A 288,358-nucleotide genomic window follows, 5' to 3' on the forward strand; every position below is an offset into this window, starting at 1 on the left:
CTAACATTCTGGACTTTGTTAGCAACCTACAAAGCACCCTCCGACACTCTTTAGCCCTTGCTAGAGAGAACCTAAAGGATGCTCAGGAAGAGCAAAAGGCCTGGTATGACAGACATGCCAGAGAACGTTCCTTCAAGGTAGGAGACCAGGTTATGGTCTTGAAGGCGCAGCAGGCCCATAAGATGGAAGCATCATGGGAAGGGCCATTCACGGTCCAAGAGCACCTGGGAACTGTAAACTACCTCATAGCATTTCCCAATTCCTCACTAAAGCCTAAAGTGTACCATGTTAATTCTCTCAAGCCTTTCTATTCCAGAGATTTACAGGTTTGTCAGTTTACAGTCCAGGGAGATGATGCTGAGTGGCCTGACGGTGTCTACTACGATGGGAAAAAAGACGGTGGCGTGGAAGAGGTGAACCTCTCAACCACCCTGGAACCTCTGCAGCGGCGACAAATCAAGGAGCTGTGCACTAGCTTCGCCCCATTGTTCTCAGCCACCCCAGGACGGACTGAACGGGCATACCACTCCATTGATACAGGTAATGCTCACCCAATCAGAACACCACCCTACCGGGTGTCTCCTCATGCCCAAGCTGCTATAGAACGGGAAATCCAGAACATGCTACAGATGGGTATAATCCGCCCATCTACCACTGCATGGGCATCTCCAGTGGTTCTGGTACCCAAACCAGATGGGGAAATACGCTTTTTCGTGGACTACCGTAAGCTAAATGCGGTAACTCGTCCGGACAACTATCCAATGCCACGCACCGATGAGCTATTGGAGAAGTTGGGACGTGCCCAGTCATCTCTACAATAGACTTAACCAAGGGGTACTGGCAAGTACTGCTAGATGAACCTGCCAAGGAGAGGTCAGCATTCGTCACCCATGCGGGGGTGTATGAATTCAATGTCCTTCCTTTCGGCCTTCGAAATGCACCCGCCACCTTCCAGAGGCTGGTAGATGGTCTACTAGTTGGACTGGGAGAATTTGCAGTCGCCTACCTCGATGATGTGGCCATTTTTTCAGACTCCTGGCCCGAACACCTACTACACCTGGAAAAGGTCTTTGAGCGCATCAGGCAGGCCGGACTAACTGTTAAGGCCAAAAAGTGTCAAATAGGCCAAAACAGAGTGACTTACCTGGGGCACCAGGTGGGTCGAGGAACCATAAACCCCTTACAGGCCAAGGTGGATGCTATCCAAAAGTGGCCTGTCCCACGGTCCAAGAAGCAGGTCCAATCCTTCTTAGGCTTGGCCGGATACTACAGGCGATTTGTACCACACTACAGCCAAATCGCTGCCCCATTGACCGACCTGACCAAAAAGACCCAGCCAAATGCAGTTAAGTGGACTGATGAGTGTCAAAAGGCCTTTACCCAACTTAAGGCAACGCTCATGTCTGACCCTGTGCTCAGGGCCCCGGATTTTGACAAACCATTCCTAGTAACCACAGATGCATCTGAGCGTGGTATAGGAGCAGTGCTCATGCAGGAAGCAACAGATCACAACTTCCATCCTGTCGTGTTTCTCAGCAAGAAACTGTCTGAGAGGGAAAGTCACTGGTCAGTCAGTGAAAAGGAATGCTATGCCATTGTGTACGCCCTGGAAAAGCTACGCCCATATGTTTGGGGACGGCGGTTCCAACTACAAACTGACCATGCTGCACTAAAGTGGCTTCATACTGCCAAGGGGAACAACAAGAAACTTCTTCGTTGGAGTTTAGCTCTCCAAGATTTTGATTTTGAAATTCAACACATCACAGGAGCTTCTAACAAAGTTGCTGATGCTCTCTCCCGTAACAGTTTCCCAGAATTCAGTAGTTAAAAAGTGTTCTTAAAATGTAGAAGTCTGTTAGTTATATACTTAGTGGTATATGTAAAGGTGCATGTGTTGTATTAATCTGTTTATTTTCAAGTTCTAGAAGGAAATCGCCACCAGTGAGCTTCCCCACTGTCTGCAATTTGGGGGGCGTGTCATAAACAGATAGCTAAGGGTTAATGTCTCTTTCACCTGAAGCACCTGACCAGAGGACCAATCAGGAAACCGGATTTTTTCAACTCTGGGTGGAGGGAAGTTTGTGTCTGAGTCTTTGTTTTCTGTCTGCCTGCTGTCTCTGAGCTTTGGAGAAGTAGTTTTACTTTCTAACCTTCTGTTTCTAAGTGTAAGGACAAAGAGATCAGATAGTAAGTTATATGGTTTCTTTTCTTTGGTATTTGCATGAATATAAGTGTTGGAATGCTTTGATTTGTATTCTTTTTGAATAAGGCTGTTTATTCAATATTCTTTTAAGCAATTGACCCTGTATTTTGTCACCTTAATACAGAGAGACCATTTGTATGTATTTTTCCTTTCTTTTTTATATAAAGCTTTCTTTTAAGACCTGTTGGAGTTTTCTTTTCTGGGAAATTTCAGGGAAATTGAGTCTGTACTCACCAGGGAATTGGTGGGAGGAAGAAATCAGGGGGAGATCTGTGTGTGTTGAATTTGCTAGCCTGATTTTGCATTTCCTCTGGGTGAAGAGGAAAGTGCTTTTGTTTCCAGGACTGGGAACGGAGAGGGGGAGTCACTCTGTTTGGATTCACAGAGCTTGTGTCTGTGTAACTCTCCAGGAGCACCTGGAGGGGGGAAGGGAAAAAGGATTATTTCCCTTTGTTGTGAGACTCAAGGGATTTGGGTCTTGGGGTCCCCAGGGAAGGTTTTTCAGGGGGACCAGAGTGCCCCAAAACACTCTAATTTTTTGGGTGGTGGCAGCAAGTACCAGGTCCAAGCTGGTAACTAAGCTTGGAGGTTTTCATGCTAACCCCCATATTTTGGACGCTAAGGTCCAAATCTGGGACTAAGGTTATGATACCTTCCTAATGGCCCATCCAGGCTCATTGCCTACTGTCTGGTGGGCATTCCCCCAAGTATACACACAGTTGTAATTGTTTCATGTCCATTTGCAGCTGTATTCAGATACAGAAATGATATATGCATAAAAATTGGATATTCATATTCAGTAAATCATAACCTTTCCAATGATACCTCACATGACCCATCTTGCATAAAACATCTTAGTTATGCCATAATAGTATAACAATATTTTGAAGAATATGGGGTTCAGTGTCACAATATTCCTTTAATGGTCTTCCCCAGTCATTTGGTTTTTCATCCAGAAATGACAAAAACAAACGCCATAATGCTCCCTAAATTCTGCAATAATGCTACTGTAAGTAATTTTGCACCAAAGCTAGGGAAATGGTTTCCTGATTTTATTAAGAAAAAAACTTAAAGTTTACTGAGAAATGTAGTGATTCTTTATACAAACCTAGGAGAGTTTCAGGGTAGTCCTAAATGCAGTGTGGCTGAGATCTTCTCTCAACGGGCTCTAACCTCTTCTCTCCCAACCTTCATCTAGTTCAGGGGTCGGCAACCTTTCAGAAGTGGTGTGCCGAGTCTTCATTTATTCGCTCTAATTTAAGGTTTCACATGCCAGTAATACATTTTAATGTTTTTAGAAGGTCTCTTTCTATAAATTTAATATATAACTAAACTATTGTTGTATGTAAAGTAAATAGGGTTTTTTAAATGTTTGAGAAGCTTCATTTAAAATTAAATTAAAATGTAGAGCCCCCCAGACCGGTGGCCAGGACCTGGGCAGTGTGAGTGTCACTGAAAATCAGCTCGCGTGCTGCCTTTGGCACCTGTGCCATAGGTTGCCTACCCCTGATCTAGTTCCACCTACTCAGAGGAGACACAGTGTCCTGATACCTCTTACCCTCACCCTGATAGCCAGCTGGCTTGGTCCCCTCATCCTATATGTTCAGATGGAGGGGATTTGTAAGGTCAGTCTCCCTCTCCCCAGAATTTTCAAGCATTTTGTGGCAGGCAAGTGGGTTAGAAGCAGGGAAAGAGAGACTCTTCCAGTCCCACTATCTCTGGCCTTTACATAAACCTGGGATTGAGAGATAGGACAATGTACTGTGGACTAACAAGGTGTTCCTGGAACATTGCTGTCTCTTTCATCCTTTTGCATTAAGACCAGCAAAATAGTGACAGTGAGAACTTTCTCCAGCTATTTATTGAGAAGACTGGTGTTTGAGAAGCTGGGAAGTAGTGGGAACCCTATTCACCAATCTGAGCTTTATGTTCTAGGAGTCAGGCCATAACACCCAAATGGATACACTGCCAACTCAAGTAGCCTTTCAGTTGAAATTATACACCCTTTTTGACTTCCAAATGCTTTAACCACCACAACAGAAACTGTGACTGGAGTTTTTTTTTTTTTTTAAACCACACACACAGTTGCCAACACTCTTCTTAGTTGGTAGATGACTACCAAGTGTATCTGATCAGCTATACAATTTAATGGTATTACAATTTATTGTACAATCATGTAAGTTAGTCATCTGTGCAATCTTTATATACATGACTATTTTTCCATTTGTACATCAAATATTAGAAAACTGGACTTTCTAAAGCTTAAATCAATAATAATCTTTAGACTAAGCAGAATTTTTTTAAATGAAGGAAAAGAAAAGAACTCTAATGCCCATCTGGTCAGTTGGAGTTTAATTTACTATACTATGCATTGTACTTGACTATTTAGTGGGTCTTTTTCCATCTTTAAATCCTTATGATCCTACGCCCTCCCATCTTAAGGTGTGTTGAAATAGAAATGCGAAGGCACCTTTAAGCATGAAAGGCTTTCTGATAGCCTCCAATATTGAAATGTTTTGACACATCCTATAACAGGAAAAGCGAACCATAAAATATCTTATTTATTCTATCCATCATTGGGTCTTCTGCTGACAAGGGTGACATTATCCCTCGGGCACTGAGAAGGCCAACTTCATACTCTGTCATATTCTAGTCAGTTATATTTTCATGAATTTGGACACATGCTGCTTTCCCCATGATATCCTCAGTACCTGGAACTGAGCAGAAAGACAATTCATAGCTAATAATAGAAGGGGATGAGGGTGAAGCATACATTAGCACAGTTCCCAAGTTATTCATCTGGGGAGGGAAATTTTTATTAAAGGATTATTTTGCAGGATTCAGAAGTTGTATTGTGGGATTCAAAAGCTTCAGAATATAACACTGCTCTACAGCCAAAATGCTTCTGAAATAAATGTAGTCCAACTTCACTAATTCTGGGTCACTGAGAACGAAAATGATGCTTAAAATTGTTGACTGGCTCTAGTTTTCAAGATATGCTATTGGGTCAGTATATACGACCCTTGACTTGGGAATGGCAGAGGATAAGTGAGTTATAAAGGGAAGGGATCTCAATTTAAACCAGAAATGACTAAAATACATCTTTGACTGGATCTATGAATAAATCTATGACTGAGTTTGGACAGTACTTGCTTTTTAGGCAAAACAATGAATGATGCAATCTGAAGCTGGTATTACATCATACATGATATGAATTGCATCATGTTATTCCTAGAAGTCATGGATGATGCAATCATAACGAAGATAACATCACTCTGCTGAACAAATTGCCCTATATCGGCTCTAGAAATCATACAGTGTCGTGCTCTCTTATTTGTCAGTGTTTGATTTTGCAAAGGGACACGTTTCTGTTTAGCCAAAGTGAGCAGAGATGCCTCGTACTTGTGTGAACAGTGCAGATAACTTCTGCTATGTTTGTGGTGAAGTGACTTTTGCATCACAAAAGCGCAGTATAACCACTATGGTTAAGAAAGCCTATCACCTTGATTTTGGCTGCAAAATTGGAGATCAGGACAAGAGGTGGGCCCCACAAATATGCTGCAACACTTGTGCAACAAATCTTCGCCAGTGGTTGAACAGGAAAAGGAAATCTATGCCTTTTGCAGTGCCAATGATATGGAGAGAGTCAACAGATCATACCAGCAATTGTTACTTCTGCATGGTGCCTCCAGCTGGGAAAGGTGTGTCAAAGAAGAAAAAGTGGACTGTGCATTATCCAAACATTCCATCAGCTATACGCCCAGTACCCCACGGAGAAGGACTGCCGGTTCCTGATGCACCAGAATCATTCTCACTTGAGAGTCAGATGAGGAAGAGGAAGAAGATGAAACATCTGGTCCTGAACCATCAATGTCACAGGACCCACATTTTCTCCCATTCTCCTCCTCTGAACCACACCTCATAACACAAGGTGAACTGAATGACCTTGTCAGGGATTTGGAACTACCCAAGAGTAAGGCAGAGCTGTTGGGCTCCAGACTACATCAGTGGAATCTCCTGGCAGGCTATCAGGGCAAATGGAGCCCCTCAGTGCTTGCAGACTATTGCTGGACAGTGACAAGAGATGCTCCATTTAATGAATACAAGAGACAAGCCAAGAAGCGCCGAGTAGACACTGAATAGGACTAAACTATGTACATAATAGTTTTTTGCCTTTTGTTTCATAATAAATTTTATTTATATAACCCTTTTGCTGATTTTTAAAGTGTTACATAAACAGGACACGTGAAATATTATCATGTAAAGCAACCATAAACACATGAAAAGACCTAGGTTTACAATTTATGATTAAAACTTTACTATCTACACAATATACATAGACATAAAATATAAAAAACTTAAATATCTTAGAAACAGTAGCCAAATCAGTTGTTTTAAGTGTCATATTTGAATTCAGCACATCAAAATACATAATAAATATCACATTTTATCTCTGAAGCAGACGACTTCTCAAAAATTGTAGACCAGTGTAATTGGTGTAACCCAGCCTGGAGGCATGACTACAGTCATCTCCCTTTTCTCCTGAAGGTTATAGGTCCTGGGTTCAAGGGCACCTGGTGGCTCCATCCAAGGAAACCCCTCTATCACCATGCCTCCATGGGTCACAACTAAGAATACCAAATTCAGGACAAGCTGCTAGAAAAAAGGGAAGACACACCCCAAAACTGGTGGCTCTTCTCCCATGAGAAATATCAAAACAGCAACAAAAGAAAATCCCTGTCTCACCACACTGGCTAACAAGAAGTCAGAAATGTAGATTCCTTAGGTATTCCAGTGTGGATTCGATACCCAGACAAGACTTAATAATGAGTGGTTATTTAAAACCAATTTCATTCAAACAAAAGGGTTCTTCTCCTCCCAAAGGACCAGCCACATATCCAGGTCAAGCAAGCTATCTTTCGATGGAGTTTCTTCCCTCCCTCTGGGGCTGGTGTCTGGATGGTTCTCTGTCTCCGTTTTGTGATAATCTTTGGATCTCTGTAGGCTCCCCCTGGGTGTTGCGTCTGCCAGCTCATAAGGGCTCCTGTTCCATCAGATCAGTTGTCCCTCTGGTGTAGTCACTTCTTATGACCTGATTACCACTGCACCCATCATGATTCCTTTAATCCATTCCTTCTGTGAGGATCCAGCCACAAGAGAGACGCAGAAGTGTCTGTCTCCAGGGCTGAAAGGTCCTTGGCTGACCTGTCATACTCTAGGTTTCTTTGATTGTGATCATCTCCTTTTGACAGAATTTCCAACCTTCTCACTGAAACAAGTTTTCCCTCCTTGGTAGCAGAGTTTTGGTCCTTTGCCCCATCAATGTCCATACTGGACTGTTTTGGTACCCCTATAAGGGGGTTATGCTGTGTGCTAAAGAATGGTAACAAGGGGTTTGATCCACAAGAAACAACCTTGTGTAACAGTCTCTTGGAATCAGAGCTGATTTCACCTTACCATCACTCTATGGGTACGCTGGGGAGGAAGTCTGATGGTCAAACTCCTGTTTCTATGCATGAAAATTCCTTGAATTCTTCTGGGGCAAAATTGTGGGCCATTGTCAGTGAATAAAATGTCTGGAATGATCTCTCTGAATGTGGACCTTCAGTTTGCCAGACACCATCTTGCTTCTTGTATCAGGCAGGGCATCAACCTCCCAAAATTTGAACAGTAGTCCACTATAATCAAGTATTGTTTTTCATTGAGGTAAATAACTCCACTCCCACCTATTCCTAATGTTGGGTGGGCAACCCATGGTGGTTACATAGTCTCTTTCTGCTGGTGACTAACACATGACTGGCAGGAGTCACACCCTTCTATCAAGGGTGTGATTCAGTACTGGTCAGTAAACAAAAACTGGAACTCCTCCAAGGCAGCTATCAATGCCCAGGTGCGAAACATATTTTTTGCATGACATCCTTATGTAATGAGGTGGGGAAAACAGCTCTGTCCTTGAAATATAATTCCAGCCTGCACACATTTGAAAATATTGTTTGCTCCTACCAGTACTTGTCTTCTGGCCATGTACTAGTATCACTCTCAACAAGGAGACATCTAACTATAGGCTGTCAAGAAACTGGGAGATAGTGCAGCATGTTAATGGATTCAGTGTCCTGCCCCCCCCTTTCACCAACTCCCTGATATAACTGGATATAAATGCCTTGCTCAGGGTGTCAGCTAATACCAGTAGTTGTCCTAGACAATATCCAATGTCTACCTGATAATGCTGGAAGCACGTCAGTGTGCACTGCAATCTCTTTAGAGTGCTAAGATGGGGTTTTGCCATGGTTGTCTCTAGGAGTTTGTGGGCTGACTGCACCATAACTGGGTGGCTATCGGTGTACTGATGGAATTTCTCCACTCCAAATACCACAACCATAGCTCTTTTTCTATTTGGGTATACCCCTGCCTGCTGCTCCTGCAAAAGAGCTACACCCATTCCTTTCTCCAATGCATCACACTGGGGTGTCAGCCTCTCTCCTGGCTGGTAGTGCTTCAGGATAGAGGCTTCTGCAATACCATTCGTGTCAGCACATCAACTGCTTGCTGTTGGGAACCTGCCCAGTTCCACTTCACTTCCTGCCTTGTGAGCTGACATATGGCTTGGCCTGATGACTTCTTTACTGTCACCCTTTTGCTTACCCGGGCTGTACTGGTTTCTGCAGGTGCTATGACACCCCTGTTGTGCAGACTTTTAAGCTTCTTCATATTGGCTTACGTAGTGCCATTGGAATTCTCCTTCATGGTAAGCACACAGGTTCCACCGTGGAGTCTACTTCCAGCCACAGCTTTCCTTTGAGGCACTTGTTGCCTTTGAAAATATTTCCATGTGCTTTTAAAATTGTCTCTATTGGCCATGGGACTCCACCTTTTGCTTCCAGCACTGCAGCTATACAGTTCTGATGCTGTGCCTTGATCAGATTCAGGTGCTTGTATGGTCTGCGGTGCCTACCATACACCACCACAAACTTCAGTTGGTACAGTCTGTTATTTTCGGGCGAGTTACTATGAGGTCACATTTTCTTATGGGTTGCATTATGTCATCATTGCATATTGTGCCAGCAGTTTGTAATGGGTGTATTCAGGTCCAATTCACTCACAGAATCTCATTGCAGGAAGCACACTACCCAGCTGAAATTGCACGGGACATTTTCCTATTAACAGTGTCACATGCATGGAGGTTGGCACTGCCCCTTGTTACTTTCCTGTCCTGACAGGCTGAACCTACTCTTGGACTTAAGAAGGAGAGTCATGATGTCATTGATCCTGTCTGATCAACCCTCCCCCTCTTGTACAGGACTCACTTAATCTTTCAAACCTTCTTCTGCTCTTGCACACACAGCTAACATGGTTCAACTCAACACATTTCTTGCAGTGCTGTCCTAGCTTTAGTCATTTCTCCTTTACCCACTCATGTGGTCTCCCTCAGCAAATGAATTTCACTATGAGTATGGAATCCTGCCCCTGCTCTCCTTCACTGTAGTCTCACTGTGTGTACTTCTGGAGTTATTGTGCCATCTAGAATGTGCATCCTCTCATTATGCTTCCACTGCATGCCTGTGGGAGGGTGCTGGGAGGTCTAGAGGTTAGTGCACCCAACCCTCTTCCCCGCCTACGTTAGGGCAGTAGAGGTGCCTGTTCCCGAACCTAAGCCAGAACATAAGAATGGCCATACCGGGTCAGACCAAAGGTCCATCTAGCCCAGCATCTGTCTACCGACAATGGCCAATGCCAGATGCCCCAGAGAGAGTGAAGCTAACAGGAAATGATCAAGTGATCTCTCTCCTGCCATCCATCTCCATCCTCTGATGAACAGAGGCTAGGGACACCATTCTTTACCCTTCCCGGCTAATAGCCAGTTATGGACTCAGCCACCATGAATTTATCCAGTTCCCTTTTAAAAATTGTCATAGTCCCAGCCTTCACAACCTCCTCAGGTAAGGAGTTCCACAAGTTGACTGTGCGCTGTGTGAAGAAGAACTTCCTTTTCTTTGTTTTAAACCTGCTGCCCATTAATTTCATTTGGTGACCTCTAGTTCTTGTATTATGGGAATAAGTAAATAACTTTTCCTTATCCACTTTCTCCACATCACTCATGATTTTATATACCTCTATCATATCCCCCCTTAGTCTCCTCCTTTCCAAGCTGAAGAGGCCTAGCCTCTTTAATCTTTCCTCATATGAGACACTCTCCAGACCCCTAATCATTTTAGTTGCCCTTTTCTGAATCTTTTCTAGTGCTAGAATATCTTTTTTGAGGTGAGACCACATCTGTACACAGTTACCGAGATGTGGGCATACCATGGATTTATATAAGGGCAATAATATATTCTCAGTCTTATTCTCTGTCCCCTTTTTAATGATTCCTAACATCCTGTTTGCTTTTTTGACGGCCTCTGCGCACTGCATGGACATCTTCAGAGAACTATCCATGATGACGCCAAGATCTTTTTCCTGACTCATTGTAGCGAAATTAGCCCCCAATCATATTGTATGGTTAGTTGGGGTTATTTTTTCCAATGTGCATTACTTTACATTTATCCACATTACATTTCATTTGCCATTTTGTTGCCCAATCACTTAGTTTTGTGAGATCTTTTTGAAGTTCTTCACAATCTGCTTTGGTCTTAACTATCTTGAGTAGTCTAGTATCATCTGCAAACTTTGTCACCTCACTGTTTACCCCTTTCTCCAGATCATTTATGAATAAATTGAATAGAATTGGTCCTAGGACTGACCCTTGGGGAACACCACTAGTTACCCCTCCCCATTCTGAGAATTTACCATTAATTCCTACCCTTTGTTCCCTGTCTTTTAACCAGTTCTCAATCCATGAAAGGACCTTCCCTTTCATCCCATGACAGCTTAATTTACGTAAGAGCCTTTGGTGAGGGACCTTGTGAAAGGCTTTCTGGAAATCTAAGTACACTATGTCCATTGGATCCCCCTTGTCCACATGTTTGTTGACCCCTTCAAAGAACTCTAATAAATTAGTAAGACACGATTTCCCTTTACAGAAACCATGTTGACTATTGCTCAACAGTTTATGTTTTTCTATGTGTCTGACAATTTTATTCTTAACTATTGTTTCGACTAATTTGCGTGGTATCGACGTTAGACTTACCGGTTTGTAATTGCCGGGATCTAGAGCCCTTTTTAAATATTGGCGTTACGTTAGCTAACTTCCAGTCATTGGGTACTGAAGCCGATTTAAAGGACAGGTTACAAACTTTAGCCAGGAATCATCTGCTCTCCTCCTGCATCTGAGCCTCAGCCCTTAGGGCTGACTCATTGGCAAAATACATTCACTGGTCCTGCAGCCACAGCTGTGCACACTGGCCATGCTTCAGGAAAACACTGCTTTCCCGAATAGGTAAAGCCTTAAGAATGTGCTTAAGTGCTTTCCTGAAGACCAGAGGGGTAGAAGCAAGGGGGAAATAAAGAAGCTGAAGAGTGCAAATTAATAATTTTTCAAGGAGCAACACTGACATCTGCAATTGCCCTTAGTCTTTGGCATGGAGCAAAATAAGAAGAGTTAGGTGTTATCTTCAGGATTTATTAGGAAAAGGGCATGAGGGGAATAGCCTGCTATGGAAATTCAGAAGACAAGGAAAATTTTCAAAGCAGAATGTCGTTATTCTCTACAATATGCCCTCAAGTCACTTGCCCAAGGAGGTTGATGCCAGACCTGGGAAGAGAACTCAGATCTCTTGACACTCAGCCCGGTGCCCTACTGTGTCCCTGGGCAACACTACTTTAAATTAAATGCAGTTAAATTCAAAGTGGCTAAATTGAGCAAAAACAAACTACTCCTCTCCCCCACAATCAGGGACAATTAAAAAGGAAGATAATTACAATGAAAGAGAAGCAGGTCTTGATTTGAATATACACAATGCAATTTGTAGCACTGAGAAGCAGACTCATAGATTTTAAGGTCAGGTGGAGTCATTATGGTCATGTACATTGACCTTCAAGCATAACACAGGCCATAGAACTTCACCCAATAATTCCTGTATTAAGTCCATACCTTGTGGCTGACCTAGAGCATTTTGTTTTGGAAAGACATCCAGCCTTGGAGAATTCACATCCCTTGCTAAGTTCTTCCAATAGCTAATTACCCTCACTTTAAAAAACAAAAACAACAACAACAAACAACAACAAAAAAAAACCAAAGTAGTTTCACATGAGAAATAAGAACTTATCTAGTTTCAGCTTCCAGTCATTGAATCTTAGAAATGAACATTTTCAAACACTTTCTAAAGAAGTATTTTCCTTTTTCCCCCCCCCCTTTTTTTTTTTACACCATAACTAAAGGAGGCCTTTTTTCCCCAGTACTCTGTGAAATCCTACATCTACTTCATGTTGCAGGTTTAGTGCTCTGATCATTCAAGTCTCAGAGAAAAGAAATACAAAGAGACTGAGACTCCAGCTTTAAGTCTTCCTTAATCTGTAATACTTTCAGTCTCTTATTTTATGCCTTCTTCATTTCACAGATCAAAGGGAGTTCAAATTATCTCCCTTCACCTTCAGTCATTTAACTAGATTGTGTCACCACTAATGCCCACTGACAAACCAGGTCAGGGATAAACAGGGGATGGATCAAACTGTAAAGAAAGCACCGTGACTTTTCCTGAGACAGGTAAAAACATCTAATCTGCCATGGACTGAAGTTCTGAGAAATCTAATTTATCTACAGCAAAGCGAGAAAAATAAAAAAGTTATGGCAAACCTCATTCAATTTACCTGTATTTGTAGGACATTTTACTAGTACATGTTGATGGTCCAATGTTTCTTCCATGCAAATATTGCCCATCAGAAAGATCTGATAATACATTAGATGCTTAGGTGAACTACAAAGCTATAATGCAGATCTAGAATTTAGGAAACCAAGACTAGGAAATCTTGGTAGACACAGCATTTTTATATCCTTGAAAATTCCACAGACTTGTGAGTTTCTGTAGTTTGGAAGATCCTGCATAATGGAGACAACTGCAGTTCTTATATACTCTGAAAGAAACACCATCACTTCAACTGCTTGTGTTTCTAGGAATCAGTGTCCAAAATTTTGCCACTATCACTACTGGAATACTTATATTATAGCTTTTTATGAGTATTAAAAAGATAGTTATCAATGACCAGCCAGATATATTCCAACCAGTGGTTTTATATAAGGCTAGTTGAAATTTCTGTCAAAACCTCTTTCTAAAAAAAAAGAATAGGAAACTAGCTTTTCAACTGAACAAAAATGTTCAAAAAAGTGTCCGCTTTCCTTGAAGTTTTGATCTTTTCCCCCTCAAAACCCTAAAGTTTTAAGGGAGACTGGCTGAATTTTTCAGGTTGCGGGGTTTTGCTTTGTTTTTTTAAACAGCAAGTTAAATTTCAACAGAAATATTTTAGTGACAGAGATTAGATTCCCCAATTTTTGCCAAAATTTTCCATGGGAACAAAAACCCATTTTCCAACCAGCTCTATTTTCACATACATGTAAATAAAAGAAGAAACTGACTCACATCAATACTCTGTCCCATTCTGCCATCTTGGGAGTACTATAATCACATAGATGATTAAATCTGACAGCAGATCAAAGGGAAAATTTCCTCCATTCAATACAGATATTATTTAGTTTTTCCATGTATCCAGAATAAAATAAATTCATTAAATGAAGTGATAGGAAACTAAAACAACAACAAATAACAGACTATGTCTCAAAAGTGGCGTCAGGATAGAGAGATCCACGTTCTGTCTATACTTAGCTTAAAGATGCCGGATACAACCACTGATTGTCAGATATCAAGCCTGTTACACCTGTAAAACCCCTTACATACATTCACAGCAACCAGTCTATATACTCAAAAAGAACAGGAGTACTTGTGGCACCTTAGAGACTAACAAATTTATTTCAGCATGAGCTTTCATGAGCTACAGCTCACTTCTTCGGATGCATAGAATGGAATACACAGACAGGAGGTATTTATACATACAGAGAACATGAAAAGGTGGAAGTATGTATAAATATCTCCTGTCTGCGTGTTCCATTCTATGCATCCGAAGAAGTGAGGTGTAGCTCACGAAAGCTCATGCTGAAATAAATTTGTTAGTCTCTAAGGTGCCACAAGTCACTCTTGTTCTTTTTGCAGATACAGTCTAACATGGCTGCTACTCTGAAACCAGTCTATATACTGTTGCTCAAGAGTGAGCCAATTTTTTGGGTCCTGCAGATTGCTTTGGTTAAATAGAGAAATTGGTGATGGAGACAGTATTTCCTTTGATGAAAACCTGTTTACAAAGAATGTACAAAATCCAATTTCCCTGAATACAGCCGGACTCAAACAGGAGACAATTGCTTTGCTAACAGTTCCAAGCCCCTTTACAGCCAGCATTTTGCCCAAAGACACTCTCTCAGCCTTGCACTACTGGTGCTTTGTGGTTGTCTTGGCCTTTTTGTTGCTTATATCTCAGCTCCTGTGGCATTTCTTGCTGCTTTTCTCTCACATACAGCTCCATTGCTCCTGCATTTACTATATCAATTCCCATGGAAAACACTTGGGCCACATGGTTCAGCTTCTCTTCAAGCCTTGCTATGTGCTTGTGTTTTGGGTGGTGGCTCCTATTGTTTCTGCTATCTGGTTCCATGAAGGAACACAATTGCTTTTTACTCTTATCCTGAATAAAAAGCACCCGTTATACTCACCAGCTCAAGTGAGCTTTAACCAAGCCTATAACTAGTTAGCTGTACTGGTGAGTCATGGTGTTTAGGGCAAGAGGCTTACGTTAGCTCTCCCTGAACCAGTAGGGTCTGCAATACTTTCTTCCCACTGTGTCTAGAAAGCTTTACATGGGGCACTCACAGCAGTTCAGTTAGTTCATCTAGCTTTATTCCCGAGCAGAGTCTCTTAATTTCTCCCCCATCCCTCAATGTGCACCATGTACCAGTATTCCCATTGCCTTCTATAGCCCGAGTCAGGCATCCCACAGGACAATTTCTGCCTGTGATAATACAAGGTACCTCTTCAGCATGCAGCTACAGCATGCGGCTGATTGCCAGCACCCATTTCTGGAGACAGGTTGCCAGGAGGGATTCCTTTAAGGCTGATACAAGAAGAAAGTAATAGGTGCCTCATGCCCAAAAGAATGGTACTGACTGACAGCCCCAATTCAGAACTTTCAGCGGGAGGAAGAGAGGTGCCTATCTGGGTGAAGAAACAAACATTCTTTATGCAGGCAGGAAAGAAAGATATCACCAGGCACAAAAGTAACTTTTTCTTTACTTTCAGGAAACAATTAACGACCCCCATACTGTCTTTCCTGTCTCCTACCATAGAGCTGTGATGGTCTCTAGTTGTAAACAGGATGGAGAACCAGCATCTGTAGAAAGCAATTTAGGGGTGGAGCAAATGTATGTAATATGAGCCTAACACTAATTCCTGCCAGGAATGGTCCAGTTATAATTTAGTTCTGCCTTAAGTGCAGAAGACTGGAATAGATGACTTTTTGAGGTCCCTTCCCATCCTACTCTCCTAGCAGTCTATGGTGGCATTCTTCAAATGGAAGTTCTTCAAGCACTTCGTCAACCCCACTTTCCCAGAACTGTGTCCTGTGATTGTTAGGGGGCTCAGTGATCACTCACTCCTTATGGTACTTGAAAGTGACCCACTTTATTCTGTGTCCAGTTCCAATTGACTGTGCATAACATCATGAACTTCTGCAGCACCTCACTCAGCAGTAAACCCTCACAGGCACATACCGAAGTAAAACAGTCATTAAGTTGCTTGGGGCTGGCCTAATGTCAGCATTCCCTTTGAGCACTGGTGATGGCCATAAGGTGTGCATTATTATCCTTGTCCTAGGCTGTTGTTCTGTGGACCATGAGATCATAATGTCGTGATTTAATACTCTCCTAAATTCCACCTATCACTATTTTCACCTCTCCCTTCGCATCCATTTTCATATAAAACTGGAGGCCACTGTAAAAACCCAGTAGTACTAATCTATTCAGCAGAGATCTATGCTAGTAGGGGCAGTGACACAGAATGGGGCTGAAGATCTGGGGGTCAGTACATAAGACTCCCATAAAGGATCACTAGGTGGGACCAATCCTCTTCATTAGGTGGGGAACAGTGTTTTGGTAAAAACCCCAAATGCCATGCTCTGAGCAAGAGAGGCCAAGCAGTGTAAGAGAGCCTGTGGTTCAGAATGCTGTGATACACCCATGCTTGTGAGGCAGTGTGTGTGGGAGGACACTCTGAACAAAGGATAAGTGACACAACTAATCATTTCCTGTAATGGACAACCCTGCAACAGTTTTATTGCTTGGTGCAGAGGCAGCTTTGTAGAGAAAGAGAGAGAGACACTATCCTGTGCAGCTGCATACGAGTGTTATTGAAGTCAGTAATTACAAGCTGCCAGTCACATCTTATCTCTAGGGGAGAGCTGAATTTAAGGGGTGGGGTGGAACATGCCTCCTACCATCTGCTGTGGGTTTACATTAATGGATTGTGAGTTGGAATCAAACATAACATGATTTCAGATTTTTTCCCCACTGTACCTAGAAGCATTTCACAGGCAGTGAACTACCCTTATTGCCCACAAGCCAGCAAGATGCCTAGTCATTCAATAGTCTCTGAAAGCCTAAAGCCCGCAGAAATAGTGACATGGTTTTTCCCTGACAAACACTTCTGCCAAAGGAAATCACATCCTCTACATTAGTGGCTTTCAATCTTGTTTCATTTGCAAACCCCTAAAAATCTTTGAGTGGAGGTGCAGAGCCCTTTGGAAATCTTAATTTGTGGACACTCAGGGTCTTTGGACCACAGGTTGAAAACCAGGACTCTACATACTCCATGCAAAGAGAAGAAGCTGGAACATTAGGGGGCACCTGCAGGGCTGGCAACCCATTAGGATGTAAGGATGGCTGCAGTCCCTGGCAGGTGCCCAGGAGCACTGGCTGCCTTTTTGGCGCCCTAGGCAGCAGAAGGTCCTGCCCTCAAAATGGTGTCCCTGACAGAGGCGGCAGAAGGTCCCGCCCCCAAAATACTGCCAACGACCATGGCAGCCAAACATCCGTTTGCTGCAGTCACCTAGGGCGCTAACATTTGGGGGGCGGCGACTGCAGCAAACGGATGTTTGGCTGCCATGGTCGTCAGCAGTATTTTGGGGGCGGGACCTTCTGCCGCCTCTGTCAGGGACGCCATTTTGAGGGCGGGGCCTTCCGCTGCCTAGGGCACCAAAAAGGCTGCCGGTGCTCCTGGGCACCTGCCAGGGACTGCAGCCATCCTTACACACCCAAATATATGTCTAAGAGGAGGGCTGAGTCTCCCCTGTGCATTTATAGAAACAAAAAGGGAGCTAACTTTGCAGCACTTGCTGCAGATATGGCAACAGTGGATGTGGCTCAGGGAGGACAGGGCATTTTGAACAACTAGAGCTGGCCTTAGAATTTCGGGGAATATTTTCCCCAGCCTCTTTTCCAATATAACCACTTACTGTCCACAATTGCCACATCGTGATGTGCATGGCCAACTTAAGGATTTTGGAGATGGTCAGTGAGATGATTCTGGGAGTGATGCTCCAAGCTTTAACCAATCCTTTAAAAGGACACAGGAAGGAAGGGGACAGATCTTTCCCAGTTTCCAGCAGCTGAAGTGGAACCTAGTTGCACAACTTTTAACCAGTTTTGGCTTTCGAGACTATTTTCACAAGGAAAAGGACTGGGAACATATTTTAAAAACCAGAAACTGACAGACAGACAGACAGATATTCTCCTTTCCAGGGCCCAAAGGCTGGCTCTGTTAACAAGGGACTCCCATGAGCTTTCTCCGGCCAGCTCATTTGTGGTAGGATTGGTCTCAGCTTCCTGGAGACAAGCTGGCACCTCTATCTAAAGCAGAGAAGGAAAAGCCCCTTCCCTGCTACAAAAGAGGACTCAAAAGAACATCTAATTGAGTACAAAGCATTCAGAACTGATATGCACTCTAAGTTGTTGGCTGTACAAATGGCTGTGGCTGACCCAGCTCGGGGGCCAGCCTAGCTAAAATTGGAGTAGGAGAGAATGCTGATGCTGTATTGAGTCTGCAGAACAGAATCAAGCTCTTGGAGAGAAGAGTAGTAGTAGTTAGGGTCTCTAAAATTCATGGGGTGAGGCCCAAACCTGCTCCCACAAAAGTTAATGGGAGTTTTGACATTGCTTTCAATGGGAGGTGGACTAGGACCATGGAGAATTGTGAAAGAAGGAGCAATGTGAAAATAAAAAAAATAAATCCCTGAGACCTTAAGGAAAGATAATCTGACTGTTAGTGCAGAGTATCAGTTAAGGTGCTTAAAGTCTGAATGGACTAGAGGATTTAGTAAGAGATACAGTTTGTGAGCCCTTTCTCCCCTCTTCAGGGCAGGGACATCACACGAAGAGCCTAGTTATAACATTACACCACTGCCGGCTGTTGAAATGAATGCCCAAACACACACAAGGAAATTAGTACGTATGTGTGACAGAAGAATAATCACATAACACCACAGAAGGAAGGTACATACTTTCTATTATATTTAATAATATACTGTCAGGTATATCTTTTCCTCAGGTAGGTAGTTGTAGACGTGATGAAGTCATCTCAAAATTTCTCTTAGATAAACTAAATATATTGAGCTTCTTTAGACATTCACTATAAAGGCATGTATTTTTAACATGCCCATTCTTATGCCTTATTAGTTATTTATCATATTATATTGAGCTGCTCTGGCCCTTCAAAATGAGAGTGAAAACAACCTAGATTCACTCAGACTCCTCCACTCACACAATGAGCAAAATGCAGAGATGTTGTGTATAAGTTACATCATGATGAGTGAGTATCAGTCTGAGTGTAAATAAGTCTAAGGCCTTGTCTGCATTAAAATAATTGATATACACCAGTGAAAATTAGTTACAGAGGCTGGATGCACCAACACAAAGTGGGCTTCATTCTGGCATAGCTTAATTCAGTCCATTACCAAGTTCAGTGACACATGGATAAGCCCACTTTATGCTGGTGCCACCCACTAATTAGGGATTAAGTCAATGTAGTTACAACACTGGCAGTTTTCTTAATGTAAAGAAGGGCAAGGTAAATCAAGAGGGACTCTGGTGCTGATGTAATTTTTGCCTTCCTTCAGTCCCCTCACCATGTGTATTATACTAATTTAGTGTCACCTTTAAATCTGGCCCTGTGTATTTAGGAAGCATATTATAAATTAGAGTGCTATATTCCCTAAGCTTTGCTTCCTCTCTCAATTATTTCTTGATTTAATAATGCTCAGTTCAAGGGATAAGCAAAGTTTAAATAAAATAAGAACTGACATTAAGACCTTTTGGTCAATCTCTAATAATGTACGTTTCTGGACTACTGTGAGAAGAATTTGTAGTGAGCCACTGAACCCAGCTTTTGACAGAATGTTGCTAAGTCACTGGCAAGCCTTTCTACAAAAGGCATATCCAGAGATTTTTTTTTTTAAACTGAAACATTCTTAATGTATGTGTGTGATACTGAATGAGAAAAGAAATGGGATTCTCATGTAATAACTTTTCAGCTTATGTAGGAGAATTTATCAGGTTATTATTTGTGAAACAATTGCCATGTAAATCTTCATATCATATACACAATGCTTTATAGAACATATCTATAGTGCTATGAAGGGCCTCAAGCTTGCAAACGTACACTTGAGTAACTAAGTCTTATTGAGGAGGTTTAAACGCCAGTTAATAATTAACATATTGAGTTGCATAATCATTAACAGAATTCATACAAGGTTATTTAATATAAACTTCACCACTAGGGAGCACCAGCATACAAACTATTTTAGACTTCCCATAACAAAAGCAAAAAATTAACAAAATACATCTTGCAAAACCAATATTTTTAATGTAATTTTAAAAACTATTCATATGGGGACTAAGTGATTCAGGACTCAGTGGACTAGAAGAGTTTATTTGAGGTCGTAAGTTCTGTCCAACCAAGAGCTGTGCTGTAGCATCTGTGAAATTAGCTGAAGTTTTCTGCCCAGGTCCTACTGGAATGGTATCTTTATTACTCTCAAAGAGCCAAGAGTATTGGAAACTGAACAACACTTTCTACCCTACATGTGGTCCTTCTAGGACAGCACAGGACTAAACAGTATATCTGATCTGTAGCTATAGAGAATTTCAGGCTGTTAACCCGGCACTTTTCATGAACATTGAATTCATTTTTAATACAGTTGCTTTTATCAAAAAGCTTGTAGCACTAACTACCTAGTCAATGCACTACATCTCACTGACACCATATATTGCAAAAATATTTGATCTGGGCAATGCAGGACTTTTAAAAAGCCATATAGAGAGCTTGATGCTACCTCCTTCAGCGCCTTGTATGAGACTCTATGGTGAAAATTCTTGTTATTTATATAACTATTACACACTTCCAATACGGTTTGTGTACAATATGCACCAGGGCTGGCTCCAGGCACCAGCGGAGGAAGCACATGCCTGGGGCGGCACATGCTAAGGGGCAGCATTCCGTCCATTCTTAAAATATATTTGGGTAATGATCGTGTGTTGAAATCTCTTTCTAATACTCGCTGGGAGGCACATGCAGTGGCAACAAATGCAATTCCTACTCAAAGATTGTGGATGCATTAGAAAATATAGCTGAAGACCAATCACAAAAGGGAGAAACTATACAAGAGGCAGAAAACATTGCAAACAAGATGCAAGAACTAGAGTTTGTATTCATGTTGACCACGTGGAATGAAATTTTACAACACTTACCACATAAGTCAAGCTCTCCAAGAAAAGGAATTGGATTTGAAGACATGTGCAGACCTCTGTCAATCATTAGCAGAAACAGCATTGAATCCTAGAGACTATTTTTGCACATCTACTGACTACTTCTATAATTGATACATTTGAACAAGTGAAGAGGAGAGGTGAAGTGTACAAAGAAGTATCAAGTAGATTTTCTTTTCTAAATGATATGGACTTATCTGATGAATAATATTCACAAGATTCCAAAAAGCTAGTTGACTCGTACCCTGTTGACTTGAACATGAATCTCTGTGGAAAAGTATAACAGTTCCACTGTTTTATGTGCGCAAAGTTTAATGAAGCAGGAAAAATGAAATTCAGTCACATTGATCTTCATGACACAATACTGAAAAACAGAATACAATGTGTATTTCCAAATGTAGAGATCGCACTACGTATTTTTCTAACATTGATTATTAACTACTCTGTAGAACGCTCTTTCTCTCAGCTGAAAAGAATAAAAAACCCTCAGAGAACAACAATGTATCAGAACAGACTTAATTCACTTTTCCTAACTGTCAGGGTGGTTAAGCACCGGAATAAATTGCCTAGGGAGGTTGTGGAATCTCCATCATTTTTAAGATCAGGTTAGACAACACCTGTCTGGGATGGTCTAGATTAGGGGTCGGCAACCTTTCAGAAGTGGTGTGCCGAGTGTTCATTTATTCACTCTAATTTAAAGTTTCGTGTGCCAGTAATACATTTTAACATTTTTAGAAGGGCTCTTTCTATAAGTCTATAATATATAACTAAACTATTGTTGCATGTAAAATAAATAAGGTTTTTAAAATGTTTAAGAAGCTTCATTTAAAATTAAATTAAAATGCAGAACCCCCTGGACCAGTGGCCAGGACCCGGGCAGTGTGAGTGTCACTGAAAATCAGCTGTGGGTGGGAGCACTGCACCAGTTTCCTGTAGCCCCTGAATAATACTCCCCAGGACACACATTCTACCCCTCCCCCCCATCACACCCCTTTGTTCCAGAATCAGCCCTGGGGTGAACCTGCCTCTAAAGGTCAAGGCTCAAGGAGTCTGATTCTGATCTCACTTACACTGGCGTAACTCCACTGAATTCAGTGGAAATCTTCCTGATTTACACTGTTGTGAGCACAGAACCAGGTCCAGGATGTTTAACTTCAACGAGTTTGTGGTGACTAGTTGGTTCTGGGGTTAGTTGTAGACTATCCAGCTATTTACCTAAAGCACCCGTTTGACTAACCCTGGTTCACAGTAATTGACAGTTCTGATTCCCATCCAAGGGCTTACTGAGTGTAGTGGCCCAGCTCCATTTTCCAGCTGACAAATGCCCACATTCAAAATAAACCACCACTGTTACCAATCCTATTGGCAGCCATATCAGGGAGATTGAATGGGCATAGAGACTGAACCGAATTACCTCCAGAGAAAACTGACAATGACATGGTTTATTTGGTACCTCTTATGTGAATAAATACATGACTTCAAGTATTTCCATAACCCCCGGGGCCCCACCTCTGGTAGCACTGGCAAATCCACAGGAGTGTTTCCATAATGCAACCCACTGAAAGAAACTAAACAGGCATCTTGTTAGAGTTCCATTAGCTTTTCTTGAACTGTGAATTACTTGGCAGCAGCTGGGAGAGAAGAAAACAATGCTAGCAGCCAAAGGAAGGTGTGAATGTCATGGCCACTTCAACCCCTCCATGTTTTATTATCTGCAAAGTTATAGGGCATGGCTACACTGGAGAGTTGCAGCGCTGGTGGTGGGTTTACAGCGCTGCAACTCACTCTGTGTCCACACTTGCAAAGCACGGCCAGTGCTGCAACTCCCTGGTTGCAGCGCTGGCTGTACACCTGGTCTGCTTGGGGTGTAGCGATTCCAGCGCTGGTGATGCAGCGCTGGTCATCAAGTGTGGCCACCAAAAAGCGCTTTTATTGGCCTCCAGGGTATTAGGAGGTATCCCAGCATACCTTTTTCAGCCACTCTGCTCATCGTTTCACACTCCACTGCCCTGGGCTCAGGTGACCCGCCCTTTAAATGCCCCGGGAATTTTAAAAATCCCCTTCTGTTCGCTCAGCCAGGTGTGGAGTGCAATCAATCAATCAATCACTGACCATGCCTCCACGCCCCAAACGAGCCCCAGCATGGAACACTTCCGAGCTGCAGGACCTCATCAGTGTTTGGGGTGAGGAAGCTGTGCAATCACAGCTGCGCTCCAGCCATAGAAATTATGATACCTATGGGCAGATATCAAAGTGCTGCTAAGGGGCCATGAACGGGACGCGTTGCAGTGCAAGGTAAAAGTAAAGGAGCTGCGCAGTGCCTATTGCAAAGCCCGTGAGGGAAACTGCCGCTCAGGAGCTGCCCCCACGACCTGCCGTTTTTACAAGGAGCTGGATGCCATACTTGGATGTGACCCCACTGCCAATCCGAGGGGCACGATGGAGAGTTCAGAGCAGGGTTAAGTGGGGGAGGGTGTAGAGGAAGCCAAGAGTGAGGCTACTGGGGTGGAGGGAGACACCCCGGAGTCCCAGGAGGCATGCAGCCAGGAGCTCTTCTCAAGCCAGGAGGAGGCTAGCCAGTCACAGCAGCTGGAACTTGTTGGTGAAGAAGAAGCAGAGGAGCGGGTTCCCGGTAGGCAGATTTTATTTTTAGGATGGAAATGTTTTGGGAGTGGAGGGTGGGGGTTATGGCTGCCTGCATGCATGCCTAAATGTGGAATAGCCCGTTGATTTGGTCTATCACGTCTCTGTAATCGGCCTCGGTAATCTCTTCAAAAGTTGCAGCCAGAGCATGGGCAATGTGCTTGTGCAAGTTTATAGAGAGAGCCACCGTGGTCTTTGTCCCGGTCAGGCTAACTCGTCCACACCACTGTGCCGCGAGGGGTGGGGGGACCATTGCTGCACACAGGCAAGCTGCATAGGGACCAGGGCGGAATCCACATTGCTGTAGAAGACCCTCCCTCTCTTCCCAGGTAACACGCAGCAGTGATATATCTGGCAGTAGAAAATCCTGTTGAAAATGTAGGGATACTGTTCAGTGCAGGTCCCCAAGTAGCTGCTCTCTGCTTTCCTCAATGCACAGAAACCCCAGTGAGCCCTCAGGCAGTTCCCCTTCCCAGGTGCAGACGTGGCAGAAACACTCACCCCATTACTCGCCATGCCTTCGCTGCCATGGCCTCTCTGTGCTATGTTTGGTATGTGTAAATGATGCTACAAGTAGTCTACAAACTCCTTCACTGTGATAATAAAAAATGTAGCCTCTGTATTAAATGTTTCTATTTCTGTTATTTTAAGTGTCCTTGAATCCTCCAGCCCTATCACCGCCTGCGCGAAGACTACAGAACTTGAGGAAAAATCCTAGGAAATCAAAAGAAGATTTGATCAAAGCAGTTATGAATCAGTACACCAGAGACAGTAAGAGGCTGCAGGACTGGAGAGAGAAAATGCATGAGTGGAAGCAAACACAAAGCAGGAGAAAGGAATTGGCTACCAAGAAAAGCACAAAGCAGCTGATAAGCCTCCTGGCTCACCAAATGGACTGTATGCAGTCTCTCGTAGCCATGCAGGCAGATCAGTACCGTGGTAATCCCCACCCCTCCCAAAGCTCTCTCCCTTGTTCCCCAGTATTTGCACAAAACACCTCTCTCCAGCAGCCTGGTTCTTACCACCACCAGCTTCCCCCAACACCTGTACGTTCACCTACCAGCCCTGAGAACTACAACCCTTACCCTATGCACTCAACCACTATCATGATGCAGCATATTAATCCTGAAGTGCAGCAGGTATTGAACAGCAATCCAAGCAGGACATATTCAAACCTCTGAATGTACAGTCCACCACCCTACCCCCCTGCCCTTTTATGTACTGTATTTTGAATAAATGATTTCTTGGCTTTTAAAACATTTTTTATTATTGCAGAAAGTGAGAAATACTGTACCCCAAGGGAAAAACGGGCACAGCAGAGGCACTAAACATTACTGTTGGCTTTCAGCCTCAAATTTCTCCCTTAAGGCATCCCTAATCCTTGAAGCCCTTTGCTGGGTCTCTCTAGTAGCCCTGCTCTCTGGCTGTGCAAATTCAGCCTCTAGGCGTCAAACCTCGGAGGTCCATTCCTCACTGAATGTTTCACCCTTCCCTTCACAAATATTATGGAGGGTACAGCACGCGGATATAACAGCGGAGATGCTGCTTTCCCCCAAATCTAGCTTCCTGCAGATACACCGCCAGCGCGCCTTTAAACGGCCAAAAGCACACACCACCGTCATTCTGCACCGGCTCATCTTGTAGTTGAACCGGTCCTTGCTTCTGTCAAGCTTCCCTGTATACGGTTTCATGAGCCATGGCATTAAGGGGTAAGCGGGATCTCCAAGGATCACAATGGGCATTTCAATATCCCCTACTGTGATCTTGCGGTCTGGGAAAAAAGTCCTGGCCAGCAGCTGCCTGAACAGGGCACTGTTCCAAAAGATGCGTGCATCATGCACCTTTCCAGGCCATCCTGAGTAAATGTCAGTGAAACGCTCACGGTGATCCACAAGCGCTTGGAGAACCACAGAGAAATACCCCTTGCGATTAACGTACTCTGATGCCAGGTGGGGTGGTGCCAGAATAGGAATGCGCGTCCCATCTATTGCCCCTCCACAGTTAGGGAAACCCATTTGTGCAAAGCCATCCAGAATGTCCTGCACGTTCCCCAGAGTCACAGTTCTTCTTAGCAGGGTGCGATTAATGGCCGTGCAAACTTGCATCAACACTATTCCAACGGTCGACTTTCCCACTCCAAACTGGTTTGCCACCGATCGGAAGCTGTCTGGAGTTGCCAGCTTCCAGATTGCAATAGCCACCCGCTTCTCCACTGGCAGGGCAGCTCTCAATCTCGTGTCCCTGTGCCGCAGGGTAGGGGCGAGCTCAGCACACAGTGCCATGAAAGTGGCTTTTCTCATCCGAAAGTTCTGCAGCCACTGCTCGTCATCCCAGGCTTGCAGGACGATGTGATCCCACCACTCAGTGCTCGTTTCCCGAGCCCAAAGGCGGCGTTCCATGGTCCTGAGCATGTCCATTACTGCCACAAGCAATTTAGTGTCTTGCGCGTCAGGCGAATCAATATCGTCTGACTCCTCACTGTCACTTTGGAGCTGAAGGAATAGCTCCACTGCCAAACTTGATGTGCTGGCAACATTCATCAGCAAGGTCCTCAGCAGCTCGGGCTCCATTTGTAACAGAAATAGCGCTGCAGACTCACAATGGCGCCAAACTGCTTGGAATGTGTAGCAAAGCACCACGGGGCATTGGAACAGGAAACGGAAAGACCCGCACCCTTCTGTCCCCTTCCCACAACCCACAGTGCCAAAATGGGACGAGGTGCTCTGTGGGATAGCTGCCCACAATGCACCACTCCCAACAGCACTGCAAATGCTGAAAATGTGGCCACACTGCAGCGCTGGCAGCTGTCAGTGTGGCCACACTGCAGCGCTGGCAGCTGTCAGTGTGGCCACACTGCAGCGCTGGCCCTACACAGCTGTACAAACACAGCTGTAGCTCCCCGAATGCTTGGCTTTTGTAATTATAGAACTCATTAGTGGAAATCAGCACATTTAGTATACACTTAAATGCAGCACAGACTATTGTAAAAATACATTAAAGTGCTTTATAAGAGCCTTGACCATTTTACACTGTTTTATACCACAGTGTAACACTAGCTTTAGTACTTCATGAAGTACTCCAGCTTTTGTTCTGTTCATTTCTCTTCACTTATTAAACAGAAGAGGAAAGGTAAGAATGCATTTTAGGGGCTTTTTAATGCACTTAAACATGTAGTTGAAGTTTTCTGAGGGTAAGGAGAGAATGAACACAACTTCATTCACTCTCCCCCTCCATTTTCAGCCAGCTAATCCACTTACAGCTGTCCAACATATGAGCAAATTGGAAGGAGACTGTATCAACAGTAGTAAGCAAGTGGCAGTATCAGGAATCATCAAGTGATAGTGGCAGCTGGAGTATCATAAGCAGCATACTTGCATGTAATTACATTAATTGTATTTAATTACACTGTGACCTGAACATGCTGCTTCCGAGGGACAACACATAAATACGGTATCACAGTTTTAAAAAGGAATTTGAACAAGTGCATGATTAGCTTTTTTTAAATCATGGCTCTGCTCTGAAATACACAAGGTATCTGTGCGTGCTATGAATCACCCATAGAACAGACAGAGGGACAAGTAGGAGATCCTTCACCACATTATCTTAAACCTCTGAAAACAGGTTTCCCCTTGGTACAAGGGAAAGTTTGTTATTTGACTGCAACCTATGTATCCTCCTCACGTGTAGCATGAAGACCTGATAACCAGCTAGCCTAGAGTCCTTACAGTTTCAGCCAGTATAATCAACCCAAAGGGGACCCTGGGTGCAACCTCACTCACCTACTCCTCATGCTCCAGTTGCTCCTTCAGAGTTTAATCACTATGGGGGGGTGGCAGGGAAGAAGCAAAGCAGAAAAATCCAGGTCTACCCACTCCAGCAGATTCCCAGGTTTATCAAAGCATCCAGCCCAGTTACTGAACTACCCTAAATTATGTTTCACCCACATCACTTCCTACCAGCCTGAAGTGCCTCAGTTTGGGGCGTGGTACCACCAGCTTAGCAGACTCTCCTCAGTCTCTTCAGTTAGTCAAAGTCTCTTAGCATTTGCAATTCCCAAAGCAGAGTGTGTGGAGGGGAAAAGGGGGAATCCAAGTCCCTGCTGCTAGAGCAGCTTTCACAAAGCTGTTGCCATCCTGGCATAGCTCTCAGCATCAGCTTTGCTTCCTGGTGCCACATACAGCATATTCCCCCTGCTCTTCGGCTCCTTTTTAACTGTTCCTCCACTGGGAACATGCCTTGCACCTGCTGAGGGGGAGGCCCTCCCTTGCCCAGTATTGCTCTACTCCCAGCTAGGGCTGCCTGGGTTTCCAGGGCCTATAGCAGGCTTGCCATGCCAGGGCTTCCAGACTCCTTGCTGTGGGCCTGGGAGGCCTGGCTCTAGCTGCGGCTCTCAGAACTTCCTGCTATGGAGATGGGAGCCTGAAAGTCCTGAGAACTATTGGGCCAGAGAGAGTATGAGAATGAGTCTATAGCCTACTGCTTAGCACACCCCTTGGAAGATCCCTTCCAGTCTCTGTTCCAGTGATTATTTAAGTATTTTATACAAAGTGGAACTGTTTCAACAGGCAAGACTGAGAGAGACCCACTCCAGAATACTCCATAGCTTGGTGATTAGGTTACTCAACTGGGAGGTAGTAGACCCAGTTGGGTTCAAGTCCCAGCTCCACGTTGGGCAGACTAGGGATTTGAACCCAGGTCACTCACATCTTGAGTGTTCTAGCTACAGGGTTATTGGCAGAGCCATCCCTTGGGTATGGCGAATTGGGGTGACCATTCCAGGCCTTGTGCTTTGGGGACCCCCACAGGCCAGACTGATTGGCTAGTGTGATCAGTCCAGGAAGTGATGGGTTATTCCTAGAAGTGATGGATTAGTCACTTCTGCCCTGGGCCCCACACCCCCCTAGAGATGGCCCTGGATTGGATACTGGGGAGGGGAGCACTCCAACCACCTCATCCTGGGTTTGTCTTGAGAAAGGGATGATCTGTCTTAGGCACCTAACTGCAGGAAAGGGTTTGTGGCTATGAATCCTGAGCAGAAATAGGTGCCTCTCTTTAGCCCAGTTAGACACCTTACTTCCTTTGAGGGGCAAAATGTAGGCCACACCCATTTCCTTGGCATTTCTTACTGACTAACTTAGGCAGCTCAGAGCACTGGTATAAATCTGGATTTGCACCATGTTAGGGGGTTTATTCCTTCACCCTCCTATTTCCCTGGTCCTTCTTGCATGAACAGAGAAACAATACCCGAAGTCCAAAGACACAAACAATTCGATGTTTATTGGGGTGAAATTCCAGCAAGCATGATTCCAGTTTTCTTCCTTAGTGTCCTCCTTCCCAGCTCTGACACCACAGAGCCTTGCCTGTGTCCCTGTTCTTGTTCCCATCCCCTGTTCCCATTTTCCCCTTTAGCAAAACATGATCCCAATTCCCCCACCCCCATCCCCAGTCACTGTTCCCATCCCCCCCCACTCCTGACTGACTGCAGACTATATAGTAAAACCTTCGTTTTGCTTAGCTATACCTTAACCAATCATTTTACTGAAATTTAACTAACCAATCCTAACATATTGTAACATGGTTATTTAACAAATTATATTGCACCATCTTCACTGGTTTACACCCAACAAAATTAATTATACAGCAGACAGAAACAATTACAGAACCAGACAGAGACCATGCAAATAAACATACAAAACAATACAGAAGTGAGGATTTCACAACTACATCTATACAGACATAGGGGTTTTCCAGCTGTGTCTATTGATAAGTGAGTGCTTGCCAGACAGGATGCTATTAAACTAAGTTTCCTTTTACATCTTCTAGGCTCTACCCTTTCTCTGGAGGTGATAGGAATATCAGGACAGGATTGTATTCCTAATAGCCCAATAGCACCTTATTTCAATGTGACTAGTTTGGAATGTGAGGATGTGACCATACACTTCCCAGTTTATGGCTGCCTAACTACATCTTAGCTGACAGCCTTAGTCTGTCACAGTAAGAGAAGGCCATTCCACAGACAGTGATTTTGATTCTTTCTTTTATACCTCTATAACTAGCTAAGTGATAAGAACACCCCTAAATTCTTAAAGTATAGGCCTTTGCAGACAGGCCTGAATATCTATATCCTAACACACCAGCGCAACTGAGATTGGAATCTAACCCCTACAAGCAGCCAGGATGTCTGCCTCACTGCTTACATCCGAGATGACTGTCATTTGGGCATTAAACAGAATTAAAACAAAGTTTGCCCTTCCCATCATAATGTCCATGCCCTTTCTCCACCTGACTACCTAAAGACAGCAATTTATTCACTCATTAAAATAATGATATCCATTCCAGTCTGACTTTGATCATGACACCAGAAACTACCATTTGGCATTCCTCAGCTAAAGATACACAATTTCATCTCTTCCCTACAACCCATTACATGTTATTTGCTATTAGTAGAAGTGATGCTAAAAACCAGGCATCACTCAGTCGCTTGTATAATAGCAACAACATCATTATAATAATTGGAGTTTGTGGATGCCTGCCATCTTGGCCAACACAGCAGGGATTGGACCTGAGACCTCCAGAGCTAAAAGCTTGAGCTACTGCAGCTTGGCTGCCTGTGGCGTAAACAGACTCTCATCCTCAGCAGATCAGGCACAGTGAGAGACCTGTAACACAATCAGGGGCGGCTCTAGGCACCAGCGCACCAAGCACGTGCCTGGGGTGGCAAGCCACAGTGGGCGGCCTGCTGGTGGGAGGTCCGCCGGTCCCATGGCTTTGGCGGCAATTTGGCAGCGGGTACACTGAAGGTGCGGGACCGGCAAACCTCCCGCAGTCATGCCGCCGAAAGCCACCTGACTGCCGTGCTTGGGGAGGCAAAATACAGAGCCTCCCCTGAACACAATGACCAATGGGCTACACTGACCTAGCACTTTTCATCTTCAAAGTGCTTTAAAAAACAACAAAGAACCATCACAATGCCCTTGTGATTTAGCACCTTAGAGCAGAGGCAGCAGAAGCTCACTTTGAATGCAGGGCAGGAAGTCGGGTGTCAAGGGCAGCAGAAGGTGGTCAGGGCATCTCTCTCACCAGAGGTAGTTGCACCGAGCCCTAGCCTGATCACTCTGATTCCTACTTGCTGCCTAACCAGGGCTCAGAGGCCACTTGAGTCAAGCATGGGGCTCAGGGTTAGAGGGTGGTGTTGAGGCATGGCTCAAAGGCAGCAGGAGTGGGGGTGCAGCTCAGGGTTAGAGGACAGGGTGTGTCGTGTGTAGGGCAGAAAGATAGATCAGCTCCCCCTCCCACAGAATTCCCATTGCCCCCCACCATGCTGGTTCCACCACCCCGGCCTTATCGAAAGGAAAACAGTGGGAGAAAAGTTAAGTATCTTTCTTGAGGCCAAAGTTAGTCATTTATTAGTGCATAATGTAAGTATTTCTGGCCTCCAGGCCCGTGCTCAAACCAGCAGTCCACACTGCTGTGTCTAATAAAGACCTAAGCAGCACACTCTGCTCGCAATCCATATTTATTGTACCATTAAGAGTGACCCGCTGGACACAAGGACCCATTTGTTGTGGATGGGAATTATTAAGCTATACAGCATCATCAACATGATGAATGAGAGGTAATTGCTTCCTGATTAACTATGCAGACAAGGACAGCCTAATTAGCATTCCAACCGCCCTCAAGAGCCCTGTCATGCTAATTAAGAATTAGATATTCACCTATTTGCTGTTATTACAGTTTTCTGGGAGGTTGTCTTATTGGGCTAAAGCCATCCCAGGTATAACTCAGCTGAAGCCAATGGAGTTATATGAGGGATGAATTTGGCACAGACTAGTGTTATTTTATACATACATTATACACATTTATATACTTTTGATGTAAGACAACAACTTCCATTTTCAATTAAAAGGAACAAACCTCACTCTCCATCTCTCCCTTCCTCTCTCTCAGCAGCGCTGTAAGTGCCTGCTGCTCAATCAGTCTCCATATAGGGAGTTGTGGAAAGGAGGCAGACTCCTAAGGCAGTTGTGCTGACAGCTCTGAGCTGACTTTGACTCTGTCACATCCTTTAGTGCCACAGTGAGATGGGACAGGCTGAGTTGCCTTGTCATCCTCAGTGAAAGTTTTCCATAGCTCACCTTTGACTGTGAAAAATACGCCATTCTTCATGTCTCAGACAATTTTATGCAAGAGCCAGATGGGGCACAGCTGATTTTGCTGGCTATACCCTGTTCTCCAGGGATACCATATTTCTGCACTGAAGTTCACTTGCATACTGAAGGCCTGGTTTTCAGACGTAATTTTGAACACCTAATTTTCATGCACAAATTTGATATTTGCATATACTAATGCCCAGTTACATGCACAACTGGCCACGGACATGTGAGCCTTTAAATGATTTGCACCTGCAGTTATGTGATTTAAGTATGAAAATGGGACATGCAAATGAGGTGTTTGTGTGTATGTGCAACTGCTGCTATGTGTGTGTGAGAGAGAGTGCAAATTCATACTTTCTTGTCCAGGGAAAAGCAAATTGTGGGTTATATACATTGCTTTTGACATACAAGGCATTACTGATGTACATCAATGCACATAATGTGAAATTCAGAATGATTTTGGAAGCCAATTGTTAGAGACACACAAATGATGGGTGCAGAGCAGTGGCAGCTTTAGCAGCAGTTCCTGGGTTCAGTGGCACCCACAGAAATCATGAATGGTGCAAAGCCAGCCAAACATACACTTCTCCTGGCCTGATGCAGAGGGGAAACCCTGGAGCAGGGGTGCAGTTTGGAGAGTGAGACCACACTGCATTCATCTTATAGCAAGAGCTCCTGTCCCATGGGGCAGGGCCCAGCTCAGACTCTGGACATTGAAACCTAGCACACACAGTCAGCGCCACTCAGGTTTTGTCTGATTGCCCTAAAGCAGCAGCTCCTGTCCCATGGGGCTGGGCCTGGCTCCCCATTTTGGATGTTGCAGTCTGGTGCAGGGGGTTTCAGTGCCACTCACGGAGTGGTGGCCAGGCCAAACCTTAGTGGTGCTGTAATCGCCTGCATCTGGTTGCAGTGCCTGGAATGGGAGCTGGGCCTAGCATCACAGAACATGCTGTATGTGCACTCTGAGGTGAGTTCAGTCACCAGCACCTCTCCACCCTCCATACCAGGTCAGGATTAGGGTTGTGGTGCTAGGGCGGAGGATTCTGCTGAGGGTAATTGGTGCCCTCTCAACAGTTTAGTATAATGTGCCCATGGAATCAGGAGGCTCCCTCCACCCTGGTCATGGAGGAAGAGTGGCCTTGTGGCTGAGGCATTACACTCAATGTCAGGAGACTTGGGTTCATTTCTTGGTTCTGTCACAACCTTCTTGAATGAGCTTTGGCAAGTCACTTATGGTATGTCTGCACAGCAATTAAACACCTGTGGCTGGTCTCAGGCTCAAAGGGCTCAGGCTGCAGGGCTGTAAAACTGCTATGTAATCATTGGGGCTTGGGCTAGAGGAGGGAGAGCTCCAGCTCGAGCCTGAATGTCAACACGGCAATTTTTAGCCCTGCAGCCTGAGCCCCACGAGGCAAAGCAGCTCTCAGCTGTGCTGAAGGTCTTTTATTCCAGTGTAGACATACCCTTAGTCTTTCTGTGTCTTACTTTCCAACCCGTGAAAGGGGGCTAATGGTACTTTTTTTCGCCCACGCTTTGTCTGTCTTGTCTTGTTACACTGAAACCTTTTCAAGAGCGGGACTCTTACCTGCCCATGTGCAGCACCTAGCACACTGGAGCGCTGCTCTTAGGTGTGGCTTAGAGCAGGGGTTCTCAGAACAATTTTTTGAGGGGCCTCAAAGTGCGCACACCAGCCCTTGCTGGTGGCTGCTGTGACAATTTTTCCAAGCCCAGCTACCCAGGGCTGAAGCCCAGAGCCAGAGCTCCGGGGCTGAAGCCCGAAGCCTGCTGAGTGCACACACTGACCCCATCTGCAGAGGCACTGTCTGAAGCCCCCAGGAGGCTGCATGGAGCAGGGCATTGATCCCTTGTTGGTGGTGCCAGCAAACACAGAGGTAGCCAGGAGCAACAGCAGGGCGCTGAAGGGAGACGCTGCTGCTTTGCCCACTCCTCCCTCCCACCTCTGCCCGGGAGGCTGTGATGGACACAGAAAAATCCCCTGGTAGCCACATGTGGCCACAGTGGCAGCATTTAAAAACACTGCTAGAGGCACTACTCTAATGCAAATAACCTATTCCCAGCAAACCTCTTCCTAAGATTAACCCAGATTCCACATACCGCAACACTGAGACAAGAAACTGGCCAGCAGATACATACTGACATTATGACAGATGTTCAGACACGGTGGGGCTGGGTGGCTGCAAGCAGATGTCTCCAAGCTGCTGGATCAGCTGTACATTACGTGTATTATCTGTTTTGTATAGCCTTTGCCTTGTAAAGATAATCCTAGTGGGAGCTTTTCTAATACTGTTAATGATAGCAAACCGTGTAAAGGAAGCTGAATTTAGCATTCTGGCAACTAGGTCACAGGGTGCCTGTGAAAGCAAATTAAAAATCAACTACAGCAAGGCTCACAGATTTGTTTTCCCATTTTGCCCCCATTCACCCCACTCAAGAGGGTCATTTAGTGTCTCCTGAAGAATACCCTCTCATTTAATTAAAGGGAATTTACATCATTATGGCCAAGTGACATTATGGTTTAAATTTTGTGCTCTTAACAAGTGGGAGAATAGCTACTTATTTGTAGTCCCTGTGCACTGTAGGAATTGTGCTGTATGATTAAAATACAAAAGGACTGGCTTGTTCCATCTCCATAAATTATTAGCCCATTCCTTTGGCCATCAAATTTTTAAAAAGTCAAACCTCATGGCAAGGTCAAATACAGAACATTTTTAAGAAGAGTGGTGAGCTCTTCATTTTGAAATGGTTGTGATATTTTTGCAAGGACTGTGCCTGATTCTGCTTTCTTTCTTTCTTTCCTTCCAGTAAAAGCAAGTCAAGTGAGACGTTTCTCTTTAGACGATTACAACAGAAGACCTGGATGAAGAAAACAGTGAGCTGATAAGAGCTGAAATTTTCAGTATGAAAAAAGGGATGTGACACCAAACAAGGGCATCTTTTATAAGCTTAGACCAACATATGAAGCATGTTTAATTGCTCTTTAGAGGGGTGTCTAAAAAATTCGGTTTTAGATGTTGCTACGGTGAGTTTACTCTTTTTTCCAGATGAGTGAGTGAGCTAAGAATCTGCTACCCTGATCAGAGTTAGGACTTCACGTTTTGAATTTCCAAAGAAAACTCTAATTTCCTCATGGAAGAACACGGACAGCTGAGGAAAAGCAGGATCAACTGTATGAAAAGAAATGACTTATCCAGAGTGTATGCTATCTAATTACACCCATCCCAGGGGATATATCATAGCGGCGGGGAGTACAGATGTCTCACTTCCAGAGCTCTCACTATCTGATTAGAACATGTGGAGACCTAGAACCAGATTTCCAGGGATCTTTTGTTAATAACAGGAATGAAACTGTTGAAAGTTGGTGCCTGGATTCTACAGCAGTGTATTTATACTGGTACAGATACAATTGTTTATGCAGAGAAAGAAAAAGATGAGCCTTAACAACAGTGTATTATGGCTCTAGTGTGATATATTCAGCGGTGTCACAAATATACCACAGTAAACATTATTTAACACCAATATCAGTAAGTGACTAATTATATATCTATATCTATATACGCAGCTTGGCATGCTGGTTTTACTCTCTTCCGCCTCACACGTAGCAAGAATGCTGAAGAAGTGCTACTAAAATATTGGTTAAATGTTTAAATATTACTTGCAGCCTAATTGCACTGACTGGGAATTTATGAAGGTGAATAACAAACAGTCTGTTTCTAATCCTTGGCAAGAACTATAAAACCTGGGTTTTAATTAATTTAGTTGCAGCAGATCATTGTTAGCAACGTTCAGGTATCTGATTTGCATGCAGCACCATCATCTGTGCTATGACAAGGAGGAGCTAGCACTGCAGTTTTATTAGTTCAACTTCACTGTTCCTTACCAGGCTTAATTCACCCTGAGATTGTTTGAATCAATGATGCAGTATAAATTACTGTGTCGCATAACAATATACATTTTGAGTCATAAAAAGACTGAATTGAGTAGCACATTGTCAAAGAGCAAGCCCCATCACCTGTACCAATGGCAGGCAATGGAAACAGTCACATGAACCCTTACATGAGTAGTTAAAAGAAAATAAATAACATAAAATTATGGGTTAAAAAATCTAAGTGGATTTAGCACAGCATGCATTTGGCTTTTTAGTACAGGTTCTTTTACAGCTTGCCAAGCTTGACAATTTAAAGTTTTCATCTCAATTTAAATACGAAGCTGTGGAAAGTATTACAAGCCCATGCTTGATTGATTGAAGAAACTGAAGTAAATTCTATCACAGGCAGTCTACTGGGCTGCAGATTCATTGTCTGCCTTTTTGGGGCAGTTTCTCATGTGTTGGTACTTGAGCTGTTCGGTAAAAGAAAGTTCCAGAGACAGGCCCAAACCAACATCCTGCCTCTGAACCCTTCCGAGATTTGGGGCTGCAAAATCCAGATTTGGATTTTATAGACATGAGCCCATTTCTAGAATTTTCTTTTCCTCCATGATTTGCATGTGAAGGGGATCTGGGTTTGAAAATGAAGTGACTGTTGGGAAGAGACTTCTCTATGAGCCAATTATTCCATAATTGTCCACTGCAAGATTTCTTGCACTTTCCTCTGAATCATTTCCTTCTGACCCCTGTCACAAACAGGACACTGGACTCGATGGACTACTGGTCTGATCCAGTTTGGTAATTGCTAAGTCTCTGAGAACTGGGCTAGAGGCACAGGGATAAGAAGGAATGGGCATCATTTTTATTAGCAGTTTCTTGCCAGCTGAATCATAAGATAGTATTGGTGCCAGTTTCAGAAAAGAGCACTGGATTGTGCTTTTGGCTGGAAGAGGTGGAAGGCGTCTCTTATTAGAATGGGACTAGAGGTGAGCTTGAGTGGCAAATTTCAAAGCCACATCCTGATTTTGAACATCCTAGAGTCTGGATTCAGGGTTTTGCTTCAAGAGAGCACTGGTAACAGCAACATGAGGGCCTGATATGGAGTTGGTGTAAATAGTGTACCTCCAATAACTAAAATGGAACTACATTGATTTAAACTAGCCAAGAATGTGGCCCGGAATACCTTGAATTTGGATAGGTCCCAAATCTAAGTCACCTGGAGGTTTGCGAGTTTCCAAAAGGGTTACATCTGTCTTCTAATCTTCAGAAAATATTTAAAAATGCAATATCAAAAAACTATGCAGTATGTCACCCCCTAAGCAGCAGGATTACTGCAAACTCTACATGAGTAGCTTGCAGGTGCTGTTCAATGGACAGTGTGCCTTAGCTCCATTTAGATATACAGCTGCAGTATTAAGGTGTCTGTGTGCCTTGTAGATCCTTGCTAATAGCCTGGCAGTCCTAGGAGCTACGGAGTAGATGTTATCCATAGAGAACCGCCGACAGCACCTCCAAATGAAAAACAATTTTTTTAGAAAAGATCATTCCCCTAAAAGATGCAACTAATGTGATTCAAAATGCCATAGTGTAGATGGAATAGCAAAATTCCCAGACTCAATCAGCCAAAGATAACAGTGGGGCGAGGCAATATCTTTTATTTTTCAACGTTTGGTGAAAGAGGCAAACTTTCAAGTTTGCACAGAGTTGAGCAAGCTCAGAAGCTTGTCTCTCTCACCAACAGAAGTTGGGCCAGTAAAAGATACTGTATTACCCCATCCACCTCGTCTCACTAATATCCTGGGACTAAGACAGCTATAACAATGCTGCAGAAGGTAACTGCTATTGAAGAGCAATTGGAAGGCTTACAAACTGATAAGAGTATTGTACCTTCCCAGTGTATCTTTTTGGTGTGGCAGGTTTTTCCTCCCTGAAAGGTGGGTATGTGAGTCTCCAGAGGTGCAGAGTATCTAATCTTAGAAAGAGCTGCATTTTAGCATTTCTCATGCACTTTGCATATCCTCAGATAGGGCCAGATTTAGGGGCAGGCAACCCAGGTGACCGCCTGGGATACCAGTTTTGGGGGGTGCTGGACTCAGGGTGCTGTGCATGAATAAATACAGATGTACAGATCCTAGTGTGCAAATGTATCATCTTAAATGACAGGATAAATCATGTATGCAAATCATGCATCAAAGTAATGAAATGGGCTACAAATGCAATAAAAAATAAGATATTCAAAAGTTTAACAAAAGGAGGGGGAGAAACTGGTACCAAAGATGCTCCTTGCTTGGGGCATCATTTGATCTAGGACTGGCCCTGTCTGTAAATGGTCATACAAGGTGCAAGGCAGTGGAGACCCAGTCATTTATTTTGCATTTGAAAGGTCAGTGTGTGCAGGACGTGACCATGTGCAGTAATCTGAGGAATAACAGCATGTGGAGTAATAGTTTTGGGTTCCTGCTCCTCCTTCTCTCAGCTAGTGGCTTCCCCTGTGTAGAATCATAAAACTTAGACATAGGACAAAGACCTATGAAGTCACTTAGCCCATCCCAATGCCAAAGCTGATTTTACTATTGTCATTATGTTAGTGCCAAGAGGCCTCATTACTTCCTACTACAATGGTGCACAGAGCTCTTTTTGGCAGTGCACAGATCAAGAGAATAGACTGAGGGATGGTGGGGAGCTGGAGGTTAGAACGTCCCTGAGAGAATCTCCAATTAAAAGTTATCCACAGATTTAGAGTTGGAAAGTTGCGGTCCTAGGATAACTTTTCCTAGCCCCTTTGTCCAGGAGGTCTTTTCTCCTTGCCTCCCAGCATAGCAGCTGCACATATCATATTTTCAATAAAGTCATAAAGCAAAGGACACATCCTCGTCTGTGGCCATAGATCTCATTTAGATTTTGCTTTGGCAAAGATCTTGTTCTTAAATATGTCTGAAAGTATTTATAAGTAGAATGGAAATGGATATAAATTTGAAAAGGCCTTATATCTAATAATGCAAGGTCCAGTGTCTACATTTCAACTGCAGCAACAATATATGGGCTACTTCTTTGTTTTGTACGATTTCCTTATTAAAACCTCAGAATCCAGATCTCCTTTCTTCTATATGTAAGTAAAAATAAAATACTGTAAGTATTTGGTGTGTTTTTGAAACTTTAATATTTTGGTATCTGAATAAGAGAATTTATCTGAAATTTCATAAATTTCTCTCATGTAATTTTATATAATATCATCTGTATCTGCCAGTCAAAACTCCATTCTTCCATTGGGATTAATAAGTGCAGACTCTACAGGGACAACTCTATGGTATATTTAAACCTTATTACAATTGTAAACTGTCACTTTAAATCTTCAGGGGTTTTCTGCTTGCAGGCTAGGGAGTGCTATAGAGAAGTGTGTAATCTGGATCTAAGCAGCAAAGAGCCAGGTGGGGGGAGCAGTGCCTCTTTGCCTCAAGGAGCAGCCTGCTTTCTCTCTCTCAGTTCTTGTGTGCTGAGGTTGTGGATTTTGAAACACTAAAGTAGTGTTATGCTGCAACAGTCAAGAAAGAGTAGTTTACATTTTTATTTAACTTCTGCATTTGTATGTCATGAACATACAAATCTTCAGCCGATGTAAACTGGCATTGCTCCATTGATGTAACTGAGGCTACGCTGATTTACACCAGCCAAAAGCCTGCCCAACAGTTGGCTGGAATGATTGGCTTGGACACTTATCTTCCATTCCATAGTTCTTATTTGTCTCTTTTCCACAGTTCTCCAGAGGAGCAGTAGAATAGCCTGAAGGCTACTATACATGCAGTCAGAGCTGTGGTCAAAGCGCACTCTGGAGACCAGCAACTCTTAATCCTGGTCATGCCACTGAATTTTAAGCAGAACTGCATCCGACAACATTCTGTCTGTAGCCTTAGGGGCAAGTCAGTTAGAGTTCTATGCTCCCATTTGTTGGGCGGTGTGAAGGGGAGAACAAAAAGAGTAAAATGGAGCCGAAGGTGCGTTGAGGGGAGGAAGTGATGGTGAGAGGAGATGTCATGTCTCTGGGGGATGCTTCTTCTTTCCTAGGCCTCCACAGAGGCTTCTCCACACAAACTATGTGCAGCTGGGCTGTGAAGCTCTGAGGCATATTTTGTACTAACATTTGATTTAGAACTGGTAAAACCAGAGCTGTCAGTGAGAACCTGCCTTAATAAATGCTTAAAACCAGCATAACTGTTGTTTGGCTGTCTGCTACTTTACTACATTTGGTTCAATGAACTAAAGGTCTGGCTCAGCAATGCTGAAGCTCTCTCTATAGTATCACCATCATCTGTGGGCTATTTTTTCTTTGGTACAAGATAGGCTGGGAAAGGGGCTTATTCTCAAAACAAATCTACCTTACAGGAGAGAAGACCTTGTATGTCAAATGTAAGACCAGTAAGATGGTGAACTGCTGCCCAGGAACATCTCATTTTTTCAACATGGTGCCTGTTATACATGTAGGACTCGCAGCAACAATGGTAGTCTTGATGCACCTTTCATTCACTTCTCATACAATGGTATCTGTGCGGTTTTTGTTGTTGTTGTTTGGGTTTTGTTTGGGCATGCCAGCACTATATTTGGAGTCCCTGCCCCATTCTGGTGTGCCAAGAATGTATCTCTTCATTCAGTCCTCTGCTTAAGAATAGCTTCTTCCATCATAGCCATGGGGTGAATCAATGACTATATTTCTTCAAAAACTGCACTGTCAGATTATGCATATGCCTAAACTGAATAACTGATTTTGTGTGATTTGTTTAACTGCCAGTCTCATAGATTTCCTCATCCTTTCACCCTTATGCATAGTGTCACATGTAATATAAGATTGAATTTTCCAGGGATGATTTTTAAATGTGCTAATTACCCATTGATTTAAATAGATTGTATGGGTAGCCAAAATCTCTGGGGGAAAAAGAGGCCACAGCCCCTTATTTATTCTACAGTGTGGTTAGCACACATCTGGGTGCTACTACTGTATTCTAAGACCAGACAGAGACTAACTCAGATTGGGTGGGAAGTAGTTAAAAGGGGATGACAGGGTTAGATGGCTTGTATGACAAGGTCATTAATAGCACTGGAACTAGCTACTTGGAAGAATACGGTAATTGACTAGAATTTTGCCCTCATGTGGTTAAACAGACAGGCAGCTCTATAACAGAAAGGGATGCTATACAATGGCTATCTTCAATTCTAAGTCAGCACTGGGTTTTTACACTACATATTTTATAATTTATATCTTAAATGATTCACCCATATTTTTGACCCCGTTAAAATTTGTATTTTCTTCTAGTATTTTTTCCCCAAGTGACTGAGAGAAAATCATTTTCATTTTGTTCTGGGCTTTGTGTATTGAATAGTGTAGCACCAGAAAGGGCAAATTCTGATCTCATTTATATTTGTGTAGATCTAGAGTAGGCCCATCAAAATTTGGCTTTACTCCAGTGTAACATTAGAATTTGTCAGAGTCTAGGAAATAATCCTCTTCTCAGAGATAAAAAGTTTACTTTATCTATGAGATTATTCAGGCTCATGTCAGAATAGTGCATAATCCTTCTAGATTTGAGCTCAGGGATATGAGTTTATTTCATCTTTGTTCTATGCAACCAGCAAAGTAAAGCTAGAGGGGCTCAACCAATGGGATGGAAGTATGATTATAATAATGCTCTTTTGTGTTCCAAAACAGCATTTTCTCCTACCACTTCCTGGGTATTGTACCTAAAGCACAACTGACAGCAATAGAACAAAGATCTAGTTCTCTCGTGTTTGACCGCAAATACGTAGCTTTTTTTAAAGCTTTCTAGACGGCATGGAAAGGTGATTCCGCTTGGCTATTAATATACATAATGGGAAGTGATTTGGACAGAACAATGGCTTCAGTAACAAATACTAAGATTTCTTGACTGCATACACAATGTGGGAGAGAGGAAATGGAATATATTTTGCTGATGTGCACTAATTAAAACTGTGCTCGTTGTCCAGTACAAGCCGCATCAGTAATTTAAAGCAGCCTTGATTTGATTCTGAACTGTTTGTGACTGAACAATGCAGTACTCACTGCCTGAGAGAAACAGGGTCATTTTAAATGTGCACTTCTTCTTCATGGAGCAGATAGCAGACCCAGTCACTGGTGTGGCACCTTCAGGAGAAACTCTTCTGGTGGGGACCAAGGGCCTCTCTTGTTCTGAAGTTCCCCTTTTTCTTTTGACCACCCCTACCCCAACATTTTCCCTATGCCCCATCTTTCTCAATTCCTCCTTACCAAGGTCTCATTGACCCCCCTTCCCTTTCAGTGTCATCCTTGGAATCTCATTCTGGTCTCACTTGAAGTCTGGCTACCTCCTTTCTCCTGTTCTCAAAAACCTCTGCTCAACTGCCCCCCCTCTCCAGCCTGGCTTCCCCCAGCTTCCTCTCTTACTGGGCCAGCCAGGTCTTGCTACCAAAAACCAGAAGAGTGGACTAGAAGCTGAGTGGTTAGGTAGGAGGGTAACTGAGATTCTACCATTAATCACTGCTCAGTACACTCACTCTCGCAGCTTTCCCCCAAACTCTGTGACTAGAAGTCTGGCCCCACTGAAGTCAACAGGCCTTTTGCATGGCACCAGAATTTCACCTTGTCTCTCTGTTGGAAAAGAAAGAGCAAAGGAGGAGGACTGTGCTGAGTGTTTGATATCAGCCTCACCCCCCTGCAAAGATTTCCCCCCCTAACATTTCCAGTTGCTGTGAAAAAAAAAATTAAAAAGCCTGAGACTGCAGCTGGAAGGCTGAGGAGCAGGTAACTTGTTTATCTGCCTTGATTCCTGTACTGAGCTGCCCACCACAGTCATGTTATTTCTAGAAAAGCCATTTCTGGTTGATGTCTCACACTAGACAGGAGTTGTGTTTTAATTGAGCTCTCTAATCTAGCTAAAAAAAATCCCCCAGCTATTTTGTCTAGTGACCTAATACCTTATCTTCTGGAATTTCTAACATCTGCCTGAGAACTACTCCTCCGATATTAACCTTACAATAATATAAGTATTTTTTAAGGTTTCTCTGATAGCCAAGCTCTCTCATGCCGCCATCAGACTAGTATATTATTCTTGAACAGAGACATACACACTTCCCACATTTATAGCGAGCTAAGGGAGCTGTTGAAACAGCAGGTCCAAGCTGGCCTGGCCTGATGTTCCTGTTACTAGAGTAGCCATGAAAACAACTGCCCCCTTTTGTAATTAGGAAAATAATCCAGTAGTTCATTCCCTCTCTAGAGTGAAGACATAGCATAGAAATACTGACTCTTGGAGTTATGGTCTCTCACACAGACTTTGAGAAATTCCAAACAGAGAGGTGATAACTCCTAATCCACTGCTTTTATCCTCCTAACAATGAACCATCTGCACCTGGAGCCTCTCTCATTCCCTCACTAGTTTCTGTGAGCAAAAGCACCTGCTCAGAGATTTAACCCTTTTGTCCTGGCAATACAAGTCTGCAGAATCTTTTTTATTGGTGAGCATGAGACAAACAGGAAAGCCCACAGTGCTTTTAGTCAGGGAGTGTAATGAATTCCAGCAACCCACCTTCTCCACACAGGTGTATATGGGGAGGACAAGGCTCACCCACTGAGGTGAGCCAGAATGGGCTCTAACCCATTTCACAGAAGTGCCCTGAAGAAGGTTCCATTGTATAATGTCTTTGGTCAGTTCTTTCTGGAAGTTCTTTGTTGCATCTAGACACTGAACTTGTGAACTGCAATGAAACCACAGCATAAGCGTATGGGTACCAGGGCTTTATTAGACATTCCACTGAATACAAAGAAACTGGGTTTTATGCTTTTTACATTAAATACACATTCTTGTCATAAAAAAATCACATTTGCTATACAGAACCATAGGCAATTTTTTTTACACAACATTTATTAAAGTACCATTGACTAGATCCTAAAAAGAGAAGGTACAGCCCTGTGAACTGCTGGTGCACAATGCACAAGGAGCTATATGTCACCAGTGTGACACACCCACGTCTCACAAAACAGAATAATGTCATTCCAAAGCATTAGCAATCATTTGGAATAGTAAGGCTTGTAGAAAGAGAATTTTAATAGTGTCAGAGGCAGTATGGCGATATTGTCAGAATAACTACCTTGCACGCTTCTAAAACTACTCATCTCCGAGGCACTCAATAACCCAACACCTGCCATGGATTTATCGTCAACTACATTTCCCCTCAATTTTTATGACACTTAAAACTAGTGCATTCTGCTTTATGTATCCCAGCTTCCAAAGTGGTGTAACACTAATCAAAACAGATTTGTTAATGTAAACACAAGTCACAGAATCTAAGATATCTTTGCAGATCCAATTGACTTTGGTGGGACTCTGCATGAGTGAAAAAAGCTTGCCCATGCAGCTCCAACTGCAGGATTGAGGCCTACGAGCTCTATTCCATCTCGTTGCTAGCATAGGATTGCCCCCACGGATACATTTACTAGTTAGTTTTTCATTTGAGATTTAAATGTGGAGTTACAGAGTTTAGGGTTAAATTATCTTCAACCAAGGAAGGGTGTACCTAACAGATCAAGCGTGTGGGTATGCATGGGGACTGGGTGGTGGAGGTGGGGGAAACCTGCCTGTGACAGGAGACATAGATCTCTCTCTGCCTTCTCCTAGCCCTGTGTCCCTTCATGGAAGTTCTTGAACAAAGCCGGAAGCTGTGCATTGAAACCAGCAACCTTTCCATATCCAGCATGGATGTGGGTTTGTTCATCTCTGCTAGTGATGCTGGGAGGGAGATGAGGTTGAGAGTAGGGTAAGGCATATTAGTGCACAATGAAGGGAGGGCAGGGATGATGGACAGAGGGTAGAGAGCTTGCAGAAGGGTGCTGAAATTAGGTAAACAGCACTTCGGCTCAGTGCTTAATTTGTAATGAAAGAGGTGCTGGGACTCAAGCAATTTTTTTACTTTCATAACGGATGCAGCAAGCCCAGAAGTGCTGGAGCTATGAACTGCCAAACCCCGAGGTGCCGGGGCTTAAGCAATGATTTACTTTCATAACTGATGTGGCAAGCCTAGAGGTCCTGGGGCTCAGCCCTGGCACAAATTAAGCACTGCGGCTGCTTCTTCCCCAACCAGCAGGGTGGATTCTCACTGGGTTTCACCTCAACACCCCAAACCTGTTATGTTACTTAAGCAGGTTTGACTCTGAAGCTCCCCACCCCACCAATGGCTGTGTATCCTCTGACTGAGCAGGCCAGCACACAGCTGTCTGGCTGGGCAGATTTGGAGTTGGACCTGCCTTGTGTCACATATTGGGTGTTGGGGACACACTCACCCTTAATATCAAGGAGAGGTGCTGCAGGCAGAAACAGAAAGGGGAAACTGTATTTGATTGGTGAGGAGACATGGTTGGCTGATTCATCATATTTCTGTGTAGCAGAAAGTACTGACGCTCCCCTTCTTTCTTAGAGCATAAAGCCTTTCAACTCTGGCCTGTTGAACGTTACATCCCTTCTTAGTGAAAGTTGTAATCACTCAAGACAGCAGAATGATGTTAATGAGCAGGACTGGCCTGGGTACCTACTTGTCCCTAACCTCCCTCTTCAACATGTGGAATGAACCCTGATCCCAGGGCAGGTTTCAAACTGTGAACTCACAGTCATATTCCACCAGAGGACATTCTCAGTATTATCCAGCACCCAGGTATTTCCCCACCCACCGCTGAAGTACCTTGGAAAATTTTGCCCTTAGTGTCATAGCTACACTAAAATACAGTGCAAATTACATGCTCTACATTAGACGTGTCCAATTCCCCCTGATATAAATAAGAGCTGTGAGTGTATATCTGAGGGAATGATCTGGCCAATATACGTCACACTAGGTCTTGATATTTGTGTATAGTTAATTTGATCATAAAAATGTGCTAATCCTTATCAGCTTTTAAACGAGCGCCAAGTAAGTTCAAGTTTAACTCCCTCTAAAAAGTAAAACAACCCAATTCAAGAAAAAGCATTCAGAAACCACACAACTTGTTTTGAAATCTGAACTCATAACTATGGGGCTTAACAAAATAATGTAGCTACATTAAGGCAGGTACCATGACTGTCCTTTTCCTTTAGGATAAGTTCTTTCTCACATTTTATACACAACCCCCCCCCCACACGCGCACGCATACATACACACACACACACACGTAGCCAGTACCTATAAAACAGTAGCACAGTAATAAACAAATAAATAATAATAGAGAAAAATCACTTAACTCCAAGAAACTCATCATCAATACATTTTACATACTCTACAGCATATTTTATCCCTGTCCATGGGTAAACGTACAATTCAGAACAATGTTGACAACTGTATATAACACAGAAGCTACCAGTGAAATATGGCAAACACATCGTACAAACTATTAGCTTTTGCTTCACTGAAAAGGAGTTTAGCGGTCTAAAATGTTGTTGGCTGAACTCTTGAATCTGCATATAGCCCATTCTGATGGCAATGCTCATCACTCCATGCATTGCATTCACAATGAAAACCACCAAAGATATGTTCGCAGTAGACTTCTCCTTTTTTATATTTCTCAGCTAGTCTTCGGAACTTTTTATTTCCCTTCATATCATATACCACACGCTGGTCAATTTCTGCTCCTGATTACGCCATTGTAAATCTGCAGTAACTCATCTGAAGCCAATAGAGTTGTTTTGACAGTAGGATTTGACTCTGCATTCAGGAGGTACGCACACATATTGTACATACTTTTACACAAATGAATACTATGATCTTTGTAAATGGCAGAATGTATGTGTAAATTACATCTATAAAATACCTTGGTAAATTCTACTTACAGTTACACCAGTTGCAATATCATTGATTTCATTACTATTGATACTTCAGTTGGCTTCAGTGTGGGGTTCACTGATGAAAACTGAACAGATTTTGGACCCTTTGGGCTGATTCTGATCTCATTTACACTGGTGTACGTCAGAAATAACTTCACTGAAGCCAATGAGTATACTGGTATGAAATCAGTGGGCCAAATCCTCATGAGGTGTAAATCAAGATAGCCTCAAAAAATGATTGGAGCTATACCGATTTACACCAGCTGAGCATCTGGTGCCTTTAAGCTCTTTAATTTATGTGGTGCTCTGTTGTGATAGGTAATTTTTGCAGATCTGACTGAAAGAAAACATTAAGTAGCTGTGTCATAACACCCGAAAGATTCATATTACTTGACACGTACACACTAGACTAGAGACACAAGTGGTTAAATGTGCATAAGAGGAGAAAAAAGACAATGTGATGGTAGCTCACGAATTAACATTGCTAGCTCCAAAAGACAGTGAAGGATGCAAAATGCAACAGATGGAAAAATTATGATGCCCAGTATCTTAGGTGGGGTTTTTGCTCTTATGATTAGATTACAGTCATTATTTCCCATATAGGATTCCATGTGGTATGTGTGCAGAAAAACCAAAGCAGGGTATGCCAAACAATGGAAAGTACTAGGACCCAATTCTGGAGTTCTTAAGCAGACAATTTTAATGTTCAAGTCAATTTTGCCTCCATACAGATGGCGAGATTGGGCTCTAAGGACTTGTCTACACATGAAAATTAATACAGAGTAAGTGAAAGTGAGAAGTTAAAGCAGATTAATCATTCCTGATTAATTCCATGGGTAGTTGCTCTTATTCTGGAATAAGAGGGCTGTATGGATTAAGCTATTGTGGAATAAGACACTCATGCTGGAATATAAGCATCCACACATGAAGTTAATTGGGAAACGTTATTCTGAAATAACTCCCTGTGTAGACAAGCCCTAAAATGATCCAGTTGTATCGCACACTTCTTTTCTGGTTTGTTTGGTTTTTTGAAAAGCATCCTACAAGAGCAACAATGGAAACTCTGCCTGTTAGGATGGCAGGATTAAGATTTTTGTCCATCACAGCCTAGCAAACTGAACGTGTTACTCTATTCCCTCCCCAACAACACTTAAAGCAAGTTTGTTTATCCACAGCCCTTGCCATTAAATTCTGTTCTTCTTTATTGGGAAGGAGATTAAAAGCTGAATGAAAATGTCATTTATCCGACAAGGTTTTTTTGTGCATTTAGCTAACAGTAGAAAGATCCCTTCCCTCCCCCACCCTAATGGAGAAACTACATAATTTGTTTATTACCCTATCTTTGCAGAGGACTTTTTTGCTTTGCTTTTATTTTCCAGCACCCAAACAACAAAGAGGACACAACTGATGCTAAGCAAACATTTTAACAATGCCAATAAGCTCAAGATACAACATAGTTATATTTATATATACTTTTTTCTTAAATACATTGAAACACTTGTTTTCAGTACTATTTATATAAATGAAACCCTTGTGGCATTTTATGTGTGCTTGACTCAGGGTTTCCAAGAGGAAATCAACATTGTGCCTCTCAGTGGGTTATAACAGAAACCCAATCACAAAATAAAAGAAAATTAGTCTTTTTCCTTTGCTCACTCTAAAGATGTTTGCAATGCTCAGATTTTTAATTTTTTTAAACATACAATATTTATATGCAGTTAAAATACTTTGCGCACATTTAAATAACTGAAAAATGACAGAAGATATTGAGAAAAAAAAAGCAATCTGGCTCACAGAAATAATTATGAAAATAGCTTCTTAAACCATATCTCCAATAAGTAAGCAAACAAGTTGTAGATTTATATCACCAGACACCCTATTCAAAGGAAAGGCACTGCCTTGAGAACTGTGCAAAATGTGGCAGTTTCAGTTTGCACAGGATTCAGCAAAACTCACTTTTACATTTCAACTCATGTAGCTCTCATCTGTTCAATTTTCCTTTGAGAGAATCTGGAAACTGAAAACTACGTTCATCAGAACCTACTGAGTTTTGTCTGGCTTTGTGTGAAAACCATAGCTTCCTCCATCTCCTATGCGAAGAGACAGTGTTTGTGAACCTCGGCAAATGTTTTGGTCAAGTTTTGGGTTAGTAAAGAAAACCAAACTGGCCCGGTTTTGAGGTTCCATTGTGACTGGTTCTCATAGCCCTAATTGACACACAGGAATGGTTAATGAAGAAGTAGTTGTACATTTACTTTCTACATTCTTTAACCTGTATATATACCTATAGCTAAAAATGAGGGCACAGTTCTGTGTGTGCATGTCTTTGTATTGTGTACATACAGACAATATATATGTGCCTTTTCTGCACACATACATGCATAGACACACACTGGCACATCATCTAAATATAAAATACCAGTGAGTGTACCTTTTATTCCACTACTTTGTTAATGAAAAAATATCCCTTCCTGGTGACACCATTTTCATTTCTGTAACCTCAGAACATTGCATTTGCACTTTCCATTGCTCATGTTCTAATCACTTAATGGAAATTAGTAAGGGCCAAATAAAACCAGCCTTACTCAAGCAACTTCCATTGATATCAAGGGAACTTCGACTGAATAAGGATACCACCTTAACCCTCACCCTTTCATATTTAAACTATGATATTTCAATGAGCAATTTCCCCTTGTACTACTCTGGAGTCCATATGATTTGTACAAATTTTACTAAATGTTCTGCTTTCCTCCATTGTCTGCATGCACATCAGTATATATGATTAACTGAAGTAATTTTCAATTGTGAGTTGCTGAAACCATACAATGACTCTGTTCTCATTTTCTTTTATACCTCATCAACTTTTTCACCTATTAGAGTGATATATGTTTCATTAAGAGTAGGGGGACTGGAGGGTCTGCTGTTGTAATAGCAGACATTCTAAACCCCTTGTCAAGATTTATTATTTCACATGAATGAAAGGACCATAGATTAATGTTATTTGCTACTCACTGAATTGTTCCACTCTTTAACAGAGAAATTTTTCACTGTTGAATTGGCACCAATTTTTTCATCAGCAGAAAACTGTTGTTCTGTGTTTATAGCTGCCTTAAAGAGAACTTGATACTACCGCTTCATATTAAACAAGTCAATGTTTCATCTGTATCGATTTATTCCTGCAGAAAGCAAATTTCTATAGATGAGGTCAAATCCTGCTCATCCTACTCACCTGAGTAATTGTACTGAATTAGGGCCTGGTCCAAAGCTGATGAATGGAAAGCCTCCCACTGACTTCAATGGGCTTTAAATCAGACCCATGAGTGGGACTTCTCATGGGAGGGATTTTTAAAAGTGTTCAGCATTGCCTTAACTCTGCTCCTACTGAAGTCCATGGTAAAACTCCCACTGGCTTTGATGATCTTAGAGTTAGGCCAATGCTGCACACTTTTTGACTTCAGCAACCGCACAGCACTTCTGACAATCCTACCCCAGGTGAGAAGGTGATCAGGATTTGGCCCATATTCTGCAAAGGCTACAGACTATGGTTCTGAATATTTGCTGTCTGCTGATGATACAAGAGTTGCAGGCATGACTTTATATTGAATTTATTCCCCAAAGGCGAATAAACTGATGACCGCCAATGAATGTAATCAATTAAGCCACCTAACAGATGCAGTGCATTGAATTAAAACGTTAGGGCCATATAGTGCCCTCACTCTGCAGCAAAACATTCATGTCAGTGGGAATTCCCTGTGCAGACATAGGGCATTATATGTCCCTCCAGTCTGCATACAGCAAATTGCTTGGCACTATTAATAACCTTAGAAGTAAGACACAGAAATTATATTTGGTACTTTGTGGAAAATGTGCAAGTGGCTTTCTCTAGTCAACCACTAAAAAAATCCTGTTTTGCTCTTCAAATGAAAAACATGAGGGTTTATTAAGGTAGAAAATTATAATAACCAATGAAAACATTACCCTTTGCCCACCCACTACTGCCCTAAACACCTCAGAGATTCGGTGTTATAGGAAGATCTGTGTGTTACAAGATTTTTTTTTTTTAATACAATTGGGTTTTCTTTTTAAATCTACTCAATGAACAACAAATATATTGCAGTAGTATCAAGTAGTATCAGCTTCGCCTTCATCCAGGATATAGTTGAGTTTTATGACAGTGCTGATAAAGTCACCAAGTTCTACAAAATCAGCAGTGATAATATTGATACCACTTTCTCCTGGTTTCTGAGTTCGGACCCAATGCATCATTGCAGGAAGAGCCCTGAGGAAGAAAAGGAAGAAAAGTTATTCATAAAGACCGAAGACAAGTATTTTGGGTGGAGTTTTATAAAGCACTTAGCATTGACTTCACTTTGCTCTTCATGATAAAATGCCCACTGACTTCAATTAGGCCACTGCTGAGCACTTTTGAAATTTCCACCCTTTCCTCCTTTAATTCCCTGTGTAGAATGCATCTTGATTATATTTCAGTTTCTTAAAGATTAACGCAAACATTTAATACAGGGGTTGGCAATCTCTGGCACGTGGCTTGAAGGGTAAGCACCCTGCAGGCCGGACCAGTTTGCTTACCTGTTGCGTCCGCAGGTTCAGCTGATTGTGGCTCCCACTGGCCGCGGTTCACCGCTCCAGGCCAATGGGGGCTGCCCGCGGCCAGTGGGAGCCGCAATCGGCCAAACCTGTGGATGTGGCAGGTAAACAAACTGGCGTAGCCCACCAGGGTGCTTACCCTGGCAAGCCACGTGCCAGAGGTTGCCAATCCCTGATTTTAATAGAAACGTGTTCTGAAATCCCACAGCAACTGGTTAGGAAGGAGAAATAACAGAGAAAACAAGTCATTGTTCATGCTAGGTTGACACATCGTAGAAAGCTTTGAGAAACATTCTGCTTACATAGTGGATGCTGTCTATTGTTCTCACACTTCATTCTTCATTGTTTCACTTCACAAAAACAAGATCTTTGTTTCTCAAAAGTTCCATTGCTCCTGATAGTTATTTCCCATCAAGATTTAGTGATATATTAAATCTTCGTTTGGGACACCGGAACACTGGGCTGAATATCCCGTTCTTTACAAAACTGTATATCGCACATCCAATAGTCAAGTCATGGGTTATGGTCCATCATGAGTTTGTGTCTTTATGATTAGTTAGTGGAAGAAAATAAGAGCAGTCTTACTGGTTGTTTTTGAGACAGGGTGGTGTTATTAGGTCAGGCACCCAGAGATGGGATATTGGACTGCAAAATGTATCTCTGTGTGTGTCTTTATAGTCTAGAGCTCTCTGTGAAATCATGAGGGCTATACCATGATCTCCAGTAACCTATATATGGAGAATATTTCTGATCAAGATGACTCTTTAATCCTACAGATAAAGGCATAACAAGATCCAATGGCTGGAAGCTGAAGTTAGTGAATTTCAAATGAAATAAACGTGCACATTTTTAACAGTGAAGATAATTGATCATTGAAGTAAATTACCAAATTCTCCAGTGTTTGGAGTGTTAAAAATCAAGATTAAATGTCTTTCTAAAAACATGCTCTAGTTCAACCACACATTACTGGGCTAAAAGGAGGAATTCACTGAGTGAAATCTATGCCCTATATTATGCAGGAGCTCAGACTAGATGAATGTAATAGACCCCTCTGGCCTTAAAATCTACAAATCTGTGACTCCCTCCTGGATTGCACCTGAGGTAGTAATTTTTCCCTATGCAAAGTAAGTGTAAAATTCTGATCTGGCAGCAATATCATTCAGGCCCAATGTTTTGAATGTAAATTAATCTATTCCTGACCAATGGCGTTAGGCAAAATAGTAAGAAAGCAAGCAGAATGGGTGAAGGATACAGATTTTACTTATAAGTGACATAACTACTTTAATTATAAAAGTATTCACTGTTGACACAAAGGTTAATCTGGATCCTATAAAATATTACAAAGAGAAAAGCATAGCACTCCCAGGCCTTGATTCAGATCAGAAAAGCACTTAAACACATGCAAAGTTCACCTCTATTCTTTTTCACACAGAGCACAGTCAACCTGTGGAACTCCTTGCCTGAGGAGGTTGTGAAGGCTAGGACTATAACAGGGTTAAAAAGAGAACTGGATAAATTTATGGAGGTTAAGTCCATTAATGGCTATTAGCCAGGATTCATAGATTCATAGATTCATAGACTCTAGGAGTGGAAGGGACCTCGAGAGGTCATCGAGTCCAGTCCCCTGCCCTCATGGCAGGACCAAATATTGTCTAGACAATCCCTAATAGACATTTATCTAACCTACTCTTAAATATCTCCAGAGATGGAGATTCCACAACTTCCCTAGGCAATCTATTCCAGTGTTTAACTACCCTGACAGTTAGAAACTTTTTCCTAATGTCCAACCTAAATCTCCCTTGCTGCAGTTTAAGCCCATTGCTTCTTGTTCTATCATTGGAGGCTAAGGTGAACAAGTTTTCTCCCTCCTCCTGATGACACCCTTTTAGATACCTGAAAACTGCTATCATGTCCCCTCTCAGTCTTCTCTTTTCCAAACTAAACAAACCCAATTCCTTCAGCCTTCCTTCATAGGTCATGTTCTCAAGACCTTTAATCATTCTTGTTGCTCTTCTCTGGACCCTCTCCAATTTCTCCACATCTTTCTTGAAATGCGGTGCCCAGAACTGGACACAATACTCCAGCTGAGGCCTGACCAGCGCAGAGTAAAACGGAAGAATGACTTCTCGTGTCTTGTTTACAACACACATGTTAATGCATCCCAGAATCACGTTTGCTTTTTTTGCAACAGTATCACACTGTTGACTCATATTAAGCTTGTGGTCTGCTATGACCCCTAGATCTCTTTCTACCATACTCCTTCCTAGACAGTCTCCTCCCATTCTGTATGTGTGAAACTGATTGTTCCTTCTTAAGTGGAGCACTTTGCATTTATCTTTATTGAACTTCATCCTGTTTACCTCAGACCATTTCTCCAATTTGTCCAGATCATTTTGAATTTTGACCCTGTCTTCCAAAGCAGTTGCAATCCCTCCCAGTTTGGTATCGTCCGCAAACTTAATAAGCGTACTTTCTATGCCAACATCTAAATCGTTGATGAAGATATTGAACAGAACCGGTCCCAAAACAGACCCCTGCGGAACCCCACTTGTTATACCTTTCCAGCAGGATTGGGAGCCATTAACAACTACTCTCTGAGTACGGTTATCCAGCCAGTTATGCACTCACCTTATAGTAGCCCCATCTAAATTGTACTTTCCTACTTTATCTATAAGAATATCATGCGAGACCATATCAAATGCCTTACTAAAGTCTAGGTATATCACATCCACTGCTTCTCCCTTATCCACAAGGCTCGTTATCCTATCAAAGAACGCTATCAGATTAGTTTGACACGATTTGTTCTTTACAAATCCATGCTGGCTATTCCCTATCACCTTACCACCTTCCAAGTGTTTGCAGATGATTTCTTTAATTACCTGCTCCATTATCTTCCCTGGCACAGAAGTTAAACTAACTGGTCTGTAGTTTCCTGGGTTGCTTTTATTTCCCTTTTTATAGATGGGCACTATATTTGCCCCCTTCCAGTCTTCTGGAATATCCCCCGTCTCCCATGATTTCCCAAAGATAATAGCTAGAGGCTCAGATACCTCTTCTATTAACTCCTTGAGTATTCTAGGATGCATTTCATCAGGCCCTGGTGACTTGCAGGCATCTAACTTTTCTAAGTGATTTTTTACTTGCTCTGTTTTTATTTTATCTTCTAAACCTACCCTCTTCCCGTAACAATTCACTATATTAGACATTCCTTCAGACTTCTCAGTGAAGACTGAAACAAAGAAGTCATTAAGCATCTCTGCCATTTCCAAGTCTCCCGTTACTGTTTCCCTCTCCTCACTGAGCAGTGGGCCTACCCTGTCCTTGGTCTAATGTATTGATAAAAAGTCTTCTTGTTTCCCTTTATTCCCATAGCTAGTTTGAGTTCATTTTGTGCCTTTGCCTTTCTAATCTTGCCTCTGCATTCCTGTGTTATTTGCCTATATTCATCCTTTGTAATCTGACCTAGTTTCCATTTTTTATATGACGCCTTTTTATTTTGTAGGTTAAGCCAAGGTGGTCTTTTGCCACATTTTCTATCTTTCTTAACATCGGAATAGCTTGCTTTTGGGCCCTTAATAGTGTCCCTTTGAAAAACTGCCAACTCTCCTCAGTTGTTTTTCCCCTCAGTCTTGATTTCCATGGGACCTTACCTATCAGCTCTCTGAGCTTACCAAAATCTGCCTTCCTGAAATCCATTGTCTCTATTCTGCTGTACTCCCTTCTACCCTTCCTTAGAATTGCAAACTCTATGATTTCATGATCATTTTCACCCAAGCTTCCTTCTACTATCAAATTCTCAACAAGTTCCTCCCTATTTGTTAAAATCAAGGGATGGGTAAGGAATGGTGTCCCTAGTCTCTGTTTGTCAGAGGGTGGAGATGGATGGCAGGAGAGAGATCACCTGATCATTGCCTGTTAGATTCACTCCCTCTTGGGCACCTGGCATTGGTCACTGTCAGCAGACAGGATGCTGGGCTGGATGGACCCTTGGTCTGACCCAGTGTGGCCACTCTTATGTATCAAAGAATAACATTTTATTGTATTGATTCCAACGGGACTTAATCAAGTGCTTAAAGATAAGCATGTGTTCAAGTGCTATGCTGAATCCAGATCTAATGTAATATCTTCGTAATTTTATTATGTAAAAATCTGAAGAATTCTACTTGATATTGTTGCATGAAGAACCATGAGAGATACCATGAAACTGGAGAGAGACCATATTGTGACTCCAGGAACCAACATTTGAAAAAAATTACACTCATCATAGGGGCCAACTCCATGCTCCAGGGCTGGAGCACCCATGGGAAAAAATCAGTGGGTGCTTAGCACCCACTGGCAGCCAGTTTGCCCCTCACCCCCGAGCACCTTCCACCTATCACAGTCAGCTGTTTTGTGGTGGTGCAGGAGGCTCTGGGAGGAAGGGGGAGGAGCAGGAACAGGGCATGCTCAGGGGACAGGGAGGAACTGGGTGGGAAGAGGTGGGGAAGAGGTGGGGCAGGGGCGGAGCTTGGGGGAAAGGGTCAGGGGGCAGGGGGTTGAGCACTCCCATGGCCCGGGAGGAAACCTGCACCTATGACACCAACCAGCTTTTCAGGAACTGGACAAATCATAACCAGAGTGACATAGATGAACCAAAGCATGAGGAAACTGATTAAGAGTGACTCAAAGGGGTTGAAAGCACTCAAAATGTAGTGCTGTATTGAAATGTCAATGATTTTGCTGAACAATGGAGAACTATATTGGGCAGAATTCCAATGGAGGGCACTAACTGGCCTTTCTTTTTAATTCTAGCTTCCTATTTGAGCTCAGAAAGTCTTTTAGATTTAAAAGTGAGGGGCCTGATTCTATCTCTAACTAGTTTGATATAGGTTCTTTAATTCTTAAGTACTCATCTGCCTTTGATATTTATTTCCTCTTGAAGCATAACATCATCTTCTCTTTGTGGCATCCCATTTGTTTGCTGTGAAACTGATGATAATTTTGTAATTCTGTTCCCAACTCAAGAGTTTTCTTATTATCTAATCCAGTGGTTCTCTAACATATTTGATCATGCCCCCACTTTGTTTTGTCTGTAGTAGTTTACGCCCCGGCCACACAAGTACATATACTGATAAAAAAAAAATCAACATGTAACTGTCACTAAATATTACAAACAGAAATGCATTGATTCAAAACAGAGCCAACAATCCACTGTAATAAGAGCAAAACCAAAACTGCGACTGTGCTTGATACTTACAATTAAACATGCACACCGTGATGTAGCAAATGGATTAACGAACAGATGGCAACGGCTTTGTATAAAACTGTGCAAGGTTAACAGAAATCTGTCAAAATGCACAGTACCACCTACAGTCAAATGCACAGCGCTATCTGAGGACCTGATATGTCTGGAGGAATCAGCTTTGCCAGTTATTTATTGCTGTGAGTAAAATGTATGCCGTTAAGTTTTTTTTCTCTAGAGCTTCTCACCCTCCCCACTTCCTCCCGTGAATACATTCAGCAGCCCCCTCCCCCGGAGGGGGTCACCTGTGCCTCAGTTTGAGAACCTCTGATGTAATCTATGTAATAAGGTGCCTATCACCTTGATATTTATCATCAGTGTTCTTTTTCTCTTCCCAGGTTCAAACCAATCTAACATTTACTAGACTGGCATGCTTCTTTCTTTTGGTTAGTATTTGATTTTAGGTTCACCTGAGCTAGTGTGCCTTGACATGAGACCCTTTCAGGTTAAGTGCTGGTAGCTAGCTGATTTCATTTAATATTTCAGACTGAATCTGACTGCACCATCTCCAGTGACGTACTGTCAGATAAATCGATAAGGATCTTTTGTTGATGGATCTAGAGCCGTGGTTCTCAACTTATTTATGCGGCCCACAATGTGTTATAGTAACTCCTCACTTAAAGTCGTTAACGTTGTTTCGTTGTTACGCTGCTGATTGTTTGGTAGTAGCCTGCTTGCAGGAAGAGCAGCCCGTTGCAGCTAGCAGGAACCAGAGTGGATTGGCAGCCCCTATCAGCTTCCCGCTTCCCTAAGCTCCCTGTGCTGCAGCAGCCCAGCACGCTATCAATTGCCGGGCAGTTCAGCTGTCTCCCCACCACCCCTGCCATGTGCTGCTCCTACCCTCTGCCTTGGAGTTGCTCCTGGAGACTTCTGCTTGCTGCGGGCGGAGAGGAGAAAAAGGGGGGCTAATGTCAGGGTGTCCCCTTCCCCCCGCACCCTGCTTACCCCATCTTCCATAGAGCAGGGAAGACACACGACAGAGCTCAGGACGGAGGGAGCTTGCTGGCAGTAGCTCTGGTCTCAGCAAGCTGATCTAATTAACAAGGTAGTGTTCTTAAGAGTAGGGTCAGCATCCTTAAAGGGGAAATGCGCATCTCTCTCTCACACATATGGTGTGTGCCTCTGTCTGCGATGATCTCTCCCCTCCTTCCATTCCTGCTGCCTTGCAGAGAGTGAGAGTTAACCCTTGAGGGCTCAGCCAATTGCTAGTTCATCATTTAGCAATAACGCATTCCCTGGGAAATATCCCACTCTCTGACTCCTCCACCTCAACCAACTTCACAGTCATCATCACTGTGTACCAGTATTGTTTGTTTAAAACTTACACTGTGCGTGTGTGTATGTATCTTTTGTCTGGTGAAAAAAATTTCCCTGGAATCTAATCCCTTCATCTATATTAATTCTTATGGGGAAATTGGATTCGCCTAACTTCGTTTAGCTTAAAGTCGCGTTTTTCAGGAATATAACTACAACATTAAGTGAGGAGTTACTGTACCTGGACTGCAGGGGCTAGGTGGCAGGGCAGCGGCAACCCGGACCTCAGCTGTGCGGGACCGGCTGGCTGCCCACCCTGGACCCGGTTGTGCAGCTGCCCCAAACCCCACGGGGCTAACTGTGAGCCCTAGACATTGCAGGGTGGGCCGGCAGCCCCGGACCCCTGACCCCATGGGGCCAGCCAGTGCCCTGGACTCACGACCCTGTGGGGCCACAGGCCGCCCCAGAATCCAGACCCCCCAACCCCACAGGGCTGGATGGCAGCCTCAACCCCTGGACCCTCCCATGCGGGGTGGGCCGGCAATGCCAACCCCACCAGGCCAGGCAGCTGGGAACCCAGACCCCACCATGCTGTGTGCTAATTGGGCCATGGGTTGAGAAACACTGGTCTAGAGAGCTTGCAAACATTAATCATATGTAGACAGAAAATAAAATAAAAAGTTCACAGAAAGGGCAGTACATTTCCTTCTTCCCATAATGCCACCTTGAAAATGGTTCTACATCAGTGGTTGCAAGAAACTATGTGCATTGTTTCACTTTAGTACAAACACTCACACATGCTAACAGCGATTATGGGAATAATCTTGGTTTAATGTTCCTCGGGGTCTCTTTGTGATGGCAATACAAAACTTGTTTGTATTGTAATTTCCAGGCTCTGCATGCCTCAAACCAGTAATTGTCCTCATTAAGGGTTTTAGTCAGGAAAATGCTGTGTGGCAGCCACCCACATGTTTTTATGCTCACAGAAATCCAGTAGATACCACAGCATTAGTGTATATTCTTTCAGGCTATGCTACACTACGCACCTTTTAGCGACACCGATGTGCCACTACAGCTGTGTGGTTAAAAGGTGCATAGTGTAGCCGCTCTTTGGCAGCAGGAGAGACCTCTCTGACCAACAAAAACTTTCCATCCCCAATGAGTGGCAGTAGCTTTGTTGGCAGGAGAGCTCTCCCACCAACAAAGTGCTGTTCACATCGGCGCTTTTCGTTGGTAAAACTTTTGTTGTTCAGGGGTGTGTTTTTTTCACACCCCTGAACGACAAAAGTTTAACTGATGAAAGTTCAGTGTAGATAAAGCCTTAATCTCTCTAACAAAATGGATTTTGGGCATGGGCATCTGCAATTCTCTCTCCCTATAAACACACTGCAGCCAACCAAGGACCCCACCCTCCTGCAGCTGCATCTATATAAGCAGACCCTGTGGCCACCAAGAGTCTGCCTCAAGAGCTTAAATGTCCATCCACTTGCTGTATCTGGGCCAAGGCTTCTTAACCTTAAAGTGGAAAAAGTGACAGAATGATCTGAGAACAGTTCTCAGCCCCAAAAATTCACAAGTACTGATCTTAGCTCTGACACAGGCCTTGTTGACACATAAAACTTGTACTTTTTAAACTATACTGGTACAATTAAGATGATACAACCATTATGGATGCAGTTATATTGGTACCACACAGGAAGTGGAATGAGATATACTGGAACAAGTAAAACTGTGTCTACACTGGGGGTTGTACTGATATTACTGTTTAGGTAAAAAAGAATCACACTCCTACTTAAAATAGAAACACTGGTACCAAAACTAGGTAAATCAGACCAGTGCTATCTCTCCATAGCCTTGGGACAACTTAAATCTCTTAAACTCACCTTGCCTCAGTTTCCCTATTTGTAAAATGCTGCCATGACAACTAATAATACTACTTGATGAGTAAATTAGAATGCTTGCTTGCTTGCCTGACAGGACTGTTGTGCAATTTAATTAATAGCAGTAAACGTTCTGAAGTGCTTAGAAGATGAAAAGCTCCATGTGAGTTTAATTGCTGCTGCAAATTAATGGCCGAGTAGTTGAAAGTTCTGACACGTTGTATAAAGCAGGCAAGGTACTAACAAGCTTCAACAGGACTTTATTTTTACAGCGGAAACCCCTTTACCAAGCTGCTGCTGCACACTCTGTAGCTCTCACCTAGCCTCCTCAACTCCTCCCCACTCCTTCCTGTTTCCTGTCCTTTCAGACTCCCAAGAGCTAGTGCTCCCAGTTCTAATAATTAAAAGCACATCTAAACACCACACAGATGCAAATTAGCTATCAGCACATTTCAAAAAGTTTGGCGATGCATTTCTATTTGGATAAGCCTTGAAAAGTTTGCATGAATATCTGCAAATTATCTGTATATTATATGTCTCCTTTTTAAAATGATTTATTAAAAATAATTAGCTGAGTCTTGCTGACTCAGTGGCTGAGGAATTTGCTATGGAATCCACTCCCTGCAATGGAGCTATGCTGCAGAATTTCAGTTTCATTTTTTCTTTTTTAAAGAAGCTTTTGGGCCTTATGGTTGCAAAAATAACCTTAAAAACATGGCCCACTTGACCAAACTGATGCAGCATTGCCTGCCTTACGCTACATACAGCCAGCTGAGATAACAGCTCCTAGAGAGACTATGCTGCACAATCCAGTAATAGGATTGCCAACATTCCGAATGCAGAAAACCGAACACCCTTGCCCAGCTCCTGCCCATTTCCAAGGCCCTGCCCCTACTGCACCCCTTTTCTGAGGCCCTGCCCCCTGCTGACTCCATCTCCCCTCCTTCCGTTCCTCGCTTTCCCACTCCCTCACTCACTCGCTTATTTTCTCCAGGCTGGGCAGGGAGTTGGGGTGCAGGTGGGGGTGAGAGCTCTGGCTGGGGGTGCAGGCTCTGGGCTGGGGCCATAAATGAGAGGTTTTGAGTGTAGGAGGGGGCTCTGGGCTGGGGCAGGGGGATAGGGTGTGGGAAGGGGTATGGGCTGTAGGCTGGGGATGTGGGCTCTGGGGTGGGGCCAGAAATTAGGCGCTCAGGGTGCGGGGGGACTCTGGATGGGGGTTGGGGTGCAGAGGGATGAGGGCTCTGGCTGAGAGTGCAGGCTCTGGGGTGAGGCTGATGAGTGTGGGGGGAGGGTTCTGGGCTAGGAATGAGGGAATCGGAGTGCAGGAAGGGGTGTGGGCTCTAGGAGGGAGTTTGGGTGCAGGAGGGGGCTCAGGGCTGGGATAGGGGATTGGGGTGTGGGTAGGATTCAGGATGCAGGCTCTGGGCCACCCTTACCTCAGGAGGCTCCTGGAAGTGGCCAGCATTTCCCTCTGGCTCCTAGGCTGAGGTGCGGCCAGGCGGCTGTGTGTGCTGCCCACACCCGCGAAGGCTGCCCCTGCAGCTCCCACTGGCTGCGGTTCCCAGCCAATGGGAGCTGTAGAGATGGCACTTGGGGTGGGGGCAGTGCACGGTGCCCCCGTGGCCGCGTCTCTGCCTAGGAGCTGGAGGGAAATGCCGTCCACCTCCAGGAGCTGGGCAGAACCAGGGCAGGCAGGAATCCTTGCCTTAGTGCCGCTCCATCGCCGACTGGACTTTTAATGACCTGGTCAGCAGTACTGACCGGAGCCGCCAGGATCCCTTTTCACTCAGGTGTTCTGCTCGAAAACCAGACACCTGGCAACCCTATCCAGTAAGTGAACAGGAAAGAGAAGTACTTTCCTTCAGTCCCATAAACCTTATGCACTAGGCCTCACTCTGACCTGACTCACGCCTCTTTTTGCATTAGCGTAACTCCATTGACTTCAGTGGGATTATGCCTGAGTTGCACCACTGTGAGATCAAAATCAGTTCCTGTAGCAGGGTGCCATTTTGTTTGGTGATCAAAGATGAAATACAACCCAGCTTCCCCAGTGCAGGTCTATACTGGTGTTCTGGAAAACAGAAAGAAGGATGCCTACAGGAAGAAAGAGCTCCAGGCTCAAAGGCTATTGTATTATGTTGAACACCTGCCTGTGAGAGTGTCTGTTGCTTTGGTGGTCTGTTCCCTTGTTTTGATTTCAAATTACGATCATTATCCTTACAGAAAAACCCTTGCTGAACGTTCCACTGTATTATTTCTGCTGAGTCATTCCACCAGCTCAAAAGTCTCCTATAAATAAACACACGCTGCTGCATGTCTATGGTCACTCACTTCTTTCCTGAAAGAGGGAAAACCATTTCTTCAAGTTCCATGCTTCCTGAGAGCTGACAAACAATGCTTCAGTTCTCCTCTTGCTTTCACCCATGTAAATCAGGAGTAGCTGGTCTGAAGGCAATGGAGTTAGACTGGTGTGAAAGCAAGAGGAGTATCGGGTCCAATCAAATCATTCATAGGCAGTTTTTCAAAGCCAAAGAATGTTGCATAACTTTAAAAAAACCAGAATGGACTAGCATCATGTCAAATCTTATTAAAAAAAAATCTCATGTAACTTCAGTTAAGGGAGCAAAACTAAAAGCCCCTTGTGCTGCCTTTCAGAACTAAAATACGAGAAAGCTAATTGCATTACAATTTGGTAAAAAGAAAATTTGCTGTTGGTCTGTTTTAGCTCAGAGTGAATTTGAGTCATAAAACCCTGAGGATGTGACAGAATGTTAATGATGGCAGTGCTCTATCATGGGGACCTCCTGTGGCGAAACATCTATTCCTCTCAGCAGAGCGTTTAAGGGAGGAGAGGGGGAAAAGCAGCACTGTAAACGAAAAACAAAAGAGCTGTTCATGCTATTAATGAGAGTTTCATTGCTAAAGGGCAGACAGTAGGTTTTTTTCAGATTATATGGAACCACTACAATAACTAATGCAGAAAGGGAGAAGTAGTTTCATACACAGTCTATCAGTAAGTGCCCCAGTTACCAATAGGTCACTCTGAACCTTGAAGCTATTCCATTTGCTCTGGACAAAAATATTTACATGTTGTGAGAGAATTTTCAGTGTCTTACTTCCCTCTCCAATCCCCCTTTCCTACAGGAAATTCTCATTTGCAAGGCAATAATTGATCCTTTGCATCATTGCATAGTGATAAGAACATAGGAGTTGCTGTTAAGAACTCCTTAGTTTAAATAATTGAACTGCCTGGACAGATTTGCTATGTGAGTTTTAGGCTAGTTTGTAAAAATATCCACTAGCTTGGGTGCCAAATTGACACATGGTAGGCCTAATTTTCAGGGTGTCAAGCACATGCAATTCAGTTGACTTCAGTGGGATTTGGGGAGGCTCTGTGCATCTCCATCCCATGGATCTCAAATTGGGCACTCAAAAATGGACACACAGAATTAGCAGAATAGTTAGGCCTTAAGATCTCTGGGTGGGATTTTCAAGAATGCTCAGTATTAGCCGAACTTTGCTCCCATTGATGTCAGTGGAGGTTTGCTGGGGCCACAGATTAGTGTTGCCAACCCTCCAGGATTGTCTTGGAGTCTGCAGGAATTAAACTTTAATTAAAGATTAATCTTTATGTCATGCACGGGAACCTCCAGGAATACGTCCAACTAAAATTGGCAACCCTGCCACAGATGGGGCTCTGTATTGGCCAGTAGGACTCATGCTGTACCTGGTAAAAAGATACACCACCAGCAATGCTCTGCAGTGCTGCAGGCAGGGCTGGCTCCAGGCACCAGCGCAGCACGCAGGTGCTTGGGGCAGCCAACGGAAAGAGGCGGCACATCCGGGTCTTTGGCAGCGGGTCACTCACTCCCTCTCAGAGTAAGAGACCTGCCGCCGAATTGCCGCCAAAGAATGAAGCGGCGGTGGTAGGGCTGCCGCAGAAGTGCCGCCAATTGCAATCGTGGCTTTTTTTTTTTTTTTTTGCTGCTTGGGGTTGCAGAAATGCTGGAGCCGGCCCTGACTGCAGGAAGTACTCTCTCAATGCTCCCATTTGGGCAATCCCACTCCACACTCACCCACCCCTACTGCAGGCTTGGCTTAAAGCTACATTTGAACCCTTCACGCTTATACAGTGCTTTGAAGTGCTATCTATAAAGGTCAATTATCATTGCTATGTACATTTGACTTGTTGTTCCTTCTCTTCTACCGATCTCAGGATGCAGGGCTAACAGTGGAAGATCAATTTAATAAAATAATAGCTATTTCCACAGTCTGCCTGATCTGTGCAGTGCTATGTAATTTATTTGCTAACAATTTTCCTGACCATAATCTTCCTACTTTGATATGTCTGGAAATCCCTCTGTGAACCTTTTGGAGCTGCAAGCACATATATCCTCAGAAGCATTCACTGGGGTGGTAGTCATGAAAATGTCAGCATGCAAAGGGTTAATCTCAGTTCCCCAGCATCTCAGATTCCATAGTTTTTCCTTTGTCATTTGGTAGTACCATGCAAGTCTGCCTAGGCCTCCATGAGAACTCCATGAGCAGGGGCTGAAAGGGTTACAAAGCTATCTGAAACATTTTAATGGACTGTGCCAATCCTTCTGGGCACTGAGGTGCATTGTATTTTTAAAACACTGGCTGAAATGAATTTGGTACATTATTCATTCAGTCTCACAGGACCCTGGTGGGAGTCAGTTTTTCAGGATCTTGAATGCAAGTGTTACACTGTTCATGCAATGGCAGGATGCAGGCGCTGGCTATACTAGCATCCCATAGCCTGTGCCTTTATTCCACTGAAATGCTTATCTATAATTCAGTGGTTTCCAATTGCTGTACATATTTGGTTTCCAATTGCTGTATACCTCCAACTGGAAACACATTTAACTAGATTGTGCAGACTCAAATTTTGGGGCCAGATGAATATTTTAATATGATTGATCACAGCACTATAGTCTCTCCAGAATCAATGGGGCCAGTTTTCTTTGTACTTCAGATCGGTTTTTGGTTTTGAAACGAATAGTGTGAACTTAAAAGCCAGCTTTTTGCCTCCACCTGCAAAGGCAGGGAATGGCAACATTTTAGTAGTATTTACTGAAGCAATATCCTTACTCTTGCAAAAAGTGCAATGGGATATTTAATAGCAACAAATGATGACCCTCTAGGCTAGTGGCTTGTTCTCAGTATCTTGCTTTTATTCCTGATTCTGTTTTTGGAATGTGGAAGCTTTTAAATCAACAGGGAGGCAAGCTGTGTATCTAGAGTGTTAGCAATTTGCACAGCTAGGAAAGGTTTCAACAAGCCTGGGGATATGATCATAGAAACACTCATTAAAGCAACCACACTAGCCTCAACAAAAACTCAATTTTTGGTGAAGGACCAAGCATTAATCATTAGGCCACAGAGCTTGTGTCAGGGGTTCTGTGTTCCAAACCTGGCTCTCACAGTGACTCTCTTTATCATTTTGGACAAGTTGCTTAACTGCTCTGTGTCTTAGTTTTCCCCATCTTTTCCTCAAATGATGACAGTACATCCCTCCCAACAGTGTAATGAGGCTTAATTCATTAACTTGTTTGCAATTATTTCATAATTAGCCATTCAGTTAAGAGAGCTGACTGTGAATCAGGTGGGATTCCTCCCATCCCACTCATGGCTCTTTAAACACTCCTTGCAGAGGTATCACTGCACACCTTTGCTCAGGTAGTGGTACCTGATAACTGTTGAGATGCTCAAGATAGTGATGTGCTCGGGATGCGGTACCTACCTAGCTGCTGAAGGAATGTTGATTTTTTTCTTATTAGCAGCAATAATTCACAGAATAGTGAAGTTATTTTTGGAATCAGGACTCGTTCTGTCATATTTTATATGGATTTTCACACTTTGCTGAAATCTCTATCAGCAGTAAGGAAAATATTTAACTTTTTTTAGTCTCAGTCTTACATTTTCTAGATGATCTCCTGAGGTCCCTTCCAACCCTAATGATCTATGATTTTATGATTTTCTTTTTCAACTATTTGAAAAAAGTTATTAAGGTTCAGTTAAAAACTCAGGCTTTGGAGTTTAGTGCAAGATGGGAAGTGCTTTGTTGAAGGTGTACAGCTGATTTATTAAATGAAAAAATAAGAACATAAGAATGGCCATATTGGTTCAGACCAAAGGTCCATCTAGCCCAGTACCATATCTTCCAACAGTGAGCCATGCCAGGTGCCACAGAGGGAATGACCAGAACAGGTAATCATCAAGTGATCCATTCCCAGCTTCTAGCAAACAGGCTAGGGACACCATCCCTGCACATCCTGCAGAGAAATGGAGCCCCTCAGCCCATCTGTCTTCTTCCCAGGACCAGTGCTGACCCCCGAGAAACCCCAGTTGCATAAACACACTCTGCTCCTAGAACCGTACCAAAGGAGTGAGCCTTCTGGTTTACCGTTTAACTCTCTCAGGAGGCAAGTGGCAGCTGGGAAGCATATAACACACGTAGATACACTTTTCATAGAACACACCAAACATCCCAACCACAATGCCCTTCAGTAGCTCACCATTTCCTTAGGGGACCATCTGTGTCAGGAAGGTGAATGGCACCCAGAAGAGCAGCTCCAGGCCTTTTTACAACTTTTAGCCCCCTTTGTCAACAAGTGACTACACAATCCCTCCAGTTGACTTCCTTGCAAAGGCAACTTCTCCCCCACTAAACCAGCTTTCTTGGGTGGGAATCAGTCTATTATTCTGAACTATTCCATATTCCACTGCATTAACCCAATGGAGCACATACGCATTTTGGAGCTGGCCTTTCAGCATGAGATGGAGCCAGATACAAACCCACAACCTTCAGGAGTGTAGCTGAGGGCCACTCAACAACCACACCCTAGACTGGTGGGAGTTCTTCTTACACAGTGCCTCATAGCTTTACTGTTTGCATTTTAAAATCTTGCAAGTATAAACAACCCAGAAACAATATCTGTAAAGCACAAGAAAATGGTAACAGAAATACAGCATGTAATGTAGACAGACAGTTAGGTTGTGATAGTGCGTCACTGCTCTGAGTCAGAGGTAGCATGGAGCTCCCTAGATACGTCTACACAGAAATAAAAAAAACATAGCTGGCCCGGATCAGCTGACTCAGGCTTGTGAGACTCAGGTGGCAAGGCTTAGAATTGCTGTGTAGACTGTTCAGGCTCATTGCAACCTGAGCTCTGGGACCACAATTTTTAGCTGACCCCGGGCCAGCTATGGTTATGCTGTGGGTCTTTTATCCCTGTGTAGATTCTTACCCCAGGGGGAATTCTGTGCTACTGTTCATGTGCATAATTAATGAGCCCCGCAGATATTATTTTTTTGCACCGAAAAAAGCTTCTGCCGAAATGTTGCTACAATTCTGCGTTTTTCCCACCAGAGGGTGCTGTGGCACAAGAATAGCAGCAGCTCCCAGCAGAAAATAACTTCTTCAGTTCTGCCTTTTGCCCACCAGAGGGCACTGTGGGGATAGAACAAAGCAGCAGCTCTGGGCCAGCTAAGGAAGAGAAAGCCTGCCTTCTTCACAGCACCTATCAAGCCAAGTCAGGAGACAGAGTCTATGGGGAGATAGATAGCGTGTGATGCTGGGGGGTCAGACAGGAGCTCACAAGGGGTAGTGGGGGAGGACTGACTGGGATAGGGGCTGAAAGGGAGGGCCACAGGAGGGAGGAAGTGCAGGGCCACATGGTGATGGGGGAGGGGGTGGAGAGCTACATAGGGACAGGGCAGTGGCTGGATGGGGGTAGAGACACATGGGGGCAGGGGGAGGGGTACAGGGACACATAGGGACAGGGGAGTGGTTGGGTGGGGGCACAGAGACACATAAGAACATAAGAACAGCCATACTGGGTCAAAGGTCCATCAAGCCCAGTGTCCTGATCTCTGACAGTGGCCAATGGCAGGTGCCCCAAAGGGAATGAACAGATAAGTTATCATCAAGTGATCCATGCCCTGTCACCCAGTCCCAGCTTCTGGCAAATAGTGGCTAGGGACCCACCATGGGGTTGGGGTATAGGAACATGTAGGGACAGGGGAGTGTCTGGGTGGGGACACAGAGACACATGGGGACAGAGGGAGGGGTACAGGGCCACATGGGATTCAAGAATACATGGGGACAGGGGAAGATGTGCCTGACTGAATGGGAGAGGCTGGGGGAAGCTAACTAACAATCCCTCCCTGCACCCCCAAAAAACCTGTTCCATACTTTTCCCACGCATACCAACAACCCTCCAAGTTCACACCCAGGCTCCTTCCCAGCAATTTACTTCCCTCTCCCTTAGCTCCTCCTTTACGCCTGGCTTCCCCAAGCTTTTGCACTGCTTCTGAGGGGTGTGGGAAATACGGTTCTGTATTGTAGTTTAAATGAATTATTACTCAGAGTTCTGTATTAATATGCCTAGTAAGGAATCTATTTGTCAAAAAACATTTCCTGAATCTTTTTTGTTGTCTGTATTGTAACAGACATAACTTGCTGACGGGCATTTTGAAATAAATGACCATGTGATTATATTGTGTTATTTTGACACATAAACAGGGTGGATAAAAATCAATGTGTATTTTTTTTAATCAAAAAATCATATTTTTTTTACTTAAACTAGATTTTTGATGAAATTCTTTTTTAAGAAAAAATTTATCTAAAGATAGTTTTAATTAAGATACATTATAACTCAAAGATATCTCATCATGGAATAGGGATTATAAATTCTAATTCTATAGTATGAGACAATATATTCATGTAATGTTTAAGAAAAAATTTGTAAATGAATTCCAATAGTTCATGGATTAAGGGACCCAATCTTATGGGGTTCCAGGGGCTCCTGTATAGATTATTTAGGTTAATCTTTCCATCTTCCCAATGGGACTCAGTGCTCAGTCTAGAAGATACCATCAGAGATGCTTAGTTTTGCTGTTCTCAAACTGTGGATTTGTGTCTCCAGAGATAACATGCTTGTTAAGAGCAAAAATCCTTTTAAATAAATAAATAAACAAATAAACAAATAAATAAACAATGTATAGAGGTGAGAAATAACAGACCTCAACCCTATTGTCCCTCTGCAAATTTTCATTCACAGAGTCAGTCCCTTATCTCTCTCTAAAATGTCAAAGTTTCAAAAAGTTCAATGACTAGAAGATTGTTGGGGGTGGAATAGATCTGGACAAGGAGAAGTCGTCTCCAGATAAATGTGAGAATGGAGGGACAGGCAGTAGGAACAAAGGTGAAACTGTTTGAGCAACATATTCCAGAAGTCTTGAGGTCTTTCTGAGTGTAGGCTTCATTGATTTGAGATCTACCATACCATTCTCTTACTAGAAGGGAAAACCTATAATGGCAGCAGGCTGTAAAAGAGACCCAGTTAGGGAATATTTTAATGAAGTTCCTCTACCTGTGGGTAAGACAGGCATGTGTGCAAAATGCAAACAGTGCAGTAAAGAAATGCAAGGCTTGCTTGCCCAAATGAAACACCATCATCAGAAGTGTTCCTTCGCAGGAGGAAGCTGTGTTGAAGATGATGAAAGGAACATGTCTGAACATGCAGGATCTTCAGGTTGGTAAACTTTTTTATTTCATACTTCTTTCTTAAGGACGGCCTGTCTTCCTTCTGAACTATTCTTGAATTCTCATGTTTGAGCGAAAAATATAGTTGTTACTCCATGATACTATCATCTTAGATGCAGTTGTGATAAAAATAAATAGCTGAAGTAGGCAGATCTTCCTTTTACATTTTCACCTTTAAAGTAGTACTGCGTAATACTAAATGAGCAGTATAATGATAATAATTAAATAGCTACATTGACTTATTTTGTTTAGGAGAATCCATTCTCAACACACAGGATTCTGAAGACTATCCAACTTCAAGATCACCAGGGCCGGCTTTAGGAAGTGTGGGGCCCAATTCGAACATTTTTGGTGGGTCCCTGGCAGGGATGACTAAAAAAAACCAAAACATGTAAAAAAAAAGCCTTTTACTTCTTCCATGTATTATTTACTTTCCATAACTATATAAATAATACAATTATATATTATGTACATTGCATCATATATGCTGTTGATTGCTTATTAATGACAGCCATTTCACATGTGTGGGTCCCTGCCACTCCCTGTGGGTGTGCACATGTGTGGTTCCCAGCTGCTCCCTGCCCCCTTCATTGAAGCAGGTGTTCAGGGTTACTGCCCTGGGAACTGCAGGGCAGCAGTGGATATGAGGCTGGTTGGAGGCAGGGCAGGGGCTCACTGGAGATAGGGTCTAGTTGCAGGCAGGGCAAGGGGTGCAGGGCTGGCTGGAGACGGGGGTGTGGGGTGGGCTGGCTTCAGGCAGGGCCACAGGGGGATGCAGCAGGGGTTGAGAGGGCTGGAGACAGAGGAGTGTGGAACTGGCTGGCTTCAGGCAGGGGGGTGCAGCAGGGATTGGCTGGAGACAGGGCAGGGGGTGTGGGGCTAGATGTGGGCAGGGCGTGCAGGGCTGGTGCGGGCAGGGCTGTGTGTGGGGCTGGCTGGCTTTGAGCAGGGCCACAGAGGTGTGTGGCAGGGGTTGGCTGGAGACAGGGCAGGGGCTTTGGCAGGGGCTGGCTGTGGGCACGGGGTGCAGAGCTGGCTGCAGGCAGGGGGGGCAGGGCTGGTGCGGGCAGGGCAGGGGGTGCAGCAGAGGCACCTGGAGCCCCCGCCCTTTAAATAGCCCCCAAGGCTCCCGCTATCCCAGGGCTCTGGGGGTTATTTAAAGGGCCTGGGGCTCCCCTACTTCTACCTCCCCCGGACCTTTTAAATAGCCGCAGGAGCCCTGGAGAATACATGGGGGCGGGAGGGCTCCGGTGGCTATTTAAAGGACGGGGTGGCAGAGGCAGCTGGAGCCCCGGCCCTCTAAATAGCCCCTGGAGCCCCCCGCTATCCCAGGGCTTTGGGGGCTATTTAAAGGCCCCAGAGCTCCAGCCGGGAGAGCAGGGCTGCAGGGTAGGGCTTGCGCTCCAACCGGGGCTCCAGCCGGGAGAGCGGGGTTGCGGGGCGGCTTGCCCCGCTCCAGCCAGGGCTCCAGCCGGGAGAGCAGGGTTGCGGGGCGGCTTGCCGCGCTCTGGCCGGGGCTCCAGCCGGGGCGGCGGGGCTTGCCGCGCTCCGGCCGGGGCTCCAGCCGGGAGAGCGGGGCCGTGGGGTGGTGGGGCTTGCCGCGCTCCGGCCGGGGCTCCAGCCGGGAGAGCGGGGCTGCGGGGTTTGCCATGCTCCGGCCGGGAGAGCGGGGCCGCGGGGCGGCCTGGCTTGCCGCGCTCCGGCCAGGGCTCCAGCCAGGACCGCAGGGCGGCTTCACCGCTCCGGCCAGGGCTCCAGCTGGGAGAGCTGGGCTGTGGGGCAGCTGCACTCCCGCTGGCGCTTTGGTCAGGGGAGCAGGACCATGGAAGACCCCGGAGCAGACTGCAGCCGGGGTAAGTAAAAAAAATTTAAAAGGCGCTTAAGGCGCGGGGCCCTCTTAGGCGCGGGGCCCGATTCCGGGGAATCAGCTGAATCGGCCTAAAGCCGGCCCTGAAGATCACCATCATTTTCTATAGTTTCAGAGTTATCTGCCAATGATAGTGTTTCAGTCACATCATGTATGTCACATAGCCACAGTATATCACCTGTAGCAAAAAGAAAAAAAATACTCCATCATCCAGAAATAACCACAGATAAGTTTGTGATAAAAACCAGCAGATTACAAAAAAGAGGTAATTGATGAAAAAATCTCATCAAACTCTCCTTTCCGTATGATTGATAACCCACACTTCATTTACACAATTCAGTCATTAAGACCAGGATACAGTCCACCCAACAGAGCAGATGTCACAGGCAAATTGCTGGATAAAGTGTATGGAAGAGAAATTGAGCAGTGTGTAAAAGGTCTAGAGGGTGAAATTGTTAACCCCCGTCTTGATGAGTGCAGCAATGTTCACAATGATTCTGTTGTATGTGCTTGAGTGACAACAGAAGAAGGGAATGTCTTCCATACAGAAACAATTGGTACATCAGGAAATGCACACACCGCAAAATACTTAAAAGAAGTAGGAGTAAAAGCTCTAAAACTGTGAAAAAAAATTCAAATATCAAGTGTGCAGCTTGGTCACACACAGTGCTGCAAATGTATCCAAGATGAGAAAAAAATATTTAGAAGAGAGTGAAGACAATCCCAAGCTAATAATATACGGCTGCAGTGCTCATTTGATGCATCTCCTAGCCAAAGACTTCAGTGTTCCAGAAATAATGGCTAATGTTGTTGAAATTGCAAAATACTTCAATAACAACCACTTTGCAGCAACTGCTCTGAAAAAAGTGGGAGGAACCAAGCTAACTCTCCCATGAGACATGCAATGGAACTCAGTAGTGGACTGTTCTGAGCACTATATCCAGAACTGGCCTAATCTGATGACAGTTTGTAAACAAAATTGTGAAAAAATAGATAGTACTGTCACAGCCAAACTTCTTAACGTTGGGCTTAAGAGAAATGTTGAACACATGCTGAATACCCTGAAGCCTATTTCTGTAGCCTTGAACAAAATGCAGGGAAACAGCTGTTTTATTGCTGATGCTGTTGAAATTTGGAAGGAACTGAGTGAGATCTTAAAAAGAGAACTATGCAAAGACAGAGTTAAAGTACAAGCATTAAAAAAATGAATGGGACAAGCACTATCTCCAGCTCATTTTCTTGCAAATATTCTCAATACTCGGTACCAGGGTCAAACCTTAACTGCTGAAGAAAAGGAGCTGGCTATGACATGGACACTCAGCAATCATCCCTCCATAATGCCAACTATAATAAACTTCAGAGCCAAGGGTGAACCACTGAAGAAATATATGTTTGCTGATGATGTTTTAAAGAAAGTCACACCAGTGAACTGGTGGAAGGCACTTAAGCACTTGGATTCAGAGACGGTTGAAGTGATAATCTCACTTTTAACAGCAGTAGCTTCTTCTGCTGGTGTAGAAAAAATATTTTCTTTCTTTGGACTAATTCATTCCAAATTGAGAAATCGTTTGGGACCTGAAAAAAGCAGGAAAGCTTGTTTTTCCTTTTCCAGATTATGAACAAACAGGAAAATGACAGTGAAGATGACTGAGTTAGCTGGCACCTCTTCCTTCTTCGGCCATTTTGTGAATTGCTGAAAATATTTGAGTTAAACTTATAACTAGTTTTTGGGTCAACCAAAACCACATTTTTCATCATGTAAACTATTTGTCTGAAAAAATGTACCTAGCTCTAGTCCACTCTAGGAGAAAAAGTCGATGTTTACTATGTGTTAGCTAACATAGAGAAGAATCCTAGTGAAGACAAGGCAGTTTGTAGTCTTCACATGTGGTGGCAAGCCAAGGTAAACAATTGCATGAAAGCTAGAAACAGCCTTGTCTTCACTAGGATTTTAGAATGTGTTAGCTAGCATGTGGTAAAGGAAACACCTTTTTCCCTAAATAACAGAAGGTCCTAGTGTGGGGAGAATGCTTAGGCTGAGTTTTATGCTATTTTGACTACCAATAAAGAAAGCCAAAGGCCAGACAGAGATTAAGCTTGAACTGTGCACTGACTGCATTGTGTTCAGGGCAGGGTGGGAACCTCAATTGTTCACAGCACACATTCCTTAGTACCAAATTCCCAACCTCAATTCCTGCAGCTGCTGAGTATCCACTGGAGCTTTCCCAACAAATTACCGATCATGCTCAACGCTGCTTAGTTTATGAGAACTGACAACAATGCTGCATGAGATGGTACAGCTTCAGGCTATAATAGATCTGAGTGACTTTGTGTCTGTTATTTTCTTCCCCTTCCTCCAAAAAACCCCACAACATCACACACACAATATGAAGGTTCTCCGGTTTCTCCCTTTCACTGAAAATTAAAAATGCATTGATATCCTCCTGCTCTGAGGTATGTGAATTTGCCTTGATGGACTAGTCAGTGGAAAATTGAGAGCAGGAACCAACTGACATGGTTAACCATATGGGTGCAAAACAGAGCAGTGATGTGAGAATTAATAAAACTGAAACTAGCTAGCCCTGAGCTCAGAATGAAAGTATGTCACTAAGCAATCAAGAGACACTCAAAAGAAACAGCACAGGTGTTTGACATTAGTAAACAGAATGGCAATGTAAATGATATGCAAGAAGAGAACAGAGTGACAATGATAGTAGATAGGATGGATTATATAACATGATCATGGTCTGACACTGACCTGAAAAGGCCATTTTGACAAGTCATTATCATCATTTTCAAAGCACTTATTTTCTCACTGTTTAAAATAATTCTCTGGAATTTAAGACTAAAATGCTTTCTTATGAAAGTGCTTAGATGTTTTGTAACCGCGGCCTTTAAAATCTTACTTCTCAGAGTGAAGCACCTCCTCTTTGATAGAGAATAAAATACCTCATCATCATGATAAGAGGGAGGGGGATTGCAGTTTGCATATTTTGTGGCCAGGCTGGAAAATCTTCATGACAGCTTTGCACAGCCTTCATTGCAGTATTGCCTGCTCCTGAAATTGTATTGAGAGTCTCCTGATTTTTGGTGCTTTTCTTAAAGCTTCTCAGTTTTCATTAAAAGGGGAAGGTGAGTGTTAGCCCTTGTGGTCCCGGAGAAAGGCAGAAAAAGGTGAAGCCTAAAAGGCTCAAGACACAGGAGGAAAATAAAAAAGTTACTCATATCATTTTTTAAAAAATCTCATGATTTGGGGGACCTAATTCATAATTTTTGAATGTTTGAAGTTGGCAACACCATTACTGTGAATTATTTGTTTTGATCCATATAGAAAAAAAAATTACAAGGATGTTACAAACACCTATAAGAGGGAAACATAGAAAGATACTTTTGGGTGACATCTAGGCCTCTGCATGTTCATTTCACTTTAACATATTAAACAGACACAATCATGGAGGAGCACAGAAGCAATGTGTTAGATGTAATGTGGCTGCTCTTTATACTGCATTTCAAGTAGCGCAAGTGGTTCCCTACCAGGCATTTAGAACCATAAAGGAAATCAAACAATTGTTTAATTCCTTTTCTGATCCCTCATGAAGAGGGAAGAGTCTTACACCTGTATACACATCTGTGCTCACATGCCCACAAACACATACTCATTGATTTTTTGGGGAGAGGGGCAAAATCCTTGCTAGCTGCTTTGGCAAGTTACCTAATTAGTATCTACACAACAGATTCCAGGAATGTCACTCTGTGGGTCACAATGAAGCCTCAAATTTCTGATCAGTGAGAAGTGATAGCAACAGCGAATAGCATGGTTGGGAGCTCTTTGTGTTTAGAATATCAACCAGTTCACTAAATAACAAACCAGTGAACGAAAAAGGAAAAAAACTTTAATAAAACAAACTCATGAGCATCTCTGGCGAACTGCTGCACGCAGCCATGCCAGGTTCCCAACCCCGTCTTCAGGGCACATTTCCAAATTCCTATGTTCATAATACTGTCCCTTATGCAGGAGAATCTTGAAATTATAATCTTCTACAAACATCTCTCTATATTGACTTTATGAATTACACCTGTGCAGTGTGCAGTGACTGCAAGGCATGTATCTATGCCATGCCAAGAATCCTAGACCATTGTGATATCAGAAGTAACTCAACTAGTCACCATATTTACTGTACAGCTAATTAGTAAGCAACAATTTCATTGGTTGTATGAGGGAGACTGAACAAATGGTGGATTACTTGGCCCAACTACCACACCTATGCACCCAACACCCACCCATCCAAATCAACAGATCTCCCAGCACAAGCCCCCAGACACAAATCAACACAACCACTCACACAACACAACCAGCAGACACAATAACCCCCAAATCCCGTTAGCTGAGAGGATAGTTAAAAAGCACCAGAAGGAAGTGTAAGGAAGAGGCTAGTAGAATTCAGAGTTGGTATGATCTCTCCCTGTCCCTGGAGGAATGGCTGAGGACAAAGGAAAACTGTAAATAAGAGTTACTGAAAGGGATTGGGATGGTGGAGGTAATATAAATAAAGCTCATGGAGGAGCCAGCAAACGGAAGGTGTCCAATGCTCTTTGTATGGGATCTCAGGACAGGAGTGGAGTCTGCCCTGCTACAGTCTCCTACAGTGAAAGACAGCATCCTAGCCAGTGGGCTATGGGATATTGTGATATGGGCTCTCTCAATCTCCCTGTTGAAACTGTTCTATTGTGCATAAATAATTAAAGCATCATTGGAACAGGGAACTGAACCTGGGTGAGTGTCCTAATCACTGGGCTAGAGAGTCACTCTCTTTCCTTGCCCCAGTGAATGACTGTCGTGGAAGGAGGGGTCCCGGGGAGATCACAAGGAAAGGGAGTTATTTATCTGCACTAGTCCCATCCACAGTCTTGGAACATAACTCAGCTAATAGTGAAATGTTGAGTGTATTCCTCATTAGCACTATTTTTTTTCCTTTTTATTGTTATGTGCCACCACCAATAAAGTGCAGCAGCTAATGGGGAGGCAGACTTTATCTGGGAAACTTCTGGCTGTCTGCAATATCATTCAACTGCACTGGCTATAACATCATTTCACATGCAGCTGTGCATAGTGTTCCCTAGAAGAAATATTACAATAATGCTAAGTGACTTAATTAGATAAACTATGGTTGTATCAATCGCATACAGTGTGCAGACTGCAAAATGAATGCGTTTCACCAGCTACCTGCACATCAGTTGAAAATGCTTCAGTCTCACCCATATCTGATTCCTTTGCTATGAAAATGGAGCAAAGCAAACTTTTACCCCCTCCAAATAAAACTGCTTCAAGTGGTTTTAATTCCACAAAATGGAGTTGATTGAGTTTGTGTTTGCAGCGTTACAAGATGGGAGACAAAGAAACAAATATGCCAAGATAAGTTGAAACATTCAGTACTTAAGGCCCTTGGTTATTGCTATTGACTGAATTTATCTAAAAAACTCCATTTTTTTTAAAGGAAGTATTTAGGTTTTACTGATTTTAACCCAAATTTTGGCTTTTGTAGGACCCAGGAATTTTTCACAGGGGAAACAGACAGGGCCGTGCTGAAGGGCTGGCAGGGTCAGGAAGGGCTCTGCAGCAGAAGGCTCAGTACTTATGTGTTGCAGCCTTCTGCTCCTTACCGGCTCCAAGCCCTTCAGCATGGCTTTGTTCACTTCTTCTGTGCAATAGGGAAGCAAGACAGGCTGGGAGCTGAGTCCTGGCAGCTGAGACTGCCCGAGTGATGCAGTGACAGGCTCGCAGGGAGTGGAAGGGTGCCACCCAACCCCTTCAGCACAGCCTCATCTGCTCTGTGTGTGTGTGTGTGTGTGTGTGTGTGTGTGTGTGTGTGTGTGTGTGTGTGTGAGAGAGAGAAAGAGAAAAAGAGAGAGAGAGAGAGAGAATTGAAACTGTCTAGATTAGAAGGCTTCTTCATTTGCTTTGTGGTGGATAGCCCCCTGGGGGCACACCAGGCAACCCTCCACCCAGTGCCCTTCATATTTGGTTTTTACCAATTCTCCCTCCCCCCCCTCACATTTTTAAATTTTTTAAATAAAACCCGATAAATTCCTGGGAAATTAAAGCAAACAACTGAAACAAAGGGCCTTACCAATGCTGCATACAGCAGCTTACTATGGCAGCGTGCCTGGGTTTTTAATTTACTTCTTTAAAGCAATATATAGCAACCATCCGATTCCCCTAGGCACACAATTTAAACAATTAAAAACAGATACAAATGTAACAATCCACACTGGCAAACTGACACTAAAAAGCACTCCTACCCCCTCAAGGGAAAACAAACAAACTCAAACCCTTCCAGCTCAACCATCTCTTCAGAGAAAGCATCAGTAAATACATGGGTCTTGCAATGTTCCCCGAAGGCCAACAAATGCTAGTTCTGTTAGATTAAAGGAGAAAAGCAAATTCCAGAACTGAGAGAATTCCTACCCTCCAAGGTAGGGCCTGTCAGCCCTAACTTTCCAGTGGATTTCAACTGTTAGGGCAAAGCACTGGGGCAACCTCCGAGAGCCTCAGAACCCAACCACAAAGGGCTTTTTAGATGAAGAATCAGCACTTTGAATGACACTGGGAGCAAGTGCGATTTTGGAGTACACATCAAATGTGCTCCATATGTAAAATACCACTAAGTAGAAGACAACGAAGTAAACCAACTTGGAGGTGACGTTGGTCTGGAAAACTATGCTAAGAATCGTCAGTCAAAAGAAAAAGGTAGATGGAAAAAACTACCCTTGATAACTGCTGCTATCTGGACATCCAGAAGAAGTAGGGAATGTAAAAGCCTCTCATGTTACACACTTGTAACGAAAGGTGGGCATACACGCTCAGCTGAGGGGCTAGATATCTACCTCTGCCATTTTCGCTTGCTCTTTTCCTCCATTTCACCAATACCAGCTCTTTCTTATGTGGATTGAATATCCTCCACTTCCTTCTCATCCAGCCCCTACATCTCAGCTAGACACTGGAGAAACTAGCTGAGTGCAAGGTCAAGGTCTGATGAGACACATGTAGAGAGATGAGGACCAACATTATACTGTCACCCATAGCATCTTCATAGTCTCCCTTTAGGCCTTATGTACAACCTGAACAATAGGGAGGAATGGCCATTCAGCACCAATAATGAGCCCAGTGTGTCTCCACAGCATTTTACTAAGCAAGGGGTGTATTTGCACGTCACAGCCCAAAGCTCTCAAGCACTGCGGACAAGAATCTGACATCACTGAGATGGCTAATCTGAGCCATCTCTCTAAATAGGAAACTATTCACTGTGAGGGTCATGGTTGTGGGGCTAGCACCTCTGTCCCCTTCCTGGTGTCACTGAGGGTTTCCTCCAGTGTCCTCTCCTCTGGTTGAGTCCCACAATTTGCCCACTCTTAGACCAGACGCTGGCCTACAGTACTCTATGGATCAAATATGCTTACACAGGAGATCTGACTGGGTTTGGTTATCTGCAGTTCTTTCCTTTGGAAGCTTATGACCAGTAATGAATACAGTGACCAGACAACCTTCTTAACCCAAAGTATTGTTTAATCTTAACTGTAGTAACAAAGCATTTAGAGAAAAGGATTTTAAAACAACAAACTGTACATGTGCATGTCTACCTTTCCTAAAGCCCTCCCACTCTGAACAGCTCCCCATGAACAACCATCTCAGCTCCTGATAGAGGGGGACATTTTAACTGGTTGTAGTTCATTTAATCTGATGGCTTTCACATTGACTTTGTGCGGCCAGACAGTTTTGTAATTTCACTAGATCCTGGAGGTCAGGGCTTAAATTCGGGTGGAGCTGTCTGGAGCAGAGCTCCAGTAAATATTTTCAACCCCCCTGGAGTTTTCATAGCATGTTGAGGGGGAAGGCATGAGGGGCTCCAGGAAATACTCTATGAGAATTTAAGTCCTCCTGGAGGTAGAATCTTTCTAGCTAATCGCCTAAGCATAGTCTCAATCACCTGAAGTGTTTACCAGGGGAGATGGCTTATGTTAAGCAATTCTCTATTCTCCCTACTTTCTTCTTTTAGGCCATTACATTAAACCAACACATTCATACCATGAATATTGTGATAACTAGATCATATTCATGAATTATTATAGAGCAACCCCACATCTGTTACAGAGGAAAATGCTTGATTCTGTATCCAAGTGGGGAACCCTGGACTCATTAGGCTGTCTACTTCCCAGAATAATCCAGCTAGTCAGGACTTACTGGGAAGAAGTCTCAAAGTACTGGAAAGATCAACGGAGTGTGTGTCAAATTGTAGAAATAGCAAGAATTCTTTTCCTAGCTGATGCAGAATCAAATTTGATGGAAAAATGTTAATGTTAATTCCAGATATTGCTTTGTCTCATAATTTCATGTTAGTGGCTAATGCAAGTCTTCTGTTCAACTGCATGAAATACTTACGTCCTTCTGCACAAGTTCTTGGTTTAACTTGCTCCCCAGATAGCACCCATGATCTCGCATTGATGGGTCCTCTAATCCTGCAAACATACTGGGCACATGACTCAGTTGCTAACAATATAAGCAAAAATGAGGTGGTAGGTGTGATGGTGTCACCCATAAGGCTTTATGGAAATATGATTATGAATGTATATATATGTATATAACATAATTAGAATGTGTTTTATGCTGCGTATGCCATGTAACATATCTCTGTAAAGGTCATGAGCAACTGAATCTATTAATCCTGTTTGTATGCATGTATCATTTTTGTATTCAAAGTTATGAATATTGGCTGCATACTTGTTTGATTCTAGGTAGGCTGTAGTGAAGACTATTCTCAGTAAGTGCCCTCCCTAGCTTCCTCTGCCTCTTTGAGTTTCAATTGAAACTCCTGGTCCTTTGCCTTTTTTTCTGCATCCAGCCTAGCCAGCTCTAATTTAGAAGCTGCTTCACTGGTAGTCATTTTCCTGCTTTCTTGTGCCGGGCCCAGGGGTGAAAGTAACTTACAGGACTTACTGGTACTGCTGGAGTCCTGAGGCGGCGTGGCCTCATCCGGAAGAGGCATGGCCTCTCCTGGAAGAGGAGTGGCCTCTCAAGATTTAAAGGCCCTGGGGAATCAGCTGTGGCTGGGAGACCAGGAGCCTTTAAATCAACCAGGGGCTCCCAGCTGCAGAGGTGGCTGGGAGCCCCCTGGGGCTCAGGGACAAATTAAAGGGCCTCGGGCTCTGGCCGCCAGGGGGAACCCTGAGCTTTGCGGGGCTGGGGCAGGGATTTAAAGGGCCCAGAGCTTCTGCCGCTGAGGGAAGCCTGGAGCCCTTTAAATCCTGGCCCTAGCCCGGCCGCCAGAGCCCTGGCCCGGATTCAACGAGCTCTGGGCTGCCCGCAGCCACGGGGAGCTCTGAGCCCTTTAAATCTCAGCCGTGGCCGGGACTGAAAGGGCTCAGGGCTGCCCGCAGCCGCGGGGAGCTCTGAGCCCTTTCAATCCCGGCCCCAGCCCTGCCGCCGGAGCCGTGGCCAGGATTGAAAGGGCTCTGGGCTGCCCTTACTCGCCCCAAAGCTGCAGACTTAACTGAAAACATCTTACAGAAGTGTTTTTGCCGATGCCCAACTCCCATTTGGGTCTAAACCCAAATAAATCTGTTTTACTCTGTATAAAGCTTATACTGGGTAAATTCATAAATTGTTTACCCTCTATAACACTGACAGAGAGATATGCACAGCTGTTTGCCCCGCAAGTATTAATACATACTGAGTTAATTAAAAAGTTAAAAGTGATTTTATCCTACAGAAAGTAGGATTTAAGTAGTTCCAAGTAGTGACAGCCAGAACAAAGTGAATTTACCAAGTAAAATAAAACAAAACAAGCCAGTCTATGTCTAATCCAACTGAATACACATAAAATCCTCACCAGTTCCAGAATGCTCCCTTTTAAAGACTAATCTCGTTTTACTCTGGGTCCATCAGTCGCTTACACCCCTTGCAGTCACTGCCCTTTGTTCCAGTTTCATAGATTCATAGACTCTAGGACTGGAAGGGACCTCGAGAGGTTATCGAGTCCAGTCCTCTGCCCTCATGGCAGGACCAAGTACTGTCTAGACCATCCCTGATAGACATTTATCTAACCTACTCTTAAATATCTCCAGAGATGGAGATTCCACAACCTCCCTAGGCAATTTATTCCAGTGTTTAACTACCATGACAGTTACGAACCTTTTCCTAATGTCCGACCTAAATCTCCCTTGCTGCAGTTTAAGCCCATTGCTTCTTGTTCTATCACTAGAGGCTAAGGTGAACAAGTTTTCTCCCTCCTCCTGATGACACCCTTTTAGATACCTGAAAACTGCTATCATGTCCCCTCTCAGTCTTCTCTTTTCCAAACTAAATAAACCCAATTCTTTTAGCCTTCCTTCATAGGTCATGTTCTCAAGACCTTTAATCATTCTTGTTGCTCTTCTCTGGACCCTCTCCAATTTCTCCACATCTTTCTCGAAATGCGGTGTCCAGAACTGGACACAATACTTCAGTTGAGGCCTAACCAGCACAGAGTAGAGCGGAAGAATGACTTCTCGTGTCTTGTTTACAACACACCTGTTAATGCATCCCAGAATCATGTTTGCTTTTTTTGCAACAGTATCACACTGTTGACTCATATTTAGCTTGTGGTCCACTATGACCCCTAGATCTCTTTCTGCCACACTCCTTCCTAGACAGTCTCTTCCCATTCTGTATGTGTGAAACTGATTGTTCTTTCCTAAGTGGAGCACTTTGCATTTGTCTTTATTGAACTTCATCCGGTTTACCTCAGACCATTTCTCCAATTTGTCCAGATCATTTTGAATTTTGTCCCTGTCCTCCAGAGCAGCTGCAATCCCTCCCAGTTTGGTATCGTCTGCAAACTTAATAAGCGTACTTTCTATGCCAACATCTAAGTCGTTGATGAAGATATTGAACAGAGCTGGTCCCAAAACAGACCCCTGCTGAACCCCACTTGTTATACCTTTCCATCAGGATTGGATGCCATTAATTATAATAATGAGCGGAAGAATGACTTCTTCCGCTTATTATTATTATTATAATGGTATAATTGGGAGCCATTAATAACTACTCTCTGAGTATGGTTATCCAGCCAGTTATGCACCCACCGTATAGTAGCCCCATCTAAATTGTATTTGCCTAGTTCATCGATAAGGATATCATGCGAGACCGTATCAAATGCCTTACTAAAGTCTAGGTATACCACATCCACCGCTTCTCCCTTATCCACAAGACACGTTATCCTATCAAAGAAAGCTATCAGATTGGTTTGACACAATTTGTTCTTTACAAATCCATGCTGGCTATTCCCTATCACCTTACCACCTTCCAAGTGTTTGCAGATGATTTCTTTAATTACTTGCTCCATTATCTTCCCTGGCACAGAAGTTAAACTAACTTGTCTGTAGTTTCCTGGGTTGTTTTTATTTCCCTTTTTATAGATGGGCACTATATATGCCCTTTTCCAGCCTTCTGGAATCTCTCCCATGACTTTCCAAAGATAATAACTAGAGGCTCAGATACCTTCTCTATTAATCCTTGAGTCTTCTAGGATGCATTTCATCAGGCCCTGGTGACTTGCAGGCATCTAACTTTTCTAAGTGATTTTTAACCTGCTCTTTTTTTATTTTATCTTCTAAACCTACCCTCTTCCCGTAAGCATTCACTATGTTAGACATTCCTTCAGACTTCTCAGTGAAGAGCAAAACAAAGAAGTCATTAAGCATCTCTGCCATTTCCAAGTTTCCTGTTACTGTTTCTCCCTCCTCACTGAGCAGTGGGCCTACCCTGTCCTTGGTCTTCCTCTTGCTTCTAATGTATTGATAAAAAGTCTTCTTGTTTCCCTTTATTCCCATAGCTAGTTTGAGTTCATTTTGTGCCTTTGCCTTTCTAATCTTGCCCCTGCATTCCTGTGCTGTTTGCCTATATTCATCCTTTGTAATCTGACCTAGTTTCCATTTTTATATGACTCCTTTTTATTTTGTAGGTCATGCAAGATCTCATGGTTAAGCCAAGGTGGTCTTTTGCCACATTTTCTATCTTTCCTACCCATCGGAATAGCTTGCTTTTGGGCCCTTAATTGCGTCCCTTTGAAAAACCGCCAACTCTCCTCAGTTGTTTTCCCCCTCAGTCTTGATTCCCATGGGACCTTACCTATCAGCTCTCTGAGCTTACCAAAATCCGCCTTCCTGAAATCCATTGTCTCTATTTTGCTGTACTCCCTTCTACCCTTCCTTAGAATTGCAAACTCTATGATTTCATGATCACTTTCACCCAAGCTTCCTTCTACTTTCAAATTCTCAACGAGTTCCTCCCTATTTGTTAAAATCAAGTCTAGAACAGCTTCCCCCCTAGTAGCTTTTTCAACCTTCTGAAATAGAAAGTTGTCTGCAATGCAGTCCAGGAACTTATTAGATAGTCTGTGCCCCGCGGTGTTATTTTCCCAACATACATCTGGATAATTGAAGTCCCCTATCACCACCAAATCTTGGGCTTTGGATGATTTTGTTAGTTGTTTAAAAAAAGCCTCATCCACCTCTTCCACCTGGTTAGGTGGCCTGTAGTAGAGTCCTAGCACGACATCACCCTTGTTTTTTACCCCTTTTATTTCTTTCAGGTATCTTTGGGGGTGGAGAGGCTCTCTCTTTAGCCAGCTGAAGACCAAATGGAGGGGTCTCCCCTGGGCTTAAATAGACTTTCTCTTGTGGGTGGAGACCCCCTCCTCTCTCCTATGCAAAGTCCAGCTACAAAATGGAGTTTTGGAGTCACCTGGGCAAGTCACATGTCCATGCATGACTGAGTTCCTTACCAGCCAAGCCACATTCCTGGGAAAGCCCAGATGTCTGATTGGTGTCTCCAAGTTCATTGTTGGCTTAAGTGTTTCTTGACTGGGCACTTATCGAGAATATACTTTTCTAAGGAAGCTGACCAACTGCTTCCCTACAGCCTACTTAGAATCAAACACATACATAGCCAGTATTCATAACTTTGAATACAAAAATGATACATGCATACAAATAGGATGAATAGATTCAGTAGATCATGACCTTTACAGAGATATGTTACATGGTATATGTAGCATAAAACACATTCTAGTTATGTTATATTATAACATATAATTATATATATAATTCTAGTTATGTTATATATATAACATAACTAGAATGTGTTTTATGCTACATATGCCATGTAACATATCTCTGTAAAGGTCATGATCTACTGAATCTATTCATCCTATTTGTATGCATGTATCATATATACACACACACACACACACAAACACATTCATAAGCATATTTCCATAAAGCCTTACGAGTGGCACTGTCACAGTATGTAAGGTGATTAAAATATCTTACATAATTTAAAGAGTAAACACTGTATAATTCTACAAATTATGCTCAGTTCTGAGAATGAGAGAGCACATTTACAGAAATACAGGGGCAAGTAGGGAACATTAAGGAATGTCTGTGGTTGCCCCTAGAAACGCTAGAGGGACATATGTAAACATTGGGTTTTTTGTTGTTGTTTGTTTTTGTTAAAGAAGGTCTGATTATGCTTTTTCAATGCCTGTATTCCCACAGATAAATCAACCTGAAATGGGAGAAATGGCAATCTTCCTTTGATTCCAACATCTCCCTCTTCCTCTCCTTCTTAAATGCAACTATTTATGAAGAAAAGGTTCTCCTTCCTCAAATACTGATATTGCTTAACACTTTCCATTCTCGAAGCATTTCATAATCATTAAAAAATTAATCTCACAAAACACCCGGGAAGTATTCCCACCTGTTTTACAAATGGGAAACAGAAACAGAGAGGTTAAGGGCCTAATCTTGCAGATATTCTGTATGCTTAACTCTCAACGAAAGCATTGAGAGTTCCGCATGTGGATCAGAACCAAAGTGACTTGCTCAAGGCTGAGAGAGAGTCAGTATAGGAACTAGGGATAGAGATCTGAAGTCCTGTACTCAGACAACAAAACACTAGTTCCCCTTTGAATTCCTTAATAAGGTGTTTCCTGGAAAGACCTCTGGGTACATCAACACTGCAGCTGGGAGCGAGTCTCCCAGCCCAAGTAGACATACGTGCACTAGCTCTTCCCTAGCTAGTGCACTAAAAGTAAGTGTGGACTTTGTGGCACAGGTAGCACCACAGCCTAGCTGCCCAACTACAAGCCCACCTGACCTCCTGGATCTGTTCTCTAATGGCTAGTCTGAGCTGCCGTCCATCCCACAACATCTGCACTGCTATTTTTAGCACACTAGCTGCAGCAGAGCTAACATGTATCTGTTTGCCTGGGCTGGGAGGCTCACTCCCATGCAGTGTGGACGTAGCCTTGGTCAAATCATTCTGTAGCCCTCTTGGCCATGTTAATCTGGCCAAATTCTTTCATTTTAAAAAACAAATAGGTACATATTCATGGAATTCTGGGTCAGACCAATAGTCCATTTAGCCCAGTATTCTGTCTCTGACAGTAGCCAGTGCCAGGTGCTTCATAGGGAATGAACGGGGCAATTTCAAGTGATCCATCCCCTGTCATCCACTCCCACCTTCTGGAAGTTGAAGGTTTAGGGACACCCGCAGCAGGCAAGATTGTCAATGACGCAACTGCATAATAGCCATTGATTGAACCGTCCTCCAGGAACATAACCAATTCTTTTTTGAGTCCAGTTATACTTTTGACCTTCAGAACATTCCCCGACAAGAAGTTCCACAAGTTGACTGTGCGTTATGTGTAGGAGTACTTTGTTTGTTTTAAACCTGCTGTCAATTAATTTAATTTGGTGACCCCTACTTCTTGTGGTAGGTGAAAGGGTAAATAACATTTCCCTAATCACTTTCTCCACACCATTCATGATTTTATAGACCACTACGATATCCCCTTAATAGTCTCTTTTCTAAACTGAACAGTCCTCGTGTTTTTAATCTTTCCTCATACAGAAGCTGTTTCATCCCTTAATCATTTTTGTTGCCCTTCTTTGCACCTTTTCCAATTCTAATGTATCATTTTTCAGATGGGTCAGGCAGAACTGCACACAGTATTCAAGATTTGGGCGTACCATGGATTTATATTATGATATTTTCTGTTTTATTATCTATCTCTTTCCTAATGGTTCCTAAGAGTCTGCTAGCCCTTTTTTGAATGCTGCTGCACACTGAGCAGATGTTTCCAAAGAATTATCCGTGATGACTCCAATATCTCTTTCTTGAGTGGTAACAGTTAATTTAGAACTCATCATTTTGTATGTATAGTTGGGATTATTTTTTCCAATGTGCATTATTTTGAATTTATCAACATTGAATTTCATCAACCATTTTGTTACCCAGTCACTCACTTTAGTGAAATCCCTTTGTGACTTGTTGCAGTCAGTTTTGGACTTAACTATCTTAAGTAATTTTGAATTGTCTGTAAACTTTGCTAGCTCACTGTTCCAGATCATTTATGAATATATTAAACACACTGGTCCCAGTACAGATCCTTGGGGCATCCTGCTATTTGCCTCTTTCCACTGTGAAAACTGACCATTTATTCCTACCCTTTGTCCCCTATCTTTTAGCCCTTAGGACCTTGCCTCTTATTCTATGACTGCTTAATTTGCTTAAAAGCATTTGGTAAGGGTGTGACATTCTATACGTCGGGGGAGTGCACTGTATCCCCCATATTCCTTATTTATATATAATTGTGATATTGCATATAAAGCATGTCTTGTGAGGTATCAGGGAAAGGTTATGATCTGCTGAAAGACATTGTTCTATCTAAATATGCATATCAAATTATAAGAATTGTGTTGTATGGCTTTCACTAAAATATGCTGTGGATTTGGGAAGTGCCCAGATATTAGCTCTCCAGAGACAATGAAAAGGGAAGAGGTACCACTGCCTGAGTGAGTGCTGAACAGACATCACTAGCCATTGTCCAGCAGAGGAGTTACAATTCAATGACTCACTCACAGGAGACAAACTCGGGGATTGTTTCACCTTGTAACTCAGCAATGCCCACCAGCCATGCCTGGACTTGTGTTCTCCAAGCACATGGACTCAGGGTATAAAACAGAATGCAGGGGCTAGTGCTTGGCCTTTCTCCTTCCCCCACCTACAATGCAAGCAACAAGGGCACTCAGAAGACTGAAGACTCCAACAGAGGGGACTGGTCCAGGTTCCAAGGGTGAAACCTGTGTACTATGAACTGCAATATCCAGTTGGGTCAGAAAAACTGCTTAATCTAGTTGTTGCCCAGTCTAATAGGGTTAAGAGTTTAGACTGCAGCTTATATTTTCTTGTCATTTCGTAACTACTCTGACTTTTTGCCTATCACTTAAAATCTATCTTTTGTAGTCAATAGGCTTGTTTTACTGCTCATCTTTACAAGTGAGTTTGCCTCAAGTGTTTGGTAAATCTGCTCAGGTTTACAGAGGCTGGTGTATATCCACTTTCCATTGATGAAGTGGTGAACCAATAAATAAGCTTGCCTGCCTGCTTGTCTTGAGCAGTTCAAGACGGTATATTCCTGAGATACAATGCTGGGAGCTGGGGGGATTTGGCAGGTGCCTTTCTGTGTGTGATTCATGAGTGGCTTTAGGAGCATTCATGCAATCTAGCTGGATGTGGGGCTTCATATGTGGTTGTGCTGAGTGATAACAGTGCCTGGAGGGGCTCGTTTCTTGTCACTAGAAAATCATTGTGAGAGACAGCCCAGGTGAGAGTTTTAAGGGGGCACAGAGATCCCACAATCCCAGTCTGCACCCCAAAGATCCTGTTACAGAGGGACCTTGTCAAGTCTTTCTGAAACAATCCACTGGATTACCCTTATCCACATGCTTGTTGACTTCCTCGGGAATTTTAATAGACTGGTGAGGCATAATTTCCCCTCACAAAAGTTGTGTTGACTCTTCCCCACTATATTTTGTCTATCTATGTGTTTGACAATTTTGTTCTTTACTATAGTTTCAAGCAATTTGCCGGATACTGAAGTCAGGCTTGCTGGATTAATTGCCAGGATCGCCTCTGGAGCCTTTTTAAAAGATTGACATTCATTAGTTATCCTCCAGTCATCTGGTACAGAGGCTGACTGAAGTGATAGGTTACATACCAAAGTTAGTAGTTCTGCAATATCATATATGAGTTCTTTCAGAACTCTTGGGTGAATACCATCTGGTACTGGTGACTTATTACTGTATAATTTATCATTTTGTTCCAAACCCACCTCTGCTGACATTTAGATTTGGTTCATCTTTCTTTTGCCTTTTCCCCTGTGGGGTGGGGAGTGAAGTATATTCTGTCAATGGTGTATTAATGTCTTAAGGATTCTGCAACTGCTTCTCTTCCTTCTTGGTTTTGCAAATCATATGCAATTGCCTCAGTTTGCCCTTCTACCCTCAGTGCAGAGCCTCTTTTGTCTCAGATTAAAGGTTTACTGGTCTTTTCCCAGTTCATTTAATTCCAGACTTCAGTCTTGGGTTATTTTCATATATATTAATACGAGAGCCAGACTGATTGGATGCTGTGCAGCTATGCCTCTCCCCTCTTTTGCTTCGTAAAAAGGGCTGGCTGCATTGTGTCTGGACAGCAAGGTTCCGTTCTCTCTGCACACTCCTGCAAACTGCCTGAAATGAGACAAGGAAGAATGGGGCTGGTTCACTGCCTTGCTCATCTGTTTACCGGAAGCAGCAGAGCTAGCTGGGTGGGAGAGAAAGCACAGGGCAACATTCTCAAAGGTAGGGTAGCTGCTATACCAATTTTTCTAGCCAGGCTTGTATACTGTACCTGTCACTGTAATATCTGAGCTCTCAGGGTTCTCTGCATGGAAGCCCCCAGGAGGAATTGTGGCCAATTCACACTCTGGGGAGCTCTGGCTGCCCTGTGACGACTACTCACACCCTTCCAGAATGTCTAAATGCTCACTCTTACCTTCAAGGAGCTAGGGTTCATTCAGTCCAACAGAGATAATCATCTGAAAAGCTTGGATAAGAATAGATAGATTACTCAGAGAGGAGAGCTTAATGAAATGGTGACCTCTCTGATTTGGTTTAATAAACGTTTACACGTAATTTTGCACCCCATTATGAGTGAAAAATGAGCCTTGGAGAATCAAACTAGGAGAAAAAAATAAATACTTCTCCCAATATCAATAATAATAAAAAATCCCTACTTCTCCCAAAATAATAATCCTTTCAGAACAGGGGTATTCATGCAATAGTATCATATATTACTCATTGCAACCACCTGAAGTCACAAGATCTCATTGACAAATATGAGATCAGTATGTGTCACCTCGGGTATCTTTGTTGACCTTCTTATCTGTCCTGTCAAAAGATTAACTAACAGCAGACTTTAAAAATCAAATGCTAAGAGCCATCACTCCTAACTTTTCATTCATCCTTACAGTCAGCAATAATGAAATGTCTAGATGACATCTGAATTGAAGACAGTATAGAATGATTGATGAGCAATTTTTAGATCTCTTATAAAGCCAAGTAATCTCCACCAGGCTCTTTCATGTTGCATGTTTCCAAAATTACTGCATCTAAATTACATGTACCATCATGTTGACTTCCCTGATTTCAAATAATTGTAAATTTTAACAGGGCATTTGAGTTGAACTCACTTTCAACAACAAAGACGAGTTGAACTGGAATTAAGAAAAAAATTACAAGAATTGGTATTAAGTTTTTACTTACTTTTCCTGGTTTAAAGAGCCTGGAAAATGTGCTTCTGTGTGAAACTTATATTAAAATATCTCACTCTCAGACCGTATTTGTTATTTCTCTGCTGTTTATTATGTGTTCACAAGATGAAGTATTTTTGTTAATAACCAGGTTTAGTTGCTGAAGATGGTCATATTTTCCCTGTTTCAACTAGACAGTCACTTTGGTATTAAATAGAAATAGTTGAAAACCAGAATTTCAGTTTTGAAATTCCAATACGGTATTTCAAAGTTTGTTTTTCTGAACTGAAACAAAAATCCAAAAGGTTGAAATTTCCAGCAAAATAAAAATTCTGAAATATTTCAGTTAAGATCTACCAAAAGGTTCTTCTGGATAATGTTGAAGTATTTATATTAAGAGGAATACACATACTCACAAGGATTACCCCAGGAACTATACAATGGAAACCTCTCAGAGATAGCACGTATACAATGGAGGCTGTTTGACTCACATCACAGCAAAGGATTTTTCCAGCAAGCAAAGTGACAGCATCACTTGGCCTCACACCCTCCACAACTAAACACCTGGAAGCACGTCTGGAGGGAAATGACTTTGAATGGGGGAGGGTTGTCCCAGGCTGGAAAGGAGTTCCAACCTGTGTATGGAAGATCTGGAAACTGCTTGTACTATCAGGGTGAGACACTGCTTAATTCAAATCCTGTCTAGTTAATAGAACTCAAATTGCAAATTTGTTTTATTTCTTAGGTAACCAACTTTGATCTGTACGCTATTACTTATAATCGGTTAAAATCTATCTTTCTGTGGTTAATAAATCTGTTTTATCCAAAGCAGTATGTTGTTTGAAGTGCAAAGGGAAATCTGCTCAGGAACAGGGGCTGGTGCATGTCTTCGCCACATTGAGGAAGGGGCAGACTGGGTAATAAACTTACACTGGTTAGACTTCTGACCTGGGCAGGATGGTACAGCTCTGAGGTGCTAGGCTGGGGGAAATTGGCTGGAGCCTCTCTGTTGTTGGTTCACGAGTGGCTGGTGAAAGCATACATGTAACTCAGCTAGATGTGTCCCTGCCTGTGAATGGCTGTGTGAGTGCAGGACCTGGAGGGGTCTGCAGCGTGTCACAATATCACAGTGCGAGAGAGAGCTGAGATTGGTCTGAGAGAGGGATTAGCAGTACCGCAGTTCCAGGCTGCACCCTGGTGAACCCATCACAGTCATCCAGTCCCAGCTTTTGGAAGCCGGAGAGTTAGGGATACCCACAGCATAGGGTTGCGTCCTTGATGATCTTGTCTAATAGCCATCAATGGACCTATCCTCCATGAATTGATTTATTTTTGAACCCACTTATACTTCTGGCCTTCACAACATCCCACAGCAACCTATTCCACAGGTTGATTGTGTGTAGGAGCACTTCCTTTTGTTTGTTTTAAACCTGCTGCCTATTATACCCCCAAATAATAAAGCAGGAGTGGAGTTGAGTGAGAACACGATATTACACAGAAGACAACCAAAATTACAACTGAAATCTGATTAGAACAAAATAGAGTTGAGTGTCTGGGAGCTGCAACAGCAAAGGTGTCATCATCTGTTCTCTCAGAGTGTGCTGGCAGGGATGACAAGTGCAGTCACAGCATAGATACCCATCAACACAAACCTCAGGGAGGAGGTCTCAGCCATAGCCAGTGTCTGAGCAATTCAGGACTTGAAAAGCCAGATAGGCCACCTTAAAAAAAAAACAGCAACAAACGAACACTTTTACTTTATAGGTAAACCAATGGAAGAAAAGTGGGGTGGACATAATAAGATTAAAGCTGCTCAGTCTTGTGAACAGGCACTCTGCATTCTACACTAGCTGCAAGCAGCAGAGAAGTCCTGCTGAGAGCTTTATTAAGAGGGAATTACAATAACTGAGCCTGATGATCAGGAGGGCATGTGCTGTTTTTCAAGGTCGTTGCAGGATAAGGAAAAGTGATGCCTGCGCTGGAAAATACAGTTTCATGTAACCGCAACATGTAGCTCTCATTAGAAATAGCAAGGAAAAAATAATACAAAAGGTACACCAATTGCCTTGCTACTTCCAGCTGTATTCCCTCCATCTGTGGGGACACAAAGAGAATCTCCTTGTCCTGACAGATCCCTCTCAACAGCTGGATGTAATGTCTTTCAGATCCAATGCAGCCAAAGATCAGAATCATTCAAGCACTCTGCCAGTGTAAAGAAAGGTCATGGAGCAAGAGATGTACAATTAAGTATCATTAGCCTATTAATATATTCTCATCTATGGTTAGAAATGACCTTACCAAGAAGTTTAGTGTATACATTGAAAATGGGAGAGAAGATAGAAGCTTTAAGGTCACCATGTTTCAAATTCTTCAGTGATGGCCCATAATCATCCATTGCCACCAACTGATTTCAGTTTTCTTTAACGTCTAGACCAGGGGTGTCAAACATGCAGGCTTCAAATAGCTCACATGATATATTTGTTATGCCTGCATGTCTGTGATGCTCCCCAGGGATACTCCGAGTGTGAAGCACCTCATCACCACCTGCCCTTTGCATGAAGCAGTCATGTCTGTGCCTTCTGTGAATCAGGTCCCTGAAACTACCAGCCTCTGGCAGCACAAATCCTGCCTTCTAGACCTCCACAGACCTCGTTCATTCTGCGTAGTTAGCGATAGGCTCACACTAACCCCAGTACTCAGAACATTCCCTGCAGCATCCAGCCCCTTGTCCATTAACACTCATAGAATATTACAGCATATACCAGCTTGGAAGATTCAGCTAAGGACCATCACTTTGCTTAACATCACAGCACTTAGATATATTTATAGTGAAAATAAGGATAAATCTATTATCAAAGAATAGAGATTTAGGTGACAGTGAATAAGAATACTGGAAACAAAGTTACATATAAAACAAAATCGTATTACACTTTCCAGAGATTAAACTTAACTGACAGGTTAACATTCTGTCTAGATCAAAGCTAGCTCAAATAACAGCAGCAGTGAAGCTGGGGCAGCAGCTGCTTGAATATGTACCTAAGTGGGTACAACGTATCAGGTGTACATGGGTGGGCAGAGCTAGCTTTTGCAGCTACCCTTGCATTGCTACTCAAGCTAGGTTTAGCTAGCTCCAGCATGTCTACACATGTTGCAATAACACCTCTCAACTGCAGTGTAGAGCAGGTGGAAAACAGGCACTAAGAAGTGAAGTGACTTGCCCAAGGTCACACTGCAATTAGTAACACAGCTTGATATACACAGCTCCTAAATGCTAGTCCAGTGTCTGATCTACTGGACAACCATATCTCAACATAAGCATGAACGTTAAATAGCAGAGCTATTGTACTATTTAGAACTATGTCTGCAACACAAATGGCATCAGAGCTTAATGCCTTACCGCGTGTATTACAATATCAGTAATCTTCATCTTCCCAGAATATAACACTCCTTGTGATGTGGCTCTATAAACAAAAATTTTTTTTTGGTGGGATGGTGCTTGCATATCACCATGGCTTGCAACTGCTTCTGACCAATAAATCTGCTTCGTTTCTAATTGCTATATTATGATATGCTATTTCTAGATGAGAGTTGCTTGGCTACTAAAACTCTTATGTCAACAGCTACAATATTAAAATCCTGCCAAAGGTCAAATCTCATTAATGACTAGGAAGTGACTTAAAATTATATACATATATACATATATATATATATATATATACACACACATATAATTATTTGTCTTAACATCTGATATAAACACTGAAAGACATTTCATGGTAATCGATTGTACATCTGTTACAGCCACAGTGTTATATAGTATCACATGTGAAATATATCTTTATAACTGTGGAAGCATTTCCATTATAAACTCTTAATGCAGTTTATATCTTGGCCATAAAATTCATTCCTAGCAGATAACGGAATAACAAAGCTTTTGCCTAGGAGTAAATTTGTTGTGAAAAATTCAGTAAAATCAGGTTAGCTATTTCTTGTCTCTAAGTAGGAAGGAAACCACTGTAAGCTTTATGTTCACATAAAGAATGATACTTCAGCCTCACAATACCCCAGTGAGATAAGTATTATTGTCTCTGACCTAATGGAAGAAAATATTGCACAAATGACAGCATTCTGCTGGCTGTTGGGTGTGCAAGATTCATGTATAATGATGCAACATCAAGCTCTTCTGCATGACTCATCTGCATGGTTGCCTACACTACTTACCAGTTCATTTAGTGCTAGGGTGATCAAATGTCCCATTTTTTAAAAAGGACAGTCCTGTATTTAAGCTTTCCTGCAGGTGTCCTGACTTTTTCTTAAAAATGGGCAAATTGTCCCGTCTTTTCTGTCTCCCTGCCATCAGTACTGCTGGGTCCTGCTACTGGCTGGATGCCTGCTCGCCAACCGTCCGCCCACCAGTGGTGAGTGGGGGGGGGTCCAGGGGCTGACCATGGAGGTCACTGTGCAAGGCTGGTGGCGGGGCAAAGCTGCAGCATGTGGGGCCGACCACTCCCCTGATGGTCCGTCAGTGCAGGCCCTGCTGTGTGCTGACTCTCGGCAAGCAGGACCCAGTTATGCTTCAGGCCGGTACTGGCTACATGCTGCAGCAATTGGCAAGTGCAGGAAGGCACCAGATGGCAGCCGGGTATGTGTCGCCTCCGCTGCCCACCCATCGGCCCTTTACATGCTCCCCCTCTTGCTGTCCTCTTCCTGCTTTGCCCATTCACCCCTTCCCCCCAAGGCCTGCTGCTCCTTCATACTGTCCCCCATCTGCCCTCCCACCGGCAGGGCACATCCTATTCCCAGCACTGTGCAGAGAACCAGCCCCTGGTCAGAGCACTCAGCTCACCAACAGCCTGGCCAGCAGGGTCCCTCCTTCCTCCCACTGCTTCCGTCTGGGCCGGTGCCCCAAGAAAGCCCAAGACCCTCCAGTCCGGGGTGCTGGCCACAAGGAGCTGAGCCTTCCATGTGCCAAAGCCCCGCATGTGCCAAAGCCCCGCAAAGCACTGGCACAGGACAGCCTCTCCACCCCTCTGCTAAGTTCTGGAGAGAGGATGTGTGTGTGTGTAAGCGATTTCCAACCTCTTCACACCCCGACCCTGCAGGCTCCACAGCAACCCCCGGGCAGGGGCTTAGCACCCTCTTCACCCGCTCGCCCTGTCCTTGGTATTGTCCCCAGGAAGTGCGGGGCTGCTCGGTCCCATAGGCACCCTCCCCTGCTGAGCCAACTCTCTGGCCAGGTTCGTTGAAGCCCCTGCAGTCAGGTTCCCTGGGCCCTGGTGCACAATGCATCCTTAGGGCTTATCCCCTTCCTGCCCATACTGTAGCCAGAGGTGGCTGGGTTATGTCAGAGACCAGCAGCAGCCTGGAAGTGTTAGCTACCTTTCAACACTATGTGGGCAGGAAGGGACAAGCTGCTTCTAGCCGCAGCAGAGTGGGGAATGGGGTGGGGATGAACTCTGCAAAGACATGGGACAGAGCATCCCTACCTCCCCCCACATCCCACCCCGGCTGGAAGTAGCTCCCATCCCTTCCCTCTCACACAGTGCCAAAAGGCTGCTGCTGACCACATTGTGCTGTGAACCCTAGCAGAAATCTGGGGGGTGGGGGCATGAGACCCTGCATGCCCCACCCATGTGTTGCCTCAGGAAGACACGGTACCAGGAGAGAGGGGTCCATCCTGGGGATCCAGCCAGGCATGGAGGGTGAAGAACACCAGGCAGGGAGGGTTGGGTCAGTCAGTCATATTTCGTGTGTGTGTGTGTGTGTGTGTGTGTGTGTCACCCCTTCCCTTGTGAACCCTAAAGCCTTAAAGAGGTAAATAAAAAAAATCCAACTACACAGTATTTCTTTTTAACAGGCTCCATCAACTTAATGTTAATTTGAAAGTTTGTACTGCATAGTTCTGATTGATTGCTATTGAACTCACTTGAATAAGAATCATTTTACCAGGTGTCCCGTATTCAGCATAGGGAAATATGGTCACCCTACGTATTGCACCAAATACTGGCTTGCCTTTCTTCTATTAGATAACTGTGGTCTAACAATGTCCCTGTCACTTCCTATGTACATCATGTACTTGCCTAACTCCAGGTGTACTCTGCGTAATTAACAGCTTACTCAGGATATATACATAGGCTGTTTGAAAGGATGTGGGAGCCTTTCACAGGCAAAACTGGTTTCAGGTTTGGATATGGCTCCAAACTTCAGAGAAGACTTAAGCCAGCTTGAAGCATATAACTAGAGGCCTCAGAGTGTACTTCATACAATCCTCCTCATCTTTAGCTGTCTTCTGATCAGACAGTCTAGCAGCTATTTAGCACCATTCTCCTCCCAACTTCAGAGATGGCTTCAGTGCTTCAAGTGAGACAATACTGATCAGTAAGAGGTACCAACTGTTTTTCGTAGCCTAGCATATTGCCACATAGCAGTGCCCCAGCACTCCTTGTAGATCAGCATTTCTCTTTCTCTTTCCCCCTTGCCTCCATTCTCCTTTGGGCTCTGTTCAGCATGCATTATCACGGCACATGCTTAGCCAGCAGTGGTGAAGCTCAAGGGTTTGTGTGAAAAAGAGGGTGGCTCTCTCTCTCTCTCCCTTTCCCCCCACTTCAGATGTTGGCTGCACCCTACCATCCAGTGGCTTATTTACTAGGCTGAATCTACAGCCTGCTCTGTTCCCTGGAGAAAAAGGACAGCAACCCTCAAACAAGCCACCTTCCCTTGACACAGTCAAAGAGGGTGAGCAGAAACTCCAGTCCTTCTGCATAAACTATGCGTAAGGTCTTCATTTCCACAAAGTTGACCTGGGGAAGAGGCTATAAACAACCTTGGTTCCTCCATGGGCAGTTGTCATAAACAGATAGCTAAGGGTTAATGTCTCTTTCACCTGAAGCATCTGACCAGAGGACCAATCAGGAAACAGGATTTTTTCAACTCTGGGTGGAGGGTTTTTTGTGTGTGAGTCTTTTGTTCTGGGTCTTCTGCCGGAATCTCTCTCAGCTATGAGAAGGATTTCTATTTCCTGCTTTCTAATCTTCTGTTTACAAGTTGTGAGTACAAATATAGTAAGACAGTAAGGTTTCTATTGTTTTCTTTGTATTTACATGGATATAGTTGCTGGAGTGCTTTGAATTGTATTCTTTTTGAATAAGGCTGTTTATTCATATTTCTTTTAAGCAATTGACCCTGTATTTGTCACCTTAATACAGAAAGACCATTTGTATGTATTTTTCTTTCTTTTAAGACCTGTTGGAGTTTTTCTTTAGTGAGGAACTCCAGGGAATTGAGTCTGCAGCTCACCAGGGAATTGGTGAGAGGAAGAAGTCAGAGGGAAATCTGTGTGCGTTAGATTTACTAGCCTGACTTTGCATTCCCTCTGGGTGAAGAGGGAAGTGCTTTTGTTTCCAGGACTGGAATTAGAGAGGGTGGACTCCCTCTGCTTAGATTCACGGAGGTTGCTTCTGTGTCTCTCTCCAGGAGCACCTGGAGGGGGAGGGAAGGGAAAAGGTTTATTTCCCTTTGCTGTGAGACTCAAGGGATTTGGGTCTTGGGGTCCCCAGGGAAGGTTTTTGGGAGGGACCAGAGTGCCCCAAAACACTCTAATTTTTTGGGTGGTGGCAGCAGTACCAGGTCCAAGCTGGTAACTAAGCTTGGAGGTTTTCATGCTAACCCCCATATTTTGGACGCTAAGGTCCAAATCTGGGAGGAAGAAATCTTGGCTCCTGCTCCTTTGGCATGGAAGAGAGAGAGAACCCCCCTTAGTTCCACTGTAGAGGCAGCAAGAATCTGTGGATAAACAGCTATGTTTTGTGGACTGAAAAGGGGAAGAGACTCCTTGCATGCCTTTCTCAATCTCCAGAAAGCACCAGGTCTTGGTGGCTGCTGTGAGTCTCCCATTCCATTGGGAAGGAGAGAGCATGGGTAATGGGGTTATAGGAGTCAAAAATAAAGGAAGGAATGGCCAATTTGGTTGGTGATGCAAAAGAAGCAAACTTGTGATTGAGAGATGAACAGGGAAGACAAGAGAGGATAATGCTTGTTAGTGCCTGGTTTTTTTTTGTCCTGCAGCTTGAAGCAGCTTTCTGCCCTGGCCTCCATGTTCAGGAAACGAGCACACAGTTTCAAGCGAAAAACATGTCCTGTAAAGTTTCCGTTTGATGCTAGGCAAATTTTGTGGTCAGCCATATCCAGGAAACCCCCCCTCCCCGGCCCCTGAGGGTGGTAACGAGGCACCTGCAAGTCTCCTAATTAGGAGAAACCTAGCCGAAAAATTGAACACGTCATTACCTTTATAAATTGTCCGGTGCGTATAGAGTGGACAGGGAGAAACGAAAAAAGCTGGACCTTGTAACCGAGCCTGATCACCTCGAGGTCTCCCTAAGGCGCGAGTTTTTTTTAAGGAGCCTATCCGATTACCGGTGATGTTGAAACTTTCGTGGTTTGTGTGTGTGAGTATGCCTGGGTACTGATTTTGCTATTGTTGTTAGCTAACTGAGTCTGTATTGTGTTGTAAGCCGGAGTCTCACGGCAAGCTGTAGTTGTTTTATTGCATTTTGCTTTTATTTAGACGAGTTGTTGCATTTATGGTTAATAATAGCACCAATACCACCCTTATTAACCCCTGGAAGGACCTGAATAATTATTGGGACCTAGAGAAGTACCAGGGTCAGCTTTTGTTTGTAATTGCAGTATTTTTATTATTTGTTCTGGTATTATATTGTAAGCCCAAGTTGTAACTAGTATTGAGTTGTTCCTTATCCTCACCTGTGACTCATTCAATAAACCCTCAATTTTTAACCCCACGACTGATTGTTTGCGTTATCCCCATTGCTACCCTCGGGCACTTGTCACCCCCCCCGAGGGCATCCAGTGATCGAACCTCCGCCCTATCCCAACGCTCATTACCCGGTAGATAACGGGCACCTTGTGACCATATTGGTGGAGCGAGGGGCGACAGTAATCAGTAATCAACAACGCTGAGGGGAGAAATAGCTCACCAGCCAAAGGAATTCTCTGCTTGCCATTTCTGGCCACTTTCCATCCATTTCATACCACTCAAGCAGCACAGAGGGCATGTAGGAAACCAGAGAATCCAATCCACTGTAATTTTTTTCGACTGGGTGCTAGTAAGTCTAGAAGTAAACAAGCCCACTGGTCCGAAAATTGGTAATAGTAATGACACTTATGTATCTAGTTAATTACATGGCCCTGTAGCATCTGTGTCACTTCCTGTGGGCCTGTACCAATGTAGCATTGTGGGTCCTCAAAGTCATATGATCCCTTATTATTACAGTTGTGTGGCATCACAACTTCGTTTTAAAGGTCAACATTTTAAAGTTTAAAATTGCTATGCTTAGTGAGATTACTTGAAATTTGGTGTACAGTAGGGTACAGGGTAGGGTTAGTGAGCCAAATTTGGGGTCATTTGAGCAGAGGGTTGTGGCGATATAAGCCCTGAAAAATAGTCATTTTTCTAAGAGTTTCTAGGGTTGTGAGGGGTTGTTTTTGTTGTTTTCTGTGGAGCCAGAGATCAAATTTGATGTGATGTGAGTCAAAATGGCCTCAGTCTGTTGAGTTTTACCCAAGGTGGTGCATGGCCCCCCACTAAATCTTTGAGGGGACCCAAACTGAGAATGGCATTGAAGAAAATGTACATTTTTTATAGTGTGCATTCACCAATACAGAAAAACAGCAGGAGGGTTTCCATTCTCGCCATTTAATATGCTTTAAAGCTCAACTCTTGTAGGTGCTCTAAAATGCAAATAGTTAATCAAATTGCTTTGAAATTTGGTGTGCCTTATGGGGGCATGCAGGATATTAGTGACCCAAATTTGCGGTTCCTGATTACAGGCGCCACAAAACCAGTTTTCTTCTACTGCCTTGTACTGTTAAACGGAAAGCTATCATGACCGGATAAATCATAATCACAGACCGCACAGACTGACAGCTGTGAACTTGCTCTGCAGTTAATATAACTAAGTATACGATAACAACAAGTCCTCATCTTAGATAAAAGGAGTTCTGGACTGAGCAGCTAGAGGTTGCTACAATTCTGGGGAGAAATGTAATCAAAATCTTTTGGGGAAAACAGACACGTGAAGGCTTCTGAGGAGGGGAGGAGTATTAGGGGGTAGAGGAGTGGGGGAATACAGGGAGAAGAGTATGAGGCTGCAGTGAGGAGAGGGGGTTTATAAGTAGGGGGACAAATGGAATTGGATGATAGGGATAAAATTAGGAAGGCCAAGGCAAAAAAAGATATGAAACTAGCTAGAGACAAAGGGTAACAGAAAACATTCTACAAATACATTAGAAGCAAAAAGCAAGAGAAAGACCAAGGACAGGGTAGACTCATTACTCAATGGGGCGGGGGGGGGGGAACAATAACAGAAAATGTGAAAGTAGCACTCATGATAAATGACTTTTTTGTTTCAGTTTTAACCAAAAAGATTAATAGTGATTGGACGTCTAACATAGTGAATGCCAGTGAAAATTAGGTAGGATCAGAGGCTAAAATAGGTAAAGAACAAGTAAAAATTATTAGATAAGTTAGATGTCTTCAAGTCACCAACACCTGATGAAATGCATCCTAGAATATGCAAGGAGCTGATTGAGGAGATGTCTGAACCATTAGTGACTATCTTTGAGTTGTCATGGAAAATGGGAGAGATTGCAGAAGACTGGAAAAGGGCAAATAAAGTGCCAATCAATAAAAAGGGAAAAAAGGACAACCCAGGGAATTACAGACCAGTCAGCTTAACTTCAGTACCCAGAAAGATAATGGAGCAAATAATTATGCAATCAATTTGCAAACACCTAGAAAATAATAAGGTGACAAGTAACAGTCAGCATGGATTTGTCAAGAACAAATCATGTCAAATCAATCTAATAGCTTTCTTTGACAGGGTAACAAGCATTGTGGATGGGGGGGAAGTGGTAGATGTGGTATATCTTGACTTTAGTAAGGCTTCTGATACTGTCTCACATGACCTTCTCATAAACAAACTAGGGAATTACAACCTACGTGGAGCTTCTATAAGATGTATGCATAACTACTTTCTGGGAATGGTTTCCCAACCAGTTATCAGTGGTTCACAGTCAAGCTGGAAGGATATATTGAGTGTGGTCCCACAGGGATCAGTTCTGGGTGTGGTTCTGTTCAATAACTTCAACAATAATTTCGATAATGGCACAAAGAGTACACTGATAAAGTCTGCAGATGATACCAGACTGGGAGGGGTTGCAAGTGCGTTGGAATATAGGATTAAAATTAAAAATGATTTGGAGAAATGGTCTGAAGTAAATAGGATGAAATTCAATATGGACAAATGCAAAGTACTTCACTTAGGAAGGAACAATCTGTTGCACACATACAAAATGGGAAATGACTGCCTATGAAGGAATACTGCAGAAAGGGATCTGGTCATCATAGGCTAAATATCAGTGAACAGTGGAGAACTGTTGCAAAAAAAGCAAACATCATTCTGGGATGCATTAGTAAAAGTGTTGTAAGCAAGATATGAGAAGTAATTCTTCCATTCTACTCTGCACTGGTTAGGCTTTAGCTACACTATTGTGTCCAGTTCTGGGTGCCACATTTCAGGAAAGAGGTGACAAACTGGAGAAAGTCCAGAGGAGAACAAAAATGATTAAAGATCTAGAAAACATGACCTATGAGGGAAGAGTGAAAAAATGCGTTTAGGCTTGAGAAGAGAAGACTTAGAGGGGACATGATAATAGTTTTCAAGTACATTAAAGTAGTTACAAGGAGGATGGAGGAAAATTGTTCTCCTTAAGCTCTGAGGATAGGACATGAAGCAATGGGCTTAAATTGCAGCAAAGGAGGTTTAGGATGGTCCTTAGGAAAAACTTCCTAACTGTCAGGGTGGCTAAGCACTGGCATACATTGCCTATGGACATTGTGGAATCTCCACCATTGGAGAATTTTAAGAGCAGGTTGGATAAACACCTGTCACGGATGGTCTAGATAATACTTAGTCCTGCCATGAGTGCAGGGAACTGAACTAGATGACCTCTTGAGGTCCCTTCCTGTCCTACGATTCTATGATAGCGGAGAAGAAAGAGGTTGGGAACTCAGGTGAGGGAGCACCTCCCCTGCTCTGCCAGTGCACCCCAACCTTCCTGCACCCTCAGCTCTGCCATTGTACCTCAACCTCCCTGCAACCCACAGGTCTGCCAATGCACCCCAACTACTCTGCCAACATGCCCCAACATCTATTTACCCCACAGATCTGCCAATGTGCCCCAACCCAGGCACAAATCCTGCACCCATCAATCATTTCACTCGACTGTGAGCTCCTTGGGGCAGGGACTGTCTCTGTTATTACAGTGATGCAGCAGCACCATCTTAGTTAAAATTGTGTCAAAACTTCTGTTTAAAGATTGACCTTTCTAAGTTCTCTAAAATCAACATATTTAGACCAATTCTTTTGAAATTTGATGTGCCTCAGGAGAGTGGAGGGTAGGGTTAATGACCCAAATTTGGGATCATTTACCCACATGACCTTTCTTCTGCTCTGCTGTTGCTGGCAGTAGCCACTGGGAGTTATTCACATATGCTCTAGGTGCAGTTAGGATGTTAGGTGTACATACACTATGTAGCGGAGTCAACAGTGGGGCCAGCTTGATAAAAGTGTATTTGTGATATGAGGACACATCTGGATTACTTTGAGGTGTGGGACGGAGCTGTGATTCTGATATGAGGAGATCTGTGTTTTCTACCCTCTTGTGTGTGAACAAAGGGAAGAACTACATGACCTTCAGGATCCAATATGCGTCATTTCAGTGCAGAACTGTGTATGTTACACAACTGGTATGGCACAGGGGTTTATTACAAAGGGTATGGGCAGTAGCTAACTGGGATATGAGAGCTGTCTAAGCATTTATTATCTGCACGCATGCCAATAAAATGAGTGTGGTCAGTGTCAGGTGCAGCTGTACTGAACGGTGGAGGTGGCAGTTAGCTCTGCTTGGTTGAGGCGTGTTGGTGAAATCTGTGAATTACTTTGAGGTGTGTGATTATGAGGAGATCTCTATTTTCCACCCTCTCATGTGTGCGAGGAAAGACAGGAGGTGCGTGTGTGCCTTCAGGATGCACTATACATCATTTCTATGCAGAATTGTGCAGGGTCGTGCTGGTAGCAGGGCCTAGGGCTTCTATTACAAAGGACAGTGTCAGCACTCACTGAGGTGGAATCAGAGAGGATTCTAATGCTTTAATGGTGGTTAAGTGAAAGTGTAGATTAAGATGGTATCCTGGGAGCAAGCGTAAGGGAGTTGTAAAAGGCTTGGAAGTTGTTCTTAAAGTGTACATGTGTTGAATTCTTTCTGGGGAGTTGGATAGGTGAGTGAGTGTATGCTGGGATCTGGAACCTCCTGAATCTTATAGTGCCAATGGCCAGTGAAAGTATCTGCTCTGTGCATACTGAGGCACTGCTGAAATAGGGTAGTGGGCAGGTGGCCTAGGCCACTTTGTCCTTTAAGAGTGTTAGATGGACTCTTGTGGGTGAGAGTGAATGGGCTGCAAAAGGAGGTGAAAACTTTGTACCATTTTTCAATGCTGGGGTTGGTATGTGGGTTAACGGGGCATATTGGGGCATTGCTGAAAGAGGGCAGAGTTATGGTTGCATGGGCAACGTGAAGTGTGCATTTCCTGGTTTACAGAAGTTTGAGTTTTGCTCCTCTAAATGTTCTGCAAGGGGATGACCTACCATCAAGCAACCTGAATTCTGCATTAACATAGTTTTTTGTCATTAATTTAAAGGTTTGCCTAAGCTAGCATTGGATTTCTTTCATACTGGAGGATGCCATTATCAACTATAAATGAAATCCATCTTGCGACTAAATCTGAAAAGTTTTTTCTGTTAATCTTAGTGTTCATCTTGTAACTCACAACTGAAAAAGGGTAGGACTAAGCAGGCAATGACTTGTCCCTTTAACAGGATGTACAAAACAGCTAGGCAAGCCCAGATTGCTATACAGATAAATGCACTTATCCTTGAGGTCAGCACTTGTCGGCATTTATTAGCTGTAGAATTCTCAGAGAGTTATCTAAGTAATATTGGAGAGAGCAAAGAAAGCACAACTGCTTTAAAATGGCCATCTGCAGTATCACTGTCTCAGCCATGTGTATGGAGGTATGCATAACCTCATCTTTGAAGCAAGGAAGGGACAGGATAAACCTGAGTGAAAGAAAAGTTATTTTTGATAATGAAAAATATTTACCCCTCTCTCTATACCCAGGGACAACAAGTGCTCAGATATTACTGTGATGGGGTCATATAAGAACCTACACAATTACATAAGATCTAACAAAAGCGTTGCAAAACAAGTGTTTCTATGTCTAATGTGCTTGTAAATCACACACATACCACAAATGCGCATGGGGGAATCCTATGATACTAACCCTTTGACTGTTGAGCTCTAAAACAATTTATCCTTGGCTGTAAAAGTGATTGGTTATTAGTATGTCCTTGGATGCCTAACAAAGCTTTCCACCTATAAGGCTTTTAAAAAAAAATCACTGTGTTTTTGAATTCTGCTGCATTCATTTATACTGTTCTGGATGCACTGAATATGACAAGAAAACACTGAAGAGGGAAAATTGTGTTGATCCACTTATACTCAGAAGCTATGGTGATGAGCACAAGAGAAATACCCAGAACTACAATAAAATGAACATTGGGACATATCGCAGAAAGTACTGTGCAACTGCCACTATTTGTGTTTATGTTCCAGTAGTGTCCACACAAGCACACACACTCTCTCTTTCCCTCTCTCTAACAGCCAGTCCCTGCCTGGAAGAATTTACAGTCTAAAAAGTCAGAACAGTCACAGGGAGAAAGGAATATTACGGATTTGGCTCTTTGCGTAGTTTTAGAAAATATATTCATATTCCAGGGAATTGAACTACTGCTTTGGCTTTATAAAAATGGCTAAGGACCACCAACCTTGGTCAACACAAATGAAGGAAGAGAGGTAGTGCGTTTGTATAAGCCTAAGGTCCCAAGCAGGCAGGTTGATATTTAGGACATCAATGTATTCAGTAAATCAGGCCAAAAATGGTTACTTTTGTTTTCCTGTTTCCAGGTTTGGGTTACAAATGCCAAAAGCCTGCACCTCCAGCAGCAAAGGAAGCTATGCTAGGGTGAGAAATGACTTGGAGGTATGGCAGTGCCACCTGCTGACTGGTGAACACCACTTCTTGCAGCACATGGGATTTTTCTTTGAATGACTCCCACCTACATGCCAACTAGGTCTGACCCTACTTAGGTTGTGACAGCAGCCAGAGATGATCCCTCTGCAGGCAGCCTCTCTTGGCCCAGTTATTTTTTCTCCTTTCTTAGGCTTTGGTTTTAATCAAAGGTTCTTATGTGTTTTTGTTTTGTTTTGCCTTGGTTGCTAAGGCAGAATGGTACATTTTTAGTGTGGTAGGCAAGGATTTAGTTACACGTCTGCTGAGGGGGGCATTAGCCTTAGAGATTAATTTGGGAATAAAGAATTACTTTTACAGAGATGGGTGGATTTGTGTGTTTTCTGGTCTCCAGTCCAGGAACATTAAAAGTACCTCAACATTCCTGCATTCCCTAAGGGAGCTATATTATCCCACCCTACAGTCTTCAACTTCAGAGACAGCAAGGGTAAGAACAGCTCCAATGTTATTTACCAGGTTCAGATAAAATTGGCAATTTCACTGAAAGTCAGAAAACAAAACAGATTCATGTAAAGTACAGCTTTGTCTGTATCAAAAAGGCTCTTTCACAACTGTCTTTCAGATGTGCTAAAGGCAGCTGTTTCACTGTCAAGTTAATTCAATAAGCAAAGGGAACGTAATTCATTTGGTGTGTACTGTTTGCTAATCAAAGAATATTTCTTGGCATGTAAACTGTGCATGACAGAATGTTAAGCCTGAAAACATATTGTTAGTCCTCAAAGTTTTTATCAGCTCCAAGAAACATAACGTACAATCATGTGAATGACTCTTTTCATTAAACCACTGAAGGCCAATGCTGTTGTATAAAATTCCAAGCTGCACTGAGTTGGTGGTCATACGAGGGAGCTCAGATTTTTCCCCACCAAAATGTGGGTAGGGGAACAGGGACAGGTGATATTATAAATTTCTCTTTCAAATTATTGTCCCACTGACAGTCATATGCAAAATCAATAGCAAAGGCTCTAAGCAAATAGCGTATCTATTATAGATAAACTCCTTTTATCTAGGTTACCATAATCCTCCCATATTGTACATCTGGTACAATACCAAAAGGGGTGTGTGTGTGGGGGGGGGGGGGGGGGGGGGCGGAACAAAACCATTCTCCCTTCTGAGAAGGATTGATCAGAATCTCTCTATAGCTTCATTTGCATTAGGGGCTTGTTCTGCTGCATCTTGAACAAGTGGGGCTGCTCCAGTGCAAGCTACATTGGTGCAGGGAATCTATACCAGCCATCTTGTCTTGGCTGCAAAGAGCTGCACTGTATCTACATGCAGCACTCACCTAGGGTTGCCACCTTTCCAATTCCTGGTAACCTGAACCCCAAGACCCTGCCCCTGTCCTGTCTCTTCTTCCCAAGACACCACCCCCTGCTCCTCCTATTCCCCCAAGGCCTTGCCCTCATCACTTACTCCTCTCCCCTCCGCCTTGTCACTCGCTGGATTGTCTCAAGGAGCCTGCCTGCAGACAGGAGGTGGCCCTGGCTAAGCAGGGGCTGGCATAGCTTAATGACTCAGCACCTCCTCCAACACCACGGTAACCGGGCTTTTGGGTGCCATTTAGGGTTACCAGGTCCCCGAAAACTGGGCACCTGGGAACCCTAAATGGCATCTGGACACAGAAGCCAAAAAACGAACTGTCTAGTAAAAACTAGATGGGTGGCACCGTACACTCGCTGCAAGCACTGAAAGTCTCTACGGTTTGCTGCACCTATCCAACTATTCTCAGCACACTCCGTGGAGCAGGTGCACACAGGAGATGGTATACACGTCTCTTCTGTTCACAGTGCAGATGCCAAGGCAAAAGGGCACCAGGCTCACCTTCTGAGTAGGCCATTGCTGAACCGACTCCAGATCTAGATGTTTGAGGGCAATTGTAGGAGCACTACTACTCTTGGGTGGGGGTGATGCACTAGGAAACTAGGAACTGGATTTAATTATTGTCATTCACTTATTCCAATTTTTTAAAGGTCAATATTTTTTCCTATTCTTGTTTTAATACTCCTTGTTTTGTAGTTAAATGACTGCTATCTTTTCTCTTGTGTTCCCCTGTGGGAGACAGAGATTAAAGTGATCTGGGTGTGCGACGGCAGGGAGGGTATCCCTGCCAGCTCCTCAGTGGCGCCCAGTTGGCAACCCCTGCCCTAATCCTTCACTTCACGCAGTGGGGCTCAGAGGACAGACTGGTTCTTGGTGGGATGAGTGGTGCTTGGTGTAGTGGGGAGCTAAATAGATCTACTAGGGGACAGTGGGAAAGGGGTTGTGTGCTGCATATCCTTTAACTCATGACCCCTTTGTTTTCCAGATCTCAGGTGTGCGGAAGATGTTGTGAGGCAGCATCTAAGCCCAGTAAATAAATACATGTGTGCATGCACGCTAGGTTAGCTGTCTGCTATCCTTTGATGTTTATGCTTTGCAGATAAATCCTCATAGGACCAAACAAACAAACAATTTACAAAAAGTTTTACCTGCCTTAAATAATAACAAAGATGTATTTTCCAGCCTATCTTTAATGCTTTGGAAGATTGGGGTGGGGATGGAGACAGAGAAGTGGGTAACTGTTGAGGAGGGACAGAGCCAAGCAGATACCAGACATGTTTGTCTCAGGTTGTTGCAGACCTGTCCTGAATGGGGGATGTGCACTAGCTGAGTAGTCAATGGCTCTTGGGCCTACAAGCAGCCAGTAGGTAAGCGGCTTGACAGATGGCAGAACGGTCTGAGCTACCAAAGCAGTCACTGAAGCGTGGGCAGGAGCACTGTGGGATTACACTAGGATGACAAATTGCACTGTTGTTGCTGCTAGGCCAGTGTTTGTTCTCTGCACTGGAACTGCAATAGTACAGAGTCATATGGTGGTGGATAAACACCATGCTTAGCCTTGTCCAGAGCAAGCACAAGCACAGTGGTGGTGTGAATAATTATGTGCAGCTGCAAGCTCTTTTGTAGGTGCTACACAACGTGATACAAGTGTGCTGGGTGTTGTGTTACTGTTGGCAATGCCAAAATGCTCCAGCATCAACAAGGAGATGCTTTAGTGTTTAGCTACCAACCAGGCATATTACAGCTTCTATTAGTATCCACCAAATTATGTCTGTGTGTGAGCGTGCCCATGCGTGCTGTTTTTACTATATAAATTAACAAGTACTGTATAACATAGAAAACACATAGTGGCTGTCTACTCTGCCCTTTTCTGAGTGGCTACGTAGTTCAGACTATGGTGTGGTATGTAAAGTTTTCCCAGTTAATTAGAATGTGCCTTACTGCACCGGGGTAATGAGCATTGCATACACGGACGACATGCAGTATAGATTACATTGCTCATAAACTACTAAAATCTGAATGCACAGATAGTGAGAAGAGTTCTATACTTAGTAATACTGTTTTGCTTCCTTGGATTGCTCATCTATCTATTTTTGAACAGGATCACAGTCATATGGGCTACAGCTTTGGAATATTTGATCTTCACTTTCAAAGCAGTTATCACAGCGAGTTCAGTGCTATTAACTGTGTAGATCTCACATACACTCCCATCGGCTGTATCCTGCTGTGCAGTATTTTTGCATAACTAATGAAATGTCATAATTCCTGGAAGGCAATATGTCATACTTCTGAAACATATTGAAGGTTTGTTTCCCTTGCAGTTGTTACAAGAGGGATTGGGGGAATAAATCTTTCAGACCAGTTTGGATCCACACTTGCTGCTTGTGGGGAAATCTCAGTTATGGTTTTGAAAGCCATGATCACGAGATATTCCTGCCCTATTACTCTTTGACATTTCAAATGTGTTAATTAGTGATAGGTTCAAGTTCCATGCAGAAACGAGATGTCGAGAACACAGATTCAGATTATACAAATCTCAACCAATCATTAAAATCTGGACTCCATTCATGCCCTACTTTATTTCAAACAGCTACAAAAAAAGACCATTCTGAGCAGAAGGAAACAAAAACAGATCCTTGTGGTCCCCCCCACCATGGCACTGCAATTTTAAAAAGCATTATTCCAGTAATGAGTGAGAGACTGGTGGTTTGTCACTTGTGCTACTGAAGTTTCAGTAGTAAAAGTCTCTGACAAAGCAAAGGAAAGAAACAGGGGTGCTTTCTAGACACACAGTAAAGGTACATCTACACTTTGATAAAAGACCCGCTGCACAGCCTCAGCGGGCCTGGCTCAACTACTTGGGCTTATGCAGCTCAGGCTGTGTGGCTATAAAGTTGCAATGTAGAAGTGCAGGCTCAGGCCGGAGCCCAGGCTCTGAGATCCAGCCAGTGGCGAGGGGCTCAGAGCCTGGGCTCCAGCCTGAGCCAAAATGTGTACATTGCAAGACTTTTAGCTCCACAAGACCAAGCCCTGTGAGCTCATGTCACCTGACCCAGGCTCTGAGACTCAGTACCACAGGTTTTTTTTTAATCGTAGCATAGATGTATCCTCAGAGACATTCCCTTCGCCAAGGAGCTGATAGATTTTATATAGGTGAAGCATGTAGTAATATCTGTGGGTCAGGCTGCACAAGCATTTCTGTTCTGAAGTCATTTTTAATTACTTACATCATTTTTTTGCTGACATATCATTTTGGCTGAAGTTTAACCTTGTTTTTTCCAGCCTGAATTTGTTTGGGAAAGCTGTCATAAAAACAGTTCAGCCTCTTTCAACTAGGAGGGAGTGTTTGGGTGTGTGCATCACAATTATTTGGGAAAAGTGGTTTCATTCTTAGCCATTCATCATATGGAAGGAGACAGTATTCCCTCTGGACCTTTCCAACATATGTGCATCTTTGCAAAGAGAACAAAAATTACCAGACCATTGTTCCTCATTATAACTGTTTTGTTTTGCAATGCTCTTATACCTAAGGCAACTGGAAGTGGGACTGCAGCACCTATGGATCAAGGCTAACCTAGGTACCAAGAGCCACGAAACCACAACAGCACGGATTTCAGGATGGGTTGAGTAAGTACCCAGGGTCCCGGGTAGGTACATACTCAAGCAGTGAGCCCTTCCTGGTATCTGTGCTGCCACAGCTTCATCACTATTGGTACATGAGCTAGATAGATTATAACTAGCTCCAGTATGTCGACACATGATGCAATCACACTTCTGATTCCAGTGTAGACGTGACATAACAGTAGTGTTGTGGCCACCTGAAATTTGGCAGGCACATAGTCAGAGAGAGGTGCCTTTAGGTGATTTGGTGAAAATTGGTTGTGATTTGTCCAGTCACGAATTTAAATAATTTTATTTCTTATATGTGCACTGATTTTTATAATATAACAGCTAATAACCTGTCAACCTTTGTACATGCATTAGATCCACAGGGAATCTTACCTCTTTCTATATGATGAATGCCTAGGCGTTTGGGAAGGAAATAGACTCTAAAGAGTCCAGCCACATTTGACATGACGTGTGAAGTTAAATAAAGAAGGATGCATGGGTCTGTCCTATGTCTGTCCACTGGGTGTGTGAAGGTTTGTAAGGAAGAAAATTTTGCACTGTCCAGCTTTGTTAGAGACAGAACTTGATATCCCTTTCTCCTGTACCTGGAATTAGTGCCAAGAGCCAATAACTAAACCCAGGCTGGATTCAGTTATTGCACAGATTTGCTCATACCCAAAAAGCACATTTTCTGAATAAATATTTGCAGTGTTAAAAGGTAAGAAACAAAATGTGGAAAAAAAAGTATCCAGAAAGAATCAGGACTTTGTTTATGCTTTAGTGTGAATTCTCTTTCCAGGTAAAAGCACTCATCTTTCATTGTTGTTTCCTTTAAATGCTTGAAGATCACCTTTGAACTTTGACTCTAACCCATTATAGCAGAGAAAAAAGAAATGCATCTGCTAAATCTTCCATAATAGGAGCTATAAAAACAGAGTTATTGACACATAGAACACAATCAGTCTGAACACACAGTGCCTTCCAGACACTTACCTTTCTGTGATTGTTTCTCTGAGTCCACTAGTAACACCCTTAACCACAGTACTAGCTTTGGGGGTCAGCACCACTTGAGATATAAAAAAGGAGCCCTTCTTTCTTCTCTCAATGATTGATGCCTGAAGAAACTGAATCAGTTTTTCTGGGTCTGTTGTGTTTGCCCAAGGAGCTGGCATCATCTGCCCTGGCCAAAGAAATGGTACCTCAAGAGCCACTGGACTGTGATAAAATACCAACACTTGGTAATCCTTCTCCCACAGGTACTGGAGAGTTACTTCTTGGGCAAATATAGCAGGGCACATTTTATTTCCAAAGGTGCCTTTGAGCATTTGGACCAGGTTCTCATGATGATATTTCTGCATCCCATAGAAATGATTGAAGTCCAAGAAGACCACTTCTTTATGGTGGTCAGTCAGAAATGCGTTGATCTCTTCAAGGCCCTCATTGACTTTGGCACTGAATAAACCATGAGCAAAGTAAAGTTCATTGTCAGGGTCTCTGGGTTTAGTGGAAATTCTGAGATCAAAATATCGTATACCAGCACCCAGCTGGCTAGTAAAGTTCATCGTCTGTGTTGCCAACCACTTTCTCATCAACTTTTTAGCCACAGTCCCAAATACGGAGACAAAATTCTGGACAGTTTCTGGTTGTTCAGGTCCAACTGGAGAGGCTTCGTCGATGTAGAAGCTAAAGGAGTCATGAGACCCTAAAAATATAACAAAACAAAATCAATGTTGTTTTCATATACCTAAATTTATAAATACTCCTTTCTTTCAGGATAATCTAATTTTCTGGTCAGCACACAGATACTCTAAAATTGGCCTTTTCCTACCACCCCCACAAGCCATCCCGCTCCATACATTATTTTCATTGAATCAATATTCACATGTGTTGAAAGTGAATGAATTTAGGGGAGCTAACTGAAATGTGTATTACTTTCATTAGTACCCCTTACTTATGCCCTTAGTACTACTGAAGTCAGTGGGCCTGATTCTTAGTGTAAGTCAGGAGTAACTCTAGAAGTCAGTCAACTTGCAGAAGTGTGTTACACCTATGTAAATTAGAAGAGAATTAGACCCAATCAGTGTGTTCACATGACTAATGGTTAGCTGGATCAGGACCTTTGTGATGAGCAAAAATACATATCCTTGAAATTTTACAAAAGCAAAAGTTTTCAAAAGCCCTGAAGTGACTTAGGAGCACAGACACCATTTTCAAAAACACCTAAGTCCCACCGACTTTCAGTCAGGATCCTAAACCAGTTACTTTTGAAAATTATATCCCAAATCTTTGCACTCATGGGAGAAACAGTGTAAGGATGATAGTTTAATAGCTATAGCTGATGCAGACTCTGTATTCCATTGCTTAGAATGAGGAGGTTCATTGTGTACTTTGAACAATGATGGATTGTAGTGTACCTTTTTGTGTGCTGAGGTTAATTGCATTGCACATTTTTTAAAATTTGTACTACCAAAAAAGGTCAACACCACTTCCACTTTGCATTGCACAATTTCCTTAGTTTCATGGATTTGTCTTTATTTTGCAATATTCACTTATTTTGTATAGATTGCAGCCACTTTGTATGAAAATTGCAACTACAGTTAAGGGTGTTAACAACATCTAATAAGTTTTCTATAAGGGGACTATATCTTGCATTGCAAGAACCATGTGATCTAATAGGTCTTTTTCATTCTTAAGTACTGTGATGCGGTCTCAGGGAAAGGTGACAGTCTACACTAATATGGTCACCACTGTTACAAAATTGTGAAATATTGTACACAGTATGCCTTGTGAGGTGTCATTGGAAAAGTTGTAATCTGCTAAATATTATTATCTTGTTACAATGTGTATATAGATGCTGTGTGTCGAGTTATGAAATTTTGCTCTGACTTTGTAACTCAAACATGTTTTGGGTCTGAGAAACATCAACAGGCTAGCTCTTTAGAAATAACGAAGCAGGTGTAAACAAGGACATCTGCATGTCAGCCCTTAAGGCCTCTCAGACAGAATGTAGGCAAAGGTGCAAGCTAGAATCCGCAATTCAGATGATGGACAGATGGCAGAGTACATATGTCATGAAACTGCCTGACCTGTAACACAGCCAGGATTTTTTCCAACCAAAAGGGTCAAGGTATAAAAAGGGGAAACAAAGGCCTCTGGCTACCTCCTTCATACCCCATCTCTGAACTGTTAATTCTGAGAAGGGAAGTTTTAAACAAAAGGACTGAAGTCCCCAAAGCTCCTTGGCAACCCAGAGAGACATATAGAAAACTAGATTTAACATTCCTGCTAACGTTTTGGACCACATACTGATACAACTGAAATGTGTTCTACCTGCCTTAACTTTTTCATAACACTCATTTCTTTTCTTAGTTAATAAATCGTTAGTTAGTTTACTAAAGGATTGTCTACAATGTTGTTTTTGGTGTAAGGTCCTTAGCATCCATTGACTTGGGTGAGCAACTGGCACCTTGGGGCTGGAAGAACCTAATGTGTGGTGATTTTTAGTTTTAATAACCTATCATAACAGAAGTCCAGTTTGTCTGAGTGGTAATATGGGCTGCTAGAGGGTCAAAAGGGACTGTTTGTGGTTCCATATTAAGCTAGTATAGTGATCCAGGAGCACACATTTGTTCCTAGTTTGGTTAAATCCTATTACAGAATAAAACTCCAGTGTGGGAGCATCTGCCCAGTTTTTGTCAGTCTAACCTGAAATTAGCTCTCAGCTGTGATCCACACCAGGTACAATAATAGGGCTGCCAGATGTCCCATTTTTGACTAGAATGTCTGGTTGAAAAGGGCCCCTGGCGGCTCCAGTCAGCACCACTGACCGGGTGGTTAAAAGTCCAGTTGGCGGGGCTGGCAGGCTCCCTACCTGGTTCTGCAGGGCTCCCGGAAGCCTTGATATGTCCCCCAGGCTCCTAGGCGGAGGAACGGCCAGGAGGGCTCTGCGCACACTGACCCCACCCTATGCGCCAACTCCGCAGCTCCCATTGGCCAGGAACTGCAGCTAATGGGAGCTGTAGGGGAGGCAGTGCGCATCACGCAGAGCCTCCTAGCTGCCCCTATGCCTAGAGAGACGTTGCCACTTCCAGGAAGCCCCCCGGGGTAAGCACCGCCCAGAGTCTGCTCCCCGCACTCCCTCTCACATCCCAACCCCCTGCCCCAGCCCTGAGCCCTCTCCAGCACCCAAACTCCCTCCCAGAGCCCACTCCCCACACCATCTTCCACACCCAACCCCCTGCCCAGCCCGGAGCCCCCTCCTGCACCTTGAACGCCTCATTTCTCGCCCCTAGCCCAGAACCCATACCCCTCCCACATCTCAACCCCCTGCCTCAGCCCAGAACCCCCTCCCACACTCCAAAGCCCTTGGCTCAACCCCCCAGCCTGAAGCCCCCTCCTGCATCCCAAATCCTTCATCCCCAGCACCACCCCAGAGCCCACACCCCAATCCCCTACCCCAGCCCAGAGCCCCTTCCCACACCCTGAAGCCCTCATTTCTGGGCCCACCCTGAAGCCCGCACCCCCAGACAGTGAAAATGGCTGGGCTCACCTCATCCTGCATCGCAACCCCTCCCAGCCCAATGAAAATGAGTGAGTGAGAGAGAACAGGGCTTTGGAGCTGTGTTCTGGCTTCGCTCCAGCTACAGGCAAAAACCTGCAGCTCCACTGCTCCAAAGCTGCTCTGCGCTCCAGCTCCGGGCTCCACTCCAAAGCCCTGGGGGAGAGGGGTGATAGAGGGAGGGGGGAAAGCACTGAGCAGGGGGCAGGGCCTCAGAGAAGAAGCGGGGCAGGGGCAAGGCAAGGGTGTTTGGTTTTGTGAGATCAGAAAGTTGGCAACCCTATACGGTGACAACTACCATTAGCTTTTGGTTCTTCATCACAAAATGAACAAAAATTTACCCTTCTTTCCTACTGTCATTCTGCATCCCAATATCTTGCCTGGGATGGGTTTATGGAGCCTAAGCACAGCAGGCAACTCTGTAGGTGAAATTCATCAGAGTGGAAAGGGCCTGTACCCAGACCTATCCTGCATTTTGTGCAAATCTCTTTGAAGTCAATGGGACTTTTGTGCCTGGAATGGGCTTCAGCATCAGAGTCATAAAGTTTCAAGCCAGAAGGGGCCACCAGATCAACTAGCCTGTAGTCAGACCTCCTTATATCACAGGCCATCAACTCCACCCAGCAACTGCACACTGGACCCAAAGACTGAAATGAGACCAAAGTATTACAGCTCACAGAAGACAGGAGTTATGTGCCACAGACAGAGAAACAATCAGAGGGACCAAAGTGCACCAGGCCCCCACAATGGCAGGGAAAAGAATCCGTGAGATATATCCAAATAATCCCAGCAAGTGACCTGCAGCCACGCACTGGAGATGAAACTGAAAAGTCGCCAAGGTCACTGCCAATCTGACCTAGGGGGAAATTCCTTCCTGACCCTGCACATGCTGATCAGTTAAATCCTGGACATGCGAGCAAGAACCAGCCAGCCAACCGCTTGAGAGAGAGAGAGAATGCTCAGTGCTACCTCTGGACCTCCCCATCCAATGTCCCATCTCCAGCTGTGGCCATCTTTCATGTTTCAGAGGAAAGAGATACAAAACAAAAAACCCAGAAAGTATTGAGGAAGGTGGAAACCCCTCCCTCACCCCTACAGATGGCCAGATGTAACCCTCAGGAGCTTTTAGGAACATAAAACTAGGCTCTGAGTAATTCAAATTCTTAGCATCAAGGGTGGGATTTTCATCAACACCTAAGTGTCAATGACACTGAAAGCATGAAAGCTGTGGCAAACAACATATCAAGGTCAAAGAAGTCCCCCAATCTGCTCATTTCTGGATACCATATTAGCTAAATATGATGAACCTTACACAATGCTCTGACAGATTAAAGGTTTTCTTCTTTACATGGAAAAAATAAAGTCATTACTGCCCATCTCAAGCTTTGCTTCAATTCATCTTTGTTTATTCCAAAAAAATACCCTCATCCAATATTAAAACCACCCCTACTAAACAACTCCTTGAAAGTCCCATTGTTTTTCCTGATTATCTTAACTGCCTCCTTCAACTGCATTTTATTTTAAATAAATTGCGAGCTGTGATTAACTTTTTTCTGACAAGTGTTGCCTTGATACCATATTTCTTGCACAGCTGGTTAGATCATAGAGATGTATGTGGTATGACAAAGTTCCTCCTCTACCTTGGTGGGTCCTGCCCTTATTGGCAGATTTGCTCACCTCAGTGATCTTCCCCACAGTCTCGGTTAACTTCTCCTGTGTCTGATCAGGAGTGGGGAGGTTTGGGGGGAACCCGGGCCTGCCCTCTACTTCGGGTTCCAGCCCAGGGCCCTGTGGATTGCAGATGTCTATAGTGCCTCCTGTAACAGCTGCATGACAGCTACAACTCCCTGGGCTACTTCCCCATGGCCTCCTTCAAACAGCTTCTTTATCCTCACCTCAGGACCTTCCTCCTGGTGTCTGATAATGCTTGTACTCTGTAGTCCTCCAGCAGCACACCCTCTCACTCTCAGCTCCTTGCACCTTTTGCTCCCAGCTCCTCACACGCACTTCCTCTCCTCTGGCTCCTCCCTCCTTTACTGGAGTGGGCTCCTTTTTAAACCCAGGTGCCCTGATTAGCCTGCCTTGATTGGCTGCAGGTATGCTAATCAGCCTGTCTGCCTTAACTGGTTCTAGCAGGTTCCTGATTACTCTAGTGCAGCCCCTGCTCTGGTCACTTAGGGCACAGAAAACTACTCATCCAGTGACCAGTATATTTGCCTTCTACCAGACTCCTGTACCACACTGGCCTGGGACTGTCACATATCCCTCCCCCGTGCTCAACACCAAGGGGTTGGGCAGCTTGGGATGCCAGACAGTCCACACGGGACAAGTCATCAGCATTGCCGTGACGGTTCCCTGCTCTGTGTTGCACACGGAACTGGAAAGGTTGGAGGGATAAGAACCACCTGGTCACCCTTGTGTTCTTCTCCTTGTTTCGCTGCATCCATTGAAGAGGGGCATGTTCGCTCACAAGGACAAATCTGCGCCCGAGCAAGTAGTAGCGCAATGCTTCCATGGCCCATTTTACGGCGAGGCACTCTCTCTCCACCATTGCATATTTTTGTTCCCTCGGAAGGAGTTTCCTACTGAGGTAGAGAATTGGGTGTTCCTCCTCCCCAACCATCTGTGATAGAACGGCCCCCAACCCTACTTCTGATGCATCTGTCTGCAGGATAAATTCCTTGGTGAAATCAGGGGCTATCAGTACAGGGTTACTGCAGAGGGCAGTCCGTAGGTCTGTGAATGCTTCCTCTGCTGCGTCAGATCATCTCACCAGATCAGGTCCATGGGCTTTCACTAGGTCTGTCAGGGGGCTTGCCCTTGTGGCAAAGTGGGGGATAAATCGTTGGTAATACCCCACTACACCTAGGAATGCCCAGACTTGTTTTTTGCGACACGGTCAGGGCCAATTTTGGATGGCCTCCAACTTGTTCACTTGGGGTTTTACCAGACCTTTTCCCACAATGTAGCCAAGATATTTGGCCTCTGTAAACCCTACAGTGCACTTGGCAGGGTTTGCTGTAAGACCAGCTCACCTGAAGGTATCAAGGACTGCCCCTAGCTTCTCTAGGTAGGTTTCCCAGTCTGGAGTATGAATGACCACATCGTCCAAGTAGGCAGCAGCATAACTGTTATGCGGGCATAATAGCTTGTCCATGAGGCGCCGGAAAGTAGCTGGGGCTCCATGTAGTCCAAAAGGGAGAACAGTATATTGAAAAAGACCCTCTGGTGTAAAGAACGCAGTCTTTTCCTTTGTGTCTTCTGCAAGGGGAATCTGCCAGTACCCCTTTGTCAAGTCTAGGGTAGTCAAGTACCGGGCATTCCCCAAACAGTCCACTAGCTCATCCAGGGCCGGCTCCAGGCCCCAGCGTGCCAAGCGCCTGCTTGGGGCAGCATGCGGCGGGGGGCGCTCTGCCGGTTGCCAGGAGGGCGGCAGGCGGCTCCGGTGGACCTCCCGCAGGTGTCCCTGCAGAGGGTCCGCTGGTCCCGCGGCTCCGATACAGCATCCACAGGCACGCCTGCGGGAGGTCCACCGGAGCCGCGGGACCGGCGAGTGGCAGAGCATCCCCCGCAGCGTGCCGCTGTGCTTGGGGTGGCGAAATGGCTAGAGCCGGCCTTGAACTCATCTATGCGAGGTATGGGGTACGCGTCGAACTGGAATACTTCGTTTAGTCGCTGGAAGTCGTTGCAAAACCTTGTGGTGCCATCAGGTTTGGGCACCAACACGATTGGGCTGGACCACTGACTGTGGGATTCTTCGATGATCCCCAACTCCAGCATTTTTTTTTTTACTTCTACTTTTATTTCCTCCCTTTTGGCCACTGGCACCCGATAGGGACTCATTCTTATTCTGGCCCCAAGGTTCGTGATGATGTGGTGATATGTCTTGGTTGTTCGACTCGGTTTTGTCGAGAACACATCTTGGTTCCGGAAGATCATCTCAGACACCTCGTTCTTCTGGTCTGGTGTTAAATCGGGAGACACTCTCACCTGTTTGGAAGGCTTGTTTTCCTGGGTTAGGTCTTTTCGGATAGTTATGCATGCCTCTTGTGCATGCCAGGGTTTCAGAAGGTTGATGTGATAAATCTGTTCTTGTTTTTGGCATCCTAGCTGCCGCACCTTGTAGGTTACTTCCCCCACGGGTTCAACTTCCTCATAGGGTCCCTGCTATTGGGCCAGAAGCTTGCTTTCTGCTGTGGGTACCAACACCATCACCCGATCCTCTGGTTGGAACTGTTAGACTTTTGCCTGATGATTGTAATAGGTTCTCTGGGCCTCTTGTGCCTTTTCAAATGTTCCTGTACAATAGGGGTGACATGGGCTATCTGGTCTCGCATCTGTATTATATGTTCTATTATATTTCTCCCCTTATTGGTTTCCTCTTCCCAAATCTCTTTGGCAATATCTAGTATGCCACGGGGGTGACGTCCGTATAATAACTCGAATGGGGAAAACCCAGTTGAGGCCTGAGGTACCTCCCATATAGCGAACATAAGATAGGGCAGTAGGGTGTCCCAATCCTTCCCATCTCGACTTAGCACCTTCCGTATCATAGCCTTGAGGGTTCGGTTAAACCTTTCTACTAATCCATCAGTCTGCGGATGGTAGACTGAAGTTCTGAGGGTATGTATATGGAGCAGCATACAGAGGTCCTTCATTAGCCTTGACATAAATGGGGTTCCTTGGTCTGTTAATATCTCCTTTGGTAGCCCCACTTGGGCAAAGATCCCCACCAGCTCTTTGGCTATCGTTTTAGAGGCTGTGGTCCGCAGGGGGACAGCTTCTGGGTAGCAAGTAGCATAGTCCAAAACAACAAGTATATATAGGTGGCCCTGAGCCGTCTTCTCCAGAGGTCCCACTAGATCCATGGCTATTTGCTCAAAGGGGACCTCTATGATGGGAAGGGGTAGTCCTCCAGCAGCACACCCTCTCACTCTCAGCTCCTTGCACCCTTTGCTTCCAACTCCTCACACACACTTCCTCTCCTCTGGCTCCTCCCTCCCTGACTGGAGTGAGCTCCTTTTTAAACCCAGGTGCCCTGATTAGCCTGCCTTGATTGGCTGCAGGTGTTCTAATCAGCCTGTCTGCCTTAACTGGTTCTAGCAGGTTCCTGATTACTCTAGTGCAGCCCCTGCTCTGGTCACTTAGGGAACAGAAAACTACTCATCCAGTGACCAGTATATTTGCCCTCTACCAGACTCCTGGACCCCACTGGCCTGGGTCTGTCACAGTGGTTACACAGAGATACCCTAATAAACTAGATCTGCATACAGAATTTTAATGCTAAATCAAATGGGTACCACCAATTAGAGCAGTGACTCGTGTTTCAACATATTACAGGAAAAATAAATGGAATACATTAAAGGTTCTGCTCAGGCTAGCATGTATGAATCTAGAGATCAAAGCAAACCTTTTATTTAAGACCAGGTTTAGGTTATTGATACTATCCTGGAATGAATCATGTAAACATTTACCACAACGTATATCCTTAATCTAAAAAAAAAAAAAAAAAAAAAAAAGTCTGTTTGATTTCAGTAGGATTCTGTATGGAAGTAAGGATATCTATAGTAGCAGCTGATTGCAGGATTAAGCCCCAAATTTGTGGGAAGATAGGAGCAGAACAATGGTCTAGTTCAGTGGTTTTCAAACTTGTTTTTTCTGGCGACCCAGTTGAGGAAAATTGTTGATGCCCACGACCCAATGGAGTGGGGAGGAGTCGCTTGGGGTGTGGGAGGGGCTCAGGACTGGGGCAGAGGGCTATGGGGTGGGGCCGGAAATGAGAGGTTCAGGGTGCAGGAGGGGGTCAGGTCTCTGGACTGGGGTTGCAGGCTCTGGGGTGGGGCCGGGGATGAGTGGTTTGGGGTGTAGGAAGGGGCTCTGGGTTTTGTGGGGGCTCAGGGCTGGGGCAGAGGTTGGAGCACAGACTTACCTCGGGCAGCTCCCAGTCAGCGGCGCAGCGGGTGTGCTAGGGCAGGCTTCCAGCCTGTCCTGACACCACGGCCCACGCTGCACCCCGGAAGTGGCCAGCAGCAAGTCCAGGTCCTAGGCAGAGGACTGCAAGCAGCTCCGCGTGGCTCTTGCCCGCAGGCACCGCCCCCACCCTACCCCCAGCTCCCATTGGCCAGGAACTGGCAGAACCAGTGCTCGAGGCAGGGACAGTGCGTGGAGCCCCGTGCCCCCCCCCACCTAGGAGCCGGACCTGCTGCTGGCCACTTCTGGGGCGCAGCACAGTGTCGGTATAGGTAGGGACTAGCCTACCTTAGCTGGGCAGCACCGCTGACAGGACTCTTAACAGCCTGGTCGGTGAGGCTGACCAGAGCTGCCACAACCAAGTGCCTTACATTCCGTGACCCAGTACTGGGTCGTGACCCAGAGTCTGAAAACCACTGTCTAGTTAGTCTGCTAGGTTGCCTCCGGTAGTCTGATGTTCCAGAGGAAGGCACACAACTCCCAAAATGCACCTGGTCATGGAATCATAGAATCATAGAATATTAGGGTTGGAACAGATCTCAGGAGGTCATTTAGCCCAACCCCCTGCTCAAAGCAGGACCAACACCAACTAAATCATCCCAGCCAAGGCTTTGAAAATCCGGGCCTTAAAAACCTCTAAGGATGGAGATTCCACCACCTCCTGAGGAAACCCATTCCAGTGCTTCACCACCCTCCCAGTGAAACAGTGTTTCCTAATATCCAGCCTAAACTTCCCCCACTGCAACTTGAGACCATTGCTTCTTGTTCTGTCATCTACCACCACTGTATCTGCAAAAACAACTCCTGACAGACAAACCTTGCCAGGGAAATTTAATTGCTTTATATTGTACTTTCTTTCTGATATGTAGTAATAGTGTTACTTCCAGCAAAGGGGGTATTTTCCAATTCCATTTTCATACCAAAAGGACATTATCTTTAAGCATTTAAAATGAGCTTAGCTCCATCCTCTTTGGAACTCCTTTTCAGGTAGCTGAAGGCTGCTATCAAATCTCCCCCTCAGTCTTCTCTTCTACAGACTAAATTACCCCCAGTTCCCTCAGCCTCTTCTTGTAAGTCATGTGCCCCAGCCCCCTACTAGTTTTCGTTGCCCTCTGTTGGACTCTTTCCAATTTATCCATAACCCTTCTGTAGTGGGGGACCAAAACTGGACACAATACTCCAAGTGTGGCGTCACCAGTACTGAATAGAGGGGAATAAATTACTTGCCTCGATCTGCTGGCAATGATCCTACTAATACAGCCCAATATGCTGTTGGCCATCTTGGCAACAAGGGCACACTGATGACTCATATCCAGCTTCTCCTCCACTGTAATCCCCAGGTCCTTTGCTGCAGAACTGCTGCTTAGCCAGTCGGTCCCCAGCCTGTAGCGATGCATGGGAGTCTTCCTTCCTAACTGCAGGACTCTGCACTTGTCCTTGTTGAACCTCATCAGATTTATTTTTGCCCGATCCTCCAATTTGTCCAGGTCATTCTGCACCCTATCCCTACCCTCCAGCGTATTTACCTCTCCCTCCAGTTTAGTGTCATCTGCAAACTTGCTGAGAGTACAATTAATCCCATCATCCAGATCATTAATAAAGATGTTGAACAAAACCGACCCCAGGACCAACCCCTGGGGCACTCCACTTGATACAGGCTGCCAACTGGACATCGAGCTGTTGATCATTACCTATTTAGCCGGACAATCTAGCCAGGTTTTTATCCACCTTATAGTTCATTCATCCAATCCATACTTATACAAAAGTATAAAAGTCATTACTGGTCAGTATAGAATAGTCATTATTTAAATTACTAGAGTCAAGAGGAACAGCACGAAAGTCTCATCGCAGAGGACTAAGCTTGTCAATATACACTATTTAACTTTTGTAAAGCAACCACAGACAATACAGAGAAGGAGGAGGAAATTCATTAAACAGCTGGCAAGCTTCTGAATATTTTCAGCCAGGGAAATTTAGAAAAGTAATTTTTGTACTTTTAGTATCTTTATGCACAGGCTCCAGAGTTCAGTGAGCTCAAACTTTTGGGGGCAGGGACAACAAGAGAGAAGAGTGCCATAACTTTAGAGACACTATGTCATGTTGTGCAGATTGGACAGGAGAAAGTCATTAAAAGGTATCAAAAGACAAATTAAATCAAACTACTGTTTGGTTTGCCGATTGATACTATGTATTGAACAGATGTGATCATATCTGGAGCTGACCATGATGATATAAAAATTCTTCCTAGTTGGAGATTATAACTGACTCATAACATCCATAGATACAAGTAATTTGAACAGTTTCTTCCAATATGATTTATCATGCACTTGTCAACATCAAAATTTCTCTGTCTTCATCTTGGCCTGTTACCTTTACAAATCTACTCACATGACTGAGATTCCAACATCTTTGCACCTGGTAGAAAAGTTACCTTATGGTCCTCATGCCATCACATCTAATTGTCAATATTCCTGAGGATGAGAGGATCTCTTACAACCATCGCCTTTATTATATAGCAAACTAGGTTCTATTCTATTGTAAAGATTAAACTTGGTGGGTGAGGAATCTGCCTCCCTCTCCTTCCACTAGAAAGTGCGTCTTTAGGGACAATTGTCTGTCAGTGTTCTTTCTGTCCACTGTGACACTGGCTTCCATAACTGAAGGAAGGATGCCATTTCTGGGGTAAGGTTTCTCTGGGGTACAGTAATTGAAACAATGATAGATTATATTTTTAAATCTTTCTCTGTCTTGCTCATCCGCCAGTTTAGTGTCCCATGCTTCAAGAAAGAGTATTTGCATTGCCGAAGGCAGAACATGGAAGCACAGTTCAACGGACAGAGCTCAGGACTGGAAACCTGCCATTCCTTGAGTTCTAATCCTTGTTCTACCACTGACCTGCTGTGTGGTCTTGAACTAGTCACCTATTCTTCAACTGCACTCTAAGGACCAGAAATCCCCAGGCTTGCTACAGGTTGTCTGTGACACTCCAGTTTCCTTTCAAGACCTTTGGGATGTATTATGTTCATGTAGTTAGATTAGTAACTGCAAGAGTCCTGAAGACAACTTCCTGCACATGGAAGGCTGCTGATCTGCACCCAGGGCCGGCTCTACAGTTTTCACCATCCCAAGCAGCTCACCGAATTGCCGCTGCGGACAGCGGGGGCAGTCCGTATGCCCTTACGGCAGAAGGTGCATTTCCACGGTGGTGGCAATTCGGCGGCAGCTTCTATGTTTATGTTTAGCTGTCCGCCGCGGACAGCTAAACATAGAAGCTGCTGCTGAATTGCCGCCGCCACGGAAACGCGCCTGCTGCCCTAAGGGCACACGGACTGCCCCCGCTGTTCACGGTGGCAATTCGGCACGCTGCTTGGGGGCAAAACAACAGGGACTGCTGCCCCTTGCAGACTGCCGCCCCAAGCACCAGCTTGGAATGCTGGTGCCTGGAGCCGGCCCTGTCTGCACCCTTATAATTTGCATCACAATAGTGCCTAGAGGCCCCAACCGATATTGGACCCCATTATATAGGTAAGTAACAGCTAGCAAAAGAATCTCTGCTCCAAAGAGCTTACAATTTAAACCGACAAAATTAGATCATATTGCAATTTTCCTGCAACATATATTCTGCCTCAGGCTGTCTCCAAGAAGGGTTAGGTGATGGAGTGGCAGCAGGTCAGTGCAGTGCTCACTGGTAGGCTTTTTAAGTTGCAAAGGAGAAGATCTGACACTCACTCTTTATCTTTCACTCAGAACAAACTCTTTTTTTATATTGACTTACCCTATTTCCATTTCAATCTTTTCTCTCTCTCTCACACATGCATGCACACACACACACACACACACACACACACCGCTTCTCACTACTCTGCCAATTTTTTAGACCTTTTTTCATTACAATCAGTCAGTTCCCCCGCAATCAGTCTTGTCAAGGATTGGCTTCCGTTCCCACATTTACAGCTCTTAATCAGTCACTCCAATTTTAAGTACTCAGCAGTGGTAGCACGTTTTCATAATTCTCATTCCAAAATAGCTAGTCAGAAAGTAACTTGAAAAATAAAATACTTACTCACTGGATTTCCACTCAGTCAAACTCCTTTTTAGCATGGAGTCACCCTGTATATGTTTTTGTTGCTGGCCTCTCAACTTTAGAAGTAATTGCAAATGATGCTTAGAGAGTCTGCAGCATATACAGTTAAAAAAATGAAGTGGTCAATTTCAACCATTAAGACATTAAGCTTTGATGTACTTACAGGTAGTCAAGCATTATTTAGATATTCAAGAGTAGAATGTACAGTAACATCTAGCATGCAGGCAAAAAGCTTCTGGTACTTTCATTAAGGAAATGGTCTTAGCTTTCTATAGTGAATTATTTTAACAGGACAACTGGGAATATGCAGCCTAGTTATCAACATATTTATAGAATCCCTGGAGGGCTAAACTCCTCCATTTAAAAAATAATTGGACTCAATGGTGGAAAAAGGACCCTAAGGGAGAATGTATTTCAGTTTAGAAGTTGTTACTTTAGTTCTCTAGGGATTTACTGAAATACTGCCAAACCACTGTTTCCTGGCTCCCAGCATTGTCCCGTCATTCATAAAAAGGGCAAGCATAGATGGACTTTGGTATGTCTCTCTCACTTCACTGCCTCTCGGTAAATGCTTAGATCCTCTTGCTTAATGGAGGTCTGGTGACTGTCACCGACAATAGTTGTCCTGAAATGAAATACTTCTTCAAAGCAGTGCCAGGCTCCATCACATCCTCAGTCACGTTCTCAAGCCATAGCAAGGCACAAGTAGGATACACAAGTCTGACGTATTTTCTGACACTGTAACCTCCAAATCTTTTTCAGAGTCACTGCTTCCCAGGATAGGGTCTCCCCATGGGTGATGTGTGAACCCCCCATTTGGGGAAGCTCACCCGTAGCCTTGGCCCCGCCCCTTCCACCCAAGGCCCTGCCCCTTCCCCGCTGGAGCCCCTGAGCTCCCCACTATGGCTGGAAGAACCCTGCCCCAGCCAGCTCAAGTCCCAGCTGCCATGTCCTAGCCCTGGGCTGAATGGGCAGTCCCAACCCCAGAGTGTTGGGCGGCCCCAGCACTGGCCCAAGTCATGCCGAGTCCCAGGCAAGTGGAAGGCCCACCCTAGCCCCAGCCCACACCCACTTTAGGTGAGAGTCTGATAAGGGTGGCAAGAAGAGCAGGGACACCGTGGGGAAGAACAGAATGCAGGAGAGGGCCTTGGCATGGACCATGGGCAGAGCTATGCCTGACTGTTTGGGGAGGCTTAGCCTCCCCTGGCCTGTGATACTGGTTGCTCATGGGTCTCCTATCCTGTAAATTTGGCCTACATTCTTTATTCCTAGATGTTAAAATTAAAAATTACCTAGACAAATAGATGTCTTCAAGTCAGCAGGCCCTAATGAAATACATCCTAAAATACTCAAGTAGCTAACTGAGGAGATACCTGAACCATTAACGATTATCTTCAAATACTCATGGGAGAGATGCCAGAGAACTGAAGAGGGCAAATACAGTGCCAATCTATAAAAAAGGAATAAGGACAACCTGAGGAATTACAGTCCAGTCAAATTAACTTCAGTACTCAGAAAGATAACAGAGCAAATTATCAAGCAATCCATTTACAAATACCTAGAAGATAATAAGGTGGTAAGCCACAGTCAGAATGGATTTGTCAAAAACAAAATCATGCGAAACCATCCCAATAGCTTTTTTGGACAGGTTAATACACCTTGTGGATAAGGGGGAAGCAGTAGATGTGATATACCTTGACTTTAGTAAGGCTTTTAATACCGTCTCACATGACCTTCTCATACACAGTTTAGGGAAAAATTATGACTAGATGGAGCTCCTGTAGGGTGCATGTATCAACGGTTGGAAAATCATTCCCAGAGAGAAGTTATCAGTGGTCCATAATCAATCTGGAATTGAGTGGGGGCCTGCAGGGATCAGTTCTGGGTCTAGGTCTGTTCAATATCTTCATGAATGATTTAGATAAATGGCACAGAGAGCACACTGATAAAGTTTGCAGATGATGCTAAGCTGAGAGGGGTTGCTAGTGCTTTGGAGGATAGGACTAAAATTCAAAATGATCTGTACAAACTGGAGAAATGATCTGAAGTAAATAGGATGAAATTCAATAAGGACAAATGCAAAGTACTCCACTTAGGAAGGAACAGTCAGTTGCACACATACAAAATGGGAAATGACTGCCTAGGAAGGAGTACTGCGGAAATGGAAATAGGGTTATAATGGATTACAAGCTAAATATAAGTCAATAGTATAACACAGTTGCAAAAAAGCGATCATTATTCCGGGACATATCAGCAGGAATGTTGTAAATAATTATTTTGTTCTATACCCCACTGATAAGGCCTCTACCGGAGTATCATGTCCAGTCCTCGGTGCCACATTTCAGGAAAGATGTGGATAAATTGGATAAAGTCCAAAGAAGTGCAACAAAAATGATTAAAGGTCTAGAAAACATGACCTATGAGGGAAGATTGAAAAAATTGGGTTTGTTTAGTCTGGAGAAGAGAAGACTGAAGGGGGACATGGTAACAGTTTTCAAGTACATAAAAGACGGTTACAGAGAGGATGGTGAAACATTGTTTTCATTAACCTCTGAGGATACGACAAGAAGCAATGGACTTAAATTGCAGCAAGGGAAGTTTAGATTTATAGTTAGGGAGATTTTCCTAATGTCCAGAGCAGTTAAGCAGTGGAACAAATTTCTTAGAAAGGCTCTGGAATCTATATCACTGGAGGTTTTTGAGAACAGGTCAGACCAGTGGTTCCCAAACTTGTTCCACCACTTGTGCAGGGAAAGCCCCTGGAGGGCTGGGCTGGTTTGTGTACCTGCCACGTCCACAGGTTCGGCTGATAACGGCTCCTAGTGGCCACGGTTCGCTGCTCCAGGCCAATGGGGGCTGCGGGAAGCAGCACAGGCCGAGGGACGTACTGGCTGCCACTTCCAGCAGCTCCCATTGGCCTGGACCAGCAAACCGCAGCCACTGGGAGCCGTGATCGTCCAAACCTGTGGACGTGGCAGGTAAATAAACAGGCCCGCCCCACCAGGGGCTTTCCCTGCACAAGCAGCGAACAAGTTTGGGAACCACTGGGTTAGACAAATACGTGTCAGGAATGGTCTAGGTATTAGTTAGTCCTGCCTTGAGTGCAGGAAACTGAACTAGATGCAGGGCCGGCTCCAGGCACCAGCGTAGCAAGCTGGTGCTTGGGGGGGGACATGGAAGGGGGTGGCATGTCCGGCTCTTCGGCGGCGGGTCCCTCACTCTCTCTCGGGGGGAAGGACCGGCCGCCAAATTGCCGCCGAAGAAGCAGTGGTGGTAGAGTCACCATCACGGCTTTTTTTTTTTTTTGGCTGCTTGGGGCGGCAAGAACCCTGGAACCAGCCCTGACTAGATGACCTGTTGAGGTCCCTTCCAGTCCTGCCCTTCTATGATTCTATGTACACATTTACATTTATTCATATTAAAATGTGTATTGTTTGCTTGCACTCAGCTTACCAAGCAATCCAGCCCACTCCTAACCAGTGACCTGTCCTCTTGATTATTTATCACTCCCCTAATTTTTGTATCATCTGCAAACTTCATCAGTGACGATTTTATATTTTCTTCCAGGACCTTGATAAAGATGTTGAATAGTATAGGGCCAAGAAGTGATCCCTGTGGGACCCCACTGGAAACAGACCTGCTTGATGATTCCCACTTCTCAATTACAGTTTGAGACCCAGAAGTTAGCCAGCTTCTAATCTATTTAATGCATGCCATGTTAATTTCATATTGTTCTAGTTTTTTAACCAAAATATCATGCGAGACCAAGTCAGACACCTCACAGAAGTCAGAATCAAGTTCGTTTGGCAGGATTTGTTTTCTATAAACCCATGTTAATTAATTACATTACCCTCCTTTAATTAATCAAGTCCCATATCAGCCATTCCATTATCTTGCCTGGAATCGAAGTCAGACCGCCAGGACTATAAAATTATCCTTTTTAAATACTGGCATAACATGAACTTTCTTCCAGTCTTCTGGAACTTCCCCAGTATTCCAAGACTTATTGAATAATCAACACTAATGGCCCAGTAAGCTCATCAGCGAGGTCTTTTAAAACTCTGGGATGCAAGTTATCTGGACCTGCTGATTTTAAAATGTCTTACTTTAGTAGCTGCTGTTGAACAGCCTCCTGAGATACTAATGAAATTGTAAGAGTGTTATTATTATCAGCCATGACTACCTCATCTATAATCCCCCCAAATTCAGAATATTTATGCAATACTTTGAGCTTTTCCACATTATTTATAATCCTACCATTTCCATCTAGTAGTGGACGAATACCATTGTTCGGATTCTTTTTGCTCTTAATATACTTTAAAAAAATCTCTCTATTGTCCTTAACTTTAAAGGCTATAGATTTCTCCTCCTGTCACTTTCTTCCGTTATCAATTTTCTTCAATTCCTTGCTCCTGATTTATATTTATCACTGTCAACTTCCCTTTTCTTCTATTTATTATACATATATTTTAATTTTTTTAATAACTATTTTCACTTCCCCTCTAAACCAGGTCATTTTTTTAACAATATGGCTGTCTTCCTTGATTGCGGCTTTTTGGGCTTCTAGTAAAGTGTTCTTAAACAATTCCCAATTATCATTCACATTTTTCTGAATACATTCTTTCTCCCAGTTGACGTGGCTCATAATTGTTTTCAGCTTTGTGAAATTGACTCCTTTAAGGCACCTAATATATGGACTTTATTCTGTTTGTACATTATAAATATGATCCAGTCACAATCACTTGTACCTAAGCTACGATTAATTTTTAGTTCTGTGATCAGTTCTCCTCTTTATTAGTTTAAGTTACAGCTGCCTCCAAGAGCTGCCCGCCCTGTGGCTGCATGCAGTACTACCAAGAATCTCCCTATTCATGCCTGCCGCACACCTGCCCCCAAACTCCCCTACAGGGAATGGTTAATGAAATGTGTATGAGATACACTCCACACTTCATTTACCTAAAAAGTGTGTGGGTGCATGCGTGCAAAAGAGACAAATTGAAGGGAGTGTCTTTAGTTCTGTCCCAATTACTACTGCAGAAGCAAAGTTCAGTTATTTGTTTCAAGGTTACCTTTGTAAGGAAAAGGGCTAGAAACTTCCTTTTTAAACAAGTTAATAAATAAAAGCAAGCAAGCTGAGAGTCTCCTTTGTATTTATAGGTCTCCAAATAGGGTGCAAGTGCTACAGCTATGGGTTTCATGAGGTCAACTGCTGAGGCAATTTAAAAAAAAAAAAAAAAGGCAATAAACACATACAGCGCTCCTGACAGCAGGTTTCCCCTTCTTCTTTGACAATTTCGTTAGTCTCTTGTAATTGTGTGTGTAGGAGGAAGTGTTGCAATGTTTTCTATGAAATTTGACAAAGTTAAAAAGACCTCTTCCCAGTCAATCCCCCACCCCAGAAAGATTTCAGTTTAGAACTTGTACAGATAAATGAAAGCATGATGGGAGATTATTTCAAAGGCAAGCCCTTTTTGGGTGCTTCTGCACAGAATGGTTAATTTCACCAAAAGAGAGCTCCACATTAAGAACCCTATTCTACATTCTTTACTCAGGCGAATGTCCTTTAACTTCAGTTAACTGACCAAGGACAGCAGGATTAGGCCTTAACACAGAAAAAATGTGGAACTGACTAATCGGTTCATTAGAGATTGCATGCTGTGCTAGTACATTAACAAAGCAGGTGCTCCTTATGAGGGAACAAGATAAACTCCTCTGGGAATTAGGCTTCTAACTCCTATTTATGCCACTGAAAAGTGCTCCACACTTGTTAAAGACAAGTAGATTTTCCATGAAGGACTGCAAGCTGAAGCTAGAGAAATTCAGATTAGAAATAATGCTCAAATTTCTAACACAGAGTAGTTAACCATTGGAATAATTTACAGTAGAACCTCAATTACAAACATCTCAGGAATGGAGGTTGTTCGTGACTCTGAACAAAATGTTATGGTGGTTCTTTCAAAAGTCTACAACTGAACATTGACTTAATACTGCTGTGTGTGTGTGTGTGTGTGGGTGTGGGTGTGGGTGGCCTGACTGAATCCTTCTGGTTCCAAATGAGGTGTGTGGTTGACTGGTCAGTTTGTAACTCGTGTTTGTAAGTCTGAGGTTCTATTGTACCAATGTATGTAGTGGATTCTCCTTCACCAGAAGCCTTTAAATTATGATCGTCTGTCTTTCTAAAAGATGATCTAGTGTCAAGCAAAAGTCATGGGCTTGATACAGGAAATTACTGGTTGAAATTCCATTGCTTGTGTTATGAGGGTCAGATAGGAGATCATAATGGCCCCTTCTGGCCTAAAATACCAAAATTTCAGCACCGCATATGAAGATTTAACTGAACGTTTGATATGAAAATTAAAGTGCATCACATTCCTTAATACTTTTTTTCAGTGCAGTACAGATTACCCAGATCTGAATTTACAGGCCCAAATACAACTCTCCTTCAGAATTAACCACAAGGAGCCTGTCATAACATTTCTTCCCAGATCTGGACCTTAGGGTCCAAAATATGGGTGTTAGCATGAAAACTTCCAAGCTTAGTTACCAGCTTGGACCTAGTATCGCTGCCACCAGCTAGGGATTATACAGTGCCTAGCTCACTGTGGTCTCCCCAAAACCTTCCCTGGGGGACCCCCAGACTCAGATGCCTTGAGTCTTACAACAAAGGGAAATAACCCCCTCCCCTTGTTTCCTTGTTACTTCCTCCCAGGCTCCCCTCCCTGGACAACCCTAGGAGATTCCCTGCTTCCAGTCCTAGAAACACAAGTACCGAGAGATCTAATCTCTCCCCCTCACCCACAGGGTATGCAAAGTCAGGCTTAGTAAATCTAACACAAAGAGATTTTCCCCCGGACTTCTTCCTCCCACCAGTTCCCTGGTGAGCTGCAGACTCAATTCCCTGGAGTCCCCACTAAAGAAAAACTCCAACAGGTCTTAAAAAGAAAGCTTTATATAAAAAGAAAGAAAAAGGACATGAAATGGTCTCTGTATAGGCTGACAATATACAGGGTCAATTGCTTAAAGAAAATGAATAAACAGCCTTATCCAAAAAGAATACACTCCAGCAACTACACACATGTAAATACAAAAAAAAAAAACAATATAAACCTATTGTCTTATTATCCTTGTACTTACAGCTTGGAAGATTAGAAAGCCTGGAGATAGAAAAATCACTCTCAGAGCCGAGAGGGTCAGACCCAAGACAAAGAACAAAGAACTCACACCCAAAACTTCCCTCCACCCAGATTTGAAAAAGTCTTGTTTCCTGATTGGTCCTCTGGTCAGGTGTTTGGTTCCCTGTGTTAACCATTTACAGGTAAAAGAACATTAACCCTTAGCTATCTGTTTATGACAGAGCCAGATCCTCAGCAGGCACAAATCAGCATAGCTCCTTTAATGAGGATCTTTCCCAAATCTTTGCAAACCTTGTGGCATGCATCCTTTTTGAGAAGAGCAAATAAACCTGAACTTATTTTTCCTTTCTCTGTTAAAGCTCAATGCTGCTTGTTTAGATGCATCAGGGAAAAAAAATCATTATCAGATCTGACAGTCTGGTTAAGTAGTAGTCTCACACAGCAAAGTACCATATCAGTTATTTTCTCTTCTCTTAGTTCAAGGAATAGTATATAAAATGCGACTGTCTGTGGCAGGGAAAAAATAGCAAGGAAGATATCCACTGGTAAACATAAAATTCATGAGCCTGCAACCATTTAGGGTATGTTTTACTGTAGCACCAGCGCACCCAGGCCAAAAATATCAGCAGCACCCATGTTATACTTCTTGGGGCAATCAGCAAAGCTTGAGTTTTGAGCTTATACCTTCGAGTGTAGCATTTAGCCAGGGGTCTCAAACTCAAGTGACCACGAGGGCCTCATGAGGGCTACTTCATTGGCCCAAGGGCTGCATCACTGACACACACCTCACCCTCGCTGCCCCCAGCCATGCCCCCACTCCACCCCTTCCCTGAGGCCCCGCCTCTTCCCACCCCTTCCCTGCCCCCATTCCAACCCCTTTCCTGAAGTCCCCACCCCAACTCTGCCCCCTCCCTGCCCCCAGAGGGTGCATGAGGGGTGTGGCGGGGGCTCAGGACAGGGAGCTGAAGTGCAGCAGGGGGTTGGGGTAGAGGCAGGGGGCTCAGGGTGCAGCAGGGGTGTGGGATACAGCAGGGGGCTCAGGGAAAGGGGGGTGGGGTGCAGCAGGGGCTCAGGGCAGGAAGTTGAGCTGCAGAAGGGATGTGGGATGCGACAGGGGGCTCAGGGCAAGGGGCTGGGGTGCAGAAGGGGTGTGGGATGCAGCAGGGGTCTCAGGGCATAGGGTTGGAGGTTGAGGTGCTGGCAGGGGGCTCAGGGCAGGGGGTTGAGGTGCAGGCAGGGGGCTCAGGGCAGGGGGCAGGAGGGCTTCGGGCGCCAAGGTGGCAGCTGTGCACACCGGGGCCAGGGCAGGCTGCTGACCCTGCTCTGCTCCGGGAAGCAGCTGGAACCATGTCCCTGTGGCCCCTGGGGGAAGGGGATGCAGGGCTCTGCACGCTGCTTGCAGCACCTCCAGGTACCTCCCCCGAAGTTCCCATTGGCCGCAATTCCCTGTTCCCGGCCAATGGGAGCTGCGGGATGTGGCGGTGCCTAGAAGCTAGAGCAACACAGGGATGAACCCTCTGCTTCCCCCCATCCCTGGCTGCAGGGGCGTGATGCCAGCTGCTTCAGGGAGCGGCACCGGGCTTGAGGGGGGCAATCCCGTGGGTGTAGTTTGCCACCCCTCGCCTGGAGGTAGGCCGGGGGGTCGGATAAGGGCCGCTTGGCGGGCTGCAGGAAAAAGCCCTGCGGGCCGCATGTTTGAGACCTCTGCATTAAACTGTGATGACCCAAAGTGGCTTTGTTCTGCTGAGCATAAGAAACGGCATCTCCCCAATCCTAGTGCCTTCCTATCATAATTCTTGTTCAGAACCCTGATACTACCCACTGACAAGACAGCCTCGAAGGGCAGTATGTCAAGTGACAGAATTTTCATAAAGCCTCTATTGATTTGTTACTATCCTCCCTTCTTCACACAGATACACATAAAACCCTATTTATGATATGACCCAGGATGACTTAGCCTTTGTACTCTTAAAAATATCAAATCAAAGACACCCCCTTAGCCCTGAGCTGCTATTTGTCTGATTTCCTTTCATGAATAGCAACAGTCCTTACTAGTGTTTGTACTATGGAGAGAAATTTCCCTGAAAATATATTGCTTCTGATTATATGGTTTCCTCACAAAACTTCCTTTCTTGCCAATTACTGGATCTATTGGGGACATTTTGCATCCATGGATTATGCATCCCATTTTACCTCTATTACAGACAGTACAGTCCTTTCCTAATCCAGGGCTCTCTTGGATGTATATTTTTAGCTTCACTATGGACTTTATTGAATTAGGCCTCTTTCCTTTTCTACCATTGTAACATAGTCTATTAAATCTTGAAATGACCTTAAGGATATAACTCACATTGCTCCCTAGTACAATACAGTACCGATATTATGCTGTGGACTACAGCACAGTGGGCACTTTTAACAGCTGGATATTTGATTGCCATAGTAACTTTAAACTAACATATTTTACATTCTGAATAAAGGGAATATGGTAAATACTCTTATAAACTGACCTCTATGGTGTTTTTTTAAGCACAATGCACAATTTCAAATAGATAAATGAAATGATTAATTAAAATAAAGCTAGGATTACATGTATTCACATTTTTGGTAGAACCACATGTTCTCTAATTGACTTTCAGTGGAGCAGCTGCAGATGCTCTAGAACCTCTGAAAATTATGCTTGGTGTTCTGGTGGGCTTAAATTAAATCTGAGATTTACACAGTCACTTAATATGGATAGTAGTTTTTTTTTTTTAAAGTTAGTTTAAATTCCTTGTTAAAAAGATGAGGGTTGCAGAGTTCAGGATGACAACTGGCCAATAATGAACTCAAGTAGAAGCTGCTGAGTTTTCACATTTTTATCCATTAGATCGCCTACCATCTTTTTTATCTAGGTTGCATGGATGGATTAAATGAGGTTGTATGAAAAGCCAGTCAAAGAGAGATTTGATCTATTAAAAGTGGATTTTCCATGACTCTCAGTGCATCTCCACAGTGCAAATAAGGCAGGTGATTGTTGCATGTGTAGACATATCCAAGACAGCTTTAACCTAGTCAGCTCCTGCACTGATAGCAGTGAAGCCCCAACAGAACGGGCTTCCTAAAGGTGCAAGCCCACTAGGGACCCTGAGTGATTACTTGGGTGGGTCCTTCACCGCTATTAGTACATGAGCTTGCTAGGTTAACACTATTTTGGGTATGTCTGCATGTGCTGACATCACACACCACAACTACAGTGAAAATATACCATTTATGTCTCTGTAAGAAAGCCACTGCAGTCTGAAATTCATCTCTAGGAGATTTTTAAAGGTAAGATTTTTAGATTGTTTGTATAACCTTCAAACTTCTGCAAGGAAGCCTTTGATGCAAAGAATAAGGATTCCTGCAGCACCTTAATGCGTGTACTGAGTCTGACCGCTGGTGTATCAGTGCCTGGGGATAGGTTGGCCTAGGGATACCACTGACAGAGTTCTCTATTACTAGGAAGAGACATACACTAGATTTTTATGTGCATTTTCTCAGTCACTGAGCCAGTAAGGGCAAATCCAAGTAGTTCACTTGATCTCCCAATTTCCTTTCACAAGGATCAAGTAGGGAACATGTTATAGATAGGATCCTACCAATTCACATCCATTTTGGTAAATTTCACTATCATAGGATTTAAAAATTTTTACATTTCATAATTTCAGATATTTAAATCTGAAATATCATGGTGTTGTAACTGTGGGGGTCCTGATTCTAAAGGAGGTTTGGGGGGATGGTCACAAAGATACTGTAGGGCAGTGCTTCTCAAAGCCAGTCCGCCGCTTGTTCAGGGAAAGCCCCTGGCGGTCCGGGATGGTTTGTTTACCTGCTGCGTCGAGAGGTTCGGCTGATCGTGGCTCCTAGTGGCCATTCCAGGCCAATGAGGGCTGCAGGAAGGGTGGCCAGCACATCCCTCAGCCCGCACCGCTTCCCACAGCCCCCATTGGCCTGGAGTGGCAAACCGTGGACAGTGGGAGCCACGATCTGCCGAACCTGCGGACGCGGCAGGTAAACAAACTGGCCCAGCCCGCCAGGGGCTTTCCCTGAACAAACAGCGGTCCGACTTTGAGAAGCACTGCTGTATGGGGGGGATGCGATATTGCTTCCCTTACTTCTGCACTGCTGCTGGCAGCAGTGCTGCCTTCAGAGGTGGACCTCTGGACAGCAGCCATGGAGCCTCCTGCAGCCAGGGGAGGTTCCTGGAGGTGGGTCTGACTGACCCTAGGAGCAGCCGGTGCTGGGAAGAAGGAAGTCTTATCCCACCCCAGCACAGCTGGGACTAGCAGCTGAAGCCTGGCGCAAGGTGGAAGCCCCTGGCAGGGACATCCCCACTCTTGCCCCTCTTTAGGGGCTAAAGGAGCCTAAGGCTGGCTGTGACAGCACCCTGGATGGTTGCTCACATCGCCCACCCTTAAAGCCAGCCCTGCCCCCTGCAAAAAGTGATGACCCTCCCATACCATGTGTCATAAACAGATGGTTAAGGGTTAATGCCTCTTTTACCTGTAAAGGGTTAAAAAGTTCACCTAGCCTAGCTAACACCTGACCAGAGGAACCAATGGGGGAACAAGATGTTTCAAAAGGAAGGAGGGAAGTTTTTCCTTTGTTTAGAGTTTCAGTTTCAGCCGGAGTGAAAAAGATCAAGGAACCAGCCTCTTATCAGAGTAGTAAGTTTTAGAAAGGAATAAATAGGTTTATGTTTATTTCTTTGTAACCTGTCTTATGCAATTAGAGGTAGAATCAAATTGGGTATTCTTTTGTGTAACTAAATTTGTGCCCAGGGGAACATCCTCTGTGTTTTGAATCTGTTGTCTGTGAGAGTAGCTGGTATGCTAATCTCTCCCAGAGGGTTTTCTTTTACCTTTCTTTTCTTTAATTAAAAGCCTTTTTCTTAATACCCGATTGATTTTTCCTTGTTTTTAGATCCACGGGGATTGGATCGGGACTCACCAGGGATTGGTGGGAGAAAGGAGGGGGGATGGTTAATTTCTCCTTGTTTTAAGATCCAAGGGATTGGATCTGGACTCACCAGGGAATTGGTGAAGGAATCTCTCAACGCTACCCAGGGAGGGGAAAGTTTTGGGGAGAAAGGGAGTGATCCAGACACTGAAAATTCTATATGGTGGCAGTGATACCAGATCTAAGCTAGTAATTAAGCTTAGAAGTGTCCATGCAGGTCCCCACATCTGTACCCTAAAGTTCAGACTGGGGAAGGAACCTTGACACCATGCCACCCTCACTTCTTTGCTACTGCTCGTGGTGGCGCTGCCTTCAGAGCTGGGTGCACAGCCAGTAGCTGCCATACTATACTCTCCAGCCATGCAACTCTAAGGCAGTGCTGAAGGAAGGCTGGCAATACTTCAACCTCCCTACAATAGCCAGATTTCAGGGTGGAGAACTATTTCACAGTCTGTGACGCATTCTTCACGTACAGTTTTGAGGCAGACTTTGGTTTTGCTGGGGCAATAACAAAGACGCGTTGGTCTGGGCATTTGCAGGCTGCAGCTACACAGAATAGTAGAAAGTTTTGTTACCCGATTGTTGTACGTAGCTACTGTTCATAATAAACGGTTTATCTTGACAGCCCTCTGCTCATCAGTAAGGCACTACAGGGAATAATTCCCCTTTCTAAAGTTGGTTCACAAAGGTTCTGTGAATAAATCCTTCCTATAGATTCATTTCTACCATGACACCTGCACAAAGCTAGCTGACAGACAATGGCAAGGTTGATAGGAAACTGTGGTTAATTCATCTAGGGGGAGCGGAAACAAATTAAAATATTGTATTGTGAAGACATGGCCAATCATCACTTTGATCACTTCACACGTATGTTGTACCCTTTACATTTATTTACCTGGTGTTTTTACACTGTGGAAGGTCTTCTACCACAAACTATCTTATTTTAAGGTTTGCTACATGCCTAGCACATTTTAGGTGTTATCAGAAACAAAATAGCTTCTGGCTATCATACTTATATTAGAAACATCTCTAGTGGTGATGTACCACAAAAGGATTCTCTCATACAAGGTCATGTCAGTTAGAAGGAAGGTCACTGCAACATTTGGGCTCCATGTGAATGAGTGGGAATGGATTAAATCAGACCCTGAGATGTACATGGAAAAGAATTCTGCTTTCCCTATACCTGGAAATTAAGTGCCTTAGGAAGAGAGTAAAGAAGTAATCCTAGATACTTCATGCCTGATTCCCCACTCCTTTGCACTTTGTGGCATCATTTACACCTTTGCAAAGTGGGAGTAAAAAGCTCACACTCATGAGAAGACGCTGATTTGTTAATGTTTTACAATTAGTTTAGTAACTACGCCAGATGCAAGGCAGCAGAGAACCAGGCCCTCTGTATTCACTCTAAGCTGCTGCAAATAAGCTTAGAGGGATTTCTCATTGATCTGGATCACTGCCATCAAGCTGAGACTGATGGTTGAAAGCATACCACTGACATTCTGCTGTCTAGTGCCAGAAATCAGAGCATCTAGTGCTGCTCTGCCTTACAGTATGCACCTACTGTTTGCACAGCCACCCAGTGTGAAAGCACTGCATATCAGGAACCTTTTCCAGGAGGCCTCCATTCAGCTCCCCCATGGAAAGGCAAAGAGAACCATCAGTATCTGATTTTTTAGCTATGCCTGTAGAATAAGGCTAACAAGCTCATTCAAAGATTTGACAAGTCATGTATCAAGATTGGCATGGCATCATTAGGTGCTATACAGAGATTTCCTAACCCAGCAGAGGATGTCATCTGCCCATGTTCTTTACTTGGCACAGTAAATCAGATGTCATAAAATGGTACCATGTTCTCCTGCTATATGACATTTCATCAGCAAGATCTCTTGCACAACATTTTAATGTTCCAAATCTCATGTGACTCCATTAGTCACTGTAAATTGTCCTTCCTAACAGTATGTACAAGGGTAGAAATTGTAAAACCGGGACCCTATATCTATGTTGCAGGAGGAAGAGGATTAAGACAGGGGTAAGTCAATAGGCAGACTGCTGGCCAAATCCAGACTAGCAGTTGCTTTTGAACAGACACCCCAAATTTTTTTATTTACTTATCTTTATTATTTTCTCTGGAATCTGGACCTTGATTATACCTGGACCAAGACATGTAGACCTTGACTAAAAAAAACTGACTACCCTGGGTTAAGACAACCATGGAACATCATATGACAGGATCTTTGCCTCAAAATACTCATCTGCAACCTGCTGTCACCAGGACTAGAAGACAATGGGAAAAAGGTCTATTGCAAGTGGCGTGCCATGGATATGTGAAGGACAGCAGTGGAGTAATGCATACAATATGAAAATGAAATCTTGAGTACAAACGAAAAACAAACCAAACCATTTGATGATTACTCAATAGGAACAAGTGACAGGTGACTTGTGCTACTTCTTAATTTTCCATAATTGAGGTGTGGGTAGTGGTGAAAATAGATTGAAACAGAAAGGGGAATGCTCACTGCACACTGAAAGGGGGAAGACATGGGGAGCACTGCTTAGCCAAGCCAGGAAGGAGTGAATGAACTCCTCTCTGCTTTTATTTCAGCCTCTGGACATGGAGAAATCATGACAACAGAGCACAGGAATTGTCAAACTGGATCAGATTTGAAGACCATCTAGCCCAATCTCTGACAATGGCTGGAATCAGATGTTTCAGAGGAAGGTGCAGGAACGGCAGGCAGATGAGGGATAATCTGCCTCCATATTAGGTCTCATCCAGATTTCTAATAGTTAGAGATTGGTTTAAGCCCTGAAACATAAGGTTTAATATCCCTTCCAAAATTTTCATCATCATTAATTATAACTCTGGATATTTTTGATAGCCATATAAAAAACCAATTACTTTTGAGCCTGAAGGCCCAGGATTTGAGAAAGAATGGAAGAAAAAAATGCATCAAACTACAAAAGATCTCATGAGACGTTTCTCAGAAAATATTCTGTGAACATAAGAGTAGCTTTGATGCCATTTCAACTAGCCCATTAAAATAAAAACCACCTTGTAAAATAGTTAATATGTTGAGAAAGCGAGTATAGAGATATAATAGATAGGATTGTAAACAGGGCCGGCGCTTCCATTAGGCGACCCTAGGCAGTCGCCTAGGGCACCAGGATTCAGGGGGCGGCATTTTGTGTGCTCCCCACGGGGCGCACGGGAGCTTCCAGTTCCGCTCCGACCGCGCCGCAGAAGGACCTTCTGCCGACGTGCCGCGGAAAACAGCGGCAGGCAATTGAGCAGCTCAATGACTGTCGCTGTCGCCTGTGGCATTTTGGCGGAGGGTCCTTCTTCGGTGGCGCAATGGGAGTGGAACCAGAAGCTCCTGCGCACCTCGTGGGAAGCGCACAAAATGCCGCCCCCCGAATTCTACCTAGGGCGCCAGAAGCCCTGGCGCCGCTCCTGATTGTAAAACAAGTCAAGCAGTGAGTTGCTTCACTTGGTGTACATTCTCTGTGCCCCAAGGAATACAAGGAAAACAATCATAATTCCATTTTGAAAAACAGGAGTACAAGAAAAGATTCACAAAATGTAAAAGGACTGACTTTTGCCAATTTACACTAGCTGAAGAGCTGGTCAATAACGTTTAATAAGCAGACAAGTACAAAGAGCACTCCATTCAATTAATCTTAGCACTCAGCTGACTGAGTTTGCTCAGGTTTCTGAAAACATGCAGTTCACACTGGGCATGTTCATGGCTTTCCATGAACCTCAGCATTACCTCAGTTGCTTCCTGCTAAAATTACATCAACATATTATTTGCATAGTCAGAAATATATATTTCCAGGGGTGCTAGAACAATTTGTACAGTGTGCGTGGAGGAGAAGGGGGGTGAGGATGCTGAGAGCCATTGGAACCAAACTGTAAACCCTGTATATGATGGAAACCACTTCAAGTCAGGGGGTGCTGATGCACCCCCAGCATCTATATACACGTAATTTGATGCCTATCCTTATCCTCCCACCACATCAATTTTAGCTCCTTAAGTCCTATGTCCACTGTTAGCATATAAACTAGTAAATATATTTTAAACACTTTTCAAAGCAACTGAATCACATTCAAAACTGAAATAAACAACATCCCACAGGTTCTCTCTGGTCACAGCTGCTAACACATCTCTCTCCAGCAGGAGTATGTTGGGGCCGTAATATGATGCTGCCTGGGCTTGGAAACCCTGACAATGCTGATGTCTGCAATAATCCTGCCACTAGCAACTTTGGGGGATCTGCTATTTAGTAGGACTTTGCTGACACCAATACAAATTCTTTCATTGTTCCTTGCTAATTGAGCTGTCACCTTTTCCTTAAGCATTAATAAGCATAGATCACCATAGTATCTCAGCAGAATTATCACAGGCAAAATGAGCTTGGGGTCTTCTTTCCCATATAGCTCTCCAAGGCAAGCTCAGGTATTTCAGGTCAAGTCACTGGCAGGGATCTGCCCACACCCCAGACTGTCAGTTTGCTACCCTGTTGCAACAGTAAAAGACTTTGACTGTTTTCTAATTGTTGTGCTGTTCTTATTAAGGCGAGGTGACCCTGTACTTAACAATTAAGTTATCTTTAGTAACATCAGATTGTGCTGTAAACTGCAGCCTTCCACTTACTCTGTTCTATCCCTTGCAGTCCAGAAACCTCCCTTGCAAAATGACCTTTGGCCTCTGCAGTCACACTCCAGATCTTTACAGAACAATAGCAGCTGCTACTCTGCAAGGCCTGGAGCAGGGAGTTGAACCCAAGTCTCTCATAGGCCAGGTGAGACTCATCCACACTCTCTCCTCCAACCCAAAAAAAAGTTTTGAAAAATTCCCCACCTGCTCATACTGGCTGCCATCTCTCCCTCCATCCCCCTCGAGCTGTCTTGCGTGCAGGTGTTGTGCTACCTCCCTTCACACCCCCTCCTCCATCGAGCCCTTATGATGTAGGGTGAAATAGGTGTTGGGCCCTAGGCACGCTTAGAGCATGCCCACACAACCTGGACCCGCTGGTGAGACCGGCATTCTACCACCTGGTTTGAGAATCCCACTTCTGGGCCATCAGGACTTCAACTTGAGCTTGGGCTCTGAGCAATTTGTTAGCTAAGGCGTGGCATCAGAATTTAGGTGGCTTTGCAAATGGTGACCAGCAGGAACTTAGGCAGCAGCTGAGCATCACTTTTGAGAATGTTGGTGATGCCCAACAGTGAGACAAAAGTATGTAAAAGGGCAATTAGGCATCTAAGTACCTTTGTGAATCTGGACTTAAGTGACTTAGGAGCACTCAAAAGTGACTTAAGCACTTCAGAGCCTAAATCTCATGGACTTCAATAAGGCAGTTTCCCAAAGGCCATATTTTCAAAGATGCTTAGGAGCCTGAAGATGTAAACGGACACATAAAAATGCAAATAGGTATCTAATAGGATTTTCTAAACCACCAAAGCAGGCTAGGTGCCTAACTCCCATTGAAATGATCATTATGTGTAAGGAATGATATACGTTTTTGCCATAATGTTTTCTTCTTTAAAGCTGGTATTCAGTGCAAATAGACGTAAATGGATACTGCATTCTTTCTGCTTATAAAGTGGAGACAGGAAGAAAGCACTTTGTCAGACTACAAAAAGCATGTCATAAATAATGTGATTTCACACTATATGGAGAGCTTCTGTTGCAGTAACGACTTTTGTACCATACAAATGCACACATAAAGATGCATGTCTGCTTCAAAACAAGCGCATCACAAATTTTCTAAACCATGATTATAAAATATGAATTATAGCTAATTAAACTATGTCACTAACTCAATGTCCATAATGGCTGATTACCAACTGAGATGCAGAATTAGTGTCTTCCAGTATATTTTATTTTTATATTAATATGCTGTGAGTTTTCAAAATATTCTTTATGGTAAAACACATGTTCCTGTTTGTTTATATTTCATTGCTGTGGCTATTAACAAAAGATTACAGGTTATTTTGATCTTGTCGTCTTAAAATGTTCAAACATTCCCACTGCCCGTAAGGCAACATATTCTAGTCAGATTAGCACAGCACAGCCTCCTAGACCAAAATCCTACAATGGGTCCCTCTCGCAGTGTATGTGGCAATGCTTCATTCTGGGCCAAACTGACAACTACACAGCAATGTTATGGATTATTAAATTATTAAATAACATTCAGTTTAATGCCAATAGTAATAAAAAATACATCACAATGTGAAAATATAATCAGTGCTTGTTAGTTACAGCTGTGCAGCTTTTCTGCTGTGTAATAGGTGTTGGGGTCTTTGGAGTTGCCAAGCCCTCTCAGATTTCCCATGTTCCCTCAACATCTATTCGCTTTGCTGCATCCCCTACCCATGGTTCAGAGAAATTTAGCTCGTCACGCATAGCCCCCAATTGCCAAAGCGAAGCCTCTCTGCCTCCCTACAAGGGAATTCCATTTGGGCAACGGGATTGCTCACAGTGCAGAGGTTCAGGGCTAGTCTGCAGAATTTCAGAAGGATCCTGTTAAAGGCAGAAGCCAGCATCATAGGAACAAGCCTAGGAAAACCACTGAAGCACAGGATTCCTCTTGTGCATGAGGTACACCACAATATGCAGACGCTGGCAAAATGACAGCTGGATGAGCTGAAGATGGCAGCAAAATGGCCATTTGTGTGTATAAAATCACCATAAATAGATTTTATTTTTTAAAAGTGTACTATAGAGCCTCTTGAGTGAGCACATGTGCATTATACACATTGCCCTGACTGTACCATGAATTTCAGCACTACTACTGGCTAGCTCTTACATAGCACTTTTCATCTGTAGATCTCAAAGCGCTTTCCAAACGGGGAAAAAATGGCAGCATAGAGAGGTGAAGTGATCTGCCCAAAGTCACCCAGCAGACAAGTGGCAGAGGTGGGAGTAAACCCTGGTCTCAGGTCCACTCCAATGCACTACTCACTGGCCAAACTGCCTCTCAGCCTAGAACTACTGTAGTCAGTTCCCATAAAAGTAAGAATCCCAACTAAACGAAAACCTCAGAGTCTAGCGAAGTTCAGAGATGGATATGAATTGTGAGGCTTGCACCCATTTTTAAACATTGGGTCAGATAAGCTTCCATATACTGAGATGTTTATATGAGTATTAGAACTGCAACTCTGAGAAATGTTCCCAATAAAGCTAAACAATAAGTAAAAGTCAACTGGTTTCATGTTATGCTGCAACCTCAGCAAAACTCAGACCATGTTCACAGAAAGATTTGCTGAGATCTGACACTCTTTCAAGTGCTCCTGAGTCCAAACGAGGACATCTCTGGGTTGACTTCTGAGTTTGGAGTGAATCAGGCAAAAGACAAATTTGCATTGTTTTGTCACAAATGCAGGTGAAACTCAATGGATTTGACTGAGTAGTTTCTCTTTAAGATTTTGCTTTCGTCTGAAACCAAGGCGAAAGTGAAACTTCGGAGGTGCATGAAACCTTCTGAATAGAGACTACTGAATTTTGAAAGCTCTCAGTCTAAACCAGGGGTAGGCAAGCTTCTTGGCCTGAGGGCCGCACTGGGTTTCGTAAACTGTATGGAGGGCCGGTTAAGGGAAGGGGGCATGGCCCAACCCCCACCTCCTATCTGCCCTCCCGGACTCCTGCCCCATCCAATCCCCTTGTTCCCTAACAGCCTCTCCTCTCACCCCGGGATCCTTGCCCCATCCACACTCCCCTGCTCCCTGTCCCCTGACCTCCCCTAGACCCCCACCACCCCATCCAACCCCACCTCCTTCCTGACTGTCCCCCCAGGACCCCTGCCCCCATTCAACCCTCTGGTCCCCCCCACACCCCTATCCACACCCCTGACCACCACCCCGAACTCCCCTGCCCTCTATCCAACCCCCCCCCCCCCAGCTCCGTGCCCCCTTGCGCTGCCTGGAGCACCGGTGGCTGGCGGCACTACAGCCGCACCACCCGGCTGGAGCCAGGCAACGCCGCCACCGTGCAACTCAGAGCATCGAGTCAGGCCTCGCTCTGCAGCTGTGCTGCCCCAGGAGCTCACAGCCCTGCCACCCAAAGCATTGCACTGGCAGCAAAGGGAGCGAAATGAAGCTGCAGGGGAAAGGGGACAGCAGGGGAGGGGCTGGGGGCAAGCCTCCCGGGCCAGTAGCTTAGGGGGCTGAGCAGGACAGTCCCGTGGGCCCCGTATTTTGCCCACTTCTGGTCTAAACACATGAAAATACAGTGCTGTCCTCAGTGTATTTCAAGTACTGCCAAATGAGCTGTCCATATATATATATATATATATAAAATTCCATCCCCTTCCCAAAGCAAAGATTCAGGCTGGTTCTTGTCTTATTTGAACTAGTTGACTCTATCCAAAATCAGAGAGACAGTTTCCTTACTAAAATATACACTGAAACAGTGTCTCACAAAAGGATCTCTCAGAGGTGCTCTGATATAGTAATATATTGCAATAATCTTATTGGGTGCCTGCACATATAATAAACTAAGGAGAACCAAATCCTGAGACACTGGCATTGATCATTTTTTACTACCATCTCTTGCACATGCACAAGAGAGTAAATGGTGCACTCCAAGAATGATTAGATTGAGTGAGATATTCATACCACTCAACTTAGGCCAGTTTAATAAGCACACATTCATAGTAATAAATAATGGGTGAAACCCTGCAGTTCCCCTTAGGGCTTTATGCTCCCACTTCTGCCATGAGGGTAACAGGGTAAGAAGGCCCCAAAGCCCTAAAAAAGAAAGAGAGAAGCCCATCTTCTGCTTCACAGGAATTTATGGAAGCCCCTCCATAGCAGCTCTATGAGTTTTCAGTATCCCACCCTTGAATTGGTTGACCATAACTTAAACACACAGGACATATCTTCTGCACCTAGCCCCCAGCAGATGCACTGGCAAGTAGGGAAGTAGAATCCTTCAAACTTCTCTCCCACTCTGTTGAAGCTACTACAGCCCAGTGACTACAGTAGACTCTGCAGCTCCTTATGAATCCTCATGAGAGCAAGTGGGAATAAGAGGATCTATGCAGCAGCAGATCACTTGTTCCTGCCCATCCTGAAATTCATTCCCACCTGTTTCCCTGCACTCCCACTGGCATGTTGCTGTGGAGAAGCCCTCTGGCAAGTTGTTCACCGTAGTGAGGGAGGGAGTACCCATTGCGTGGTGCCCTGGGGGCCTGCCTGCCCTTGTGCAGCAAAACAGCACTGGTTCTCTGCCAAGGGAGCCTCTAGAGGTGGCAGGGGCAGAATTTGCCCCTCAGTGCAGGCAGAGGAAGAAGAGTGAACAAAATAGCCATAACACCTACACCCACCACAGAACAGCTTCACCACTATGTGAACTTTGGTTTCCTATCAAATCATCATTCTGTCAAATCATCTGTTCCAGCCATTCATCAGCTCATTCCAATCATCTGTTCACATAAGCAAAGGCTGTTTTGAACCTTCCCTCTATTGTGGCAGTGCAATCCCCAATAAAGGTAGCTCCCCTCTGGAAAGGGGACAACTGCAGAGTACAGTGCTGGAGGGAGAAAATTAGAGTCTGGAGGCCTCAATGTAATGTCCTCCCCTTTCTGTGCGTCATAAAGAATAATGCTCGGAATAATTACTACAATAGGGATGTTAAAATGTTAACTTGTACAGTAGTCTATGGTGCATGTAGTTTTGATTGACATTTTGGCTAGAAAGTGAATCTTACTTAGCAATCTCTGTTTGCTGAATTAAAGTACTAATAAAGGCAGTTTGATAAAGTGATGTCTCCCTGTTTGAAAATGAGCCAAAGGAAACAAATGTTCTTATGACTTTGCTCCTGCGACTACAAAATGATATTTAGATAGATAAGATTTCATGGTTCTATGTGGGTGGATTTGAATCCTTAGCACTAGAAGATAAATATAATAATTAGGAAGTTTTTATAAAATGTAAGCTGTGTAATAGTCCTCAGTTAGAAACACATGCTGCCTTCAAGATCTGCAATATACTGGATGCTCCATCTCCTTATGTTGATCTGCACTTCTATCACCACCATCATTGAAATATGAGTACCTCAGACATTAATGAATCTATCCAGATGGGGAAGGGAAGTATTATCACCATTACACAGATGGGAAACTCAGGTACAAAGAAGCTAAGTGACTTGCCCAAGGTCAGAGAGGAAATGCGTCAATAAGCCAGGAATTGAGCCCAAGATTTCAGCGTCGTAGTCTTGTACTTTAACCACAAGTTATGGTTGGTAGCTACTTCAACTGAAATTTCCACAGGTGGCCACTATTTCTGCATTCCTAGTTTCTGGGGGACTCGAGTCAACTGGAGCATGAATTTTAGAAGTGCTGAACAACTGCAAATGAAGTAAAAAGGTGCTGAGGCTGCTCAGTAGCTCTGGAAATAAGGCGATGTAGTCTAGAAGAAGGAGCATATTGCTAGGAGTCACCAAGTCCTGTGTCCTAATCCCAGCCCTGCCAAGAATTAGCTGTGTGGCCTTGACCAGGTCACTTTGCCTTTCTTCTCAGTTTCCATATCTATGGAATGGGAATAAATATCACAAATTTACCTACCTCTCAAGAACATTGACACCATTAAGTAATGCCTGTCCAGTACTAGATTTAAAAAAAAAAAAAATCACACTCCAATCTAATCTGAAAATTCAGGCCCAGGAAGTCTCTAATTGTGCACCCAAAATTAGTGGAGACTTCTTGAAAATATTGTCCTAAATTTCTCTGTGCCTCAGTTCCCTATCTGTAAAAACTTTATAGGGTTGTCATTATTTAAAAGAGATAAAGGCATTTGTTAAGGTTTGTTATTTTTTCTATTGTGATAGTGCCAAGAAGTCCCAGTCAAATGGGCAGGACGCAAAGCACTGTACAGACATGTAATGAAAAGCCCACACTTTTTTGATAAGGTGCAACCTGGATTGTGGGACCATTGATGCCTCTCTCATACTGTGATGCTGTTGGCAAGCTGCAAATCACTGGCAGGTACTGCATTTACAAAGACATCCACAGGCAGGGACACACCCAACTGAGTTACATGAATGCTTCTCCCAGCCACTCATGAACCAACAGCTGAGAGGTTAATGTTCAACAGATTAAGACTTTCAAAATGATAGCTCAAGGCATACTTTGTACAAAGCATATCATAATTATATGACAGTGGTGAATATGGTGGTTCCAGGGTGCTGCTTTGAGGTACAGAGTGCAATAACTTTCCCCGAAGATCCTGCAATCCAAGTATAAAATGAAAGACAAGAGGTGAAAGTAAACTGATGAGGGAACCCCGAGAGAACAGTAAGACAATTACAAACAGCACAACAAACAGTGCTCATCAGCTGCTTAACCATTGTTGAGTTGTGTACTCTGCTTCATGGCATAGGCAAGTTTGAAGAAAGAGAATGTTGTGGCTTTGCTGATTTGAAGGTGCTCCTCTCATGCAAAAAGAGAGCAACATGAGAGAAAGGGTGACAGTATTTGTGGGAAAATTTGAATAATATACAATAGAGGCAGCCATTGTTGATGGAAAGGAGGCAGAGATCGATGGCTCAAGAGCACATTAGAGATAAGTAGAGCGAGGCTAAACCATGAAGGGTCTTACAAGTGAAGACAAGCAGTTTGTGTCTGATGTGGGGGGAAAAGGAGAAGAGTGCAAAGATGTGGTTGGTGCATGGCTGATAAAGCTCAGATAGCATAGTGATGAGCACCATAGAAAAGCCTTAGAAAACTAATTCCTTATTCAGTGTAGGTTTGTATGGCATATGGCCACACACTGAATGGAAGATAAAAAGAAATACAGAAGAACTGCCTTATTTCTTAAGCATTGTCCTTTTTGTGCACTGAACAAGGAAGGGATATTGTGAGACAAAAATAATATGTGATCATGTAATTAAAGACTGTACCATAATGCACAAGGGAGCAAATTAAATTTTCACAGGCAACCATTCGCAAGCGCCCTCTGGCCAAGTGCGTGTGCCTGCACTCACTCCTGTAGTTTGTGGTGGGTCTTCAGTGACTCAGTCCTCTGGCCAAGTTACAAACAGTCTGTGCAAAATATGAATCAAACCCCTTCTGGGGTAAACAGTCCAGTAGGGCCTGGACCCCTTGGCTGGAAAGTCTTTGTAGCCCTCCCTGGGCTCAGCTCAATCAGTTTAATAGTCCCCCAACTCTGGTATGGGGCCATGCCCCCAGGACTTCCTCCCTGCAGACTCTTTGCCCCCTCTGGGCCTTTCTGACCTCAGCTCTCCTGCCAGACCACTAAACAGTTCAGTTCCCATCCGGGGGAAGGTGGGATGTATCAAAGTCCAATATAATCCAATGTCATTGACCCTCTTTGGAGGTCTTCAATCCCCTCTCCTGGGCCTGGTCCAGGGCTTAAGTCACTTCCCCAGTGGCTGGTTGGGGGTACACATGCCTGCCCACTACTCCAGGTCCCAACCCCCAGGGACTCTACAAATAGTAGTCACTCGCTGCATCTCTTTGACTACTCGCGATGCTACTACACTTCCCTGGGCCACTTCCCTGCAGCCACTTCACCTTCTTCGCTCTTACCTCAAGGCTTACAGTTGCTAAGTTCCAGCAGCCAGCCAAGAACTCCTTCTCTGCTCCCTCAGCCCTTGGCAGAAACAGCTCTGTCCATGGTCCTGTAGCTTCTTCAATCAGCCAGGAACCCCAGTCACACTCCTCCAGCTCCAGGCAGCAACTGCCCTCTGAGCTGCACTGCAGCTCCTCTTATATGGGCCTGCTGGGTCTGGAATGGCTGCTCCCTGCCGTCTCTCTCTCATTGGTTCATGAGACGCAGCCACTCTAGGCCGCTTGGGGGATTAATCTCCACTGCTCCTTTCTGGGATAGGGTGTGGTAGGACCATGAAGTCTTCTGTAGGGGGTCACACTGGCATTTTTTAATTTCTGAGTGCTTGCTTTGCAATCTTAACATTATTTTAATGACAGTCTTTTCCCCCATGCAATAATATCCTGTTAACAAGTGATTAAAAATACCAGGAGGCAGTCTCTTCCAGCATAAGAGGGTAAGATCACATAAGATTACTGGACAAATGTGACGATCAACCAGATATATATCTTAACAGGGGGGTGGAGAAGTAAGAGAGAGAGTCAGTCAGCAGAGAAGTTGGCTCTGATCATTAATCTTGTAGTGTGGCCCCATTACAACTTAAACTCAAAAAGATTACAAAAATGGACAAAAAAGAATTATAGCAATAGAGAAGTTCAAGGACAAAGAAATGCAGATCAGCCACTTAGCCACTATTTCAGTGTTGTACAGGGCGAGGCTGATGAAAGTCTGGAAGATAGATGGTGAAACTGGAAGATGACAGTAGTCAATACATCAGAGGAGGTAGTGAGCCACTATTTCAGTGTTGTACAGGGCGAGGCTGATGAAAGTCTGGAAGATAGATGGTGAAACTGGAAGATGACAGTAGTCAATACATCAGAGGAGGTAGTGAGCCACTATTTCAGTGTTGTACAGGGCGAGGCTGATGGAAGTCTGGAAGACAGATGGTGAAACTGGAAGATGACAGTAGTCAATACATCAGAGGAGGTAGTGGGCCTCTGAAGAGGCTGGAAGAAAGATGCATGGATTACATCTGGAACATGGACAGCAACTGACAAGCTGAAAATTCTGAAGGGAAAAAAAAAAGAATAGTGCAAGACACTGACAGAACTCAGAAGCAGATGCAAGATATAGGAAAAGCAACAAAGAAATGAAGAGAAGCAGGCAAGATACAAATGCCTGGGTTCAGAAGAAGGCTGCAGAAGCAGGTGCACAGAGGGGCGACATCAAGCAGCTGTATAAAATAGTGAAAGCTCTCTCACAAATAACTAGACTGCCACATGGCCAGATATTGCAAACACATGAACAACAAGCCAGATGATGGCCAGAATATTTCCATTCCATATTAAACTGTCCAGAACTGATGATTATGCACAGGTCTGAGAGAAATGGCAATGCTAATTTAGAAAATAGAAGAACCAACAACTCCTGATGAAATTAAAGAGTTATCAAAGGTTTCAAATAGGGGAAAGCTCCCGGGGTTGACAATACTCAACTAACAGGCCAGAGTTAATTCTGACTGAGCAGTTAACTGATAAAGAAAGCTTAAATGCCACAAGACTGGAAAGACTATCATCATGGCATTGCCAAAAAGGAAAACCTTATTCAGTGCATGAACTGGAGAGGTATTGTACTGCTATCAATCCTGAGCAAAGTATCTGCCACTGTTATGCGGAATAGAATAAAGCTTGCAGTGGACGAAACCTTACAAGAAGAACAGGCTGGCTTCCATCCATTTTGTGAACCCATTCACTGTTTGACCAATCTTAATAAATTTTGACTTTAAGAAAGTGTTCAATAGTGTCTGCAGAGATATTGCCAGGAGCTATAGGATACCAGACAACCTGATCAACATAATAGAGAGTTTATATGATGGAAGATCAGATACAGGCCTAGGTGAGTGATTTGATACTATGACCGGTGTTAGACAAGAGTGTGCGTTGACTCGATTCTCTTTGCATTATCAATAGGCTGGTTGATGAAGTGGACAACACAGGCATTGTGGACAGTGTAAAATGGTTAGTGGAGATGAGTTACATGACCTTGACTTTTACTAAGTAGGACCTGGAATAGAATGATTGCCCTTACATCTGAGGTAGAGCAGCAAAAATTGGATTGAAAGTAAATGTACAGAAATCCAACATTACAAAGGTAGGAAATTAGAGAACAGATGCAAAGGTGTATGTGGATGGAAAAGAAATAAAAAAGATAGAAAAGTTCTGCTATCTGAACTACATGATGACATTTGAAGGTGGCTGCAATAAAGGATATTCATACAAGATTAGCAAAAAAAAAAAAAAAAAAAAAAAAAAAAAAAAACACCTGGAAGGATGAAGAGCATCTGGTCAAACAGAGGTCTCCACACCAAATTAAAAGATCAGATGATGTCATGTGACTGTAACAAGCATGCTACTATATGGAGCAGAGATTTGGCTAATGATAGTGGCTTTAAAAAAAAAAAAGGTTGGATGCTGCCCGTCACAGATGGCTGAGGAAGATATTACACATTGCATGGCATAACAACAAATGCGAGAGTAAGGGAGCTGACATAGCAGGATATGTTAGCAAACATCAAAGAAAGAAGGCTCAGGTGGTTCGGACATATATGCCATACGGAAGATGGGAGACATGCTAAGCATTGATTTGGGTGCATGAATGAAGAAGGCAAAGGCAAGGAAGGCCAAGAAAAAACTGCCCTTCCTGACATATATCCTGGAATATATCCTGGCATCACCTGTGAAGAAATATCACAACTAACAGGCAACCATAATCAGTTGACAAACTGGACTGACCAATGTGTCAACAGCACAGGAGTAACTCAGGTCCAGGATAAGGACTACCTGAGTTGAAAAGTAGAAGCTTCCTGTAGTACTTAAAGCTTGTGAAAAAATACATAATAAATACAACTGTCATTTTCAAGTGGATAGAATACTGTTATTACAACTCACTGCCTGCTGTTATCTCTTGGGTAGAGCTGCTGTATAATGACAAACAGCTGCCACATTCTACCTCACAGGTTGCTACATTTCAGTGAAGAGGGTAGCAACTATTGTATGAACAGTTTAAAAAACGAACCTCACTCTGCATCATTTTGTATGTGTCCTTTTCAGTGTTAATCACGTACTAAGAACCGAACTTTTAATTCAACCAGAAAGATGTGGAGTTGATTTCATTCTGGGAGTTGAAATTACATCCTGTGGGTCATCATTATGCAGCCCAGCTGTGTGAGGAGATGTTTGGCCAGGAGTATAGAAACCTAGGAGCAAACAGGTAAGGTATTTCTACAGATGTCTTTGGAATTGTTGGTTCCATTCTGCTGCCACACAGCTTGCTTGGTAGAAAATCAAAACCTGTTATACAGAATCTTGCCCTGTTTTTTCCCTATATGGGAGAGGAAAGGCAAGCTTGAAGTTAAGGCACTGGATTGGGACAGAGGAGATTTAGATTCCCATCTCTGCTACAAACATCTTGTGTGATCTTGGGAAAGTCACTAAATCTCTCTGCGCTTCTGCTCCTCATCTATCTAATTGAGAGAATAAATTATAATACATTTCTTTTCTCCAACCCTTTGTCTGTCCTACTGATTTAAATGGTGAACTCTTTAGAACAGGGAGTATCATTTGATAAGTGCCATATATAGTCGATCATAAGCTGGTTTGTTTATAAACCGACCCCCCCCCCACACCAAGATGGATAAGCAAAAATGGCAAATTTTTATGATCCATTCATAAGCTGACCCTATAATTCAGGGTCAGCAAACTTTGGCTCCCGGCCCATCAGGATAAGCCGCTGGTGGGCCGAGACAGTTTGTTTACCTCAAACATCCACAGGCACAGAGATAAACCTACATCAACAAAATGTCCCAGCCTGCCAGCTGTTTACCTTGATGGGCCGGGACAGCAACTGGTGGAGAAATTTTCAGAGGAGCAGGGACAGAAGCTGAGGTCAGGGAAGTAAACCATGTGACCACCCCCCACATGACCCCACCCTTAACCCAGGACCCCCCCATATGACCCCTCCCCATGTAATCCCTTCCACCCCAGCCGTAGCCCGGGACCACCACTCCCCACTCTCCCTATCCCATCCCTTCCCACCTTACCTGGAGTGGGCCAGGGGAGGATGTCTCTGGACCGGCCGGAACAACTCTGGCAGGTTGGGCAGCATGGCCGCAGCCTGCCAAACCCGGAGCTGCAGCTGCTTCGGAGGCTGGGGGGAGAGCAATGTGGCCAGAAGAGGAGAGAGACTCTGGCCGTGCCTCTTCCCTTCTGGCTCTGCTGCCTCTCCTTGCCCCCTCTGTTGCGTGGAGGGGCTGTGTCCCACCTCTCCCCCTCTCTATACCTGTTCATAAGCCAACCCCCTTCTCTGATGTTTCCCTGTTTTGCTAAAAAATTGGCTTATGAACGAGTAGATATGTTATTTGTACAGTGCCTAGAATAGTATGATAGGTAGGTGCTACTGTAATACAAAATAACTAACAATAATATCTGCAATTAGAAAAGGTGAGTCACGAAATGATAAGTCAAGAATTTCTGAGTCCTCCCGCCACCCCCACCCCCCCATTGCTTTTGAATTCAATGGTGAATATATTTTAAAAAAAGCAAACCTGCATGCAATTTGGGCCTGATCCAAACCCCACTGAAATGAATGGAAAGACTCCCATTGTCTCCGGATCAGGCCTTCTAAGTGTTTTAATTTCTTTCTTGCACAGTTGGAGGTTAATAAAAAACGCAAACGTCTTACACCTCTAATATTTCCTGAACTGGGAGAAGTCTTTAAATTAAGGTGTTCCACTAACTCTTTATCAACAAGAAACAAATCCAGCTGCCAGACACCTACTGGGTTAGGAAATATCACCCGGCACCTGCTATTGTTTATTACCCTCCCATCTGCCAACTACATACCCATTAATCTCAGACTACACTGGATGCAGCCCTAAATATTAGAGGAAAACCTTTTCTACTGGTATAAGAGGCAAATAATCTCTCTCCATTGAGTTCCAAAGACCACCAGGAGGAATGCTGAGGCTCGAGCTCTGGTTTACACACCAGGGCAAGCAAGGGGCATGCCTTCCCAGTCCCCTCACACATGCAGCTTGTGATCAGAGAAGCAGCAAATCACAGTCAGCACCCTCTGAGCCATCTTGTTCTGCATCTGCAAGATGGCTCTTGTTTGGAGCCCAAGGCCAGCACTGTTCTGTTCTTACCCACCCTCTAGCCTACTCTTGACATAAGTGAAAAATTCTTCCCTTTGAATTTTTGTGAGGCTTTTGTTGTGATGACACCATGTGTTAGTGGACTGGCTGTTTGTTGTTTGGGTTTTTTTTTTTTTTTTTTTTTTTTTTTTATAAAACAAGGGGGAGGGAATAATTTTTACTAGGAAAACACTGTGTACCTATATACAAAGGTTATTATTTTCTCTCTCTCTCATGTGTGTGTGTGTGCATGCGTGCGTGCATGTGCACATGCATACGTGCACAAATGTCCAGACTTTGCTTGGACAGACTTCTCGTTTTCCCCCACGGTGTTGCAGACGCACTTTTAGTCTCAATTCTAAGAAATTCAAGGAAGGTCAGTTGTGACTTGTACCTTCTGTAGGCTGAATTAACAACAAGGCTATCTTATTGCCTTGTAAAGAATAATTCTTGGTGGCAGAGTATTTTCAAATAGAAGTTCATTTCTATCCAGTTTGCAGTCTCTTTCATTAAAGCGCTGCACACAAATCTGCTCATCCTGGTTCCCAACATAAAGATCTTTACTGGTACATTCCAAACATACACCCCCTTTGCTTACCCCAACCTCCTGGTAAATGGGGAGAAAGGGAGCAGAGACTTTAAATCAAGGACATTCTGAGTAGAGCTGGTTGAAAATTTTCGAATGGACACTTCTTCAGAAAAATGCTGACTAGGTAGAATTGAAGCCTTCTGTGGGAGCGTGTCAATTCTGTCAAAACTTTCAACAGTTTCTAGGCAGCCAGCTAACCTGGCTCCCCTACTAGCTACCTCATAGAAATGTAGGACTAGAATGGACCTCGATAGGCCATCTAGTCTAGTCCCCTGCACTGAGGCAGGTCTAAGTATTATCTAGACCATCCCTGACAGGTGTTTGTCTAACCTGTTCTTAGAAACCTCCAAAGATGCCGGTTCCACAACTTCCCTAGGCAATTTGTTTCAGTGTTTAACTACCCAGACAATTAAGTTTTTCCTAATGCCTAACCTAAATCTCCCTTGCTGCAATTTAAGCCCATTATTTCTTGTCCTGTCCTCAGTGGTTAAGGAGAACAATTTATCGCCTTTCTCTTTACAAAAGCTACCTGACTTCCTGAGCAGTCAGCAATTTGGAAAAGTTGGACAACATGAGGAGGCAGCTTCTCAGGGAGCCCCTTACCCCACTCCCTAGGGAGGAGACAAGCCCCTGGAGGCAGCTGTCCATGCAGTCAGGCAGCCATGAGCAAGCTCAAAAAAGTTCTGTTTTCATTCTCCTTAAACAAAATTTTTCAGAAATTTTCCTCCCACAAAAAGTTTCTATTTTTTTACTTTTCATCCAGATTTGGGACAAAGTCTTTAAGGTGACTAATTCTCCATCAGAAATAATGCACAAAACTGATGGGGAAATACATATTTTCTTAGAGACATGTTTCATTGCTGTACAAACACTGATATAAGGCTGCATTCCTAAATACACTGGAGTGAGGGGGAATAGTTTTAACGTGCCTTGCTTTCTGTAGCATTGTCTGAGTGTATGTATGCAGCTATTAGGGCTTCATAATGTAAGCCTTTAAAAAAAGTGAGGGGTCAATCCGAGACAGAGTGAAACACCTTTGCGATAAGGGGGTTTGATAGCCTGAAGCTTGGGCATTACAAAAGGTGTTTAACTCAATCTCAGACTGACTGCCTTCTTTAACCACTAAAACAAACACATACTTGTCTATATACAGATGTTGCACTGACTGTACTAAAAATGGGATTAAGCTGATTTATTTAAACGGGTGCAAATCTCTGCAGATACTTTACATTGGTTTAAACTTGGTTTATGCTGGTATAGCTTGAACATGCAATGCAAGCTAAACTGAGGCCACGTCCAGACTACCCGCCGTATCGGCGGGTTAAAATCGATTGCTCGGGTATCAATATATCGCGTCTAATCTAGACGCGATATATCGATCCCCGAGCGCGCTTATATTGATTCCGGAACTCCATCAACCCCAACGGAGTTCCGGAATCGACACGGAGAGCTGCGAACATCTATCCCACGCGGTGTGGACGGGTGAGTAATCCGATCTTAGATATTCGACTTCAGCTACGTTATTCACGTAGCTGAAGTTGCGTATCTAAGATCGATTTCCACCCCCTAGTGTGGACCAGCCCTGATACAAGCCAGATTTAAATTGATGGAAGAGTGTCCACACATAAATTTATACCTGTTTAATTAAATCGATTGTAAAAACTCACTTTTTTACTAGGTCTAATCTGGGCGGGGGGAGTCGACCTAAGATACTTAACTTCAGCTATGCGAATAGCGAAGCTGAAGTTGGCCTATCTTAGGTCAATTTGCCTGGCCGTGAAGACACTGGCGAGTCGATCGCTGCCGCTCCCCCGTTGACTCTGCTTCCTCCTCTTGCACAGGGTGGAGTTCCGGAGTCAACGGCAGAGCGATCTGGGATTGATTTTATTGCGTCTACACTGGATGCGATAAATCAATCCTCAATAGATTGATCACTACGCGCCAATCCCGCAAGTAGTGTAGACATATCCTTAGTTAAAGTAGCACTACTTTCCATGTAAACTAGGCCTAGGAATGAAGTGTCCTGTCAGTGTCCCCCTCCTGCCACTCCTAAAGTGGGGAAGGTGTGGCTATAACAAGTGGTGGTTTTTAACAATATTCTGTAATGTTGTCTGAATAAGCCTGCGGACAGCTTTTAGCACCTGTTGCAAGTTCCAGGTTAATATGAACTATAATGCACCTAAATTTGTGTTAATGAAAAGACAGCAAGTTTCTTAAGGATATACTAAAGTTGCTGGGAAGGAACTCACCACTGTTAAAAACCTGAGTAGTAAATTTAGTCAACCACACCAACTCTGATAACTATCTGCAATGGAAATATAGCCACTGGAGTTTGAAAATTAAGTGAGGCCAAATGTTCTTTGGGATTTTTCAGCCACCTCTAGGGAGGACTGAGATTTACATTTCCTATTCTAGGATGGCCACATTTTTCTGCATAAAAACCCCAAATGCAAGCATCAGTGAAATGACAGATATGTAAGACAGAGAAATGCCGATCTAAAAATACAGAGAAATTTTAAGTAAGCAACACTTGTGAGCTAGAACTCTGACAGGAACATATTGTTAACCACAGAGATTACAGAAAAAAAATTGATGTTCCAAAACAGGAAAAGCTACTATTTAATTACTTCACTGACTTGTCTTCAGGCAAAAGCATTTACGAAGTAAATAAAATATTTCAGTGTAGAGCTATGATTTCTTATGGTTCTCACTTCGGTCAGGTTGACAAATAAAACTAGCACAAACCTCAAAACCTGGGAGGCAAACAGTTATCTCATTAAAGCACACCATATTAACTTGCAGCCATCAACCCTGCTGCATGCTGTGCTATGAATAAATTAAATGTGAATTCGGAAGCATTCTGGCTGGCTGTGTCTGACAAGCAACAGAACTGTACAAACTTCAATCATTTCAGCTTGTGTAACAGAGTCACAGGGAAGACAGGAGGGAGGCAAATGCAACAGAGTTGATTTCTATCCTTGGACATTGGTACAGCTGTAACTCAAAACACATGAAACAGCTCTGTATTAATATGACATTGAACATACAAAGCTGAACTGATCTCTGGTACAACAACCAATAATAAAACAGATATTTCAGTGAATGACCATGATCACCATCTTTTTCTGGCTGAACATTAACAGCAACTAACAATGCCCATTTCAGAGGAAATGTGATCTGGAGATGAAATGTACTAAATCTGGCCCTGTAACAGCTCAAACAGGCAGCAGAATCACACTCTGTGCCAGCCATTGGATAATGGATTTCCCCATCGTCTTAAAGTCATTGGGTCAGATTCTTATCTTCACTAAGCCCCTTTACTCCACCCTGACATTAAGGAGGCTTTAAAGTGGGCATAAATTACATTTTGCCTACTTGCATCGAAATTACTTTCCAACAAGTATAAGGCCCATCCTTGGTGTACAGCAGATACACTACCGGAGTGGAGTAAAGGGCTTAATGTAAATGACAGGCAGGTTTTGAGGCCAGTTCTATCATCTGATACATAGGCATAACTCTTCCTGATGTCAACAGGAGTGAATGGCACCCACTTGTCAAAAGAAGTTGCACCAGGGGGCAGAACTGGTCCCTTTATATATATATATATATATAAACAAACACTTGTGAATTTCAGTTGGGTTAAACCCAGTTTAACAGGATAGCTTCTCTTTCCTTCATCATAATAAAAACAAGAATGAGCCAGCAAGTGTGACAGCCACCATCTTGGTGAACACCAGTTACTGAACTGGAAACCTCCAAAGCTAAAAGCACAAGTCAGCTTGAACTAAAGTGGGTTACACAAGATGTGATGGAGCAAGGCCTGATGGCTACCATAAAATAAAGCAGTGAGGAACAGGTATGTTAGCTCCAGGCTAAACAAATCCCTGGTACCATGGTAACCAAATAGCAGTTGCTCCAGGTTAATCAAGGCACCTGGGGCCAATTAAGATCCTTCTAGAAGGCAGTGGAGATTGCTAAATTGATTGGGACACCTGAAGCCAATCAAGGGCTAGTTAAGCCTCCCAGTTAGTCAGCGAGGTGTGGGTGACAGGAGCTATAGGAGGGAGCTGTGCTGTTGGAGGAATGAAGCAGTATACATCCATATCAAGTGTAAGGAAAAAGAGGCCCTGAGGTAATGGTGAAGGAGATATTGAATGGGGGCTGCTGTGGGGAAGTGTCCCAGGGAATTGTACATGTCCTATTCCCAAAAAGTCTGCTACCACAGCTGCTAATTTTAGGGTTCCTGGGCTGGAACCCGGAGTAGAGGGCGGGCCCAGGCTCCCCCCTCCGCTCCCTGATTAATCACTGAGACCGGGAGACAAGAGAGACTGTGCGAGGGAGGATTGCTTCTCCTCACCTCCATTGTTGGCTTATGATGAAAATGGCTCAGTAAGCTGTGACCCTTGCCTCTAGAGAGAGAAAGATTATGTGGAGCATCAAAGGGAGCCTCAGAGGCTAGCAAAAATCAGCCAGGAAATGCAGGACCCACGGAGTCAAGGACAGAACTTTGTCACAAAGGATAATATTGTTCCAATGCACTCATGATAAATATAAGAAATACAATATCAAAGGAGTAATGCCAAGAATGACAGGTTCACAGGAGACAGATCTTGCTGGCCGCCTGGCCAGTTTGGTACAATGGCAGGAGCATTATGGAAAGATAGTCAAGGAATAAATAAGAATCAAAATGTAAAAAGAGAAGACAGTTTAAAAAGAGGTGTAATTATGCCTAAATCTATACAAAGCCTTTTTCTTTTAATAAATCTAGTGTGTTAGCCTCTGGCAAAATAAGATTCCATGGCATCATATTTATTTCAATGTGCACGCACATTAAGTCCCATGCTGTCAGAAGGTTTCTGGGATAAAAGCATGCTGAATTCTAATTAGCAGATTTAAATTGATGGGAAATTAAAAGTTAACCTTTTATTCATCAATATTTTAAAACCATATTAGGCTCCATTCCGTAGAGAATGCCCTAAGGAGGCACACAAGGCTGTCTTACAGAACAATTGAAGGGAAACCGGGATGGATGAGACACATCAACTTTAATGTGAAGAAAGTACTGTAGCACTCAGCTAAACTCGAGCCCATTGTGTAAATGGTTCCAAAATTAGAGCGATTCTGCACCTGTATTCCACAGCGAGAGAACTTCATTCGCCTACTTGCCATGGGAAGCATTCCCAAGCAAGTAAGGGGCCCATTCATATCTCCAGAATGAAAGCTTTATTTCAAAAGCATTTAAGAGATTTCCAAAGCAGTATCAGAGGGAAATTAACAAAAAACTCTTATGCTGTGGACAGTTGTGAAACTATCCAGACCATGTACATTTCACAGTGATTTCACAAGGAGAAAGAAAAGTATCAACCCATCACTCCAGCTCTCTGCTATCTGCACTGGCTCCTAATTAGATCAGCGTCAAGGTCAAGATTTCTGTCCTGATACTTAAACCTCTCCAGGGGATTGTCCCTACTGAGATCACCTTTCCTTCCACAACTAGAACCTCCCAGAAGTCCTTCCATTCCATCAGAACAATAGAAACAGGTTTATACATGCAGAAGACAGGAGCTGGACATAGACTATGAAGGTTATGACTATATGAACTTATGAATTCCAGTTTGATTTTATGAACTCTGTATGGTTATACCCTTACAGAGGTATTTCACTACAGATTGACATCCTCCCTCTTGAATTAAGCGAAGGAGGTTTGGTACTTAGTGTCTGTCCTCGAATGGAAGAGAGACCTTAAATGACCATCAACAATTGACTAATCTTGCCCTAGCAGGACAATAGAGCCACTTGTTAATGACTCCTAACTACTGTAACAAACACGGGAGGAGGCTTTCAGACACAACCCATAGAGGATCAGAGAATGGAAAAAACCCAGAGGAAGGACAGAAAGAGAGTGTGCCCATCCACAAGGGGGTGCTCAGCCAGAGCTGTAATAGAGCTAACTCCTGCCTAAAATGAGAATGGCCATGGAACTAAGCATAAATCTTATTTCTTCAATTTTGCTTTACCTCATTAATTCCTTCAGACATAGCTGGATTTGTTTACAGGTTTGCCTGCAAAGCAAAAAAGAAAATAATTAAAATTTATCTCTATTTTTAAATACTTGGGAAGGGTCTAGATAGTATGGAAATGGGGTTATACAAGTAACAGAGATGGATGTCAGATTTCAATGCATATTTCAGAGTGAAAACAATGGGTTTGATTATAATACTGAGTGCAGAGAGTCCTTAACACAGGGTTTAAATAGTGCGTAGGGCCTTGCATGGACCCTCTACTACAATGGAATTGCACTTAGTAAGAGGAAGGGCTATTTGTCACATTTGACCAACTAAGAAGAGTGGGTATGTTTACACCCAGGTCAAAAACATGCATTTCTAGCCATAGAAGGATGATCTCTCTTCTCTACACTGGTTGCAATTCATTAAGTTACTTTTCTTGAATTTAGCTCTACCCCGAGCAGCATGAGCACCAAGAACACAAAAGTAGCAGCTGCTCACTCATCACACACAAACGTAACCCTCAGCCTTTGCTATCTTCGCCCTTGCAACTAAACTTAATTTTTTCACAAAAGGGACACAGTCTGAGAGACCAATTGCTTGAGAAGAGGAGGTTATTCACCTTGTTCAGTAGCTGTGGTTCTTCAAGATATGCATTCCTGTAGGTGCGCCACTTCAGTTGTTCAAGTGCACATGCACCTCTCAAGCCTTTAATCTGAGGTTTTCCATTAGCAGTACATGAGCACCAAGTTCCATTTGGCCTGTGCATGAACGCTATACAATCTCATGCCCCACACACATGCACACACACCCCTCAGTGCTTTCTCTAGCCAAATGTCTAACAAAGAACAATCCAAAGCAGAGGGAAAGGAGAGTGGGTAGCGGAGCACGCAGAGAGGGGCATATCTCAAAGATCCCCAGTTACAGCCAGGGGTGAAAGTAACTCCAGACACTTACTGGTAGGGGGACGGGGACAGCTCCAGTGGGGCGGGGCTGGGGGTCAGCATCCCCCAGCCAGCCCTTCCAGGCTGCCTGACCCGCACCAGCCAGGGCTCCAGTGGTGATTTAAAGGGCCTGAGGCTCTGGACGCTGCTGCTGCTACTGAGTTACCTCTTCTTCTTCTTCTTCTTCGAGTAATGTCCCTGTGGGTGTCCCACTTTAGGTGATTCCTGAGCAGTATCCCCACAGGGAGAAGGGACCTTCACAACTGAGTCTACGATGACAGTATAGCAGAACCAAGCACCACATCCGATCTGCCAGTGTGGACCAAGGCACAGTGTTTAGAAAAAGTATGCACTGAGGCCCATGTAGCAGCTCTGCATCTCTCAGACATTGGAATGTTCTTGATGATCACTGTAGAAGTTGCCTGTGATCTGGCAGAGTGTGCTATAATCCTTTGGGGGAGGTAAAGCACCAGCTGCATTGTAGTGAGCAATGATATACTCAGACTGTGGACCCCTTGGACCTTTCTGCGACGGAGGCAAACAGCATAGGTGATTTATCTAGATAGGACCAAGAAATTTTGGAAAGGGCCAATGCCCATCTCACATTTAAAGTATGAAAGGAGCTCTCATGCTGGTATTTATGTGGTTTAGGAAAAAATACTGATAGGTGAATGGCCTGATTAAAATGAAAATATGACAACACTTCAGGTAAGAATTTAGGGTGAGGCTGTAAAAAGATTTGTTCTTGAAAAAAAAAATACCATAAATGGAGGGTCTGCCATCAAGGGCCCAATCTCCCCAGCCCTGCGAGCTGACATTATAGTTACTAGAAAGGCTACTTTCATAGATAAGTGAAGCAAGGAGCACATTGCCATAGGTTCCAATGGAGATCCCATGGAGGCATCCAAGTACAAAGCTGAGATCCCAAGAAGTAGGAGAATCCTTAACCGGGGGTAGAGGTTCCCTATACCCTTAACAAATCTTGAGGACACAGGGAGAGAAAAGATAGAAAACCTTTCTAGTGCAGGATGAAATGTTGTTACTGCGGCTAGATAAACCTTAACAGAGCTAGAGGATATCCCTGATTTCTTTATGTCCAGCAGGTAATCAAAGATGGCTTAAAGCAAAGAGGATTCTTCCCCTCAACAGTGATGGTGACACCAGTGATTGAACCCTTTCTATTTCAGAAGGTAAGTAATTCAAGTAAAACTTCCTTCTACTATTTAGTAACATGTGGATTCTAATACTGGGAACCAAATAAAACCATGGTTGGAAGTGGAGGACTCCTAGGCTGGGCTGAAGCATGCAGCCTGTGTTCTGGGATAGGAGATGAGGGATGGTCAGAAGCTTAAATGCCAGGTGGACACCCAGGTGAAGGAGGTAAGGATACGAAGTCTGTCTCAGTCAGGGCAGTACTATAAGGATAACCCAGGTCTTGTCCTGTCTGATCTTGTTTATCACAGTTAGTATTAGTGGTGTTGGAGGGAATGTATAGAAGAGACCCTTTGTCCAGGGAAAGGGAAAACCATTCCCTAAAAAGAGTGGTGACCTAGGCCTCCTCTTGAGCAGAGTAGGGGGGCACTTCTTGTTGCAGAATATGGTGAATAGGTTCATCTGCGAAAGTCCCCACCTTTGCAATATCCCATGGAGAATTTGAGAGTTCAACTCCCATTCATAGTCCTGAGAGAAATATCTGCTGACCATAGCAGCTGTGTCATTCTGGACTCCAGGAAGGTAAATGATGGAGATCCGACTCTAGTGGGCTATCCACCAGTTCCATAACTTTACAGCTTTGGCATCAAGGGAGAGGGATTTTCTTCCTCCCTATTTGTTGATATAGAACATGAAAGCAACATTATCCATCATGATCCTGAATGGACTTGCCCTTGATGTGGGTTAGAAATGAAAGCAGACATTCCTGACTGCCTTGAGTTCCAACAGCTTGATATGGAGACCAGTTTCCTGAGGTGCCTAGCTGCCCTGAGTTGTGAGAGCATTCATGTATGCTCCCCACCATAACAGTGATGCATCTGTTGTCACACAGTCATTGTTCGAGCTGGGCAATAAAAGGAGCACACAAGCAGACACTGACAGAAAAAAAAATCAACTCAAACTAGGGAGTTTTTTGCACTTGTCACCCCTCACCACTCTGATAACCCTTTAGACTGCTACAAAAAGCTGCAGGATGGGTCTTCTGTTCTAAAGCCTTACTCCAGAGGTCCCCAAACTGTGGGGCACGCCCCCCTAAGGGGGCACAGAGAAATATTTGGGAAGGCGTGGCCAAACCTAAGTCAGCCCCCCTGGGAGTGGGGAGGAAGCACCACCCAGCCCCGCTCTGCTCCAACCCTCCCCCAGCCGCAGCCCCAGCTCCCAGCTCCAACCTGCAGTTCCACACCCAGCCCTGCCCCAGCCTCGGCCTCCTTACCCCTATCTGCCTTCCCTCCCAGACAGGTTGGGGGGGGGCCACAACCCTGAAAAGTTTGGGGTCCACTATCTTATGCAGGGTATTCTTCCACCCTTGCCTCTGGAGAGACTCTCAGTGTTCTATCCAGCTATTAGGGCTGAGTTTTGGAAAGAGGATTTGATCTACAGTGGCCTGACTATATTAGTAAGTTCCTAACAAAATGCAATCTGACTTTTTCCCCCTCTGATCAGAGCTCATCTGGTTAACTTGAACATGTAATCAAGGAAATAACTGCAGATGGTAAGCCTGATATAGATAGTGCCATTCTAGAGGAGTGTATGTCTTAGGCATCCCAGTCCTTCATAGATGGCATTGGGGGCCTGCTGGAGTCATGCTTCCCCAAGTGCTCCAGGATCTCCTGACCCCGCTGTACCAGAGGAAGAGTCGTTTGCTTCCACAGTATCAAGCTGAGCAGTTGAAGCTTCTGACACTGTAGACTCAGTGGGAGATTGGGGCCTTCTTGTGGTTGGAGACAGAGCTCCACTTCTTTGCAGCTTTCCCCGAGTCCGCCCGCTCTTAGGCAAGACATTGGCTAAGGTCGAATGGGTGCTGGATCTGCCCAGAGACAGATGTATGGTGGGGGTGTCCTGACCGACTCTGAAGAAGGTTGAAGGGAGTGCTCTGTCTTCAAAACCCTCAGTTTGGTCTCTCAACTCTTCTGTGCTCTAGACTTGAGAGCCAGGCAAGAAAAAAAAAAAAGTTACACTTTGGGGAGATACGAAACTCTCACGAGTAACAGATACACTTAGAGTGGCTGTCACTGACTGGGATAGCCTCCAGACAAGAGAGATAGCGTTTGAAGTCTGGCAAGCCAGGCATGCCCAGAAAGGCCAAATAAGTACCCCAGAAAAAAAAGGGGGGGGGGAGAAAATGAAAAAAAACAAGCCTCTCACAACTATCTAATTCTATACTAACAAAAATACCCTTAGAACACGCTGAGGCATGTACAAAGTGGACATGCAAGAGCTCCGTCTCGGGCCCAGGCAGTAGAGAAGGAACTGGGGGCAGTTTGCCTGCACAGCTCTGTATACCCTCAGTGTGCAGCACAAGGTTCTATAGAACACATGCACAGGCTAAACAGACACTGCTAATGAAAAATCTCCTATCAAGGGCTTGAAAGGCCCATGCATACCTGAAATAAAGTGAAGTGGAGCACAAGCAGGGACACTACTCAAAGAAGAATACAAAGAGTTTGGTATATTGCTACATTAGGTATATTTCCTCTGAGAAAAGTTGTGCAGTGGTGTGAAAAATATTTCCTTTAAAAGAATAAAAATAATTACGTATTAGTGTGCTTCTTACCTGCGCCTGGACCTCAGAGGTGCTAAATTTACAACAAAGTTCTTATATTGCTATGGTAAATATTCTTTTTTTTATTAAACAAAGTAATCACCACCATAAAGTTCCTGAGCAGATATCACTTGTGCACACTCATGTTTTTTTAAAAAAAAGTTCTTAAAGGAGGTTATTTATCAGAGCAAGACACATCACTGCCTAATGGCCTACACACCGCTTAATGGCACAATGGAGAATGAAACCTGTGTTGGTAGAATAAGGGAATAGAGACTAAAGGAGAGGGAGAAAAAGGAGGCAATGACAACTAGTTTTGAATAGGACCATTTATTCTGAATAAATGCTACATAAGAGCCATGTAACCAGATGACATCTTTCTAGCAATTAAACTTTCCTCTTGCATTGTCTGTCTCTTCTGGCACTCAACTTGTCATACAGAAAATATATTCAATACAATCAGAATTACTGTACCACATCCATAGCTTGTGCAAATTATACATTAAATTCACTCCAGCTTCATCCACCACAATCTTTCAGTATAAACAGTTACCTGTAAGGGCAAAGCCAAGGGAAAGAACATTTGACAGCCACCATTGTCAACAGTGAGGCCATAAAACAATTGGAATATCCCTACTATACTCAGCCATCAGTAGAGTGACAGCACAGTGTCCTTCCCTATTGTCATCAGCAAGTAAACTTTTTTCATTATCCTCCAACGGTGATCCATGGTCCTGATAGGAAAGATTTGCCTTGACCTCAAAGGAAATAATGGTTGGCAAGGAAAGCCTCTATTTCTCCTACCGCTAATGCTAGTTCAGGAACAGTCTCAGAGTATGGCCAGCTTCTTGCTGAAGGAAATCATTCATCCTGCCCTTGTTCTAAGGAATTTATTCTCTCATTGTGAGTGCTTGTAGGGGAAATGTACACTAATAACTCCTGTTACTGTTTATGTGGGTTTCATCCATTAATTTCCTGTACATAGTTATTAGAAGTATCATTAGGTGCCCATTGCTATATTATTTGGATGCCCTCAAATGGGAGATTCAATACCCAAAATAACGTTATATTGCAGAGTTACTTTTTCCAGAAGCAGCTAAAAAAAAATAAATTAAACTGTCAAAATTCAGAGAGAGTTTAAAATAACTTGACTCTAACAAGCATTGCAGTGCATGCTCTGTATGTCTGGGAACTGCAGGTACAGCTATAGTGCAGTACAAGAGGCAGGTTCTCTTTCATCCCTTTTTCGCTTGAGAATTCACAGCAGGAGGATGTACAAGTTCGACCTGCTTGCCACAAGGAGTCCTTTCTGAACAAGAAATTTCAAAGAATTTTAATGCTTTTTTTTAAATCCAATTTGCTGGCAGACAGAACATTTTGGGTGCTAGAAAAAGGACACACAAATGTGTCCTGACAATAAAATGCTACCAATACTTGCACTCAGAGTTGAGAAGATATTATAAGGCTCTATTTTCAGGTGCATAAACACAATTTTGGGAGTGGAAAAAGGAGAAGTTAGCCTTTCAGCTGATATTTTTCCATGTTTATTCTCAGCTCAAAAAGGTGAAAGCTCCTACTATATGAGCTAATGTAAAAATCAGAGCTAAGCACATTGAATCAGTTTGTGCTTATTTCCTGATTACATGCTCATGTTAACCAGTGATAAACTACAATAAAAAATAGTTAGATCACATTTTGATAGGGACCTATGCATAGGACAAAAGTAATTTAGGCAGGCCACTGTGGATCAAAATCTTCTTTCCAAAACACAACCCCAGTAGCTGGACAGGACTTTGTGAGGGTCTCTCCAGGGGCAAGGGTGGAAGAATAGATTTAAAAGTTTATTAGAAAATGTTTAAAAATAAACGATACAGAGAGTTTGAAAAGTCAGTTATTGATCATCGGGGGGTAGCATACAGAGTATAGGGGGATGCTAGTAGTTTGGTATTGAGCAGCACATAGCATATACAGTCTGCCATGTTCCCAATGCGGGGTGTACGGTGGGTGAGATCAAGATACAGTCAGGAAGCAGTGGGGGTACATCGCTCATACATACAGGTTACAGACAGTCATGAGTAAAGATAAGCGGGCTGGGTAATTGGGATAGGATGACCCTCACATGGTGGAGTTCGGTTCGGTGGGTTCACGGGATAAAGTCCAGCAGGGGAGGTCCACAAGTTTCCTTCCCCTTGTAGGTTCACAAAGTCACATCGGCTCACATTTGGTATTGGCGGTGGCCAGTAATGTGCTCTGTGTAAATGTCTCTAGACCATCAAATAGTGTCTGAGACCATTACGCGCGGCTCATGAGACACCTAGCGACGGCCCACCCCACAGGTGCGAAGTACGCGTTCATTACAGGGGTCCCAGGCACCCAGGGCCCCAACGATCAGGCATCGGTGTAGACCTCGTAGCCCTTTGTCCACAGGGTGTCTGCCAAGGGAGCGTATTTTCCAAGTTTGCGGGCTCAGGCTTCGCGGAAGGCCGAGGTCCTGTTCTCGAACGGGATCGTCACATCAACGAGGATAATCTTTTTCCGATCCTCGTCTGTGACGACGATGTCTGGGCTCAGTGGGCTGTCGGTGTCAGGGATGGTGCGGTTGACAGCCATCTCTCCCAGGTGCGGGGCGATGGCCTTCACTAGGTGGTCCTGGACGGCGTTGTGGCTCAGCTGCCAGGCTCTGGTATGGGGCCTGCAGCTGCACAGGACGTGGGGCAGGGTCTCCACGGCGTACCCACACTTCCTGCAGAGCTTGTCCGGGTTCCCGTGGCAGACGGCTCCATTGATCTACATGAGGTCTTAGAACAGAAGATCCTTCTACAGCAATCTAAAGAGTTATCACAGTAGTGGTGGTCATGGTCGGGGATGGGGACGGACAGATAAGTGCATCCACCTAGGGGCAATTCATTTCCTTCAGTCCCCACCCCCACCTTTCCCCCAAAGAGTGGCAGCGTGTGGCTGTGCTGGGAGACCTCGCTGAACTGGGTGGCCAGAAAAGGAGACAGGATTCTGGCCTAAGTGGCAATTACTACACATAGGATCCTATAATGAGCTGCACCAAAGTGCCTTACAAACGTGAAACCAGGATCTGCCCAGATAAGCATGTACACCTCACATTTAAGGTCCCCAGTTCAGCAGAACACTTAAGCACATACTTAACTTGGAAGTCACTGGATGTTAAATACATGCTTAAGTGCTGTGTTGAATCAAGATCTAAGTCAATGGGAATTGTACTTACTTATAAGGGAGCAAACCCTGACTCAAATTCCTGCCTAGATTCTGAGAAATATCAATTGCTGAACACTAGTTCAGCTCAACCAGCATCAGCAACACAGAGCCCTAATGTAGACAGGGCTTAAAATATCTGGGCTAAAAATCTAATAATCAGCCACTGATAAAAAGTCATTACACAAGAGGGGCCTCCACACTATACAAAGCCTGTGTCCTCAGAAGAGATGATCACAAGAGATACAAACAACTATAGGGACAGATGTCTCTTCTGAGTGTACAAGGTTTCCACATGGAACTCCTAGGTGCATTAATGAGAATTACAGATATGTGGTATGATTCTCAAAAATGCTCAGCAATGCTCTAACTCTGCTCCCAGTGGGAGTTTAACCTTTTGACTTCAATGGGAGCTGAACTGTGTGAATGCTGAGTGCTTTTGAAAATCCCACCTATGAATATCTACATCGGGGTCTCAAACTCAATTTACGTTAGGGCCAGGGCCAGTGCCAGTCCTCAAATCCTCCCAGTGGGCCAATGTCACTCATGCCACCCAGAACCCACCCCCCCCCCAAAACTCCACCCCCACCTGCCTAAGGATCTGGGACGGAGTTTGCGTGTGGAAGGACGTCTGGGGTAGGGGATTGGGGTGCAGGTTCTGGGAGGGAGTTTGGGGCAGGAGAGGTGTGTGTGAAGGGAAAAGGGGGGCAAGCTCTGGAAGGGAGTTTGGGTTCAGGCTCTGGGAGGGGCCTTTGCGTGCTTCTGCCCCCAGGAAACACCTGGCCCCCCCCACAGCATCCCATTGGCCACAGAGGTGCTTGGGGCGGGAGCAGCATGAAGAGGCACAGACCTGCCCCATCCCTGGGCTGCAGGGAGAGGCCGGCGGCCACTAGCGTGAGCAGGCAGACACTGCTCAGCTCCACTGCGCTGTTGGGATCCCTGAGGGGGGAGCGCCTGGGTGCAGCAGGTGGTGCTAAGGAAGAGACTTGGCCCAAAATTGCTGAGGCCCCGTGGGCCATGGTGGGGAGGCTCGCGGGCCACAGATGGCCCACGGGCCAGGAATTTGAGATCCCAGATCTACACGCTCATATGAAAATAGACCCTCATGGCTCTGAAACCTGAACAAGAACCAGAAGAGAGAGAGACAGACACACACACACAATCTTGTGCTGATTACTGTTAAGTAGCAGAAAGGTTCAATGCTTTTAATGGTGGCATTTATTTATTTACATTTGCATTACAAGAAAGTGCAATTATTTATATTTTCCAGTCAGTATACGTAATATATGTAAAAAACTTTAGGTGGTATAAATTCAACACTTTGGAATTAATAACATTGATCTTCATGAATATTTTAAGGTGTTTAAGTCATCCCTGAGTGTTTTGACTGATGCTTAAAAACTTGATAAATCGGACTGACGCATTTGCTGTTGGCTTCAAGGCTTCTGTATCTGATACAAGCTTAATTGATCAAGCTAGCAAAGTGAATTCAGTGACAGACCTAACCACACAGGTTAGTTTTTCCATTTGATGCACTTTCAATACATATTTTAGCCTGAATGGAGGATGTTGTGTCTGCTTGGCTCACACTACTGTTTGGTGAATATGATCTGATTGATATATAGGGCCTTCTACTGTTGCCTTTTCTCCAGTGAGTGATCTTTACAGCAAGTATCTGTAAGTAGGCCCACTGGGACTATTTACATTAGCTCACATATTACTCATGGAAGGAAAGGTTGTTAAGATCATGTCGTTACAACCAATAAACCTTTTCTTCTCCTCATATTTTTAAATTAATACTTTTCTGTTTCAAATCATTTCCATCACTGAACTAGGACCTCTTTTCATCCTTTCCTTGCTCCTGTTTTCAAAATAAAAATGTCCAGGCATTGATATTTGAGCCATGTAGCATACCTTGAACACATAAGCCAGTCTGATCAGTCACCGTACCAGAAGGGTTAGTCCTTGACATCAGTTTTCCTTGCCAGCTTATATTTCTTTACACTAAATACAAGCTATTGCTAAATACATTCTTTAATTTTACAACCAATTAAAAAAAAACACTTTAGTACATATATGGGCTCACTCTAAATTGTGCACATTAGGTTAGCTGATGAAGACACCTAAGCAGATATGTTTCTCAGCCCTTTCCCTCCCTCCCGCCCCCAAAAAGAGAGGAAAGCAAGGGAGGCTGCCTAACTCTAAGCTAAAATATAATTTTATTTAGTTTTTGAATGCCATAGATGAAATTTCAGTGAATACACAATCAAAAGACAGCAAGAAAAGAAAAGGGTTAAAGTTAGGGGAAACTGAGTATTTGGTGAATATAAAGGAAAAATGAAAAAAAGCTGGAGAAAAAAATAAAAGAATAAAGAAAAGCAGGTTATAAGAAAACAAGGGCAGAGATTAATAAAAAAAGCTTGTTTTATTAAGTAGTTTAAAAAAAAATCTTATCTTGATAAGTCTGGAAGTCACTAGGTCTACCCAGAAATTCTTCACTTCTCAATTAAGGTCACTATTTTCACAAATGGGAACCTAAATGTAGACTCCTAAATCCATTCTTGCACACCCAAATAAATCATCTAAGGACCAGGAAATGTTAGAGAAGAAAATTCTCACTTTCCTGGGAGCATCTATGAAGAGATCAATTAGTGCACACACTGGTTTAAATCTTTATTGAGGGGAGCAGCAAAAAATTGCTTCAGGATACATATAGCCACCTCTTCTTTTATAACTCTGTTGCCGGTTCCCTCTTTTTCAGGTTTACAAGGCATTACATGGTACTGATTTGAATTCTGACTGACTTATCTTGGAAGCCTACTAAGTGGCAGATGGCTGCCATACCACCCAGGTCTCAAGGACAGTGGAGAACATCTGATTCTCTTTGATGGACCACTGAGTCTGAGCGAACAGATTATATAGTCTGTTCTACGAAGCATTTGCTGTTAGAGAAAGCAATAGACTGTAGAATTCATTTCTACATGTGATCACACATCATTCTAAGCACACACTTTCTGGTGAAATAGCACCTAAAAGCAATGAGGTCTAGAGAGGAGAGAGTGGTGGAGGGAAAGGGAATGCATGGGGGAAATTACCAGATTACACTTTTTTTTGTTGCAGATCCACAATAATCAGTATACACACCGTTGCACCACAATCTTAACAAGTTGATCTGGCAGTTACTGCCTAAAACAAACAGTCTGACACAAAAACTCTACTTAAAAAAAATCGAAAAGCAGTAAGTAATATTGATTTATATGCTATCCAGTAGCTAGTAAAGATGATAGATAGCCCTCCCTTCTGGCACCTTGTTATGGTCAGGAACGCTCTTCCAGTAGCCACACTTTCTGATTTTAAATCCATATAGTTACATGAAGCAGGGGTATGACCTCAGAAGTGATTTGATACATTCCAGGTGCCCTGAAAAAGGGGCCTACCCCAAATCTAGTCTTTTTTTTTAAATTTCAAAAACTGTTTTAAAAAAGAGCTGTGGTTGGGGCGCCGGGGGGGGAGGTATTGCAGTGTAGTCCAGTAACCTCCTCTTCCCAGTCCTCCAAAAGGTTAGCCTTCCTTTACCCAAATTCTACAACTTCTAGAACAATCCAAAGACTGGCAAACCTAGAAGACACAGTCCCCTTCCTGGAGGGGTCTCATACAGCTGGAGGAAAAACTACTTCAAGCTTTAAACCTAGAGATTTATGAAATACAGTGGCTTGCCTGGGATTTAAACAGAATGGAATGTTGCCTTCATGATCTTAGTACAGGCTTAATTCAAAGCTCAATTAAGTCAATGGTACTCTTTCCAGTGGACTTTGGATCAGCCCCTATTCATAGGAGTTTAAGGCCAGAAATAAAACAACATCATTCAGGCTGACTTCTTCCATAACACATGCCATAGAATAATTTCACCCAGTAATTCCTGCATCAGACCTATAATGTCTGGTTGTGCTAAAGCATATATCTTTTACAAAGATGTCTAATCTTGATTTAAAGACTTCAAGTGATTGAGAATCCACCACTTCCCATAGTAAATTATTCTAATGGTTAATGAGCCTTGCTGTTACAAGCTTATACTTTATTTCCACTTTGACTATATACGTGACTGAAGTGACATTTATATTTCACTTCTCTGCTTCCCCATAGCATGCTGTGTTAGTTATCTTACCGGAACACCATCCTGATAAATATTGCTTATATTCTTCAATCAGATTCAGTAACACTTTTGTATTTTGTGAGGGAAAACAGTTTTCAGAATACTACTAGAATTTCTGGAACTTAAAGTTCCTCTGCGATACCGAATCTCTTGCTTCTTGGTTTTGCTCTGCCAACTGTGTTCAGATTTTATTGTTTTGATATTTTTAAAATAAAGTTAATGATTAAAAAGGCAACAACTTAATACAAATGGAATAAGTTAGTATATGAAGTTAGAAAACTTCATGCACTACAGCAAAGCAAGTTTCAAAGAGTAACACTGGTAGAAACAGTGCTAGAGCAAGCGTGTGGATAGCATCAATCAGTGTTGCAGATGGATTACAATACACTGGTGAGCCACAAAGCAAAGGAATCATGGGTCAAACACTTAGCGAATATTGGACCCTAAAAACAAATGAAAAATGGAAAGAGAAAGAAGAGCATGCTGCCTCTGTCATTGCAAAGACAACCATGTAAACAGTCTGTACTCAAGAACTGGTGGCGGGGAGGAAGTTTTGTGATTAGAAAACACACACAGAACAGGGAACTACATGACCACCATGAAGGATAAGTCATGTATTGGAACATGGAATGTAAGAATGTACCACGCTGGAGAACTTGCAGTAATGACATACGAGTTGAAAAGATATTGGGGGGGGGGGCGCGGAAATCGACCTATGTAAAATAGAATGGGAAGGCAAAGGAGAATTCTACCCTGATGAAAATAAGATATTGACCCCAGGAAGAGAATATTGTGGACAGCAGGACAGAGTTGCATGGTACTATAGCCAAAGCAAAGCAAGACTCTTAGGGCATCTAATTTGACATTATCTTGTATGCTGAAGGTGAGATTCCAAATCAAATCCTTCATGGTGGTCATGTAGTTCCCTGTTCTGTGTGTGTTTTCTAATCACATAACTTCCCCCTGCCCCATCAGTTCTTGAGTACAGACTGTTTACATGGTTGTCTTTGCAATGACAGAGGTGGCATGCTCTTCTTTCTCTTTCCATTTTTCACTGGATTCGATTTGGAATTCTATCTTGATGAAAATAAGATACTGACCCCAGGAAGAGAATATTGTGGACAGTAGGACAGAGTTGCTCCAACGCCTTTTCATGGACTGTGACCTACAGCAGGACACCAAGATCCAGGTCTCTATGACAGTTGTTATTCCTACACTTCTTTATGAATGCCAAACCTGGGTGACCTATCGACAGCATCTCAAGAGTCTGGAAAGGCAGCAACGATACCTTTGGAAGATCCTTTGCATCAAATGGGAAGATCGCTGCACTAACGCCAGCATCCTCACTGAAGCCAATGTCACCAGCATTGAAGCAATGATTCTCATGTACCAATTCTACTGGGTCGGACATTGTGTGCAGATGCCAGACTCTCACTTCCCAAAATAAGTCCTCTACTCTCAGCTCACTCATGGTCAGAGATCCCGTGGTGGTCAGAGGAAACAATACAAAGACACACTGAAAGCGTATTTTAAGAAAACTAACATGGACATCACAAGCAGGGAGGTGCAAGCCACCACCTAACTCCAATGGCGCCACATTCTCCATCAGGCAGTGGCCCATTTTGAGGAGAAGTGCCTTGCCCTTGAAGCTGAAAAGAGAGAGAGGGGGAAGGAAAAAGAAAGAACCTTCTCCCAGCAGGCAGCTGGCCCACCCGGAAATGTCTGTACCTACTGCGGGTGGATTGTGGTTCCAGAGTCAGACTCCTGAGTCATCTCAGGACTCACATGTAAATCCGTGGTGGTGATCATCTTTGAATTGAGAGATCACTGATGATGATGATAGTCCTGTCCCCCCTTTGAGAAGCATTTCCATCTGGGAGAAAGGCAACAGGAAACACCAAGTAATTTCTTTGCTAAGATGTGATTTTTGCCACTACTCGCCTTCTCACCAAAGAATAACCATTTAGCAGGTAATTGCCAATCAGCCTTGCATTCACCTGTTAAGGCACCAGCTTGCCCTTTGTCTCTGCAGAACTGGCTGGCCACTCCCCAGACTTATCTGGAAAAATATATTTTTAGTCATGATTTCAGTTTATTTTCATAACTATACATATGATGCTGTTATGTGCATTTTGCCACGATATTATTGATCAGCAAGTTATGAGTTTTTAAACAATACTTCACAAGGCATACCTTGTACAAACATTATTATACTAGTGTGTAAGGTGTGAACACAAGGGTATATTCTGTCACCGGTAGCATTTGGCAGAATGGGTTACAGCAAGTCCTGACAACATATGGCATCCCTGAAAAACTGATCAAGCTGATTGACTCCTCCTGTAATGTTCTCTATGAGCATGCTGAGAGTAAACAAAAAGCTGATAGATGGATTCAGGACGGCTGTAGGAGAGAAAATAGAAGCAGTAACAGCTGTAGCACAGAGATGAAATGGGAAGAATGATGTTATGTGGTAGGACAGTGCATAATCTTAGATTCACAGACAATATTGATTTCACAGCATTGACCAAGGAGAATTTACAGAGAATAACTGACAAGATAAACGAGGAAAGCAGAAAATTCGGATTGAAGATCAACAGAATATGACAAAAAATTATGGCAATTGTGAAACAAGAGGTAAAAGATCAAACTCTGAAACAAAGAACTAGAACAAGTGGAAAAATCTGAGTACATTGGAGGAATAGTATCAAAGAATGGGAAAGGTGAAGATGACAAAAAAAAAGCATAAAAGACTAGCGATTACCACATTTGGAAAATTTTGCGAGACCTGGAAGGCTAAAGATATTTAGATAAAACCAAGAGTCAGCATGAGACCACTGTCATGCCAATACTGCTGTATGGACTGGAATGCTGTAGTGTGAAGAAAAACGATGAACAAGAGATTTTGACTGCAGAAGTGAACTGGCTGAGGGGAATACTGAGAGTTTAAAGACTGCAGAAAATAAGAAAAAGACTAAGGCAAGAAATAATGCTGTTACAGAAGATTCAAGCAAACTAGTTGTAATGGTTTGGACACATGTCAAGAACGACCAGGGAAAAGATACCCTATGTGGCAATACATACCAGTCTGCAAGGAACTAGAAACAGAGGCTGCGTTGGTGAAGAATGACAGAGAAAAAAATGTTTAAAGATGAACGAAGCTGAGAAACTGGTACAAGATAGAAGATGGTGAAAAACACTTCATTTGACCCCATCATTGCTGTTGAGCTGACAGACAGGGACCAAAGAGAAAACTTTAGTGGGCATCATCTTGAACTAAGCGTGAACCTGGGAACATGTCACATGATAAACAATGTGCCATCACACGATGCGCAGGGGTTGAAGTATAGGAAAGCAGTAGGGAATGCAGCTTCCGCTCCTCTCCTAAAAGCAGAAGAAAGCTCTCCCTTCTTTGCCTGGATTATCTAAGCAATTCCTCACCACAACTCCTCTCCCCCTTTCTGGATGGTGCAATGGGAACTCCTTGTTTCTGTCTACTTTAACCACGGATGGCACAAAGAGCATGATAATCTCCACTTGACCCAGAAGCACAGCAGCTACGAGGTCATATGTTCCACCATTGGTACTTTTGCAAGAGAAACACCAACCAGCCATGTCAAAACTGCCTGCACAGATCACCTAGACAGATTTCCTGATTGATCTACCAACACAAGATTTCTTGTCCGTTTACTTTGCTGTTGCTTTAATAGACTGATTGCTAGTGTGGCATGTTATATAGTAATGCACTATTCTTATGCAGAGAGATTATCATCGCTATGGAGTGCAGAATAGTAAGGATCATCCATTTTAGACAGAGTGCCATTACCATGTACAGAAGTGTCAAATTTCCAACAAAAGGTATAAAGTGTTTTAACAACTGTAGGGTTTGGAATATATTAGGGATTGTATGTCTGTGTAGACAGTATGAACAGAATAGCAAATACGCTGGTAACGGTTGGAGTTTTTTCCCTTTACAAATTTCACAAAAGCTCAGGAAACTACCATCTCTGCATCAGAGACCTCTAAAAGAGAAGAGGGTAATGGGATACTGTATAGTAATGATTTCCTGCCATGCCTCATAGCATCTTCATGTACACATTCAAGAATCGGTGTAAATTAAAATAGGATTTTTCTTTAGCAGCGTATTTTTGCATAGTCTGTATTAAAAAGATATATGGGTTCACCCTCCCTCCCCTACCTGAATCTCTAGTTTCTCTTTATGTTAGAGAGATTTTTATACTATATTAAGGGACAGAACACATTTCCTAGATCCATACATGGTGATTTCTCCGTTGAATCATCTTTTCTCTCGACCCTCTGGAGATCTCTTCATGTGGTCCAGGCTCTGGAGACAGGACAAGCAGAAAAATTATCTTTCCCCTCCCCACCCCTTCCAATTCAGCTTGCTTAGGCAAAAGTGATATTGCATTCTGGATAATCTCAGGATCTCTAGGGAAAGAAGCCTCAAGCAGCCTGGTTCTGATGAAACTGCACTGCCAGTGTAGATGATCTACCAGAAGGAAGAGCCAGTGCAGAGGCACAGGGCCAACATTCAGATGGGATCTTACAATGCCTGTTAAAAATGCTAAATTACATACAGGTAGCATTGTATTTCTAAATAGACAGCATTCAGGGTCTTTTTTTTTATAATGATACCACACTATTAACACATTTTCCCCCAAATCCACTGCATATGCACAGAGAAATTAGATAAAAACAAAACAGGGCTTTGGAGTGGAGCCCAGAGCTGGAGCAGTGGAGCTTCAAGTTTTTGCCTAGAGCTGGAGCGGAGCCGGAGCACAGCTCCAAAGCCTTGAAAACAAATACTCTTTCTGGAAGGTTGCAACATATTGTTCTGAAGTCTAAGAAACAAAGTTAACACACAAGAACCCCAAAACAGAGAGAAACAAAGCAGGCTGCTCTCTAAAACAGAGAGACACAACTCAACCCACCTTACTCTAGGCTGGCTGCAGATTCACTGCTACTATGCCCGGATTGTTCACTTCTCAACAGAGCCCTGTAGCCTGGAAGTAAGACCAGGAAAACCTCTGACATTTAAAGTGACAAGCTACAATTTCATCAGTTTTTAAAATATACCACAATGGCTGTTCTAGCTTACATACTAAAGCCCTGATTCAGCAAAATATTGAAGTATTTAAATGCTTTGCTCAATTAGGGCATTAATCATTTGGGGCCAGATTGTAAACTCCTAGTGGTGGGTAGTTATTTGCCACAAGAGTAGTCCCACCAATGGGATTACTCGTGTCAGTAACTGCTCCCCAGGGGCAGTCATAGGTTTACAATCTGGCCCTTAATGAGCAAGGACAGCTGCATAATTATTGGCCTCTTATTCAATTAAGGCTCAACTCAGAACAGAATAGTCACAGCTTTGAGCCATGTAGAAAAACTCCAAGGCCACTAATCTTAGCCATCAACCAGACTGAGTTACCCAGCATACAACTTGACCACGGAGCAGAATCACTTTCTGGCAGAAAGTAAGATGCCTCCTGCAGACAGCAGGTCTGTGCTAGACAAGTCATATTAAAGCATTCTCTCCCACTCTCACTCAGACTTTTAATACTGAGTCAGCAAGACAAAAATTTCCTTGCCTTCTGCACTATTATGATGCGTTTTTTTAAAGGGAATAGTTGCTGTAGTTCAATTATTTGTATTTATCCTCCACTCATGCAGATTTCTCTCTCTTAGTCAGAGACAGGCACAGAGTGGTCAATCTCTAAATTAATTCCTTAAAAGATTTTTTTGCCAGCAGGTGACCTCATTCTGACTGAAGGTAATAGGACACTGAGCAACATTCTTCCTTTTTAAAAAAAAAAAATATATATTGTCTAAGAACATTCCAAGAAAAGTTCTCTTACTAATAAACCATCATTATTTTCCTGTCAGTCACATTTAAATAGTCTCATTCCTGGAGGCAGAGTGATGCTCAGTGGAGTCTGACATTGTCAGATAATTATACTCCAGATTCAGGATAGCTAAACAGATCCATATGATCCAGAGAAGAGAAAGTCAGCTGGAGAAAACTGAAAGAGCACTGGAAGACTGACTAGGGTGAGGTTGATGTCAGGGAAGAACTTCTTAAGAGTCAGAGATGAGAATTGAAGAAAAAAAATCTGTTAGGTTATCTAGTGCATATACCTACCAATGCGATAAGTCCTTATTTTGTGTTTACTAGTGTTTTGTGCTATCCAGTTTTACAGGAACTAAGCAATGCTGCTTCCACCACTTCTCTGGAGAGACTATTAAACCTAATACATTTCCTTGTGAGCATATTTTCCGGATCAGAGTAGCGTTTAACTGTCATTACTGAATAGAATTATATTAAAAAGAAGTTTAAATAAAAAGTATGGTTGGGAGAATGGGTGACTCTCAGAAGCTCTTTTTAAATGTGATCTCACACTCTGGAAGGATATTCCTCCAAAATATAAAATACTGTAATGGCTTTATACACACATTACTGGGGGGCAGTACACAGGAGGAGAAGCAAGGGGGTTGTCTGTGCCAAACAGTAGAAAAAGCATAATGGAAAACAAACTAAAATACATTCCAATTAGGTATTCCTTGTGTGTTTTAAGAATGCTGCAAGTTAGAGAAACTATGACATTTTTATTCGTATAAAAACAATTGGAAGGAAAAAAGGCATGTCCTTCATCTGTCTCAAGAAAAGTTTATTTTCCAATTTATTGAACTCCCCCATTGACACTTCCATGGGCATTGTCAAAATATAAAAAACAGATACAATTAAATCTTCAGATGACAGTGTCAAACACACACTTTTCCCATCAGACAAAAACCTGACAGGTGACCTTCATGGTGTATTGCCAGGCTAACAAACACTGGAGCAGCAAATTCCAAAGGAGAGATAAAATCAGCAACACAGTGCTAAAACTGGCAGCTGCCTAGCACCCAAAGAGTCCTGGAAAAGGACAAACTGGACTGGGAGGAATCCAGAGAAGAAGTTCCTCTGGGCTGTGACAGTGCGGCAGAAGGCCGAGAAAATTACATTCTCCTTTTGAAGCAATGAAAGGATGATGGATAAGAACAGGAAGTGACTATTGCTGGAGCTGGGTTCCCACTACTTGACCATGATGTCATGGAGGAAACTAGGGGCTTCAAGCTAGATAATTCTCATATGTCCTCTCCAAATATGTAGGTCCAGCTGTGGACATCTGAATTAGACAGGCACAGTATTGCCAGCTGCCAACCCAAAGTATTCAGAAGTCCTGAATGAGGCCCCTGAATCATGAGATTTTAATAAAAAAAGAATACATATTGGCTCCTTTTTATTTGCTTTCTGGATTTTGAGTCTTTGGGGTTTCCATTTTCAAGCTGTGCTCTGCAACGGGCCGTTATTTCTTAGGGGGGAAATTCCTCAGTATCCATCACCCTTTTCAAGAATGCAACCCTGACATATACTGGGGACCCCCTGTACCACATACCTCACTGGTCCCAGATTTGCAGCCCACCAATTTAGGATCCATTTACACCAATTAACATTCCCATCATGTTTTATGAAGACTGTCCCATCAGCAACTGGCACACTGATACGGGCTGTGGAACTACCTCCTTTATCTGAAGAACTTTGACATTTTGAGGAAAAAAAATTAAAACACTGTGTGGCCTTTGGTCACCACTTCACTCCATAGGCACTTTTTGTACTTTGTAATACAGAATCTGAATATTTTCTGCCACTATTTAACTATACAGATTATACTGAATTAAAGTTTACAGAGCCATTGTGTGTGACTGATAGAACACCAGTTACATGCTAAAGAAAAAAATATTGTCTTCTGCTAAACATTAAATTGATTGCAGATAAGTGGGCCAGCAATTTAAAGCCAGAAAGCTACATTTTGTTTTTACAAAATATATTACAGGAATTATTTAAAGGTTAAAGTAGTTCAGTTGCCTCTAATCTCTCCTTTTTAAAATCATGAGTACTTTTTGTAATCCAATAAATCTCCTCGCCTCCCTAGCAACAACATCTCAGCTAATCTGCAGTGTCCTGTCTGAGTGTGATGTGCAGAGGGGAGTAGAGTCTGGAACCTGCCCAGTGGAAAAGATTTATTCAACTTTCTGAAAAGATTTTATCTGATGGTTTACTCATCCAGAGAGCATGTAAACCAGTCAGATTTTACATTAGATAAGGAAGAGATTAAACATCTTTTATCACTAGTGGAGATATTAAACCAGGTGACTAGGCATCTGAAAATTGTTCCATTAGTTGGTTTTAGGTTCGATTACCAGAAAACCATCATGTGATTTAAAGCTAGAAATTTAAAGATGACAGAATTTGTACTTTTAAAAAGATCAAAAACATATTTAGTTTCATATTGAAATAATGTCAGCTCTTACATGGATTTATCATTCTACTCCACTCCAGGAGGAGGGGCATTTAAGCAACAGTGACCCATTTAGGAAACTTTGGGCCTGATATTATGAAATGCTGAGCACCCTCAATTCCTACAGGAGCTAAGAGCACAGAATATCTATCAGGAATGAGGCCTTTCATCTGTTGCACAATGATCTATTAGAGGACAAATATCCTTAGCTTTTCCTCCAGTCCTAGAAGACAATTATCTGACAGGTAGAGAACATCTGAGAAAGGGATGATTATTGCTATTATAAATGTAAGTTACAGTTTGATTTAAATATCTTTCCATGTAACTAAACAAAACAGAAATAATTGTTTCCTCATTTCATACAACCCACTGCTTTTTAGAGCACAACATTTATTCTACTACCTAGCTATACCCAATTATGAAATTACATTCTTGCTATAAAAATCCTAACCATGATCTCGGTGATTTGGCCTGAAAAGATCTGTAGCACCATTACAAGATTATGCCACCAAAACATATGCATTGTACATGAAAATATATGCATGAGCTGTTCCTCACCAAAACCCTTGGAGCAGCAGTTCTCAGACTGTGGGCTGGGACTCCAAAGTGGGTGGTAACCCCATTTTAATTGGATCTCCAGGGCTGGCGTTTAGACTTTCTGGGGTCCGGGACCAAAGCTTGAGCCCTACTTCCCAGGGCCAAAGCTAAAGCCCAAGCCCCACCGCCTGGGGCCGAAGCCTAAGGGCTTCAGACCTGGGTGGCAGGTCTCAGGTTACAGGCCCCTCCACATAAGGCTGAAGCTCTTGGGCTTTGACTTTGGCCCCCGCCCAGGGTGATAGGGCTCAGGCTTTGGCTTTTCCCTTGGTGGGGGAGCCAGAGGGGCTGAAGCTTTGGTCCCCCTCTCGGGGTCATGTAGTAATTTTTATTGTCAGAAGGAGTTCACGGTGCAAGGAAGTTTGAGAACTGCTGCGAGTAGAGGAATCTACCAATGATTCCAATTACTGATTTGCTACTTGAGGAGAGGGAGGAAAAGTGTTACATTGCATTTGTTTCCACTGATTTATTCCTGTCATGACAATATTTCTATATAACTGACTGCTGAGTTCTTTGACACTACAGATGTATTCCAGCTAAAGATATGCCCAAACCAAAATCCCTAATCATAGGTCAATTGATAATCCTGCTTCCAAACATGCCCTAAATACTAGGAAAGTTTAGGCTGAAATCCAATCTTTACAACTTAGATTCATCTCTCTTTCAAAAATATGTTCCTGTGCAGAGACTCACGAATTTCAATGGGGCTCCAGGCTGGAATGAAGGACTGTACATGAGGATCTATTTGCAGGACAGAACTCTAAAATTATAAAGCTTTTGAACACAGAACCAACTAGAATAGAGGTTATTCTCACTGGAACACATGGCCTATTAAATCTAAGCAGTGTATAATCAAAAGTATCTTAAAAGCAGAAACCAAATTATATTTAATTAAAAGCAGGAAGACACTCCTCCTCCTCTGCTCCCCCGCCCCCTCCCATAGTCATTAGAGTGTTCAACATGATGAATAAGACTTTTCAATAGAAATAGCTCTCTGCAAAGCCCTGGTTGTAATTTCCATAACCTTAACTTGTTTGCTTTGTATAAGTAGGATATTATTGTTATTTATATGGTATTCTCATTCCAAGCTCTTAAATTATGCATGTGTGGCAAAACAAATACAAAATGATACATGTGTGACAATACAAAAAATATTTTCTATGAAAGGTACGATACAACTTTACAAAGTTACAATACACAATTACAATTACAGAGAGGGGAGGATAGCTCAGTGGTTTGAGCATTGGCCTGCTAAACCCAGGGCTGTGAGTTCAATCCTTGAGGGGGGCCATTTAGGGATTGGTCCTGCTTTGAGCAGCAGGTTGGACTAGATGATCTCCTGAGGTCCCTTCCAACCCTAATAATCTATGAGTTACACAGTAGTAGGAGAGGAAGAGAGGAGTTTGGATGCACAGACAAAAGAGTAAAGATGTTTTCAGCCATGGTTTGGAAGGAGATGGGAAGTCAATAAGGTAGCAAAGACAGGAATAATACCTGTCAACATTAGTGAGATTTTATGGAAGGTCAGAGAAGAAGCCAATTCTATTGGAACTAAGTCAGCAAGTAGGGGCTGGACAGAGACAGAGATGCATTAAATAGGCAGCTCTTACTTAAAAGTAAGGTAGTTCTGAATCAGAGCTGACAGTAGATGGGGAGCTAATAAAGGAGGCTAAGGTGGTTCTGCTTTTTTAGGAGGAGGTCTGAGGAGGCAGGCATCATCATTCAGAGCATGCTGGAGTCTGGAGAGCTGAGACTCAGAGAGACCATTGAGAAGGAAGATTAATAGCAAAGGCAACAGAAAAATAAGCCCTGGCTCAGGATTTCAGCAGAGGTGGAAATTGAGGCAATGGAGGGAAGGAGAGGTGTTGACAGATTGTTTTACAAACAGGGCAGATGTGAGAAGAGTACAAGAACAAAGCGAGCAAGGTTACAGTTAGTAGAAACAATAGGAAGGGGAAAAAAGGGTCAAGGAAGCAGAATTATTTTTGAAAATGATCATTCATTTATCGTCTTGAAACAAGAAAGCACTTCCCTGGGGCAAGAGGAAATTAAGATAAAGCCATAGCATGGACTGGAAATGAAGGAATTATAACATCAGAAATATATGTATAGCTTTAACTATCATTCTTGCACCGAGATGATAACATTAAAGGTAAGAATAAGAGGGGAAACTATGTACATGTCAAATTTAAGCTTCTAAAAATGTATGAATTATCTGCTATTCAAGCTGAAAGGGAAACAACATCTGAACAGTAGTTAGCAGCTGATTTCCCCACCCCCCCTCCATTCTTTGATAATCTCAAAAATGGCTCAACAATTTTTCTTAAAACTTTCCAAGAAGTTTCCTCACTTGGCTGAGAAATGTCCATCCAAGAGGTAATATTTTCCAACGGTTAGAAGACACTAATATAATGGACTGGAATTGAAGTGTCATCTGAAACAGAGCTACAGCGCTGTTCATGAAATGCTACAGAACATATAAAATCAGGTAAAATACAGCTATAATACAGGTGGCCTGTTCATTGAAGAGCCGAATTAGGCTTAAGAACAGCCATACTGGGTCAGACCAAAGATCTATCTAGCCCAGTATCCTCTCTTCTGAAAGTGGCCAACGCCAGGTGACCCAGAGGGAATGAACAGAACAGGTAATCTTCAAGTGATCCATTCCATCATCCATTCCCAGCTTCTGGCAAGCAGAGGCTAGGGACACCATCCCTGCCCATCCTGGATAATAACCATTGATGGACCTATCCTGCATGAATTTATCTAGTTCTTTTTTGAACCCTGTTATAATCTTGGCCTTCACAACATCCTCTGGCAAGGAGCTCCTCAGATTGACAGTGCATTGTGTGAAAAAATACTTCCGTTTGTTTGTTTTATACCTCTGCCTATTAACTTCATTTGGTGACCCCTAGTTCTTGTGTCATGAGAAGGTGTAAATAACACTTCCTTATTTACTTTCTCCACATCAGTCATGATTTTATAGACCTCAATCATATTCGCCCTTAGTCGTCTCTTTTCCAAGCTGAAAAGTCCCAGTCTTATTTATCTCGCCTCATAGGGAAGTCATTCCATACCCCTAATCATTTTTGTTGCCCTTTTCTGAACCTTTTCCAATTCCAGTATAACTTTGAGATGGGGAGGCCACATTGGCATACAGTATTCAAGATATGGGCATACCATGGATTTATATAGAGGCAATATGACATTTTCATCTTATCATACATCCCTTTCTTAATGATTCCCAACATTCTGTTTGCTTTTTTGCCTGCCACTGCACATTGAGTGGATGTTTTCAGAGAACTATCTACAATGACTCCAAGGATCTCTTTTGTGAGTGGTAACAGCTAATTTAGACTCCATCATTTTTATATGTATAGTCGGGATTATGTTTTCCCATGTGCATTACTTTGCATTTATCAATATTGAATTTCATCTGCCATTTTGTTGTCCAGTCACCCAGTTTTGTGAGATCCTTCTGTAGCTCTTTGCAATCTGTTTGGGACTTATGAAACTACTCATGATACTTATCTGCAAATTTTGCCAAATTACTGTTTACCGCTTTTTCCAGATCATTTATGAATATGTTGAATAGGACTAGGCCCAGTACATACCCCTGGAAAACATCACTATTTACCTCTCTCCATTCTGAAAACTGACCATTTATTCCTATCCTTTGTTTCCGATCTTTTAATCGGTTACCGATCCCTGGGCACCACACTTTAGGAAAGATGTGGACAAATTGGAGAGAGTCCAGAGGAGGACAACAAAAGTGATAAAAGGTTTAGAAAACCTGATCTATAAGGAAAGGTTAAAAAACTAAGCATGTTTAATCTTCAGAAGAGACTACTTGAGGGCAGACCTGATAGTCTTCAAATACGTTAAGGATTGTAATAAAGAGTATGGAGAACAATTGATCTTCTTGTGCACGGAAGGTAGGAGAAGTAGTAATCAGTTTAATCTGCAGCAAAAGATTTAAGTGAATATTAGGAAAAAAAATCTTTTAACTATAAAAGGATAGTTAAGCCCTGGAACAGGTTTCCATGGGAGACTGTGAAATCCCTGTCAGAGGTTTTTAAGAACAGGTTAGACCAGGGGTAGGCAACCTATGGCATGGGTGCCAAAGGCGGCAAGCAAGCTGATTTTCAGTAGCACTCTCACTGCCCGGGTCCTGGGCACTGGTCCAAGGGCTCTGCATTTTAATTTAATTTTAAATGAAGCTTCTTAAACATTTTTAAAATCTTATTTTACATACAACAATAGTTTAGTTATATATTACAGACTTGTAAGAAAGAGACCTTCTAAAAACATTAAAAATGTATTACTGGCACACAAAACCTTAAATTATAGTGAATAAATGAAGACTCAGCACAACACTTCTGAAAAGTTGCCAACCCCTGGGTTAGACAAACACCTGTCAAGAATGGTCTTAGGTATATGGTCCTGCCTCAGTGCAGGGGGCTGGACTAGATCAGTGGTTCTCAATCAGAGGTACATGAACCCATCTAGATATGTCTAGTTTTACAATGGCTACATAAAAAGCACTAGCAAGGTCAGTACAAACTAAAATTTCATACAGACAACTTGTTTATTCTGCTCTATGTACTATACACTGAAATGTAAGTATATTTATATTCCAATTGATTTAATTATATGGTGAACATTAGAAAACAAGCAATTTGTCAGTAACAGTGTGCTATGACACTTTTGTATTTTTATGTGAGATTTTATAAGCAAGTAGTTTTTAAATGAGGTGAAACTTGGAGTACACAAGGAGTACAGTAGCCTGGAAAGGCTGAGAGCCACTGAACTAGATGACCTCTCAAGGTCCCTTCCAGCTCTACATTCTTATGATTCTGTAAATTCTGACGACACGTTATTAAATCGTAAGATATTTTTAGAGCATTTTTATAAAGGACCATTTCTTATCTCTCTCTACTTGTGAAGCCACAAATGTAACTGTGCAAGACTTGGAGTAGTGGAAAATGTAGCTCTGAAATTGAGGAGCCTTTGCATTCTGTGTACTGCACCTTTTTTCTCTCAGCTCTTTCCTCCTGTGCCCCTATACTCTAAATCCCATAGCTGCTGCCAAATTTCTCATGTTGGTACATGGAGCTCAGGACAAAATGGCTATTAAACTACGTACATAATGTTTGTATGCAGAAGTTTAAAAAGAGCAGATCACAAAACAAAAACAATGAAATTTCTCGCACATACAATTCAATACAGATATGTTTAACACTGCTCTAAAATAGCCTATTAAAACATAATAGTGTCACAGCATTAAAGAGAAAGACTTTAAGGCTAGAAGGAACCCTTGTAAATATCTCATCTGACCTCCAGCATAACACAGGCCAGGAGACTTCCCTGAATTAATTGCTGCTTCAAGTTTAATTGCTGTGCTTGAACTAGAGCATCTCTTTTAAAAATAGATCTACTTATAATGTAAAAAAATTCAATGATGGAGACCCCACTACAATCTAAGTTTTTCCAGTGGTTAATTACCCTTACTATTAGAAATTTACCCCTTATTTCTAATTTCAAATTGTCTAGCTTCAGCTTCCAGCATTGCATCTTGTTATGTTTTTGTCTGCTACACTGAAGAGCCCTTAATCATCAAATTTCAATTCCCTGTGTAGTTATTTATAGACTGATCAAGATGCCTTTTAATCTCCTCTTTGATAAGCTAAATAGGTTGACTTCCTGGAGTCTCTCACTATAATTCACATTTTCCAATCTTTTACTCATTCTTGTAGCTCTTCTCCGAATTTGCTCCAATTGTCAAAATCCTTCTCGAAGGTGGTCTCATGTGTTCCCAGTGAGAAGCCATGGTGCCATATTCAGCACTATCCACATAGATTTAAGGTGTGAAGTGCATCACAGCTGGCTAATCTCAAGATGACATGGACGAGAGTAGCAAGGTCTGTACCTGCTAAAAAAAGTTTCAACCTCCAGGTGTAACAGAAAAAAAACAGAACAGTCCCAGTCACCCATGAGCCCCTATCATTCAAGAGCAGTTCAAGACTGGTTCACACTGTGCACTTGAGTTACCAACATCAGGCATGCACTCTCAGAAGGGAGGTATATAGACACCACCGTATAAAACCTTAAACATGTAACTAATGCAGGACCAAATATTGCTCATGCCAGGTTTAGGTCCAGACTAATTTTGGTAGAAAGGTTACATAATCTGGGGAGTAGGATAGAACAGTAAAGATCTTGTGATAGGTTATTTTGAAGGCAGCTCAGAGATTCAGAATATTAGAAGGAGCTCAAGAGAGACAGATTAACAAGCAGAGTGCAGGTGAGATGGTCAAAGCTACATGGCAAATTAATTTATCCCATGACTAGCACCTCTGCATTGTATGTGTACGTGCAATACCTCAAGTCACATTAAAACTACCTACACATTCACTGATGGTGTGTGAATAAAATCAGTGGGTGATTTCTTAAGGGCATGCTTTCTACTGCTGAAAGAATACTTTGTTGCATAACATTTCTATCCAGGACCCAGATAACAAACTTTGGACACATGGATATTATTGAATTAATAGGTACAATATTTAATCTATGCCTGTTGGTTTGCAGACACAAAGATTCAAACCACCACCACTTAGACTGGTTATCTAAAAGCAGTCTTTATGCTGGCATTATCAAAGGCAGAGAAAGTGAGCTAAAAATTACTTTTTTTTTTAAACCAGGTACACAGTCAATTTTACTTTCTCTTTACTACCAAAGACGACAGAGTTGTTTTGGAAACAGACATAACTTTAGCTGGGTGGATCTTCTAATATGAAAGGTAAATTAACAGTATCAGAGGAGGTATAAACTAGGACAGACTCAGAGGAATATAGCCATTCAGTGTGCTCCATGCAGTTACCAACAGGAGATTAAATGTTAATCTCTTGCTTTCCAGTAGTTTATGAGATTATTTTCCACCATTATTACAAGTTCCCTCTCCTGAGGATAACACTAGTGGAAAATTATAATTAGATGTGTTAGCACAGAGCCTTTCAGAACAAAATAGATATAGACTTCACAGCAAAATGCTGAAGGAAACACCATGGTTTAGGGGATCCTCCCAAATTGAAAGGTTCTGGTTGTTAGAAAGTTGACCCAACAGTTATTTCAGGGATATCTCCCCCAGTTTACCATTACTGTGGTGTTAGAGAAGAGTGTCCCGATTTTAGGAAATCAAACAGATACCCAGTTAGAATTATTGAGACTGCAGCCAGCTAATGTATTTAAACAAGGTAGTGGCAAAATCTAATATCAACTCTAGGAGTGTGATTGACAAGAATTTAAGTAGTGAAAAATTGAATGAATCACTTCATGTACTAGATTAAAAAGTGACAGAGCAAATGTGATAATTGTTTATTAGTTATCTTTTACAAGGTTATCGTAACTCAAACTATACTGCCTCAAATCTGATTGAATACATCTGTAAAATAGTTTGTTGAAGGGAAACAACAGTTATAAACACACCTATGCAATTAGCACATTGCTTGTATACTGTGTTTGAAATTGGAGACAATGAGAAATTGTACTGATACTTGCTACCAAACAAACAGGTTTCCTGTTATACTGGAGCATCTTTTGTATTGGATAAGTTAATATAAATCTATTAGAAAAGTGACTATAATGTTAAACTAATACTTTGCTTCTTGTGACAATAGCATAGGAATAAATATTCAGGCTCTAAATTAAACTTTAATCTGCTCTGTTGTTTAAAATCAATACTTCTCCAGCTGCCAAAGAAGTTTAGGTCCAAATGGAAAGAATAAAACCACCTCTATTTACTAGAAAATGAAGGCAGGAGAGAAATAAATACAAGTTACAAGAGATATTACATTTTGATTTCCTAAAACTTAAGGATTCACAAGTTTAAAAAACAGGAAGATTTGCAGTTTTTGCATCTGCACATTTCCTTACATAGTGGAAGTACACCTGTCCAAATAGTTAATAGACTAACAATTATGTGCACTTAGATTTAAGTGTTAAAATGTGTATGTACTGGGAAGAATTTGTAAGATGGCAATATAAGTTCCTTGAAGTTAATTTCTTCTCAATGAAGTCCTATGTTTGACTTTCAAGTAAAGCCTATGCAGCGTCATAGCAGCCATGTTGGTCCCAGGATATTAGAGAGACAAGGTGAGAGAAGTAATATCTTTGATTGCAGCAACTTCTGTTGGTGAGAGAAAGCTTGTCTCTCTCATCAACAAAGGTTGCTCCAATGAAAGATATTACCTTTCCCCCCTTGGTTCCTTGGAATCTGTCAGTTAGGGAAATAACTTCATGGAAATAAATGTTGGATACAATATCAGCAGCAGACATTATGATTACAATTGTGGTGGTAGCTAAGCGTGCTAAGCTCTTTCTAAACACTAAGGAAGACACATAGGCATTGATCCACAAATGTACTTAGGTACCAAAACTCCAGCCATAGATGCCTAAATCCCAGTTTTAGGTAGGTTGCCAATTTTGGTTGGATGTATTCCTCGAAGTTTCATCACATGACAATCTAATTCCTGGATACCCCAGGACAATCCTAGAGAGCTGGCAACCTTGTTTTATGCTACACTGTAATCCACAAAACTCCCACTCAGCTACCTCTAACTCTGTAGGTGCCCAAATTTTCAGGGTGAAAGTTTCCTTGGTACCTCTGGCTCTGGGCATACACACTGCTGCCTCCCTGTAGCATCCAGATGCCTGTTGCCCAGAGAGGGTCATGAACCAAGAGAAGATAGGCAGCCAGAGGTCTGTCTTGTTCACGGGGCTCCAATCTGGCAGGCATACAGAGGCTGCCTATCAGATTACATTGCATTCTGATTAGGGTAGTGCCCACATTATTGCTTTTATCCTGGTGGTTAGAGTACTCACCTGCAATTTGGGAGATTCAAGTTCAATTCCCCCTCTCTCTGCCCGAGGGCGGGGAGGGGAAGGAGGTGACCCCTGTTCAAAGCCTATGTCTCTCAGGAGGTTGTGATTCCTGAATCTGTCCTGTTGCAGTTGTTTCACTATGGATCAGTAATTAATCACTGGAGGAGGGAGACTGAACCCTGGGTCTCCCACTTTGAGATGAGTGCCCCACATACTATGCTACAGAGTCACTCTCTCTATGGCCTAATGACTAAGGCCATGTCTACATCTAAAATTTTGCAGCGCTGGTTGTTACAGCTGTATTAGTACAGCTGTATAGGGCCAGCGCTGCAGAGTGGCCACACTTACAGCAACCAGCGCTGCAAGTGGTGTTAGATGTGGCCACACTGCAGCGCTGTTGGGCGGCTTCAAGGGAGGTTCGGGGAACGCGAGAGCAAACCGCGGCGAAGCTGGTCTCCTTTCCCGGTTTGCTCTCTCGTTCCCCGAGCCCCCGAACAAGCAGGTCTCCTTCCCTGCGGTTTGCTGGGTGGTTCGGGGAACGCGAGAGCAAACCCGGGAAAGGAGACCAGCTTCGCCGCGGTTTGCTCTCGCGTTCCCCGGACAAGCAGGTCTCCTTCCCTGCGGTTTGCAGGGTGGTTCCGGGAAACGCGAGAGCAAACCGCGGCGAAGCTGGTCTCCTTTCCCGGGTTTGCTCTCGCGTTCCCCGAACCACCCAGCAAACCTCAGGGAAGGAGACCTGCTTGCTCGGGATTCGGGGAACGCGAGAGCAAACCGCGGCGAAGCTGGTCTCCTTTCCCGGTTTGCTCTCGCGTTCCCGGAACCACCCAGCAAACCTCAGGGAAGGAGACCTGCTTGCTCGGGGTTCGGGGAACGCGAGAGCAAACCGGGGAAGGAGACCAGCTTGATTACCAGAGGCTTCCTCAGGTATGCTGGGATACCTGCTTATTCCACGGAGGTCAAGAAAAGCGCTGGTAAGTGTCTATATTTGATTACCAGCGCTGGATCACCAGCGCTGGATCCTCTACACCCGAGACAAAACGGGAGTACGGCCAGCGCTGCAAACAGGGAGTTGCAGCGCTGGTGGTGCCCTGCAGATGTGTACACCTCCTAAGTTGCAGCGCTGTAACTCCCTCACCAGCGCTGCAACTTTCTGATGTAGACAAGCCCTAAGTCTTTATATAGAGTGGAACAACTTCAACAGGAAGGACTGTGGGAGGCCCACATCAGAACATCCCATAGCTCAGCAGCCAGGACAGTCTCCTGAGAGGTGGGAGACCTGGATTCAAATCCTGTCTCCTCATCAGAGGAGGGAACTGAATTCACATCCCAGCTGACTTCTGTAACCACTGGCCTAAAAGTTGTAAAATGAGCAGCAGTGGTACCACCTCCAGCAGCTTTGCAGGGTGTGAAGTAAGGATGAACTTGTTCTCACAAGATATTACTTAAGCACTTAAGTTATCTGACGTCAAGAGAAGAGTTTCCAAGTGCGGATTGCAAGCAGAAGTAGGTGCCTCCTGGCAGCCTGGACTTCCAAACTAAACTCTGTGAGAGGATGCTCCCTCAGCTCTCTGATGTGCCACACAGCCTAGCCAGTTTCCATCATCTCAAAAACACACCCAACCTGTTTGCCTTTCATAACATGTACCTTTTACCAAACAGTTCTTCTGCAAAACCAGACACGATACAGGTATATTGCAGCAGCTTTCCATACACCTTACCTTGCAAGCTCCTCCCCCTGGCTTCCTGTTTCTTCTACTTATATACTCCCCATTCTATCATTAGCTCAGTAATTAACATCCTGGCACTCATAATCCCCCAACAGAAAGTGGCTAACTGCCTCCAGCTGGATCTACAACCTTCTTCAAGCCACAGCTAGCCCTGTCACATACCTCCCTCCCTACTTCAACTGAGACCTTTTCTTGCCTCCTAGAGGTCTTCTTCACTGCTTAAGCCCTACTCTCTTTATGGGGTTTGAGTTCTAATGGGATGACTTCTGCCTTTTCAGACCAGCCTCCCATGGGCCACCGGTGAGAGTTTCTTGCCTTCCACCAACAAAAAGTACACTTTAAGGATGGATTTTTCCACCACAGCTTTGTCTCTGCCCGTAGGTCATAGCTAGTTACACCCCAATGACCATAACTGCTTTCTTTTGCCCCTGGCTTGTAAACATCCAAGTAAGTCACCCCTCTAGAGCTGCAATACCTTGGTCTCTGTCCTCCTCTGTCTTATCTTGTCCCTGACTCAGGACTATCAGAGTAAGTTTGCCCATGGAGACCTCATTATTAGGACCCTTCTCCTTCTCTGCAGCATGCCCTCTTTCTCAGGCCCTGCCTACAGTGTGTTCCTCCTGGGAGTCAGCCAAGCCTCTGCCCTCCTTCTCCTCTAGGTCTCCCTCCTCTAGTATTTCCTGATCCACTGCCCCCTTCTCAAAAATTTTTCTCCACCACCACCACCCAAGTCCTTGTTAATATATGTCTAAGGTGCTTTTGTACAATTCCTGGAGGGCTATTGGAGGGTCTTCACTCAGAATTACTCATTCAGACCCATTTATTGGGGTCTCCCCCTCCATCTTTTGTCCTTCTCAAGGAAAACTGAGTCCAGTCCATGCCTATCATGACCGCACTGGGTAATGACCTTGTTACATCTGCTCTCTGCCACTTAAGTTTTCCTTCCACCTCCACTAGGAGGACAAGCAGAGGGTAAGTTTTCTCTTCCCCCTGCACACAGTGGATTGTTATTGTCACCCCTCTCTGTTGCCACTGCAGTTTAACCAAGGTGCCTTGGACTAGGGAACATGCACTTGCTGAGTCTACCACTCCCTTTGTGGTTCTCCAGCCTATTCAGATGGGAACAGTCTTTATCCCAGACCCACCTTTTACACTTGCCCACCTACAGAGCTCCATGATCCCACAGTTCATGTATGGGCAGTCCCTTTGTTTCTTTTGTCCCCACTTCCTCACCCCACTGGTAACAGACTACTATTTGGGCAATTGGGGCACCGTTGTTCACCCCTTATATCTCCTTGCTAGGTTTCCATGAAGGAGGTTTCTCAACCTTCTTTCCCCTTCCCTGATTTTGGAGGGTGGGATAGGGGGGTGAAGAAAGGGATGGAGTTTTCCCACCTACTCCATTAGTTTCATCATAGTTTCTAATGATTCTGGCTGATGCCTCTGAACTGAGATTTGCATGGCCTCAGGTAAGCTCTACATAAAATTGTTTGTTCCAGGACAATAAAGTCCATTAGAGCCTCTTTATCTTTCTTCTGCTTGCCTACCCAGGCACGCTATTCTCTCCACCTGCTGGGTCTTCTGCATCTCCATCTGTTGCTCGACTAGCCAGAGTAGCATTTCCTCCTAGCATCCAGATCCCACTACCCTCATGTGGGTCACATTCCCTCAACCAAGAGTGTTAAGGACCCTAGACTAATCCTCACTTGTCACAGGTGCTCTCTGAGCTACCTGATGCATCACAGTGCCTACCCAGTTTCCATCCTCTCATGAACTCACCCAAGCTGCTTGCCTTTCACCTCTTATACCTTTTTTCCACAGTTCTTCTGCAAAGAGAACATGACACTAGCCTATTGCAGCAGGGGCCTTCCACAGTCTCTTTCCTTTGTACAGCTAACTTTATAATAATAATATATGGAGATATACCTATATCATAGAACTGGAAGGGACCCTGAAAGGTCATTGAGTCCAGCCCCTTGCCTTCCCTAGCAGGACCAAATACTGATTTTGCCCCAGATCCCTAAGTTGCCCCCTCAAGGATTGAACTCACAACCCTCGGTTTAGCAGGCTAATGCTCCAACCACTGAGCTAACCCTTCCCTTCTCAGCTCTTCCTTCTTGCTTCCTGTTCCTCCTACTTACATCCTTCCAATTACTTCATTAGCCTAGTAACTACCACCCAGGTGCTCATAACCTCCCCCCCCACAACAGAAAGTGGTTAACTGTCTCCAGCAGGCCTGCAGCCTTCTTCCTGCTGCAGCATCATCAGTGATCAGGATGCTGCTGCTAGCACTTTGTCACAGAGGGGCAGGGATTAGGATGCAGCCCTTTCATCAGCATCTCCCATTGGCTAGTTTAGGTGGCTTCCTGTCTAGTACACTGGCTTTTGTTCTTAGGTACCTATCTCTCTCCATTCATTGTACAGAAAGCCTAATCCAGACTTCATGAATCCCATTATTGTTCCAGTGATTTCCAAGGTGCCTAAAAGTTAGGCATTGTGACACTGAGCATCACAGTGCTTATGTCTCTTTGTGGATCTGGGCCACAGTTACGTACCAGGCTTCCTAAAGATAGGAAGCCGCCCCCCAAGAGTAACATTAGCTAACACCAGCATTTAAGAATTAGAGATTTAGATAATCAGATGTGCTTTGGGATTGTTAATGGTCTATAGGAGAAAAGGGCCAAATTTCAGAGGGCTTAATCTTGTGCCAATGATGTCCATGGGAGTTTTGCACTAACTCTAATGAGAGCAGGATCAAGTACATTAGTTCTTAAATGAGTAAGAACTCCTTTTGAAATCAAAGTGAATTTTGCTCAATGTAAAGACCACAGAATTTGCTCCATAGTTAATATTGAAGCTGTCTGGCACTGTTAGCAGACTCAGCAAAGCAGTCAAAGATCAAAAATACATGGAGACTGAAATACCCTCTCGGTCCTAGAAATAGTTATTCCTAAAGAGCGTTGAGGTATGATAGCAGGGCAGTGAGAGGAAACTTGCATTGTTACTGACTGTGCTGCACCTGATCTCTGGACAAAGCTACAGTAGGAAAATTAGTACCAATTTTACTGCAACATTTCAGCTGCAGTTGCTGAAAAATGGCATGAAATTTCTTAGCACAGATGCCCCCGTTAAAATCTTAAGGCTCTTAGTGATGTCAGCCAAGCAACCAGTACCCTTCATGAGCATCAAATGTAATTTAGTATGTATGGAAATAAATCAATTTGGTGATCTGCTCAAAACTGACACAAAAATCTTTTTTTAAAAAACCCCCAAGCTCTGTATTTTGAAGGGAAACTTGGTCTGTAAATGTCCCTATACATTTAAAGTTAGTTAACTTATTTGTCATTATATGCAATGCACTGTGACAACAACATTGTTTGTTTTTAAATAAAAAGCTTTTAACAAAAAATAAGTTTTTTTTTTTTTTATAACACAAGCACAATCTGACCTAGCGATGGTCCTTCATAGATTCCTATAACTGGATATTAATACCAATATCAAAAATGCTACAGAAGGTAAGCTATTTAGGCATTTTGTATTTGGGAAGACAGTGCGAGACTCAGGCAAACACATCGCAAAAACAGAGGCACAAACTGTAAAGAAGAAAAAACTATGATGTTTAAAAACAAAAGCAAAATACAGAGGGACACTAGCAAACAACAGTTGCAATGATATCAGCTTGAAGTATCTTTGAATGGTGATAGAAGTGTCATAGCACCAGTAGCTGGTGTTTAGGGCTTGCAGGAAATGAGGTATGAAATGTTGACATTTATCATAAGTGTTTACTGGGACACCTAAGAGCCATTATAATTTACATTAGACTGTTAGAGCCCTGATCCAGTACAAAAGGACATATCAGAAAACTTCCCACAAACCAGGCTTCCTGTTAATCCCAGAACCAACCGGTTGATCTAGGTTTACTAACTTGATTAGCATTTCAGACTGCGACACCAATTCGGGCATCATTTTAGTATATTGTTAAACAGCATCTTTTGATGAAAAAAGAGAAGGAGGTGGAGAACAATTGCTTTAATAATCATAGCAAATCAGGCACTGTGAGCTATCATTCTTTACCTTATTCAGTTCAGGGACTAGACTGACATTTTACATGAGATGTTTTCAAAATGCTACAGAAAATGAAGTCACATATTGAAACTCAGTACTTACTGTCTGCCTGTCTCTCTCTCTCTCACACACATACACACACACAAGTCCACCATAACACACAGTGAAAACTGGGGATTTTCAGATATGCCCAGGGAATGAATTGCCATTCATTGAAATTCAATGTAAATTGTGCACCTAACTCTCTTAAGCTCCTTTGAAATTCCTAGAATACAAGCTTACTTTACACCAATAGTTATAATGATTTTAAGTGATACTGCATTTTACTCTTGTATTGCCTCTTTTACTCTGGTAAAGTAACAGAAGGAAATGGTATTTCTCAAGGAAGTGTGTGTGTGTGTGTGTGTGTGTGTGTGTGTGTGTGTGTGTGTGTGTGTGTGTGTGTGTGTGTGTGTGTGTGTGTGTGTGTGTGTGTGTGTGTAAAAAAGAGAGAGTCAAATGCTATAAATCTGTAATTTATTTTACCTACAAAGGTACATACTGCTCACTTTGCATGAGTAACAGAACTACCTCTACATACAGAAAAAAATGTATTTGTTTGGAATTAGCCATACACAGCAGTAGATAAATATTATGCAGCCAGTCTTCTTGTCTGTACACGGGCAATGCGATGGAATAAGTTACCATAATTTAAGACAAAGACACAACAGTAGCACAGACTATGCTAGTTTACCTCCTTAGTAGTTTGCCACCATTCATGTACTATATAGAGAAAAGTGCTATTTTCAGAGTGCTTTACAATTTTCACTCTTTAGCAGTGTTTAAAATCAGTGGATTTATGTCAGTCCATTTACAATGTAATTGCGGCATCAGAATGACTCATTTAGGGAAGACTATCCCCTGCCCTACATAGTTGACCTAGCTATGGAAGTGTCTTCACTTAAACTTGGCTGCTGCTGGCGTAAGTGCCCCTCTACACCAATTTAGTAACACCACCTCTCCAAGTGGCATACAGTCATGGTTGATGTAATTTGTCAACACAGTGTCAGTGTAAACATTGTATTGCTTATGTCAACTGTTACTGGCCTCTAGGAGCCATCCCACAATGCCCCCACACTGACAATACAATTGATACAAGTACTCCTGGTGAGGATGTGCACTGCCAACACAAGAAGCCAAGTGTGCGCACACACAAGCAATGTACAGCTATGGTGGCTGTAAGCTGACACAAATTAGTTGACATAATTTTGCAGTGTAGACATGGTCTAACAGAAGACATTTAGAAATAGTCAGTCCAACATATCCATATATATTTTAATACCTTACCCTGCCCCCTGCACCACCATTTTTAATAGCAGTGGGGTTTTTAAGTTTGTCTGTTGGGGATACTAGCTAGGATAGGTGGGAGGAGAGGGATTCTTTCATGATCTTCTAAAGAACGGAAGCAAACATTGTAATCAGACTGACAAGAGCATTTTGAACATTTGTGTAAAGCAAACTAATTGCATGCCATAAAAAGAAAGAGGGATACATGCTAAGTTATACTGAAATGTATGACAAAGGTAGGCTATATCTATATATGTGATATCACTTTAATAATAGAAATGCATATCACTTCTAATACCCACTAGTTGCTTAATCTCATTTGGTTTTCAAGCCAATATAAAATCATGTACTCATGTAACCACAAAGCACTTGTTTCTGGTGTTATCCCTAACGAGTCCATTTCTTTAGAAATCTTATAAGCACGAGCAGCACAGTATTAAGTGACACACCCTGCAGACTATCATCTTCTGCTGCAGCAAATTTAGTTTGTCAGATATTCCACATGTGCAGCCCTTTAATAGGACAAGTAGCCACAGGCATTCAAAAGCTGTAGTTGAACCATTGGTTAGGTACTTGAAGAACAGCTTCAAAAGCAGAAAAGAGGTGTGAGAGAGATTATTGGTTGTTTGTTTGTTTTTTAAATTCAGACTAATGCAACTGGCAAATAAACATGTTGCAGCCCAGTAAGCTGTTAACACTCTTATAGGGCAATTAATTTATTAGTATTTAATAGTCACCAGTTAACATCTGCTGAATACCAATGCTTCTTTTTGTCATTGTTTTGGTGGTATTGCTTTTCCCCTAGAACACTCTACCACCCCAATCCATTTCAGTCATGTAATTATTGAGAGAACACATTAGCATTTTCAAAGATCTGTCTGATTTTTACCTTTGCTCTGTCTGGCTGCAAACCCCCACTGAACAATGGGAGTTCAGAAGCAGGCAAATGTGGCATATTCCTACTATAGTTCCTATAAAATGACAGCCCAGTGCTTCTCACCAGCTCTTGTGGATTTTGAACAAGCACATCCCATATACTATAAAGCCCTTATGTGCTCTTACAAAACTGGTACCCTGCATTTGACATTGCCTTGGCAGTAGAGAGTGTGTAATAATAACACTGCTTTAATAGTCCTAAATAAATTCTCTTTCAGTTTCCAAAGCTGAAGATGCTTTGCTAATTACAGCTCATTGATCTGTTGGGAACGGGGGTGGGAGGGAATGCATTAAGGAGCTCCAAACAGTTTAGCACTCCAGATTGTGCAGGTCATTTGAAAAGTTAAGACAAAGTAATTTCTCCTCTATCCTGGACTGCATGAGCTTCCCACCTACAGTGAATCTTTTAGGGAAGAACGTGGTAAGCATGCAGTGTCTTTCTTTCCCTCAGTCAAACTGACCTGAAGAAGAGCTCTGTGTCAGCACAGCAGCTCATCTCTCTCACCAAACGCAAGCTGGTCCAATAAAAGACCCACCTTGTCTCTCTAACATCCTGGGACCAGCATAGCTGCAAGAAGACTGCATACAGGAACCTTGACACATAGTTCATGCAAGTATCAAGCACAGATCACGAGCTCACAGCAATTGCTGGCTCGCTCTCTCACAGCCATACAAACACACCCCCTTCTGCATTTCACTGACTAGCTGATTCCCTTGCACATCCGCACCAGATCACCCCACTGCAAACACGTCAAGCAGCTCTGCAGGGAAAGCAGCAAAGAATCCTGTGGCACCTTATAGACTAACAGACGTTTTGAAGCATGAGCTTTCGTGGGTGAATACCCACTTCGTCAGATGCATGCATCTTCGTCATGCATCTGACGAAGTGGGTATTCACCCACGAAAGCTCACGCTCCAAAACGTCTGTTAGTCTATAAGGTACCACAGGATTCTTTGCTGCTTTTACAGATCCAGACTAACACGGCTCCCCCTCTGATACTTGTCTGCAGGGAAAAGGAGCTTTGCCGCTGCTGTGGCTGCCCCGAACTTTCCTCGCCTCTTCTCGCAGGGAGGGGCCTTGTCTCTTTAAGTGAGACTTGAGAAGAATATTAATGACTCTGGGAGGGTCTGGCAAAGAAATCGCCAGATGCGTCCAATTCAATGTCAACAAGCAGGAGGTGAATGGCCGTGGTGGAGGGAGGACAGGGATCTGTGCTGTACAATCACGGCGGGGGAAATATGGGCACGGAAAAGGGAAGCGAGAGGAAGAGACCAGGCTATATATACACACACACACACACACCAGTAAAGCAGTCACCTTGCAAGCAGCGCTCCGCTAGAGATTTCACCCCTCAACCCACTGAGGCAAGAAGTGGAAATGCAAGAACTCGCCCCATTTCTCAGCGAATGAGGCTTTCCTGGGCACATGCTAGTCAATATCTGCCTTTCATAAACATAAGGGGGTGGGGGAACAAGCCACCCCGCTTAGCTACGGGCGCCTACCTGGGATCGCTAGGTTGGTGAGGGGGAGGCTGTGGATGCTTTCTGGCAAAGTTGCCATCCAGTCTGCGAATTTCAGCTCACTCTTCCCTTGCGATGAAGCCATGCTGCTGCCTCGCTCGCCTCCTCGCGCCTTCCTCTGCCGGGCAGCCTCACTGCCTGGATCCCGACGGCCGCTCCTCCCGCCCTGCCAGAGTTTACACACTGCCCCGCGCCACACCCACAGGATGGCGCAGACACGGGCTCATTTTAATAATTATTCCAAACGCTCCGCGCTCCCGCCGCGCGGCCACAGGGCGCGGGTCGAGCTTTGCGCTCTCGCCCACCACTCCCGCTTGAAACCTGCCCTTCCAACAAACCACTTTGCCGGGCATTTTAACTGGATCCACGCTGCTCCCCTGTGCCTCAGCCTCCCCCTCCCCCTTTGTTCGCTGGTTCGGGCTGACTCGCTGGAACCAATTTGCCCTGCTTCTGATTGGGACTTTGCTCATTCATTTTTAATCAGTGGCGAATAATACTTTCTCCCTCAGGCGCTTGTTTATTTTTGTCTGTTTCCCCCTGCTCCTCACAGGGGTCTCTGCTTCGGGGGCTGGCCCTCTCCGGAAGCAAGATTTTCATCTCACTCAACCGTCTCCTCACACAGGGCTTCTTTCTTCATTTAAAAAAAAATGTTGACATCATCCTCTTCTGTTCTTTGATCTTTTGGGCACAACTCAGGGTTGCCTCTTCTTCTGCACTTCATTCCCTGATTAAAAGGATGATCTAAGTGTCTGTTTTACCTGGACAGGGGTGGTGTATATTCATGAATGAACTCAAATATCCCTTTCAATGTATTGATGTGTACAGCAGTTCAAGTGGGGACATAACTAGGACACCCCCTCTAAAGGGGGACATGGACACTAGTGGGGAGAGAGAATACCCTCCTGACCATCCGCTGCCCCCTCCCCGACAGCCGTGTGGGATGAGGAAGAACGAATGTATCCCCAAAAGGAGGTCACTCCCAGGAGCCAGAGGCATAGCAGCAGTAGTTGCAGTAGGATGGGATGGGGGTGGGGGCAATATTGAAGAGGAGCAGGCATGAAGCCATCAGCCCTTAAGAAACTCCATCTAGGACACATAGCAGGTCTCAGCAACACAGCCTATCCACAAGCACATAGAAATGCTGGAAACGACCTTGAAAGGTCATCTAACCTCAGTGAAGGGGGCTGGAAGGACCATACCTAGACCATCCCTGACAAGTGTTTGTCTAACCTGTTTTTAAAAACCTCTAATGACGGAATTTCCACAACTTCCCTTAGAAGCCTTTTCTAGAGCTTAACTATCCTTATAGTTAGAAAGTTTTGTCTCGTATCTAACCTAAATCTATCTTGCTGCAGCTTAAGGATGTTACTTCTTGTCCTACCTTCAGTACATGGAGAACAATTGATCACCATCCTCTTTATAATGTATTTGAAGACTGTTATCAGGTCTCCCCTTAAGTCTTCTTTTCTTAAGACTAAACATGCCCCTGTTTTTACCCTTTCCTCACAGATCAGGTTTTCAAAACCTTTTGTCATTTTTGTTGCTCTCCTCTGGATTCTCTCCAAGTTGTCCACATCTTTCTTAGAGTGTAGTGTGCAGAACTGGACACAATGCTCCAGCTGAGACCTCAGTAGAGACTAATTAGAGCAGGATAATTACCTCTTGTGTTTTACATACAACACTCTTGTTAGCACACTCCAGAATGATATTAGCTTTGCTTGCAGCTACATCACATTGCTAACTCATACTCAATTTGTGATCCACTATTATTACCAAATTCTTTTAACTAGTACAGCCACTTAGCCAGTTATTCCCCATTTTGCAGTTGTGTAGTGTTTTGTTATGGTAGGGCTGTCCTCTGCTCCCTACACTGCCCCCCACCCCCACAGTACAGAGTCAAGTTCAAGGACTTATTCCTTATTTTCAAGTGCTTTTTGACCTAGACCCAGCATATCTAAAATGTCACATAAAGCTTTGGGAAGAAGTGGGATTAATGACTTGGCTTCTCAGGCACAATGGAACTTTCTAGTTTCTGTCCTAAAGGTCAAGTTCTACTGTGCCAGGGACAGAGCATTCTCAGGGGTCAGCTTGAAAATTTTTAACAAACTCCAACACAAAATGAGCGGTATCCAATTAAACAAACCTCACAACTTTCCATGCTAAGTAGAATGTGCACTTCTTAACCCTGCCTTCTTTAAGTAACTCATTCTGCTACAAGTTCTTGAACTTTGGCTTTTCTCACATAAGCACAGAGCAGCATATATATCAAAACTAGCAGCAAGTCATAGCCCTACCAAAACAAAAACACATACACCAAGGGCAGGCAACCTATGGCACGTGTGCCAAAGGCAGCAAGCAAGCTGATTTTCAGTGGCACTCACACTGCCCAGGTCCTAGCCACAGGTCCAGGGGGCTCTGCATTTTAATTTAATTTTAAATGAAGCTTCTTAAACATTTTAAAAACATTATTTACTTTACATACAATAGTTTAGTTATATATTATAGACTTATAGAAAGACACCTTCTAAAAACATTAAAATGTATTACTGGCATGCGGAACCTTAAATTAGAGTGAATAAATGAAGACTCGGCACACTACTTCTGAAAGGTTGCCGATGAGATGAGAAAGAGAATGAACTACACATGATTGATGTCAGTCACATTACTTAATGCACTACTGGAAGGCTCTCGGATATTGCAGTGATAGTTTAAGAACCTATATAGACTAGACTAGTAGTAAAGGGACCTACCTGAGGACTTCCAGGTCTTTGGTCCCCTATGACACAGATGGAACATGTTTTGTCTTGGCCCCATTTGCAACAACCGCCCAATGGGGAGCAGGAATGTAGCAAGGGACTGATAAATGCTACTGGCAAGAAATTGAACTTTCTGTCCTGCATTCAGTGACAAGCCCTGTGCCAGAGTTACAAATTCCCTGTCAAGTGAGAAGTTTTAGTGTTCACTGACTCCAGCAGTTACTGTGACATCATCTTGTTTTTAAAAATTCACATAAAAATAAAACAAACTCAGCTAAAAGTAATAGTCACAGTGTAGTCTGTTATCAGTTTCTGTTTTAGATCCTGTCAGCGGCTTTCTGATTCCATATCCACTTGTTCTCAAAATAGTTCTTTCTGCAGTACGCTCTTCCATGCTCAGGTAGATCAGCCACATGGACTTCATGTTTTCTGTTCCTGGTGTTTTTCTTAGTGACTGGGCGTGCATGAGTTAGTTCTGCCAGTACAAGAGCAAAGTCAGTAGGCCTCTGTGTCCTTGTTTTTGTTTCAATGTCTTCTACTCCTCTAGGATAGATATGACAGGTGGCTTTGGCATGCATGGTATATCTATTATCTTGGTAAACTGCCAGTCTCTTTTTATTTGGATTTTAACTCTCTCTCCTACTTTCAATAGGAGTAATTGTTGAGCATTTTTGTCATAGTATTTCTTCTGGTTCTAAATTCCTTTTGTAGCTACTTCCAAGTTAAGTGCCTTCACTTCAGGAAGATTATTAAACATAGGCAGAATGACAAATGTCTGAATGGTGCCACTGAACTGGTACACCTACTAAAGCATTGTGAGGCTTGTTGAAGTTTTTATTTTTTGACAATTCTAAATATTGATCCCTTGAATGCATTATCACTTTTTATTTTTATCTAGTTCTTGGTATTTGTTTTGACTTCTCTGCTAGCTCATTTGACTGTAATAATAACAGTAAAGGCTTGATGTGATGTGCTTGAACTAATAGGTAAAAGGAATTATTGAAATGAACCACTTGGACCATTATCGGTTATCAACTTCTCTGGAATCTGATGAGCAAACTGATGTATATGTGGTATTGCATTATTACTCCATGTGGCAGGAAAGAACTCAGTTTAAAAAAAAAATCTGAGAAGTAGTTACTTGTTTAAGTCAAATTCACAATACAGATAAGACAAGCATCTCCCAGTCCAGGGAACAGTGGAGCGATTTCTTGGCATATGGAGCACTTAAACATTTAAATAAATAAAAAAAGGATGCTTTTGTTTTAACACCCACAAGAAGGTATTCAATAGAAGCAGATCTCAAGGAGGGATTTGAATAAGGAGATGATACTGAACTGATGCTCCATCACAGGAAAGATGTTCAATTTGTAGTGAGCAGTATAGAAAAAAAGTGTAGATATATTTGTGGGATGAGTGGGCAAACAGGCATCAAGGCTACCATGCTTTTCTCCAATATTAGCAATTCTTTACTCCCTGCCTGTTAGTGTGTAAATTCCTTCCTTCCAAAGTAACTGATCTTATACACCAGAAATGAACACAAAAGTCCATATGGTTCATGCTGTGAAGCAAAACAATGCACTGCATGCTACAGCTAAAGACAAGGTATCATTTTGCATCATCTTAGAGTGACATGAAAAAATATACAATATAATACTACACATTTTCAAACAAGTGCTTTAAGTTTTGTAATCAATACAGTCCATGACAGAGGGGTAAGGGTTAAAGTTTTTATTCACAGAGGTTTGGTCACATTACTCAAAAGTTACAAATTAATTACACTGGGGAACTCAAAAAGTACAGATAAATCTTTCATGTATTCTGTACATGACATTTTCTTACAGAAAAATGATTTTAGAAAAGTTAAACATACAACTGGTACTATTGCTTGTATCTTTCCATCTATACTCAAGAGACCATGAGTCAAACTGTATAGGACTTCGGGCAAGAAAAAAAAAGAATTAAAACCCCTTCACTAGCTTTTTTCTATATCTAAAAATGTCAGAGTTTGTCTGTTATTTTGGACTTTCCAGGGCTGGAAGTCAATGTTTTCTGTCTTATTGAAGAGGTATGAATCTCCCCCTTTGCAGTGGTATAAAATTGCTGGCTAAAGTTTTCACAAGCAATTAGTGCCTCAATTTTTGGATGCCCAACTTGAGACACCTTAAAGGGGCCTGATTTTCAGATCATCAGTACTTGGCACTTTTTAAAAATCAGGTCCCTTTAAGGTATCTCAAGTTAGTCATCCTTGAAAATCTTTGTTTCTAGTACACTGCAACTCTTAAATCTGTCACTGAAGAGTGGTAGCTGTGTTAGTTTGTATCAGCAAAAACAATGAGGCGTCCTTGTGGCATCTTAGAGTCTAACAAATTTATTTGGGCATAAGCTTCCATGGGCTAGAACCCACTTCATCAGATGCATGAAGTGGAAAATACAGGAGCAGGTATAAATACATGAAAGGATGGGAGTTGCCTTACCAAGTGTGAGGTCAGTCTAATGAGACAATTCACTTAATAGCAGGATACAAAGGGAGGAAAGATAACTTTTGAAGTGGTAATGAGAATGGTCCATTTCAGACAGTTGAGTGACCAGAAATGATGTGCCAGCAATGCCCCTCTGCCAAGTACATTGGCCAGACTGGACAGTCTCTGTGCAAAGAATAAATGGACACAAATCTGACATCAGGAATTACAACATTCAAAAGCCATTAGGAGAACACTTCAATCTCTCTGTAAAAGCAGCAAAGAATCCTGTGGCACTTTATAGACTAACAGACGTTTTGGAGCATGAGCTTTCGTGGGTGAATACCCACTTCCTCAGATGCATGTAGTGGAAATTTCCAGGGGCAGGTATATATATGCTAGCAAGCAAGCTATAGATAATGAGGTCAGTTCAATCAGGGAGGATGAGGCCCTGTTCTAGCAGTTGAGGTGTGAAAACCAAGAGAGGAGAAACTGGTTCTGTAGTTAGCAAGCCATTCACAGTCTTTGTTCAATCCTGAGCTGATGGTGTCAAATTTGCAGATGAACTGAAGCTCAGCAGTTTCTCTTTGAAGTCTGGTTCTGAAGTTTTTTTGCTGCAAGATGGCCACCTTAAGGTCTGCTATAGTGTGGCCAGGGAGGTTGAAGTGCTCTCCTACAGGTTTTTGTATATTGCCATTCCTAATGTCTGATTTGTGTCCATTTATCCTTTTCCGTAGAGACTGTCCAGTTTGGCCGATGTACATAGCAGAGGGGCATTGCTGGCATATGATGGCGTATATTACATTGGTGGATGTGCAGGTGAATGAACCAGTGATGGTGTGGCTGATCTGGTTAGGTCCTGTGATGGTGTCGCTGGTGTAGATATGTGGGCAGAGTTGGCATCGAGGTTTGTTGCATGGATTGGTTCCTGAGCTAGAGTTATTATGGTGCGGTGTGCAGTTACTGGTGAGAATATGTTTCAGGTTGGCAGGTTGTCTGTGGGCAAGGACTAGCCTGCCACCCAAGGCCTGTGAAAGTGTGGGATCATTGTACAGGATGAGTTGTAGATCCTTGATGATGCATTGGAGGGGTTTTTGCTGGGGGCTGTATTTGATGGCCAGTGGAGTCCTGTTGGTTTCTTTCTTGGGTTTGTCTTGCAGTAGGAGGCTTCTGGGTACACGTCTGGCTCTGTTGATCTGTTTCCTTATTTCCTCGTGCGGGTATTGTAGTTTTGAGAATGCTTGGTGGAGATTTTGTAGGTGTTGGTCTCTGTCTGAGGGGTTAGAGCAGATGCGGTTGTACCTCAGTGCTTGGCTGTAGACAATGGATCATGTGATGTGTCCGGGATGGAAGCTGGAGGCATGAAGGTAGGCATAGCGGTCGGTAGGTTTTCGATATAGGGTGGTGTTAATGTGACCATCACTTATTTGCACTGTGGTGTCAAGAAAGTGGACCTCCCATGTAGATTGGTCCAGGCTGAGGTTGATGGTGGGATGGAAGCTGTTGAAATCGTGGTGGAATTTTTCCAGAGTCTCCTTCCCATGGGTCCAGATGATGAAGATGTCATCAATGTAGCGTAGGTAGAGAAGGGGCGTGAGTGGACGAGAGCTGAGGAAGCGTTGTTCCAGGTCAGCCATAAAGATATTGGCATATTGTGGGGCCATGCGGGTGCCCATAGGAGTGCCACTGATCTGGAGATATATATTGTCATCAAATTTGAAATAGTTGTGTGTAAGTATAAAGGCACAGAGCTCAGCAGCCAGTTGTGCTGTGGCATCATCAGGGATAGTGTTCCTGACAGCTTGTATTCCATCTGTGTGTGGGATGTTTGTGTAGAGAGCCTCTACATCCGTGGTGGCTAGGATGGTGTTTTTCTGGGAGGTGACCAATGCATTGTAGTTTCCTCAGTCTATCAGTGGTGTCATGGAGATAGCTGGGAGTGCTGGTGGCATAGGGTCTGAGTAGAGAGTCCATATATCCAGACAGTCCTTCAGTGAGAGTGCCAATGCCCGAGATGATGGGGCGTCCAGGATTTCCGGGTTTGTGGATCTTGGGTAGTAGATAGAATAACCCTGGTCAGGGCTCTAGGGGTATGTTGATTTCTTCTGGTGTTAGTGTAGGGAGTGTCCTGAGTGGATGCTGTAGTTTCTTAGTGTATTCCTCAGTGGGATCTGAGGGAAGTGGCCTGTAGAATTTGGTATTGGAGAGTTGTCTGGCGGCCTCCTTTTGGTAGTCAGACCTGTTCATGATGACAACGGCACCTTCTTTATCAGCCTCTTTGATGATAATGTCAGGGTGGTTTCTGAGGCTGTGGATGGCATTGCGTTCTGCACGACTTAGGTTGTGAGGCAAGCGATGTTGTTGTTCCACGATTTCTGCCTGTGCACGCCGGTGGAAGCATTCAATGTATAGGTCCAGACTGTCATTTCGACCCTCAGGAGGAGTCGATGTGGAGTTCTTCTTCTTGTGCTGTTGGTGGGAGGGCACCTGTATATCAGTGCACTGTTCAGTGTTGTCCTGGAAGTATTCTTTGAGTCGGAGATGGCGAAAGTAGGCTTCCAGATCGCCACAGAACTCTGTCATGTTGGTGGGGGTGGCAGGGCAGAAAGAGAGTCCCCGAGATAGGACAGACTTTTCTTCTGGGCTGAGTGTGTAGTTGGATAGATTGACGATATTGCTGGGTGGGTTAGGGGTACCACGGTTGTGGCCCCATGTAGCAGGTAGGAGTTTAGACAGCTTACAGTCCTTGGTCAATCTCTCTGGTCACTCAATAACAGACCTAAAAGTAGCAATTCTTCAACAAAAAAAAACTTCAAAAACAGACTCCAACGTGAAACTGCAGAACTGGAATTAATTTGCAAACTGTACACCATTAGATTAAGCCTGAATAAAGACTGGGAGTGGTTGGGTTATTACAAAACCTAAACCTATTTTCCCCAATACTGATTTCCCCCTACTGTTACTCACACCTTCTTGTCAACTGTCTGAAATGGACCACTCTCATTACCACTTCAAAAGTTGTCCTTCCTCCCTTGGTATCCTGCTGTTAAGCGAATTATCTCATTAGACTAACCTCACACTTGGTAAGGCAACTCCTATCCTTTAATGTATTTATACCTGCTCCTGTATTTTCCACTTCATGCATCTGATGAAGTGGGTCCTAGCCCACAAAAGCTTACGCCCAAATACATTTGTTAGTCTCTAAGGTGCCACAAGGACTCCTCCTTGTTTTTGTCTCTGGACTGAATATTTCCTGACCTGCACTGTGGATCAGTGTAATTTGGAGTGAGGGGGGAAGGAACAGAACTCCACAGATTGTTAGACTCAGATATACCAAGGAATGAATGACCATGAAGACTGAACTACCCTTTCACTACTAGTAGTATTCCCTCCAAAACAGGGCTGTAAGCACGCTGGTTAGTACTAAGTGCCCCTGCCTATTCTGGAGCAATTGTGTAGAAAAATGGAATATTTCAAGTAGGAAAAATGTCAGTTTAGCACTTTTTAGTAGTAATACACGCATTTAATGAAAATGTTTCCTGTAGTTTTAGTTCTAATAAAAGTAGCATTTTATGATAAAACTTCACTGATAAACTTTGTCATTTTAGCTACCAGAGATTGTCTTTTCACATGTCCTTGGGTTTAGGAATTTGCTTCTATTTTAGTCATGTGAAAAACAGAAGTAACAAGATCCTCCGCTTTAAAGTACAGTTCTACTCTGAAAAGTGACTCTGGGAAAATGGCCTTGTGGGGCATTGGCTCTCGATTGCCAAATTAAGTGCCTTCAATTTACAAATAAAAATAGTTATCTAAATCCCAGTTCTGTTCAAAACTGTTTTATGAGCACCACTGATCAGACCAAAATAGTCTTCTTTGCTACTTTTCATTGGAATTTCAGTGTTTGAATTTTTCTGACTCAAATTCTGGGAATCAGGTTGTTTTCTCTCCTTCTCACATCTCATGTCTATTAATAAAGGTCCTGCAGAACAAACTAAGTGCTTCTTTACATCTGTGTACCCCATTGCCTTCAAATTATTCCTCAGCGACATTTGGGCAATGCCACTGCCTGTAATTAATTGGAACTTAATCAATTATGTTGTTGCCACACACACACGTAACTGTCTTTCAGCTTCACTGCTCTGCACAGCAAGCAGGAGTAAAATGCTATTTTCATCCCCAAAGTGAGAAAATATAACTCTGAATATAGTCACAGACCTGCTGAATAAGAAGGTGCCATTTTGACAGTCACAATAAGGATATGTAGGAGGGGCCACACAGTCTTTTGACAAATCTCTTTATAGCCTTACCTTGCATTTGTTAAGAACGCAGCATTAACTAACATCACTTTTGTCCAAATAACATGCAGCATTTCTGAAGGAGCAAAAAACCCCAAAGCAATTAATCTTGTCTTCCTTCTATAAGGAAGATTTGTGCACAGCTTATATTTTCAGACAAAAACAAGTGAATGTGTCTCTTGCATTGTGATCTGAATGCATAAACTTTTAAAGTCAAGCAGCTAAGTTACACAATACAATACTGTGAAAAGGTGTCCACACCTTCAGTTCCTGCTGAATTTGAAAAGATGCCACATCTGTCCTATACAGTGTTGTTGTAGCTGGGTTGATCCCAGGATGTTAAAGAAACAAGGTGGGTGAGTTAATATCTTTTTATTGGACCAACTTCTGTTGGTGAGAGAGACAAGCTTTTGAGCTTGCACAACTCTGTACAAACTTGAAAGATGAAAACTTCAATTATCACCTAAATGTATTACTTTAATTGATGACTGGGAATGTGGCACTGCTGCTAAATTTTTTTTTTCTTCATTTTCCATGGAGAAAAAAGAAATCAGTAATGCAGGTACTTTTGAAAATAATGTAACTGAATTATTGACTGCAAAGATGGCAAAATCACTCAGAGCCTTATTCTCCAATAAATTCTTGATATGGTCACATTAAAATATGGAATTGGGTGGGAAAGGTTTAGAAGAGGAGAGAAGTTTTGGAAGTTTGCCATGCAATCCATCGACCTGAAAGTTAGTGTAATCCCAGCAAATACATTTTCTCAGAAATAAGAGCATCTGTGACTAAAAAGCCCCATGCATGGCTTGGTTAAAGAACTTGTCTAAAAGCTTGTTTTCAAGCATGTTGATTTCGCTAAGTTCTCAGAAATTAAGGATGTCAAACAAAAATGAGATCTGGACCAGCAAATAGGTCAGCAGCTGAACTAGACTTGGGCAGCTCAGATACAGATTCCATAGCCATCATCAAGGTAGACAGCCTAAAAACTAGAGCTCTTCCCCCCCTGTAGAAAATGTCTGTCTTTTGTCCAAGAAGCCTTCCCCCACTCAAAACAATGCCCCCAATTTTTCAGTTTTGAAAAAAAAAAAACATTTCAAGGATAACATACATTTTTCCATACATTTTATTTGAGACAAAATCACTTTTTGATTAATGGAAAATGTACCTAAGACACAAAAAACCATTCACAAAACACCAGACATGATCATAGGAAGTATAGTCCAGTGAAGGAATCTAAATTTTCTAGCAGCTATTCCCACCTGCTGGGATCCTACCATTGTGGATTTTATCTAGCGGAGTAGGAAAGATAAGAACAATTTTAAAAGTGTTGAAAAAATGAGAAGACAGCTTCAGGTCAAGAACAAAGTGATTCTCATTTGACAATATTTACTTTGTTATCACATTGTGGTCAGAAAAATCAATGAGACGAGTAGGGCTGAGATGCAGAAGGTTTTTAGACATGGATAGCATAGATAGCACAAATGAATTATGAGCAATCAATCTGTAAATGTCATCAGTTTAAGATAGATAGCTCAGTCATTTTGGATACCTACACAATGTTAGGTATCCAAAAATGTCTGCACAGACTTCTTAATAATAGAGAAATTATTTTCTGCATAAACCAATTTAGTTAAAGTAGGAAAATTATACAAACATTCTGAACAATTATAAAAATGCAACTCTGATATATGACAGCTGGTGTATTTTTCTTTTACCACCAAGACATTCTGCATAACACCTTGTAATTAATCTTAATTATTACTGAATGTCATATATGCAATATTGTGATTCTTTATGTAGTTCTGATTGTTTTAGTGTAGGATCATTGAAAATTTATAAAATAGCAAAAATATTCATGGGTTTCATAGATATGAGTCAGGAGGTAGGATTAGCTAGACATGGCCTATAATGTGTTATGATAATAAGGCTTTTCTTAGGACTTGAGTCCAATGTCCTATGCATATTTAATTCAAGTCCCATTAATTTAGGGTTGTTTTTATCTCATTGCCAGTTGCTCAGAGAAAACCAATTTGGTTTGTTATTACAATTTTTATTCAAGAGCACTAATAACTACAAAGTTAAAAATGTCTAATAATTTAGGGAAGTATAAAGCAATATGATCATGATCATTAATACTGATATTACAATATAAACTGAGTTAGTCAAATCAAGAAATTAACAATAATGCAACTTAAAACTGGGCAATTATAAAGAGAACAACTGAAGACCAACAAATGCTGAAGTTATTGCATGAACACAACCAGTAATCAAATCACAAAGTTAACCTAACACAAACGATTAAATGACTTATTTAATCTTCCTATTTCTATGCAGTTTATACTTTCCCTTGTGGAAAGGATAGGTTAAGTTTAAAGTCTTTATGTATCCCAAATGACTCTTAGATACCTATGATAAGATTTGCTTTGAACCTATGCCAATCAATATCCAATGGTAGTTTACACTATGGGCTTATATTCACATAAGATTACTATTAATGGCCGCCTGCCTCCTCTCCCCCAAAGGCTAGGACAGGAGTCTCCTGTAGGTGTCACTGCATAGGTGTGTTCTATTAAGGAGACAAACAGAATAAAGTTATTTAGAAAAAGTATCTGCTCTTTAGCTTGCTTGTCTTGTGGAGTGTCAAATTCAGTCAGTAACTGGTTTGGAGAACTAGGCAGAGTCTTTGGGCTTAGGTACCATCACGCTAGTGGGCTTTATTCTTCGGTCAGCTGGCTGATCTGTGATATCTTTGTCTCTACTCTCCTTGGCAGAAGGAGTATCAGCCAAGTTGTCATTGTGGTGACACTTCTTCCTCGTTTACCTGGTCTTGTATGGTATCATTCCACAAGACCTCCCTGTAGTCTTCCGATAGAATCAGGAGATCACAAGTTTCTCACCCCAGCTGCTTTGTCCAGTCCTGGTGATGTCATTCTGACTCTTGGTCTACTTTTGGGGTTCTCCTTATAGGGTACTACTTCTTAGTCACCTCCACCACTCTGTTTGTCCCAAATAAGCAACACTGAGGGAATAATAGAAGGTGATGATTGTATCAGTATGGTCTCTAGCCCTTGTTTTAAGGTGAACTACTGAGACTCTTCAATTGCCTCTTGACTATTGAGCCTGTTGTCTTCCTGGTCATAACTTATGACCCATTGCCCTTTGATTTACAAAACAACACAAATACAAAAGTAGTTCCTTGCCACTCACATCTCATGCTTTACTTCCTCAAAATGGAGAGGAGTTCATAGATAAAATAAGAATTGGCAGAACTGTCACCACATCTGAGAGACTTGGTGAAAAGTCAACTCACTCTATCAAGGCTCAGAGTTAGTCTGCTTCAAAGCTACTTATTAAATCCATTAACTTACACTTATTTAAATATAACAAATTAAAGTTTATACTCAGTGTCTACATGACTATAGGCCTATATATCCTGCAAATGGCTAATAGAAGGGACCTCTAAGGGGACTTGAACAGAGAGAGCAAAAGATATTGAAAACAAAGAGCTACTTAAACACAACTTAAACAATTAATAGGATAATTCATTATCACTTTTGTCTTTTGAGGCATGATCCAAAGTCAGCTGAGGTCAATGAAAAATATTTCCATTGACTTCAGTGGGATCTGGGTCAGTCCCTCAGTGAAGAGCACATATCAGTTCCTAAGAGAAGATATCAGTTTAATTGCTTTCAAATCTCATCTATTGCCTAAGCTTTCAAGGGATGGATTTGACAATATGATATAACTTTTCTAGCTCTAATGTCATTGATCTTAATTAAGAGGCACAATGGATTCTGGCATATCAGATATGATTTGTACAGTATGGGCTGTGTTAATATTGGTCAATTTCATTCTTCATGTCCTAGAATTATGCTTCATGACAGATGTATTTCTGTATCCTGCATTAGGATCTTCAGAAGCTAAGAGCAGGTATCAATATAATAGCAGATATCTACAATCTATAGATAGGGATAGATTTGGCAATGTGATAGATCTTTTTGTAGAGGGTTAGTCTAGTAGCCATCTGGTCTAGTGGTCAGGCAGAGGCTCCAACAGTTCTTTCTGGCCTGGCTCTGACTGGATTATATGTAGCAGGACTCAATCCATCCTTTAGCTTTTTTCTTAGTGATAACATGTACTGTATTAAGTTGGTGGTTCTTGAATCCCGTCCCTCCTGCATTTGGAAGATCAGGTCTAATATCCTGCTAGGCTGTCTCCTATATAGTAATTCAAATGGGGAAAATCCCGTGGAGGATTGAGGAACTTCCCGGACAGTGAACAGCTGAGAAGGTCAGAGCTGGTCCCAGTAATGAAGTCATACATTTTTTTAACATCCCTCTCAAGGTTTTATTAAAATGTTCCACCAACCCATTGTTCTGTGGGTGGTAGGCAGATGTTCTTAGGGTTTGCACCTTAGTAAGATGCACATCTCCCTCATGAACTGTGACAAAATTGGTTACTTGGTCAGTGATTTTTTATTTAAGGATCCCTATCTGAGCAAATATTTTCATTAGTTCTTCAGCAATGACTGCTACCTTTGTGGACTGGAGGTATCACTTCAGGCTAGCATTGGGCATAGTCCATGATCACCAAGATATATTTGTGTCCTGTCATGTTCATTTCCAGTGGGCCTATTAAATCTATTCGTGCCCTTTCAAATGGGGTCCCCACCACAGGGAGGGGCACAAGAGGTGTCTTCGGGATCTTCCTCTGGCTTGTCCATGGACATTCAGGGCATGAATTGCAATAATCCTGCATGGACACCAGGTCAAACTTTCAAGTGTTTTTTGCTGCCTGAGGTATCCTCCACAGGGTGTCGCATGGGCCAGCTTCAACACCTCCTTTTAGAATGCTTGGGACAAGGAGTTGCTGTCATAACTGTTCTACTCAGATCTGAACCTTAGAGTTCAGAACATGAGAAGCTAGCATGAAACTTCCAAACTTAATTACCAGCTTGGATCTGATATCGCTGCCACCAGCCAGAATTCACGTGTCTGGCTCACTCTGGTCTCCCCAAAATCTTCCCTGGGGAACCCCCAAGACTCAAATGCCCTGAGTCTCACCACAAAGGGAAATAACCCACTTCTCTTCCCCTCCAGGTGTTCCTTCCCTGGGTTCCTGGAGAGATTTGTTTAGATTCAAGGAGCTTGAATCTAAACAAAGGGATTCCACCCTCTTTATCTCCTCCCAGATTTCCCCACCCTGCGTACTCTAGGGGATTCCCTGTTTCAAGTCCTTGAAACACAAGTACCGAGAAATCTAATCTCTCTCCCCCCTCACCCAGAGGGTATGCAAAGTCAGGCTCAGTAAATCTAACAAAGATTTTCCCCCTCCCTTTGTTTCTTAGCCTTAACCAGTGAAAAACACTCAAACAGGTCTTAAAAAGAAAGCTTTATATAAAAAGAAAGAAAAAGGACATAAAATTGGTCTCTGTATCAAAGTGACAATATACAGGGTCAATTGCTTAAAGGAAAAAATGAATAAACAGCCTTATCCAAAAAGAATACAATTTAACACATTCCAGCAACTACACACATGTAAATACAAAAAAACAATATAAACCTATTGTCTTACTATCCTTGTACTTACAACTTGGAAACAGAAGATTAGAAAGCCTGGAGATAGAAAGATCACTCTCAGAGCCGAGAGGGTCACTGAACCAAGACAAGGAACAAAGAACTCACACCCCAAAACTTCCCTCCACCCAGATTTGAAAAAGTCTTGTTTCCTGATTGGTCCTCTGGTCAGGTGTTTGGTTCCCTTTGTTAACCCTTTACAGGTAAAAGAACATTAACCCTTAGCTATCTGTTTATGACAGTTGCATCCTGATGTCCCGTTGGTGTATCTCTTCCCCTTCTAATTTGAAGTGTGGGGATTGTTTTAATAGCTGCAGTTCTTTTACTACATTGCTGATCCGGGTGAATTGTTCATAGGCTCAGCTCAATGTCAAATCATTTAATTGTTCCTCAGTGAAGTCAACTTGATTCGACAGCAGATCTATGTTGGGAGGTCTGATATGCAGGTTCCTAGCTTGAATCCCTGTGGCCCCAGGATATCAGTAAGACCATTAAGTGGGGATGCAGAAGTCTCTTCCTCTGGGTCATTGGTATTGGTGTTGAGACCATTAACTGGGAATGCAGACATTCTATCCCCTTAATCATCATTCCCCACCCCACCCAAGCCATCCCCTCAGGGGTCTTCTATTGTTTTGTCCTCAGCCTCCCCCTCTTCGGACACCCATCTCCTTGCTTCTGTCACTCCTGAAAGAAGTTCCAGTCCTGCCCAATTATCACACGTGAGGCTAGGTTTAAGGCCCTTCCATACAGGCTGAGTCCATGCAGTTAACTGGACTCATCTTCTGGGATACAGGCATACATCCCCGTGAATGCTCTGAAGAAACAGTACCTGAAGGCTCTCCCTTGACCCTTGCCACATAGTCTCTGACGATCATCTGACTACACAATGAGGCTATTAAGCCTTGGACCCTGACCCCATTAACCTGTACTGAAACCATCAACTTTTCCAGGCCCTTCTTGTGTGCTCTGGATTCTGCTACCCAGACCTGACCCTAATTGGAGTCCATCTATGGGCAATTTCATCAGAAGTGGCACAGTTGCCTGCAAGGGAAGCAGTTGACAGACAGTGGAGAGGATTCAGCTGTTTGTACTCTCATGTTTGATGTGGGGAACCATCTTCCTGTCCCATCTCTCTGCTGGGGGGGGGCAAACTCCTGAGGTTAATCTCTGCTTGACTGGCCACTTTGGATTGGGCAACCAGCTTCCTTTAGTGCCTCCCTTTCTTGCTCTTCCTTTAGTTGTCTGAGTTGGACGGGGTTCCCTCTTGGTATTTATCAAAATGGCCTGGTGGTCAGCATGTAGTTGTTGGTCACTGCTTTGACAGAGTTCCTAGTTAATATCATATCACCAACTCTCAAACTTCAGGCAGGAGGATCTGGAGGAATTATTTCAACACTACCTTCTCTGCCACCTGTATTCCTGTCCTTTTCTCAGTCTGGAGCCACCACCATCAATATTTCTTTCGGACCTGGGCCACCACGTAGTTGGAGCTTTGGTTGAAAATCTCTCTCCTTGGAACGTGTGGCAGGTGAGTCTGGTCAGAGATGCCAAAAGCACCCAAGATGGCCACCTTGAGTAGGGAATAGTCCTGTGAGGCTGTCACATAAAGGCTTTGGCATATAGCCAGTCATATGGGGGATGATTAGGATCACCCAGCTCTCCATCCACTGCCAACAGGCCACTGTGGTGATCACCAGGTATGCTTTAGGCTCATTTTCTGGTCCCACTTTTGTCAGTTTCAGGGATAGGTTTGGAACTGAGTTGGATGGCATGTTTTGGGATTGCAGCAGTGTCACCACCTGTTGCACCAGCTGTTGCTCGCGATGCTGTGTTATGTAGTCAGCTCCTTAATAAGCTCTTGTTGCTACAGAGCCTGTTGTTGCTGTTGTGTCATCAGTTGCTGCAGTAACTGGTTCTGTTATTGTTGCTGTTAATTCTCCGTGAACCATTCTAACAACCTGTCGAGATCCATCTCTATGACCCTCTTCATTATTTTTTTTAAATACTTCCATTTTCCTTTAGGCCTGAGTGCCTGCTGCTCACATTCTCCTCCAATTTTTGAAGTCAGTAAGTCTGATAGCCAGCTGGCCGAGTGGTCAGGCAGTGGCTTAACTGTTCTTTCCAACCTGGTCATTTTAGAGGGAGCCCTGGCTGGGTCATATGCAGTGGGCCTCAATCCTTCCAGAATGTCTTTGTAGGGTTCTGTCATGGCAGAGGAGTGGGAGAGCAATGTAGGGGGACATGAGCCAACCCACGTCACTGGGTCCCAACCCAGGGCCTTAGAGGAGTGTTGGTATCCAGACTACTCATTAGTCCAGCCCAAGTTATACTGCTCCTACCAGGCTGTAGCTTCTCGGGTTTGTGCATGGTAACAGACCTAGGAGTATCCACTTAGTCTGCCAGTGGGACCATGTCCCATTCTTTGTAGTCTCTTGGGAGTTTCTGACTCTCAAGGTGGTAGGGGGAGGGAAATCTGGGTCACTGCTTCCAGAGGATCCTAAACAATGCTGTACCCACTCCTCTCACATGTCCAGGCAACAGCATCACTTCCTGGTACAGACTATAGCTTCTTGCCCCCTTTCCCTGGGCTACCAGTGCCTTTTTAAACTATCCCTCCATCTGGATCACACATTGCAGCTGCTGATGGATAGGGCCTTCCTAGCCCAGTACTGCTCTATGACTTGTCCTGGTTTAGCATGGGGTCTTTGGTCCTAATTAAGGAGTGTGGTGGATAATATCTAGCCTATCTGTATACTACTTTGTGTAATAATATTGGTCAGTTTCATTCTTACTATCATAGCTGCATGACAGATGTATTTTGATATCCTGCATTAGGATACCCAAAGGTTCTCTTTCTGTTTGCATGGTAATGAAACAATGACAAAAGATGCTGAAAACAGTCAATGGGACTGATGAGATTATATGCAAACCACCTACATCAATATGCTGCTCACATTCCACAAGTGAAAGTGCATATTGGGAGTGATAATACCCTTTATATTAAATACACACCATAATCAATATGACCAGTGTGACAAAGTTCCTCCTCTACCTCTGCTCTTATTGGCAGATTTGTTCACCTCAGTGATCTTCCCCTTTTGTGGAACCCACAGTCTGGGTCAGCTCCTCCTGTGTCTGATCAGGAGTTGGGAGGAACCCAGGCCCACCCTCTACTCCAAGTTCCAGCCCAGGGCCCTGTGGATCGCAGCTGTCTATAGTGCTGCCTGTACCAGCTGCATGACAGTTACAACTCCCTGGGCTACTTCCCCATGGCCTCCTCCAAACACCTTCTTTATCCTCACCACAGGACCTTCCTCCTGGTGTCTGATAACGCTTATCCTCCTCAATCCTCCAGCAGTTCACTCTCAGCTTCTTGCTCCCAGCTCCTCACACACGCTCCTTCTCCTCTGGCTCCTCCCTGCCTGACTGGAGTGAGCTCCTTTTTAAACCCAGGTGCCCTGATTAGCCTGCCTTGATTGGCTGCAGGTGTTCTAATTAAAGTAGCTATCTCCACTGCCTTCTAGAAAGATCTTAATTGGCCCCAGGTGCCTTGATTAACCTGGAGCAACTGCCATTTGGTTACCAGGGTCCTAGGGATTCGTTTAGCCTGGGGCTAACATACCTGTTTCTCAGTACTTTACTGTAGCCATCTGGCCTTGCCCCATCACACCAGCTTCATTAGTTTAGTTTGCCTACACTCATGCAGAATGGATATAACAGAATGGAGGAGCACTATCTGGTCCCTGGTGAAATAGATGATAACTCCAGCTTCACTTTCCCCACTCCTTATGCAGGTGCTTTGAAGAAGGTGTGAGCCAGGGAGAAAGGGTACAGGGGTGCATAAGGGTCACAGGGATCTCTGGGGTCTGGTATCTGTTAGATGGCTTATTCCTTCACCCTCTCACTTCCCTGGCCCTTCTGGCATGAACAGAGAGCAACAATACCCAAAGTCCAAAGGTGCCAACAATTCAATGTTTATTGGGGTGAACTTCCAGCAAGCTTAAATACAAGTTCCTTCTTCCTTATTTTCAAATCCCAATTTACTTCCTGTTTGCCCCTAATTTATAGTAATATTCTCAGCTATACCTTAACCAATCATTTTACTGAAATCTATCTAACCAATCCTAACATATTGTAACATAATTCTCTAACCAATTATATCCCACTAGCCTAATTAACTTACACCTAGCAAAATTAATTGTACAACAGACAGAAACAACTAGAGAACCAGACAGATTAACAATAGAAAAGTGGGGACCATAAAGAAAAACATACAGAAATGTGGGTTTCACAACCACAGCTATTGAGAAGTGATTTCTTGCCAGACAGGATGCTATCGAATTAAGTTTTCTTTAACCATCTTTATCTTGTGGTGATAGGCATTATCAGGACAGGATTGTATTCCTAACAGCCCAAAAGCAACTTATTTCAATGTGACTAGTTTGGAATGTGAGGATGTGACCGTTCACTACCCAGTTTATGGCTGCCTCTGCTGCTTAGTCAAAGGCCTCAGCTTAAGAACAAGACCTCAGACTGTCACAGTGAGAGAAGGCCCATACACAGGCAGACAATGATTTTGATTCTTTTATACCTCTATAACTAGCTAAATGATAAACATATACCTAAATTCTTAAAGTATAGGCCTTTACAGGCAGGCCTGCATATCTATATCCTAAAAGTATCTACACACTGTTCATCAAGGAGTGGCATGTAAGGTCTCTACTGAAAGTCCATGTCACACTGGTCCTTGTAATTACTCATAAAACGTATGTAAGGAGCTACGTATATATACTGAAAATTACATTCTGAAAGTCTATTACTTGGGGATGGTCACCAAAGGGTGAGAAGCACATTTCTTTAGGCAAGCAATGTTTATTTGTCTGGCTACAGGTAAACTGAGTATTGTATGGTTCACAATGAACACCCGTTTACAGTCTGAGCTGAATACTAATGAAGGGATTGTGAGAACATCCAGAGAGGGAAGAGAATTTACAAGAAGAAATATACCAGCAGGAGGGAGTTCTGTTTACAAGAAAACAATGACCTTTTGGACTATGACTGTAGATACAGAGCAACACTCGGGAACCTTTATGGAAGAGAAAAGCTGAGAACGTGGCTTGTTTCATGAAAAAGGGACCACAGACTACCTCGCTGAAAAACACTGGTGAGAAATACTAGGTGCTAGAATGAATGTTTATTTTATATGTAATCCTTTATTTTCAATACTTCCATCTTCTTGCTTCTTCTTGAGTCTCTGTTCTTTGTTAAATAAACTTCTTCTTGTGTTGACTATCAACATATCTAAGTGCTGTGTGTTGAGTGGGGCAGTGATCCTGAGGTGTAACTGATAAGCGGGCCTGTACTATTCCTCTAGAAGGTGAGAATCTGAATTCTATGAGTGTCCAATGGAACAGGGCCTGGAAACTCCTGGGGGATGCTTTGAGTGCTCAGAGTTTGGAGTGTGCTTATTGCCAACTGGTAGAGAGAGAGGACCCTGCGGAGGTCTAGAGGAGTGTGTTTATATTGCCAAAGGCTAGTGTTGTTGGTAAGCAGCCCATGGCAGGTGCAGATAAGGCTTCCTCACACCAAGGGTAGGTGGTAGCAAGGTGCCTCACAAGCCCAAGCACCCCCAGGATGCTTCACAGAAGGGTTATAAATGTGGCTGCCTGGAAGGCAGAGGGAAGAAAACCTTTGAAAAGACAGTGTGAAGTGGTTGCCTCACTACTGATGCCTCCTTGTAGCCGGGCATGGTGTGGCAGCTTTCTCTCCACTGGGGTCTGCTGCCACTGGCTGCTCCACCTCTGCAGTGGCCTCACCGTTCCTGTGACTTGGCTCACCAGCCAGATCACTTAAAAGGCTCTCTCCTTCCAGGGTAGTCTGTCAACAAAAAGCAAAGGGAGCTAACACAAACAAACTGAGTTAGTAGGAGAGAGAGGGGAACACCTCCATCTCAGGGAATATCAGGATTGGGCAATCCCTTCCCTATGGGAGAGTTTTCCAGGCAGCTGTCATCAGGGAAGTTCCTGCCTTCCCTTGGCCTGTCCTCAGGAGCTGAGGGTTGCAGGTCTGTTCTCTTCCCTGGTCTTCCCAGAGGTGAGTTGTTCTGCTTCCCTTTTCACTCCTTCTCCAGAGCTACACGTGTCTTGCAGTGGAGCTGGCTGAGCTCAGAGCAGCTCCTTAACCCCTGGTTATCCACCTGGGGTTTTGTGTACCTCATCACAACAGGGGTCACAGGAATGACCTGAACCCCAAGCTGGGTTGTTTCTCTGGTTAGTTTTGCAGTCTTCCCCCTACCCCAGCCTTGTGCTGCATCCCTTGCCTATGAGAAGTATTGCAAAGGATGAGCTAAGTAGTGAAGCCCTCTGCACCAGTGTGTTAATTGGAACTGGAAATATTTGCTATTATAACCAAGGAGAACAGAGTGGGAAAGCGACCAAACCAGAACAAACAAAGGAAGAACACAGCGGAACAGATTTTGGGAGGGAACAGAGAGAGGAAGAACATCCCTTATGGCAATGGAGAAAGCTTGTGGCCATGCTGATTCCTTTAGATCTGCCAGCTGGTGTTCTTAACATGCCTGCAGGCCATTAAGATGTCTGGATGGAGTTACTTGAATGACTCTGTTCCTTCCTTTCTGAAAGGTCTTAAAGGGCAGTACTGAGCAATTGCTTTTCTGAGCTGAGATGTCTCACATGCAGGATGCCCCATGTGCAAAGGAGACCAGCAGGAATTTAGGGCGGGGTTAGGAGCTGGTGAGGGGTGTGCATTGTCCCACAACTCATGGCAAATCTGATGAAGAGTTCACATAGCCTCAAGGAATAATAATAATTTAAATGAGTCCCCTTTGTGCTGGGGAAGTCCCATACAAGGAGGATTTCAGGGGCATCTGTGGGGAGAGGATTCCTTAGCAATGTGAGTTTGAGCAGTACTGTCCAGAAGCCAGAAGGAATTCAGAGGGCCTCTGCTCGAATGAGGAAGATCAGGTCCTACACACACAGAAGGCTTTAATCTCCTGCAGATCCCCTGGCATCGGTACAGATTAGCAGTGATTTGTGGGTTTCTGGAGAAGAACCCATGTTGGTTGATCTTGGGGAAAACTCCACAATGGGAATATCTCTGTTTTCCCCCCTATCCAGGGCCCTTTCCCCATGGGTTTTCCTACATGAAGATATAACCTGGCCCTCTGCAAGCATAATTAAGTCTGTTCCCTCAGTTTGGCCACAGGGGCACCTTAAGGAGGCTCAGCGGGAAGCGTGTCCATGACAGAGCAGGACAGCTATAAAGGAAGGTGCAGATGGCCTAGTCCCACTCTGTACTGCAATGCTCCAGGAAGGGCATGGAAGTCCTTCCTCATTCCACATGTCAGCAGTAGTGCTGGGAAGATCAGCCCTGCTCCTAGACACCTGATTGGTTAGGGCATGGGTGCAGAGGAGGAGCTTCACTAGCCACTCACTCACAGAGGTTGTGCTTCTCTGAGACACATCTCCCTTTCCACCATTCTCATAGCAGAATACAGCTGTGCTTCCAATCTGATGTGAGCCACTGGCTAACCACTGGCCCATGCTATAGATTAAGGTATGTGTTTAACAGTCTAATTAGTAACCAGCATTACTTCTCTGGTTCATAGTGACCTGGATGCATGCTCCTAAAGTTCATAACCATTTTATTTAAAATTCTGCAGCCCTAATGCAAACCAAACATTTCTGCCTACAGAATGCCCAAAATGCTGCATCTCATGCCTTACTTCTTGAGCAAAAAAACTGGTAAAACATTTTCATTAAATGCAGAGTAGTTTTGGATTTTAAAGATAATTAAAGGTTGAAAATGTAATCATTCATCTGACATGGAGATAATAAAAGATATGAAGAATTTCTAATAAAAATACAATCCCTATAGGATTTGAACTCATTATTTTTGCAATATAAGCTAGACACTTCAGCCATTGTGCTGCCCAGGACTTGCCTTCCAGCCAATAGAAAGACAAGCATTAAATTAGCCATAGAAGACTTCTCCTAATGTTCCCTGCAATCATTAGAAACCAGTTCAGAATTAAAAAAACCCTCCCACAAAATATGAAAGCGACTGAGTTGAAACAAAGGAACTGCCCATGCTGCTCTTAAGGAGGAAGAGGCCCAAAGCCTGTTCCCAGTTAATGCCATGGTCTACATGCCTTCAGCATTTCATACAAGTTACAGTAGAGTTAATTTGCTAACTATTTTTGCTGGAAGTCATTGCTTATGTAGAGTATAAAATGGCCTGATTGAACACCTGCAGTTTCCATTGAAGCCATGGGTCTTATGAATTTCACTCTAAGAGCCCAGTCCTAGAAGTATTCCTTGCATGGAACTGTCACTGGGCTCCTGAATCAATAAGTAAAACTTTAATCAGGAGCTGCAGACACTCAACCAATCGGTTTGCAATTATCTTGAAGCACTTTTTATAGTTTTAACTGTATTTAAATCCGCCCTCACTGGATGCACTAGTTTTTAGGCAGGATAAAGGCCCAAGTACAGCAAAGTTACATCTGCATGATCTTGCATCCAACAGTGGGACTTAAGCATGTGTTTAAAGTTAATCCCATGCATGAGAACTTTGCTGAATCAGGGCCTAACAGTGCAAAAAGATTGACCTGATAAAGCTACCTTTAAATAATACCTTGAATGACTCTGTTCCTTCCTTTCTGAAAGGTCTTAAAGGGCAGTACTGAGCAATTGCTTTTCTGAGCTGAGATGTCTCACATGCAGGATGCCCCATGTGCAAAGGAGACCAGCAGGAATTTAGGGCGGGGTTAGGAGCTGGTGAGGGGTGTGCATTGTCCCACAACTCATGGCAAATCTGATGAAGAGTTCACATAGCCTCAAGGAATAATAATAATTTAAATGAGTCCCCTTTGTGCTGGGGAAGTCCCATACAATAATACCTAATAATACCTACCATTAAATAATACCTTTGCCACCTATTTTCTTAAGTGTCTGGAAGGTTGAATCATGATAGTACTATACTGTGCAACACTGTAATTTTCTCACATCAACTTCAGGTATTGCAAAGGTGAAGAGTATATCAATGTTTATTTTAAGCACTTTATATGTATCAGTTTAAATTTTCACAGTTGCAGGAAACTATTGGTGGGTCAGATAATTATTTCATGACAATGGACATTGAGATTCAAGAAATTTAAAGCTTTTTAACCATGAAAAAAACAAACTGTCAACATCCCATGTCAAAATATATATGTAACGGTCCTTAATTCAAACTCTAATAACTTCTCAAGCAGCATGTTACTTACTGTGCATATCTGTAGTTTTGATTTTTATCAATGGAAATATTTTTTCATTGCTTTGTGTGTGTGTGGTAAAATTGACATTAACCAACATTTCCTGATAAAAGTTGAATCCTTCCAATCCCACTTATAGAGGAAGCACAGAAAATTCAGCTACTAAAAGGCACTTCCATTGTCAGTGGTAGCAATTCACATAAAAAATCTCCCAAAACCATAATTAAAACATGTCTTGTTTGTGGAAAGCAATAGAATATCAATTCAATTGTTACGGAAAGCTTTGATCAGGCTAGCTATGCTGTTACATTTCAGACTAATAACTGTTTCTTGGTGTTTCCTATTTAGTTAGTGTATCTATTGGGTTTCCAGGAAGTGGGCGGGCAGAAACCCGCCCACTGCTAAAGGATCCCCCCCCCCCCAGCCTAAGAGGAGGACCCAGAGGACCACAGAACCCACTGAGTTCGGGGGACAACTAATAAAAGAACAGGGACAGGAGTGAGGTCAAAGGGTCATAAGTAGGGAATCTGATGGGGACACCGAGCAGAGAACCCCGGACAGCGCCCACTGCTCCTCGAAGGCGTCAAGGGAGCCAGTGGACCCCACCCAGAGGAACTCCGCCCGGATGCGTGAACGGACCAGGGATCGGAAACAAAACCCACAGTCACCGGGGTCTCCATCGGCCAACCTCCTCTCCCTGGTCGCGTAGATAGCCATTTTAGCCAGGAGGTCCCGGGACTTTGCGGGACCACAGACAGGGAGTGTGTAGAGAAGGAGGTGAGGGGAAAAGTGCAGCCAGAAGCGCAACAGGAGTATTTAGTTAGTGTATCTATTGGGTTTCTGGGAAGTGGGCGGGCAAAGCCCGCCCACTGCTAAAGGATCCTCCCCCAGCCTAAGAGGAGGAACCACAGGGCCACAGAACCCACTGAGTTCGGGGGACAACTAATAAAAGAACAGGGACAGGAGTGAGGTCAAAGGATCAGAAGAAGGGAACCTGATGGGGACACCGAGCAGAGAACCCCGGACAGCGCCCACTGCTCCTCGAAGGCGTCAAGGGAGCCAGTGGACGCCGCCCAGAGGAACTCTGCCCGGATGCGTGATCGGACCATGGAGCAGAAGCAAGCCCCACAGTCACCGGAGTCTCCATCGGCCAACCTCCCCTCCCTGGTCGCGTGGATGGCCGTTTTTGCCAGGGCGAGGAGGAGGTTGACCAGGAGGTCCCGGGATTTCGTGGGGCCACGGACAGGGAGTGTGTAGAGAAGGAGGTGAGGGGAAAAGTGCAGCCAGAAGCGCAACAGGAGTATTTAGTTAGTGTAGCAGGGTGGATCCCTGCACCTGCCCTGCGGGGGTTAAAAGTAGCCCTGGGAAGGGGGCTGGGCCTGGAGAAAGCAGCCTGTAGGCTGGGGCCCAAAGCCTGGGCTGATTGAGGAAAGTCGGCTCAGCTGTGGACATGCTCCAGTCAGGCCCAGCAGGCCCCTATAAGGCAGTGAAGCCAGGACACAGTCTCTCTCTGACTGGAGAGAGAGACAGGCTTAGCTGCTCAGGGACTCACTGAGGGGACTTAAAGGAAGGCAGGGCTGGGGGAAAAGCCTTAGGAGCTGGGAAGCCCTAGGCCAGCAACTCCCCAGGCTGCAGGGCCTAATTCTAGGCCTGCAGGGTACTGGGCGTGCAGAGGGGCAGCTGGAGGGTGGATAAAGGCAGCCAGGCCAAAACCCCCTTTGCCTATGATGAGTGGCTGATACTGCAGTCTGCCCCAGGGTGTGAGGCTAGACAATGACTGGGCAGTAGCCAATACTGAGGCAAAGTGGGGATAGTGGGGTGGGGTTCCCCTGGGATGGAGGAAGACCCAGTTAAAGGGGCACCGAGGTCCAGGGAGGGGCCTGGGACCAGCAGAGGACAGGTGGATCACTGGCCTGCAGAGGGCACTCCGTAGCTGGAATAGAACTAATTCCCTGAAGCAACCAGCAGGAGGCACTGCGGGGGTGAGTCCACCCGGTTACAGTTAGACATACTTAAATTCAAGTCTATCTGTAAATCTCAGTTAGCTAAGGATGGAATGGCAACATGTTAAATCGTAATCGGCAGGCATATTGCTGGGTGATTTAGATGTTAGCACACAGCCTGAAAACTAAGACTGCAGAGTCCTGTTCCTGATTCTGATCCCCAATTCTGCAGCAGTTACTCATGCAGAGTAATGGTAACTCCAGCATGTATTTCTATTTTAGTTAATTGTTGATGGTCATTTGCACTATGTCTCACTTCCACATCACACTTGTGCATGCTGTCTTTTTAGGCTCTGGAAAAGGGTATTTACCAGTAAGAACTACAGCAAATCTGCAACTGAAGAGACAGGAGGCAGATATAGACACAAAAAAGAAGAGGAATGGGAGAAAGGCCTGAACCACATTATTGCTTTCTAATCTACCTTGATAAACTAACCATGCCCCCCCCCCGTCATGGTGTAATTCCCCAATCTGAACCTTAGAGTCCAAAAAATGGGGTACCAGCATGAATTCCTCTAAGCTTAATTACCAGCTTAGATCTGAAACTGCCACCACCCAAAAATATAGTGTTTTGGGGCACTCTGGTCCCCCAAAAAACCTTCCCTGGGGACCCCAAGTCCCAAATTCCTTGAGTCTTACAACAAAGGGGAATAAACCATTTCCCCCCCCCTTCTCCTTTCTTCCTCCCAGATCTTTTCCGCCCTGGGTACGCTAGGAGATCACCGTGATTCAAACTCCTTGAATCACAACACAGAGAAATCAGGTTTTCCCCCCTCCCCCCCGCCTTCTCTCCCTCTCCCAGGTGTTCTGTCCCTGGGCTATCCTGGAGAGATAGACAGATTCAAGCTCCGTGAATCTAAACAAAGGGATTCCACCTTTTCTCCCCTCCCTTCTCTCTCCCTGTCTCTCACCAATTTCCTGGTAAGTACAGACTCAATTCCCTTGAGCCTCAACAAGGGAAAAAAAATAAAACAGGTCTTAAGCAAAACTTTTAATAAAAAGAAAGAAAAAAAGTAAAAGTTGTCTCTGTAATTTAGATAGTAAAAGTTACAGGGTCTTTCAGCTTATAGACACTAGAGAGAAGCCTCCCCCCAGCAAAATACAATTTAAAATACTCCCAGCAAACTACGCATTTGCAAATACAGAAAACAATCAAAGGACTAAACTCGCCTTTTCCTGGTACTTACTAAAATTAGAACAGAAGAGATTTTTCAGAAAGATTGGAGGAATCGGCTTACACGTCTGGTCCCTCTCAGAATCCAGAGAGAACAAAGCAAAACCCAAAAAACACAAACAAAGGCTTCCCTCCACCAAGATTTTAAAGTGTCTTGTTTCCTGATTGGTCCTCTGATCAGGTGTTTTTGGTTTACTGTTTGTTAACTCTTTACAGGTAAAAGAGACATTAACCCTTAAATATCTGTTTATGACACCCCCCAAAAGTATTTAAAAATATTTAAAGATTTACTATATAAACAGTCCTGTCAGTAAAACTGAAATATTTTAAATTAGTCCGCTTTAAAAGAAAATCAAAAAATCAAGTTGACACTGTCTCTTTAAGTTCCAAGACAATATATACTATTTCAGGGCTCTGATCTGCTTTAGCACTCTAGGTATCTTATAACATGGGAATTAACAGCCCTAATTCTAGGAGATGTTGATTAATCACAGTTAACTCACATGATTAACTAAAACAATTAATCATGATTATTAATTGCAGTTTTAATCACTCTGTTAAATGATACCAATTGAAATTTATTAAATTTTGGATTTTTTTTACATTTTCATATATATTGTATTCTGTGTTGTAATTGAAATCAAAGTAGTAAGACTGAGTGGACTTGCAGGCTCTAAAATTTTACATTGTTTTATTTCTGAGTGCTTTTTTTGTATATAATTCTACAGTTGTAAGTTGCAGTTTCATGACAGATTTTACTACAGCACTCGTATGAGGTGAATTGAAAAATACTATTTGTCTTTTTACAGTACAAATACTTGTAATAAAAAAATATGAAGTGAGCACTATACATTTTGTATTCTGTGTTGTAATCAATATATTTGAAAATGTAGAAAACATCCAAAAATATTTAAATATATGGTATTTTATTATTGTTTAACAGTGCAATTAATCACAATTAGTTTTTTAATTGCTTGACAGCCCTAATTAGAATGTATAACAAAATAAACACACCTTACCTAAACATTGGTAAAACTTCTGAAAGATATTTCTCTCATTCTGCCATAGCTGTTTTTTACAGTACATAAATTGGTGTCTTCCAGATACATAGCCTGATGTTGATTATTTTAATGTCACTGGTTTATAATCCTAATTCTACTGTTCAATCCGTTTTCATACCACGATATCAAGCCATCAATGATCAAAAGGAAGTCTCAAAAGAATCTTTCCATGGCTCTGCCTTGCTGCAGTGTTAGATTAACGTAGTACCATAGTAGCATACCCAATTTGGTTTTATTCATGGACATACTTACGCTGTAACAGCTTATTGGGCATGATTCCCCAAACACTTTCATTTGGTGTGATAAAATATCAACTAGATTTCCTTTTACATAAGAGGATCTATCTTACTTTATTTCAAGGCATTGTTCAGTCTTATTAATTAATAGCTGGGACAAGTTTACTCAGATTAGTGGCTCTGTCTCCAGCTGAGAATTACAACTTGAACACATTAGTTTCAGAAATCTCATTCCCATAGTCCCATTTCTCTTATTTCTCATTCTGAGCACGGAGATGGGGTACTGCTTACAGCTGCTATCTGGGAGATTTTGCATGATAGCATGAGCTACAACACTGAGTGTTGCTGAAATTGTAGGTCATAAGAGAAAATGAAACTCATAGCTACTGTCAGGGGGTTGAAGTCCAAACCTGGCAGCACTGCCTAATGCTGGTGATCTGGGTCGCATTGTTCCGTGGCAAGAGCCAGGGTAGGGGAACCTGGCTCTTTCTATTCCACTGGGTTCCAATCCAGGACCCTGTGAATAATAGCTCAGATATGTGGCCTAGGGGCAGGCACCTTTAGCCTGTTCCCTGGGCCACTTCCTACCCTGGCTTTGGTTCCTCTGTCAGTGCCACTGGTTTGGTTTCTGCATTCCCCCTACATCGCACTTCAGGAGGGCAGGGTGTCTTCCTCTATTAGCCATGGACCATCTTTCTCAGCCTCCATGATATGAAGGGTCTGTGGTGGCTTGGCCACGCAGCGTGGCCTGGCCTGCGTAGAGCCCCTGTGGCTTCTCGACAGAAGCTTGCAGCACATGACTGCTTCTCTGCTCTGTCCACTCAGACTGAGCTGAGATGCTCCCTTTTGAGCCCAGCCTCCTGAAAGTATGCCCAACAGATGTGACTGGGTCAGGCCTTCTGGTCTTAGAGCTGTTCTTTAACACTTAGTTCACTAACGTGGGGCTCGTACACCCCATCATGGCAACTTAATCATATGCAGCTATAAAACACATATAGCGAGTTTTGGAATATTCAGTAATTGTTTTTTGCCATACTAAATTTAATTCTGGAACTCTCAGGTACCATATTTTACAAGGAACATGATGGGTTTAGGATTAGAGGAAAACAGAGACTGTCACAACATTCAGAAATTGCTGAATGTTAAGTATTTAATTTTGCACAATATGTTTGTTCAGTAGCTAAAGAGTTAATTATCTCACTTTGTATGCACATGGCCATCCATGGGCTTGATTTTAATTTCACTTGCACTTCTGTAAACAGGAGTAATTCTCTTAAAGGCAATGGCGTTAAACTGGTATGAAACACGTATAAGTGAGATCATGCTCATGCTCATTGCCCCCATGTTAGAAATCCTGTTTGCTTTTGATGGGGGACATCCTGAGACATCTCAAATCTAAGTGTAAGTAGGCCACATTAGACAGTGTTAAACAGGACCCTAAAGTTATTCTTGTTTGCTTCTTGAAATTTAACTAAGCTGGAAAAAAAATGCTCAGGCAGAAAAAGAGGGCTCAATTCTGATCTCACTTGATGTTATCAGGAGTAACTCCATAGAAGATCTTTATAGGTGTACAGCCAGAGTAAGTAAGATCAGAACCAGGCATCAGAGATTTAAGAATGGGAGGGCACTGATACCGATTTCAGATCATAAACATTTTGTTAAAATCCCTGGATCATAATGGATATGGGCATCTTCATCAGCAGCTAGATTACAAATATAGACTCTCATATGGTTTTAGCGCTGTTACATTAAAAATATGCCATCTACAAAGCAGAAATATTCATGTTATATCATTAGGCATATAAATTGAAAAATCCAACATAATCCTGTCCCATTTTTAGAATTTTTTTGGAGGAGTTTCTCATTACTTTCAACAGAAGCTATTGTGAATGTTTTGGATGGAACAAAATGGATTTTAGGCATTCTTAAAGAAGAATATCTAGTTGTGATCCTATTTAGTTTGCCTACTGCTTCCCATTAAAATACACCCTTGCAACTCTTTACTGTGAGAAGTTCACACTTCCATCGTTTGCAGCAGACCTTTGGCAAGTGGCATTCCCCTCGAAGTAGAAAAGTGCCTTTATCTCAAGAAACTACATTCAGATTTAGCGGAGCTGTAAATTGGGAAAAACTTTAATTTCCTTTCTCTCCTTCAGGGAAATCTTGGCAATCTGAAAGTCATTAATTTGGGGTCCAGTTCCAGTTCCTCAGAATACAGCATGATGAAGAGGGATTCCCTGGCTTTTCATGACTTCAGCAAATTTGCCTGGTAAATTTTCTGTTCTCCCCTCTCCCCCCGCAGTTGTCTGTCCATGGTTTCTACCTTCTTTACCACCTCCCAAGGGTGTTGCCACTTGGCCATCAGCTTCGATTCAGAGCCTGGAAGAAGCAACAGAACCCTGACACCCAGCTGGAAGGCATGTAACCGTGCCCTGTTATTATAATGTCACCGTTATTGTTCCTGTGTTTCTTTGAGGTTTTCTCTAATGTAGACCTCTCTGATCAGCCAGGATGTGAAATGTGTTCCCTGGTCTGTCAGGATCTCTTTGGGTATCTCTACCTGTCCAAAGATCTTCAGTAGGTCACTAGCAATAGTCTTGGCATTTGTTGACCGAAATGGTATGGCTTCTGGGTACTGAGTGGTGTAGTTCACAAGTATATGCTGTTCTCCGGACGCACTGTTCCCTGCAGGGCCTACAAGGTCAATTCCTATTCATTCAAAGGAGGTCTCCACCAAGGGAAAGGGTACTAGTGGAGTCTGTGGGACTTTCTTACAGGCCACTAATGAGTATTCAGGAATATAATGCACAGAAATTCTCAACTTCTTTAAGGACCCCATGCCAAAAGTATCAGACCAGGATCCCAGACTGTCTTATCCTTCCCAAGGAGTCCCACACCTGGGATTGCATGTGCTAGATGTAGGAGCTCATGACAATATACCTTGGACACTAGTAGTTACATCCATTTCACCTGTGTCTGCTTACATAGTATAACAAAAACAAAAGGAGGGTACTGCCATGCCCTCGGGGATCCACCTCCTTGTTGTCTGTAACTGCTACTTGTTTGAAGGCCTGGCTCAAAAGGCCATTTTTTCTTTGCTCCATGAGGAAACCTAAGAAGCTTGTTAGCCTCTCTGGGTCCAGTTGCCAAGGGTGCATCACACAGGGGCCTGTGGAAGGCCCTCCCCCTCATCTGCATTGCCTGGTTCTACTACAGAGTCAGTGGTCTCCATTATGCCTAGGAGGGGTATGCCTCTCTCACCATTCTCCGCTCTTTCTTTTCTATCCACTTCTCTCTGCAGAACTTTCCTTCCAGGCCAGGAGGACCTCTAACAGGACCTGTAATATTTCTTCTGAAGTGTCTTTCTCAGGCTCTGGCACTAGGGGAAGTTTCTATAAAGGTTCAGTGAAATATATCTGGTCTTGGCTTAATATTCCTGGTTAGGAGAGATCCAGAGACACTCTTGGATACTGTACAATATCTCCTTGGATGCATTTAATGCAGATTTACCCCTTTGCCAGCTTCCCTACTGGTCTCACTATCCATCCCCAGACAAATGTCTGGTCAGACTCTGAGTCTACGAGGGCCAGTGTTCCCTGGCAATTCACCTCTACTGGAGTTGTGAGTTTCCCTGGGGCTTTTATTCTGGGCCCTATTTTCTCCTGCCCAAAATTAGACACCGTGTATGGGAGTCACTAAACCTGTGTCCCTGTTGCCCACAGGAGTAACAGACTATCAAGTCCATGCCTTGTCTTCTAGAGGTCTTGTCATCCATTTTCAGAACTTCACTGGGTCCTTGTTCCTGTGTTGGCAATGGGGTGTGGGGCTGGTGAGGTATTTAAAATCATGGTCCTGCTATCAAGGGGGAATCTTGCCCTGTCACCTATCCTGCCCAGCAACCAGTCAGGTGTTTGGGTTTTTTTGAGGCTTACCCAATATGGGCCACCCCCACCCTTGGATAGTTAGTCAGTTTCCTTTTCCAGTGTATATGGAGTGGGTACTTCTGCATCAGAGAGCCCCCAGATGGCTTGAGGAGCCATGTAGTCCTCTAAGGCAAAAAGCATCTGCTAGGGTTACCAGCTGGTGTCTGGAAACCCAGTCTTGGCCTTGTCAGTGAGGAAGAATCTGTACAAAACTATTCTAGAAGAATGAATCCTGCTATCTGGGGTCCTATTCGAGACACTGGCTGTAACCAGCACCTGCAGAAGTCCTTTGGATAATCACTTGTGGCTATGCTTTGGGGTTAGAACTTGTGGTGGAAATGCTGATGGTAGGTTTTGTCATCTGGACCTAGTCAGTCAAATATGGCAGCCTTCACCTATTTATAGTATTTGGCTGCTGCATCATCGAGTCCCTGGCATGCTGAGTTGGCTTTTCCAATGAGGAGTAGAGTGAACTGGATTGCCCACTGGGATGGGGAACATTGAGAGGCTGTGGCAACCCTTTCAAAAGTTACCAGGAATTACCTTGGGTCATCATCTGTCATTATCTTGGGACAGCAGGTTGGAGTGGTTCCCTGAAGTGTCGGAGACCCATTTCCTATAGTGGTGGGCTCCAGAACAGTAGCAGACAGTACCAGGTCCAACTTCTATTGTGACAACTGTTGCTTGTGCGATGCCATCTGTTCAAACAGTTGCTTCTGTGCTTGCAAGTCAGCCAGCCATTGCAGGTGCTGATTCACCTCTGTAGCTCTTTTGCATATATATAGCAGAAGAAAAGTGGGGGGGGAAGGGAGGGCTTGTTTGTTTTCTGAGCTTCCCTTTTTTGCAGGTACAGTCAAAGTCAACCCCATTCTGGTACTGCTCTTGGAGCAGTCTTGACGTGGTCTCAGCTTTCTCCTGTCTGGTCTCCCTGTAGTCATCTCAAATTAGTCCAGTCCATCAGCCCTTAAACTCCAGAGCAGTCTTCCATTGTCTCCCCGTCAGTTTCTTAAAGGCAGCCTGATGTGAAGCTGTTGCCCCTCCACTATTCCAGGCCATTCTGCATCCCCATCTCTCTCCATTCCCCTTCTTTTATAGCTGGGCTCATTTTTCTTATTCGTGCCAACTGTGGGTACTTGCCTCCATGATTAGTGGTCCTGACAGCAGTGCTGGCTGTGGTCAGCCTAGTTGCCTGGAAATCAGAGAAGAATCTCCTTTTCCTTCTGCCTATGCTCAATATGGGGTTTGTAAAGGTCATTATAAGGTAACTTTCTTAGTGAGCTACTTCTTAGTCCTCACTTCAACAAGGTTCTTAAGCACAGACCTAACTGTAAGCATGTGAGTAGTCCCCTTGAGTGGAACTACTCATACATGAAGATAGTCGTGTGCTTAAGAATCTTGCTGAACTGCACCATTTGTTCTCTTATTATCCCATCCTAAAATCAAGAAGTCCAGCTTTTTGGAACATTATCTTCTCTCTCAAGACCCTAGACAGGAAAAAATTGCAGGACAAACAAGAAAAAAAATAAGCAGAAAAATGTGAAAGCAATGGCTTTCCAAAGTCGTGCAGTGTTCCACCAATGGAAAGAAGTAATTACCAGATTTTGACAAAAAAAAAGTGAAATCCTTGGTTAAATATGGTGAGATAAAACAGAATATTCGTTTCACTGAGCAGCCAATGTTTGGTAAAATGGAAGTCCTATTAGCCATAGAAGGAATTTCTGATGCCCCTTGTATATTCGGTGCATTAAAGAAACATTTAAAAAAATGTAAAAGTAAAAAGACAAAGTATAACTGATTAATGTGGTTTTAGCAAAGAATGCACAGAGAGCAAGAGAAAGAAGACAATGGAATAATCTCCTTTAAAATCTCTTCTTTTAATCTACCTATGCCATAATGCCTACAAAACACATGACAATGGTTAGGCAGCTGATGTGCTGTGAGCACTAACAATCATGTAATGTCTCACTTACCTCATGCTCCCCCTGTCTCTCATATTCACCAGCTGTCTCTTGTCCTATACTAATGCCTGTAAACTCTTTGGAGTTCGGACTTTTCATTATGTGTACGTTCAATGCATAGCACAAGAGAGTCCTGACAGGAAACTAAGTGCTACTGTAATACAAATAAATAATACAAATTGTAACAGGGTCCACTCACCATTGTGATGCCTCCTACTGGTCATCTTGGGAATTAGCTCTGCATGGTAGTGTGCCCTCTTCAGGTGGTGCCTCACCGCCATCATTCCTGCAGTAGAACCATGTCTTTCCAAGGACCCTGTGGCACCCTCTTAAGCGACACAGTCCTCCAGCCATGCCACACTCTTTGCTTCCCCTTTCTGGGGGACCTTCAGTCCATTGTTCAGCCACTTCCCTAATGGCTACTGCAGCGAATTGTCTGGCCATTTCCTCATGGCCCCAGCATCCTCTTTGCCCTTGCCTCAGAGTCTAAGTCTGCAAACCCCAGCAGTCAACCAGAAGCTGTCTCTCGTGCCCCTGGATCCTACTCATAGCACTGCTCTGTCCAGGGTGCTGGCAGTTCTCTCAGCCCTCCAGAGACAGTCCTTCCTCCTTGACCTCCCAGCAGAAAATTGCCTTCCTCCACCTAGCAGCTCCCTTTTTATATGGCCCTGATTGGCTGCTCCCTTCAGCCCTTCTCTGATTGGCTGCCTTCGGCACAGCTTCCCTAGGGCTCCTTTTAACCCTTTTCTGCCACTGAGGGGCAGCCACCCCATCACAAGAATTAATAATAATTGTGCCTATTGTTTTCTAGGTGGTAAAATCTAGGAGTGAAATCTTGGCCCTATTGAAGTCAATGGGAGTTTTGCCACTGCTTTTACAGGATTTCACCCTAACAAATACATTCTAAATAGCCTGGGACCTACCTATCTGAGAGATCATACTTGTCCCCATGCAATAATACTGCTGTAGCTGTAGATAACAGCAACACTTGAGCTGGAATTCCTTCAGTATAATAGAAAGGGAACCACCAGCAGAACATTCTCCACAAGGTTCCCTTTGTTCATCCCACAACAGCCCCTATCTGTTGACCTTCTAGTCATACTGCAAAAGCCATCTCTTCACCCTAGAGTTTGAGAAGGTGAAGTCTCATGATGGTGAGTAGCTGTAATGGTAGGAATTTGAAGCATTTTTTAAAAATATGTATGGTTTCTTTTTTGTTGCCAGGGCTACTGTAGGCTATTAAGGGTAAAAGTTAGTCATTTTAGGATTGTATATTTAAAAATGTATCAGGAGTGCCTAGGGGCCTGGGATAGATGCTCCTTTTTATTGGTTGTATAAATCAACCAAAATAAAAAATGAAATTATTATGAGATCGGTAAATCAGCAACTGCATTAGATAAAATGTTAATAGATTCTAAAATTTAGGACACACCAAACTTATGAAGAAAGAATTTTTTCCATTTCCCTGTTGTGGAGAACATAAGAACAGCCATACTGGATCAGACCAAAGATCCACCTAGCCCAGTATCCTGTCTTCTGACAGTGGCCAATGCCATGTGACTCAGAGGGAATGAACAGAACAGGTAATCAAGTGATCCATTCCCAGGTTCTGGAAAGGAGAGGCTAGGGACACCATCCCTGCCCATCCTGGATAATAACCATTGATGGACCTATCCTCCATGAATTTATCTAGTTCTTTTTTGAACCCTGTTAGAGTCTTGGCCTTTGCAATATCCTAGGGCAAAGAGTTCCACAGGTTGACTGTGCGTTGTGTGAAGAAATACTTCCTTTTTTTTAAATTAATCATCAGCAAGTTTAATACATTTGGTGACCCCTAGTTCTTTTGTTATGAAAAGGAGTAAATTCGTTACATTCTCCACACCCATCATGATTATATAGACCTCTATCATATCCCCCCTTAGTCATCTCCTTTCCAAGCTTAAGTCCCAATCTTATTAATGTCTCCTCATATGGAAACTGTTCCATACCCCTAATCATTTTTGTTGCCCTTTTCTGAACCTTTTCCAGTTCCAATATATCTTTTTTGAGATGAGGCGACCACATCTGCACACAGTATTCAAGATATGGGCATACCATGGATTTATATAGAGGCAATATGATATTTTCTGTCTGGTTATCTATCCCTTTCTTAATGAGTCCCAACATTCTGTTTGGTTTTTTGACTGCCACTGCACATTGAGTGAATGTTTTCAAAGAACTATCCACAATGACTCCAAGATCTCTTTCTTGATTGGTAACAGCTAATTTAGACCCCATCATTTTATATGTATAGTTGGGATTATGTTTTCCAATGTGCATTACTTTGCATTAATCAACATTGAATTTCATCTGCCATTTTGTTGCCCAGTTACCCAGTTTTGTGAGATCCTTTTGTAGTTCTTCACAGTCTGCCTGGGTCTTAACTATTTTAAGTAGTTTTGTATCATCTGCAAATTTTCCCACTTCACTGTTTACCTCCTTTTTCAGATCCTTTATGAATATGTTGAATAGTACTGGTCCCAGTACAGACCCCTGGGGACACCACTATTTACCTCTCTCCATTCTGAAAACTGAAAATTTATTCCTATCCTTTGTTTCATATCTTTTGACTAGTTACTGATCCTTCCCTCTTTTCTCATAAAATGAATTAATGGAGATATCCTATCTCCTAGAACTGGAAGGGACCCTGAAAGGTCATTGAGTCTAGCCCTGTGCCTTCACTAGCAGGACTAAGTACTGGTTTTGCCCCAGATACTTAAGTGGCCCCCTCAAGGATTGAACTCACAACCCTGGGTTTAACAGGCCAAAGCTCAAACCACTGAGCTATCCTTCCCCCTTCATGACTGCTTACTTTGCTTAAGAGCCTTTGGTGAGGGACCTTGTCAAAGGCTTTCTTAAAACTTAAGTACACTATATCCACAGGATCACTGTCCACGTACTTGTTGACCCTCTCAAAGAATTCTAGTAGATTACTGAGGCGTGATTTCCCTTTACAAAAACCATGTTGACTCTTCCCAAACAAATTATGTTCATCTATGTGTCTGACAATTCTGTTCTCTACTATAGTTCCAACCAGTTTCCTTGGTACTGAAGTCAGGTTTACCAGCCTGTAATTGCTGGGATCACCTCTGGAGCCCTTTTTAAAAATTGGCGTCACATTAGCTATCCTCCAGTCATTTGGTACAGAAGCTGATTTAAATGATAGGTTACAAACCACTGTTAGTAGTTCTGCAATTTCACATTTGAGTTCTTTCAGAACTCTAGGGTGAATACCACTGGATCCTGGTGATTTATTACTGTTAAATTTATTAATTTGTTCCAAAATCTCCTCCAATGACACCTCAATCTGGGACAGTTCCTCAGATTTGTCACCTAAAAAGAATGGCTCAAATTTGGGAATCTCCCTCACATCTTCAGCCATGACTGATGCAAAGAATTCATTTAGTTTCTCCACAGTGGCCTTATCATCCTTGGGTGCTCCTTTAGCATCTCAATCATCCAGTGACCTCACCGGTTGTTTAGCAGGCTTCCTGTTTCTGACATATTTAAAATCATTTTTTTGCTATTACTTTTAGAGTATTTGTCTAGTTGTTCTTTAAATTCTTTTTTGGCCTTCCTAATTATATTTTTACACTTCAATTGCCAGAGTTTATGCTCCTTTCTATTTTCCTCACTAGGATTCAACTTCTTTTAAGGATGTCTTTTTGCCTTTCACTGCTTCTTTTATTTCTTTTACATGGTGGCATTTTTTTGGTTCTCTTACTGTTTTTGTGTTCTTGTTTTTTAAATTTGGGGTATACATTTAAGTTGGACCTCTATTATGATGTCTTTAAAATGTTTCAATGTAGCTTGCAGGGATTTCACTTTTGGCGCTGCACCTTTTAATTTCTGTTTAACTAACCTCCTCATTTTTGTGTATTTCCCCTTTCTGAAATTAAATGCTTCCATGTTGGGCTGCAGTGGTGTTTTCCCCACCACCGAGATGTTATATTTAATTATATTATGGTCACTGTTATCACAGTGTCCAGCTATATTCACCTCTTGGATTGGATCCTGTGCTCCACTTAGGACTAAATCAAGAATCGCCTCTCCTCTTGTGGATTCCAGGACTAGCTGCTCCAAGAAGCAGTCATTTAAGGTGTCAATAAACTTTATCTCTGCCTCCTGACATAGAGACTCAGCAAGCTACTCAGCAAGCTATTGGGCCTGCATGGAGTACTACAAGAAGAGACACAATGAGAAAGCTGCTGGAAGGAAATATTGAAAGTCATCTAAGTGTATGTTCTGTGATTCTATGCATAACACTGAAGCATAAATTCATTCAAGAAATTAAACACTTCTATGTTTCTTACTGAAGATCTAGTTTAAGTGAGACTGAAAAAGTCTCTTCTCCTCAAGTCCAATTCTTATTTTTACAGAAGAGCTTTTGGTAGCAAAAAGACTTCTTTCGTAAAGAATTCTCCCTGTAAAGCTCCATAAACAGTGAGGATGAGCTCTAGGCACTGCCCACATGTTCTGTTAAAAAAACCAGAGTTGTTATGCCCTTAAATCCAGACTTTGCCTAATTGTTCTCTTCTGTTCTACAACACGCAGTAATATTGTGCTTACAATAATTATGCTTAGAAGGAAGGGACTGCGGTCTTTGTTCCCAAAAAAAGTTCTAACAGATATACATAATGTAACTTCATTTCTGCATTTGTTAAATTAAATCAATATTTTAAATATCCTGAGTACAAAACACTTTGTTTCTCTCTATTATTACAAAGCCTGAAGGAAAAAGCCAGAAGCTGTCCTTATTTCCTTAGCAACAGAATCAGGTGTGATTTATAATACCATGCCTCTCAACAGCTGTCTCTAGGCAACAAACTAAACTGAAAAGCCAACTGTTGTACGTACAGTATGTGGATGTGGTTGAAGAAAGGCAATGGAACAAAAATACAGGTGGCAACAAACTGGAAACAAAAAATCTAAATAAGCAAGAGATGAAAATGAAATAATTCAGATAGTATGAACACCTCAGTTTAGTCTGCCAAATGTTCCATCTCTGAAGAAAAAAGCACTCAAAATCAACCAGACAGCATTTAGTTGACACACACAGATCTGAGTTCCTACTTTCCTAGGCTCTGTCCTAGTTCACCATGTGATACCCTGACATTAGAACATTCATATGAAAAAGGGGAATAGTGTCACATCAGAGAATAATTTCAGTAATAGGTCACCATTAAAATGTCAGCATTTATCGAGAGTTGCCATACTGCATACTTGAGATATCACAGTTATTTCCAAGTCTAGGTGTAGAGTGTTACTTTTGCATCTCACATATCACAATGTTGCAAATGTTGGTGAATGCTGGGTTTCTAACAGCAACTGTAACATTATTGAGGGTTTCCAGATGGTGTTAGTCCAGGTAGTACTAGAATTTTGTTTAAAGGACAGCACAGACAACTAGTTATTGGAGAAATGTTCACTGTTAGTTGTGGTGCAATTCACTTTAGAAGCTGAGCATATCAATGGTTAAGTCAATAGATTAAAGTGCATGAGGGAATTTAAGTGTGCACCAGAAGGGTCCACATGTACACTTCATGTTCAGCATGCAATGTCGGTTAGCTTTAAAAGCTGTTTTTCCCTGAACTAAGCATTCATTTAAATATATCCTAACAGAATCATTTTTGGGCGTCGAGCTGCTGCCTGCAGATTATATCCAACCAAGCGAACAAAACATTACATGATGTCAAAATATTACAGCCAGCACTAACTTTACCCCAGATTCACAAAAGGAATTTAGGTGTTGCAACACTGAGCATTGCAATGTGTAACTTTCAGGCACCCAGAAAAATCACTAGAACAATGGTGAGATCCACCAAGCCTGAATTAGGCACCCAGACTTCCTATACAACGAATAGACCTTCATTGTCTCTGCCTGATGGCCGGGCTGGTCCAAGAAACAAATATGCATTCCTTTGTCTAGGGCAGACCAGTTTACCAATGCCCCCTGATATGCCTAGCTTAAAGACACTTCAGTTATAATTCCAGCATACATCTGTAACTCTTAATACACTCCATGTGTATACATCATGCAATAATATTAATGATCAGTGAGATATTCATTTTCAAGCGATACTTCCTCACAAAGCATGTTTTGAGTTGTAAGATGTGGGGACAGCAGGACCTTTGTTCCACTTGGTTCCTCCCTCCCAAGATGTTGGGAGGATTGCTCTCTCCTTTCACCTGTACAGACAGAAATAACCCAGTGGGGTGCAGGAGAGTGAGGAAGCAGGATCCCATGCTGTCCACATTCTCCAGCCCATGGAGCAGGCCAAGTGCTCTGCAAGGAGCAGGCAGCACCATCCTAAAGGATGGTGCAGAGGCAGGGAGCTCCAGGAGGAAACTCCATGCCAATGTCTACATGGTTCTATCTGGCTCTGAATAAACTTGCACTACATGAAATGAGTAGTTTGAGGAAGTGTTCTCTCAGCAGCAGCATCACCACACCAAACATATCAATTATTGTGGCAGAGTGACTTAATGAAGCAATTTACCTCAATAATGGGAATTATATTAGTCCAGTATATTCTCTCCCTGTCCTACTGGGATCTTTGCTGCTGAAGTGTCATTTTTAATTTGCAGAATATTTTTCTTTAAATTCATTTTACTTCAAATCCAGTAATTTTGAACATTTAAGAGTTGACTCCAGGAGGCTTTGACCTTCCTTCTGAAGTATTTCTGCTCTCACAATGCTTCACATTTGGAGGAAACTTGTCAGCAGCCAGTAGTCACGATGAAACCATTTTATTAGAACACATAAAAAAAGACAGGGTTCAGTCTATTGTTTAAAGTCAAAGATTCTTTGTCAGAATCTTTATTCAAAATGTGCTAGTCAGAATACATCATTTATCTTAGCTGTCAAATCATTCTTTCCTTCATTAGAATATTCTTTCCTTTAGGTGGGGATTGGTCTGTGATTTTACTGCAATGCCAGTTTAGGGTTTTTGGAGGTCTGTAAAAAGCCAGGTAATTAAAATTACATTTATATCATTGATCCATCTGGCATCTGTCATGGCTTTATTCCATCCCAGCTAACCACTGTACATTTTTGTTAGCACAGCTGTGTTTACCATCACTTTCTAGCTTTCAACTTTTCACTACTATGGGTTCTATTTAAATGGCTTAACTATACAGTGGAGACTTCTTTGTGGAATATGTCTTTAAATAAATTTGCATAACAGCAGGGCTATCTCCTCCCACTTCCTTGCAAAGATTTTCAAATCACTTGGATCTTGTTCTCTTGCTGAGTTGTTGTCCACCTCCCCACCCATTGCAACATCACTGCAGGGTTAGTCCTTGGAAAAATGTATCACTGGGTGCTGAGTGTGAAAAACATCTTATTTTATTGTGTATTCTTCCTTAAAACATTTATCACTGTGGGTTTTACCCAAATTAATGTCTCTCGTTGCTTCTTTTCTGAGATAGCATTCTCATTAAAAATTTTGTAACTCAGCTGCTGGAATTCGCATCCTTTTGATAGCCAACACTTGATTTTTTTAAAACTATTGAAGATGTTCCTGAAAGTTTTTTTCACTGTGGTACTTCTTTATACAGCTTTCTTTTTTTGAAGAAAAAAAACAAAGCACAGGGTTGATCCAAAATATTAGAACCAAATGCTCCAGATCCAAATTTTTGCAAATAGCCCCTGCCATCTCCGTAGTGGGCTGAAACAAAGCTTGGAATTTGACGTCCCTGAACCATGGGATGTTTGAAGACCAGATTCAGACTCCGAAGCTTGGATTTGAGCACTTGTGAGTATCTAAAGGGAAAAGACATCTTCAGAAGTGGTCACCTTACAACTTTTGGCACAAATACAGGGCCTACTTATTTTCCAACCAAGATTACACACAGAGTTGGGTCCAAACCCAACATCAGATTCTAATCTCTCAAACTCTGAGTATGTTCAGCTCTAAGGCCCTGATACAGCAAACTATCAGTTTCAGTGGGCTTTAAGTATATGATCAGTTTTGGTAGGCTTTGGATCAGGCCCTCTATGTGTAACTTTAAGCATGTGAACAGCTCCCTTAAGATCAATGGGACTACTTATTTGCTTAAAATTACATCCTTGCTTATGTACCTTGCTAATTTTGAATTCTGATCTGCACTTTATGATTTGAGCTGTCTCCAAATACCTGTAGCGACGTATGTTACTTACTGAAGACAGTGTCACAAAGAATTGATGATCAAGGATCACTAGTGCCTTCCCCTACAAGTGAGGGAAATTTTGCATATGCCACCTGATCCTAATGGATGATTGCTGCTTAGCACTTCATGGGAAGTGTCACAGGGCAGGTTCAACTGGGGGTTGAGACCCCTCAGGGGGTCGCGTGGTCATTACATGAGGGGTCGCAAGCTGTCAACCTCTACCCCAAACCCTGCTTGTCTCCAGCATTTATAATTATGTTAAATATATTCAAAAATGTGTTTAATTTATTAGGGGGGGTTGCACTCAGAGGCTTATTGTGATGTGAAAGGGGTCGCCAATAAAAAAGTTTGAGACCCACTGGACTAGAAAGACTGGGACTGTTCAGCTTGGAAAAGAGATGACTGAGGTGGGATATGATAGTGGTCTATAAAATCATGAATGGTGTGGAGAAAAAGTGTTACTTACCCCTCCACATAACACAAGGATCAGGGGTCACCCAGTTAAATTAATAGGCAGCAGGTTTAAAACAAACATAAGGAAGTTCTTTACACAACACACAATCAAGCTGTGGCACTCATTGCCAGGGAATGTTATAAAGGCCAAATGTATAACTGGATTAAAAAAAATAGGTAATTTCATGGAGGATCAGTCCATCAAAGGCTATTAGCCAGGATGGTCAGGGACTCAACTCCATGCTCTGGATGTCCTTTAGCCTCTGACTGTGAGATGTTGGGACTGGATGACAGGGGATGGATCACTCAATAATTGCCCTGTTCTGTTCATTCCCTCTGAAGCATCTGGCCTTGGCCACTTTCAGAAGACAGGATACCAAACTAGATGGACCATTGGTCTGATCCAGTACGGCCATTCTTTATGTTCTTATGAGTTGCACTGGTGTAAACCCAATTTAAGAGGAAAATCCGAGCCTAGTCACAACTAACAGAAGTAAAGAGTTAATTCTTTCATTGTTTCCTTCAATATTCAGCTCTCCCTGCGAGCAAGTTAGCTTTGTTTTGTCTTAGAGAGAAATGAGCAGACTTTAACATCTCAAGAGATATCACCTAAAAGCGGCGCTCTTTTTCTCAATAAGGACTTTTAATAGCATCTAAAGAACTGCCATGCAGAATAAGAGAAAATGTTAAAATGAAGCTTTACTTATAAAGTTTCAAATGCTTTACCTGTCGCCTTCTTTTTGATATGTATATTTAATAAAAGGATAGCGGTCATTGACAATGGGAATAAGCCAGTGTAATTTATGGAACCGCTGAACCACATTGGTTAGGTTTGGAATAGTAAAATAAGACTTATAAAACATCTTAACTCTCTCTGGGCCCAAACTCCTTCATTACAATGTTACCTTTCTTCCTGGCTACCTTGAAATTCTTTGATGAAGGTGTTATAAAAAGTGTCATTATATTACTTGGCACCAGTCCCCCCTTTGTTAACAGTATTTCTACAACACAGAGCAAATGTTGCATTTCGCTGTGGGGTTTGTGCTGAAAAGAGAATAATTTGTCCTCCCCCCCCCGGGAAATATTGCATGTTATTGTGCTCCATGTAAAGGACAATAATGATTTTCCAAGCATCTCTAGGACTGTGATGTGCATTTTAAGCTACTCTACAATTAATTATGTAACTAAAATTAAAAAAAAAATACAACATTCTGTGTCAGCAAAATATACAGTCAGCTTGTGACTGCTTGGGGGTATCTCACATGGGAACAACACATGGGAACAACATGTACAAGTTCTTTTTGGAAATGCAGCACAATCTCCTCCCCACCTACCACCCTCCAGCACCAGGCTTAGCTGGCCAGCTAGTATATGGCAGCAGTGCTGTGTGGATGGGTGGGGGGAATAGTCCTGGACTGGATGGGAGACTCTCACTTTTTGTGCCACTCCTAACCAAGAGCTTTGGTCTCCTATTTGGGGCCAAATGGAAAAGCTCCTTTGACTTCCATGGGCTTTCACTATCTACACTGCCACTTTACAGCACTGAAACTTGCATCACTCAGGGGGGCGTAGTCTCACTTTTGCAGCTGATTAACTGTGTGAATTTGGGCAAGTCACTTAACCTCTTTCTACCTGTTTCCCCATTTGTATATTAGGAATTATAATTATATTTCACAAGGATGTTATAAGGTTTAATTAATTAGTAATGTTTGTAAAGTGCTTTGAATACTTAAGTGGGAAGGTGCTCTCTAAGTGCAAAGTATCTGTTATTATTATTAGCTTCATCATCACAGAGGGCCTGTGCTAGTAGGTAACCTCATTAACCATAGTTAGGAATACAGTTACTGAGATATCCATGGACTTTGCCTGTCCTCACTGTTTTAACGGAGATTTTGCTATTAGGTTGGGTTGGTAGGCTGCATTGCTCTTTTGTGTGCACGTGAAGCAAGTTTATTTTAGGAAGGGATATTTAGAGATACTCAAATTTACATCTCTGATTTAGATGCCCTTTTCCTCACTTATATGACTGCACGATGTAAATAAGTCTATTTTGCATGGTGAATTTCCCTTGTCTGTACTGGCATACCACTTTTCGGTCTTAAGACACCTGATTCTCCTCTCACTTACACTAGTGTATCTCCATTAACTAGTTTATTCATGTCTCCATGTGCTGCCCAGGGCGAGGGCTTCCTGGGAGTTTCTGGGAGCACCAGTTGCGCTCTCAGAGGGTTTTTTTTGTTTGCTTTGTTTTGCTTGGGGTGGCAAAAAACCTAGAACCAGCCCTTGATGAGACTTGTCCTGCCACTACACGATTTGTTTCATGGTAAATCCGCTCCTGGTATTGAGCTAATGCTTATTAACACTTTATTTTAAGGGACATTTTAGGAAAACACCATTTTCCTTAGTATATCATGTATTTTTCTCTCAAGTGTACATTTCTACTGCTCTCTAGTATATAAAATGTAATTTTAAGCTTCAATTTAATGTTTAAAATGGTACTTCTGATCAGTTTCAATACATTTCAATACATCTGAAAATAAGGGGTAAATCAATGAAATAAGGGGCAGTTCCTTAAAACAATAGATGGGTGGTCATCCTATGATAAACACACTTCAAACAGGAGAAAGGATTTCTTTGCCAGGGCTGCCAGAAACAGTGCACATAGCCTAGGCACAATTTTTATAAAGGTCAATACAGCAGTCCCACTAAGGGCAGAGGTATGACAGTAAGAATCCCCCTCCATGCCCATGCTCCTGCCTGGTGCTCTGTATCCCTGGTACTGCTGATCTCTGTCAGCAATGGCATGTGAGTCAATGCATGCCAAAAACAGCCATAAGAAAATAGCACAATGCAATGTCCAAAGTTTCAGTTTTCCTCTGCAGGATGCAACTACATTGGAGGAGGAAGAGGAGAGAAACAGGAGCTACCAATGAGACTGCAACTGCCAGCAGGAGAGGCCAATAGCTGTTGAAGAGAAAGCTCCAGGTGAGCAGAAAAGAAGGAAATCAGGGGGACTAGCCAGCATTTCCTGGGGAACAGACCAGATGAGAAACAAGCCGCCAAGGAGCAAGTGCAGGAACCAAGTGGTAAGGAAATATGCAGTGGAAAGGAAGCAGCAGCAGCAGGGGGAGAGGAGGAGGAGGCAGGTGGCAGGGAAGAATGTGATGCAGATCGGGGGGACAGAGAGTGGAACAGGACAGATGGGAGGGGGAGATGAAAGGAAGAGCTAGATGAGACAGCATGGTTAGCTTTTTCCCCCCCAAAGTAGAAAACACTCCATTGAAGACAGCTTAAAATACAAATAGTGGATTCATTTCCCTGCTCAAAACCCATAATACTCCTACAACCAGAATGAACTATTTAAGAGCACCCACTGTATTTTTCATGTAAGCAGCTATTGTAGTTGCCATGGAGATGATGTGCTATCACAAAGGGGACAATACTTGGGAGGGAAGCTCCCTCATGGGAAAGACCCACAGAATGTAAGAAAAAAGTGAGAATCTTTAAGGAATTTTTAAACTATCTTGTAGAATTTAATAGAAGATCATAATTGAATCTAGAATTCTAGAGGATAGTTTAAAAAAGCCATGGAAAGAATGGATTTCAGAGTACTTTCCATAGAACCTGTTGCTTTCACTTGTACTAAGTTCTCTTTGACTTTTTTGTAAGGGGGAGATACATGAAATGGTCCCTCTATTAAGAGGTGATCTACACTACGACAAAGTTTGAGATTCACTGACTTAGTGCTGCATATCAGTTTAAAGCAATGCAACAGAAATACACAAATAATTGAGTCAGCTTGACCCTATCTCTTTTGGGGTTGTACATGGCCTCTGTATGCCTGATTTTGTTCTATGTAAACTTTGCTAGTTTCATTGATGACATAGTTTTCTTTAGATTGTGAGTTCATTCAACCTGAAGACAAACATAACTTCTTGGAGAGAAACATGGGTCAATACACAGACAGTGTGATATCTCCTCCCTTGCTTCTTTAAGCTTTTCAAATCTGATGGATGGATAGAATATATTCTGTAACACACAACATGACTCAGGATGGAATGGATCTTGAATGCCAAGGTGACTGTTTGTGTGCAGAGGTGTCTCATGAAGGACACAAGAACAGGATAGCTAAGCAAAAAAGTTGCAGGAATCAGTTAAAGTGTAATATTTTACATGCTAAAATCAAGATCAAGATGCTGTTATGTTTGCAACAACCTACTGCTATAATCTACCCCCTGAAGCACACCACACATCACTGCATAATTTAGAATTAGCAATATTGCACTTGTGTTGTGCATCACGGATTAGCATTTGGTTCTAGAAATCAAAGGAGCATATAGACTGTTTGATGTAAGAGACGCCAGGAAATGCAAAAGATATCTGAACCCATGAATCATAGCTCTTATTTACTAACCCAATCTTCAGCCATTTTCACTTCAAGGCTCTCTAATATTCCTGGAGGATATTCTGCTTGTAGCTACGCCAGTGTGAACTGAGAACCATTGCAGTGAATTCAGTGGCGTTATTCCAGGCAGACATCAGTGAAACTGAGCAAACCCTGGTCCACCATGCTAATTCATAGATTCACAGATTTTGTAAGGCCAGAAGATAGCATTAGATCTTCTAGTCTGACCTGTACAACACAGGCTATGGCTTGTTATTTTTATTCCTGTACTGAGCCCAGCACTTTGTGTCTGACTGGAAGCCACGGTTGATCTGAAGATATCAAGAGATGGAAAATCCATCACTTCCTTTGGCAGCTTGTTCAGTGTTTAGAAACCCTCCTCAGCTTTGTCTGCATCCTACTGATACGCTTGACTATTACAGTTTTTGTTTTACTATGGAGAGAGGGATTCATTTATACTATGAAGATTATGTGGAACCCTCTAAGTGAAATATTTTGTTTGATTTTTTTTTATTATCAGTTTTCCAAGTTTTGATCCATATCGCTGGTTCTGGTTTGTTTTTTGACTTGCATTCATTTTTTAAAAATGCAGGTCAGTGGGAACAAAGGGGGGGGCAGCATTAGGTGACAGTCATTCTGATTTGTATATAGCATTACACAGCATCCGGAGGCATGCTGGTTGCTTCACAGAGACAAAGAAAGACACAGCTCTTCTCTGAAGAGCACACGTTACTAGCTGTTGCATGGTGTGTGAAGGTGAAGAACACTAAACAGATGAAGGGAGACAGGCTAAGGGCTACAACAGCAGGATTCTTCACTTAGATAGAAAAGACCTGTCAGATCAGAGAATTTAAGATTTATCATTTGGAAATCATCAGTGTGGTTACTTGGCTAGGTAGCCTCTTAATTCTCCGTACTTGGTTCAACTGCAGCCCCTTTATGCACCAAAGGCAGCTAGCATATGGCTCTATGCTACCCCACCCTCACGGACCACCAAGTAGGGTGTGTGTTGGGGTGGGGCCAAGGAGGGCATAGCTGGAAGAATGCAAGAATAGCACCATGTGGACATTGCAGTCTGTCATAAACAGATAGTTAAGAGTTAATGCCTCTTTTACCTGTAAAGGGTTAAGAAGCTCAGTAAACCTGGCTGACACCTGACCAGAGGACCAATAAGGGGACAAGATACTTTCAAATCTTGGTGTGGGGGGAAGTCTTTTGTTTGTGCTCTTTGTTTTGGGGGTTGTTCTCTCCAAATCTTTCTAAATCAGTCTCTCATGTTTCAAACTTGTAAGTAATAGCCAGGCACAGCATGTTAGTCTTATTTTTGTTTTCTCAACTTGCAAATGTTCCTTTTTGCTGAGAGGATTTTACCTCTGTTTGCTGTAACTTTGAACCTAAGGCTAAAGGGGGTTCCTCTAGGCTATATGAATCTAATTACCCTGTAAAGTATTTTCCTTCCTGATTTTACAGAGATGGTTTTTTACTTTCTTTCTTTAATTAAAAGCTTTCTTTTTAAGAACCTGATTGATTTTTCCTTGTTTTAAGATCCAAGGGGATTGGATCTGGACTCACCAGGGATTGGTGGGGGGAAAGGAAGGGGAATGGTTAATTCCTCCTTGTTTTAAGATCCAAGGGGTTTGGATCTGTGTTCACCAGGGACTTGGTGAAGAAGCCTCTCAAGGCTGCCCAGGGAGGGAAAGGTTTTGGGGGGGACAAGAAGTGATCCAGACACTGAAATTTCTGGCTGGTGGCAAAGTTACCAGATCTAAGCTAGTAATTAAGCTTAGAAGTGTCCATGCAGGTCCTCACATCTGAACCCTAAAGTTCAGAGTGGGGAAGGAACCTTAACACAGTCACTCATTGCTCTAGCTACAACAGAGGCCCAGGCAGGGCCAAGAAAACATAAAGATGGCTCCAGTGTTCCTCTGCTGAATGAATCTGGCCCTACTAATTCAACATGCTCACAGTCTAAGATATGATGGTCAGGTATGTCTAGGTCTAACGTATGGTGATCAAGACTACGCACTGTAGAAGGTCTAACCATCCTCTTATTTCATAGGATTTAAGTCTTTGCATATATAAAGACTCCAGGCCAAATGTTGAATTCTTACCCACTTTTTAACATAGTCCTTACTTAATCAACCCCTACTTCCCAGTCTCGCTGGGAGGTTTGACAGAAATGTGACTATAAATGAATAAGGGCTTCACATTTTGGCAAAACAATCTGAGAACCCAGCTTACTCGAGTTTGATTAGAAGCATTTAGGTCATAACTCCCAAATGTTCCTACAGCACCTCACTATCTAAAAGTTCATTCCTCTTTTTTTATCCTTCTCTCCGAGATTTACTTTATACATGCACACTGCTTTTCTTAAATTAATTGTATATTTTATTTATTTGAAGAGCCCCATCTCTTTCTGCCATTCACTGTCAATGGTTTAATACGTCTTGCTAGTGCCTGAAGCCCTAGCATTAACCTCATTGCTAAGTAGTAGCTAATCTTTTTGCAACAAAAGAGTTAGCAGAACTTGTCATATGGTAAATCATATTCTACATGATGCACTTCGATCAGAAATTTGCATCTTAAAGAAGGAGCTACTCAAACTATTGTATATTTGATTTTTTTGGTCCACAGCTCTAAGTGATCAGACAAATGGTACTGAATTAACAGTAAGCAACCTTAGAATGGAAAGGATGTATATTAAAATTTTGGTGTATATGGGTGATGCGGGAAGACTGTCCCCCAGATAGCTGATATCCTCAGGGGCCTCCTGTCATAAACAGATAAGAAAAGTTAATAGCACAGAAGTACTTTATATCTCTTTGACTGTAAAGGGTTAACAAGTTCAGTAACCCAGGCTGTCACCTGACCAGAGGACCAATCAGAGGACAGGATACTTTTAAATCTTGAGAGAGGGAAGTTTTTGTGCTGTGCTGTTAGTTTTGGTTGTTGTTCACTCTGGGGGCTCAGAGGGATCAGACGTGCAACCAGGTTTCTCTCCAATCTCTCCAATACAGGCTCTTATAAGTTCAGACTAGTGAGTACTAGGTAGATAAAGCGAGTTAGGCTTATGGTTGTTTTCTTTATTTGCAAATGTGTATTTGGTTGGAAGAAATTCAAATGTGTATTTGGCTGAAAGGAGTTCAAATTGGTATTTTGCTGAAAAGATTTTAATTTGTACTTGTATACTTAGGCTGGGAGGGTGTTCCCAGTGTCTATAGCTGAAAGACCTTGTACCTATTCCATTTTTTTTTAATTTACAAAGATAATTTTTACTGTTTTTTCTTTCTTTAATTAAAAGCTTTTCTTGTTTAAGAACCTAATTGTTTTTTTATTCTGGTGAGACCCCAGGGGACTGGGTCTGGATTCACCAGGGAATTGGTGGGGAGAAAGGAGGGAAGAGGGAAAGAGAGGCTGATTTTTCTCTGTGCCAGGATTACTTTCTCTCAGGAAGGGTCTGGGAGGGGGAAAGAGAAGGAAGGAGGAAGGTGAATTGTCCTCTCTGTTTTGTGATTCAAGGAGTTTGAATCACACAGTGATCTTCCAGGGTAACCCAGGGAGGGGAAGCTTGGGAGAGGCAACGGTGAGGGAAAAGGGTTTACTTTCCTTGTGTTAAGATCCAGAGGGTCTGGGTCTTGGGGGTCCCCGGGCAAGGTTTTGGAGGGACCAGAGTGTACCAGGCACTGGAATTCCTGGTTGGTGGCAGCGCTACAGGTTCTAAGCTAGTAATTGAGCTTAGAGGAATTCATGCTGGTACCCCATCTTTTGGACGCTAAGGTTCAGAGTGGGGAATTGTACCATGACACCTCCATGGATGGCTCCTGCCCATATCCTGGGGTAGGGCAGCAGGGCTTTGTATCCTCAAAGTCTGGACTGTACAGTTCAAGAGAAAGAGGCAGAAGGGAAATCAGCTAGTCCTCTTCCTTCCAGTGCTGCTTGTAGCCACTGCATAGGCCCCACCTTCTCTTTAATGTCTTTTATGAGTATTATGCTTAAATCAGCCGTTACACTGGATTTACATCACTGTAACTGAGAGCAGAATTTGGCCCTTTGTCTTCTCGAGATTCCACATTGACAATGTGGCTCAAGGTATCTGTCAGGATGACACAACATCTGTCTGTCTTACGAACCTATAAAATGTCAATCACACTGCAGGCACCCCTTTTTAGATGTACATGAGGCCCTAACCTTACTATCCAGTTTTGCAGGCACTCAGATATCATGGTGATGAATATGGTAAGAAGACCTAGATAACAGTAGCATAGAAATGTATTGCAAAGCTCTCCATGTGTGAACTTCCAGTACACATACAATAGTTCAGCTGCATGGGACATTTCTGCTTACCAGAGTTCTATGCGGCTTTAATAGGATTTTTAGTTTTAAAGAGTTAAGACAATATTATAACTTCAAGTTCAGCCTCCTTTGTAGTTTAATACCACATTAATACTTCGGCATTTTCTTGATTTGAAAATGTAAGTGGCAACCTTCCATTTGTGCTTGATACTTGCAAGAGATTCTCAGTGCCGACGCACAAATTAAAAAGCTGGATATTCTTAATCACACAGAGAGGGAGTTTAAGACTTCCCCGCAATTCTGTCCATTGACAGTGACAAATGAAGGAGGACTCCACATTCGAATAGAGTGTATTACAACAACTAAGATGGAGAGCAGTTAGCATCAAGCAAGGAAGTGGAGTGTTTTTGTTATCTAGTGTTACTTCGTACTATCATGCCATGGCCTTTTAAATTCCTGCAAATAGGAAAAAATACAGTTCAGTTAAAAGGTGTAGCGTGCTGTTTTCCATTTGTTTATTTTTTCCTTCTTTTCTTATATTTTGTTCTGGCTCTGTGAGCATATATGGTACTGTAGCTATTTTCTTCATTTCTGTTTGTTCAACTCATATTATTCTAATCCGCATGCTTCTAAGGGTCACTACGGCAGCTGGTGTTCAGGGGTCATGTCTGGCACGTGCTACCAGCTTTGCACAGCTCCACTGCTACACAAAGGGCATAAAGGTGCCCTAACTCGGCTGAGGGTTTCTCTGAAGTAGGAGGCTAGTTTGATGATTTAAAAGAAGCATTAATCATAGAAATGTAGGGCTGAAAGGAACTTGGAGAGTGTGATGGGTTGGCCTCCCCTTCTGGGGAGCCACCTAATGTATTGGAATTTCATTGAGTCTCCCCTGCTCAGCCAACTTGAGTTCCCTCTCCCGGCCTCTTGCAGCACACACACACAAGTAGGGTCACACACCCCTGCAGACACAGACTGAAGTCAGCTCTGTGTGAGAGGACCCTCCCAGCATTCACGTGCACACCCCTTTTGGGAGATAAACCCAAAATAATACTGTTGTGCACTGTATAGAAAACTCTGCACAGCACAAGCTCAAAAAAATCCATCCTCTTCCTCAATGTGAAAAGAGATGTGCACGACTTCTTGCCTTCTCCCCCCATTTAGAAATTACATAAACTGGGTTTAATAATAAAAAAGAAATAAGTTTATTAACTACAAAAGGTAGATTTTAAGTGGTTAAAGGGATAGCAAATGGAACAAAGCAGATTACCTTAGTAAATAAACAAAAGCCATAAACACACTAGATAGGATAGTTTAACACACTAGATAGGTAGGATACAAATTAACAAATCTCACCCTGCACGATAAACAGGCTGGCAGATTCTTAAGGCACAAGCTGCCTTGGCTTTCCCAAGTTTTCTTACACAGGCTAAAAGTCCTTCCAGCCTGGGACCATCACTTCCCACAGTTCAGTCTTTGTTCCTTAGGCGATTTCAGGTGTGTTGTTGCAGGGAGAGTGAGGTCCCCTTGTGTTATCATTGTCCCTCTTTTATAGCTTCTCCCCACTTCCTGGAAAGCTTTTTTGCTGTGACCTGGGTCAAACAGTTCCCATTGTTTATAGTTATCTGACTGAGTCAAACAGCTCCTATTGTGTAGCGCTATCTCTGAGAGGTTTCTATTGTACACAGTTCCTGGGGTGATCCTTGTGCTCGTGTGCATTTCTTCAATAAGCCACTAATATTGTTTAGCCTCACCCAACATAGCACATTTGAAATACAGAGACATAGTCAATATTCCCGGCTTCAGATACAAAAATGATACATGCATACAGATTGGATAAACACATTCAGTAAATCCTAACCTTTCCAATGATACCTCACATGAGCCATCTTGCATAAAGTATATCATAGTTATATCATATTCATATCATAACCATTATTCCATGAAGAATATGGGTTGTATCATCACAGAGGTCATTAAGTCCAGCCCCCAGCATGGAGGCAGGACCAAGTAAGCCTTGACCATCCCTGACAAGCATTTGTCAATCCTATTCTTAAGAAGTTCTGATGGCGCAGATTCCACTATCTATTCCAGAGCATAATTACTCTTATCGTTAGAATTTTTTTCCTAATATCCACCCTTATTCTCTTTTTCTGCAGATTAAGCCAATTACCTCTTGTCTTACCTTCACTGGCCATGAAGACTAATTGATCACTGACTTCTTTATTTGAAGACGTATCAGGTTCCCCCTCAGTCTTCTTTTCACAACACGAAACATACCCAGGTTTTGGATTTTTTAAAGTCAGTTTTTCTAAACTTTTAGTCATTTTTGTTGCTCTCCTTGGGATTCTTTCCAATTTGTCTACATCTTTCCTAAAGTGTGGCACCCAGAATTTGACACAGTATTCCAGTTGAGGCCTCACCAGTGCCCAGTAGAGTGGGCCAATTACTTCCCGTGTTTCACACACAACACCCCTGTTAATACACCACCCACCTCTTGCCCTCCAGGTTTAGGAGGATGGTCAGTGCATGCCCTGTGCTAGGAACCCCAGCTGCCAGTGACCCCTTAGCACATCAATTACCAGCCCTGTGGTTTAGAGTAGCACTAGTTGAATAAACTGAAGAAAATATTTTTTTTCTGCCCCTGCAAACGAGGCTATTCCTGTTAAAAGCTGGTTTATCACTTCAGCAAATTCTGGTACCAGGTGCTTAATCAGTGGCTACCAACAGTTCAGTGGTTTGACTTCCTTTAAAAGTTGGGCAGTGAACATAGGTTGCTGGAATATTATTTTATTTATTTAAATGATTTAACAGACTATTTTACGTTTAGGCCTTAAGCTAGTTGTCAATTTCAAATTAAATGGGTTTATTTAAAAAAAATAAATAAAATGGATTTAAAACTTTTAAAAAACATATCAGATTTAGATATTAAAAAATCATTGATTTTTATCCACACTGGTTTTTGTACTATTTCAGCAAATTTATGGAAATAAGCTATACTGATATAAGCATATTTATACAGGTATAACTGTCCACCCTAGAAGGCTTCACTGATTTCGTTATATCCATTTCTAAAGAGATATAGTTAAATCAATACAAAAAGGGTACAGGCAAGACTGAAGTCGGAACTGCACCCAGTAACTTGACAGAAAACATCATAAGCCGGAAAGGGTCAATTTTAGGATTGTAGCTATACACTGACTTCTGTTTTATTAACAAGGAACTTATCTCAGCAAGACAATGTTGGGAAAAAGTAGTTCTTTCTGCTAAAGACAAGAATGGTCTTGGAGTCTATCCTAGTTAATGCCAGTGTCAGAAATTCTGCTCTCACACTGCTATCAATCAAATTACATTAGCGTAAAACCAGTGTAGCTGAGATCAGAATCATGCCCCCAGTTGCTAATGAATTGCAAGTCATATATTTAGTTCCTAAATGCACACACTTCTTGGTGACATTGCAGGGTTCTCTTGCTCTAGTCTTTGGACCAAAATTCTGACTCTAGCAGGCACCAGCCATCCCAGCCAGAAGGGGACGGCCCTGTCCGTCAAGACCTGGGTGCATGTGCAGGTGGGAGCATGATGCACACTCCTTGGGGGTGGTGTAGCAGGTATACCCTCCCTGACCTGCTATGATTTCTGTGAAGGATTGAGCCAATCAAGGTTTCTATACCACCACACCCCAGCTCAGTACCTATGCAGAACAATCTGTCCCTATCTATATAGCTGTTGGGTCAGGAATGTGCTGATGATATTGATGTATTCCCAGCCTTTTTGTCCAAGCCATTAGGAGTCTTCACTTTTCTTAATAGCTGTTTTTGCACTGAAGGAGCACTGCCCCTGGATACACAAGTCACTTTTGAAACCCCATTTTAATGCCGTTCCATTTATTTCCTTGCTGTCAGTTAAAAATTCTCAGAATTTTTTTTGTAAGATCACTATATTGATGTATTGCAGTTCTCAAATGAAAACTACCTAAGTGCTAGTCATCAACATAGTGCACATTCTCTTGATTTACTAGCCAGCTACCACTCCTGCCACTGCTAACTGGGTTTGGATTGCAATGTTGATCTGGTTTCATCCAGAAGTCCCTGCTACTTCATTCACTGTAATGATTTGTCTGCCTTTTCCTTCGTTTTAGCTTAGCCATTTTCACTCCTGTGCATTGCAGTTTTTCACCTTAAAATTAGTTCGGTTGGCAATGAGTGAGATACTTCTACTCAGCTGCTGAGAGAACTGCCTGCAAACCATCTGGACATAAAATTCTGGCTGAAGAAACCCCACTGCAGCACATAGGTTAAAATCAGAAACCTGCCCTTTTTAGTTCAAATGTGCCTAGCACATTCTCTTGATTCCTTCCTTCCCTGATTTCCATACATTTCAAATCTCTTTATGACATCACTTTACTAAGCCATGGAACATTCCCTCCAGTCCCCTGTTCACGGTGTATTACATACAATAAACATTAAATACAATGGCCAAATTCTTTATTGCCTTGTACCGGTATAGTCATTTTTACACTTTTTTGCACAGTTAAAGCATAAGGCATAAAGTACAAGGCAATGAGGAAGTAGACACTCCATTGCTATTATAGGCAATGGGCCAACGTTGTAAACTGGCAGAGTGTTGTAAGATCTGGACAAATAAACTCAAGCCTTGAATTTTCATAAAGCACACAAGGTGGTTGTGCTCCAGCACATGTTAGCAGAGGATACACATGGTCTCAAGTAAGGTTAAGCCCTTGGCTTTATCCTCCCTGCTAAGGAGAAACAAGTCTCAAGCTCCTTGACTTTCTCTTTCTCTACCCAGGATTGCAGGGTTAAAAACAGAGGTTAGGCACAGAATATCTGAAAATGAAGGAACTTAGCTTGCAAATGTTCAATCTTTGACCTCATTCCTTCTGCTAGGCAGGACTACTTTGGTAGTCTTGCAGTACTGTGCACACTAATGCAGATTTGGATTCCCCTTCTCTCCCTTTTCTTCCCCTCACGTTTAGCTGCCATTTACCCATGCAATACTCTCTACCTGTGCTGTTCAGGACCATTCCTTATTTACTGGAACAACATTACTGTTTATAGCCATAATAATAATGAGCCCAAATCTGCCAGTGCTCTCATTTACCTGTATGCAGCTCAGAATCAATGAGAGCTGCACCAAGGTGACTGAAAGCAAAATTTGGCTAGTATTGCTTAACAATATTAGTGAGCAAACCTCCTTCATCCAAGTTAAGTCACCCCTATTATCTCAGTTCTATTCATACCAGTTATTTTACAGAAAATGATTGCAAAAAAACAACACCAACCATCTCCTCTGCCCCAGGTAGTACCAGTATGTTAACTGGTGGAACCATTCACACAACAGATTACTGTTTAGTCTCACAGATATTGCATTTTAATCTAGCCTGCATCTTTGTGTTTGCCAATAGATAGCAGAGATATGTTCTACTGTTACGTGGACAACAGCCTAAGGGGCGTTTTATGTTCCACAAACTATATGTTTTATGTTCCACAAACTATATGGAGAAAAACAGTTAGGAGAAAGTAGCTTTTTAAAAAACACAAAACCCCTTAAATAGAAGGTTTCAAATTGACTTCTCTCAAAATAAAGTCTCTTAGAATCAAGAGTTGTGTTCAGGACCCAGCGAAAGCTGTGACAAAGGATATCATTTCTCTTATATAGCCCAGTACCCAGTAGTGTTGAAATGTCCAGAAAACTTTCAAAACACTTTCTCCTAATCACATAGTGAAATAAGTAATCTGATTCTCATCTGACTAGCATCAGTTTTATACCAGTGTAATGCTAGTGACTTCAGTGTAGTTACTTGTGATTTACACTATCAGATGAGAATCTGGCCCAATGCTCCCAGAGTAATCCTCAGGCTGTAAATTGCCATAGCTCCATTTGTTTCAATGAAGCTATGCTGATTTACACCAATGAGGTTATAAAATGCTTTAGTCTGAAAATCAGAAGTTTATGACATCAACAATACGTGTTTAAGTATGATCTGTATCAGCTGTCAGCACCTCATTCAGAGAGTTTAGGGGCAGAATGGACCATTAAACCATCTAGTTTATCTTCCTGTCTATCACTGGCCATTAAATGTCACCCAGTTACCCCGGTCTTGAGCTCAGTAACCTGCATCTGGTTAATGCATATCTTCCAGGAAGGTATCCAGTCTTGATTAGAAGACATCAAGAGATGGAGAACCCATCACTGTCAGTGGTAGTTTGTTCCAAAAGTTAATCACCCTCACTATTAACATGTGCCTTATTTCCTACTTGAATTTGGCTGGCTTCAGCTTCCAGCCATTGGTTCTTTTTCATCCTTTTTCCACTAGATTATAAAGTCCTTTAGTACCCAGTATTTTCTCCCCGTGAAGGTGATCTCCCCTGGATTTGAAGAGAGAGATTCCTAGTATATGAAATAATCTGTTCTATAGTCATTGATAACTCAACCATGAGATCTTGAACACATATGTTACAGAGAACAGGATGAGTTAATTATGCCCTAAGTACCTGCCTCAGTAATGTGTAGAAAAAAATTGTGTAGTTATGGGGCACTTCAGTTAAGAAGACATATGCTGGAAGTCGCATGGAGTCAGTAGTAAAACATCATTAGACTTCTAAAAATTATAGATGATGCTAACACAAAACAGTATTGCACTCAACACAAAATGGTTGCCGAGGGATCAGTAATCATGACCTAATTACATTCAATACAGGGAAACAGGACAGTCCCAGCCAATAATATATATACACTGGGTGCTCCAAAAAGGCTAGTTTCCCAAAACTGAGGAAAATTATGTAGAAATTGATTGGGAGGAAAAATTTAGACAGAAAAATGTGGACAGTTTATTAAATTGCCAAAAAGCCATGATCCCACGCTCAATAAAGTGGACAACTTAGGCTAAAAGCCCATTCTGTTTCAGTGGCGATCTGAAGGCAGCAATTAGACATAAAAAAGCAAATATATAACAAATGAAAAAAGGAAAAATAGACAGTAATTAGTATAAATTAGAAGTTATGAAGTGTCGAAATCGATAAGGAATGCCAAATCCATCTGAGGAAAGTTCAGAGCTGACATAACTAAAGACAATAAGGAGTTTTTAAAGTATTAGGAAAAAAGACATCCTAGCAATGATATAGGCCTATTACCAGATAGTGATGATAAAATTGTTGATACAGAAAAAGCGGAAGTGTTCTATCAATATTTCCATTCTATCCTATATTTGGAAAGAGGCAGGATGAAGTCTTTGTATCAAATGAGGATGATGCAGAAGTACTTTTCACTCCATTGGGTGGGGGGAGCGTAAAAACATCATATATGGGGCATAAACATTGAATCTGTAGACCTGGATAATTTGTATGCAAGAGTTCTAAAAGAATTGGCTGAGATCTCTGGCCCTGATCTTAACTGTTGTTAGTTTTTTAATAAAATCTTGGAATTCAATGAAAATTCCAGAAGACTGGAAGCGTTAATATTGTGAAAATATTCAAAAAGGGCAAGTGAAGTTATATGGATAACTCTAGGTCTGACATCAGTTGTGGGCACAACAATGGAAAAACTGGCATAGGATTCAGTTGACAAAGAGTAAGAATATAAATGATAATCAACACAGTTTTATGGAAAATAAGTCTTGTCAAACAAACCTGATTTCATTCTTTCAGGACATTACAAGTTTAGCAGATATAATATAAAAGAGTGACAAAGTAGATGAGGTAGTATCTTCTATTGGACCAACTTCTTTTGATGGAAAGGATAAGCTTTTGAGCTTCCCTGAGTACATTACAAGCATAAGCACAGGCTATAGGAGACCACTTTAAATTAAGTGGGCAATCGAGGGTTGGCAAGCAGTGTTTTGTGCTACAAATTGTTGAAATCAGCCATAAAACCAGCGTCTCTGTTGAGTCCACGTTTTTTGGTGTCAAGCAGAGTTAAGAATTTAAGATCCTAGGCTTGATTTTTGAAGATGTTGTGCAGGTTTCCCTTGAGAACAAGGACTGAGAGGTCAAATATGAGTGATCGCTTTGTGAAAAGTGATATGGTATTATTGTTCTATTTTTCTATGAGAGTTCGTTTGAGAGCATAGTGATTGTCTGGTTTCACTCAGTTGTTGGGGTATTTGATGCACTGGATGAGGCACACAACATGTTGTGGTAGACATGTGTAGAACCCATTAATCTTGAAAGGAGTGCTGTGGGGGGTATTCATGGTTATAAAAACTGAGATTTGTCTGCAGCTTTTGCACCTATTGTTATGCCAGGGTCTGGTGCAACTTTGAGTTGGTGTCTCCTAATCTGTGGGGAGCTTGCTTCTGATTATGAGCTTGGCAAGATGCGGGGGAGGTTGTTTGAAGGTCAGGAAAGGGTGTTTGGGAAAGATTTATTTCAGTATGTAGTCTCCATCAAATATGGCTTGTAACTATTTGATGATACCCCTGTATGGGTTCCACTGGGGGGTGGTAGGTGCAAACAGTTATCAGTATAATATACTTAGTATGTAGGACATGGATTTTTTTTTAAATGACCACTATACAATATCAATAAAGCACATGTTAAATGGATTAAGAACTGGCTCACTGAGTGATCTAAAAAAATCAGCTGTCTATGAGGAATGATTATAAAATGGGAGGGTGTTTCTAGTGGAGGTGTTTCAGGGATCAGTATTAGGCCTGATGCTTGATTCTAGCTGGAGTTAAAGCCATAGGGGTCAGATTATAGCAGTAGAAAGTGGTGATATTTTCCTACATTTCACCCACAGTACCAAACTCCATCACAATACCTAGGCAGCAGAACATTTCTGCTCAGATAATAAGCAGCGAAATAGTTTCCCTAAGCAGTACAAAAGCAACATCAACTGTGGCTCCCAGAGAGCCTATGCACATCAGATTGCTCAAAATCTCAACAATCAGCTGAGATGTGAAAAGAATTCCATTATGCATAGCACAGAGGTAGTGGCAGCTGATGACATCAGCAGAAGCATGTATACAGACAGACATTATTATGCATGTGGGAGATTAGCAGATAGCAAAGAAATGCATTGCTGAGTTCTCGGAGAGATAACTAAACATGTTTGAGTTGATTCTGTTAGATGAGAAAAAATTCTCACCTAACAGCTGCAAACATGAATATACATGGTTCAGTGTGCCAGTTCTGCATATCCAGTATCAATTCTGTTGTACCTATGCATGCCAATCAACTCTCAAATATTACTCAAGTTGAAACACCTGGGTACAAGAAAGAGACTTGTTGGATAAACACAATTTTATATGAAAACAGCAATTATTTCCTTTTTTTATAAAAAAAGAGACTGACTAGCTGTAAACAAGACAAGAAGCTGTTCATACCTCTTAAATTATAGGAGAAATCTAATTTTTACACTTCAGTAAGAACAGATGACAACTTGCCACTATTTTAGCTGAACATATCTGAAGAAAAGGTATATGAGCCTGAATCTACACCTCTGAATGGGAGTCTTGCCATTGACTTCAATGAGAGCAAGATGAAGTTGCAAAACCCAGCCCTCAGAGAAAAACATTTTTGTTATACTTAGTCTATGATATTGCTGATCATATAGCTTATTTAATTACCATATTGACAGGCTTGAGAGATTGCATTCCTAGATTGTGGTATCTAAAAGACAGAAAGCAATGTAGCCTTGGGTTGAATGATTCCTTTAAAATCTTATATTTACACCTGACGCCACAGTCCTGTTCACATTCAAATTGATATTCTGGACAAGGGAATATTGAAATTGTGAGTAAGTCTCAAAATGGTGTCTTCCCTGATAAAAAACAGTAAAGAGTCCACACTCCGGTCTGAATGCAGGGCTTCCATATTCTTGCTATATGCCTTGTTTCAGATAAAATAGCTGGGAAGGTTTAAAACTGCTGGTTGAAATCTTGGTGCCAGTGAAATAACAGGATGTTTACCATTGACTGCAATGGGCCAGGATTTAATATTTAAAATGTTTAAAACTACAATAATTTAATATCTTAATATTTGTTATATGGTTTAATATTGTTTTGGGTTTTTTTAAAAAAAAGTTAGGCTCTGGTTCAAACAGGAGTTAATTCAAGGAAGTTCTATGGCCTGTGTTATACAGGAGATCAGACTAGATGATCACTATGGTAATGTCTGGCCTTGGAATTTATATAGCTACCTCATTGATTAACCACTTTATTACTAAGCCTAAAACTTAATTTTAAAGCCTCCATTGGCAGCTGGCAAAGTGTGGTGCTGTGGTGTAATTTAGCCCTGAGACTAGTGTAAATTGTGCTTTGGGGCTGGTCTGATAGCCAATGAGCCGAGGACTAGGGAGCTGCAAAGGTGTCTTAAACCCTATTTTCTGCCTCCTTCCCGGCTTTATCCACCCACATGCTGGGCTGGTATCAAAGATCAAATTTTAGGCAGATTAAGAGGTTGGGAGAAAAACCTATGGCCTGATACCCCGCACAACATACCGGTACAAAGTGTGGTAAAGGAACCATATCAACTCTGTGTTAAGGGGAAATCACAGGAAATCAGGATATCTGGAAGAAATCACTAGAACTGCAAGTAATTTATAGGCCAATTCTGCACTGCCCTTGACTACCATTGAGCTCAGTATCAGCACACAAACCTAAACTCATCCTTGAGAAAGTGTGAAGGTACACTCAAGAGAGCTGTTGGATAGCTTGAATGAACAGCCCTTCTCAGGTGTATAACTGGAGCTTACTAACAGTGGGAGAGACTGGAGGGATGCAGAGAGCTGGCCAGATTTCAGATAATAATCTCAAAATTGAAACAAACACTTAGGTTTATAAACCTAAGTATATGTTTATTGGCTGATGGGGTTGTAGTTTCTACAGTAAAGAGAATTAATGCTGTGTCAGATTGCTTGAGTATAATCCCTGAATATTCCATTCATCTGATAATCACAGTAGGTTTACTCCCAGTGATGTGACTCTTATTTTGATTTCATAGTCACACTTGCTATTTGTGACGATTTGTAAACACTTGCCTGGAGTTATAACATGTATATTAATATCCAAAACAGTGAAACTTCTGACCAAATTGACTTCAAAACAAATCACAAAAGTTACAGTGAATCTGAATTTGAAAAGGAATTGGTTTTATTCCCTTCCTCTGACCAAAATAGTTTGTTCTCACATAGGTTATGTCTACATTGCCAGTGAAGGTGTGATTGTAGCACAGGTAGATATTCCAGTGCTAGGTTTAATCTAGCTAGAATGGGTAATAATAGTGGGGTAGACATGGCAACAAGGATTTTAGCAGCAGTTGCCACCACATCTACACTACTATTGTTACTAGGGCCGTCAAGTGATTAAAAAAATTAATCACACAATTAAAAATTAATCATGATTAAAAATTAATCACAATTAATCACACTGTTAAAGAATAATAGAATATCATTTATTTCAATATTTTTGGATGTTTCCTACATTTTCAAATATATGTATTTCAGTTACCACACAGAATACAAAGTGTACAGTGCTCACTTTATATTATTTTTATTACAAATATTTGCACAGTAAAAAAGAAATAGTATTTTTCAATTCACCTAATACAAATAATGTAGAGCAATCTTTTTATCATGAAAGTTGAACTTACAAATGTAGAATTATGCACAAAAAAAAAACTACACTCAAAAATAAAACAATGTAAAACTTCAGAGTCTACAAGTCCACTCAGTCCTACTTCTTGTTCAGTCAATCACTCAGACAAATAAGTTTGTTTACATTTGCAGGAGATAGTCCTGCTCACTTCTTATTTACAATGTCACCTGAAAGTGAGAACAAGTGTTGGCATGGCACTGGTGTAGCCGGTGCTGCAAAATATTTACATGCCAGATGCACTAAAGATTCATATGTCCCTTCATGCTTTGGCCACCACGTATTCTGCAGACTGAGCAAGAGCTGGCATCAGGCCTGGTAGTGTCAGAATAGACAGACCCAATATATTCATGTTTTAGCAGCATTTTGTTAGTCAGATCATTTTCCAGGACATAGGAAAGTATATGAGAGATGCACTATTAAAATTACAGCTCGGATAAATAATTTCTTCTGGCATGGGTTGGATAGGAGGGGGAAAAGTTAAACATTCCCCATATTCAAATGACACTGCCAAGACTGGTACGCATAAAATTAGATCTAGCAGCTTTGTTTTGGTTCACAGTTATCTGTGCGCAGCCTGATGCAACCGCCCTTGGCTCGGTTTCCCTTTTTCATTCCTATGAGTAGGCACAGTCTGTGTGGGAAAGACCTCCCCTCCCTCAGAGTAGTATCCTTGCACATTATTTCAAACACAGTCACAGTTTAAGGCTAGAAGGGACCACCAGATAATCTCTTCAGATTGTCACAAGCCATCAACACCATTCAGCACCCACACACTAAACCCACAAGCACAATTAGACCAAAGAGATTAGACTATTATATGCCACTGGCAAATGTTCCACAAATGCTGCCTGCTCTGAAGAACTGAGCAATGGAGGGAGGGTACAGTGAGCATAAGTGTCCCTCTGGTTCATCTTATATTCCTCTCCTCCAAGGTACTGGTTTTGCAGCTCCTCGGCTTCTTCGCACACACCAGGCTATACTCTAAACTGTCCCTATGGTTCCTCTCCTAAGGTGTGAGTTTCCCCCAGCTCCCTTCCTGGAGCTCAAGTTATGGTCTGAACTACTAGTAACCCTTTCTCTTGGTCACATGTTCCCCTAGTCCTCCTTCACAGAGCTGGGGATGAGGTTCAAGCTGGCAGCATTGCCTTCCTTTAACTAGGAGTCTCCCTAGCTCTCTTCTGTGGAGGTGGGGTTATGCTTCAAGCCAGATGAAGGGCTTTAGCCAGCTTCACCATTAGTTAGGCACCTTTTCCCAATTAGTCCTCAAGCTTAGGGAGAGCAGCAGGCCAGCGTCCTCCTGCCGATATCTCTCTTGCTATGAGGGAGGAGAAAGCATACACACTGGTCCCCTTCCCAAAGCTCATCCCAACTGGTTGGGAGACAGGAGCCTTGGCCAACCCACCCTGCAAGGCTCCAGCTCCAGGGTCCCTAAAAGCTACAATAACAGATTTTTTCCAAGCACTATTTATTCTTGGGACCATTTCTTCTCTTCCCATGTCTCCTTGGACTTTGTATATCAGACCACCCCAACTTTTTCTCTGCATCCCGTCCTGAGGTGACGAGTACCCAGTCAATATGGGGATAGTTGAAATCTCCCATTATTATTGAGTTTTTTATTTTTATAGCTTATCTAATCTCCCTGAGCATTTCACAGTCATTATCACCATCCTGGTCAGGTGGTCGGTAGTATATCCTTACTGCTATATTCTTATTATTCAAGCATGGAATTACTATCCATAGAGATTCTATGGTACAGTTTGGTTAATTTAAGAATTAAGGTCAGGTTAGCTACAGCAGTGCAGGCCAAGTGCTAATAATCTCCCTCAACCCTCACCCCCCCAAAAAACTTTCATCTTTCCTTCTCTTATTATTCTTGGGATCACCTTTTTTCCCCCTCAAGATACAGCAGATAGAAGTTTTATTCTTAAATTCTTTTGTGGTTGAGGATTTCAGGCTCCATGACTGAAAATTAAATGCAGCATGAAATTTACTTTTCACCCTGATGTTGAACTTGATCAGATAGAAACAGCATAGAAATTGCTTTTATTGAGAGCAGGACTCCCTTTGGTTTAAAAAAATAAAATCACAGCTGTACTTTGCTCCCAAGGATTTTATTTCCATCTGATTTAATACAGATATAATATTACCAAAGGATTGCCATATCAGAAATACATATTATGAAAAAAAATTTCTTCCACTAATATATTGCTTAAATCCTGCCTCAGGTGATTCAGTAAAAAGAAACTGTGTCTGTGCAGCAGCTGTTTGACTAAGACATTGACTACAGTTACAGGAAGTGAGACATAGGTATTATTTTGTTTTCAGGGACAGTGTTCAGAGGCTCACTTAGATAAGATGCCTTAAGAAAAATAAGTCATTAATTTTGTTTTCCTTAAAAAAACATTTTTTTTTTAAAAATCCATCCCTAAAATATGCCAGGAGGAGGGTGAGAAAAGGCTGGGAGGAAACAGAAAGAGAGAGATTGATTCTGATCTCACAGTAGTGTAAATCAAAGTAACTCCATTGAAGTCAGTGGGGTTACAGCGATGTAAAAATAGTATGTGAACAGAATCTAGCTCAGTTGGTTCAAAGGCAGACATTTTTTGGGAGGCAGAGGAGTTAGGGTGTGGCCATGCTGAAATGAACTTTCCTCTAGGGCCTAGAGGTTCTCAAACTGTGGTCCACGGACCACCACTGGTCCACAAGCTCCATTCAGATGGACAACGATAGTTCCCTCTCAGGTGCATGCCTGAGAGGCCGCAGACGAGAGAATGAAGGGCCACCCACTTAATTAGTGGAGCTGCACAGGTGTGGACCCCGGAGAAAACACACATGTAAGGTGAGGTGGTGGCTTTGAGGGGAATAGAGGGTAGATGGTAGGGGGCAGTGGGGTGAGAAGAAGGGGTGGGGAGAATTTGGGATGTGCAGGGCTGCAGTGGCCAGAGAAAAAGGCGACTTTTCCCAGATCCAAGGCTGCAGCTGCCAGAGAGAGACAGCCCTCCTTCCCAGCCTCAGCTCTGTGGCAGGGGAGAGACCCCCACTCCTTCCCAGCCCCAGCTTGGGGGAGAGAGGGCACATCCATCGCATTAGAAAGGTAAGACTACTGATATTAAAATATGAGTTGAGTGCTTTTATTTGTAGAACAAAAATATTAATTATTATTAAGTTTTTTTTCCATAGCACTTTTATCCAAAGAGCTTTACAATAGTTAGTTAATGGTACAAACAATATTTGGAAAGATCATTAAATGGCCTGCCGAGACCCTCAGCAATTTTCAAGTGGTCTCATTGAGAACCACTGCTCTAGGCCATATGCAGCATCAGGCAGCAACAAAAAACAGAGCAATAGGCAAGTTGAAAGGGAGTGCAGAGTGCTGAAACAAGGCCCAGAGGAGACTGGGTCACAAAGTTACTTCTTGCAGTGTGGAGTGAATGCTATGAATGTTGTTTAGCATGTTTGTTTGTAAGGAAACCAGTAGCCATACTACCTTGGGACACAATCTTGTCACATCCAAAAAACTCTAAACAGAGCAGCAGAGGAGTGGAGAGGGAAAGGGTCAGAGTGGTACCCAGATCTGACCAAAGTTACTCATCACACTTGGTGTCCTGGGTGAAATGAACTCTTTTGTCAGCATGGTTAACAGGTGTCCCTGGCCCATAAGACCATCCTCATAGTAGACAGTAATTGGCACTAACTGACACACTGGCAATCTGAACTGAGATTACTGTCCTGTTACATACCAGTGGTCTTTGCTTGATAAGGTACATTTTCTGATGGATAAATGGGAAGCTCGCACTACTCCTTCCTACATTGTACTCAGGGGCGAAAGTAACTTAAAGGACTTTCCCGTACTCCAGAGTCCTGCGGAGGGGGAGGGGCCTCAACCAGAAGAGGCGTGGCCTCTATCGGAAGAGGTGGGGCCTTTAAATCCCAGGGCTTTTAAATCAGGATTTAAATTGCTCGGGGATTCAGCTGAAGCTAGGAGCCGGGCCCTTTAAATCACCCCCGGAGCTACCAGCTGCAGAGGTGGCTGGGAACCCTGGGGTTTGGCAGGGGTGAAAGTAATTTACATTTCTTACCCATATGGTCCAATTGCAAGCAACCCACCTCTCCTACGTACTTCATGGATCCCTCCCATTGCATGACATAGACAGAGAAAATAAAGCTACTATTACTACTACCGGTACTGTCTGTAATAAAACTTTACTATTGGAATAAGCCTGAAAAAGTGAAAACTCACTGTCACATTTTTCTCTGTGTCTTGCCTCCTCCTCCAGCCAGGCTGCGGACACTAGGCTCCATGCTTTCTCCGTGCCTGGCACTGAGCAGCAGCTGCAGGGGCTTCCCTCTAGCTTGCAGCAGGGAGCAGGGAGACTGGCTGAGGGAGGGAGAAACCTGCCTCCTGCATAAGAACAGTTTAAATTCAGCTGTTTCCTGCACGGTTCAGTAACATTTCAAAGAGGATCTGCAAGCAGTTTGGACATCACAACCATGATCCTCTGCTGGGGAGGGAATGGGATAGATTTGAACTTGGAAATGGTTCCTGATTTTCATTGTGTTTTTTGTGTATAGGAGATCCCCTCATCCTGGGGGCAGAAAAGAACTGCCCCTGCCATGATTACACACACCCTCCACCCCCCCAACAACAACTGGGAGTGAAATTAACAAGGATGCCAGAAACGGCTTCTAACCCTGGGGGCTGAACTGTGCAGGAAACAGCTGAGTTTAAACTGTTCATATACAGGCAGCAGCAGCAGGCATCTCAGCCAGTCTCCCTACTGCAAGCTAGAGCCTAGAGGAGAACCCCTGCTGGGAGGAGGAATGCAGAGCCTTGTCTGCAGCCTGTCTGGAGGAGGGGAAGGGAGGAGATGAGAAACCAGTGTGACAGTGAATTTCCCCTTCCACCCGCTTTTATTAGCTCTGGATTTAAACTGTGCAGCCAAATGCTTGTATTTGTTGTGTATATTAGTATTGGAAATATCTCCTCATCGCAGGGGCAAAAAAGGACTGCCCCTGCCATGGTCAAACACACCCTCCCCACTCCCCCCAGGCTACTGTGAGTGAAATTAACAAGGATGCCAGAAACCACTCCTAACCCCCAGGGCTGAACCAGTCAGGGAACAGCTGAGTTTAAAGTATTCTTCTGCGGGGGGCAGGCTTCTCCTTCCCTCAGCCAGTCTCCTTTTCTTACCGGTCCTCCGTACCGGCCCACTTTCACCTCTGATTGTACCAGCAGAAGAACTTTGATTTCTAATGCTATTGTCTGGTGCATCTTAAAAACTATTCACGTACAATAAAAGAAACTGCCATAACATACTGTCAGACTGTCACAATTGTAGTAAATAAAGTAAATAAATGACTGATTTGTAATTAACATAAAGCAGAAGGATAAACCAATGAAAAGTGAGGTTTTCCGCAAAGTATAATGAATCACGTCTGATGTGGTGCTATTAGAGGATATAAAAATTTGGCTGTATACCAGAAAAACGCAAAGATGATTTGAACATCAAGTGGCAAGAGCTTCTTTATGAAGATAAATCTACATTTTAATTTAAAAGTGATTCCAATAGAAAATGATAGAAAATAAAGATTTAGGCTAAGAAAATGTTGTTTATTCTCCAACCATATCTTACGATACTATAACAGTTGAAGGACCAATCCTGAAACATCTGCACATTTTTGCACTTCACTTTTCACATGTGAGCAGTCCTATTGAAGTCAATGGGATGATTCACATGTATAAAGTTACGCATGTGGGTGATTCTTTAGAGAATCGGAGCCTGAATGAGTAATACTGCTATTATTTGGATAAAAGCGGAATAAAATTGTCACTGGAATATTGTTGCAGAAATCATAACCTAAAGAATACTACTGCTTGCTTTGTGACATCAATGCAAAAACAAAATGAAAAAAAAACAGCTTTTCAGTGTTATGCACCAGCAAGTGATAGAAACAGTCTGATCTGTTTGTTACTATGAAACATTGTAGCGTATCCTTAGCAAGATCGGTAAATATGACTTTTTCCTCACTGGAGATCTAGATGCCCAGGCTGGTGCTAACACTGGATATGAAAACACTGAAGGTACATGTGCTATCTCAGGATAGACTGATAATGGTGAATATTCTGCATTGCTTGCAGAGTTCAGCAATCTTTGCATTGAGGGTACACTATTGCCATACAAGGAAGGACATAAACTGAAATGGAGATAAAAAACGGCTAGATTTTATTCCCATTAGCAGGTGCTGGAGAAGATTGCTGGTGTTATTGGGACAATCAAATCAACTAAAGAAGGTAACAGAATGCAAAGCAAAGGGTATGTATGACACTAGAAAGTTAATAGATCCAGCAGCAAAGGCACATTTTAAGCTTCAACTTAGCAATAGAACTGAAAAGTTAAAGACACTGTTGGATACCAGAGGATTGACGTATTTGGCATAGCATGACATGTCAAAAGTGGTTTCACAAGCCAATATGTTAAACATTCACATACAAAAATCCCCAAAGATGTGTGTCTTTGATATTTTGAAGATGCAAACATTTCCAAAACAACTTGCACATAAAATGTTGCCAGGTTCTAGTTTTTAGGCATGAAGCCATGAACATATGAAGTGCATGTATTTAAAAGCATTCGTCAAGGTTTTTTAAAAAAATAATTATAAAAAATTACATTTTTCATTAGAAAAATATTCTAAGTTATAATCTAAAGTGGATGGACTTTTAAAATCTTTTGACACTTTATATTAAGGTTTGATTTGTAAAAAGTTTAGAAAGGGTCACTAAACTATAAATAGATGTTGTAATAGTGTGTTACAGATATGAATAGTTTCTGTCATAGAGTGTTATAACTACATCTAGAGAAGATTATTGATAATTAGAAGCCATGATTAAAGACAGTATATTGACCTGTGGACTAACAATTCATAACAATTAACCCCTTATTAAAACATCTACTAATCATTAACCTTATAAATGGCTTATAAATAGAACCTTAATATAAAGTGTCACCAAATCATTTCAAGCTATACTTTCCCAGTTAAAAATCCTTTCGTGCAGAAAGATTAAGATATCAATAGAAACCAGTATTCCAAACAAGTTGCAACTATTATTCTCTACACACACATTTTATAATGTGTTTCAGGCTTTAGAATAATGGAGCTGCCCAAAGGCTATAGTTTGTGGTTTTGTTTCCTTGATGTAATAGTTATGGTTCCCTTCAGCTCTGGCCCAGCTGGCATTTCCCAAAAGGCTTCGCTGGCAGCTAGACAAATTTGATCTTTCATCATCTATTAAAAAACATAGATCACTAGTGTTTAATCCTTCCAATTTATCTTTTTTAAATAGAAGCTGAAAGATCTAAGTGGCCCAGCTGCCAGAGAAGCCATGGCAGCCAGGTTGACTGGCTGTTAAGATGTTGAATGAGCACTCACAATGCCAAATTTGCTCACAGCCTGGGCATTTTTGATCTTTCTGCTTTTGTTAAAAAGAGATTGACTGGGAGTACTCAGAACACCTGATATATGATGAAAGACCTAAGTGGTCCACACTGGAATGAAGCATCACATCTTTCTACATGTGTAAGAGGAGGGTCCCAATGGGAATTCACTGAGCACATGAAATGGCAGGGTAAGAGATAAGAAAAAGGATATGCCACTAGATTTAGGTTTCTTCATGGTCTTCAAGATGGTCTTTGCAAATGGAGCAAGATGTGGCTCTCAGTTACACCAGTGTCAATCTGGAGTAACTTCCCTAACACCATTAAGATGAAATTTCGAAACCAAAAAGTACAATAAAAAACAATGTTATTTTTCCTTGACATGATACAAGGCAGAATAACATGGCTTTTTACAATAGGTCTCACTATTGGATCATCTTGCATTAGTGCTCTTTCAGGGCCTGATTCTCCACCAATTTGCATCTTGTGTAGTCATTTTCTCCTGTGCAAAATAAGTATAAAATGCTACTTCAATCAGATTTCTCCACTCACAACAGCCGTAGCACTTTATATCTACATTATGCTCTATGCACACTTTTAAAATGCTTGAAATCTCTTACATTAGGCTCCAATATTTAATACCACATGAGGCCTGACTCAGCTGACAATGGGTACTATGATTTGCAATGGGAAAAGGAATGGTCCCATGATGACTTCTTTTCAGAGTAAGATGGGCACATTTTTTATGTTCTGAAAATGATACAAGTCATTTATTTTCAAGCATATGTCACTGTAGGGAGGTGCCCTGGCTCCCCGCTGGGCCTGAGAGGGATGAGCCAGCACAGGTGCCTCAGTTGGCGGAGCTACTGCCGCCTGTCCCCGCCCCCCGGAAGTCAAGGGGCAGGACAGGAAGTATAAAAGCCCGGCCTCAGCACTCAGTTGGCTGCAGACTGCTGGAGAGGACAGATGTTGGGCCCTGCCTGCCCCGTGCTCACTACCCAGAGGAACGCTGGCCTGAGCTTCTCCATACCTGGAGGAACGCTGGCCTGAGCTTCCCTCCGCCCGGTATCCGGAGGAGCGGCCTGAGCTTCCCTCCGCCCGATATCCTGAGGAGCCCATGGTCTGGGACCCGCCAGACGACGCCGGCGAAGGACAGGTACCTAGAGAGGGGGAGGTCGGAAGTGGCCTGGGGGTAGCCGACCCTGGTTTGGCTCCCAAAGAGCCTGAACCCATGTCAATGTGTTGCGGCCAGGATCCCCACTGACAGCAGCGTGTCTTGGCCGCTGCTAGGGCCCTGGGCTGGGACGCAGTGGAGTGGGAGGACTTGTGTTCCCCCTGCCACCCTTCCAAGGGTGGCAGACTCCCCCTCTCCCTGGCCTGAGGAGGCCTTCTTTATGGACTTACGGCTTAAACCGCTGCTCAGCCTCTGCCTGAGAGTCTGAGCCTCTGTACCTGTTGGTTGCCCACCCTGAGCCAGGGCTTGGGCCTTATAGACTCACTGCTTGAACTGCTATTGCCCCACCCTGCTCCAGGGCCGGGCCTAGAGACTCTGTGTTTGCTCAGCTCTTGTTGAAAGAGCTGAGCCTGAACTGCTTATTGCCCCACCCTGCCCAAGGGCCTGGGCCTAGATACTGTGTTTGCTCAGCCCCTTGCTGAAGGAGCTGAGCTTGAACTGCTATTGCCCCGCCCTGCTCCAGGGCCAGGCCTAGAGACTCTGTGTTTGCTGAGCCCCTTGCTGAAGGAGCTGAGCCTGGCCTGCTTATTGCCCCGCCCTGCCCAAGGGCCGGAGCTTAGATACTGTGTTTGCTCAACCCCTTGCTGAAGGAGTTGATCCGAACGGCCTATTGCCCCGCCCTGACTCAGGGCCTGGACTCCTAGAGACCATTTGTTTGCCCAGCCTCTGTTGAAGGGCCTGAGCGCTGCCTGCTTACTGCCCGCCCTGCTTCAGGGCCAGGCCTATAGACTCCGTGCTTACCCAGCCCCTGCTGACGGCCGGGACTCTGCCTTGTTTAAAGACTATTTGTTTGCTCAGCTCCCGCTGAGGGGTCCAGGCCCTGGACGGATTGCTGCCTGTAGGGAGGCGCCCTGGCTCCCCGCCGCGCCTGAGAGGGACAAACCCCAGCCCCGGACTCTTACAGTCACCATTCCCTCCTGATGAGAAGTGCTTCTTATTTTTCAGGATTCTAGAGTACTGAGCTGAGAAAAAAGTGTGTGCCATTTTCTTTAAGAGTTACTCTGAGTGGGACAAAAATGTTTTCCTCATTTTAATACAACAGTCTTGTGATTTCATATATTAGTGCTTCAGAATAAATATATACAAGCCCCTGAGGGTGTATTTAGTCTGGAACCCACTTCACCTAGGACTAGCTGATCCAAGTTTTACTTTGCAACCTGAACTAGAATTTTGTATACCAGGAGAGAGACAGTACCTTCAGCGCAGGGCATAATACACATGGTACATATGGGAGTGGTGTTTATCTTTAAATAAATGCGACTACCAGATATGCTAAGGAGAGGAGAAACAGTACCAAGAGGACTTCAGCAATAACAATTAATACATGAAGGTACCTGACCTGAAGCTTTTAGCTGAAGAAAATAATTATTTTCATGAATTTATTGTGTCCTACTCTTCAACTCCTGTCCCGCACAGGGAAGGGTTAACGAATGATAGTCCAAAATACATTTAAAAATCCCAACAGAATGAACAGAACACACGCACAAGATCAAACCCTAAATAAAAAAAATAGACAAGGAAAGAGTGGTAGGGAACAATGAAAATAAGTGGTGATGCTAAGCATGGGTCCTGTTTACAACATGACTTTTCTGGGATATTTTTCATTTCATGCTTTTTCCTTTCCATTTTGTTCCATTCCATGTTTAGGGGTTTTAGGCTACTGTTAATCAACTATTCCCTATGAGAATGGGAGTCAGAGGTTAAAGGCTTTTTGGGAGAGGTACCCAGGAAGCAAAGTACACAGATTTTGTCCAAGTAGCATCATGAAAACAGGACATGAAGTATCCTCCTTATTAGTACAAATGTATTCATTGTAGAATGATTACATTCCACAGGGACACATAAATTCAGAAAAATAATTACTTTCTCCAGCTAAAAGTTCCAGGTCAGGTACCTTCATGTATTAATTGTTAGTGCTGAAGTGCTCCTGGGAATATATTCTTTCCCTTTTGCACATCTGCTAATATCCCAAGGGATTACTCATGTTAATAGGCACTGCAACCAGTATTTAAATATTTACTCTAGATTGTAGACCCTTTGTGGCAGAAGAGGTAGAGCCAGATCCTTCACCCCACCTCAGCCCCTTTGCTGCTGGAGACAGAAATAAACGGTAAGGCTGGTGGATCAGACCTACTACCCTGTAGTCCTCCAGTGCCAGGAAGTGTGGCCAGGACATTCCTGGTAATCCTGGTTACTGGAACAGCCTTTGGGAACTGATGATAGCAGACAATGCACAGCAGCCTCAGAGCTTAATGTTCACTATTCTTCCATATCCCAAACCAGGAATTTTTTTTCCTGGGCTAAGAACATGTTTCAAGCCATTAAAGTGGTTCAGTACTAAAGCCACAGAATACATATCCTCATGTATTGTAGTGCATATATGGGACCTGAACCTGCAAGACTTCTGCCTGTCACATCCGACTGAATTCAATGGGTGGGGGCAGTATGTGTAAAGGGCTGGGAAGACTGGAACTAAAGACAGCTTTTGATGTAAAAGGATGCAGTCCCTAATGAAGACACAGTAGAGCTGGTTGGGGAAAAATATATTTCATTCCCTGTGGAAAAAATTCAGCTGTTCATCAAAAAACTGAAAATTTGCTGAAAACTCAGAATTTTACAAAGAAAGCAAATGCTTTTTGTGCAAATGAATTTATTTGAAAATCCAATTTTCCATCCAAAAGTAGTTTTGACAGGCTCTTGACTAGCCCTAACAAACAACAAGGTCCCAAGGATCTCTGTGGAAAATCCCCATTTTGTGTTGTTTGATTTACTACTAGGCTATCCAGAAATTTGTCACCAAAACCAGGTAAATTCATCTGGTTTCAGAGTTCTTCACAAACACAAATTTTAGCCCATGCTCTTAAGTTCCTAAAACCACATTTCTATGATCTACTGTAAACCTGCGTCAAACTCCCCTTTACCATGATTGTTAGAGAGGTTTGGGGTGAAACCTCATTATTTGTATGGTTTTGGCCTGGAACCAGGTACATCTTAATGACGTCAACTGAATTTTACTTTGAGTTTGGGATTAATCAATCTTAAATTCAAACTAAAACTTAGGGAGGGAAACCAAAATAAAGAAAACAAGTCACCGATCATCTGTCTGTGAACTGAAAGTGCCACATTTCTTAGAGATTTCCACACTCACTAGATTTTAAAGGAAAACCATAGGAGAAACACAGTTGATCCATGATGTGTACTGTACTGTTTAGCACTGATGAGGCACTTTTTCACTTCTGTCACTTTTACAAGCATAAATCTTCAGCCTGAAAATATCAATGTGCCATATTTGTGAACCTAACCTCTTTCTTCTTTGCAGCAGTTTTCCTGTGGGAAGTAGCTCATACAATACTGCTGATGACCTAGCCATTTTCTTCAATGTGTGTTTAAGATTTCAAATGATAGAAACGAATGACAGATCACTTATTTCTTTGAGCAACTTCATCATTAAATGCCTTTGTTGTTTCATTGCCTACAATGCCACTAGCAAAAGGGAAGGATTTTTTGGCCTCTTAACACTGTTGCACTGGGATTAGTCTTTAGACATGCAGGTATCACAGCACCTTAGTATAGAACTCCACAGTTTTCAGGGAAAGCAACTGGGAAGCCAGATTTAATGCAGACATTTAGGGAGTATCCCTTTAGTGCAAATATTTACTATCAACACTCACAAAGGGGAAGCATAAAGGTAGCATGAAGTCACCTCCCTACTGAGCTAAACAAAGCATTCAGAAATAAAGATCTGAGGCTTCAACTAAGAAATAAGTTGTTATTATTAGCTATTATTTGTATTATGGTAGCACACAGAGGCCCCATTGTGGTAGGCACTGTACTTACATATAATGAAAAGATAACCTCTGCTCTACAGAGCTTATGCTCTAAATGTATGACCAGAGACAACAAGCACATGCGAGGAGTGCAAAACTAATAGTTTTAAGGGCAGAAGAGACTACTGTGGTCAACTGCTCTGACCTCCTACAGGAGGGAGGCCATAGAATTTCACCCTGTAATTCCTTCAAGGTACCAGTGAGATGATTATGATCAGAGTAATAAGCAGCATGTCACAGGGTTCCCTGCTCACCGCTGTGGTGCCTTCTGAGGGCCCATCTCGGGATTGTGCACAACCAGTCTGACACCCTCTCCTTCAGGTCGCACCCCAGGGTCTTGCACTTTCTCTGGAGTCAGGTTACTCCTGCTTGATGGCCTGGCCCTCCAGCTAGGTTAATATGGTTTTCCCTTTCTAAGGCAGTAACCAAATCCTACTGGACAGACCATCTCAAGCAATCTTCTGCTCCACTGCCCAGACACTGCCACTTTGCCAGTGGCTGGTAGGAGAATCCTGGGCTGCCCACTACTCCAGGTTCCAGCCAACGGACTCTATGGTCAGCAACCCTGATCTGCTCAAACTCTGATGTAGTTGCTGTTTTCCTGGGGTCTTTCCTACCTATCTTCTGCCCTCCCCCTCTGGGTTATCCCCTGGAGCTTCCTCCGCTCCCTCTAGCTATTTCCCCTGCATCAACTTCTTGCCAGAGTCTGTATGCTAACCCCCCCTCCTCTCTAGAGACGGACTGGAGAATTAATTCCTCCCTTCAACCCTCTCCTAACATCAACTACCTCTCTTAATGCCTTGTCCAGCTCTTCCCACAGCTGGGCTTCATCAGCCTTAGCCCTGACTCTCCTCCAGACGCAGCCTGTCATAGGCTTAATTGGCACCAGTTAAACCTTGCATGGGGTAGACACCCCATCACGGGGTCAGAACATACCAAATGCCTATGCTTTGTCAAGAGCATTGTAACAGGGGAGAGTTTTGAAGGAGAACTATGTAATGTACTATCATATCTACTATTTTCCTACATACTATATCTTCCTACAGCCTAAAAAGCCTATTAGCACAAATAAATCTTTTACTATAAAACTTTGCTGTAACAGCTTCTTAATGATGCTTCAGATGAACTAAATATAAGTCAGAAATAATAAGAGTGAAGGGAAAAAACAAACCCCAAACCCTAACCACCCACGCCCTCCAAATTGTAAGAAAAAACAATTTAAAATTATGGTTGTGATTAAATACTGTCATGCTGTCTGGAGTGGCTCACAACTTTGAGTGCCTCAAACTGCTGGTAGGTTCTTCATTTTGATTTCACCAAGACAGTAACAAATGTGAACTCCCGAATCATGCCAGTCTTACCGTGGAGTCACAAACAATCCCCTTAAACACCCCCGTCTATCTTGCCATCCAGGCAAACTGAACTTTTTGATAAAAGATCACTTAAACCTAAAATTACACCACATTGGGTTTCTCTCAGTCCCGAGAGACCAGTCACTTACCCCAGATCGATACTCCAGATTTTACGCCAAAGACAACGCTGGCGCCAATTTTATAGTAAACTGACTTAGGTTTATTAGCTAAGAAAAGGAAATGAGAGTTATTGAGAGGCTAAAGCAGGTAAAATATATGAACAGTTTGTAAGTCTAAATGGTGGCAGTGATGTAATAAACTGCCAGTCTCCCAACAGTCTTTTCCGGGTACCCAGAATAACTCCGCTTTGCATCTGGTACACTTCCCTCTAAGAGTTCAAACGGCCAGAGATAAAGGATCTTTGAATCCATATGTAGAGTATCTTCACACAGAAAGCAAGCTGATGATCTCTCTACCCAGTAGTGAAGTGACCTGAATACAGTCTAGCATGACCTGGCCAGACAGTGTCACAAATATGTTATAAGGGGACCCAGCAGTGACACCTATAATTAATTTTACTTAACACTTTGCATTATGAAGCCCTGTTTGCAGTTGCTTATAACTTGTCAAACTAACTGTTGGGGCTGAAATTTTCCATGCTGGATATATGCTTCAGGCTTAAATTTTTGAGGGCAAATTTCCATTTTTAAGGTTGTATAAAAATACATTGTTTTGCCCATGTAAACTTTTTTTTTAATAACAGTTTCATTAAGAAGCCTGTATGTTTTGGCATAAGTATTTGAAGTTTGACAGGGTTTTTCTGATATCACTGCTCTACAGCCAAAATGCTTCTGAAATAAATGTAGTCCATCTTTACTAATTCTGGGTCACTGAGAACGAAAATGATACTTAAAATTGTTGATTGGCTCTAGTTTTCAAGATATGCTATTGGGTCAGTATATACGACCCTTGACTTGGGAATAGCAGAGGATAAGTGAGTTATAAAGAGAAGGGATCTCAATTTAAAACGGAAATGACTAAAATACATCTTTGACTGGATCTATGAATAAGTCTATGACTGGGTTTGGACAGTACTTGCTTTTTAGGCAAAACAATAAATGCTGCAATCTAAAGCTGGTATTGCATCATACATGATATGAATTGCATCATGTTATTCCTAGAAGTCATGGATGATGCAATCATAACGAAGCTTACATCACTCTGCTGAACAAATTGCCCTATATCAGCTCTAGAAATCATAGTGTCGTGCTCTCCTATTTGTCAGTGTTTGATTTTGTAAAGGGACACATTTCTGTTTAGCCAAAGTGAGCAGAGATGCCTCGTATTTGTGTGAACAGTGCAGATAACTTCTGCTATGTTTGTGGTGAAGTGACTTTTGCATCACAAAAGCGCAGTATAAGCACTATGGTTAAGAAAGCCTATCACCTTTATTTTGGCTGCAAAATTGGAGATCAGGACAAGAGGTGGGCCCCACACATATGCTGCAACACTTGTGCAACAAATCTTCGCCAGTGGGTGAACAGGAAAAGGAAACCTATGCCTTTTGCAGTGCCAATGATTTGGAGAGAGCCAACAGATCATACCAGCAATTGTTACTTCTGCATGGTGCCTCCAGTTGGGAAAGGTGTGTCAAAGAAGAAAAAGTGGACTGTGCATTATCCAAACATTCCATCAGCTATACTCCCAGTACCCCACGGAGAAGGACTGCCGGTTCCTGATGCACCAGAATCATTCTCACTTGAGTCAGACGAGGAAGAGGATGAAACTTCTGGTCTTGAACCATCAATGTCACAGGACCCACATTTTCTCCCATCCCCCTCCTCTGAAGCACACCTCATAACACAAGGTGAACTGAATGACCTTGTCAGGGATTTGGAACTACCCAAGAGTAAGGCAGAGCTGTTGGGCTCCAGACTACAGCAGTGGAATCTCCTGGCAGGCTATCAGGGCAAATGGAGCCCATCAATGCTTGCAGACTATTGCTGGACAGTGACAAGAGATGCTCTATTTAATGAATACAAGAGACAAGCCAAGAAGCGCCGAGTAGACACTGAATAGGACTAAACTATGTACATAATAGTTTTTTGCCTTTTATTTCATAATAAATTTTATTTATATAACCCTTTTGCTGATTTTTAAAGTGTTCCATAAACAGGACAGGTGAAATATTATCATGTAAAGCAACCATAAACACATGAAAAGACCTAGGTTTACAATTTATGATTAAAACTCTACTATCTACACAATATACATAGACATAAAATGTAAAAACTTAAATATCTTAAACAGTAGCTAATCAGTTGTTTTAATTGTCATATTTGAATTCAGCACATCAAAATACATAATAAATATCACATTTTATCTCTGAAGCAGACGACTTCTCAAAAATTGTAGACCGGTGTATCAGGAATGTGCTGTTTGCTCTTCCCATGAAAGAATGCTCCAATTTGGCCAAATTATAAGCTTCTGATACATCACAGATCGCACAGTAGAAGTTTGTTAGGGTGATGAGACACTGATTCCTAGCACCACTACTTCTTACTGAGCAGAGAGAGAGCACAGGAGAATACAGATCATACAAAACAACAAACATCTGAAACTGCAAATATCCCTATTTTTCTAGCTCACCCTTCCTGTGTGAATCTGTGGGGAACCATCTGGGCCTTAAGGCAGGCAGGCACACGCTGAGTCGTCTCTCCCTCATGAACCAGAGAAAATGGGCCTCTGAGCTGACCATCTTCTGCCCTTTTAAAACCTTCAGCCCCATGTCAGGTGACACCTTTGCCAGCTTCCCTAGAGGAGGACAAACCTCTGCCAGGTGACTTGGGTTGCAAAGGCAATATTTCCCCTGCTAAATCAGTTCTTCTTGGCAGGGACCAGTCTTTTGTCTAGAGTGAACAGAATGTCAATGATTGTGCACTTATGAGTCAACTACCCTCTCTTGTTATTCTTTTGCCACCAGGCTTTGGAATTTTCAACCCAACATGGAAGCAATCAGACTACAGAGAAGGCAAAAGGCTACAGGTTCACATTGTAGTTTTCAGCCTGTTACAGGCAGACACATCTCACATAGAATCCATAACTTGTACAGGCATACTCCCAATTCATCACATTGGTGCAGTACAAACATAGGATCAAGAGAGAGCCGCTGCCCCCAAAAGCTGACTCTTTACCTTTATAAGGCCTATGACGCTGAGTTGAGAGGTTTGATTCTGTTCAGTAGAGAGCAGTGGTACACATAAATAGGAGCTCACTCAGAATATTGCTAGAGAGCAATGTCCACTCACCTGCACAAGAACTCTTTACATAGATGGTAACATTTGCACCTACACCAATCATTTGGTATAATGAAAATATCATTTGTGTCACTTGAATGCTTACTTTCTATGAATGTTTTGGCATTTATATACTGCCAAGAGACATTATCTTATGTCAAAATTCTGTTCCTATGACATTATCTGTTCTAATTAAATCTGTCCCTACCTTCAACCAAGTACTAATGGAACAATGAGCTCATTTAATTCCAAGTACGAGAAAATAAGAACGGCCCTATGGGTCAGATCAGTGATCTATGCAGCCCAGTATCCTGTCTCTGACAGTGAAGCTTCAGGGGGAGTGCACGGAACAGAACAATTTTGGAACGATCCACTCCGCCTTTCCTTTTTGTCTTCTTAAAACTTCATTTTATGTTGTAACAATTAAGAAGGCAAGAACAGCCATACCAGAATAGACTAGCAGTCCCAGTAGTCCAGTATCCTGCCTCAAACAGAGGCCAAAGTCAGATAGTGAAAAGCCCTCATAGCTTGTGTAACACTTCAAAGAGCTGTGAATGGGTTAGCATTGAGAACTGCTTTAATGTGTAATTTAGCTGCTCTATGTCTGCTTTGTGGACTAGCTACTATACTGAAGTCCTTTCCAGCCCTACATTTATATGATTCTACTACAAACAAAAGATCTACATTCAAAGAACATTAAGCCTTCAAAGTCAAGCACTCAAAAGCTGGGAAATGCCAGAATTAAAGTTGTCTTTGTATTTTTAATTCAGCCCCCTTGCACAGGCAACCTCAATTGCCAGAAGCTGGGAATGGATCACTTGATGATTACCTGTTCTGTTCTCTGGGGCATCTGGCATATGTTCTGGCATTTCCTAACTTTTGACTGCTTGACTTCATCACCTAAACTTTTGTTTAACACTGTTTTTTTTATGTGATATCTTTGTCTAAAAACTTAACAGAAAAAACAGAAATTGGCCCCCCACATGGGTCATCGACAGAGCTGGGACCTTTAGATCTACCTGTATATGTTAAGCATTTACAACTATCACACTTCACACCTTTAGGGTGGAGTTCTGGGAGAGGGGGTGTGTTTAAGCACCAGGGAGTCAGAAGGGCCAATCCTGCACCTAGAGTGGTGAGGTGACTGAACAGCTGGTTCCAGCCCTCAAAAGGGGGATGCCAAATAGAAAGTGTGCACCCCAAGAATGTGCCTAGGGACATACAGCTTGTAACAGTGGCGCCAGGAGCTTGCAACACCCCATGGATCTAGAGCAATAGAGGATTAGATTCCCCTCACAGCAGTCCTAGTGAGTGGCCAGGAGGGAGTGACAACTTAGTACAATGGAAGTCTAGGCCATGACTGGGGCTCCTAGCCACTATGGTAATACAGATAATAAAACATTTTATACATACTGTAAATCCAATAAATCACATATTTAAAGGAATGGAGGAATACACATTTTCTTCAATCATAAAACTATTCATATTAATAAAGCTAAAACAAATTAATGCAATTTTGATGATGGCAACAGAAATGTTCAAATATACCTCTAAGAAAACAAATGCTCCACATTCCTCAGGCTCAGTTCATGTGAAAAGCAAACAATCCACAAAAGCATCCAGTTTAAGTGATGAATGATTAAAAACTTGGTTTTCATTTGTGAAATGGCAGATTAGTCTGGAACACATGTTATTTAGAAGTTTTAAAACAGACTATGAAAGACAGTCAACCATTCTCTTTCCTTTTAGACATTAATGACATTCATTCCTCCAGCAAAACAATATTTCCGGCAGTGCCTCACACTGTGTGGTAAGTGTACAGTGCATACATCTATTTTAACAAAGGGATTTAATCGAAGCATAAAAGCAAAACTTAGCTCAGTTGATAGGCATCTCTGCTCTCTAAGAGAGCCAAGGACAATTTTACTGCCCTGCCAAGTTTTAATTTTTTGAAAAATATCTGATACAATACTCTTCAAATAGTACAGCCTGAATTTTGGGTTTTAAAACCCTAAAAAAAATTGAGTTTTTTTCTGTCCCTCTGCCGTGTTTATATGGGTCTTTTGGGAAGGCCAAAGGTCTGCAATGCCATCCCTTTTATCCCCTCCCATGCCACTTTTTCTTTTGGTTCAGACCTGTCTCTGTAGGTTCAGCTTTGCTGGGTGTTGTAAACACCTTCTTGCAGTGCCTGAGAATGCGCAGGCCTGAGAGCTCCCTCAGAGTGAGAAATGCAAATGACCATTAATGAAACAGTTTAACTGACTAAACACCAACAGCTTTCCAATGGACAACTTAAATTGGCAAAACAGAGAGAAATATGTGTTTGTTTCCTGTCTCTTTCAGTTCTAGTAACCACAGACGTTATCTGTAAACTTTAGTTACAAAGTTCTCAGAGGAAAATGTGATTTTTTTTTCAAGTTGACCATGTCCTTTCAAGCTGATCACAGGAAGACATTCACATAACATTAAAGAATATGAAGGCCCATGTTTTGATGATGTGGTCATCAGTCCATCTAGGAGCTAGATAGACCATCCCAGGGTCATGTGTGGAATTGGCCAACGGGACAATGGGTAAATTAGTTGCATGAGAAAAGGCTTGTCTTGGTAGTTGTCTGTAGGAAGGGGATCAATTTGCTGGAAGTAAGAGATCAATTCATGAATAATTTTATTTTCAGGTGAGGGAAGAAGAGATGCAGGAGGTAAAAAGAAACCTAAGGATCATATGAGACCCAAGAGTTTTTAAGACCTAATAATTGTTGGTTTCTCTAACCTAAATATTTTGCACTTTCTGCTTGGCTACATACTGGAAAGTTTACCTCCATGTTTACATTTTAACACTGCTTTTGGCATCTTGCTAAAAAAGGCTAGGTTTGCCAGCATAACATGTTCTCAATCAAATATATCTCCCACTCATTTGACTTGCAGAGAAGAGAAAACAAAGCATTTGAAATAAAGGATTTTTCATTACAGGTAATTCCTAATTTCTCCAACATGAAAATTCACTGCCTACAGTAGGCAGTTTGTACTCCTAACTAGCCATGTTGAAAATGTATCTTTCTGTTCTGTTATATCTCAGTTTTCTCTGACATTTATATGTAGGTGCACAATAGTTTTGAGGTGTGCCTTGAGATCTGTTGATGAATAGTGTTATATAAGTGTTATTATGCACTACCTAATGAAAACATTCCAGTGCACTCAAGATTGTGTCCACAAGGTCTTATCTTGTGCTAAGTACTCAGATGTGTCTTTTTGTAAATTTAACCCTGTGTGTTCAGCAAAACAACTCACAGAGACATAAAAAAATATTGATCAGGACATGCTAGTTGTTCCCTAACTCTTTTCAAAGAGTGCCATGGAATCTAACTCCCATCTATGTAGTTACCACAGACAGAAAAGAGAGCATATTTTAATGTCTTATCCAAAGGACATACATTAGGCTGATGTCCATTGGCTGGCACTACAGTGAAATACTTAGAACACGATAACCTGAAATGCTACAAACTAAAGTCCAGGGGTCCAATTTTGCCAAATGGCATTTGATCTAAGACAAATGTGGGAGAAATTTAGAACCTTAAGTTTGAAACTTAAAGCCATAAACTTTTGGCTCTTTACCGAGATAAAGCTGCTGACTCAACCACACTGATATCTGAATGGGTGCCCTATTAGTTAAGGCCCTGATTCAGCAGACTACTTAAGTATATGTGGAACTTTAAGCACATGAATATTCCTACGCACACACTTAAATACCTTGCAGAATCAGGGCCTAAGAGTGAAGATGGATCAATGGTTTGGCTGGGCTCCAGGTTTCTCCGGCCCAGTTTTACCACCTCCCTTTGCAGTTGCTATATGATATTCCCTGGCCTTGGTAACAGAACTTTTGTGTAACTAATGGTTAGATCAAAGCTTTATAGATTCTCTTCAACTGATTTGGTGATCACAGATGCTGAGCTGAAAGCAACGTCAATGGAAATTGCAGATTGAGAACTGTAGTAGTGAATGGCATTACTTTCTTACAGCAGCTGCTGGTTAGGGATTTGATGCCAGGTGCTTAATGGATATCAGGAGCTGTTACCACCGGACCCCTCCCTGCCTGTGTTGTGGTGGCAGGTGCAAAACTGTCTCCACTATTTTGCTGCAATACAGATAGAAACAGACCCTAATCAGACCTCACCCTGAACTTTGAGAGACTTGGACTCTGGATCTGAAATTCATGGCTGGATGCTATCTTTGTACTGGCTAAACTAAAACCCTGTTTCCCAAACAACTCAGTTCTTTGGGGTTAGACCTAATCACAGAGTAGCAAACTGAACAGCGGGCTGCTAGGTGCCACTGGATTTGGGCACTGCAGCATCTTTACTTCTTTTTTGCTAATTTCTTTATCTCACATGAAAAGCTCTGGAAAGAAGAGATTCATTTCAAAGTAGACCATTCCAACAGGCATGTGTTGCACCTATTACCCTAGTGAACTTACTTCTCAGTTCCTTGAGGGCTGTAATAACCATATTAGCTCAGCTGTATTGTACCAAATGAGCATGTTCTCATTATGTGTATTCTGTCTAATGTGACTGATCATATTCCAATTTGTCTAGCATTGCCCTTTGGAGTAAATTTACTATCAGTGGCACCGACACTCTTTACAGAGCATGGTGTATGCACCAATGAATTCTTTGATGGCTGCTGAGACCAATGCATAAGTGATAGTCCCATCCAAAGGTAGGGCACACACATGCTCTAGCAATGCTCTGAAGCTGAGCAGCAGATTCTTTTCTCTCCTGACTCCAGTCATCACAAAGCTTGATCCAGTCTGCCTCGCAATGCCTCACTCCATTTACACGCTGACGCCACCAACCAGAGCTGTGCACTCCTTTCCCAATCATTCACAGAGATTCCAAAGGATTCTAAATCAGCTTTGCAAGCATCCTGAAATCTGAACAGTAGTCTGCCACTCTTTCCAGACCCTTTTTGAACTTCAGAGTAGAACACACTCTTCAAGATCCTGTAATCCAGCATTCGCTTGACATGTCCAAGCACCTGAGTCTTTTCTTACTAATCAACATTCCCATGAATGATGTACCAGCATGATTTAACACTTCCACATTTGTAAATCTGTCTTGCCATCTTAGTTGAAGAATTTTATGCAAGCATCTGAGATGAAAACTGTTTAGTTATTTGGTACGTGTGGTATAAGTCATCCATGTTTCTGAGCCATTTAGAACAGTGGATAAAACACGTCTCATTAATATGGATTTTCACTTTAGATGACAATTTGCTGTTGTTTCACGCTCTGTCTTGCAAAAGATCAAAGTTCCTGGCTGCTTTGCCAATTCTACCAGTAAACTTAGCATCAAGATCTACACTGTTGGTAACAGTAGAGCTAAGGTAGCAAAATTGGTCAACAGCATCTAGATGAATACTATCTAAGGTGATATCTGGAACTGGTTCTGAACAGTCCTGGTGCATGATAACTGTCTTCTTCAAGCTTATTGCTAGCCTAAAGATTTTGCATGAATCAGAAAACTTGATAAGAAGATATTGTAGGGCATCAACTCTGTGAGCTACAAGGGCTGCATCATCTGCAAAAGAATACAGGTTAAGATTTTTCCCACAATATTAAGAAGATTTTAAAGATGCTTATTTCATCCAACTCTAAAAAACCAAAGGAGACAGAAGTGATTGTAATAACCAAAGAGGTATATCTCTTTGGTTATTACAATCACTTCTGTCTCCTTTGGTTTTTTAGAGTTGGATGAAATAAGCATCTTTAAAATCTTGCAGAACAGTTTCTCCCTTCGAACAGAGTAGCAATACCTCACACAATCTTTGCAGCAAGTCTTCATTCGCACATTTGTAGGTTTCAGCAGGTGAACAGTCAGATCCTGAAGCTTTGTTGTTGGGAATCTTTTTTATGTTTTTTAAGTTCCTCTAGTGTAGGTTTGGCATCCAGCAAAATCATAACTTCAAACCCAGGCAATTTGTCTAACACACATTGGTCTACTGCAGACGTCCTTGAATATATCATTCCATAATGCTGAATCCACCTCTCCAGTTATTTCCCTTATCAGTTATAATAATGCCATCCAGAGCTTTCAGTGAAGCTGTCTTGTTCTTTATCATCCCAATGGCCTTTCTAATACCCTCATTCAACCATTTATTGTCACCTGCATTAATCACCTGTTAGATGTTATCACAGAGACCCAGTCAAAATTCTTGAGCATACCTCCTGGAAGCTGTTTGAACAACATTACAAGCTTCTCTATGTTGTTGAGTGAATCAGTAGGAGTAGACTTGTAGGTGGTATGGGGAGATCTTTTTCCTCTCAATGAGTGGCAGCAATATCTCCGAATGGTCTGTGAACCAGTCAATATTTTTCTGAGTACTCTTTCCAAAACTCTTGATTGCCACATTGCACATACTTGTCTTCAGGACTTCCCATGCATCTGAAGCAGTTTCATTTCTTCCAGCTGTCTTTGCTACTTCTTCATTAAAAAGCCATTTCTTGACCAAATCATTGATTCAGCACAAGTCAATATAAGGTTGTACGGCAATTTTATTACAGTGGATCTTCTTAGCTTGAAATTTCACTTTGCAGCAGATAAGAGTGGCCTATGTCACAGACTGTGGTTTGGAAGAATCGTATATGTAAGATATCTTTCATATATGAACATCTTGTCAGAACCAAGTCCAGCTAGTGCCAGTGCTTAGACCCCAGGTATCTCCACGGTGCTCTTTTTGTCTGACGTTACCAGCAAAGAAGATGTTGGTCACTGATAAGCCTTGACTGGCACAGATCTCAAGAGCTCTCCGACCATTGTCATTCATACATCCAATGCCATGCCTATGCAGATCTCAGCATTGGACCCAACTCTTGCATTGAAGTCTCCAAGTACTAGGATGAGTGCCAATCAATTCTTCTAACTGTTGGTAAAAGCTATCCTTTTCCTCATCACTAGCCTGCAGAGTTGAAGCATAGACACTGGTGAGGTTGATGAATCCCTTCTGTAAACGAACTTGAAGTGTCATGATACGTAAGAACACTGCAATCAGAACTTCACATGATGACATAAGTTCATTTCTCTCCTTACTCCTTCAGGTTTGCCATGCCAATAAATGATGTAGTCCTTCTCCCTTCCGAAGCCTGTATCTGAGAGCCGAATTTCTGAAAGAGCTGCAATATCAATTCTGAAACATGCAAGTTTGT

At 42.9% G+C, this 288,358-nt stretch overlaps 1 protein-coding gene across 1 annotated transcript; it reads right to left on the reverse strand.

Moving 5' to 3' along the window:
• Window positions 1-43,440: 43,440 nt before the first annotated feature.
• Window positions 43,441-200,491, reverse strand: PLCXD3 (phosphatidylinositol specific phospholipase C X domain containing 3). The gene is made up of 3 exons (XM_050947088.1): window positions 200,328-200,491; window positions 110,779-111,487; window positions 43,441-50,783 (listed from the first exon to the last, which is right to left on the reverse strand). The coding sequence occupies exons 1-3, from the start codon at window positions 200,428-200,430 to the stop codon at window positions 50,627-50,629; spliced, it is 969 nt and encodes a 322-aa protein (XP_050803045.1). The 5' UTR covers window positions 200,431-200,491; the 3' UTR covers window positions 43,441-50,626.
• Window positions 200,492-288,358: the final 87,867 nt, after the last annotated feature.

This window comes from Gopherus flavomarginatus, chromosome 3 (assembly GCF_025201925.1).
Source record: "Gopherus flavomarginatus isolate rGopFla2 chromosome 3, rGopFla2.mat.asm, whole genome shotgun sequence".
Lineage (NCBI taxonomy): Eukaryota > Metazoa > Chordata > Testudines > Testudinidae > Gopherus > Gopherus flavomarginatus.

Coding starts and splice junctions, on each gene's coding strand:
- PLCXD3 (XM_050947088.1), bottom strand. CDS start 200,430: ATGGCTTCATCGCAAGGGAAGAGTGAGCTGAAATTCGCAGACTGGATG. Junction 111,488..200,327: donor CACCAACCTAGCGATCCCAG/GTAGGCGCCCGT, acceptor TTATATTTTTAG/GGTCTCATGACTCCTTTAGC. Junction 50,784..110,778: donor AGAGAAACAATCACAGAAAG/GTAAGTGTCTGG, acceptor TTTCTTCCTCAG/GGCTCTTCCTGCAATGATGC.